This window comes from Thalassophryne amazonica, chromosome 13 (genome assembly GCF_902500255.1).
Source record: "Thalassophryne amazonica chromosome 13, fThaAma1.1, whole genome shotgun sequence".
NCBI classification, from domain to species: Eukaryota; Metazoa; Chordata; class Actinopteri; order Batrachoidiformes; family Batrachoididae; genus Thalassophryne; species Thalassophryne amazonica.
The window spans coordinates 52478922-52767279 of NC_047115.1; positions in this window are offsets into that span (position 1 = coordinate 52478922).

The following is a 288358-nucleotide window of genomic DNA, read 5'->3' on the forward strand; positions in this document are numbered from 1 at the left end:
GACGCAAATCATGTACCAGCCGATACTCTTTGGTATTGTTTTTAGGGATAGGGTAGATAGGAGTATTGCATGGGCTTGCAGTTTTTATTAAAACTCCAGCTGCCATTAGTCCCTTAATTACTGGTTTTATGCCTTCAATAGCCTGAGGTTTTAATGGATACTGCCTTTGGTGAGGCAGTTTTGCTCCCGGTTTTACTTTTATTTTTACTGGTAAGGCTGTTTTTACTAGTCCTACATCCGTTTTGCTTTTGGACCACACCACTGGTGGTATTTGCTCTAACAATTTCTCTTGTTGGGCCGATAACACCATCTGTCCCTCTGGTCTAGGATTGAGCTCCACTTTTTGAGCTATAGCCTCATCATTTACTTTTAAATTAATTCGTATAAACTGCTGGTCTTTTGACAGATGTACTTGTGGACTTTCCATGTTTTGCCATTCTTCAACTTCTGAGGCTGTCTTTACCATTGGACCTAGGTCATGGGATTCGTACTTTTCTGAGACTAAAAGGGTCACATGAGGCGTGGCATTCGGCACTTGATACCATTGTTGTTCAGCTGAAGTTAGCTTGACAGAAGCTGCGGCCCCTTGGGGGCCTAAATAAATTTCTGTGGTGGTTATGTGAAACAGCCGTTGATTCATCAATACATCCCAGCAGCATGCATAGTCAGTTTGTTCTTGTTTGGCATCGAACATCAGGGTGACATGTAAAGGTAAACTAGGTGTACATACTGCTTCATAGTGTTGTTCTGCCCAGGGCTTCCATTTTTCCCATTCCAGTTGAAGATTTGAATTTTCTGGTTGTAACTTCAGCCAGTATACCATGGGTTGCACAGGTCGGACCTTGTTTTCCATGTCCATAAGCACCATAATGTTGGCGAGTGCTTCGTCAGGAAAGTGTATTTGCAGTCCTTGATGGGTACACACTATCTGGGTTTGTAGCTTACATAAAATGTCTCTTCCCAGCAAATTCACAGGTGTATTTTGTGAGTATAACAGGGGTGCTTCAATTGTTTTTCCTGCAATCGTTACAGGAAGTGGGCGTGTAAACGGTATTATTTGAGTCTTCCCAGAGAAGCCGATGGTCTTAATTACAGACCCAGAGAGGGGGAGATGAGCGCCCATTTTCCCTATGCAAGAGTATGTTGCCCCTGTATCCACCATGAAAGGGAAATCTCTGTTTTGTATATTAACAGTGACGGTTGGCTCTTCCTTAGGTATCATCGAAATAGCCAATGCCACCGTTTCCCCCTCTGTCTTCTCTAGGCCTCCCTATTGCCAATAGGCAGAGGGTCCAACCCAAGGTCGGGCCGGACAATTTCTCATTCGATGTCCAGGTTGTCCACAGCTCCAACACTCATTAGAGGGTTGATCCCCTATTGGGGGTGTTGGTCCCATAGGCGGTCCCGCTTGACTGTTCCTGGGAGCTGAGTTTTGGAATCTGTTTCCAAATGAAGGTTGGCGAGATCCTCTTCGCCACCCTCCTCTTTGACCTTGAAAGTTCCGTGACTCTCCTCTCCACCCATGACTGTAGGTGGGTCCATTTCCGGGTGTGCCAGTGCTATGGTAGTGATAGTGATGCTCCACTGGTGCTGAGACTTCTCCTGCAGCAGTGCTCCCTGCTGCTGCTTGGGGGCTCTGTGTGGCTGTTACCACAGGTGCCTGTATGGTGGCAGCAGTGTTTGTCGTAGGGCCTAGGCTTGCCGACTCAGAAGGAACAGGGGTCATCATTGGTGCCTGGGTCTTTGTTTTTTCTTTCTTGACTTTGGTTAGCTCTCCCAACTGCATCTGCACCAATTTTTTCGTCACGGATTTTGCTGCATCTTCTTCTTTTTGTTTTTCTTTCTTGTAGATTTCAAGATGGTGACAAATATGCTCAGAGTATAAAGCCCAATTCATTTTCGATAGTCCCACGACTCCATCTAGGGCTTTCTGAACCTCATCTGGTAGAGCCTTTTTTACAGTTATTTTAAACAGGATTTCAGTTGCTGGAGAATGGTTCCATGCATTTCCTGTTTCCTCCGCCCATCTCTTCTGGAATCGATGCAGGAACTTCTTTGGGCACTCTTCAGGTGTCCACTCCTCATCATCCAATTTAGAGGGATCCAAGACCTCAGGGTACTTTCTTCTCAGTCCTTCCCACATGGAGTTTCTATAGCGATTAAAGGGGACTTCATCATGTTGATTAGTGCCCATCATTTGTGTTAGTCCAACCTTTCCTGCCAATTCTTCAGTGTCATGTTTTCCCATGACATGCATTAGCAAGGCTTTTATGTCACCTAAAGACAAGGTTACCCCTGCAGTGCCTTCTTCTAAGGCAGTTATCCATCTCCCAGCTCCTTGGGTGATGTCTGGCAGTCTGTTGGCCAGCCCCACCATGTCTGTCCAGCTCCATGGGGTATACACATGATGACCATTTCTAACCACCAATGGGCATATGAGGTCTTCGTCCTCCTCTTCTTCTGTGCGGGCTCCATACTGTCTTCCAGATCGAGTGCGACTGACTGGTTCCAGGCAGTCCATCCAGTCGGTTATATTCTGTTCTAAAGCCGCTATGTCTTTGGCTACACATTGTTGTCTTTGCCTGAGTCGGGCCTCTTTTGCACTCTCAATGATGATCTCACCAGAAATCTTTCGGGTGGGTGGCTGTATAATGTGATTCCCTTGATTGGGCGTCGATTGTTGTAATATTCTTCTTTCCTCGGCGTCCCTATGTCTTTGTATTCTTTCCTTCGCTAGCCGAAGTTGCTCTGCTAGTTCTTCATTATCTCTTCTGGCCAGATCCAGTGTGTCACAGAAGCTCTTGTGCCACTCTTCGGAGCCTCTATAGCCTGTGAAGGTCCAGTCGGCTGACTTATGGTGGGAGGGGACGGTTTTCAGTGGACCTCGATGTGCAGGCGGAGCCTTCAGGTCTCTCTCTTTATCCTCGTCTGCCTCCGTGTCACTGTTATTTGTGGCCCCCCCTGCTGGTCGTGGTGTGCGACCACTTACTTTCGGACTTGGAGACCTTGTATGATCCATTTGACAGACTGAGGACCTGTCTCCTTGTGGCTCTCGAGCTTTTAGTGTCAGTGTGAATTTGCCCTCCACATCCATGCCTTGGTCCTCTTCACGAGTTCCTAATACAAATTGTCCAGCTGTCTTCCCCATATCATGACGTTTATATGGGGGTGGCTCTGCTTCCCAGCTCGGTGCACTGGCTTTAGTCTCTTTGGATCTTTCCTCTGTCATTTTTTCTCTTTTCTGCTGTAGCCTCTGTGCTTCCTGCTTGAACAAGGCCAAAACTTCTTTTTCTTCAGTGCGTTTTTTGTTGTTTTTTACGTTCTTCTGCTGATCTTTAATTTCTTTTTTCTGTATTTCTACCGCAACTGCTTCACACATCACCGGATCAAATGATCCCTCCAAAGGCCATTGCCTGCCCCCATGTGACCTTTTGTGCCACTTTCTCATACATTGGTTGGCCTTAGTGCGTTTTCCTGGATATTTTCTTAGTACTAAGTCTAGCGGGGTACTTTCCCGACCTTGACCTTGAGAGTTACCCATGTAACCCTGACAAACGCTATGTGAGGTGTTTCTATGGTGTTCTGGTAGTCCCTCAGGGGCTGTCCTGATCCAGACCAATAACTTGCTGGCTGTAACACCTGTTTTGTATTTTAAACCCTTAAAAGGATTGAATTTCCAACTGTTATGCCCGTCTTCTTTTTCTTTAACTAAATACGAAAATTTACCTGTTTCCCACCGAACCTTCCTTGGGACCACAGTCAGAGTCAACCTAGGAAACAGTTCTTCACCTGGATCGGCTGGCAGTGTTATTAAATGATTTAATGGTATGCTAAGTTCTTTATTAGGATCAGCACAAAGCAGCTCCAGCCACAGGGTTAAACCCTGATGCCACAGACGTCTTATCAGCAGCTCCCAATTAATTAGAGGGAATTGTTCTTTCTTTTGCTTCAGATTGATTACCTTAGTAATCTGCCATAATTTCTGATTGATCTCTTGTTCGTCCTGCCAATGTTCTGCTCCTACCCTGTCAAAATAGGTCCTTTCCAGCCAAAAATGTGTCCTGATTCCCTGGGTTTCGATGTCTCCGTCAGTCAAGTAATGTTCTGGGAGTATTATTTCATCATCACTTAAGTCTCCCATCAATGACTGTCCCAAGCATTGATCAGTCTGTCAGCTTTTTCACTATAATCTAAGCTTTATCTCTTTTGATTTATAACCAATTTTATTTATTTAATCCTCTTACAACCCTAACACTTCCTAATGTCTTTGCTCCCGACTTTCTATTTTCCTCTAATTTTTTTTTTTAACTTTCTGCTTCTCGTCTTTTTCTGCTATGTTTGTTTATTAGTTTTCTCTCTTTGAAATAATATATTTACATGGCACTCTTCTCCTGTCTTTTTCTTCACTGTCTCTGTTTCACACTTTCCTCTCTGCCTGTCATGCACCTCCCAAGTCCTCCTGTTGGGTCTAAATACCTCCCCCTCGTACTCTTTCACATTAATCTTGTATGTCAGCCAGCCTGCAAATTCTCACAGCTTTACACAGATTACTCTCCACTCTCCCACACACCAATCTTCAAAAGCTTTATACACAAAAATTATTAAAAACAACTTTCTATATATCTCTATCTAGACTTCTGCCACTTTTCACTCCGCGGCTTTAAACAACCTTTTTATTCACTTAACACCAATGTGTTCTGTTTAAGCATGTATCTCTTCTTCACGTTAGACAGCTTCTCCGGCGCTGTCAGCAACTTCATATATTACTTTTTTACAAGCCCTCTTTGAGCGTACAATATTTCATTTACTTCTACGCCTTACCGCGCATCGCGTGCGTATCCTGTGCTTAATATATTATTTTCACAAGCTCCTTTCTGAGCATACAATATTTCATTTACTTCTACGCCTTACCGCGCCTCGCGTGCGTATCCTGTGCCTTTCTGCACTTTCTTCTACCTTTTTTTTTCACTTACTGAGCTCCTCGTGAGCTTAATGTGCCTTTGCACTGAAAATATTCTCTTTTTCTTTTCTTATAAAAAAACTCATATTACTGTGTACTTAATTACTTATTCTTCTCCCACGCCCCACAAGCGTGTATCTGGTGCCTTACTGCACTATTTTCTGCTTCATTAATTCTCATGTATTCTGCACTAACTCTTCATTTATTTTATTATTTTTTATAGTTTTTCTCTTTTCTTAAAAAATGACGTCCTTTATTGAGCTCTTTTACTTACTGTCAGCTGTGCTTCTTTGCACTTTTCTCTTTAAATCTCTTTATCACGTACGGTATTTCTACTGCGCCCCCTCAGGCGCTTATCTTGTGCCTTCTCTGCACGTATTCTCTTGTTAAACTCTTTTTTCTCACTTATTTCACTTCAGTCTCTGTTAAACTCTTTAAATAACCTTGTATTACCTTGTATCTATTTGTCAGTATACTCCCCTAAATTAACCCCTACAGCGCATGCTATCAGCCGGCACGTTAGTAACGAATTTCAACACCAATTATTCCCCAAGCATCCAGGTTAGTTCTCCACGCACTCTTTCCGCACCAGAGTTCATGAACATTCCTGACCTTTCACTCACACAGACATTCTTTTTCCCGGGAACACACACACCTTCTGAGCATTTTATCTACAAGGCCTGATAATTTTCAATCTTATCTTTTTTAGTCTCTTATCAATTTTCTTAGTCCAGGTTCTTTTGGGTAAGAGGCAATTAAAAAATATCACCTGTCAACTTGGGCGGAAATCCTGACTCACTCCTCCAGATCGTGCAGAAATTATAAAAGGTTTCTGCTTACCTTTTAGTCGTGATCACTGTTATTTACGGTCTGGAGGGATGAGCTGGACTGCCCCAGGCTGCCGGAATGCCCCTGGACCCTCCTGAAGCTGGCTCGCCAAGTTCTGTCGCGGCTTGTCTTTAGTCTTCTCAGGATGTCGTCTTTTAGATAACACAAACTAATTGCAAGTGATATGCTAGAAAATGACACAACACTTTAGAATAATTCAGCCTTAAGCAAGATAAAATGCACAGAGTTTTTAAGTTTATTTAAGCCTTCGACACAAAGCTTAGACAAACTGAGTCCTCTAGAGAGACTGAATATGACAACTGCGCTCGTCTATTTATTGGAGACCCGCGGGCATCGCTCCTCCTTCGACTTTTTTATTTATTTCATTCCCAAGACATGGTTTTCTATTGGAAGCGTCCTCTAGTGAACCCTAAGCAGGTGTTAGGCCATTATTTCAATGTGACAAACGCTCCCATTAAAACATGAAGGATTTACAACTGATTTTTTTTAAAAGACCTTCAGCCACAGGTGCAGCTGGCCTGAGGCCCCCCCCCGCACGTGGCCTCAGCCACACGTGCAGCTGGCCTGAGGCCCCTGCACGTGGCCTGCGGGAAAGCACCTAAAAGGCCTTGGAAAGCCCCTGACAGACTGAATGACTAATAGAGCCCTTTTTTTGGGTTGAACACCTGCTAGTTCAACCAGAGGACATACAGTTCGGATCAGGACACTTGATAGTTCATCACAGTTCAAATATGGACCTAAAAATTCTTCTACAAATGGGAGGCAGAGCCTTCAGCTTTCAGGCTCCTCTCCTGTGGAACCAGCTCCCAATTCAGATCAGGGAGACAGACACCCTCTCTACTTTTAAGATTAGGTTTAAAACTTTCCTTTTTGCTAAAGCTTATAGTTAGGGCTGGATCAGGTGACCCTGAACCATCCCTTAGTTATGCTGCTATAGACGTAGACTGCTGGGGGGTTCCCATGATGCACTGTTTCTTTCTCTTTTTGCTCTGTATGCACCACTCTGCATTCTTCCTGTTACAAGGGAGTTTTTCCTTCCCACTGTAGCCAAGTGCTTGCGATCTCTGCTCCCCTCCACAGTCTTTTTCCTGGTTCTCTCCCTCAGCCCCAACCAGTCCCAGCAGAAGACTGCCCCTCCCTGAGCCTGGTTCTGCTGGAGGTTTCTTCCTGTTAAAAGGGAGTTTTTCCTTCCCACTGTAGCCAAGTGCTTGCTCACAGGGGGTCGTTTTGACCGTTGGGGTTTTACATAATTATTGTATGGCCTTGCCTTACAATATAAAGCGCCTTGGGGCAACTGTTTGTTGTGATTTGGCGCTATATAAAAAAAATTGATTGATTGATTGATTGTAGTGGGAGAAATTTAGTTATTTAAGTTGTAGAGATTTGTTTTCAGTTCAAGTTTAAGGAAGATAAATTTAATTTCTTTTATTTTTTGTGTATTTTCATTTTTTTTTTTTTTTGTATTTGAAGTGGCATAAATAAATTAAAATGTGTGAAATACCAAGTGTTCCAATACATTTGGAGGGCACTCTATGTTTCTCTTTATCAGGCGTGGCTTAAGCATAACAGAATAAATAGCTAAATCAACAAATAAGTGCTTGAGTTGTTGTTTTAGTTATTTTGGAAAATGTACACATTGTCTATCTTGTTCTTGTGGATTGTGCCATTTATGATCAAAAATTATTGTAGTGACACAAAATATTTATAGTCATGAAGATATTGTTTTGCGAGATGTGCGCTCACGTTTTGTGAGATATTTTTTCAGTATTCACATTTTGCAAATCACGGTTTGCGGATAATTCACGATTTGAAGCAGATTGATGTTTGAGGCTCTAACAGCTCCTCAGTGTCTCAGCATTTTGTGGATTTTGCTTTTATAGCAAATGATAATTGCCTGTTTATTATTTGTTTGATATAACACCCATCCAACATTCACTATTCATCTATAACTTAGGGCCCACATAGTGCAAATTTGGTTGAATTGCGCATGAAGTGCACATGAAGCAGCAATCATATGCAATACATGTAAAATACAACCCCTGGCAATAATTATGGAATCGCCGACCTCGGAGGATGTTCATTCAGTTGTTTAATTTTGTAGAATAAAAGCAGATCACAGACATGACACAAAACTGAAGTCATTTCAGATGGCAACTTTCTGGCTTTAAGAAACACTATAAGAAATCAGGAAAAATAATTGTGGCAGTCAGTAATGGTTACTTTTTTAGACCAAGCCGAGGGAAAAAAATATGGACTCACTCAATTCTGAGGAATAAATTATGGAATCACCCTGTAAATTTTCAGCCCCAAAACTAACACCTGCATCAAATCAGATCTGCTCGTTAGTCTGCATCTAAAAAGGAGTGATCAAACCTTGGAGAGCTGTTGCACCAAGTGGACTGACATGAATCATGGCTCCAACATGAGAGATGTCAATTGAAACAAAGGAGATGATTATCAAACTCTTAAAAGACGGTAAATCATCACGCAATGTTGCAAAAGATGTTGGTTGTTCACATTCAGCTGTGTCTAAACTCTGGACCAAATACAAACAACATGGGAAGGTTGTTAAAGGCAAACATACTGGTAGACCAAGGAAGACATCAAAGTGTCAAGACAGAAAACTTAAATGCTAAACGAAAGCCATCATTAACACCTAAACAGAAAAAAAACAAGGTTACAATGGGCTAAGGAAAAGAAATTGTGGACTGTGGATGACTGGATGAAAGTCATATTCAGTGATGAGTCTCGAATCTGCATTGGGCAAGGTGATGATGCTGGAACTTTTGTTTGGTGCCGTTCCAATGAGATTTATAAAGATGACTGCCTGAGAGAACATGTAAATTTCCACAGTTATGGATGATATGGGGCTGCATGTCAAGTAAAGGCACTGGGGAGATGGCTGTCATTACATCATCAATAAATGCACAAGTTTACGTTGATATTTTGGACACTTTTCTTATCCCATCAATTGAAAGGATGTTTGGGGATGATGAAATCATTTTTCAAGATGATAATGCATCTTGCCATAGAGCAAAAACTGTGAAAACATTCCTTGCAAAAAGACACATAGGGTCAATGTCATGGCCTGCAAATAGTTCGGATCTTAATCTAATTAAGTCCATGCCTCAGAGACTGCAAGCTGTTATAAAAGCCAGAGGTGGTGCAACAAAATACTAGTGATGTGTTGGAACGTTCTTTTGTTTTTCATGATTCCATAATTTTTTCCTCAGAATTGAGTGATTCCATATTTTTTTCCCTCTGCTTGGTCTGAAAAGGTAACTTACTGACTGCCACAGTTTTTTTTTCCTGATTTCTTATAGTGTTTCTTAAAGCCAGAAAGTTGCCATTTGAAATGACTTTAGTTTTGTGTCATGTCTGTGATCTGCTTTTTTTCTACAAAATTAAACAACAGAATTAACATCCTCCGAGGCCGGTGATTCTATAATTTTTGCCAGGGGTTGTAGTAGCTGCCTCTAATGTCTGATACACCTGTTGCTACAACTATTTGCACACACCAACGGCTGAAAGACAGGGTGTGCACTGTGCGAGCCCATTGAACCCTCTCACAGTAGGTGCCGGCCAAATTCCAGGTGACACGCACGAACATCTAACACCGCTCTCATGGCACTTAGAAAATGTGTGGCCATTCTCACTGTTAACACGACAGCAGTCAGCAGACAATCACTGTTGAGCTGGATGTGAAATTTGTCTAAGTGCCCCACAAGTATGGCTTTGCAAACAGACACAGTGACACATTGGTGTGTGTGCTGAATTGACAGGGTGTGGCCACCGACAGGAGCAGCTGTGGAGATCTGTGGATCTGGACGTCACAGCTGGGGAACACATACCATGTTTGGATGGGCATAAAGTAACACATGGCCACTGTGATGCACATGTGTCTGCTTGCTGTCATCAAGTGGACATACATAAAAACATATATCACTGCACACATTGACAGGCTCCCCCAGGTGATCTGAACCGTCAGATCATAACACGCAGTGGGCGATCTGAATGTCACACCACCCACATGAGGTCTGTTCCACATGACACGGTGTCTGTCCTGCGGCGCGCCATCCACAAGACACGCGTGTCGGGAAGGACAAGTGCGCAAGGCCAGCTGGACATGCCACCAGCACATGTGGACATGATAAGAGCGCCCTGCTTCTCATTCATGTCATTTCATGACTGTACATCTGTGACCATGGGTCATCTACAGAAGAACAGACGGATCATACTTGTATTGCCTGCTTGATAAGAGGGATTCAGTAAAATGTGGCGTTTTTATATCATGTGTGGTTTTATTTTTTCTTAAATACGTCCATGTCCTTCTTGATATCAGGCATTTTCCCACACCTTTGACAGGACAGCGATGGTAGCTCAGTGGTAAAGTTTCTGACTGACAATCAGAGCTTTTAGAAAGTGAAGGTTTGAATCCAATGGATGGCATGTATTTTTTATTTCTTATTTTATTTTCACAGCAGCTGTTGCTCGCACTGTGTTTCCGTGTGCACGAACCATCGCAGCGGCATCATGCACACCTGCCTGTTGGCTCGGTGTTTTCGTGGTTCGCTCATGCGAGCTGTTCCGCCTTGGGTCACCCTGAACTGTACTTATTCGTACTTTGTGTTAAGGGGCCCTTAACTAACTCCTGTGAAGGCACACGCCTCCACAAATCCATCAGCAAGTGGCACTATGTCTATGGGATGTGGTATAGGCAAAGCAAAGTTGCTCTTTTGATCAATTTGGTGGTACAAGGTTCACCAGGAACAAGAGTGTTAGGACTCATTATGTGTCCTTTTAATTTTGTGTTCCAAAATGACAGGATTTATTGTTTTAAGTTTATTGTCAACACAAACTTGCTGTGATGGACTAACTTACTTTCTCACTCACTCATCTACATTTTTCCTGGTCATGTCCTCTGCTGTTACCAGCGTGGGGGGGATTATATTCCACACTTTAATTTTATTCACACTAACTGCTTTCCACTGAAGTGATTTCTTATTCGGGAGGGTTTGTTGTTTACTCAGGCAGAATTATGGGGTGCAATAAATGCTGAAATTTAACAACAAAAACTAATTAACATGGTTTATAAGTATTTATGTAAAGAAATACTGTTTGGCAGTTGTGACTCAGGCAACAGACCAGGCAGTCTGCTCACTACTGATAACCGTGAATGCATCATTGACATCTGGAGACATCCAGGCTAGCAAAGAAAAAAATGTCCCCGGCCATCTGCACAGCCAGACTCGACACCAACCACTTCAAATCAAACGCATCAATTTTCATGATGACACAGCAGTCGTGGATCTTGTCATCAATGAGTAAGGATCTACATACAGAGAGGAGGTGGTGCAATTGATTGCGAGGTGATGATCCCTCAACCTATCCCTCAACATCAGCAAAACAAAGTATATGGCGATTGACTTGAGGAAGGTCAACTCGCACAGATTCCTTACCATTGATGGAGCAGCTGTGGACAGGTCCAGTGATATCGGGTTCCTGGACCTGACTTTAACCAGTAACACCACAGCCAGTGGTTGTAAAGACCCAACAGAGGCTCCATAATCTCCAATGACCAAAAAAGGCAGGACTTCCCATCCCCTGCTTTTTCCGTCTTCGAGGCTCCATCAAAAGGTATTGTACTATAGAAACAAAAGTTGTTTCTCCTTTAAGGTGAGAAAAAGAGACTGATTCAGGCAACTTTCAGTACTAGTCAATACTTGATTACGGTGACATTTTGTACATGCATGCAAATCTCTCATCTCTGAAAATGCTGGATTCAGTGTATCATGCAGCATTAAGATTTATAACAGTGGGATTATTCCTGGTTAAATAAAGGTTAAATAAAACAAACAAACAAAAAAGTAATCTATGGTCTCACTTCATGGTTTGGCACCTGCAGATTCAAAATGAGTAACACCAGTTTAACAATATAGTGAAGACAGGCTCAGAAAGTCATCTGTGACCCTGCCCCCTCTCTGCTGGAATGTTACCATCAATTCTGCATTTTCATTGTTTCCACCATAGTCAGGGATCCCCACCACCCTTCCTACTGTCTGCTTTCCATTCTGCCATCTGGTAAAAAGTACAGGAGCATCTGTGACAAATCCAGCAGAATGCTAAACAGCTTTTACCCACAAGTAGTCACGATCATCAATACACTGTTCTCCTCCATGATCACGCCCACCCAACCCCCTTCTCTTTGACCTCCACCTCAGTGTTGACACTTAAATTTAAACTTAATCTGAAAGGTACGGTTTTTAAATTTGAAACATTGACTTTTCTTTTCAAACAAATCTTTAAACCAGGGGTGGGCAATTAGTTTTCCCAAGGGGCCACATGAGTAACAGAAAATTTTGGTGCGGGCCGTGCCAGTATACTGAACTCGATTCTGTTCCATATTAATTTTATCTCTATAAAAAACAGTAAATTGTATTGTTTTGACAAGTTTCAACTATGATTAAACAATGTAAAGGTGAAGTAGACTTATTAAACACACCGCAATTGTATAATTTATTCTATCAAAATTTCCAGAACAGTAGTGAACAAACCATGTTTTTCAAAAACCAGCATTCAATCAACTTCTTACAAAATACTATTAACATTCTGCTTTTAGTCTAACCTCCTCATTTGTTATTTTTCAGTTCTTTTTTTACCACCAAATCATAAGGTGTTCACCATCTACCTTTTTATAGAAACCCTTTTGTGATAGCATCCTTAAAACCAAATTGAATAAGGTGAGTACTACGTGTTTGTCCTTGGATAAGACACTTAAAATGCATTGTCTCAGTCCACCTAGCTATATGTAAAAGGGTACTGGCCTTGGCTGGGGAAGTAACCTACATGTCAGACTTTTGTCCCATCCAGGGGAAGTCATAGACTCTTGTCAGCTTCACACTATAGAATCTGGAGTTTAGCACGGAACCAAAGGGCCTCTGGACCTGTGTAAAACTTAAGTTCATCATAGAAAATGACTATCTAAATCTTGAGGTTGTTTTAAACTATGTCAGTGCAACTTAGAAGCTTAAGTGCAAATTCAAGGTATTTCCCAATTACATCTATGATCTTACAAACATGGAGTAAAATGACTGATTTTGATTTCTGTTGCAAGACGTGACTTTAATCCACACTCATTTGATGACCACAGTCCGATTGGACTCATTGCATTCTCACAAAGCAATCAGCCCCTTTGTTAGAAAACTTTGAAAAGTGGTTACAGTTGCGCTATAGCATTTTTACTTTTGGCCACATCAGAAAAATCTATTCATTTTGACTTTCTGACATTGATTGGAGAATCATCATTAGACACAATTCCCTCATTGGTGAATAATACCTACTGCATGATTTGATTTGTTGATTTAGCTTATGCTGGTATTGCAGTTATTGTGGTTACTTGCAAACACATCCAGCTCACACACAGTTTTACCCTGTGTGTTCCATGAAAAAATGAAATTCTACATTTTGACTTACCTATTTATATTGCCACAACTTACTGTCACCATGTTTTGTCATGTGGCATTTATAGAGTGCTCGTGAGCCAGGGTTCTTGTGGCTGATCCTCTATTATGGTCTGAACCATCAAATCTCAGTGAGATTGCAAATGTGGTGAAACAGCTAAATGTAGGAAAAGCTGCAGGGATCTGTAGTGTTTCAGCTGAAGCTGTTCAAATGGATGGAGATGCAGTTCTGGCATTGTAAGCAATATTTGCTTCCCTTTTGATACATAGGTTTCATCTTAAAGCTTGAAGAAAGCATTTGTTCTCTTCCTTTGGATAGGAAATTGTGAACTGTAGAACTCGTATGGCCCAGTGCTGGAAGGATCTCGGAGGATCAGATGGTTGGCCATTGGATGGACAGAAGGATCTGTGACGCTCTGAACTGTGTTGGCAGCACCCAGGATCTGTTGCTATTGGTCACATGACCCTCTGGTGCTCCAGTTTGGTTTTGAACTGAGGTTTATCATCATGTAAATGGCAATATGACTATATACACACCAAAAATAATTGACCTCATATAACGGCTGAGTGCATCCTTTCATTTGATTGGTGGGTTGTATGTCATGTGACATGGATTATTCATGCCATTTGCCGTTGTGTTTCATTGACCGTGCAATAATTATTTTTTAGTGTGCAATTTAGGTGCTATATGAAATGTGCACGCCCCGCCCACCTTGCGTGCTCACACTACCAGGGGTGGTGTTTAGCTAAACATAGTGGGGTTTGTTTTGGTGGCGGATGATGATTTGAAGGAGCTAATTGACACAGCTAATTCTTCTAACACACACACGCACAAAACCAAAAACAAACAAACAAACAAAAAACTAAACAAATCCACTACGCTGTAAGCCGTCTGGAAGCATGAAGAGCTGTTAGAGTGAAAAGCTGGACTAATTTCTGATGTGATTTTTTTTTTTTTTTTTTTTTTTTTTTTTTTTTTTTTTTTTGCTGGACTGAGGAGCTACACAAAGTCTTTTTTTTCTTTGGAAGTACACAAAGTCAGTGCACAGCATCATGGTCTACATCATCGCAATTTTGGACTCCAATTTAAAGTTCATTTTGGACTGTTAAGCACCAGTGAATCACCAAAATGTGAGTCCCTTTTCTCTTGTTTATAAATTAATAAAATATCAAATGACAAGGATCTATTTTAGCCATTATATAAAACAAATAATGAATGTTTTTACATTATTTCAATGGAATGAATATTTAATTTGGTGAAAGCTGGAATGTACCATTCAACTCGGCTTCGCCTTGTTGGATGGTACATTCCAGCTTTCACCTCATGAAATATTCTTACCACAGAACTCATAAACATTCATTATTTGTATATTATATAATGGCTGATTGGATCCTTGTCAGTTGATTGGTGCTTTGTATGTCACATGACATGGATTATTCATCCCATTTGTGTTGCATTGCATTTAGAGTTCAATTTGGTTCCGTTTAGAGTGCAAATTTGGTTCCATATGTTAGGTACCATTGCATTCTGCGCACACACACGCATACATACCTACATACACACAACGCACGTGCGCATGCACACACACAATGTGTATGCACGCATGGACACACAAACCAGATCCACTGCACTGTCTGGAGGCTGCTAGAAGGAAGTTAAAATGAAAAGCTGTACTAATTTCTGACATGATTTTTTTTTTTGCTGCACTGAGGATGTACACAGTCTTTTTTTTGCAGTACACGTGTGCACAAGTGCCGACCCAGTTGTGTGAGCGCACGCACATGCGCAGGACAAAAACAGACTGTAAGACATCTTGATGCATGAAGAGCTGTTCAGACAAAAAGCTGAAAAGCTGACGTGATTTTTGGCTGGACTGAGGAACTACACAGTGTTTTTTTTTTTTTTTGTTTTTTTTTTAATGGAAGTCCGAAGTCAGTGCACAGTATCTACATTTCACAATTTGGACTTCAGCAGCAGTGGAACACCAAAATGTAAGTCCCTTTTCTGTTGTTTATAACTTAATATAATATCAAAAAACAAGGATCTGTTTTAGCTGTTATATAAAACAAATAATGAATGTTTTTACATTATTTCAGTAGAACAAATATTTAATGTCTTTTTGTCAAATGAAAGGTTATTTAGGGAGCTTCAGTGATTACTTTCTTTGTGAGGGAGCATTAGCTACACCACTGGACATGTGGCTTGCTATCTTGGGCTTAATGTCTCAGTGTTGAGCACTCAATAAGTGGAAAACACAAGTGGGCGCCTGTGTTACTATGCTAGCTAGATGCCTTATTCTGAGAAGTACTGGCTACCAATTGGTACACAGGGCGGTTTCATGGTGTGGTGCATACAGCAATATGCAGCACCAGTGCTTGCTTCTAGAGGTGTCCTCAATCACACAGGGCTCTTGATTTTCCTGTTTTTGCACTATGTGTGTAAAACAACACATTATTTATCTGTACGTTTTTCAGAATTGGATGTGTGTGTGTGTGTGTGTGTGTGTGTGTGTGTGTGTGTGTGTGTGTGTGTGTGTGTGTGTGTGTGTGTGTGTGTGTGTGTGTGTGTGTGTGTGTGTGTGTGTGTTTTGCATGGTCTGTTTGATGATTCATTTTATCAAAGGGTGTAATCTAAGACCTGTTTGTGCACAAAATAATATCCTAGCAACTGTCTCATCTTTGTCCTCTCTGGGCACAGAAAAATAAAAACACATCTCTCTTGCAATCATTCAGCAGAGACAGAACATCAGGTAATCCCTGTTTGGGAATGCTCAATCCACTTGCGTCATGTGCAGAAACCCATTTTTCTGCCTTCACAGGGACTCTTTCTCTCTTTTCCAGTGACTTGTATGACTGCAGGCTTCTCTATCTGCTTCTCATCATGTTGGAGTGATGCAATTAGACCTGAAATCCCTGTGGTCTGTGTTCTTCTTCAGGAGAGGATTGTCTCTAAAATTCCTGTCTGTGGCAGACATTCGCTCCTTCTAATGAGCTGACAACAGTGTTGGTCTCAGATAAGTGATCATGTAGCAAGGCAGACATCTCTGTAAGATGTTACTTTCATCTCTTTTACACATACATACATACAAATATAAACATCTAACAGCATGTGAATGTTTAGACTGAGTTGAACGTATAATAAATGATTTTAAAAAAAGAGCCCATGCTTAATGGTTTTGAGTATTCTTACAAAAAGCCAAAGCATGTGTTTCTTTCTCCTGACATTATGTTAGCTTTTTTTATGAACATTTTATTTTCCTGCAGCAACATCCCTTTTTGTTTATATCCAAGTTGTGTTTCTTTCATTATTTTAAGATTTAAAAGTAGTCATATGTCCATCATAAGGTTGGTAAGGCTGCTTTAGAGGAGTATCCATCATTTATCTTTCAGGGAATTATACATAACAAGTGTATAAAAAACCCAACAAAAAAGCAAAAAAAAAAAAAAAATAACACGCAAACAAACTGGATGCTACACCATCGTTTCCCACAGACGGATGGATGCCAGGATGGCAAGATGTACGTATTTGTAAGCTGTCAAAACTCTGAATGTTCTCAGTTTTGATAATTACACTGAATGCAAGAATGTTTTTAAATTTGCAAAAAGGAAATACATTGGTGTAACTGGGACACTGTCAGTAGAGCTCTAAATTAAGTTAAACCATGTGTTTCTGAGCTAGAAAAATTGCATGCTGTAGTTAATAATGCCTTTCTCGAAGTTTGTATTAGTTACAACTATTTAATCTGAGCATGTGCAGTTAACACACTAACTTCTAAGATTGATACAGGATGAATATAAATGGGAATGTTTGGGCAAAAAAACTCCTCATAACTTGCTTATCTTACCACATTTTACAAATGATGTGTCAACATTTACAACATAGGTTGATACTGCTATTTTGCACATACAATTTTGGTAACCATCAGCATGGCTACTGATTTTTCTCTTATTCCTTCTGTCCATAATAATTTAAAAAAAAAGGTTTTTTTTAAGGGATGTCCCAATCCGATCACATGATTGGAAATTGGGCCCGGTCACGTGGTTTCAGACTTGATCGAAATCGGACGTTGAATCCCGATCAGGAATCCGATATAGATTTTATCATTATTTTGATCAGCGCTATTTCAGGCTCATTATTGCAGATTAATGGGCCTTTCACGCGTCTGAAGCGTAAGAGGCGTGAGACGCGTTGCTTTTTAGAGGCGTCAGAAGTGTAGCTTTAGCTCGGCTTTTGACGTGACGCATCTGGCGGGAGCGCGCATTGCCACTTGTTGGCAGGCTGATGCGGTCAAAGTTCAACCCAATCTTTTTTTTTTAATTGAACAAAAGAAAAAACATAAGTTCAACCGGACAGAGGTGGGGAGAGTTACGCGCACAAAGTTTCTTTGGCAGAACTGCTGTTTGTGTGTTTACGCGCTCAGCCTGACGCCTCGATGGAATGACAAGAGGATGATGGACACTTTCCCACCGAAGCTCTTGCTCAGTCATCCCTCCATGCGCAGCAGGACCCGGTGCTGACCAAGTCCTCAGGACGACGATCTGTCATCTGATTAACAAAAAGAAAAAAACAAATTGTCCTGTGATCATTTGTCTGTAAAACAGAGGAAGAGATGGTGTGCGCACGAGCGATGTGCACACTCATCACATTTAGGAGCACGTCTTAAAGAGCTTCCGTCTTCATTCACGTTCACTGTACTGCTCTGAACTTGTTGAACACTGATAAAGCATCAGAGGGGTACACTGAGGACTGTCAAGGCGCAAATGTAAGTTGTTTTTTTTTGTTTTTTTTACTTTTCAAGTTGACTTTTAAACTTTCAACGCTTTGAGCTGTGATGTGGCTTTGCGCTGTCCAATAGGAACGACGCGTCGGGCCAAAACACGGAAGACTAGTGGCAGAAACCACTGATCTGTACAAATGGTAAATGGACTGCATTTATATAGCGCTTTTCCATCTGCATCAGATGCTCAAAGCGCTTTACAGTTATGCCTCACATTCACCCCGATGTCAGGGTGCTGCCATACAAGGCGCGCACTACACACCGGCAGCAATAGGGGATTAAAGGCCTTGCCCAAGGGCCCTTAGTGATTTTCCAGTCAGGCGGGGATTTGAACCACAGATCAGTGCAGAAACCACGTGTTTGAAGAAAAATCCCTGGAAATGTTTTTTGTTGTTGTTGTTTGTTACCTCAAAATTTCTGATTAGTGTTTTAAAACGTTTAGAACACTTGTAATTAAAATAGCTAAATCAATAAATGGTTATTTAGAAACCTTTCATCTTTTTTTCATCTTTTCATCAATTTAAACCACCTGTTATTTCAGAATAGATAATTTCTAAATAACATGGAAATTTGTACATTTTTTAAGTCTGGTAGATTATTACTTGATTGTTCAAGCTACCTCAAGGAGAAGTGCACTGTTTAAGTGATAAGTAATAAAATAAGGTGATTAAAATGAAATTATTATATATTTAGCATTTGTTCATTGTTCATTCAGTTTTTTAAAGTATCGGATCAGGACTTGGTATCGGCAGATACTCAAAATCAGATAACTCGGTATCGGATCGGGGCCAAAAAACCTGATCGGGACATCCCTTTTTTTTTTTTTTTTTTATTAATTTGTTTATTTGTTATACCCCCATTTCAACTCAGTCCCACTGTACTGAGTTATCAGACTGTGTCCAAACTATGCACAGACATTCACATGACAATTCACAATTCAGCAGACAAGAAGGCCTATGCAAATTGAGGGTTGACACTTAAACTCATCTTGATGGAAATCCAGTATAATGTATCATATTTTTGGAGCATTAAGTCGCACCAGAGTATAGTTTGCATTTGTCCAAAAAGTGTCTATTTAAGAGAGAAAAAAAGTATATTAGTCACACTGGAGTATGTCACTTAATGCAAGAATTAATGGATTAAATTGCTTTATTATTCATTTAAGGCTCACATGGTGTAATGGGCACAGCTAACGAGATAATTATTGTCACTATAAGGACACATAATGCAAGTGCTTCTTTTAGCCACTGAACAGACAATCATATGTGAGATGAACTTACCATGCAATGAAACATTTGAAAACCTGGTGTGTCATTTATATATTTACAACACACACACACACTACGTTAGCCATCAGAAAGTAAGAGCTAATTGTTTTTTAACAAATGCAAACGGCTTCTTTAAGCCACCATCATGTGTCAGGTAAATGTATAACATAACGTACTCCTTTGTTACTCCTTTTTAGTACATTTATAAAATAAACTTACCATCAGCTATCTTTGTTGTTCACATAAGTCCAAATAAGGTTTCTTCCAAATAAAAAAAAAACCCTCAGTTAAAAAAATAAAACATGTTACGGTATTTCTTTAGAACATAGAATATTTTTCTTTCTTTCTTGATCTTATTCTGGTGATTCCTCTTATTCAGTGTTCTCATCCTGAAGGAAGGCATCTTGGGACAGATTTTGTGCCACAGTGTAAATTTGGGTGAGAAGTGGGACTGAACTTGCACCATGGCTGTGGGAGCAGTCACCCTGTCACCTCCCTATCTTCCACTGAAAGCACGCACCGGCAGGCCGCTTCATGGGTGGTGTCTCCCTCTGGACAGGCACAGTGCTCTTTTCACAGATCTAGCCAGGCCCTGGTACCGGGTCCCGGAGGATCTGTTTTTGTTTTTTACAATACTGTTCTATTTAAGTTTATTTCCAGAGCTCCGTCAGCTGTTTGGTACTTTCCTGTTTCTCGTTTAACGGTGGATTATCAAACTGACTTTCTGAGCCAAATGCAATCTTACGGTGAGTTCAGTTTTAAATCAGCTCACAGAGGCATTTTTCTGTTTCCTGTTCACGTTGTTACTTGGGTGTGGAAATGAACACCTGCTCATTTGCACACAGAGACAGACAAGAATGTCTGTCTTTCCTTTGTTTTTATGGCGCAATTCTTTGTGTTATTAGATAGCACTCTTTGCTGTTTAATTTCAATTTTTCAATTTATTTTCATTTATACGAGGTCTGTTAGAAAAGTATCAAACCTTTTTATTTTTTGCCAAAACCTGATGGATTTGAGTCACGTGTGCTTGCCTGAGCAAACCTTTTTCACGCCTGTCGATTGCATCATTTTCTCTTAACAGCCTTTGTGTGAGGACATGTGTAGCGCTCTCGGTGGATTTTTATTACAAGGAAAAAGACGGAACGACTGGAGCAGCGCCGCATCAAATTTTACCAGAAACTTGGCGACATCCAGGTGGAAACCATTCGGATGATTCAGATGGCTTTTGATGATTTTTCAGTCATGTGACTATATGAGAAATTGTGGAAGAGGTGGGCATGTCACAGCATGTCCTGTGAGACTTCAACACTGAGGCGCTTTTGCTCCGCCGTCAGCAGCAGCATGAATTTCACAGCCACTCTTTTCATGGCCAAATCTTCTGTCACAGTGGAATGTACCGAAAAAGTGCTGATGTCCACCTCTTCCACAATTTGTCGGACAGTCACACGACGTTCCCGCATCACCACAGCGTTCACTTTGGAAATGATCTGGTCATTTCAGCGTGTTCATGGCCACCTGGAGCGTGGCTCGCTCTCCACCGTTGTGCGGACGTCTTTAAACCGGTTGTACCGCTCCTTAATCTGTGTGATGCCCATAGGATCGTCACCAAAAGCCATCTGAATCTTCCGAATGGTTTCCACCTGGCTGTCGCCCAGTTTCTGGCAAAATTTGATGCAGTCGCGCTGCTCCAGTCATTCCGCCATTTCCCTTGTAATGAAAATCTGCCGAGAGCACTACACATGACCTCACACAAAGGCTGCTTACCAGTAAATGACGCAATCGACAGGCGTGAAAAAATTCACACATGCGCACGAAGGTTCAAGGTTTGCTCATGCAAGCACACGTGATTCAAATCCATCAGGTTTTTGCAAAAAATAAAAAGGTCCGATACTTTTATAACAGACCTCGTATACCACCAAATCACAACAAAGTTGCCTCAAGGCGCTTCACACAACCCTACCAACCCCTAGAGCAAGCACACAGGCAACAGTGGTAAGGAAAAACTCCCTCTGATGATTTGAGAAAGAAACCTCAAGCAGACCAGACGCAAAGGGGTGACCCTCTGCTTCGGCCATGCTACCAACACAATAGACAATACAGGAAATTTTGTGAGATTTTGGAAGTCCATGCTGATGCACAAGACAGGAGGCTGCAGTAGAAAACACCCACTCCCATTTCTGGATGGAGCCGCACCTTATACAGAGAAAAAAAAAAACAGAATCATATGGTAGAAAGACAACAAATACAGTATAATTTATCAGTATTTAGTAACAAGAAAACAGAGGAAATAATAAGGTGATCGCCGGCCGCTAGCCCTAACCTTCACTAAAAGACCCAGAATTTAGATAAAGTTCAGGCCTGACCTCAACTTTATAAGTATAAATATAATTTTTCATATGTATTTGCTTGAAGTGAGCATAATTGTATTTTATCTGCAGCCGACATGAGGAAAAGCTCAAAATAGTGATGCCATCATGATCGCTTGTTTAAAGAATGCTTTAAGTGTGACCCAACTCAGTTTTAAATGTGTGCTGAAAGTAAAGAAGCCCTGTTACAAATTTTCCACCTGTCTCATTTTTTTTTTTAATGAAATGGGATTTTAATGGTGTGTTTCTCATTTCAAGTGTAAAGAAAATGCATGATTGTGAATTGTGATTCCCCCCCGTAAGTCGCACTAGACTATAAGTTTTAGGACCTCTCAAACTAGTAAAAAAAAAAACTGACTCACAGTTGTGCTCAGAAGATGTTTTGTTGTTTTTTTTTTTTCACCATTTTTCAAAGAATATGAATGACAACACAAAAACTTTTTTTCACTCATGGTTAGTGGTTGTATGAAGTTATTTATTGCCAAGCAACTGTGTTTGCTCTTTTTAAATCATAATGACAACAGAAACTACCCAGATGAGCCTGATCAAAAGTTTTCATACCCCATTTCTTAAAACTGTGTATTGCCCCGTTTAACATCAATGACAGCTTGGAGTGTTTTGCAGTAGCTTTGGATGAGGCTCTTTATTTTCTCTGAAAAGTTCAATTTTGCTCTCATCACTACAAAAGACTTTGTTCTCTTTGCTGTTTGGCATATTGTAAATGGGATACTTTGTGGCATTTGCGTAGCAATGGCTTTCTTCTGGTGAGTTGACCATGCAGCCCTCCTTATTGTGCATCTTGAAACAGCCACACCACTTTTTTCAGAGAGTCCTGTATTTCAGATCAAGTTATTTGTGGGTTTTTCAGTGCATCCCAAACAACTTTCCTGGTAGTTGTTGCTGAATTTTTTTTGTTGGTCTACCTTAATGTGGTTTGGTTACAACAGAGTCCTTCATATTCCACTTCTTGATTAGAGTTGGAACACTGCTGATTGGCATTCTTGGGTCCTTGCATATCTTTTTATATCCCTTTCCTGTTGTATACAGTTCAATAACTTTTTCTTTGACTATTCTTTTACTTAACCCATGATTCAGAAACCAGAAATGTCAGTGCAGCACTGGATGAAAGATGCAAGGGTCTGTCAGGTGCTCAGAAACTCACTGTGTATAAACACACACTGATTATAAGCAAACAGATCACAGGTGAGCATGGTTACCTTTTGTAGCCATTCAAACACTTTTGTGTCAACTTGTGTGCATGTTATCAGACCAAAATCACTATCGTATGTAAACTTTTTATGATTTAAAAAGAGTTGTTGGGCAATGAATGGCTTCACACAACCACTAACTGAGTGGAAAAAAAAAAAGTTTTGTGTTATTCATATTCTCTTAAATATGGCCAAAAACCATACATTCTGCAAGGGTATGTAAACCTTTGAGCACAACTGTATACTCCGGAAAATGTGATACTTTTTGTCTAACCCTTTTTCCTTTCACACAGACAATTATTGTGTTTCCTCTGCCTCTAACACTACATCTCTTAATTGTTTTTTCTGTCCAACTTCACGTCTGAGCACACTCAGAAAGTGCTGCAGGGTCAACTAAACTGAATTTAAATGCTTACAGGTTACTCTGAACATAGCTGATGACAAAGCATTACTGCTGTCACATAATGATCGACAATTTTTGGAGGCACTTGGCTACATTTTAAATGTAGCCTAATGTCATTACCAGCTGAGCTGTCAGGTGGAAGATTTGGCATTTTGCTGATTACTCACTAGTAAATTGCACACAAATGATCACACTTTATCTTTCATGTCAGGAACAGAAATTTTCATTTAATTTTTATGCTTTTGTATTGCAAAGTGTTGATATGCAATGAGACCTGCATTTGTACCCCTGCTGCTTTTTTTCCTGTGAATCTAAGTCTTCAGATCTGCAGGAGGTTGGCACCCACAATGAACTGTTTTATGCATGTGAACTCTCTCTTGCACATTGTCTTTGTTCTTTCCCTTTCCCATCTCCACCTCCAGAGTGATATATCACTCTGTCTATAGTATCAATCCAGGCCTTTGATCATATGCAGTCAGATGATTTTTCTTGTGTCTTCCCCTATGAGCTGGGTATTTTTTTTAAAACCTCTTCGTGCAGTAATACAGTTGCCAAAATTACAATATTGGTATCCTCTTAACCTTCTACCTTTAGTATAAACGCTGTATCACCCCTTTAACTCCAGATCAGAATTACCATAGCAAAGTAACAAGTGAAATACACTGAGTATTATACAAATAATGAATGTTTATGAGTGCAGTGGTAAGAATATATCATTAGGTGAAAGTTGAAATGTTCCATTCAATGAGGCACAGCAAAGAATGAAAAAATAATCATTATTTGTTTTATAGAACACCTAAAATAGATCCTTATCAATTGATTTTTTTATTAATTTATAAACAAGACAACAGAAAGCACATCCGTGTTGGAAGTCTCACAGGACAAGTTGTGACATGCCCAGCTGTTACACAATTTCTCGGATACTCACTCGACTGAAAAGCCACTGAAAGCCGTCTGAATCTTCCGAATGGTTTCCAACACGGACGTGCTTTTTGTTGTGCGCCATGAGCGGCTCCGTCCCGACGCGCAAATTCCTCCGCACGTCTTTCATTACATAATCTCCTGTAACAGTGGAATGTGCTGCAGAAGTGCTGCTGTACATCTCTTCCACAATTTCTCTGGTAGTCAGACGACGTCCCGGATCAACACAGCCTTCACTTTGGAAATGATCTGGTTGTTTCAGCCTGTCGATGGCCCCCATCTTTAATCCGGTTGTAATGATCCTTAATCTGTGTGACGCCCAGAGTATCTTCACCGAAAGCCGTCTGAATCTTCCGAATGGTTTCCACCTGGCTGTCTCTCACAGTTTATGGAAAAATTTGATTCAGCGCTGCTTCAATCACTAAGCCATTTTCCTGACAATGAAAATCCGACACAGGGGGTGGACCAGTGCTCATTCAAAGCCTGCCCACAGGCGAATGACGCAACTGACAGGCGTGAAAAAACTCACGCATGCGCACGAAGGTTCAAGCTTGGCTGATGCAAGCGCACATGATTCAAATCCATATAGTTTTTAAAAAAAATAAAAAGGTTGGATAGTTTTCTAACAGACCTTGTAAGTGCGTGGTTCATCAGTGTTTGATTGCTGTATGCACGCAAACACAATACGTTGTGTTTTTACGTTAAGGTGGTTGTGACGTGAAATGGTGCAAAATGTATGGAATAGAAATTGCATATGGGACAAATGATCAACATCATTTGTCATACAAAGCACCAATCAAATGACAAGGATCTATTTATTGTTATATAATGACAACTATGTATTAATTCAAATGTTTGAATTGTAAATTTTAGCAAATGGAACAACAGGAAGACACAGATCATTTTGTGTCTCTCCTGCACTTTTTTTTATAAACACTATACATCTTGCTTTTGTTCCGTTTTTAAACCTAGCTCCTTTAATTCTATTTGTATTCATATTTAACAATTATGACCCAGGTAGGACTTGAACCCACAATCTTCAAATCCAGATGGATTATCCATTCAGCTACTACTATGGGAGGCATAAGCATGTGTGCACTTTAAACAAGCCAATTTGGCTGCTAGTGGAGTAAATCAATTTTACTTGATAAGGCATCTTGAAATAACTGAGGATGTCTGGTTCAATATAATGCATAAAAGCTTAGAATAAGAGCCAAAAATAATAGTTTCATTGAATCGTGTACTTTATACTGTTAAGGCTTCGATAGCCTTTAAAGTGGATGTTTCACAGATTGTACTTTGTATCTAGCTGAATATAACTCAAACACAAACAGTTTCTTATCAAGACAAGGCAAGTGATATTTACTTAAATGAAGTCAAATGATCTCCCCTAGAAACCACCGGATAATCAATTTACACTAAAAAGAACACTAACAAGATGTTGAATCTAAATATAAGAGGATTACACTTTGTTACATAGGTAGTTTTTGCAGTATTTTTTCACCTGTAATTTCTGATTCCTAATTTTTATTTCTCTATTGTATAGATACTCCTTTACTCACATATATAAACCTACTTCCAGGCATCTTATGTAAGCTACTCTGGAACCACCCCTAAATCCAGACAGTCCAACTGTCAACCCCACTGAGTTCCTTAGCCTGGGTCTCATTAACATAAGATCACTGTCCTCAAAATCATTGCTGATTAATGATGTAATTATGGCTTATCACTTAGATATGATTGAGTTATGTGAAATCTGGCTTAAATCTACAGCTATCCTCCCCTTAAATGAGGCCTGCCCCCCAGTGTACACATTTAGTCACATCCCTCATGATGTGAAGCAAGGCGGGGGTGTTGCTCTTACCTATAAATCTAGGATTAGTTTATTAGCTGTTAGGTCACAAGTATAACTCATTTGAACATCTGATTCTTAGCTCTGCCCACGATGCTACGCATTGCCAAGGTCAGAAGAATATAAATCAGCCGTATTACTTTTTCACTGGTTGTAGGCCCCCTTGGCCATACTTTGAATTCTTAGATGAATTTGGTTGAGTTCATCTCTAACTTGTCGACTAGTGCAGATAACATTCGGACTATTGGTGACTTCCACATTCGTATTAGTGGAAATATGCTGGATTTGGTTCTCGTACATGGTATTGCTGTCACAAATATTGACATCATGCCTCTTGCATTGGTGGTCTCTGATAACTCACTTATTAGGTTTCCAGTATCCCTGCTGTTTTTAGTGGAACAAAAACCTTATTTATGACTGCGGCTACACATCAACTCCTCAACTGCGACTGAACTCAAAGTGAGACTGCCTGATATCTTATATTCACATTTGGAAAATATCCAATCAGTAGACAGTGTTGTGGATAGTTTAAACTCAGCGCTCAAACCTACACTCGACATGATTGCACCACTTATATTAAAATCCCCCCCCCCCCCCCCAAAAAAAAAACAAAACAAAAAAGAACAGTCATCTTGGTTCAGTGATTACTTGCGTGACCTCAAGCATATGGGCCTTAGGGTAGGGACGAACCTAACCCTAACCCTAACCCTTTCACATTGAACACGTCAGCGCGACGCGCCAAAGCTAACCCTAACCCTAACACATCGTGACGTCAGACGTTTCACTTCGGAAGCGGCAAGGGGGGCAGAGATTGCTATGTCACACTCTGGCTGTTTCCACAACCTGAAAAAAAGTTCAGTGATCACCATCTTGAATTTGCATCGCCTGAACCACAAAAAAAGCTTTAAAAAACAGCAGTAGAACGATTTTCCCATCACCCTGCTGGGAGAAGCTTTTTTCAGCTACTTTTCAGAGTGACGCTGACTGAGGGAGGACTGACGACTTGGTGGGATATCAATCAACCCGCATGGAGAAGCCGGCCTTCAGGCATCATCCCTGGGCAGAGCGAGGCAGGCAGCTGGGTGGATGGAACAGACCCACTCAGTCCGAAATCTCCCACTTTTTGGATATATGCAAAGTCGCAGTTTTCCCAACAGAGTTTAGTTCTGCAGCTTTATCGAGGTAAGAATAATATAAAAATAAAACTTGATGTTTACTGCACTGCTGTGAAGGTTTAATGATCGGATAACATTAGCTTATTTTTTTGTAGAGTTGATCTGAGTGAACACTTTAATTTGTAAACAGTTCAGATTTGAAATGAGGTATAAATAATCTACCAGACTTAAAAAATGTACAAATTTCCATGTTATTTTATTTGTCAGAAAATAAATCTCTAAGGTTCCTTATGTTAAACAAGAAATTATCTAATCTGAAATAACAGGTGGTTTTAATTTGCAGATGAAAGGTTTCTAAAGAACCATTTATTGATTTATTTAGCTATTTTAAGTACAAGTGTTCTAAACTTTTTTTTTTTAACAGTAATCAGAAATTTTGAGGTTAAAAAAAAAAAAAATCCAAGGATTTTTCTTCAGAAAACTGCTCTATAAATGAGCAGTCCTGTGACCCGTTTCTGTTTTCTACAGATCTGTGGTTTCTGCACCGATCTGTTTTGTACAGATCAGTGGTTCCTGCACAGATCTGTTTTGTAGAGATCAGTGATTTCTGCCACTAGTCTTCTGTGTTTTGGCCCGACACATCGTTCCTATTGGACAGCGCAAAGCTACGTCACAGCTCAGAGTGTCGAAAGTTGGATTGGCTTGAACTTTGACCGTGTCAGCCTGCCGACAAGTGGCAATGCGCGCTTCCGTCAGAAAAGTCGCTTTATTTTGGCTTTAAACGCAACGCTTCTGACGCCTCTAAAAAGCAATGCATCTCATTGAAAATAATGCTTTTTAGACCGATTCTTGATGCCTCTGACGCTTCTGACCCTTTCAGTGTGAAAGGCCCATAAGGCTAGAGGTCTAGAATGGAAATGACGTAGTTCAAAATTAGAAGTATTCCACCTCTTGTGGCGTGATGCTATCTTAGACTATAAGCATGCACTGCTGGCTACAAAGTGGGCCTATTACTCTGATTTGATCAACAAAAACAAGCATAACTCAAAGTTCTTGTTTGACACGGTGGCAACACTTATTCGTGGACAACCACCTGTGAGTCCCTCTTCTTTTACAGCAAAATAATTCTTGCATTACTTTGAGAAGAAAATAGACAACATTAGGTTAAACATATCCCAGCATGCCTTAACCCAGCCACTACACCCTGCTATTGAGGTGGGTGCCATGACTGAGGTATTACCTAGATTTACAGAATTTTGATAGTATCTCACTAGGTGTGCTGATGACACTCGAAACCTCTACAAGAAGCTCTACCTGCTTATTTGATCCCATACCAACAAACCTGTTTAAGGACCTGTGGCCCATTCTTGGGCTGACTGTGCTGGAAATTATTAATCTCTCTTTAACCTCTGGATCTTTTCCTAAATGTTTCAAATCTGCAGTGATTAAACCATTACTTAAGTAATCTCATCTTTACCTTAGTGTACTCAAAAATTATAGGGTGATATCAAATCTGTCATTCTGCTCTAAAATTCTGGAAAAGGTGGTTTCACAGTAGCTCGTGGACCACCTTACTGAGAATAAACTTTTTGAGCCACTGCAGTCTGCTTTTCTAAAATATAATTTCCTCAGAGACGGCTCTCACTAAAGTGATGAATGATCTTCTGCTTGCAGTGGATTCCGACACCACTACGGTTCTGGTGCTGTTAGATCTTAGTGCTACGTTTGATACCGTGGATCATCATATTCTACTCGATAGGCTGGAGAATCATTTTAGGATTACTGGGAATGCCCTTGCATGGTTGACATCTTACCTGACCAGTCGTTCTCACTATGTTTTGTACAATAACGCTACATCTAACCTTAGTGACATGAAATTTGGGGTTCCACAGGGGTATGTCTTATGCCCCTACTTTTGCCCTTTTATATACCACCCAATTGGGCATATATTGCAGTGTCTTGGGATAACCTTTCATTGCTATGCTGATGATACTCAGTTATGCTGAGAATGACAGCCTCAACACTGCATTTAATCTATTATTAGACTCTATTGGCTTTGCTCAAAAAGTAAATGAGTCCACCCACCACTTTAATCATATCTTAGATCTTGTTCTGACTTATGGTATGGAAATAGAAGACTTAACAGTATTCCCTGAAAACTCCCTTCTGTCTGATCATTTCTTAATAACATTTACATTTACTCTGATGGACTACCCAGCAGTGGGGAATAAGTTTCATTACACTAGAAGTCTTTCAGAAAGCGCTGTAACTAGGTTTAAGGATATGATTCCTTCTTTATGTTCTCTAATGCCATATACCAACACAGTGCAGAGTAGCTACCTAAACTCTGTAAGTGAGATAGAGTATCTCGTCAATAGTTTTACATCCTCATTGAAGACAACTTTGGATGCTGTAGCTCCTCTAAAAAAGAGAGCTTTAAATCAGAAGTGCCTAACTCCGTGGTATAACTCACAAACTCGTAGCTTAAAGCAGATAACCTGTAAGTTGGAGAGGAAATGGCGTCTCACTAATTTAGAAGATCTTCACTTAGCCTGGAAAAAGAGTCTGTTGCTCTATAAAAAAGCCCTCCATAAAGCTAGGACATCTTTCTACTCATCACTAATTGAAGAAAATAAGAACAACCCCAGGTTTCTTTTCAGCACTGTAGCCAGGCTGACAAAGAGTCAGAGCTCTATTGAGCTGAGTATTCCATTAACTTTAACTAGTAATGACTTCATGACTTTCTTTGCTAACAAAATTTTAACTATTAGAGAAAAAATTACTCATAACCATCCCAAAGACGTATCGTTATCTTTGGCTGCTTTCAGTGATGCCGGTATTTGGTTAGACTCTTTCTCTCCGATTGTTCTGTCTGAGTTATTTTCATTAGTTACTTCATCCAAACCATCAACATGTTTATTAGACCCCATTCCTACCAGGCTGCTCAAGGAAGCCCTACCATTATTTAATGCTTCGATCTTAAATATGATCAATCTATCTTTGTTAGTTGGCTATGTACCACAGGCTTTTAAGGTGGCAGTAATTAAACCATTACTTAAAAAGCCATCACTTGACCCAGCTATCTTAGCTAATTATAGGCCAATCTCCAACCTTCCTTTTCTCTCAAAAATTCTTGAAAGGGTAGTTGTAAAACAGCTAACTGATCATCTGCAGAGGAATGGTCTATTTGAAGAGTTTCAGTCAGGTTTTAGAATTCATCATAGTACAGAAACAGCATTAGTGAAGGTTACAAATGATCTTCTTATGGCCTCGGACAGTGGACTCATCTCTGTGCTTGTTCTGTTAGACCTCAGTGCTGCTTTTGATACTGTTGACCATAAAAATTTATTACAGAGATTAGAGCATGCCATAGGTATTAAAGGCAATGCGCTGCGGTGGTTTGAATCATATTTGTCTAATAGATTACAATTTGTTCATGTAAATGGGGAATCTTCTTCACAGATTAAAGTTAATTATGGAGTTCCACAAGGTTCTGTGCTAGGACCAATTTTATTCACTTTATACATGCTTCCCTTAGGCAGTATTATTATACGGTATTGCTTAAATTTTCATTGTTACGCAGATGATACCCAGTTTTATCTATCCATGAAGCCAGAGGACACACACCAATTAGCTAAACTGCAGGATTGTCTTACAGACATAAAGACATGGATGACCTCTAATTTCCTGCTTTTAAACTCAGATAAAGCTGAAGTTATTGTACTTGGCCCCACAAATCTTAGAAACATGGTGTCTAACCAGATCCTTACTGTGGATGGCATTACCCTGACCTCTAGTAATACTGTGAGAAATCTTGGAGTCATTTTTGATCAGGATATGTCATTCAAAGCGCATATTAAACAAATATGTAGGACTGCTTTTTTGCATTTACGCAATATCTCTAAAATCAGAAAGGCCTTGTCTCAGAGTGATGCTGAAAAACTAATTCATGCATTTATTTCCTCTAGGCTGGACAATTGTAATTCATTATTATCAGGTTGGCCTAAAAGTTCCCTAAAAAGCCTTCAGTTAATTCAAAATGCTGCAGCTAGAGTACTGACGGGGACTAGAAGGAGAGAGCATATCTCACCCATATTGGCCTCTCTTCATTGGCTTCCTGTTAATTCTAGAATAGAATTTAAAATTCTTCTTCTTACTTATAAGGTTTTGAATAATCAGGTCCCATCTTATCTTAGGGACCTCGTAGTACCATATCACCCCAATAGAGCGCTTCGCTCTCAGACTGCAGGCTTACTTGTAGTTCCTAGGGTTTGTAAGAGTAGAATGGGAGGCAGAGCCTTCAGCTTTCAGGCTCCTCTCCTGTGGAACCAGCTCCCAATTCAGATCAGGGAGACAGACACCCTCTCTACTTTTAAGATTAGGCTTAAAACTTTCTTTTTTGCTAAAGCTTATAGTTAGGGCTGGATCAGGTGACCCTGAACCATCCCTTAGTTATGCTGCTATAGACGTAGACTGCTGGGGGGTTCCCATGATGCACTGTTTCTTTCTCTTTTTGCTCTGTATGCACCACTCTGCATTTAATCATTAGTGATCGATCTCTGCTCCCCTCCACAGCATGTCTTTTTCCTGGTTCTCTCCCTCAGCCCCAACCAGTCCCAGCAGAAGACTGCCCCTCCCTGAGCCTGGTTCTGCTGGAGGTTTCTTCCTGTTAAAAGGGAGTTTTTCCTTCCCACTGTAGCCAAGTGCTTGCTCACAGGGGGTCGTTTTGACCGTTGGGGTTTTACATAATTATTGTATGGCCTTGCCTTACAATATAAAGCGCCTTGGGGCAACTGTTTGTTGTGATTTGGCGCTATATAAAAAATTGATTGATTGATTGATTATACAGGCCAATAGCTGCTGGTAATCTCATCCACATAAAATCCTTAGAAGATTGCCTTGCATCAATGAAAAGCTGGATGTGTAGGAATTTCCTACTTGTAAAGTCTGATAAGACTGAAATGATGGTCCTTGGTCCAGTGAAACACCGGCATCAATTTGACCAGCTAATGCTTAGCCTAGGGTTGTGTGTTATATATCACACTGACAAAGTGAGGAACCTTGGGGTAATTATTGATCCTATGTTGTCCTTTGACCTCCACACTAGAGATATTATGAGGACTGCTTTCTTCCACTTGCAAAATATAGCGACGATTCTTCCCATCCTGTCTGTGGCTGATGCTGAGACCCTGATTCTAGCATTTGTCTCTTCTAGATTGGACAACTGCAATTATTTTCTGGTTTACTACAGTCCAGCATCATGGGTCTCAAAATGCTGCTGCCAGACTTTTGACAGGAAGCAGAAAGTTTGTCCACATTACACCCATTCACTGGCTTCCTGTCCCTTTGAGATCAGGGACTGTGATTTTAGGTTCTGCTACTAACCTATAAAATTGTTCACGGGCTGGCACCTCCCTACTTAGCTGACCTACTTAAACCCTATGTACCAGCCCGGGCTCTGCGTTCTCAGGGTGCAGGACTACTTTGTGTCCCTAGGGTGAATAAAAGGTCTGTGGGTCACAGAGCTTTCTCTTATCATGCCCCTGTTCTGTGGAATGATCTCCCTGCATCAATAAAACAGTCATATTCTGTAGAGACTTTCAATTCCAGACTTAAGATGCACTTATTTTCCCTTTCGTACGGTTAGCATACGGGCATAGTATGTTACTATGCTTTTTACTGTTTTAAATTAATTTTATTACTAAACAGAGTGGGCCGCGGTCTCAACTTTATTTAAAGTCTGGGTCTTTTAGTGAAGCTTAGGGCTAGTGGCTGGTGATCACCTTCGTATTTCTTCTGTTTTTCTTGTTGCTTAATGCTGACAAATTATACTGTATTTGTTGTCTTTCCAATGCCTGATTGATTTTTTTCTCTGTTTGAGGTGTGGCTCCATCCAGAGATGGTTGTAGTGTGTACTTCTGCAACCCTCTCATCCTGTGCACCGGCAAAATTTCCTGTATATTCGTTTTGTAAATTGTTTTGTCAATTGTGTCGCTAGCATGACCCAAGCAGAGGGTCGCCCCTTTGAGTCTGGTCTGCTTGAGGGACTTTTTCCCTCTGATGATTTGAGGAAGAAACCTCAAATCATCGCATCACTGTCCCTTGTTTGCTTGCTTTTGGGGTTGGTAAGGTTAGACCTTACTTGTGTGAAGTGCCTTGAGGCAACTTTGTTGTGATTTGGCGCTATATAAATGAAATAAATAAAATAAAGTAAATTTAAAATAAATCCTTTATTGACCAGGCAACCTGGCTGCTTCTGTCATCACGGCAACTCGTTGGTATTGTTTAGAAATCCAAAATCCTTTCAACGATATCATCTTAATGGCCTTATACAGCGTTTTTCCTCCTGGTCAGCACATTGCACTTTGTCCAGAATGGAAGAAGCCATTCTGCCGGCTGTCAACAGACAGACAGAATCTGTGTCCCTCTTGTCTGGATGATGGAGTAGTGAAAGAGTGCTGACTCCTCACTGACCATCTCTCTCACCAACACATGTCGACTCCTTAACCCACCAGCAAAGGCCGCCATGACGGATAGCGCATCCATCGCTCACAGTGCCCTTCTCCTCCCCTCCATCCTGCAGGACCTTTGTCATTTAGGCCTTCAGTGACAGCTCATGGTTTGACACAGCAGAAAACAGACAGGCAGGTAAACACTGCAACCATATTGTTCCCTGCTTACCCACTGTGAGGTCATTTACAGTTTACCAGCAGGTTCCAGCAGAAGAGTCAAGATATCTGTTGATGGTAGATTTTTTTTTTCCTTCTTTCATTGTCTTTTCTCATGCATATCTTTCATTAACCTTCTAAAGATAAGACTCTTGAAAGGATTTCCTTTAGTTTTATATAAAGAGTCATGTCATGTTTCAAGGAGGCTAAAGGAATTTCATAGTGCATGTTTATACTCTTATTAGAAATGAGCTTCTTTCTTTTAACACAGATTTTCCAGTTAACCCTGCACCAAACAAGGCATTAAATCGCCACACTGAAAAAAATTGCAAAGTCTTATGAAATATAGTCATCTAATTTCTAGACAAAACATGAAGTAAAATTTCAGTAACATACTGTATAAGGACTTGTTTTAGATAATGCATTTTAAAATTCTTGTTAAGTGAAACCATCTTATTGAGTCATGCTGTGGCAAAACAAGGATTTTTGGACTCACCATAAGAATTACAATATGTTGTTTGTTTGTAAAGCCTAGCATCCACATGTTCCTGTCAGTTTCCAGGTGGAAATCGGGACGTAGACGGTATCCGAAACTGCAAAAAGGGGCGGAGCTGACGCTGGCAGTGGCCTTGCCACTGGTAACACCTATTCACGGGATGGAGTATTTTGCCGACTGCTTGCGGCACTGCCGCAATGCGCTTTAGGATAACAAATTGAGTACAAATCCGCATCAGTGTTTGGTACAAGTGTAATGCCATCAGTTTGCAGCAGTCTTCCAGGGACGTTACAGACAGCCGGTTTAGCTGCCGTGAGCTTACCGGTGACTCGATTGGGTTCCCAATGATTTCTGTCAGTGGCAAAATTTTGAAGCGTTGAACATTTTGTTCCTGATTATCGCAATGATCCACTCCAGATGGTGGGTGATGCGCTCCAGGAGGACCATGTATGCTTGCAGATGGATTGCAGCAGGGTTGGTGATTATCCTGTGTTTGCCCTTTTGCAAATTTTCTGTTGGAAAGCCAACTGCAAACTAACAGGACACATGTGAACAGGGGGTTTTAAGGATATAACACTTTTTCATAATCGTAATGTAGATGTAATGTAGATGTAGCTCAGTATGATTTCTCTCCGCTAATTTCAAGATGTTATTTCAATAAATCTTCAGAAGCAAACTTTCATTTGTTCCATTTTTTTAATGCTTGTTGCACCCTGCATTGTTATGTATGTTGATAATATTTTACATTTTTACGTTGGAAGTATTACTGTCTATTCGTGTATAAGCTTCTTCGATGGTAGATTGATTTAGGTTCTTTGAGTTTCCCCAGTTTCCATCTGGGCGAAGACGACGACGACGAAGAAGAGGAGGAAAACGTTGCCACGAACAGCGGGAGAAGAAGAAAACTAGAAGGGTGGAAATGAGAGTGGGGACTTTGAATGTTGGTAGTATGACTGGTAAAGGGAGAGAGCTGGCTGATATGATGGAGAGGAGAAAGGTAGACATATTGTGTGTGCAAGAGACCAAGTGGAAGGGAAGTAAGAGCAGGAGCATCGGCGGTGGGTACAAGTTGTTGTACCATGGTGAGGACAGAAAGAGAAATGGTGTTGGGGTCATTTTAAAGGAAGAGTATGTTAAAAGTGTGTTGGAAGTTAAGCGAGTGTCTGACAGGGTGATGAGTGTGAAGTTGGAAATTGAAGGGGTGATGATGAATATCATCAGTGCATATGCCCCAAAGGTAGGTTGTGAGATGAAGGAGAAAGAAGATTTCTGGAGTGTGTTAGATGAGGTGGTGGAGAGTGTGCCCAAGCATGAAAGAGTGGTGATAGGAGCAGACTTCAATGGGCATGTTGGTGAAGGGAACAGAGGTGATGAGGAAGTAATGGGTAGATCAAGGATAGGAATGGGGAAGGACAGATGGTAGTTGATTTTGCAAAAAGGATGGAAATGGCTGTGGTGAATACCTACTTTAAGAAAAGGGAGGAGCACAGGGTAACATATAAAAGTGGAGGAAGGTGCACACAGGTGGTCTACATTCTTTATAGGAGATGCAAGCTAAAAGAAATCACAGACTGTAAGGTGGTAGCAGGAGAGAGTGTCACTAGACAGCATAGGATGGTTGTTTGTAGGATGACTTTAGAGGTAAAGAAGAAGAAGAGAGTGAGAGCTCAACAAAGGATCAGATGGTGGAAGCTGAAGGAGGAAGACTGTTGTGTGAAATTTAGCGAGCAGGTGAGAGAAGCACTAGTTGGAGGGGAAGCAATTTTGGACAATTGGAAGAGTACTGCAGATGTGGTGAGGGAGACAGCTAGGGCAGTACTGGGTATGACATCTGGACAGTGGAAGGAAGACAAGGAGACTTGGTGGTGGAATGAAGAGGTCCAGGAAAGCATAAGGAGAAAGAGGTTGGCGAAAAAGTTTTGGGATAGACGGAGAGATGAAGAAAGTAGACAGGAGTACAAGGAGATGCGGCGTAAGGCGAGAAGAGAAGTGGCAAAAGCAAAGGAAAAGGCATATTGCGAGCTGTACAAGACGTTGAATAGTAAGGAAGGAGAAAAGGACTTGTACCGATTGGCCAGACAAAGGGACAGAGCTGGAAAGGATGTGCAGCAGGTTAGGGTGGTAAAAGATGCACATGGTAATGTGCTGACAAGTGAGGAGTGTGTGCTGAGAAGGTGGAGGGAATATTTCGACGAGTTGATGAATAAAGAAAATGAGCGAGAGAAAAGGCTGGATGATGTGGTGAGAGTAAATCAGGAAGTAAAAGAGATTAGCAAGGAAGAAGTGAGGGCTGCTATGAAAAGGATGTGGAGGGAATATTTCGACGAGTTGATGAATAAAGAAAATGAGCGAGAGAAAAGGCTGGATGATGTGGTGAGAGTAAATCAGGAAGTAAAAGAGATTAGCAAGGAAGAAGTGAGGGCTGCTATGAAGAGGATGAAGAGTGGAAAGGCAGTTGGTCCAGATGACATTCCAATGGAGGCATGGAAATGTCTAGGAGAGATGGCAGTAGAGTTTCTAACCAGATTGTTTAATAAAATCTTGGAAAGTGAGAGGATGCCTGAGGAGTGGAGACGAAGTGTGCTGGTTCCTATTTTCAAGAACAAGGGTGATGTGCAGAGCTGCAGTAACTACAGAGGCATAAAGCTGATCAGCCACAGCATGAAGTTATGGGAAAGAGTAGTAGAAGCTAGGCTTAGAAAACAGGTGAAGATCTGTGAGCAGCAATATGGTTTCATGCCGAGAAAGAGCACTACAGATGCAATGTTTGCTCTGAGAATACTGTTGGAAAAGTACAGAGAAGGACAGAAAGAGTTACATTGTGTGTTTGTGGACTTAGAAAAAGCTTATGATAGGGTGCCAAGAGAAGAGTTGTGGCATTGTATGAGGAAGTCTGGAGTGGCAGAGAAGTATGTTAGGGTAGTACAGGACATGTACAAGAATAGTGTGACAGCGGTGAGATGCGCAGTCGGAATGACAGACTCATTCAAGGTGGAGGTGGGATTACACCAAGGATCAGCTCTGAGTCCTTTCTTGTTTACAGTGGTGATGGACAGGTTGACAGATGAGATCAGACAGGAGTCCCCATGGACTATGATGTTTGCAGATGACATTGTGATCTGTAGTGAGAGTAGAGAGCAAGTTGAGTCTAGTCTGGAGAAGTGGAGATATGCTTTGGAGAGAAGGGGAATGAAAGTCAGTAGAAGCAAGACTGAGTACATGTGTGTGAATGAGAGGGAGCCCAGTGGAATAGTGCAGTTACAAGGAGTAGAAGTGGTGAAAGTAGATGAGTTTAAATATTTGGGGTCAACTGTTCAAAGTAATGGAGAGTGTGGTAGAGAGGTGAAGAAGAGAGTGCAGGCAGGGTGGAGTGGGTGGAGAAAGGTGGCAGGAGTGATTTGTGACTGAAGAATATCAGCAAGAGTGAAGGGGAAAGTTTACAAAACAGTAGTGAGACCAGCTATGTTGTATGGTTTAGAGACAGTGGCACTAACAAAAAGACAGGAGGCAGAGCTGGAGGTGGCAGAGCTGAAGATGTTGAGATTCTCTTTGGGAGTGACAAGAATGGACAAGATTAGGAATGAACATATCAGAGGGACAGCTCAGGTGGGACGGTTTGGAGACAAAGTCAGAGAGGCGAGATTGAGATGGTTTGGACATGTGCAGAGGATGGAGCCACCAGGCAGGAGGAGAAGAGGGGAACCAAAGAGGAGGTTCATGGATGTGCTGAGAGAGTACATGCAGGTGGTTGGTGTGACAGAGGAAGATACAGAGGACAGGGTGAGATGGAAACGATTGATCTGCTGTGACGACCCCTAACGGGAACAGCCGAAAGACAAAGAAGAAGAAGAAGAGTTTCCATCTGGAACACTGGAACTGATGTAACACAAGGATAACCGGGTGAAACAAATCTGGCCCAGTTAATGCTGCTGATACTCTATAAAGATTGGAGAAAGGCTTAATTTGTTGCAGCTATCACTGTTTTTTAAAAATAAGATGATGATTTGTGTATGTTTGTTACCAAGATGTCTAAGGCAACAGCTGGTCTGTTTTAGCCTCTGACAGCATTAGCTATGTATTGACACTGATGAAGGCATAACTTGCATGGACCCTGAAATAAAACCAAGTCATTTTCTGTTCACTATTATGTTTTCCTTCTTTATTTTTTCCTCCTGTGGCCTGAAGACATTCTTTGTCAGGTCAAATGTAAGTATAATCCAAAACTCAAAACATGATGATTTGAATACCAGGTATAATGTAATCCAGACCACACTAAGATGTGAAGCTGGTTCTTGCATCCTCACATGAAAGTGTAGTTGTTCAGCAAAACAACATGCAGGTTCTTGCAATAAAGTCTGAAAGGCCAAGCATCACCTCAGTCATACAACAGTAATTAAATGGTGAAGATAAGCAGAATGTAAAACCATCAACATAAGGAACTTCAACAAATACAGACCCGGGCAACAGTGTGAGCACTAATGTTGAAAGTGAGCAGACTTGGAGGTTATATGTATTCCATAAAATGCAGAATAAAGTGTCTCTGATAAGGTTGTGAACATGTAAATATGCAAATAAGACTTCTGATATGGTAATAAAAGCTTGGCACATGAGATGAGGATGTATTGTTTATGTATTGTTGCTACCATGTAATGCTGATTGCCCTCTGTGTGTGATCAGCTGTTCCTCTATATAAACAATCCCAGGACATGTGCACTGGCACATATAGACAGGTCAGGTCAGATTTGAGAGCATGCACTGATGCTGCCCATTGTGGGAGCTACCACTTCCCATGGCTGCTGAGCACCCAGACAGAAATCGATTCTGTCTTTATCTCCTGAAAGTAACCATTGGTCTGATGGAGCCAGGTGTCGTGTGGGTTGGGGTTCCTGCCTGATCGGATCATGATCAGGATGCCACATGACATAGCCTTAGTGTGTTACTGCTCCCTTACGATGCATGTGATAGGTCTTGTCTTTGTTTAAAGCAGTACACAAAGACTGTCTAGGAAGACTTGGCTCCAAAGACATTTTGTTGTTGGGTTAACTCAGTAGTTGATATGCAGGACTTGGAAGCATACAGTCCCACTACAAGCAGCAGAATCTGGATCTCCATCTTTTGGAAAGATGGCAGGTTTTTTAAGCTGGACATGACAAATAGTATACATTGCATACATAATGTATGTCAGTATTAGTGTTGCAGTGACTGGAAATTTTTGGTAGTCCACCTCTATTTTGTATCTGTGATTACATACAACTACCACTGATGGAACTGTAATTCTGAATATACCATCAGTGATATACTAACAATATATGAGTTAAAAAAAAAATCCTGAAGTAACAGGTCTTTAGCTGCACAAGACAGTCGGTATGTTAATACGACTTCATGTGAACAACTTTTTTATGTTCTTGTTTTGCATGTTTGAAAAATCTTTGTTGTACTTTATTTGGTCTTTCTTATTGTTAATATGGCGGAAGCAGTGGTCACCCATCTGAGTCTTGTCTGCTTAAGGTTTCTATTGCAAAAAAAGCCTGATGGAGTTTTCTTTACCACTGTTGCCAATGTGCATGCACAGCACTATATTTATAAATAAATTGAATTTAATATTTTTGAGTTGAATGATGTGCCCATTTGCAATAAAAAGGTTTTAGAAAAAAAAAGTTTTGTAGTTCCACTTCACTAGTACCTTGCTGCACCTCTTTTATCTTCAGACTGTTCTTAACTGCATTCATCCTTCATGGTATATATATCTAACAAGTTTCTTGAAACATTCCTCAGAGATTTTGGTTCATATTGACATGATAGAATCACTCAGTTGCCACACTGTTACACCAGCTACTGACCATCTATCCATCCATTTTTTCTACCTGATAGCACCAGTTACGAGTCACAAGGGGCTGGAGCCTAATCCAGCAGTCACGGGGTGTGAGGGAGAGTACACTTTGGATGGGATGCCAATCTATTGCCAGGACAAACATAGACAGAAAAATACATGCACACCCACATACACACCTACGATTTTAATTCACCTAACCTGCATGTCTTTGGATGTGGGGGGAAGCTGGAGCACCCGGAGGGAACCCACGCAAACACGGGGAAAATGTGCTGTTGTAGTCCATCTGATTTAAAGTTCAACATGTTTGTTGAGAGAGTATGAGAGTACAAGAGTTCACTGAGCTCTCATACCGTGGTTATAAGGAGTAGTTATGCAAGTTACTGTTGCGTTTATCTCTGCTCAAACCAGTCTGTCTGTTCTTCTATAATTTCTGCCATTAACAAGGCATTTATAGAACTTTTTTAACCATTCTGTGCAAACCCTACAGATGATTGTGTATTCTAATCACAGTAGATCAGCAGTCACCTTATATCAGATTTATTTCAAATCTGATTCAAATCTGGTCTCATTTTTTAAAAATGTATTTTAATTTATATCCTGCCAAATCACAACAGAGTTGCCTCAAGGCGCTTCACACAAGTTAGGTCGAACCTTACTAACCCCCAGAGCAACAGTGGTAAGGAAAAACTCCCTCTGAGGAAGAAACCTCAAGCAGACTGGACTCAAAGGGGTAACCCTCTGCTTGGGCCATGCTACAGAAATAAATTACAGAACAATTCACAAAACGAATATACAGGAAAAGCTGTTGGTGCACAGGACAGGTGGGTCTCCAGCACAAATATCACACCCATCTCTGGATGGAGCTGCACCTTAAACAGAGAAAAAAAACATAATCAGGCATCAGAAAGACAAGAAATACAGTGTAATGTGTCAGCATTAAACAACAAGAAAAACAGGAAATACTAAGGTAATCGCTGGCCACTCGCCCTGAGCTTCACTAAAAGACTCAGAATTTAGGTAAAGTTGAGGCTGCGGCCTGCTCCGTTTCCTAATAAAATGAATTAAAAGAGTGAAAAGCGTAGAACTATACTATGCCAGTATGCTAGCCATAAGAAAGGGAAAATAAGTGTGTCTTAAGTCTGGACTTGAAAGTCTCCACAGAATGTGACTGTTTTATTGATGCAGGGAGATCATTCCACAGAACAGGGGCACGATAAGAGAAAGCACTGTGACCCGCAAAAACCTCTTATTCACCCTAGGGACACAAAGTAGTCTTGCACTGTGAGAATGCAAAGCCCGGGCCGGTACATAAGGTTTAATTAGGTCAACTAGGTAGGGAGGTGCCAGTCCGTGTGAACAATTTTATAGACTAGTAGCAGAACGTTAAAATCTGATCTCACTGGTACAGGAAGCCAGTGAAGGGATGTCAAAATGGATGTAACGTGGTCAAACTTTCTGCTTCGTGTCAAAAGTCTGGCAGCAGCATTTTGAACCAATTGGAGACCCTTAATGCTAGACTGCGGTAAACCAGAAAATAAAACATTGCAGTTGTCCAATCTAGAAGAGATAAATGCATGGATCATGGTGTCAGCATCAGCCATAGACAGGATGGGACGAATCTTCGCTATATTTAGCAAGTGGAAGAAAGCACTCCTCGTAATATTTCTAATGGTGAGGCCAAAGGACAATGTAGGATCAAAAATTACCCCAAGGTTCCTCACTTTGTCCGTGTGATGTATGACACACGAGCCTAGGCTAAGCGTTAACTGGTCAAATTGATGCCTATGTCTCACTGGACCGAGAACCATCACTTCAGTCTTATCAGAGTTTAAAAGTAGGAAGTTTCTAGACATCCAGCTTCTCACTGATGCAAGGCAATCTTCTAAGGATTTTATGTGGATGAGATGACCAGCAGTTATTGGCATGTATAACTGAGTATCATCAGCATAGCAGTGAAATGTAATCCCAAAGCGCCACAATATGTTCCCAAGGAGTGCTATATAAAGGGAGAAAAGCACTGGGCCTAAGACGGACCCCTGTGGAACCCCAAATTTCATGTCACTAAGGTTAGAGGTAGTGTTACCGTACAAAACACAGTGAGAACGACTGGTCAAGCATGACGTCAACCATGCAAGGGTACTCCCAGCCATCCCAAAAAGATTTTCCAGCCTATCAAGTAGAATATGATGATCCACGGTATCAAATGCAACACTGAGATCTAACAGCACAAGAACCATAGTGGTGTCCGAATCCATTGCAAGCAGAAGATCATTCAGCACTTTAGTGAGAGCTGTCTCTGTGGAATGATATTTTCTAAAAGCAGACTGCAGTGGCTCAAAGAGATTATTCTCAGTAAGATAGTCCATGAGCTGCCGTGAAGCCACTTTTTCCAGAATTTTAGAGCAAAATGATAGATTTGATATCAGCTGATATTTTTTCAGTACAATAGGGTCAAGATGTGGTTTCTTAAGTAATGGTTTAATCACTGCAGATTTGAAACATTTAGGAACAGATCCAGAAGTTAAAGAAAGATTAATAATTTCCAGCACAGTCAGCCCAAGAGTGGGCCCAGAGGCGATTTTAGACTTCCAGTTTTAGGGGTGCTTAGCACATTTTTAAAATCTAGATGTCCAGAAATACAATTTCCCATGATTTCAGAGTGAAAACATTGCTTGTAAAAGCTGCATTCATTGTCAAAATGATAAAAAAAAAAGCATATTAGCAATGGATAACAGCCCATACATAAAATTCCTGCGTTCTGGTGCAGTTTATATATAACAAATAATTTAATCTCCTAATGTGGTGAGGGCAAATAGTAATTGCAACGTAGGAGCAGGTCTGAATTATTCAGAGGCTGAGTACAGTATATTATCCTTGTTTTAATATTAGTCTTATGAGCCTATAGTTATTAAAGATTTTTTATTTCATCTTAACAAATTATTATGTCGTAATACTTAGTACAGAACACTCACCCTGGTATCACTTTTCAATTACATTTAGATAGTTTTAGGCATTACATAGATTGTGTTTTAGTTTTGGCTATTCATTTATTTATTCTACAAACTGATTGATGTCGCTGTTTTTCTGGCATCGCGCACATCCACATCGTAAGTCATAAAAATACAGTAGTTGCAGTTGTTATGATCAGTGAGGTTTAGTGCCATGTGCAGGAGGACCTGGTTTAGCACAGCTACAGCAGCACTCCACTATAAGGCCGGATGGAGATGGTATACTGCACATAAATGGGTTCAGGATAATAAATATATGAATATGAATTATTTATTTAATTAACAGCAAAGCATAGAAAAGACAGACAAGATCTAATGAAGTCCTTAAAAGTAAGAAACATAAAAATGTGTGACTTCAAAGACAAAATTCATACCAAAACACCAGTAACACAAGTAAGACACCTCCACAGTCTGATACACATATTCAGTTTACCCTTAGCTTCACTTTCCATCCTTTGCTATTCTCAGTGTCCATATCTACTATCACATAAGGTCTATAGAAGTGCACAAACCTCACCTGAAGCTTTTTTTGCTTTTGAAAAAAATGCTCTGATATCCATCTCTGCACTGCAGGCTTGGTTTGCCAACAAATAAAAATACAAAATGAGTTTTATGATTTATGCCTTTTTAGCAGGAATTTAAATTATTCACTTATTATCATGCTGGACATTAAACTTTGTGGTAAAGTTTACTGTCTTAATTCTGAAATGCTTAGTTAAGGACCTTAACTAAGCATTTAAGGTCAGATCTGTGTACATGGTATTTGATGTAGGTGAGTGATTTGTTAATAGAAGCTACACAGATTGAAGGGCAGCACCATTTAGTAGCTGACATGAGGATTTAGTAAAAAAAAAAAAAAAGACAACACCGTATCAATCTTACATTTGACTACGCACAGCGCGCACTAATTTGTAGAGCAATATACTGTGTTTTGCGATAGGTAGCTAGGTGAGTAAAATAAGCACTTTTCAGAAAGTTGCACTTGCTCTTCACATTCAGAGACATAAACTGTGAATAAATACCTCGCAAAAATCACTTGACAGCGCAGCTGGGCGAGGTTACCACTAGCGCTCACAGGACAGCGCCTCTGCTAAATGAGCCCCACCCGCAGCAGCACCATGTGACACAAACACATGCCAGAGCAGAGAGAGAGATAAATGTAGGTATGCTTCGTGTATTGAACCATTTGCCCAAGAAGGGGAGATGATCAAATTACTGTGTTCTTGTAATACATATTTTGGCATAATGCTTGAAATAGGTTGTCTAAAAAAAATAGTAGTATAGAAGCATATATATAAATATTTTTAGGGGTGCTTAAAATATATTTAAGGGTTCTTGAGCACCCCTAAAAAATAGGCTAATTCCACCCCCGAGTGGGCCACAGGTCCTTAAACAGTTTTGTTGATATAGGATCAAATAGACAGGTTGTGCTTTTTGTTGACGTTACGAGTTTCGTCAGCATGCCAAGAGAGATACTCTCAAATCCTGTAAATCTAGGTAATACCTCAGTAATGGAGCCCACCTCAGTAGTAGGGTGTAGTGGCTGGGTTAAGGCATGCTGGGATGATGATAAAGAAGAAGAAGAGTTACTTATTTAACGTGGGGAGCCAACGAAAGTCAACGACTTATTTTCAGAAGGGCCCCCGGCACGTGTCACCACCCCCCCAAACACTGATGTTCAGAGTGCCAGTCGGGAGTGTGGCTGCGATCAGGAAGCGATTCGCTGGCAACGTGCAAGCTGTTACGCCACCACCTCCCTCCCTAGGATATGTTTAACCTACTGTCTTCTATTTTCTTCTCAAAGTAATCCAGGAAATCTTGTGCTGTAAAATGAGAGCAAATGACAGGTGGCTGTCCATGAATAAGTGTTGCCACCATGTTGAACAAGAACTTGGAGTTATGCTTGTTTTTGTTGATCAAATCAGAGTAATAGGTCTGCTTTGCAGCCAGTAATGCATACTTATAGTCTAAGATAGCATCATGCCACGCAAGGTGGAATACTTCTAATTTTGAACTACGCCATTTCTGTTCTAGATTTTAACAAAGGCGGTGCAATCATGTCGAGTGTCATTTTGAGCACTGAGTTTAAGCTATCCACAACTCTGTCTACTGATTGGGTTTTTGCCAAATGTGAAGCTAAGACATCAGGCAGTCTGCTTCGAGTTCAGTCTTAGTAGAAGAGTTGATGCATCGCCATAATGATAAATAATTTTGTTGTTCCACAAAACACGGCAGCGAAGCTGTAAACTTAATAAGTGAGTAATCAGAGACCACTGATGTAAGAGGCATGATGTCAATATTCCTGACAGCAATACCACGTGTGAGAACCAAATCCAGGGTATTTCCACCTGAATGCATTGCCGAAATCCTAATGCATCCACAATTTCCATAAATGATTTGCAGAAGGGATCAGAAGGCTTATTTACTGTATATGAACGTTAAAGTCACCAATGATTAGAATGTTAGGTGCACTCTTTGACAGGTTAGAGATGAATGCACCAAATTCATCTAAGAATTCAGAATGTGGGCCAGGAGGCCTATATACAGTGACAAAGTAATACGGCTGATTTTTATTCTTCTGATCTTGGCAATGTGTAACATCCTGAGCAAAGCAGAGAATCAGATGCTCAAAGAGTTATATTTGTGACTCCCAACAGCTAATAAGCTAAACCTAGATTCATAAATAAGAGCAACACCCTCACCTTGCTGCGCATCACGAGGGACGTGACTAAATGTATATGCTGGTGGGCAGGACTCATTTAAGGGGAGGAAAGCTGTAGTTTTAAGCCAGGTTTTACATAACCCAGTCATATCTAAGTAATGTTCAATAATTAGTTCATTAATCACCAATGTTTTTGAGGATAGTGATCTTATGTTACTGAGATCTAGACTAAGGACCTCAGTGGGGTTGACAGTTGGACTGTTAGGGTTTAGGGGTGGTTCCAGAGTAGCATATATAAGATGCCTAGAAGTAGGTTGAGGTTTGAGACATTCCACACGAATTGTAGGTAGCAGACACGAAATCTTTGATATTGCTGGAACAACCTTTGGGCCATCCTCAATTTCAACATCATCCAGTGTAGTAACGGGTGTTAAGTTTGCAAAGCACATCCCTCTATGATTTTTATGGACACGTCCATGGAAGCAGGCCACAGTCTCAACTTGTTGAATTTCCCTCCCTGGCAGATAAACTGCACTGTCACCATAGTGGAATTTCTGCACTAATTTCACCGCTTAAGCTAATGGATTCCACACCCACATTTGTCATAAGCCTTGCCATCCGGCCTCCACCCTACTGCCACATCCAACTCACTGATTAACTGTTTCCATTACATGTACAACCCCTGGCAAAAATTATGGAATCACCGGCCTTGGAGGATGTTCATTCAGTTGTTTAATTTTGTAGAAAAAAAGCAGATCACAGACATGACACAAAACTAAAGTAATTTCAAATGGCAACTTTCTGGCTTTAAGAAACACTATAAGAAATCAGGAAAAAAAAATTGTGGCAGTCAGTAATGGTTACTTTTTTTAGACCAAGCAGAGGGAAAAAAATATGGACTCACTCAATTCTGAGGAATAAATTATGGAATCACCCTGTAAACTTTCATCCCCAAAACTAACACCTGCATCATATCAGATCTGCTCGTTAGTATGCATCTAAAAAGGAGTGATCACACCTTGGAGAGCTGTTGCACCAAGTGGACTGACATGAATCATGGCTCAAACACGAGAGATGTCAATTGAAACAAAGGAGAGGATTATCAAACTCTTAAAAGAGGGTAAATCATCATGCAATGTTGCAAAAGATGTTGGATGGTCACAGTCAGCTGTGTCTAAACTCTGGACCAAATACAAACAACATGGGAAGGTTGTTAAAGGCAAACATACTGGTAGACCAAGGAAGACATCAAAGCATCAAGACAGAAAACTTAAAGCAATATGTCTCAAAAATCGAAAATGCACAGCAAAACAAATGAGGAACGAATGGGAGGAAACTGGAGTCAACGTCTGTGACCGAACTGTAAGAAACCGCCTAAAGGAAATGGGATTTACATACAGAAAAGCTAAATGAAAACCATTATTAACACCTAAACAGAAAAAAACAAGGTTACAATGGGCTAAGGAACAGCAATCGTGGACTGTGGATGACTGGATGAAAGTCATATTCAGCGATTAATCTCGAATCTGCATTGGGCAAGGTGGTGATGCTGGAACTTTTGTTTGGTGCCGTTCCAATGAGATTTATAAAGATGACTGCCTGAAGAGAACATGTAAATTTCCACAGTCATTGATGATATGGGGCTGCATGTCAGGTAAAGGCACTGGGGAGATGGCTGTCATTACATTATCAATAAATGCACAAGTTTACGTTGATATTTTGGACACTTTTCTTATCGCATCAATTGAAAGGATGTTTGGGGATGATGAAATCATTTTTCAAGATGATAATGCATCTTGCCATAGAGCAAAAACTGTGAAAACATTCCTTGCAAAAAGACACATAGGGTCAATGTCATGGCCTGCAAATAGTCCGGATCTTAATCTAATTAAGTCCATGCCTCAGAGACTGCAAGCTGTTATAAAAGCCAGAGGTGGTGCAACAAAATACTACTGATGTGTTGGAGCGTTCTTTTGTTTTTCATGATTCCATAATTTTTTCCTCAGAATTGAGTGATTCCATATTTTTTCCCTCTGCTTGGTCTAAAAAAGTAACTGTTACTGACTGCCACAATTTTTTTCCTGATTTCTTATAGTGTTTCTTAACGCCAGAAAGTTGCCATTTGAAATGACTTTAGTTTTGTGTCATGTCTGTGATCTGCTTTTTTTTTTCTACAAAATTAAACAACTGAATGAACATCCTCCGAGGCCGGTGATTCCATAATTTTTGCCAGGGGTTGTAGCAAGTGATGACATCTGATCGGTGTGTCCTGCAAGGCAAGTTTTGATCCACATTGGTTGCTATACAGCACCAAGCAGGGCTTATGAATGCAGCGTGGAGCAGCATATTTGGGGGAACAACAGCAAAAACCTTCAGCTGTCATTTTAATCACTCACTCCACTTTCCCATACCAGAGGAGAACCACATCACATCACGTGTCCGAACCATGACTGATCCAGAGTGTGTACATTTCCATGATTCAGCTGTACAACAGTTATCTGGCTGTCATTCGACTTCACATCCCTTCAAACACATTTGTTGTCATATTTTTTTTTTTTCTTTTTCGGAACAAACACCAGTGAAAACTGATCAGAGCACACAGAGTGAGAGAGACGGAATTAGTGAAGCGGCACTTGCTGCAGAGAAGTGTACATTTCTCAGTGCAGCTCTGTCCATGTAAAGCGCTGCCTGTGAGCTCACGCCATGATGTGAAAATTCACAAAACACACATGAAATATTGCATATTGCAAATATGCAATATGAAAAATTTGATTCTATGTGCCTTTTGACTGTGCAGACTAGGGCTGAAACGACTAATCGAGTAATTCGAATAATTAAATTACAAAAAAAAATGTTCGAGGCAAAGAATTTTTAAAGCTGTAGTACATATGCCAGGCCTGTAAGTGGCACTGTAACTCTCTCAAGAAACGAAGAAGAAGACTGTAGAGCATGCCCATAACTAATGTAAGCACTAATCAATGTAGCAGGCGACGCTACAAGTTTACAAAGCCACACTCTGAGTAAAATGAAGCCTTTTAAGTGAAAGCGTCTGTGCTGATCATCTGAAACTGACTTATTATGCATTTAAAGAGAGGGAACATCCTAAACTTAAAAATCTGCATGATGGCACAGCAACATTGTGCCATTGCTTAGGAAGAGCCCTGCCACTACTGATATTGTTTAAAAATACAAAAGTACTTTTTTATCTGATTACTCGATTAATCGATAAAATAATCAATAGAATACTCGATTCCAAAAATATTCGATAGCTGCAGCCCAAGTCCAGACTTTCAACATGGAATTAGATTCTAATCGGATATGTGCATTTATTATATGGCTGCGAAGGTGGTGGCTTTGTTTACTATTTTCATGGTGCAAAATAAAACAAAACAAAAAGTGAACAAAGAAATTATGAGCGATTAAGGGGACCATTCTCAGAGCAAATTTTATTACACTGATGAGTTTGTATTGGAGGAATTAACAGCAAACGAGCTTGAAGTGGACATACACAATGAAGACCAACAAGATGAAAACACAACTCCGAACAGCCATATGATAAATGAATTATTAACCTCAGTTGCTCGGTTAATAATCCTTTAATATCAAATTTTTACTGGCAGTCTGCAAAAGGCCTTAAATCACCTGTTTGTCTACATACCTAAATACATTGAGTTTCTGTGATGAAATAAGCTGATTAGATATTTGCTTTAATTAAGCATACAGAATGAAGACGCCAGTGAATCTAAGTCTACAACTTACTTCTAAAGCATATTCTCTTCTTGTTTGTCATGGCTTTAAATAGCTGTAGTATTAAATGATGTGAATTATAGTCTTCATGTTGACTTCTGAGGCTGAATGTATTAACTGATCAAGTCTCCCAATGCCACAGCTGTAATTCACATACCATTTGATTATACTTGACATGGAATTTAAACATTTGTTGCCATTATACAAAGCTTGAGCAGAAAAAGAGTTTCTAATCAAGTATTTATTTTCCTCTCTTTATATGCCAATTTGGCCATTAGAACAATGTGCATGTCTGAGTTTCTTCTTGTGTTCATTTGTGAGAGGATAACCATATGGTTTCTGTTTTGACTAAGTCATGCAACTTAACCTGTAAAATTAATGACAGTCTTGAGTGAAACATGGTTCAGTAATGAACATTGTATGATTAAGTGGTGTATGTTAAAGTACAATTAAGGGATCATGTTCAATCTCCTGATAGTTTAGGCTCTTACCTCTTCTTATGTGCACTTGAAAAGTGTGCCTTTTTCATAGTAATAAGATAAAAGATATAAAACTTAATGTCCTATTCACTTTAGCTGAAGTCCCACGGGTGTCTCAGTGGAATATATTATTCGGGTATTAGCCTGCTGGTGAAGAAACGGTCATTCTTACCTGTTATACATCAGTTCACTTATGCAATAGTGCTATATCAATGTAAATCATAATTGTATTACAGAGGAACCACAGAACGCAGCATAAATATTACAGTGTGCACCCCTTTAGGACCCCTACACACATAGTATGAATAAGTAGAAAAAAGGCGGATTACAGCGAAACAGCTCGAATGAGCAAACCATGAAAACATCAAGCTATCGGCGGAATGGACACACAGTTGAGCAGGCGTGATCCCGCTGCCGTGGTTTTGTGCGCACTTGTACACGTGTACGAACACAGTGCGAGCAGTTGGAGGGTGTGGAGCCACATCGCGCCACAGCTGTGAAGATAAAAGAAAAAAAAAACCCAGCTGGAATGTGTGGAACCACATCGCGCCGCAGCTGTGGAGATAAAAAAATAAAAACCAGCTGGAGTGTGTGGAACCGCATCGCGCTGCTGATGTGGAGATGAAAAAACAAATAAAAACTACACACCATAAAAAACACTGCAGTATCCAACATTTAATCCCTCTAATCGAGTAGACAATACAAGTATGATCCCTCTGTGCCTCTGTATATGACCCACGGTCACAGACGTACAGTCATGAAATGACATGAATGAAGCAGTGCGCTCTTATTATGGCCAACCGGGTATATAAATAATTACTACAATCACCAGACACTGATAGAATAGATATTGGTGTATAATTAGTGAAAATCACTGGGTTGATATAAATCAAAATTAAAGGGGACCCAATACAGAACCTTGCAGTTAAATAACCCTGGCAAAATTGAAAATAAATGCAAAAGGAAGGAATCAAAAGGAAGTTTTTGTCATTTTTAATTACAGCAAAAAAAAGTGCCATAGTAACTGACAGTTGTTTGTTACGGCATATTTTTGGTGATACATGACTGAAAGTGGAGTATTTGTTGCACTTTTGGTTTGTCATATAGCGCACTGCAGTGCACTGTTCACACATGTTCTCATACGTGTTTTACAGCTGTGACGTCCAGGACTGGAGATCTCAGCAGCTGTTGCTATTGGTAGCCAGCTATGCCCCCCCCCCCCCCCCCGTCCGTTTAGCGCACACATCAAAGTGTCAAACCCTGTTTGTCACTCTCTGTGTGATTTTTTTTTTTTTTTTTTTAGTACTTATTAATATACCTGTCCTGACTGTGGTCTCTTTTTTTTATTGTGACACGTCATGTGCTGTCATTTGCAGCTGTCAGTGAGTCTCTGGCCAGCGATCAGCTGACTGTTGGGGAAAGTGTAGTGACACGGACCCACAACAGGGGGCGCAAATGAACGGTCAATAGATGAGCCAAAAGGTAACAATTTAATGTTGTGAATGTGCACAATGATTATACAATCACAGAATCTGATAGCAGTCAATACACAAAGGTGACGTGTGGGCAGGCTCAAGGATAGAAGACGTCTGTCCTGAGAAGAGCCGGAACCACACGATTTCCACCGCCACCGACCCTGGTGAATACTGGAGCCGCCAAGTCCCGAATTCCCAGGTGGTCACCGTCCCTGACTGTCGGATCTGGTACTGCTGGCGAGGAGCACAAACAGTGAGATGTGGGTGTGTGCACACCCAGTAACAAAAACAGTCAGAAGGTGGAAAGTCACCTCCACCTCTAATCACACACTCGTGCAGCTCCTGTTAAATCACTTATCTGGCTGGAGTGTGAAGCGAAGCCGTCGCCGATCACACTTTACGCCAATCCCACAGATAAGGAAACGCCACAGGAATACGGCTGCAAAGAAGTTCAGATTATTACTCAATGTTTAAGTCAGCAGAGACAAGTACCTTCACAGGTCGATGATATCTCGGCAGCGAGGTGGAGATGACGTCCGGCTTTTATGGAGTGGATTGATGAAGTGGAGATGGGTGACAGCTGTCATGAGTTGATGAGTGACAGCTGTCAACCCCGGCTGTGTCCGTGGCGGCAGCGCCCTCTCGTGCCTGAAGCCCGCACTTCAGGCAGGGCGCCCTCTGGTATTGGGCCAGCAGTACCTCCTCTTCTGGCGGCCCACACAACACTGACAGGCACCTCACCATGCTGCATGCGCTCTGGCTGGCTAATCCTATTGGATGTTCATGTGTGGTACCTGGAATATGACCGACACCTGCCAAGAGAGGGATTGAACGGGCTCTCACACAACACACTGTATTTGGCCACTTGTGTGTGCAAATGGTTGTAGCTACAGGTGTACGAGGCATTAGAGGTGGCTCTGAGGTTTCACAAATGGCATGCAATTCCTCCTTCATGTGCTAGTCGTCTTCAGTTGTGCTATGTGTGAAGGCGCCTTTAGCCTTGCAGTGATGAGTTTTGGTGTGGACCTGTCATTTCTAATGCTTTGCTCAATTCAGTTCTCTTCTCCCCGCCCTGCCTGACACATGGGTCAGTGAACAGTCTTCATACATAGCAGCGGAGGCAACAGGACTCAATCCAGCTGTGATACTACCCATTGCACTTCCAGCTTCTTGCCTGCTGTGTGTTAGTGTTTTGCATGCACAGAACCATTTCCTCAACAGAAAGTCTCTCGCTTGCATTTCATTTATGATACAGTGCTGTGTGGTATAAATATGGTTTAACGGGAATGACAGGTGACACTCTGACAAGTTAAATTTGTACTCAGCTCACAACAAATCCAGAGTTATTTTGGTGACTATTGTCTGGTTTGCACTTACATTTTGTGCCATTAAAATGGCAAAAATTACTTTGAGACAGATCATGGGGATAGTACTCTATCATATTATACGTTTCAGTTTGTGACTAGATCCGTGCAGAAAAGGCAGATTGGAGTCTGGCTTTTATTTTACTGATAGTCGTGCTGTGTTCATCTTGTTAAAAAGGGATTGAGATTGGTGTGATGACAGAAATACAGAATTAATCTCTGCCTGCAGTAAAGGCAATATACTAAGGCAGCTAAATGAACTGTGAGCTGGCTCATAGGAATTACATCAGTAATGGCATATCCATAAGTTCTGTTGTGTTTGAAGAGTGTGTATTGTTGCCGTAAAGGAGAGACATGATTGAAAGTACGGCTACAGTGTGTGTTACACCTGCAGTTCAACCAGGGCTGTGGACAGCTTGTAAGTCTGAAAGTGGCTATAGAGATTTGTTTTCTGGGTTATCAGGCTAACGCAAAACTACACTGAACTTCTACAAGTAGGAAGTTGGTGAATGAGACAATGATAGATGTGAAGACAGACTCCAAATTCACTAACGTTTGAGGGGAAAAATATAAAATAAGAGAAACAGTTTGGATCATTATTCATGCCATGTCAAAGCACCTCTTTTTTAACGAAGACACAAATAGGAATGTTGCCCCCTTTCTTCTTGTTCTTATTAATTTGCTCCTATTGTCCATGAAGTGCCAGCTGATTATGATAAAGTAGAGAATATTGTTTTTCTCAATAACATCCTTCTCACATTTAATACTAACTAATCTGCTTCATATGTCATTTAAACTATACAATATCATCAACTGTTTTCTGGGGTAAAACAACCTATATGAGAAGATAATAAAACCAATTATGTGTTAACTGCAAGCTCAGTGATAACTCAGTGATTGAGTTGATAATATCTAATAATACAAAAAAAAAAAAAAACTTTTTCAGTCAGGCATTGTTTTCCATTTAGGTTCCAATTTCCTTGTGAGGAAATAAAACCACAAAAATAAGTTTTACTAAAAGTAATAAAGCAGAGTAAATTCATGCACCAGCAGCTGCCAGAAGCCCACTGAAAGCTGAACAACAGCCGATGCATTGGCATACATACCGTCAACGTTAATTGCTTTGTGATGAAATTGTAATCCCACAAAATGAAGTAATTGTGGAGTCAGGCTGGTTTCTCCAATCAGAGAAGGTAACATGGTAGAGTTGGGGAAAAAGTCTCTGAAGTGTGTAATGAGGTGATACCTGATAGTCTCCTGGGCCCGTGTAGCACCGGGCTGTAAGGCCTCCATCTGTCAGGGGGCCGCCAGTGGCTGATCTGCCCCCGCGTGTTCTAAACAGATCCTGGTCACCTCCAACCTGAATTATTCATTATTCGCACTAGACTTTTGCCCACAATGAGCTCTATTAAGTCTGGATAAAATGTCCTGTTCTGCCAGACAAACAGGAATGCTTACTTAAGTGTGAGGCAGCTGTTTTGTCTATGCACTTTTTTTTTAACTCTTCTTTGATAATTCACACCTTCTGCTTCTCCTTTGTGCCGCTCAGATGACTAAAGTGGGGAAATGGGGTGTGGAAAATGATCATCAATGCAGGCTGGCCGGCTGACAAGAAAGGAGCTTTTTCTCTCCTGCTCTCTGCAGAAGGAACATCCTTTTGAAGCTCGGCCTTATTCATTGCACTCTCTGTTCATTACCTGGTTCTCTTTGGAATGTTTAGATTTCTAATGATTTGCTCTTTTTTTCTCCCTTTTTGTGAGTTTATGCATTCTTTCTGTAGACTGTAATAGCTCTATTAGATTTTTATTAATTTAATTTTTTGTCTATTGCAGATGGATATAGTAATATAAGTGCCTCTGTTTCCTCATATGTTGGTTTGATAATACAACTTATGTTGCAGTACACTCACAATTTGAGTGAAGATAACTAGGTGTTGGTTTTGCATTTCTTAAGGAATGAAATGTGCAAAAGTATTTCAGTTTTTTAACAACTATTTATAAAAAATGTGTTTCACCAGCTTAACTATAGTTTTACAACTGAACTGAAAAATAAACACATAAATTAATGTATTCTCATGAAAATGATGAGCAAATGTCTCTCACTAACGTGTGTGTGCTTTTATACACATGTTGGAGTCATTTTTGATCTTTAAATCAACATTTCGTTAGACGTCCGATCACATGTAATTGTGATGCATTGCAGTTCTGCAGGCTTTAAGGACTTAGTGATTGTTGTGTGTACATAATAGAATGTACATAGAGTGTCCATAATAGAAAACAGTGTCCATAATACAATGAGGATCCTGTTCATGGATTTCAGCTTGGTGTTCAGCACCATCATCCCTGACATTCTCTATAAAAACTCACCAAATTCTCGGTGCCAGCTCCCACCTGTCAGTTGATGTCTTACTTCCTAATGGACAGGACACAGCAGGTAAGGCTGGGGACCATCACATCCAGCACACAGACACAGACAGCAGTGGCGCCCCTCAGGGATGTGTGCTCTCCCCACTACTCTTCTCCCTCTATACAAATGACTGCACCTCAGGCAACCCCTCTGTTAAACTCCTGAAGTTTGCGTACAACACCACCATCATTGGTCGCATACAGGATGGTGATTATCCTGCATGCAGACAGGAGGTGGAATAGTTGGTCCTGTGGTGTGGTCAGAACAACCTGGAGCTGAACCCACTCAAGACTGTGGAGATAATAGTGGACTTCCGGAGAAACCCACCATCACTCTTCTCTTCCCCCTGCCCCGCCATCCTCAACAACACTGTGCATATTATGGACACTTTCCGGTTCCCGGGATCCACCATCGCCCAAGATGTGAAGTGGACCTCCCACATAGACTCCAACAGGAAAAAGGCACAGCAGAGGATGTACTACATCAAACAGCTCAGGAAGTTCAACATGCCCCAGGAACTGCCCATCATCTTCTATACAGCCATCATCCAGTCTGTCCTGTGCATCTCCATCTCTGTTTGGTTTCCCTCTGCCTCCAAACATGACAGGCACAGACTCCAATGAACTGCCAGGTCTGGGGGGGAAAAAAAAATCATTGGAGCCAGCCTGCCCTCCATCCATGACTTGGACCGGTCCAGGACAAGGAACCGAGCTGGTAACATCTCTGTAGACCCTTCACACCCTGGACACACACTGTTTAAACTCTTCCCCTCTGATCAATGTTACAGAGCTCTGTACGTCAAAACAACCAGACACAGGAACAGTTTCTTTCCACAGGCCATCACACTGATGATTTTTTTTTTTTTTTTGTACATTTTATTTGCACATTTTTACTGTGAATTCTTTAGTGCAGGGGTGTCCAAGTTCGGTCCTTGAGATGTACCTTCCTGACACTCTTAGTTGTCTCCCTGTTCCAACACACCTATATCCAATGAAAGGCTCATTAAAAGCCTGCTAACAAGTCTTTCATTGGATTCAGGTCCGAACTTGGACACCCCTGCTTTACTCTATATTTATACATGCTCATACAGAGAGAGCGCATTTCAAACTGGAGACCAGTTCCTTGTATTCTTTTAGATACTTGGTGAATAAAGGCTATTATGATTCAGATTCTGAACGTAGGGGTGGTGGCCAAGTGGTGTACGGGTGGTGGCCAAGTGGTTAATGCACTTGGTTTCAGTGCGAAAGGTTCCCGGTTCAAATCCCACCCCTACCACATTTCTCCATGTAATGTGGAGTTGCGTCAGGAAGGGGATCCGACGTAAAAGTTGTGCCAATTCAATATGCAGATCCACCTTGGATTTGCTGTGGCAACCCCATACAAAACAAGGGAGCAGCCGAAGGGACTTACTATGATTCAGATTCTGAACACGATATTTGGGTTCAAATTTCAACACATTTTAAAAATCTGCATCCAACTAATAAAAATTCCCCCAAGGATTTTAAATCAGAATGCTCTATCTCTTTTTTTTTCCTGCTGTCTTGTTGCCAGATTTGGTGTTGCAAATGACAGAAGTGGCCTCCAGCTTTTTATACCATACTGTGTAAAACATATTTTCCTGGATATCAAAGCTTCATATCACAACCCATGTTTTCAGCATATTAATGCTTAATGCCACATTCATGTATTGCAAAAAACAATGCTATAATGTTTCATTATATTGCTATTTTTATGAATAATTGCAAAAATGATTCTTTGGTTACAGTGTCTTAGTTTGATTACTAACCCTCACTGTAATGCTAAATGAAATTATTTTTTTCCCTTCAGCTCTCCATGGGACATTCCACATGGATTTAATTCCACTCCATGATATTTAGAGCCCAGGCACCTACTGGTGATTGAATTTTGGCAGTCATGGTATTAGGGAACTGCATTTGGCTTTTCAGTTATGTCCCTGTTCACTGCCACAAACAAAAGAGCAATTTAAAATAATAATGAACTGTTTATTGTCTTATGGGGAAGGCAGATGTGTGTGGAACGGACTGGGTCGTAAATTTCTGAATGCCATCTACAGCATCGAGATGGATCTTCTATCCTGTGGTTGTCTCCAGCCCCGTAGAGCGCAGCTTTGGCAGACAAATGACAAACAGAGAGAGCCTTGAAAATGATAAACAAGTACCTGATTAATTGGTGCTCTGCTTCCATTGTTTTAAACTTGGAATACACAATGTTCCACAGTGCATTCCTTGTGAAAGCTTCACATATATGCAGTACATATGTGGCCCCGAAAAGACGGCTTGAATTTAGGCAAAAAGAAAAAAAAAATCATTCATGCTATTCTCATTTTTGACAAACATGTCTGCAGTACTTTAATCAGCTGTAGCTCACTTTGAAAACCCAGCACTTCTTCATAAATGAGTCTGTTTACAAAAAAGAAAAAAGTGTGATCCCAGTTATTTCTTGCATCAGTTGGGAACATCATCTTTGAAATATTTCACAGATTGATCAAAAGATGAACCACATGAAATGTCTGTGGGTGTCATAAAAGTCTTTGAATAATGATGTATTAGATTACTGTTTTATTTTAATCTCATGCCACATATTATATAACATTCTGCTGGAACAACATGACAATTTTACATTTCATATGAGGTCACATGCTAAACCTGCGGCACTTAAACCTCCACATTCCTGTCAGGCATCCTTTATAAAAACTTTGCATATGATGCTTGTTTCAGTCAACCAGATTGAAGAGGTAAATATTATATTTGCAAACACCACACTCCTCTAAATCCTGCTTTAGTTTGCTGAAATTTTAAAAGGAACCAAAGTGCTCCGGTGCTTGGCTGCCTCTCCCCACACTGCTTGCTGAATCATTGAAGGACCATTGGATTATCATTGCATGAGAAAGCCCCCAGTAGGACACTTTAAAGAAAGCCTTGGAAAAAATAAAACCCATTCCGCATGGAAATATGTACAACCAATGAATGTGTCTTCAAGAATACAAGTGCACTTCTTTGAGCTTTGAGGGTGCTTTGGTGTCAATAGAATCTGACATCTCCCATTGACACACATATTATTCTACTGCCACTGCTCGGGAGTACCTCTTTTATTGAATTCAGATGGTTGTATTCTTTAAAGGCACACACACGCACACACACACGCGCACACAATATCAGTTATTAGGAATCCTTCATTATTGTTTCTGATTGTAATCTGTAACACTTCAAGGTAAAATGGTTGGGACCTTCATTGGTGCTCACTTGGCTATGACAGACATTTGGCTTTGACCCCATCAAAGACCCCTGTGTGCCAAGTAAAAATTTTATCTTGAGCTCTGATTGGATGCGATTCTGTGGCTCTTACCAGAGGGATAATTTTCCTTTGAGCCTCGTGGCTTGACTCTTGAGAAAGTGAATAGTAATCTTTCACAGGAACATATGAAAGGATTTTTTTTACCCTACATTCAACAAAAGCAGCTGCACCATTGTAAATATTTAACAGGTTGAGTTTGCTACAAAGGACTGATGCTGAAAGAGAAAAATGATCAAAATGCAGGCTTGTATTCAAACCTATCATATTAATTTTGGCAGGAGGATTTTAACACAGCGGACATATTATATTAACAATCTGTTGTTACACATCTATGTTATTATCCACTATTGCATAAATCCCGTTACAGTGAACATTGCCCCCCCCCCCCCCCCCCCACACACACACAAATCCCTCACATTATATCTCAGCTATTTCGTGTGTCTGCTGCATGTTTTAATTTTATAGACTAGCCATTTCCAAATGTAAGCTGTCCGACACCAGCTTACCAAACTAAAAATTGTGTTGGGTCCACTCAAGACATTTTAACATTGATAGACAAATAAGATTAAGATGAAGCATTGTCATATGTTTAAAGTATATTAAACTAGGTCAGATGGCTAAGGAAGTACAAATAATTTAAGTCACATATCTTTGTTTAGTATTTCTGCTGAGAATTTTAATGACCTCTCATGGCCCATCTGGAGCACGTCCATTGCCCGCCACAAGGACAAAACCTGCCTGCAGTGCCTTTGCAGTTCATCAGGAACCTGTGAAGCTCTGTAAATGTCATGTGACATCATAATCAATCAACATTTATTTATATAGCCCTTTACAGCAGCGAAACTGTGTTCAAAGTGCTTTACAGTACCATCAAAGAACAAGAATTAACAAAAAATAAAACAAATATACAGTACAATAGGTTACAGTCCATCCAGGAAGTATTCACAGCGCTACACTTTTTCCATATTTTTTAATGTTACAGGCTTAAAGCCAGACCACAAGCCATGCATGAAGTCAAAGGAATTGTTTGTAGACCTCCTGTCTCGAGCCACAAATCTGGGGAAGGATACAGAAACATTTCTGCTTCATTGAAGGTCCCAATTGACACAGTGCCCTCCTTCATCCATAAATGGAACAAATTCGGCTCCACCAGGACTCTTCCTAGAGCTGGTCGCCCATCTAAACTGAGCGATCAGAGGAGAAGGGCCTTTAGCCTGGGAGGTGACCAAAAACCAGATGGTCCTTCAGTCATTGCTCCAGCATTCCTCTGTGGAGATAGAACCTTCTAGAGGGACAACCATCTCTGCAGCAATCTGCCAGTCAGTCTGCATGGTCGAGTGGCCAAATAGAAGCCACTCCTTAGTTAAAGGCACATGGCAGCAAGCTTGGAGTTTGCCAAAATGCAGCTGAAGGACTGTCAGACTATGAGAAACTAAATTCTCTGGTCTGATGAGACAAAGATTGAACTCATTGGCGTGAATGCCAGGCATCGTATTTGGAGGAAACCAGGTATCGCTCGTCACCTAGCCAATGCCATCCCTACAGTGAACCATGGTGGTGGCAGCATCATGGTGTGGGGATGTTTTTCAGCAGCAAGAACTGGGAGACTAGTGACTATTGAGTTCAAGATGAATGCAGCAAATATACAGAGACATCCTGGATGAAAACCTGCTCTAGAGCACTCTTCGAGCAGGACAGTGGCCCAAAGCACACAGCCAAGATATCAAAGGAGTGGCTTCAGGACAACTCTGTGAATGTCGTTGAGTTGCCCAGCCAGAGCCCAGACCTGAATCCGATTGAACATCCCTGGAGAGATCTGAAAATGGTTGTGCACCGACACTCTCCATCCAACCTGATGGACATTGAGAGGGGCTTCAAAGAGGAATTGACAAAACTACCCAAAGCTTGTAGCCTCATATTCAAGAAGTCTTAAGGCTGTAGTTGCTTCCAAAGGTGTATCAATACACTATTGAGCAAAGGGTGTGAATACTTATGTAAATCCATTTTTTTTTTTTTTAAGAAATTTGCAAACATTTCAAAAAACTTTTTTCATGTTGTCATTATGGGGTGTTGTGAGTAGAAGTTTGAGGGGAAATGTATTTATTTTGTTTTGGAGTAAGGCTGTAACATTACAAAATGTGGAAAGCAAAGTGCTGTGAATACTTTCGGGATGCACTGTATATTTACATAGTAGCTGTAAGCTGTGCCTCGTCTTTCCTTTTTTTGTGCTTTATTCAAAGTCTGTCAACAAGGACCTGACAGACAAGAGCCTCTCTGAACATTAATTTTTCAGAAAGATGTGATGCAGACGTGGGATCCTGTCCAAAACATGAGATATGTAATTATTTCCCCATGAGACACAGACAGATGTTATGATAAGCAAAGATACATAGTTTAAAGCAACACTTGCAAGATGATTTCCTCCAAAAAATTTAGCAGTTTCACCATTCTTCTCTAGATGGATGTGAAAAGACTAGAGACCATACAGTCAGGTCCATAAATAACCACAATGAATAAAGAAATAGGAAGATTTCATCATTAATAAAACATTAATTTTGCAAAAAAAAAAAAAAAAAAAAATCATGTCATTATGGGGTGTTATGATTAGAGTTTAGTTTTTTTGTTATATGTCTGTAACAACAAAATGTGGAAAAAGTGAAGTGCTCTGAATACTTTCTGGATATACTGTCAGCAAACATTTTCTGTTCTGTTGTTTTTTTTTCCTGTTTTTTTTTTTTCTCTTTCTGTTTCTTCAGCTTTGTAAACCTTTGTGAAAACCCTGTAACTGTTAGAATGGCCTAAGCATTTATTTAGCTATTGTGCTAAATAAATGAAATTAAATGAAGCAGTGGGTCACCCCTTTGAGTCTGGTCTGCTTGATATTTCTTCCTCATTATCATCAGAGGGAGTTTTTCCTTATCTCTGTCACCTGTGGGCTTGCTCTAGGGATCGTTAATGATTGACTTTACTTGCGTGAAGCGCCTTGAGGGCTTTGTTGTGATTTGCCCCTATTTAAAAAGAAATAAACACACACACACTCATCTTCAACCTCTTAGTCCAGTCAAGGGTTGTGGGGGGCTGGAGCCTATCCCAGCAATCATAGAGCACAAAAAAGAAATAAATTGAAATTAAATTCTGATTTTGTTATGCATGTTTGAAAATTCTTTCTTGTACTTTATTTATTTGATCTTTGTTATTGTTAATATGGCCTAAGCACCCTCTGAGTCTGGGCTGCTGGAGGTTTCTTCCTCAAATGATGCCTGAGGAAGTTTTTCCTTGTCCCTGTTGCCTACTTGCCTACTTGCTTTTTCAGGGAGGTTGGTAAGGTTAGATTGTATCCTTATGATTGCCTTTAGGTGACTTATGTCATGATTTGGAGCTATATAAATAAATTGAATTGAATTGAAGAGATATGTCCACTGTCACATTTATATTGAAGGAGAAGCTTTTCACAGTAGTTATCCAATACCACAAAGCTGACATTTTTTATTTCTTATACCTCTTGCTGCCATAACAGACACATGCAAATTTATGTCATGTTTTATGTGGCCAACTTAATTTCATTTGTTAATATACATCCATTTGTGCATTTTTAAGACCACAGTACATTTTAAAAAAGTTCGGATGGTGTCAGTTTAGGGCCTGTATTGATGTAAAGTCAGTCAATCAATCAATAAAATAAGTTGATAGATATTGATGTTATTTCAAAAAGGTTATGTCAGCAGGTGGTTGTAATCATGACTTGGTACAAAAAATAGTATTCATGAAAGACTTTCAGGAGCAAAGACAGCCAGAAGATTTCCATTTCATCATCAAATGCATGAGACAATTATTGAAATGTTTAAAAACAATGTTCCTCACAGGAAGATTGGAAGGTATTTGAATATCTGTTCCTGTAGATTGCATAAAAGTGTCAATGAATCTGGAAGAATTTCAGTATGTAAAAGGCAAGATCACAAGCTTGAGCTGAATACAGATGATCGCCATTCCCTCTGACAGCACTGCATCAAGAACTGTTATTCTTCAATAGCTAATATAACCATACTGGCAAAATATTACTTTTGGAAACCTTTGTCAAGCAGTGCGATTCAGAGTTACATTCACAAATGCCACTAAAAACCTTAGTGTGTGACAAAGAAGCCTTATGTTGACTTTGCAAGTGGTGTCGACTTCTATGTGGTGTGAGGCATCTGTGTTTGACCATTGCGCAGTGGAAACATGTATTTTGGCCATACAAATTAGTATTGCAGATCTTTATTTAAAGAAATGTACACCATGTCCCACACCATGGACCATCCAGACTGTTATCAGAAACAAGTCCAAACCCAGGGACTGTTGTGGTATGAGGTTGTGGTTGTGTCAATGCCCTTGAAAATGGTAATTTATACTTCTGTAATGGCAGCATGAATGCAGAAACGTACATTGATATTATAAGGCAACATATGCTGCCTTAAAGTCAACATCTTTTACAGGGACAATGCCCCTGTAAAGGACATACATACATTATTTTCAACAACACAATACAAAATGTTATTCTTCACACATTACAATTGCATGGTTGCAGAATAGGAGGATACAGATACTGGACTGGCCTGCCTGCAGACCTGACCTGTCCCCAATACAGAATGTGTGGAGAATTTTAAAAAGAAAAATGCAGGAATGATGACCGCATACTGTTGCATACCTCAATGTTACATTCACATGTAAGCTGTGAGTGGCAGACTGTGATCCAGTTATTGCATTATTTTTAAAGAGAATTTGAAAGAAAAATTCCATCACATCCGGCTGTACCCTTGGCAGCCTTATGCTGCAACAGCACATGCTGTCAAAACCTTAAAATTTTCAACATTTAAAACTTACTGCAGCCATAAGGACAAACTGGATGTTGTTTTGTCTTTAACAAAGAAGAAAAATGGACAGCAAGAGATGGATTAGTTGTATGCAGAGAGTCATCCAATTTTAATTGGTAAAAGTGAATAATTTGTGTGATATTACAGATAGGAATTAGTCTAGGACTTCACAAAAAGTTACTTTTATCAGCTGCCATCAGAGCTAGGAATTTCATTTTAATTATAAAGCTGTGCAGAAATTTAAAATTCTTTACATTTCAGTTCAGAAAATTATGGTCCGTTTTGTTAGCATTGAAAAATAACTGTGTCTCACATCATCACCTACAGTCTGATGCTGCAGATTACAGGAATTCTGCTGTGATGACCACTTTGTTTGCAGGACGAATGGGACGAAAATAACACCTGAAACATTTCATCAATTGGTGTCCTCAGTGGCTGAAAAGGAATAGTAACATGTTAAGTGTTTTAATGTCCCAACGTCTTTGGAATATGTTGCAGTCCTGAAATGCAGGAATTCATGTATATTAACAAATTAAATGAAGTTGACCACATAAAACTTGAAATATGTTGGGCTCATACTGTTTGTATTGAAATAGAAGTCAAAGTGAAAGTCTACGAGGTCTGTCAATAAAGTATAGGTCCTTTTTATTTTTTTCAAAAACTATATGGATTTCATTCATATGTTTTTACGTCAGACATGCTTGAACCCTCGTGCGCATGCGTGAGTTTTTCCACGCCTGTCGGTGACGTCATTCGCCTGTGAGCACTCCTTGTGGGAGGAGTCGTCCAGCCCCTCGTCGGAATTCCTTTGTCTGAGAAGTTGCTGAGAGACTGGCGCTTTGTTTGATCAAAATTTTTTCTAAACCTGTGAGACACATCGAAGTGGACACGGTTCGAAAAATTAAGCTGGTTTTCAGTGAAACTTTTAACGGCTGATGAGAGATTTTGAGGTGATACTGTCGCTTTAAGGACTTCCCACGGTGCGAGACGTCGCGCAACGCTCTCAGGCGCCGTCGTCAGCCTGTTTCAAGCTGAAAACCTCCACATTTCAGGCTCTATTGATCCAGGACATCGTGAGAGAACAGAGAAGTTTCAGAAGAAGTCGGTTTCAGCATTTTATCTGGATATTCCACTGCGTTTTTAATGAAAGACGTGCGGACGGATTGCAGCGTCGGCTCGCAGCCGCCGTGACGCTCCGCCACTGGAAAAACACCTCTGTTGAAAGCCTTAAGGACAAGTTGGAACATGTCCAGCTGTTAAACAATTTCTCATATACTCACTCCACTGAAAGCCATCAAAAGCCGCCTGGATTTTACAAATGGTTATCAACACGGAGATGTTTTTCCTGTGCCGCCGCACCGCGCCGGCTGCGTCCCGACACAGGGACCCCTCCGCACGTCTTTCATTAAAAAAAATCTCCTTTAACAGTGGAATATCCGGATAAAATGCTGAAACCGACTTCTTCTGAAACTTCTCTGTTCTCTCACGACGTCCTGGATCAATAGAGCCTGAAATGTGGAGGTTTTCAGCTTGAAACAGGCTGACGACGGCGCCTGGGACCGCTGCGCGACGTCTTGCACCGTGGGAAGTCCTTAAAGCGACAGTATCACCTCAAAATCTCTCATCAACCGTTAAAATTTTCACTGAAAACCAGCTTAATTTTTTGAACCGTGTCCACTTCGATGTGTCTCACAGGTTTAGAAAAAATTTTGATCAAACAAAGTGCCAGTCTCTCAGCAACTTCTCAGACAAATGAATTCCGACGAGGGGCTGGACGACTCCTCCCACAAGGAGTGCTCACAGGCGAATGACGTCACCGACAGGCGTGGAAAAACTCACGCATGCACACGAGGGTTCAAGCATGTCTGACGTAAAAACATATGAATGAAATCCATATAGTTTTTGAAAAAAATAAAAAGGACCTATACTTTATTGACAGCCCTCGTAAATCACTGTTTTTTTTCTTCTTCTTTTTCTCCTTCTTCTTCTTCAAATTTACATTTTCCATATAGTTCCTATTGTTTTCTGATTTCAGTTCCTAATTTAATCATTTCCTAATGATTAAATCATGAATCTCCTTGTATTTGTGGACATCTGAGTGAAACAGTTATTTTGAGTTCATGATATCTTGTGATCAACAATCTTGAGAGTTGATGATTCCTGTATTTTTACAATGGTACACTTTTCTCAGTGAGTTATAGATATTATTTTGTGAACTGCTCATGATTCTGTGAGATTCTGGGATCTGGGAACTCCATAGAACAAGACTTTTTTTTTTTTTTTCTTTTTGATAATGGCTGATTGTTCTTTTAGGTTCACTTGCATCTTTTACAGAAGCACAAAAACATCTTCAGGGATGTCGTCGTTTTCATGTTGAAACACAGCTTGGCACTGAATGGAAAATTGAAACATGTTTAGAGCATGTCCCCGAAATCGCTTTTTTTGGCAAAAACAGCTGTTCCTGTTGAATATTGATGATGACTGGACAATAGAAGGGTGCATTTCTCTGTCCTGGAGTCCTCAGAAATGTTTGTAATGTAAATACAGTCAAGTAGTTGAACAGTGATATAATTTTTGTCATTTTATTTTTATATATCACCACAGTGGAGTTACAATGAAAGGATCAAGATGTGTTTCAGTTGCATTGCACAAATTTCTTCAATCATGGTCATGGAAGCTGATGACTTACTTCCTTCACTCATCTCTTTCTGTCAGATATTGAGAAGTCTCTTCTCCAGGCAGATTTACCATATAGTACAGTGCTGTTTGCATTCCTTCCTTATTGACAGTTTGTAACAAAATCATGACATTTAATTTGTCCAATTACTTATGTACTGCAAAAACTGAGGGGCCACATTTATAAATGTCTGTAGTTCTTTAATGGTTAAGGCAGTATTTTTATTATGCTCTTTGAATTAAACCTTGAACTCTACAGTACAAACTTTGGCTAATACAGATTACACAACTCAATTTTCACATCAGATCAACTTTTAAGTCAGGGATTGAATAATTTTTCAGTTCGTCAAAAACGAGTCTCAAATATAACTTTGCTTTCTTAGTGGTGCACCACTCGGCAAAAGTCAAGAAAAGTTTCCAAAGTTCAGTGGACTCCCAGTCACCTTGTCTATGACAGCGCTTGGCTCAGTGGACTCAAGATGGCACAGGGAAATGCGTATCATACACTCCATCCACAGTTCCTGATATTTCACAGTGATTATTTGTTCTTTTACCCTGACAGGGTAAAAGAGGTCAAGATACAAACGCTGGGGTGATCATGCTTTTGCGGTAGCTGGCCCCAGACTGTGGAACAAGCTACCTCTTGAATTACGTACTATTCCTGACCTAGCACTTTTTAAATCTAAGTTAAACACTTATTTATTTAAACTGGCTTTTAACACCTAGTGGGGAGGTGACATGTTCTGTTTTTACATGCTGTATTAAAATTTTTATTGTATATATGTTTTATTTCTGTGAATTTGTGTTTTTAATGTTAAGTGCTTTGGACACTGAAGCGCTCTAAATAAATGTTGATTGATTGATTGATTAATTGACATGCCACCCGTCTGTACAAGGCTGCCTTGTCCTAAGTGCAAGGTAGTACAGGCTGTCTGTTTTTAACATGCTCCATTTATGTGAATGCACAACAGATTTTGCCCCACTCATGTGACAGCACATCTGTTTTGACTTTGTTGCAACTCTGCATCGAGATTTACACAATTATGTAAACTTTGCAATTAATCTGCGGTACATTTATATACAGAACCATGTGGCGTAGACCATATGGATCAACTATAGTCTGTTACAACACTACTGCAAACTAAGAATGGGATGACTAGGCGTAATAGTCGACTATGACTGGCTAACACCAGACTAATCGACTATTTTTATTAGTTGAAGAGTCAGGTCATTCATTATGTTCCATTAACCCTTAAAATAGACCCGCTGGAGCTGCCCACCACTCCTTTCACTTAGTGAAGAAAGTGTGTGAACCTTGGCAGGTGAATCAGTGACCCCAAACAAGTAGTCTGTGCGTAATAAGTGAGTGCAGGTATTGTCTTCATGCTAATGCTGAGTTTTCTATTTGTGATTTTGTGCTTATGTTTGTTAAAATAAATGTCACATTTGAGTTTCACAATGAAGATTCAAAATTGGCTTAATTCATTTAATGTCAAATTTAGCCACTGACTAGTCGATGACTAATGGTACCTGACTAGTCAATTCAATTTCACTTCAATTTAATAATCATATAATGTGCCAAATCACAACAAAAGCTGTCTCAAGGTGCCTCACACAGAACAGTTAAATATAAATATTAAATAAATAATTAAAAATGAATAAAAATTCAAATACATAATTAAAAACATAAGGAAAAGAATAAAACAGATACAAAATAAAAACTATTCATAAGAAAGCGAATAAAAATGGGTTTTAAGTCTTGACTTAAAAATGTCCACAGACTCCGACTGCCTCACGTTAGCATGAAGACCCTTCCACAGGGAGGGTGCATGATGAAAAAAAGTTCTTTGACCTGCTGACTTCTTCACCCTGGGAACACAGAGAAGTCTCGCATCCTACAACTGCAAAGCCTGGGCCAGCACGTAAGGTTCCACCAGATCAGCCAGATAAGATGATGCCAACTTTATAACAAGTCAATAACAAAACCTTAAGATCTGCTCTCACAGAGACAGGGAGCCAGTGTAAAGATGCCAAAATGGGTATGATATGTTCAGACCTTCTGCTACGTGTCAAAAGTCTGGCGGCAGCGTTTTGAACCAGCTGAAGACCCATAATGCTGGACTGTGGTAACCCTGAAAATAAAACATTACAATAATCTAGTCTAGAAGAAACAAAAGCATGAATCAGGCGGATGGGGTGGATCCTCGCTATATTTTACAGATAGAAAAATGCAGTCCTAGTAACATCCCTGATATAGAGGTCAAAGGACAACGTGGGATCAAAAATGACCCCAAGGTTCCTCACTTTGTCCATATGATGTATGACACACAAACTCAGGACGAGCGCCAGCTGGTCAAACTGATGCCGATGTCTCACTGGGCCAAGAACCATCATTTCATTCTTATCAGAGTTTAAAATTAGTCAACTAATGATTTTCATTAGTGGTCCCAACGCGACAACAAACACATATTGTTTCATTGACAAAATTTCACAAAATAATGCCACGGTCCAACTACATATGGACCAGATTGTCAGACACTTCCTGCTTATTAGGAGTTTGTTTCATTGACTGAAACGGTAAATGAAAGGAGACAATATACTGTTTCGGTTTATATTTCTTGTGCTTTATCTGTTTAGATGCCCTTGTTAATGCTTCTACAGTTAGACTCTCACACGCATGAATGCAGGATGGGGTAGTGGACACATCTGATTTGGTAGCACAGAGATTGATTTGTGCTGTGTTTTCATCAGTGTTTTGGTACCTCCAGCCATGTCTCTCCGTTTATGCTGTGAGATTCAGCAGCACAGGCTTCATATCATTATTTCAGTCTATATTAGGACTATTGATTGGACTGTAACTGACGCAGTGAGGCAAGTGAGAGCCTCCAGATTTTTTTTTTTTTCTTCAGGCTTACTTGTTATCTCGCATAAGCATATTGAAATCCTCCACATAATTCCCTACTTTTATATGGTTTATATATTTGAGACATTATTACATGCAAATATACAATCATATCACACTGCAGACTTCAACTCTCCAGCAGACATAAAAAAAAAAAAATCCAAATTGCCTAAACTATTTCTTGTAATTGTTGTGACCTCCATGTAATGCTCTGCATTGACAGCATTGCTTTGCCTGTCTTTGTTGAAGAGATGTCGATATTCTCTGCAGTCCCACTGACTGCTGCTGGTATCATAGTAATTGAGTTGCTGTCACAGTGCTATGCTGGTTCTGGACTTCCCAGGCTGACATGAATCTCGCCTCTGTCAGAGAACCTTGGTTGGGGAAAGGAAGCGGTGAATGGGTGACAGTTGAGAGGAAGGATGGGGGCATAGCAGCCAATCATAGAGAGGCAATTAGGCTTTTCTCAAACGTGTTTGATTGTTTGATTACAAGCAAATAGGAATAAATAAATACATAAGAATCCCACCATTTTTTCCAAAGTGTATTTTCTAATCAGCATTGGTGTAATCTGGCTGCTGGTTCTCATGCCGGTTGAACAGGTGCCTATGAGTCACCGCTGTTGTGTGCTCAAACAAATTTTGTGGAGAGAGTAATAGCTGTTGAGAGCTTCACAAACATATGCAATGCAATTATGCTCAATTATGGGTGATCAACATTTGCATAATCTTTATCCCAGCTACTCCTGAAGAACCAATCAGATTTTTTTTGTCTTGAAAGATGCATGAATAATTCATCTTGGTAAAATATGTCTATTCTGTTGTTTTCAATGATCTTGTTGGCCATTCAGGTTCCTCAGTCATCTATCATTTATGATGGAGAGAGTTAGGAAGGTTTCTTGATTGGGCTAATGAATGCAAATGCAGTGTGAGAGTACCATGGGTCAGCAGCCACACTTGCTCCTCCCCGTACCCGTTTTCTTCACTATCAATTCACTGCAAGCTCATAAACAAATATGGCATGTCATTTACTGTGGCCATGAAACGATTAATTTTCATAAGAAGGAAAGAAATGGCTATCTCTTAGGTACTCGGGGCACCTGGTTGTGTTTTGACAGTGATTATAAGTGTACATGGCAGCTCAATTACATTCTCAACACTCGTTTTCAGTTATAGTTAGACGATAGGAATTCTTTTTGTGAGCAACTCTAGTGGTTAAATACATAGAAAGCTGGCTTTATTTTAGCATCTGTGCTGTTGCTTTTTAGTTACCATCAGTACTTGCCCATGCACAGTTAACATAATCTGCATTAAATAGAATCTAGTGTGCATGTGATACCATATGATGCTTGAAGGCAGTTTTTCTGCTCCAAAATTGGTTTGGTTAGACTTTTACCTGTGCAGTTGGGTCAGCAACATACAGTGGGGCCAAAAAGTATTTAGTCAGTCCATGATTGTGCAAGATGAGAAAGGTCTGTAATTTTCAACATAGGTACTTTTCAAGTATGAGAGACAAAATAAGAAAAAAAAAATCCAGAAAATCACATTGTAGGATTTTTAAAGAATTTATTTGTAAATTATGGTGGAAAATAAGTATCACCCACAAACAAGCAAGATTTCTGGCTCTCACAGACCTGTAACATTTTCTTTAAGACTCTCTTCTATCCTCCACCTGTTACCTGTATTAATGGTACCTGTTGGAACTTGTTATCTGTATAAAAGACACCTATCCACAGCCTCAAACAGTCAGACTCCTAACTCAACCATGACCAAGACCAAAGAGCTGTCAAAGGACACAGGAAGAAAATTGTAGATGTGCACCAGGCTGGGAAGAGTGAATCTACAATAGTCAAGCAGGTTGGTGTGAATAAATCAACTGTGGGAGCAATTGTAAGAAAATGGAAGACATACAAGACCATTGATAATCTCCCTCGATCTGGGGCTTCACGCAAGATATTATCCCGTGGTGTCAAAATGATCATGGGAACGGTGAACAAAAATCCCAGAACTACACGGAGGGACCTGATGATTGACCTGCAGAGAGCTGGGACCAAAGTAACAAAGTCTACACACTACGCAGAGAGGGACTCAAATCCTGCAGTGTCAGGCGTGTCCCCCAGCTTAAGCCAGTACATTTCCAGGCCTGAAGTTTGCAGAGAGCATAAGGATGATCCAGAAGAGGATTGGAAGAATATCATGTGGTCAGATGAAACCAAAATAGAATGTTTTGGTAAAAACTCAACTTGTCATGTTTGGAGGAAGAAGAATGCTGAGTTGCATTCAAAGAACACCATATCTACTGTGAAGCATGGGGGTGGAAACATCATGGTTTGGGGGTGTTTTTCTGTAAAGGGGACAGGACGACTGATCTGTGTTAAGGGAAGAATGAATGTGGCCATGCATCGTGAGATTTTAAGCCAAAACCTCCTTCCTTCAGTGAGAGCATTGAAGATGCAACATGGCTGGGTCTTCCAGCAGTTTCAGTTTGTTTCAGTTTATTTGCCATTTGCAGTAAAACTACATTGGAAAAAACGTTGCAAGAGCTTAGTGTGCATAAACATACATTTTAAAAACATGGACACAAAGACATAATAAATAATAAATGAATAAATAGATAACACTTGCCACAATAAAAGCAATAAGAGCAATAAGAGATAATAAAAATAGTAAAGTGCTTGTCAGTCAGTGTGCACAGTTCAAAGCCATCACAGCTTGTGGAAAGAAGGTGTTTACATGGCGAGACGTGGTGCATTTAATAGAACGATAGCGTTTCCCAGAAGGAAGAAGCTCAAATATATTCGTAGCAGGATGGGTGGGGTCATTAATGATCAGTAATGCCCGCGAAAGAAGCTTGCCTTTAAAAATGTCCTCCAGGGCTGGCAGCTCACAGCCTATTACCCTGCGAGCAGAATGCACCACTCTGTTTAAAACTTTTTTTTCTTTACATGTAAGATTTCCAAACCACACAGAGATACAGTTTATAAGGAGACTTTCAACAGCACAGTGATAAAAATTTAAAAGAATGTGCTTATTTAGAGTAAACTCCTTAAGTTTACATAAAAAATAGAGCCGCTGTCTGGACTTTTTGGCAATAGCTTGAGTGTTAGCATGCCAGCTATTAGAAAGGGTCACACCAAGAAATTTCACACTCAACCCTCTGTACCTCTGTGTTGTTAATAATAATAGGCAAGTGAACATTGCTTTTCACAAAATCAATAATCAGTTCATTTGTTTTGGAAGTGTTAAGAACTAAATGATTTTGTTCACTCCACTGGGCTACATACTGAACCTCTGACCGATAGTTAGAGTCATCACCATCTGAATTAACAAGACCAATAATAGTAGTATCATCTGCATATTTGATGATCATATTATTGGGAAAAGACGCAACACAATCATATGTGTACAAAGTGTAGAGCAAAGGACTTAGAATACATCCTTGTGGAGAACCTGTATTCACAAGAAGTACATTTGAAAAACAGTTGTTAATTTTAACCCTCTGTGGTCTAACCAGTTAAAAAGTTGAAAATCCACTTGCAAATGGCATCACATAAGCCAAGAGTTTTCAATTTGTGAATGAGCTGCACTGGAACAAGAGAATTAAAAGCAGAGCTGTAGTCTATAAAAAGCATACGGATATAAGATTTTCCTTTATCCAAGTGCTTATACACAGAGTTCAGCGTGAAGGAGATGGCATCTTCGACACTCCTGTTGCGTCTGTAAGCAAATTGGAGCGGGTCCACAGACACAGGTATTTGACTTTTAATATAGTCCAACACCAGACGCTCAAAAGTCTTCATTAAAACAGAGGTTAAGGCCACAGGCCGATAGTCATTAAAACAGGTCACAGGCATCTTCTTAGGTACTGGTATTATGTCTGACTTTTTAAAAGATAAAGGGACAGTACAGTACCACAGTGACAAGTTAAAAAGGTCTGTTAAAACAGGAGCTAGTTGCTTTGCACACAGTTTGAGCACCCGGGGTGGGATTCTGTCCGGTCCAGGGGCCTTCCTCACCTTGGTCCTGGACAAAACCCTTTGGACTTCTTCCAGAGTGATGGTAAGTCCACTCTGCTCAAATGAAAAGACAACAGGCTCAGTGTTCCCAGTTTCAAATCTACAATAAAACTGATTAAGATCATTTGGCAATGAGGGATCAAAGTCAGTAATGTTCGCTCCTTTAGGTTTCCATGTGGTTGCAGCATTCAGTCCCTCCCACATTAGATGTGGGTCATCTGCATTGAGGTAACCTTCCATTTTGTCACCCCAGGAGCGTTTTGCGGCTCTAATAGACCGCTCCAAAGAGTATCTGGCTTGCTTGCAAGCAGCATGGTCACCAGATTTAAAAGCCCCAGCACGCTCCTTTAATTTTTGTCTCACATCAGCATTAATCCAAGGTTTCTGACTAGGATGATGTGTGATAACCCTCTGCGAGACACATATATCGATGCAAAATTAATATATCCAATAATAGCATCGCAGTATTCGTCCAGATCCTCTGACTGGAGGACAGACCAATCTGTCGCATCAAAGCAGCCTTGGAGTTGAACCTCACTGTCCCTGGTCCAACACTGTACAGTGCGGGTTATTGGCTTCAGTTGTCTACTCCTCTGAATGTATGAAGGAAGCAGAAGAATGCATGAGTGATCTGACTTGCCGAAGGGGGGTCTAAGTAGGGACTTATAAGCTGATTTAACGTTACTGTAACAGTGGTCTAAAATATGTGCCCCCCTTGTGGGGAGTTTCACATGCTGATAATAGTTAGGTGAGACCGTTTTAAAGTTACTTTTATTAAAGTCCCCAGCCACAATAATCACTGAGCATGACAATGATCCAAAACACACCGCTCGGGCAACAAAGGAGTGGCTCCGTAAAAAGCATTTCAAGGTCCTGGAGCTGCCAAGCCAATCTCCAGACCTCAACCCCATAGAAAATTTGTGGAGGGAGTTGAAAGTCCATGTTGCCCAGCGACAGCCCCAAAACATCACTACTCTAGAGGAGATCTGCATGGACTAAGGGGCCAAAATACCAGCGACAGTGTGTGCAAACCTGGTGAAGACTTACAGGAAACGTTTGACCTCTGTCATTGACAACAAAGATTATGTTACAAAGTACTGAGTTTAATTTTTGTTATTGACCAAATACTTATTTTCCACCATAATTTACAAATAATTTTTTTAAAAATCCTACAATGCGATTTCCTGGATTTTTTTTTTCTCATTTTGTCTCTCACAGTTGAAGTGTACCTATGATGAAAATTACCGATCTCTCTCATCTTTCAAAGTAGGAGAACTTGCACAATCAGGGGCTGACTAAATACTTTTTGGCCCCACTGTATGCTTCTGTGACAAAATGTAGTAGAAGTACAAAATGGAAAGATTTTTCATCCTCTGTTATGTTTCGGACGCGGTTGGAGAACCGACCCAGCGTTTGAAGGACCAAGCATGAAATAAGCAGAGCACGGTTCAAAAGGATAACAGAATTTAATAAACATAACAGTGTAGTAGTGCTAAACAACTAAAACGTCCGCGGTCTGGTGAGGTGAAAACACGGTGCGCTCTTCACAGCGCAAATGGTCCGGAGCCACAGCAGTTCGGACCCAGGGACCCCGCCGACACCCCCCAGGTGGCCGCGACAAACCGAGTATGTGAAGAAAGAAAACATGAGGTGAGTCCAACTCCACACAGAGAGACACAACTCAAAGGTGCACGCAATCAGCAAACACTTCCTGGCTTAAATCTATACATCAGCTTCTCACCCTGCAGGCACGGAACAACTCAGTTCAAATCTCCACTGCAGCAGAAGCTGATTAGACAATTAGCATAACGTGACAGCTCACTAACACAAGGTGTGAGGGACACCTAATCCACTGTCATTACTTCATAAAAGTCACTAAAACCAAATTACCTCAGGAAGTGTGCTGAAGAGCGTGAGACCTCACCCAATCCTCCTTCACAGACTGTGGCATCAAACCTGGAGCGGTCTCTGCGTCCGTGATGGTGAGATTGTTCTCCTGACGTCGATCTCACACGTCTGCTCACAAGGTCGAGTCTCTGGCAATCACACACTGTGCATTCAAGGTTTAAATGCAGCAATCTCTGATTAAGACAAAATACACCACAGCTGTGAGTCCTGATGACCTGCACGTGATAACAAGCCTCAGGTGTTCAGGGTGAGGTCCTGATGCTCAGCCACTCAGTCCTGAATGCATACCACCTGGTGGGAGAAACAGAAAACAAAAACCAAGCCAGCCAAACACCCCAGCCCACAACAGTACCCCACCCTCACGGGAAGCCTCCCGGCGACCACACAGACCTGGGCCAGAAAAAACAAAGCCCCCCTCCAGGGACCATGGCTGGACTGTTGGCTGGGAACAAAAAAACACCTCCTGCAGCTTCAGTTTCGGCTCCTTGTGCTGACGATCCAGCTGGGAAAGGCCCGTCTCCAGGAGCTGTGCGTTACTGTGCTCTGATGACAGCTCCATCATCAGCTGCTCCACCTGCAACGTTAATCTCTTCATGCAGTCATTGATCATCTCAATGTGGAGCCTCTCCAGCTCTTCGCTCAGCTGGATAACGCACGCTCCCAGCCGCCTCTTCTCTGTCAACAGGGAACTCCGTGCCGAGACCATCACTCTCATCCTGGAGCCCGTCCTTTCCCATCCTGAGCCTGTCTGCAGCAGACTGCTCCGCAGCTGACACTCCAGTGCAGAGACATCCCTTGTTGACTTGAATGGTCTTGCCCTCTGTTTCGTTTAGCAAACCTGTTAGAGTCTCCACCTTTGCGTTCATTCCTGTCGACTCTTGCTTTAGTTCACTTTGCATAAGTTTGGCCAGGAGTTCTTAAACCTGTACACTCAGCCTTCTTCCGACTATGTGTTAAAATCTGCTTAGTCATAAACAAAAAAAAAGACAAACACAAACAACCATACCAACCCCCCCCCTCCCCAGAGGACCGTTCCATCATACCCCGGGAAGAGGAGAAAAGAAAAAACACAACCCAAACTTAAGCTTGCAAACAAAAAAAAAACGCTAACACCCCCCCCCCCCCCCCCCGGATGACATGTAGGGACCAACACCCCCCAGAGGACATCCCACCAGCTCCAGGAGTAATAACCACAGCCGAGGTCCCTCTGGGATCCAAAGTCACCCACGGGGACTCCCAGCGCCTCCCAGAGGACTGTTCCATCAAACCCCAGGAGACGCCCCCCCTCATGACTAACAGACCCAGCCCCGGCCGTCCACGGCTAGATGGACCCACAGTCCTTTCCCCCCCAGAGGACACCACAGTCACACCCTGAGGGCGGAAACTGGGGGAAAAACAAAAAAAAACATACAAACAAAACAACAACCCCAACCCCACCCCCTCAGCGCAGTGGAAACTGGAAGTACGTCCAGTGTCACCAACCACGACTATACCCCAAAAGTCAACCGGGAGGAGTGGAACAGCGGTAATGGCATACGGCACAAGACGGCGCCACCCCTCCGACTTTTAAACCAGCCACCAGCTGCGGGTATATTCCACTGCCCCAAACCTCAGCTACGCCGATGGCGTACGGCTCAAAGGCGTGCTGAAACTGGAGGTGGAACAGGGAAGTAACAAAAAAAAAAACCCTAAACCCCCCCCCACCCGGGTGCAGAGGCTACCTGGGAAACGCCCAGCATAACCGAACTGCACCAGCCCAGCAACGCCAATGGCAAACGGCACAGAGGCGCGCCCAAGGCTGGAGGTTGCAAAGGGAATTAAAAAAAAAAATACCCCAACCCCTCCCCGTCCCGGGTGCAGAGGTGACCTGGGAAACGCCCAGCTTAACCGAACTGCACCACCCCAGCAATGCCGACAACGTACGGCTCAAACGGCTGGGGCCGGAGGAGAAGACAGGGAATTAAAAAAAATACCCCAGGTCGAGTCTCTGGCAATCACACACTGTGCATTCAAGGTTTAAATGCAGCAATCTCTGATTAAGACAAAATACACCACAGCTGTGAGTCCTGATGACCTGCATGTGATAACAAGCCTCAGGTGTTCAGGGTGAGGTCCTGATGCTCAGCCACTCAGTCCTGAATGCATACCACCTGGTGGGAGAAACAGAAAACAAAAACCAAGCCAGCCAAACACCCCAGCCCATAACATCCTCTTCACCTAGATAGCATGTTTTCTCCTATGGATCATACTGGGCATCGTTAAAGAAACCAATAAACAATTGGCAAATAAGTTGTGTCACACTGCATCCTCTGTAACAGTCACTGGACATGCAAATCAGGAATAAAGGAGAAGACGGTGATGATGGCAAACACTAGCCTAATTAATGGAGGGAAAAAGCAAATAAACAAATGCACCATGAGAGTATGAAATGTATGTTGGAGAAAATTAAAGACAGTTAATTATCATACGTGATCCTTATGAACAAGAAAGAATGGCCCCTTGATTGCACCCAAGTGGTAACTTTCAGTGTTGAGAAATTAACCTAATTTTGAAGCAGCTGCAATTCTTCGAATGGCCCCTTGAGCCTGGCTCCAGCTGCAAGTCAATACTCATGGAACACCATATTACAATATCCAGATCTACAAAAGAAATAAGAATGTTTATAGCTCTCCACAAAAAATGGTGTTGGTCTCTATAGCTAGTTTTCCCTACTGAAGTATGTGTATACACACACACACACACACACACACACACACACACACACACACACACACACACACACACACACACACACACACACACACACACACACACACACACAGTCTCTGCATATTTTATCGCACAAAGCATGTTTTTCCCCCACATCAACATTGTTAAATCTCATTTTCTACACAACCACATGTGAAGCTTTAGCAGGTTTATAAACTATTGCAACACAGCCCTCTTTTTTAACACAGACTCATCACAGTTCATGACAGGTCTCCTTTTGAGATTTAAATTTCCATTCAATGTTAATTCTTCATTCTTGTCTCTCCATTGTTTGCGTACCCATCACCATGTGTTGTTTTGTTCTATTACACTATGACTCCCAGATGTTGACTTTTTCATTCTTTGACATGTTTGTCCTTCTCTGTGTGTGTTCCTAAGGGCTTTCACATATTTAACTTACCAAGGATGTTAAGGTGTTAAGGTTGCTACCAACACACTGTTTAGAGCACCAATTAATTTTGGTTTTATATTCATTTATATTTATTTGTGAGAACTCTCTATGTATTCTTGACTGAATTGGGCCATAATGTATGGTCCCCTCCTAAAGTATTGGAACACTTGGTATCTCACACATTTTAATTTGCTTATGTCATTTAAAATGCAAAAAAAAAAAAAAAAAAAATCTAAAATGATCTTCCTTAAACTCAAACTTAAAGCAAATCTCTGCAACTTGATATTAATTCATTAAAAATAGAAAAGCCAAGATGATGGGTTGCATAAGTAATGGAACACTTTGGTATAATTGTTATTGTTTGGACCGGAGTGGAATGGTGAACCCAAATGCTGGGAGCAGAAACAAGAGTGGATTGAGTCAGAACACTGGTTTATTTACAATGAATGTGTGTGGAGGAGGAGGATGAGTAGGCAGCCTTGCAGAATGGAGCCAGGGCCTGCACAGCAGTGGAACCAGGGAACCACAGACCGGGTGGTGTTGTAACCCAAGCGCTGAGTGGATGATGCAATCCGGGAGCCAGGTGGCCGCCTGCAAGCTGTCGACGTGGAATCTGGAGAACATACACAGGTGAGTGGATTGATGTGGACATGAACCGAGTCACTTCCAGTAGTAATTCAAATTCACAGTCAGATTAAGAGACAGTCTATATCTTAGCAGAGTCCAGAGTATTGAAACGAGTTGAAGCTAGAAAATGACAAACAAAAATGCTGAGCTTGGAAACTCAGACAAACTGCAGACAAACTGCATGAAAAGTAGCAGCATGCAAACTAATGAGCGTAGGAGCTCAGAAAAATCACCACGTAGGAATGCACAAACAGAGAGGCCAGATATCATGGAAGGTACGCTGAGTTTATGCCGACGGAGTGAACAGCCGGGGTTTATAAGCAGGGACTGATGAGATGAGAAGCAGGTGTGTCGATCAGCTTGAGTCACACCACCTGTACAGAAGAGAGAGAAACAGCAGCAGCAGGAACAGGCAGCCCACAACTTTAATATCTGTAAATAATCCTTTTATTGTCACTTTTCTTCTGACAATTCAGGGGATGGATACATGAACATTTCCAAGTCACTCAATATGTCTTGGACTTTATTTACATCAATTATGAAGAAATGCAACCAGTATGGCACTCTTCTTTTTAAGGAAATCCTCCTCTATACCACCCCATCATGAAGCTGTAAAATGATGACCTGAAAGATCAGCTACAATTTGCCAGAAGGTACATCTGAAATGCAAGCCTAGATTTTGATGTTTTGGTGTTTTGAGAACTCTCTACTTCATACAGATTTACCATAGAGTGCCATACTGTTTGTATTTCTTCATAATTGATGTAAATAAAGTCCAAGGCATACTCTGTGATTTGGAAATGTTCATGTATCCATCCCCTGTCTTGTCTGAAGAAACTTGATAAAACTGGTTATTTTACAAATATTATACCACAGCGCTCCATTACTTATGCAACCCATCATCTGAACTTTTATACTTTTAATTAATTTATATCAAGCTGTAGATATTTACTTTCAGTTTGAGTTTAAGGAAGCTAATTTTAGATTTTGTTTTTATTTTATTTTGTATTTGGAATGGCATAAATAAATTAAAATGTTGTGAAATACCAAGTGTTCCAATACTTTTGGATGGCACCATATTCTTATTTTGATGTACATATGCAGACTTTTTTCTTGCCTGTATCAGGGTCATTTATATTTGCTTTTGTCTGTGCACATTTTCTGGTCCGGGACAGATTTGTATGTTGATTTGGCACAAGTTTTATGCCAAATACCCTTACTGATGAAACTCCAGATATACATGGAAAACCAGGGAACTTTTGTTTTTGTTTGGGAGCCAAGGGTGCAAACTGCTTAAAGCACCATCTTATCCATTACCATACCTTACCATCAAACTGCTATATTTGTAAGGGGCATGCAACATCACTTCTTGTTGGCTACATGCACAGCAAAATGGACTTTGTAAATGTTGCTTTGATACAAAGCAGCCTGAATGTCACAGCAACATTTTAGACAAGCATGGCATATGACATAGATTTTGATAATCAAGCAAGCTTTCTGAAAAAAAGGAACGTGTGCTGCATTTGCTTTCATAGTTATGCACAGTAATCCAAAAGGGCTACCCAACAACATGGACAAAGTAAGCATGTAATACTGTGAATTGAACTGAGATTTTGTACTCTGAAATGAGATGGTTTGTTACAAATGTTTACAACTTTGTTTACATTTGCGCTTCAGCATAGGTGGTGTGTGTGTGTGTGTGTGTGTGTGTGTGTGTGTGTGTGTGTGTGTGTGTGTGTGTGTGGGTGGGTATTCATTGCTGTATACGTTTCCAAGACTGAGGCTGTATTATTCATCAGGTATCAATAACGTTGTGTTATCAGAACATAGACCAGTATATACACTCAATCAGAACAATATATACACTCAACTTGTGCATATATATTGCCATATTTTCACTTACAGACAACAACATTCTGCACCAAAATTGTACTTTTCAAGCAATAACCACCCAGGCTTTCTCTCTGCACTACGCCTTTTATCTGTGACCCATAGAAAGTTTTCTTTCTCCGTTTGTGATGCCTGGTCTGTTTGTCTTTATGGGATATACTGCTTGTAGTTTCTGCAACATGTTATTGAATTCTACTTAAAGAGTACGTTTTTTGTTGTCTGTGCTTCTTTTACCAATGGCCTTTTTTTAAGAAAACAACTCAGGAGGCACCAGAGGCTTTGACAGAAGCAATCTCTTTTTTTTTCTTTTTTTTTTCTTGTTTGTCTGCACTGCACTAGTGTCTTTAACCACTGATTATGAGCAGGAGAATTACTTTGTGTTCCAGTCTTTGGAATGTATGTTAGTATACTGATCTCTGTCACAACAAACAAGTAAAACTGTAACCAAAGTACATCCCCAATTCCAGTGAAGTTGGGACATTGTGTAAAATGTAAATAAAAACAGAATACAATGATTTCCAAATTCTCTTCAACCTATATTCAATTGAATCCACCACAAAGACAAGATATTTAATGTTCAAACTGATAAACTTCATTGTTTTTGTGCAAATATTTGCTAATTTTGAAATAGATGCCTGCAACACATTTAAAAAAACTGGGACATTGGCAACAAAACACTGGGAAAGTTGATGAATGCTCAAAGAACACCAGTTTAAATTGGAAGGAATTTAGGGATTCCATCATCCACAGTCCATAATATATTCAGAAGATTCAGAGAATCTGGAGAACTTTCTATACATAAGCGGCAAGGCCAAAAACCAACATTGATTGCCCGTGACTTTCAATCCCTCAGACGGCACTACATTAAAAACCGACATCATTGTGTAAAGGATCTTACGCGTGGGCTCAGGAACACTTCAGAACACCATTGTCAGTTAACACAGTTCGTCGCTACATCTACAAGTGCAAGTTAAAACTCTACCATGCAAAGTGATATGCAAAGCCATACATCAACAACATCCAGAAATGCCACCACCTTCTCTGGGCCTGAGCTCATTTGAAATGGACAGACGCAAAGTGGAAAAGTGTGCTGTGGTCTGATAGGTACACATTTCAAATTGGTTTTGGAAATCTTGGACGTTGTTTCCTCCGGACAAAAGAGGAAAAAGACCATCCAGATTGTTACCAGCGCAAAGTTCAAAAGCCAGCATCTGTGATGGTATGGGGGTGTGTTAGTGCCCATGGCATGGGCAGCTTACACATCTGTGATGGCACCATCAATGCTGAAAGGTACATCGACGTTTTGGAGCAACACATGCTGCATCCAAGCAATGTCTTTATCAGGGACGTCCCTGCTTGTTTCAGCAAAACAGTGCCAAGCCACATTCTGCACGTGTTACAACAGCGTGGCTTCATAGTAAAAGAGTGCAGGTACTAGACTTGCCTGCCTACAGACCAGACCTGTCACCCACTGAAAATGTGTGGCGCATTATGAAGCGCAAAATATGACAATGGAGACCCCGGACTGTTGAACAACTGAAGTTGTACATCAAGCAAGGATGGGAAAGAATTCCACCTACAAAGCTTCAACAATTAGTGTCCTCAGTTTCCAAATGCTTATTGAGTGTTGTTAGAAGGAAAGGTGATGTAACACAGTGGTAAACATACCACTGTCCCAGCTTTTTTGAAAAGTGTTGCAGGCATCCATTTCAAAATGAGCAAATATTTGCACAAAAACAATAAAGTTTTTCATTTTGAACATTAAATATCTTGTCTTTGTGGTGTATTCAATTGAATATAGGTTGAAGAGGATTTGTAAATCATTGTATTCTGTTTTTATTTACATTTTACACAACGTCCCAACTTTATTGCAATTGGGAGTGTAAGAGCCTACTTCTTAAAATGTGTGTTTTATTGATTTGAAGTAAGACCCTTTGGCTGCTCCCTTGTTTTCACTCAGAGTCACCACATCAGATCCAAGGTGGGTCTGCATGTTGATTTGGCACAAGTTTTACACCCGAAGCCTTTCCTGGCGGAACTTCACATTAAATGGAGAAATGTGGCAGAGATGAGGTTTGTACCAGGAACCTTCTGCACTGAAACCAAGCACGCTAACCACTTGGCAACCACCCTTTCTTACTTTGCAGATGAGGTACAAATGTAAAGAATTAAGCCAAGGCTTCCACATCGCAACTTTAAATCTGCAGAAGTCAGGTTCCTCCTTTACAACTGTGTAAAAAAAAAAAAAAAAAAAAAAACTGTTTCCACCACAGGGTCCAGCGCCTTTGTACATGTCTCTACCACATTGACTGCCCCTGAAAGGTGACTTTCATGGCCTTTTGTCAGAGACAAAATAACTCCCTGCTCTGTGTTAGGTACTTCTGACTGTCCCTGAAACACCATTGGCTGAAGCTCAATGCTGATTGATTCTTAAATCACGTGGGAGAAGACAGTGATAACAAGCACTAAGCCAAACTCGAAAATTGAAATCAAGAGCAGAAGAAACAAAATAGAATATGAAGAGCAGAGGCAACAGATGGACCACTGAGGAGGGACAGGCATTGTTGGCTTTCTTTTCGACGGACAAGGTCCAGAATTCCTCCTGGAGGAGGAATTTAAAAAAAAAGGAAAAAATAAAGAAAAAGAAAAATCAATGTTGTAGTAGAAGCTATCATGGATTATATCACTGCATTCATATGTACATGAGCCCAGTGGGTCTCAGACACAATGGAGACACAATGCTTATACAAGGTAAAATGGTGGAAATTTACCTACATATTCATGGTACTACAAGTAACTGTAAAAATACACTCAACAAAAATATAAACGCAACACTTTTGGTTTTGCTCCCATTTTGTATGAGATGAACTCAAAGATCTAAAACTTTTTCCACATACACAATATCACCATTTCCCTCAAATATTGTTCACAAACCAGTCTAAATCTGTGATAGTGAGCACTTCTCCTTTGCTGAGATAATCCATCCCACCTCACAGGTGTGCCATATCAAGATGCTGATTAGACACCATGATTAGTGCACAGGTGTGCCTTAGACTGTCCACAATAAAAGGCCACTCTGAAAGGTGCAGTTGTATCACACAGCACAATGCCACAGATGTCGCAAGATTTGAGGGAGCGTGCAATTGGCATGCTGACAGCAGGAATGTCAACCAGAGCTGTTGCTCGTGTAATGAATGTTCATTTCTCTACCATAAGCCGTCTCCAAAGGCGTTTCAGAGAATTTGGCAGTACATCCAACCAGCCTCACAACCGCAGACCACGTGTAACCACACCAGCCCAGGACCTCCACATCCAGCATGTTCACCTCCAAGATCGTCTGAGACCAGCCACTTGGACAGCTGCTGAAACAATCGGTTTGCATAACCAAAGAATTTCAGCACGAACTGTCAGAAACCGTCTCAGGGAGGCTCATCTGCATGCTCGTCATCCTCATCGGGGTCTCGACCTGACTCCAGTTCATCGTCGTAACCGACTTGAGTGTGCAAATGCTCAAATTCGCTGGCGTTTGGCACGTTGGAGAGGTGTTCTCTTCACAGATGAATCCCGGTTTACACTGTTCAGGGCAGATGGCAGACAGCGTGTGTGGTGTTGTGTGGGTGAGCGGTTTTCTGATGTCAATGTTGTGGATCGAGTGGCCCATGGTGGCGGTGGGGTTATGGTATGGGCAGGCGTCTGTTATGGACGAAGAACACAGGTGCATTTTGTTGATGGCATTTTGAATGCACAGAGATACCGTGACGAGATCCTGAGGCCCATTGTTGTGCCATACATCCAAGAACATCACCTCATGTTGCAGCAGGATAATGCACGGCCCCATGTTGCAAGGATCTGTACACAATTCTTGGAAGCTGAAAATGTCCCAGTTCTTGCATGGCCGGCATACTCACCGGACATGTCACCTATTGAGCATGTTTGGGATGCTCTGGACCGGCGTATACAACAGCGTGTACCAGTTCCTGCCAATATCCAGCAACTTCGCACAGCCATTGAAGAGGAGTGGACCAACATTCCACAATTGACAACCTGATCAACTCTATGCGAAGGAGATGTGTTGCACTGCATGAGGCAAATGGTGGTCACACCAGATACTGACTGGTATCCCCCCCCCCCAATAAAAGAAAACTGTACCTTTCAGAGTGGCCTTTTATTATGGACAGTCTAAGGCACACCTGTGCACTAATCATGGTGTCTAATCAGCATCTTGGTATGGCACACCTGTGAGGTGGGATGGATTATCTCAGCAGAGGAGAAGTGCTCACTATCACAGATTTAGACTGGTTTGTGAACAATATTTGAGGGAAATGGTGATATTGTGTATGTGAAAAAAGTTTTAGATCTTTGAGTTCATCTCATACAAAATGGGAGCAAAATACAAAGTGTTGCATTTATATTTTTATTGAGTGTATAACCAGTAACCCACATCCATGATATTTTGTATAATGGGTTGTATTGTTGAGTGAGAAGAAACATATTGTATATAATGGCCCAGTCACACGGCACTTAACGAAGGGCAACAATGCCCAAACGAAACAAGAAATCTGGACTTTCGTTAGCATCATTTAACCTTCACTCACCTTCGTTCCTGCAGCTGGTGCTTCGTCAGGATTTCAAACTGTTGAAAAATTTGAACAAAGGTCAACGATAAAAACACAATTAATTCGTGTTTTGTTTTGCTTTCGTTCTTGACGTTTTTTAATTGTTTGCTTAGTTTTTGTAACGTTAGTGTTTAGTTTGACTTCGTTTGACCAGCTGAATGTTTTCACACAGTGCAGAAGCCGCTTTGTGAGCGCTGCTGCTGACGCTGTGTTCATGTCCCGTCGGAAATTACAAGGCAAACTCAGCCTGCTTGCTTCGATTTTTTTTTTCTTTTAATCTGGGTGGGGGGTCAGCTTCAATCATCTCAGGCACCTTATATAGGGAAGAATTAATGTGTTGTGTAGATACAGTTAATTATTTTGCCACAAGTATCTGCTGAATTTGAAACAACAAAAACGTTGTGTTATTTCCGACCGAACTTGAATGCAGCATCAGCGACAGCAGCAGCTCCTGCGTGCGCTTATTATTTTTTGTTTATTAAATATAACAATATGAGTGTTGGAATGACAATCCAGCCCTCATGCTCATGTGGCAATATGTAGATAATTCAAATGATTACATAAAAAGCTGTTCTGGAAGGCAGAATTCACGTTATGAATCAGCTGTAGCTCGTGGAATAACTGCACCAGGTTTTTTATTTTTTAATTGGGGCAACACGGAGCACGCAGCGTGTCGTCAGATAGTGAGGATCCTGATGATGAAGGAGATGATCCCTCTTTTGTTCTGGATGAGGAACCAGAGCAGGTGGGTCCACCGAATTGCACACATCTTCACAGCTTCTGTTTGCAGTTTCTCCAGGACTCGGCGCTGAGATGGAGCTCACAGCATAACTCATAGATGCAGACACACTGCTCCAGCTGTGGATCCAGGCGCGTTTCTTTTAAAGCGTCAAGATCGTTAGCTTCGGTTTTGTTTAGTTCCTCTTTCGTGCCTTTTGCTCTCTTGCTTTGCAGGCTATTCGGTGATAAAGCTCTTTCATCCACCTTTTCTCAAAGAATTTACTTTTTTTTTTACTTTTTTCCCTTCATTCAGGAATCGTTGTGTGCCGTGTGACTGGGCTATTAGAGGAAAAGTATATTTGTGAGCCTCTAAGAAAGAATGATTGATTGCATGATTCTCTCCACATATTTTTATCACAGAAAAATCAATTAATGTTAGTCGGATCATCATGAACATTTTCAGTACTTAGTCACTTGTTTCATCAGCTGAGCTTATCATGAAAAGATGTGATTGACAGCCTGTGGACATTATTCCTTCATTATTCCTTCACTTCACACAGTTGTGCTCTCATGCATAATTTTGAAATATTTCAGCTGGCCGCTGTTCCTGAATATAAAGACTGAATTACATTTTTTGTCGGCAGTGGTTATGTGCCTTCATAATATATTGTTCGTGCCACTGCTTTGAAGGCCAGTCCTGCACACACTACATTTGTGTTCCATCTGTTGTCTGTTGTGTCTGTGTATGGAGATGATCGACACCACTCCAAGCATTTCTTCATCTTCTTCTAGTGTTTCTACTAGAAGTACGTTTCCATTGTAGCACTATATATTGCTGTGCAGCGAATTGGCAACAGGCATATTTTGGACGAATGGCACAACTGAAATGTAACCGAATGGCCAATCAGATCATCAGTAATCACATCATTATACCCTGTAGTCATAATTAGTGCACTTTACCCATTGTAGATATAGAGAAAAAAAAGGTGGAAAAACTGGCTTTGGGCACAACACAGTGCAGGCTCAGATTGATGGTTGAAGAGCTGCTTCTTTATTTGACTGACAGCTGTGCATTATAAAGCACCTTTTCTGCTTCCCATCTGCACACTTTCTACTCTAAAAACCATCTGTGTCTCTTTTTTAGTTCTGTAAATCTGCGTGCACACACACACACATTCCCTGATGGATTCAGTGTGACTCCATCAGACACACACACACACACACACACACACACACACACACACACACACACACACACACACACACACACACACACACACACTCATCTACTGGTTCCCCAAATGCAGTGCAACGAACATTTGTGAATTACCAAAGTATGAATGGGAATTGTGATTTTGGATTGTTTGTATTTGTTCATTTTTTTATGTAAATGGTAAATAGATTGCATTTATCTAGCGCTTTTCTATCTGCATCAGAAGCTCAAAGCTCTTTACAATGGTGCGTTGCATTCAACCATTCACACAGCCGCACTCACACACCGATGTCAGGGTGCTGCCTTGCAAGGTTCTCAATACACACGGGGAGCAACTATGGGATTAAAGACGTTGCACAAGTGATCCCCTGAGTGATTTTCCGGTCTGGCTGGGGTTTGAACCAAGGATCCTGTGGTCTGAAGCCCAACAGTTAACCACTAGCTTAGATGGCTTAACCAACACCTCCCCATGTAACAGCACAGAAAGTATTTTCTGTTTGTCTGTTAGTCTGCAGCAGAGGTGTTGTTGAACCATTTGCAATATTTTTCACAAGCATCGTTGAAATATATACGTTTGTCACACAGTCATTGTTACTTTTGTTGAGAAACTAAATACCATTGCTGTGTGTGGATGCAAGGGCACTCTAGTTAAGTTTTGTGTCCAAGTCTAATATCTTGTCTGTCATGTTAGAGCACATTGTTCGTGACAGCTCAGACGCAGTGTCTCATTTTTGCTTTCCCTCTTGGCTGAATTTGAGCCTTTCCTCTGACCTTGCTGAAATATTCCTCCTGGAAGCACACAATGCCCCTCATGGGAAACTTAACTTTTCTTCCATGTTTTTCATGCACTGAGCTGCAGTTTTGTTTAGAGTCAGTAATCTCTTGTGTGGATTGTTACAATGCTTGTTTTACCTTGTTGTTTATTTTGCTTGTGACCTGTGAAAGCCTATGAACACTAATCCTACTTTCACTTTTTAAAATGCAAACTGGTGTATCTCCTCTATGGGGTGATGAATTATACAGAGCTCACCTTAAATATTTTCTGTTTGACAGACTAAGTCTTAGGGCTTGCCAGTTTAAAACCATTGAAAAAAAAAAGCCTGTCATCATATGATGTCATTGATGCCAGAGGGTTGATAAATTTGTTCAACCCAGGAGAGCAGAATTCTATGCATGAAACCATGTTTCAGTGCCTCATCTAGGTCCTGAGCCATGGTCTTTGATACATGGTAGATGATGACCTCTGATTTCACCCCAATCGTGACATGAACTGTTAGTAAATGATGATCCGTTGAGTTTATCCCCCAAGTTTGACTAAAATTTCTCTTTGTGTTTGAAGATATTGAGACAGCAATAACTGCTTTTACTTTGCAGCAAGACAAACAAGATAGGTGACATTGGCTTTTGTTTTTTTTATTTCTTTGGCACAGCCATAGCTTCTTAAAGATCTACTGGGACAAACAATCTGCTTTTATTGTCAGGAGAATATGTGAAGCCTTTTTTCTCTTTCTTTGATTAAAGCAGGAACATTAAAGATTAACTGCAGTCAAGCTGAAACTTACTTTAGAGCAACACTGTGATATGTGTCAATGCAGCTTTACTGTTATTCATATTTAACGTTACTGTCCTAAAGTACTGATGTATACATAATGTGCTAAAATGTATAACTACTTCATACTGTGTATATTTTTGGATTCATATACTTTCAAAATGCTTGCAGATGGTATACAATGTACAGCTGATTAAAACATTTGTGTAAATTAGTTTAAAATTAATTTGTTTAAAGTGCAGATCACATAACGGACCCTTCACACATAGTACGAATAAGTACAAATTAAGTACAAATCAGAACAAATTACAGCAAAACAGCCTGCACGAAAACATCGAACCAGCGGGCAGCAGGCATGATCCCGCTGCGACGGATTCGTGCACACTCGCAGCGGGAACACAGTGGGAGCAGTTGGAGCATGTGGAACCACATTGTGCAGCTGCTTTTGATACTGTGTGCTTCTTACCCTGTGTGCTGCAATACAATACAATGCTACTGGAACCTCAATTTCCATGAGAGCGTCTTTCCAAGGGATTAATAAAGTTCTGTCTAATATAATCTCCTTTTTGGAATAATCTGCTGAGTGATTTTAGACAGTCAAATTATAATCTGCTGTGTGATTTTAGACAGTCAAATTATGTTGAATCTTTTAACTTCAGACTCAAGAATTTTTAAATTTATATAGCACTTTTCGATCTGAATCAGAAGCTCAAAGCCCTTTACAGAGATGCCTCACATTCACCCATTCTGACAGACTCACACATTGATATCAGGGTGTTGCCATGCAAGGCGTTCACTACACACGGGGAGCAACTTGGGGATTGCTTCCCCAAGGGCCCTTAGTGATTTTACTACCTGACAGGAGTTTGAACTGAGGATCTTCTAGTCTCAAGCTCACCGCGGTGGATTAGTGGTTAACCTTGTTGCCTCACAGCAAGAAGGTCATTGGTTCAATTCCCACCTGTGGCCTTTCTGTGTGGAGTTTGCGTGGGTTCTCTCCGGGTGCTGTGGCTTCCTCCTTCCAAGGACATGCAGATTAGGTGGATTGGAAACTTTAAATTGTCCATAGGTGTACATGTGGATGTGAATGTGTTTGTCTGTCTATATGTGACCCTGCGACAGAGTAGCGTCCTGTCCAGGGTGTACCCCGCCTCACGCTCTATGACTGCTGGGATAGACTCCAGCCCCCCGCGACCCTTAATTGGAGTAAGCGGTTGAAGATTTGTGTGTGTGTGTGTGTGTGTGTGTGTGTGTGTATTTTATTTTATTGTGCATGTGTTATTGCTGTTTTGACCTTTAAGGTCCTAGTGTGTGTTCATTGTCTGAAGCACATAGCGAATCAATTTGCAGCGTCTCCAACTCTGCTTTGTTCTTTCCATGGTGAATGTGTATTGGACATAACATTCTCTAGTAATCATCTATCTGATGCAGCTTGTTGAAATATCGGCGTCCTCAACCCAGAGGCACCTGTGTGCTGGATTATCCATGGAGAAATGTGCCACATGGCAAAAATACTTGGGGAGACTCAGATGAGTAGCTTAAAAATTGAAGTAAACCAAACAAAGTGTTGTCTGTCATTCCTTTTAAGACACAAGTGTTCCAACATCTGACCCATATGGCTAATTTAGATAACAAATTCAGAATTAAGAGGTTTTCTGGTGAGGAAATTCTGTGTGCAAACCCATAGGTGTCAACCTGACTCCAGAAAGGGTAAAGAGGCTGCAGGTTTCTTTGCAACCACCAACTCCACCAGGTGATTTCACTGATTTACAGCAGATGGGATGAGTTCATCAATGAAATCACCTGGTGGTTGCAAAGAAACCTGCATCCTCTTTGCCCTTCCTGGAGTCAGGTTGACACCTATGCAATCCATCAAGAATTGGTAGAATCCTGCAAAAGAGTTGTGGACAAAGTACCACAGAAAGCTGGAAGCCATGGCATGTGGAGTGACTGTTAAGAGAAATGGAGTAACACTTGGTGGATCCGCTGCATTCATTGTTACTATGGAAATGTCTTAACTTGCCAACACGTCAGTCCATGTACCGTGCACGTAAGGCACAGCTGGCCTTTGGCGCAGACGTCACACGCAAATGCCCAAATGAGTAGCAGGATAAGAGTTGACATCAAGACACATTACCTGACAGACATTTAAGAGTAACATAAAATCTGTTCTCTCTGAGCACAGATGAAAGCACAGAAGCCTGTGTAGCGCTCTGGCGCTCACGCGGATTGAGTGAGTTTTTCGATTTCTGTTGAGGTTGGATTGTGTGATTAGAGTTTGTAATGAGTTTTTGTATTGAAGCACGGGTTATTACGCATGTTAATGATGTATTTCTCAGCTCTCTGTTTTCTTGTCATATTGTAAAAAATATGCATTGTAAGTTTCAAGCTGTTTTAAAGTCCAGGCCCTGTGAAACTGAGTTTCTCCCTAGTCTACCCCCACCCCACCTCCACCTTCAGTTTGGTTGTTCTGACTATGGGATTACCTCAACTCCCTGAAAGTCTCTGCCTCTGTGCTCCTGCTCGACACTGTGGTCAGCCCCATGGTGAGGAAAAAGCATGTGTTCACAGGACGGAAGACCTTCTTCAGACTGCAGTTAGTATGTGCATATCTGTGCAAACTAATCTTTAAAATCATCTGTAAAACAGAATGCTCAGCTGACGCTTCACGTCTGAAACACACTGCATGTTGCTTCGAACGCACACACGCAGAGTTTCGCATGCATATGTATTTACACACCCACATTTCAGTCACTCCCTCTGCTCCGTGTGCCCACATAATTTCTCTTTGTTAAAGCCTTTAATTGCACATTGCATTTTTTGTCCCTGCCACAAAATGGAGTGGGGGGGGGGGGGGGGGCATTGAAATGGACTCCGTGCCTGTGTCCATCCATCTGTGTGTATCACATTTTGAAAGCCCCAGATTTCCTTATTGACCCTTTCTGAGACATTATTTACCTGTATCATATTGTAAATGGGCACAAATGTGATGTCTTTGCATGTGACCTTGACTCAGATTTCCAAGGTCATCTTTGATAACAGGCAACAGACACCTAGCCGCTCACCCCAAAATACTACTTTTTCTTTCCAATTATCAATTCTGCAGCTTACGTTTGTATTGAACACCTATAGCAAATCATGTATCCTGATTTCCTTTAACACAGTACATTTGACCTTGAACCTCAGGATCAAGGTAAAACATGCAAATGGAAAAAAAAAAAAAAACTTTTTGGGTACATTTTGCCTTCTCAGCACCAAATTTCTCTTCTAAATCCTAAATTTGCATTGAACATCTATAGCAAATCATTCATTCAGCTCCCTTGAGCTGACTGCATTTGACCTTCGAAATTAGTGTCAAGGTCATGCATGAAAATTAATAGAAAACTACTCTTTCCAGTATAATTTGGCCTTTCCCAATTATTTTTCACTGTCCCCCACTATGAAATAGGGGGAACATTGAAATTGAATTCTCAGCTGAGTATTGGCTTGTTGTGACTGTTTCCGAACATGGCTTTGACAGTGCACATTTAGGTTGGACTTTTTTGTGGGCACACGTGGTTTTTTTCAACTAACTGCCACCCTACAGCACACCCTGTGCCATTTTATAACATATAATTAAAAATATATCAATTATAAATGCACCAACACTGATTATATTCAAAGCTGATGAGATGTTGTCACTTGGTATATATAATGTGGATATTCAGTCAGTGACATATTTGAATCAGATATACTTAACTCTGATTTGAACTGTCAGACTCAGCAATACCTACGTTTCCTGGCAGGAGTGTGAGGAGGCACAAATTCATTAAGATATGATGGTGCCAGTGCATGCAATGACTTAAAAAAAGAACAACAACAAAAATCGCTGTGTCCACCACACCATGGAACATTCCCAATTCCTTGATGGTAACCACCCGAACTTATCCATCTCTAGTAATCATCTATCTGATGCAGCTTGTTGAAATATCGGCGTCCTCAACCCAGAGGCACCTGTGTGCTGGATTATCCATGGAGAAATGTGCCACATGGCAAAAATACTTGGGGAGACTCAGATGAGTAGCTTAAAAATTAACATCTCAAAAAGTAGCCATTGAAGTGAGGTTAAAAGGGGTGAAATGTGGTCTCGCTTACGTGTGCCTGTTAAAAGCTGTGATGCATCATTCTGGACCAGCTACAGGCGTTTCAGCAAATGACTGGCTAACTCCGAGATAATAAATTGCAGTAATCAGATTGAGAGGAAATAAACACATGATTCCGCTTCCCCAAATCTTTATTGAGAGAAAGGGTTTAACTTTAGTTAGCACATTGAGATATTTAGTGGATAAAAGTAGTGTCTAAAACCATTGTGCTGCCTAGTCGGTTGTATCATTTGCAAAGATTACTAAGGGCTATTATTTCAGGTTTCTTGGGTTTTTTCAGGTTTTCTTCAGGGAAAACTGAACTTAACATGTCGCTCAGAGACCACTTAATCACAGGGCAGAGAAGGAAACATGGAAAGACTTTTGTGGCAAAATATCTCATCAGCTGTTTCTTGTCATTTAGTCATTCTGCATGTGTGGACTCTCGGGCGCAAAGGAGATCACACTTTGCATTATTAAAGTGGACAATCATTCAGATATATTTGGCCCATTGGAGGAGCGCGGCTCTATAAATATCACCTCTGCAGTTTGTGGCTTTCTGTGTTATATTTGTGGAAGGTCCACGTATGAACATTTGCGTGTGAAGCCATATTTCAGTGTGAACACAGCAAAGGGATAAATGTCTGTGAGTGTGAGGGAGAGTGTGCGCAAGAGGTTTCCTCAGGAGGTGTCCTACATTCTTCACTCTGCTGCAGTCATTTGTTTGATGGGCAGAAAGACAATTATCCATGAAGGAATTGTCAGAATCACTGGAAATGATGAATACAGCCATTTGTGCCAGTATTTTAAAATATTTACCAACATCGCTCTTCTTTTTTGGTCTGGGAACATGCACTGGTGCCGTACATCACCACATCCATCACACTATGGAACCGCGCTGGGTGCTTCCTGATTGGCACCCACTCAGGCAAACCAGCAGTCCATCCCACCTCTTGTCTGTCTTTCATAGCCAGGTGATATGGGACGTCCCTTTCCATTACCAGCTACCGAGAAAGACTTTGTACTTAGAAGAAATACAAAAAACACCACTGATGAACAACAGGGTGTTTGGTATTTTTTTGTATTTGCTACCTTACATCCTCCAAGCACGAGAGGGCGCCAGACCCAGGAGAAGTGACAGCTGTCACTCATCGCACCAGCTGTCACTCATCTACACCACTACATAAGCCGGACTGTAACTCCACCTCCCCGCCGAGAAATCGACTACCAAGAGGTAATTTTCTCTGCTGACTAAAACGTTGTGTACTAATCTAATCTCATTTGCAGCCGTTGTCCTGTGGTTGTTGCCTTATCTGGGATTTTGGCGTTTGGTGTGACTGCGACGACTGCGCCTCACACTCCAAACAGATAAGTGGTTAATCAAGAGCTGCACGAGTGTGTGATTTGGAGGTGGAGGTTCTCCCTCCTAACTGTGTACAGACCGTGGACCACTGAGTGTGCGGACTTACACTCATTCATCTTGTCTCTGCTTTCTGCCAGCAGTACCAGGGTCGACAGCCGAAGACAGAGGCCACCTGGGGATACGGGACTTGGCGGCTCCGGTGTTCTTCAGACCGTTGGTGGTGGAAGCCGTGTGGGACGCGGCTTCTCTCTCGTCGGGGGTCTTCTATCTTCGAGCCTGCCCACACGTCACCTGGTGTTAATTGGCTTTACAAATTTTGTGTGTTTAGTTGTGTGTTGTCACAACATTAAATTGTTACCTTTTGGCTTACTCATTGTCCGTTCATTTGCGCCCCCTGCTGTGGGTCCGTGCTACGACACCTTCCCAACAGGATTTCTCGGCCATCGTCATGGATCGAGCGTGAACGGCCAATGGAAGAGCCAGGAGCGCAGGCGTCAGCGGGAGGCGTGTTGAGTGAGCTGCAGCAGATCTTAACCGCCTTCACGGCTCGGTTAGATTTAGTGACCGAGCAGAATGTCCTCCTTAATCGGAGGGTGGAGGCTCTCACCGCCAGGGTGGAAGCGCGCGATCAGGGCGCTGCTGCAGCCCCTCCTCTGGCTGGTCCTGGGCCTGTATCAGACGTTCCACTGGTCGTTCAACGAACCCCCCCACCGTCCCCTGAAGCATACATAAGCCCTCCGGAACCGTACGGGGGCTGTGTTGAGACGTGTGCAGACTTCCTCATGCAGTGTTCACTCGTCTTTTCACAGTGCTCTGTCATGTACGCATCAGACGCTAGCCGGGTAGCTTATGTTATTAATCTGCTTCGAGGAGAGGCACGCGCCTGGGCTACGGCGCTTTGGGAGCAGAATTCACGGCTCCTAACGTCTTATACTGGGTTTGTACGGGAGTTCAAACAAGTGTTTGATCATCCCAACAGAGGCGAGACCACTTCGAACGTGCTGCTGTCTATGAGACAGGGGCGCCGTAGCGCAGCCGAGTATGCAGTCGACTTCCGAAACGCGGCAGCGAGTTCCGGCTGGAATAACGTTGCGCTCCGCGCCGCCTTTGTAAATGGACTGTCCCCGGTCCTTAAGGAGCACCTACTGGCTAAGGAAGAACCGCGGGATTTTGACGGGCTTGTCGATTTGGTTATACGCTTAGACAACCGGTTAAACAAGCATCGTCGGGAGCAGGCCGGGGGGCGTGACCGGGCACGAGCCGTCCCTCCCCCTTCCGGTTCCGACAAGGTGACGTCGTCCCCACGCTTCACTGCCAGAGAGCTCCGTGTGGCTACAGCTCCCCCTGCTGAGGAGGCTATGGACATGAGCAGGGCCAAAGTGAAAACAAATGTCAGACAAAGGAGGCTGGCCCGCGGGGAGTGTTTTGTCTGCGGCTCTTGTGAGCACATGCAGAAGGACTGCCCTAAACGGTCAAATTACAACGCCCGTCCTTAGAAACTGGGCTAAGGGTGGGCCATAACACACACGCGGAAAGACCCCGCAAATCTGCACGAATCCCAGTAACAATCCTTTGTGGGGATTTAACCCTTCACGCCCCAGCACTGGTAGACACGGGGTCAGAAGGGAATCTGCTGGACAGCAGATGGGCAAAGGAAGTAGGGCTCCCCCTGGTGGCTCTGCCGGCACCATTGCAGGTGCGAGCACTAGATGGCACCCTGCTTCCATTAATCACACATCAGACACAACCAGTGACTTTGGTTGTGTCTGGGAATCACAGGGAGGAGATGGTGTTCCATGTAACACCATCTACCTCCCAAGTGATTTTGGGCTTTCCATGGATGGTGAAGCACAATCCCCGGATAGATTGGCCGTCCGGGGTTGTGACGCAGTGGAGCGAAACCTGCCACCGGGAGTGTTTAGGATCCTCGGTTCCTCCCGGCACTACGGCTAATGAGGAGGTCAAAGTTCCCCCCAATCTATCGGCGGTGCCAAAGGAGTACCATGATCTTGCTGACGTTTTCAGCAAAGATCAGGTGCTCACTCTTCCTCCGCACCGACCGTATGATTGCGCCATCGATTTGGTCCCGGGCGCTGAGTACCCGTCCAGTAGGTTGTACAACCTCTCACGTCCGGAACGCGAATCAATGGAGATCTACATCCGGGACTCCTTAGCTGCCGGGCTGATCCGGAACTCCACCTCCCCGATGGGTGCTGGTTTCTTTTTTGTGGGTAAAAAAGACGGCGGACTCCGTCCATGCATTGATTACAGAGGGCTGAACGAGATCACGGTTCGCAACTGATACCCATTACCTCTGTTGGATTCAGTGTTCACGCCCCTGCATGGAGCCCAAATCTTTACGAAATTGGATCTTAGAAACGCGTACCACCTAGTTCGGATCCGGAAGGGAGACGAATGGAAGACGGCATTCAACACCCCGTTAGGTCATTTTGAGTACCTGGTCATGCCGTTCGGCCTCACTAACGCCCCCGCGACGTTCCAGGCTTTGGTAAATGACGTCTTGCGGGACTTCCTGCATCGGTTCGTCTTCGTATATCTGGACGATATACTCATCTTTTCCCCGGACCCTGAGACCCATGTCCAGCATGTACGTCAGGTCCTACAGCGGTTGTTGGAGAACCGGCTGTTTGTGAAGGGCGAGAAGTGTGAGTTCCACCGCACTTCTTTGTCCTTCCTGGGGTTCATCATCTCCTCCAACTCCGTCGCCCCTGATCCGGCTAAGGTTGCGGCGGTGAGAGAGTGGCCCCAACCAACAAGCCGCAGGAAACTACAGCAGTTCCTCGGCTTTGCAAATTTTTACAGGAGGTTCATTAAAGGTTACAGTCAGGTAGTTAGCCCCCTGACTGCCCTGACCTCCACCAAGGTCCCCTTCGCCTGGTCGGATCGGTGCGAAGCCGCGTTCCAGGAGTTGAAACGCCGGTTCTCGACTGCACCAGTTCTGGTGCAGCCTGATCCTGATCGCCAGTACATAGTAGAAGTGGACGCCTCTGACTCAGGGATAGGAGCCGTGCTGTCCCAGAGCGTGGAGGCTGATAAAGTTCTCCATCCTTGTGCCTTTTATTCCCGCAGGTTGACCCCAGCTGAACGGAACTATGACGTTGGCAATCGGGAACTTCTTGCGGTGAAGGAGGCTCTTGAAGAGTGGAGACACCTGCTGGAGGGGGCATCGTTGCCCTTCACGGTTTTCACGGACCATCGGAACCTGGAGTACATCCGGACCGCCAAGCGGCTGAACCCCAGGCAAGCCCGCTGGTCTCTGTTCTTCGGGCGCTTTGACTTCCAGATCACGTATCGCCCCGGGACCAAGAACCAAAAATCAGATGCATTGTCCCGGGTGCACGAAGAAGAAGCCAAAGCGGGGCTGTCGAACCCCACCGAGACCATCATCCCCGAGTCCACTGTCGTGGCCACCCTCACCTGGGACGTGGAGCAGACCGTCCGGGAGGCCCTGACAAGGAGCCCGGACCCGGGGACTGGCCCCAAGAACAGACTGTACGTCCCTCCAGAGGCTAGAGCTGCCGTATTGGACTTCTGTCACGGGTCCAAGCTCTCCTGTCATCCCGGAGTGCGTAGGACCGTGGCAGTAGTCCAGCAGCGCTTCTGGTGGGCGTCCCTGGAAACCGACGTCCGGGACTACGTCCAGGCCTGTACCATCTGCGCCCGGGGCAAGGCAGACCATCGGAGGACGATGGGCCTCCTCCAACCCCTGCCAGTGCCTCATCGCCCCTGGTCTCACATCGGCCTGGATTTCATCACGGGCCTCCCGCCGTCCCAGGGCAACACCGTGATTCTCACGATAGTGGACTGGTTCTCCAAGGCGGCAGACCTCCTGGTCCACCACGTCATGCGGCTGCATGGGATACCATCGGACGTTGTATCAGATCGTGGTCCCCAGTTCTCTTCACAGGTGTGGAAGAGTTTCTGCAAGGAGCTGGGGGCCGCCGTGAGTGTCTCGTCCGGGTACCACCCCCAGACCAACGGCCAGGCAGAGCGGGCCAACCAGGAGTTGGAGCAGGCCCTTCGGTGTGTCACCTCCGCGCATCCGGCGGCCTGGAGTCACCATCTGGCCTGGATTGAGTATGCCCACAACAGCCAAGTTTCGTCTGCTACCGGCCTCTCCCCTTTTGAGGCATGTTTGGGGTACCAGCCCCCATTGTTCCCGCTGGTGGAGGGAGAGGTCGGTGTGCCCTCGGTCCAGGCCCACCTCAGGAGGTGCCGCCGGGTGTGGCGGACCGCCCGCTCTGCCCTGTTAAAGGCCCGGACGAGGGCTAAGACCCATGCGGACCGCCGACGTTCCCTGGCCCCCACATACCAGCCCGGGCAGGAGGTGTGGCTTTCAACAAAGGACATCCCCCTCTGTGTGGACTCCCCTAAGTTAAAGGACAGATACATTGGACCATTTCAAATCCTCCAGATCATCAACCCGGCCGCAGTGAAGCTCCGACTCCCGGCTTCACTGCGGATCCACTCTGTATTCCACATGTCCCGCATCAAGCCATACCACACCTCGCCCCTCTGTGCACCTGGACCTACGCCGCCTCCTGCCCTGCTCATCGACGGGGAGCCTGCTTGGACGGTCCGCAGGTTCCTGGACGTCCGTCGTAAGGGCCGGGGGTTCCAATACCTGGTGGACTGGGAGGGGTATGGACCTGAAGAACGCTCCTGGGTGAAGAGGCGCTTCATCCTGGACCCGGCCCTCCTGGCCAAGTTGTACGCAAGACACCCGGACAAGCCTGGTCGGGCGCCAGTAGGCGCCCGTTGAGGGGGGGGGTCCTGTTATGTGGGCCGCTGAAGAGGAGGTACTGCTGGCCCACCACCACCAGAGGGCGCCCTGCTTGGAGTGCCGTCTCCAAGCACGAGAGGGCGCCAGACCCAGAAGAAGTGACAGCTGTCACTCATCACACCAACTGTCACTCATCTACACCACTACCACTACACCTTGCTCTTTGTAATGCTGGTGACATCTCATTTTATCTATTTACTAACTCATAAAGAGCTTCTTTTTTCCCTTATTTTGATTTATTTTGACATTTTGAGCATAATATCATCTACAAATCTCAAGGTCAGGTCATTTCATTTTCAATTTATTGAACTTATAGAGCGCTAAATCACAACAGTGACGCCTCAAGGCACTTCACAGAAAACAACTCAGCAACGAAAAACCAAAACAAATTAAATCAAAAGATCAAAGAACATGATTAAAAGATTAAAAGCATAATAAAAACTTAAAAAGATAAAAAAAATAAAAGAATAAAAAGCATAGTAAACAATATGTCAATCATATAAAATAGAAAACAAATGCATCTTAAGTCGCGACTTAAAAGTCTCAACTCTGACTGCCTCACTAATGCAGGTAGATCATTTCACAGGACCGGGGCATGATAGGAGAAGGCTCTATTTCCCACAGACTTTTTATTCACCTTAGAGACACAAAGCAATCCTGCCTCCTGTGAACGCAAAGCCCGGGCCGGTACGTAGGGCTTAAGTACATCCGCCAACTAGTGTGGTGCCAGTCTGTGAACAATTTATAATCTGATCTCACAGAGACAGGAAGCCAGTGAAGAGATGCCAACATGGGAGTAATGGGGTCAAACCTTCTGCTTTGTGTCAAGAGTCTGGCAGCAGCATTTTGAACCAATTGAAGACCCCTGATTCTGGACTGCGGCAAAATAAAACATTGCAATAATCCAATCTAGAAGAAACAAATACATGTATCAGGGTCTCAGCATCAGTCATAGACAGGATAGGACGAATCTTCGCTATATTTTGCAGATGGAAAAAAGCAGTGCTCATGATGTCTTTAATGTGGAGGTCAAAGGACAACGTAGGAGCAAAAATTACCCCCAGGCCATTTATTGGGATTGCTATCAGTAACATGTAGCCCTGCATGACCTGTTGCATGATTGAATTGTAACCAGCCATGGGAGGAGATGTGTGGATGCCCAGTAGAATGAAAACCAAAATCTGTCCATAGGCACATGGACAGATGAGACACCTGCCATCTACCCCAGAGAGGAGATGGATAATGTTGGGGCCTTTCTGCTACAGAAACATGGTTAATTGTAAAGATGACATGCCCACACTATTTTGTTGATATATTATTTGGAGTGGGCTTTAACTTTTTTTAAACCATGCTCAGTGGTGCAGCAGGGTATTGTTTTTGCTGGTGTGCGCCTGTGTTTGTGTGCCTGTGGACAAGATAACTCCCAAACGGCTCAGCAGATTTCTTTCAAACATGGTGGAAATATTACTTGGATAGATATCTAGAGGTTACTAGGTTTTGTAGTACTTTGGTCAAAGGTCACGGAAAACATGGTCGAAAAACAGTTTTTTGATATATGCCAACAACCAAGAAGCCAATATGGATGATTGAATAATAACATTGATCAGCAAAATGTTTTGGATTGACTGGTGTGAATAACTTTATAATGAAGTCACTACATATATGCGTAGTCAAAAATATGACAGCCATAGTTATATTTACTTGTACATTTGTATTGTGGTGTGTAGAACGCACAGGGTATGCATGTGCCTTCTGATGTCTTTCATTTTATTTTCTGCAATTGACCGTTTGAAGATGAAATTGCCATTTTGAGCAGAAGTGTGCTCGGGTTTTTGAAAGTAGCATGTATCCCTGGATGAGTTATACTTTCTCCATGATAACAAAGTCTATGAGAACCACATCTCCAGATGATATGAAGGCTTTCAAAGAGCAACCATCTCATTTCCCCCCACAGCCCAGTCTGGTCTTAGTCACTGAGTTATGTTTCAGCATTGCTCTCTCTGTCACATCCCCTGCTGCTTCAGTCCCCTGCTATCTTGATGAAGTCAGAGCTACTGTCTTCTGCTGGAACATTTGAAAATGTGTCAGGAAAATGCTAAAATGATGACTGTACGCAAGGAGTGGAAAATGGCAAAACCTCGCAGAAGGAGTTGAAGAAAACAACATGATTATGACTCCCTTGGCTCTGGTCTTGTGAACTGCTCTGAAGCATTTATTTAGAGTCTTCTTGTGGTGGTTGTAGCGTTTAGACAAATTAATTATTGCATGCAGTTCCAACCTTCGTCAAGCAACTCTCTATAATGAATGCAACAGCTGAAAGAGATCCATTCACAAATATTGAATTTTAAACTGACATTCAAGGTTGAGGTAAAAACTGATTTTTTGCTGAAACATTGATTTCTTCCATTCTTCTCCTGCTTGAATTTTTGGGGCCTTTTACATCAACACTACACTGTTCCCACTGCAAAGAAAAATATACATTAATATGCACACCAATAACGAAGGATGTCTGCCAAGCTTTCAGTTACTGTGAAATGCATGTTCTTAAATTTCACAGACAGAAGTGGGGCTGGAGAAAATGCTAACTTTACACAAAAATGACAAGCCTGGCAAGAGGTTAGAGTGCAGAAGCAGTGAGGAGCGATGGCCACAGGGCACGGAACGAATCGCTGTCTTTGTCAGAACCTATTTCACAGTGATGCTACAGCAGTGACAGTTTCAGGCTCTCCAGAGATAAGGCGGCCTACAAAATGGCCAAACAAGACAAATATTTCAAACTAGAAACACTCGGAGAGCGCAAACCTCCGCCAAGGCCATAGGGTCACTGATGTCACATGGAATACCCTTTGGCAAAGAGTCTTATTCCACGTCGTTTCACGGATCTACCATCATGTTTCAGATTCAGTGGTTAAACCTTTATATCTTCAGCAAATGTATTTATAAAGAGAAACTGCATAGACTACACAAGTTTTTTTTTTTTCTAATAAGTTTATTTAGTGAGGAGAAACAAATACTAAAGTATTGTTGTGTCATAACTTAGTTTTTGTTCAGCCTTTGTGACCCGTCTTCATGAAGTTAGATGCAAAAATGTTGAAATTGGCCCTATCCTGCAATGATAAAGAATCCTTAAAAAAAATTACTGGATCCGGATCATTACCAAAATTTAATGACTTCTAAGGGTCCTGTCGCACTGGCCTTTAGAAGGATTTGCATATGGATTGCACACAAAATTGGCCCATATTCGCTAAACATCGGCAATATCCATGTAACATGCCTGTATGAGTCGGCCGTCATCCGCACACACCCGTGATCATCCGCAGAGGCACGCATGTCTGCAGCCAGGATTTTTGAGCTGTTCAAAATCTGAATGCGGATGACATCCGCCTTACATACTCCATATATACTCAATTCATACACAATACATACTCACTCTATGCGCTGTATATCTGTCGTTAACGGCTGATATCCGCAACTGACGGGGATTTGCAGCTTGGCAGCGGACCGGGACAGTGTGTAAAACAGATATATTGCGTGCCCATCATGTCCACATCACAAACTAAAATATGTTGTAGCGAATGCATACAAATTGGCCACGAATAAAGCGTTTTTATTACATGTGCTTTGCAGCTGATTTGCGGACAATCTGTGAATCCATAACAAACACGTCACGTAAACCCAAAGTGTGGCAGAAAGCGACATACCTGCCAGTCAGTGCCGGTCCGGCTGTGTAAATCCACAAAGACGTAGCTGCTACAATCCAGGACTTTTATTTAACACCAACAAAAGGAAGAGTTGCTGTTTACCCACAACTCACTCAAAAAAAAAAAAAAAACACACCGTCTCACACCCCAAGTGCCTTCCCCCTCCCACTCCCCAAACTCATGAACAGTTAACCCTCGCATGACAACACTCTGTGATCAACTTGTCCAAGTACAGCAAATGCTCCAGAGGCTGTATTGTTGGTGTGAATAGTGATGTCAACGGCCCGAGTGCACTTCTTTTATGACCTCAATGCAGATGCCGTGCACGCGCAACACGTGCGCTATGCATTCATAATACACCCGTAATACTGCCGTGATAATCTCAATGTGTTGGATCAGTTTCCTCACTACATGCGTTATATAACCATGATTTTTCATCATATATTCGCTATATATTATTAATATATCCGTAATTCATATTGGGACATTTGTCATTTTTGTCCATTTTTGTTGCGGACGACAACGAACGCCTGCAATTTGTATACTCAATTCATGAGCAATTAATCCTCTCCCCAGTGGGGCAGGTCACTAAGTTAGGCCAAGATACACCCTGGTAAAAATTTTATTGAAATACATTGAGGATTTTTTGAGTAATCCTGCTAACAATCCAACCAACCAACAGACACGACCGAAAACATAACCTCCTTGGTGGAAGTAATAATATTTCTTAAAAACTAGCCACAGAATAATTTACTTCATTTAAACTCCTATTAAATTCTGCCAGTACATAGTTCCTTTAAGGAAATATTGGTGATTATTCTTTGTGTATGTGTTTATTTATATATTTTTAGTAATCCCAGTGAATTACATTACCTCTTTCAGTTTGTTACATGTGTACATGATAATTTAGTGTTTATTCATTTATTTTTTCCCTCATATGAATGAATGAATGAATGATTTATTCAGCACACACAAACAAAATCTCTCATTTACAAAACAAGTCAAGAGAAAACAAAAATTAAAACATACAGAACAAAACTCTCAAAGCGCCTCAAAGCGCCTTACAAATAATGCCTCACATTCCCCCCGATGTGAGGGTACTGCCATGCAGAGAGCTCACTACACACCTGGAGCAACTAGGGAATTAAGGACCTTGCCCAAGGACCCTTAGTGATTTTCCAGTCACGCTGGGATTTGAACCGATGATCTTCTGGTCTCAAGCCCAACGCCTTAACCACTAGACCATCACCTCCCCTAATACTTCTTAAAAACAGTTCTTTGCAGCATTTGCTTTTGTTTAATTAACATTTGTAAATGCTAAATTTGGCCTTTTTGCTGACATACTTGTACTAATGAAGCAAAAACATCACCAAACACATTTGAAGTAAAAAAAAAATACTAAAATTATTGAGTTTTGCACTATAGCACATTTGATTTAGTATGCACTAAAGAAAAGAAATTACCACAGATAACTTAAAACAAATTGCTCAGGAAAAGGAGTTCCACTTATTAATACTCAAAATTTGATCCAAATGCACGCACACACACATGAAGACTGTTTGGGCCACCTAACATATTTGATCATGATCAGAATTTTGAGTATAACCTCTCACCAACATAAACATACCCTCCGCTCACCCAACCACACTGGCATCTATTCTTTGAGATTCTTCCGTTTGGAGCTCAGTTTGTCTGTACAAGCTCAACTGAGCTCTGACTGATGACTGTCACCTCAGGGTGACAGAATGTCACTGTGACTTTCATGGGGGGAAAATATTGGGTTTCTTTTTATACATTTCACCATAAAGTGGCATTTGTAGCAACTTGACAGCATAAAGTGTGACCCTAAAAGAATTTTTGAGCCCCAGTTGGCATGTTGACCTCCCCTCAACACCCTACGACAAGGTAGGGCCAATCTAATTAATTAACATAGGTGTTTCATGGCTCTGGTTAATATTTTCAGTGCACCTCTCAGGTTGCATCTCGCTATTTTTTAACCCTCAGCCAACAGGCCAGTTATTAAGAGTAATTAAAGCTTCATTATTGATCATGGTTTGTAATTGTATTTAATTTGAAATGCATTAATTATTCAAAGCTGCAGCTGCATGGTGTGAATCTTAATGGGGTTGGGGACCAGCAGAATGACACAGAGTGCCAATGGATACATCTCACAGGATTCACCTTCGCTGTTAGCTGCACACCCCATCAATTATATGCACAGGTACTCGTGCATGTGGCATTATCATCGTTTCAGTGACGGCAAAACTCATTAGGTGCAGCTCGTTTTCTTCATTCCTCATTTGTTGATTTGTGTAGCTGATTTGGAATTAGGGTGGCAAACACATTGTAAACAAAGCTAATATCATTTGCAACTAAACAGAATGCAATGACATTTTCTGGTTCTAATGAAGACAAAATGGTGACTTTGTTGTGGCGGGGTTCTTGGGGAGCTGGAAGACCTTACAGAGAAGAAAGTAGGTCAGCCAGCTGACATGGGGTGCCTGTGGACATGTTCTCTATGCTGCTGTTGCTTTACACACAGCAGTTTGTGCAGAAAGAAGCCATATTTAATACTGGTGACAGCTTGTCATTAGAGGAAAGGCAGCCTGAAGGTATTTATTTGATCATCTAAGTGTGTTGTGTTCGTCATGTTGTTTTGTAAGACAGATAGTAAGAGTTGCTAAATGTGTGATGTTGCAGTGTGTCCAGACTGCAGTCTTTCTTGGTGCCCAACCTGATGCTGTGTGGTGCAGAAACTGCACTTGAAAATATAAAATGGTTTAGAAATGTGCTACAAGAAAGATGGTGAATTGATGAACACAGGAGCGTTTGTGATGTTAGGAGAAATCATTCCTGATTCCTGAGCTGATTAACTTGTCATAAAGTTTTTTTTAACACCAAAGTGTAACTAAATTAAAATAATAAAATGGCTTCTTCTGCTTTAAGTTTTAAGTTTTGAAACTGGAATAAATTGGAATTAATCATAGTTTAACATAGAAATAATTTGTTGCCTGTGGGGGATCCACAGGGGGCTCTAGATTGGGTAGTGTTTATAAATTAGGTATACAATTTTCACAGGTAGTAATAAATTAAGCAACGTTTCTATAATGAGGTTGGAATGGCGTGCGAGTTCACAATGTTTTTAGAACCTTAGACCTGAGACCTCAACAATTTTTAGAGGAAAAACTGAATCCATTTATTTCCTGTGAATTACATATTTTTTCATGTTAATTGACTGTCTTAATGTATTTATGAATTGTTTAGGTTCTTATTATACACACACTTACAATTATTATTATTATTATTAGTAGTAGTAGTAGTAGTGGTAATATTTTATTTTATTATTCTATTTTGTCATTTGATTTTTAAATGGACCACAGTGGAAATAAGTGTTTTCACTTTCTCATGTCGTCAATGCATTTTTAATGTATTTACAATTATATTATGTGCTTACATTGAACTTACTACATAAAATCACTAACCCTTGCATGTATACACAAAGGCCACTTTGCTTTTAATATATAGAGGATTTATCACCCCCTGCTGGTATGGTGTGGGAGTCCAGAATGTAATAATCAATGTCCATCGTTCACTTTTGTTAGCTAATATCCGTAGTTTCTTCAAAATATTAGTCCTATCAAGGTGCCACTTGGCTATTAATATATAGATACTGTGTAAGAATCTTAGGCATTATTTCAAAATGAATAAACCAGAGCCTTGTCTGTGCTCTGAGAGTGCCATTCTAGTTAGTATTTCAATCTAGTCAGTATTTTCACTTTAGTTTGCTGGTTAATAATAAATCAAAATATGTGTTAAAACATCAGTAAAGTTAAATGAAAAAAAAAAATCCTAGTCATGATTAATTGTGTGTTAATTATAAACAGCGAGTAAAAACATGCAAAGCACATCCTGCCAGTGGTAACAAATATGAACACAGCTCATTCTGTGCAGAGACACACTGATATATAGTTAATGACAGGAAATTTCTCCTACGTTTCAGGCTCTTGTTTATTGATTTGTTGTCAAGAAAATCTTTAAAAAAAAAAAATCTGCAAAATCCTTGTGTTACTGTAGACTGCAGGCTGTGAGTGACAGATAATTAAAACAGCAGTGAACTCTTTGGAGCAGGACTATCCAGATGAAGCCTCTGTGTGCCAGAGCTAACAAACTGGATTCTTTGGCTTTCTCTTAAGCTTATCCCCCAAAATACCCCCCCCCCCCCCCCCAAAAAAAAAAAAACATACATATATATATATATATATTCTGTACCAGAATATATTGGTGTTTGACATTCTGCCGGTTGTGCCTAGAGGAGTTTACTACTGCAACATCCTTGGGGAACATTTTATTTCACCATAGTGGCACATTTTCTGTCATATCAACTGTTACATGCCACACTGATTATATTCACCACTCCTGGATATATTTCTGTATATTCTGTGCTCAGGCTGGTTTCATGTTTTTGGATTTTAGTTCCTCACACTTATAGATTGGTGCCAGTATCACTTAATGTCCTTTAATATTAAGTTGTGCACCAGTCAAAGGGCTGTTCAGGGAATAATGCCCTTGTTTTCAGGTTTTTTGATTTTCCTGCAGTTTTTTGCAGAGCTGTGGCTGCTGCGGCCTGTTTGTACACTAACACCAGCTGTCAACACTCGCACACTTAACATGCTCAGTGGTTGAGTTTGGTGCAGAAAGCACAGCCTTCTTTTACCCTTGTGGATTTCTGAAGAGAGAAGGCGAATGCAATGCAAGCTTCTTTTTGTCCTCTGATATCTCCACCAGCCACATGTTTGCATTGAAAATTCAAAGTACACCCCCCCCCCACCCTCTCTCAGAACATTTACTTCTGAAAAGCAGAAATCCCCCTTACAACCTACTTGTCTGCTGTGCAGTGCAAATGGTATTGTGTGTCGATAAATTTGTGAACGCACGAGGCTTTGATCTGCTCAACTGGAGCAGATGCTGACGGTTTAGCGGGGAGATGCTCGCTGTTTGCCCTTGTGCTTACATATCGGCCCCATGTGTAGTCCACACAGTGCAGCTCTATATGCTGTTGCACCACCGTTTCATGCTTTCAAATTTGTCTGCGATTTGTGTTGAGTGGCTTTGACTCTTTAAAGGGAGGGTGTTAAACACGACTGGCCACATTCTGAGAATTAAATGATTGAATGCGGAGTAATACCCCTTGGTAATTGAAAAGTGATGAGCCCTTACCATTTGGCGAAGCAAGGAGGCTCCTCTGTGAACTTTGCAAGTACGTATACACAGGCACCCCTTTCTGGATATTGATGTCTATGTATAGAGTGCTTTTATAGGCAGTGGAAAAGAAATTAATTAGTTGTTTTATTTAGCATTATGTCCTCAATGTGAAGTAATTAAATTGGATATTAAAGCCCAAATTAATGGCCTTGACAAAGACCAGTTTTATATTCCACATGCAGTGACTTTACAGTTCATCATTGTGACATTGTAGCGGAGAAACCATGTGAACAGCAATAAGAGCTAAAGGTATGCCACATTAAGTGTTTCTCATGCATTGCACACTGCATTGGTCCACAGAAATCTTTCCAAACCCCAAACTCTTGTGAACATGATACTGTACAACTTCTTTTGCTATTACAATGTTGACAGGAAGAACGATCTGGTTCTCATCCCCAAGAAGCAAGACCCTTGGTGAAGTCCAGTGGTTTTGGTTTGTTACAAGGATGAAGATTGTTCCAAAGATGAGTGTTGGCTGTGACATTTATGCTTCTGGGAGCAGGGCACAAGAGGTTGAGAGATGCCTGAGAAGATCTTATGGAGTCATGAGGTCACTGGACACAGATATGTTGCAAATGATGATATCTTTGCAGGAGGACAAAGGTGCAAGTCTTAAGTGTCCTGTTGCTTCTCATAACATAGTATAGTTGTTAAACCTGTGAGCACTGCACTTATGTGAGACAATGCCTTGTCTTCTGTACCAGGTCCCACACAGGTGCTCCTTAAATTACTTTTTTGTCAAATGAATGGTTAGTCAGCAAGACCCAGGACAGTTGTAGTGCTTGAACTAGAGAAAACACTCTTTTCTACACTATACTCATGTGGCACATTTCCTTGAGTCTGATTCATCACGCAGATGTGTCAGTGTTGAGGACCCTAGCAACTGGACAAGGCCAAAAGCCATGTATCACCTGGTTGTGGCAGATAGATGGCTATATTTAGGAGATAGCAATAGATTGTTCCTTTGTCTGAGTGGTTTCCTCAGCAGTGTGCAGCACCTTACTTTTACATCTAACCTTGCTTCCATTTCAAAAGTTTGCTCACGTCATTAGCCTCACTACATTAGCTGCACTTACTGCAGACTTCAAACAATTTTTCACAGCAAACCAAGTAGCTGCATCAGAATGCTAAAATTTTGCCATCCAATTATTTTTTCTTTGGCCACAAACACAAACTGATCTTTTGCTCTACACTTCAGGAAACTGAGTATAGTCTGGTGGATGTGGCGACCTGTGGCACCAGCGCATGCTCTCAGACCTGACCCTAAGGAAATTCTAACCTTGTTGGCTTTCGGTACATTAATATGTGACGGCTGCATTCACTGAACAGTCGGCCCACATTTGCTGGCATATGTACGTAAGCAACCATGTTTCTCCCCATAGGTCCTGGGTTATTTCATTATCAGACAACCTAAATAGGTCCTTGTCGGTTGATTGGTGGATTGTATGTTACGTGGCATTGATGATTATTGTCCCATTTTACAGAAAAAAAATCATTCACTGTATGAATTATGCCATTTTAATGCAATTTGGCAAATTTGCCATTCATTTTGTTTCCATACATTTCACTCTATTGACCGACTCCACTGACTTTTCATAAAAGTACAAGGAACCTCTCTATAGCTCATGGACACTGCCTTGACCGTGATCTATTTAGGTGTCATAAAAAACAAAGAATGTGTGTTTTCCATTTATCCAACAGAAAGAATATTTTCATTTGTTGAAAGCTGAAATGCTCCATTCAAGTCAGCGAAATTGCACTCATAAACACAATTTTTTTGTATATTGTCATGAAGGGCAAAGTACCTGACCACCACACAATGCAATCGGTGTTTAAGCAGGTGGCAGGTAAAATGTATGTAACTACCACAGCTGTCCTTCATTTACCATAATCCATTCAGCATCCACTCACCATCCAGCAGGCGGCAGACACGTCCATGACAGGTTGCGCAGGCAAAACAAAGTTGCTTGTGGGGCTGATTTGGTGTATTACATTTCACCACAACCAAGTCAATTCATCCTCATTATGTGCTGTTTTTAATTTGGTGAAATTCAATATGATAGCTTTCATTGTTTTTAAGTTATTTTCTACACAGGTTTGCTGGAATGGTTGAATCCACTAATCTTTTTTTTTTTTTTTAGTTTGTTTGTTTTTTGGTCCAAGCCCTATGCAGTTACCAGTGTAAAGGAAACTGGCTGTAATTCTGAAATAGGGTATGGAATATTTTTGTTGGTCCCCTTGAAAATCTACAGTACAAGTACATCTTGATTTTGTTTCATTTCAACTCCACTCTGTTGGCTTACAGAGACAAAAACAAATTGTGTCTTTGTCTTGCATATTTGACTGTAATTATGCAGGACTGCCTTGCAAAATATGTTTTGCCAGAGTAACCCAAACATATTTTAACAGAGTCCAAAGGTCATAATGGATGTTATTGGAGGCCTGTGTGTCTCTAAATTTAGCTCCTTTGTTGTTTGCTGCAGTTTGCATTTTAAAACCGGTTTACCCAATTATCCACAGGCGTAACACGCTATTGATCTTTATCGATGATTGCCTTGTGTTCTCTGTGGCTGTACTATGTGATCTTTGGACGGCTCAGGCACACAAAAAGACAAAAGGTGCATCACAGCAAATGAGATATAGATTATTTGTAAATGTAAAGAACATGACATGGATTCTTGCAGCACTGCAGAGCATGTTGTTATTGTTCTTTTTAAAGAGCATGTTAGTGTCCGCAAGTGTGTGTGACCTTCACTAGGATTACAGAGGGGATGAATTGCAACAGTCTGAGCTGTCAATTGGCTCATCATGATTGTTACTTCCCTGTACCCACAGTGACTTTTGTGGGATCTGAAAAGCTCTTATTACAGCTATGTCAAGGTCTGTGACAACAGGTAAATAATGTTTGATAGAATGTACTATCACTGCCATCACTCACCTTGACCCCTTTATCAACCACCCTCAATTCCTGTTTTTTTTTTTTTCTGCACTGTTCTCAGAGTATTTTGTTTCCTCCATATTTTAATTTTACACACACAGAGTGAGAGAGAACATGCTGTGGGATGTAGTAAATTTCCTTTGCGCTCATTTTTTGCTGTGCCTCTGATAATCACTGCCTTGGTAGTTAAAAAGCATGCCCATCTGGTGTTGGAAACTGGGACAAAGTGTACTTAGAGGGAGCACAGGATAACTCTCCTGGCCTTTAGGGCTGAAGCTGCAGTCAAGTGCTCTGAGTTAGGTAAAAGTGCTGATTTTTTTTTTTTTTTAATCTGTCTTTATTGTTGCATTCATATGTTTTAAAAGGTTTTTTTTTCCTCTAACTTGTTAATGGATGTTTACTGGGCGGGTGGTGATGAGGTGGATACGACTACTACATCGATACACAGACCCCTGAATCCAGCTAAATGTACTGTGAACCAGCCGTAGCTTGATTTTTTTATTTTTTTTTATGTTATAAATCCATTAAGTAAAGCTTCATTTGCTACTTCAGCATCCTTAAACTCTCATAAAAGGTCAGCGCGAAGCTCTCATGAGAATAATTTCAGGAACATTTGCTTTACGGCATAAAAACAAAATCAACATGTCTATTAATAATAAGTGGTGTAACGGATAAATATGTGTGCTTGAACTGTAAGTTTTGTTCGACTTTTCTTCGTACACTCTCAGTTCAGAACAAGAAAGTCAGGCTAGGTTATTTATGCTATGCTAACAACAGCTGAGCTTTTCTTCTGGGCTTCTTCTATGCTGCAGTTTATGCTACTGTATGTGATTCTGTTCCGGTGGTAAACAACAGACAAGCAGAGGCACCGTAATCAGGATCCCGAGTCTGATCAAATATGTGTTTGAAGGTAAGCAATGCCACTTTTAGCTTATTCTGATTCATCACAGAAAAAGAATGTCTAGGTTAAACAAAGAATTGTATTGGGTTGCACTGTATTGCACCAAATCAAATCATTCCATCGTTAAAAGTATTGTTCCTTAATCGTGTCATAGCCCGCATACCTCGACGGTGTTGTTGTGTAAGAGTGGGATGAACACACCCCTAATATTTACACTTGTAGATCGAAGGTTCTCCTTGGATGAAGGAAAATTATCAGGATGAGTGACGTCTTGGTGTCACAACAGAGACTTCTTGAATAGGCTTTTCAACTTCTGGCCGAGTTCTTGTCTTGTGTAGTTCTGTGTCCAGGATTTCAGCCGCTCCTGAAGTGTTCAGAGCATCATTATACTCAGAGCTCTTATCTGATGATGGGATCAATAAATCCATGGATTCTGCCCTGACTGGACACCAGTCTACCAGCTGCCTCTGTGAATCCATGGGAACACTTATCTGCTGGAACAATCTGATGCATTGTGTGACGCTTTGGAAAACCTTTATTAAGTTGTTTTTCAAAAAAAAAAAAAAAAAAAAGAAGGGATCAATATCACACCACAGAGATTTATGCAAAGCCACCACTGTGTCCTGCACACTCCCAAGGATTAACACGATAGAAGACATAAATAATATTAACAAGTCAATTAGCAGCTCGTGCAATGTGAGTGATTATGCAGGTAAAAGTGAAAATTGCACCCAGCAGCAATTAAAATCTTCTAAATCAAAGGCAAGGCATTGCTTCAAAGCATTTCAAACTTTGTCTCAATGAATAATACTTCCTTGTGTTGTATATGAGACAAGCCTTTAAAACCCACAGAGCATCTTTGTTGTGACTACCTTGTAATAAGATCTCAAACACTATTCAGATTTTACTGCTATCAAATGTCTGTGCAGAAATAAAGTGGCCGCTAAATTTGCAGTGTTGGCAGGCTTAGCAGGGTTGCCTCTTTTGAAAACATCACACAGACCTGTGGGGACTTGAAAATACCCACATCCTGCTTTCTCCGGCTTAGTTTTGTCTTTTCAAAATTACATTTGAAATGTTACTGAGGTGAACCAATCAATATTTTGCCAACTTGAACTAAGTTCAGAACTCCCTGTTTGTGGATGTAACCTCCTGAGAATCCACATAACCTCCATAACAATCCACATAACAAACTAAATAATAAAATGCAGACCTGCATACATGTATTCTGTTCACATATGTTTCATTTACTATTTATTTGTTTTTACTTATACGAGGCTATGCACTGACCGCTTTTTGCCACTGGCTTACAGAGCCAGTATCTTTGAGAAGTTACTTGCCTCACCAAAATTCTACTGACCCAGGCATATGTGGCTGAACCGAACTACAGCCGCTGACTTTTTTTTTTTTTTGATGCAATTTAGTGCATTCTGGTGCATTGGCTGTAATTATTGAACACAAAGACTGCACAAAATTGCCATGAGTTGACAACTTTTTTGCCTTTCAGTTTTTGTTTACATTAGAACTTACTTTGTACATAACTTTTTGTGTTACTTATATACAACATGTAACATTGAGCATGCCAATAACACGTGCAGAATAACATTAAAAGTGTTAAATTGATACTGTTTAACCTCTTATTTTTGTTTAAAAGTTTCATTTTTTTTTACATTGGAACTGACCTTGTATGCACTTACTATTTTGTTATTTTACATTTTACTTTACATTTAAGTGTGAATACATTTTTATGTTGGAACTGGCCTTTTTTCCTGGCTGTTGTTGGGGTTTGGGTGGTTGTAATTTAAACATATTGGAGATTCATTCAGTCAAAGCATTCTGTTCTGTTTGCGCCTTCTTCGTTCCCTGCAGCTTCACACGCCCAGAATTTAAAGATGCTCATGAAGATTACTGAAGATTGGTAATGGAAAAGGTGGAATGCATGCTCCACTTCTTTTTTTTTTTTTTCTTCTTTCGGGTTTATTGGCGGTTTGCAAACCAACACAGTGTATTACTGCCACCATCTGTTTGGGTCTGGCACATTAATGGATTCTGATGTGTGCTATATTAATAAGGAATTGTGTAGATGAGGGAGGTGAAAAAAGTGGGAGAAATTACACTGAACTATATTCTCTTGAATAGCCCTGTTCAATACACACTCCACGCATGGACAACATAGATTTCTTCAGCGGAGCATGTGCAAGACTGCAGGAGAGTGGTGCAAGTCATAAACAAACATGGCGGACTCGCTGAAGTTTGATGACACGGAGATGTGAAGAAATTCGACTTTGCTGCCTGAAAAATTGTAAAATACATAGAATTTTGCAAAAATGGCCCAAGCGAGCCATCATTTTACCCCAACAGTCGGCCAAATCACCGCTGGGCCTGCGGGCAAATGGCACTGTCAAGCCCTGTTATATACAACAACGCTGCCTCAAGGTGCTTCACATGAGTAAGGTTTAACCTTACCATGCCAGAATTTTATGTGTTGCCAGAATGAGCATTATTCTGTCGTCAAGGTAAAGGTCATGACAGTGTCATTGCATCAGCTGTATTGCACACTTGTTTTCAACATTATGTACTGCATATTCCAGACTGTAAGTTGCACTTTATTTATTTTGTTTTGTTTTGACTTGTTTGGCTGGTTTTGCATGTATATTTTGAAGTGGCTTACATATAAAAAAAAACCTCTGCATTATCATAAATGGCCACAAGATGGCAGTGTCTACACATGTGATAAGCTGCTTCTGTATACTGATCTGACTAAGGTCCTGTCTGACCCATACTCTGCAGCAGAATGTGGTGGGAATGCTCAATTAAGACATGTGCAAACTGCTGTAATACAAGAAGATGATCTGAATGAAGGGCATGTGCTGGGTCTCAGAGAATTTGCAAAATTAAAAAGTCTCTCAAATGAAAGACCACACTCTTTAATAAAGATAACCTTCATACTAGTTGGCAAAATTATTTTTTCTTCTTCTTACATGAAGCGGTAACACTGTGTTTAGAAACTAAATGTGACTTACAGACCAATGTGACTTGTAGACCAAATGCAACCAATGCTCCAGTGCTACATATAGTCCTGAAAATACATATTTTTACATGAACAATGGCCTTGGTTGACTGTAACAGTGCTGCATGCCTGCTTGATCTTGATTGGTATGTGCAGAAGATTGTGCTTTTTTTTTTTTTTTTTTTTTTTTGTAATTCAGCATACAGTATCAGAAAGTGCCCCATAGGAAAAGCCTGGAATGTAAACACTTTTCAGACAATTACTGTAGTTTAGCACCTTATCTCTGCTGGTGAGATATGCACATATAAATCAAAGCATTTACCTGTGTTTCATGTCTGCTGCAATTCATCTGTGCTTGTTGATGTTTGGCGTAAACATCTCTTCCTTCATTTTCTCCATTACTGTTTCATGGTTCAAGCCTGCCACCTGATCATAGCTTTAAATTCATCCAGCTTCTTTCCTCATAAAAAGTTGCGAGTGTAGAGTGATGTGTGTCATTTCATCCAAAAGCTTCTATTTTGGATAATTATCAGTAATCCTCTTCACTTCATTGGTTAGAAGTGATGCTGAAATGCAGCATTGTTGTTGTGTACACCAGTCCTAAGTCCCCTTGAGTTCACTGCAGAAGTGCATTATTTTACCAAATCTATTTGGCTAATTTTATTGCACATATCTGAGAGAATATCTAAGAACTGATTTAATACTGATAGAGTTGATTTTACACTGTAACAGCTTTGATGTAACACTATGACAGAGCTATGTAAATTAACACAATAATGGAGTTGGTTTAATGTGATGGAGTGAAACCATATGTTGTAACTCCAGAGTCTATTTTACTCAGTAGAATTTATTCTTCAGAACAGTCCTTTTTGTCTGTTATCTTATAATGTAATAGTGATTTCAACCAATATGTGAAAATATAGACAGATGTTTTTTTTTTTCCCTGACCATTGTTGCTTTTCCCCCCTCTCCTCTCCTTCACAAACTCTACTGTATGGTGGTGCAATTGGTCTGTGCCGTGATGATGTATGGCTGTAGTAAAGCTGTTGGAACAGATGGGCCTCCGGTACAGTTTCTGATCAAGAGATTGGTCTTTGCTACCAAATTGGTGAGGAACTTACTAATGTAGTGTAACTGATGACAGAGGATGTCTTCCTCAGCTGCTCTTTCCGAGGGGCTTATTGTTCTCCTTCTACATATCATTCAACTCCATGTCAGGCCATTTGGTCACGCTACACTACCTTAGCTTCAGTCTTCCCATGGACTATAGTATGTGCTTTTTCCTCCCAAATTTTCTGTTTACCTTCCATACATAGTTACTTTATCTATGTGCTTTCCTGTTGAATAGTGAAAATGATATAAAAATGCAATTATAAGGAAAAACTGTAGGTGAAAGACTTCAGTTTATATTGTATCCTGCTGAAGAATGAAGATGCGTCAAAACCCATTGTCTGGTCTGTTCTGCTGTGTTCTTGTTTCTTATTCATGGGCTAACTTGTACATCCCATTTACCTCTGTTTCAACTTAGCATGAACAGGAAATGTTCGACCACCCATTGCTAACCCTGTGGGACACTGCTGACCACAGCGCTCAGCGCTAACCAACATTACAAAGGCGGCATGACTCGCAACATATGTGTGACTGATGGAAAGCAAGTGGCTTTTAAAAGTAACAGGGACAACATACAGCATCTCTGAAGTGACTCTGTCCACAGGACAGTTGCAAGGACCCCCAGGGAAGAACTATGAATGCTCTTAGGTGAAAGACCTTGTGTGTGTGTGTGTGTGTGTGTGTGTGTGTGTGTGTGTGTGTGTGTGTGTGTGTGTGTGTGTGTGTGTGTGTGTGTGTGTGTGTGCACGGGGGGGGGGGGGTGCTGCCAGTCAAAGTAGGAAAAATGGTGTTATGATCACATAATCTGTAGCTCACTCAGGTTCACTGTACATGTTGCTGTTTATGTTGGTGTTTTTCAATGAAATGCAAAAGTTTCCTAAGTGTTCCTTGTGTTGCACTGTCAGACTGCTGCCTGAGTACAGGATTTTATCAGTCGTGAATAAGCAGAAGCAGACACGCATAATTAATGCCTGAATCTGGGACATCACTGCACGACTTTTGCAGAGCCATTAGCAGGTCTCCTGAGCAGATGGCTACTGTTTCTTGCACCTGCAGAAATGACTTTTCCAGTGATAGTGAGACACCAAAACAAACATGGGTCCTGTGTTCTAATAAAGATTTGTTAATGCAGCCAGTGATAGATGAAAAAAGGAGAAAAGAGAAACACAGCCGATGTTGTAGAAAGGGATTGCATAGTCTTCATTCACTGCAACACGTGCTGCAAGTGAAAACTTTTAATATTTGTTTTATTTTAATGACAAAAAAAAAACACAGATGCAAAAATTTCCAAAATTATGCCATTTAAATTTAAAGTGAAAACAAATCTCTAAAACATAATGTAAATCAAATGAAAGTATCAAAGCCAAAATAATGGCATGCACAAGTATGAGAGCCCTTTAGTATAGCACAACTAAATCACTATGGTAGACCTCCTTTTGCCTTCAGAACTGCCTTAATTCTTCGTGGCATCACGTAGTCACCCATTCAACCAGTCTGCCCATTCTCCTCTGACTTCCGACATCAACAAGGCGTGATTTTGTTCACACAACTGCTGCTCACTGGATATGTTCTCTTTTTCAGATCATTCTCTGTAAACCCTAGAGATGGTTGTGTGTGAAAATCCCAGCAGATCAGCAGTTTCTGAAATACTGGGGGCCTGTCTGTCACCAACAACCATGCCACGTTCAAAGTCACTTAAATTCCCTTTCTTCCCAATTGTGATAATTGATTTGAACTTCAGCAAGTCATCTTCACCACGTCTAAATGCCTAAATGTACTGAGTTGCTGCCATGTGAGTAGCTGATTAACTATTTGTGTTGAAAAGCAATTTAACAGGTTCACCTAATAAAGTGTCCGGTGAGTGTATTCAGTGACTTAAAAATATTCATCTATTCCCTAACTTGTCTGTCATTATTTTTCATATTGTTGTTTTATTAAGGAGTGCCCAGACTTATACATTCCTATATTTTGGTATTATATTTGATATTTTTTATGTAATTTATTTCATGTTGAACAATTTTTTTTTTTTTTTCTGTGAGTTTAAAGGGCAAAATTCTTTGTTTTCTACATCTTTGTGTCACCAGCTTACATTTTCATTGGCTGCTGATTATTCACATTGATTTGTGTGTGCACATATCAATTGTAGAAAGATTTGTCCTGCTTCTACAGACTGCAGCCATATGAGTAATAATTTGGATGTGTTGCCCTCACACACATATGGATTGCTGCTGTATGTCTCGGCTGTGCTGCTGACTTTTATTTGCAGAAAATGCAAAGGGGGATTCTCTTCTCTGTTTTTCTTTTTGCAGGTGGCCCAATTAAGATTGAATTTTTCTCTCATGGGTTGTGTTAACCACACAATGATATTGATACTCTGAGTATGATCAGTGTTAACTGAGTTGTCAGTTAAGAGTTGCCATTGGCCCAGAGTGGTGTTTCAGACTATAAACTCAGTTGTAAACCTGTGTACCTCAGTTTTGATGCATGCTACAACCACAAACTGTGAGCAGTTTCATCAGTTTTGCATTGACAAAATGTCATCAGTCAGACAGAATGCTGATGATAAATGTAATGTTGAAATGTCTGTTACTCATGCACATTCTGCTGTGCTCGAGCATCTTGAGCCCATCTCTCTTTCGTCCCTTAGTGAGGCACTGAAACACACAAAACCTAAAAGTTGTTCTTAACACCCTGTTTACACAGAGTACAGGTGAGACAATGGTGAGTTGTGCAGTAGGAATAACAGATGCATTCAAGGTGAAGGTGGGATTGCATGAAGGCTTGGAAACCTTGTTTGTAATGTAATGGATTGGTTGATGGACAAGATCGGGCAGGAGTATCCATGGACTATAATGTTTACAGATGACATTGTGAGCTGTAATGAGAGTGGAGAGCAAGTTGAGACTAGCCTGGAGAGGTGGAGATATGCTCTGGAGAGACTCAGCATGAAAGTTATAATGAACAACACTACATGTGTAAATGGGCGGGGCATGGTGGAATGGTGCAGTTGCAAGGAGTACAGTGGGTGAAGATCTCCTATCCAAAGTAATGGAGAGTGCAGTAGAGAGGGGAAGAAGAGACTTCAGGTAGGGAGGAGTGGATGGAGAAATGTGGCAGGAGTGATTTGTAATGGAATGATATCTGCAAGAGTGAAGGAGAAATTTATAAGACAGTAGCAAGACCAGCTATGTTACACGGCTTTGAGGTGGTAGCTTGAACAAAAAGATATAAGGGAAAGCTGGAGGGGGCAGAACCAAAGATGCTGTGATTTTCTTTGGGACTGATAAGGATGGACAGGATTAAGAATGAACATGTCAGAGGAGCAGCACAGGTAGGTGGGTTTGGAGACAAAGTCAGAGAGGTGAGATTGAGATGATTTGGACACGTGCAGAGGACGAACCCAGAGTATATGGGGCGAAGCATGCTGAGGAAGGAGCCACCAGTTAGGAGCAGAAGAGGGCCAAAGAGGAGGTTTACAGATGTAGTGAGGGAGGACATGAAGGTGCTTGGTGCAACAGAGGAAGATGCAGAGGACAGGGAGAGATGGAGACAGATGGCGGCTGCTAACGGGAGCAGCTGAAGGTAGAAGAAAAGGAAAATGATCAGTGATTGTGGACATCAGTCAAAATGAACCATTTAACTTTGATAATGTTTTTGGCTCTATTGCCCAGCTCAAGGTTATGTCACACTGCAAGACTAAAACAGATGTTTACTATTTTTACTGTTTACTATTATGTGCATTAGATAGAAGAAAGTTATTGCCATTAAATTTTTACCTTTAAGTGTTGATTTAGTTTGGTGTTTTGTTTTTTTATTGGGGGGGGCATATCAGAAATGTACCACACATCTCTGTGACTTCTGTAGCATGTAAAAATGTATTGGCTTAAAGTCATTTGTTTTATTTTATTGGCCATCAACAAAAATGAAAACATAGCGATCCTTGAGCATATTGTTTAGAGCTGGGTATCGATTAAAATTTCAAGAATCGATTAGATTCCAATTCTTAAGATTCAGAATAAATAATTTTGATTCGATTTGATTCTATCTGATATCTATTTGGGTTAGTGTTATTAAAACCTTTTTTTTTTTCTTTTTTTTTTTGGAGCTGTTACATGATTGTCTAGTTATGCAACATATTAATACTACTTCACAATAGGCAGTAGAGTTTCAGAGAGTTAAAAATTTTAAAATTTTCTTGGGGGATAATGGCCCTGGTCTACCCCAGACAGCAAATAGATCCGGGCTGGATGTAGTCCAACATCTGGTACCAATCATGAAAACAGATCCGGTCCAGACAGTTTTTGCACCCTGGCCCAGATCCGGCACGGCTCCGCTTTACAGTTCTGGAACAGATCCGGACCAGATCTGAACTGGATCCGCAAAAGACCAACCGTTTACAGACCATATCTGGCACGGATCTGGGGCAGATGTGGACTGCATCACAGCACCGTGGCAGGAACAAGTTTTACAGAGGTAAGTTCCGTGGATCCAAGGAAACTGATTTGTATCTATAACACACAAATCAGTGTCCCTGGACTTATAAAACTTGATTGTCGTAAAGAAACAAACCGCTTTGCAATACGCATTTAAAAAAGCCTCAGTGATGATCACGATTACAGAGTACAGAGTTTACAACCGCTAATGGATAGTTTCTACCGAGTGCAGATAAAATTGCTTATCGTTATGCCCCATGTTCCTGCCACGGTGCTGTGATGTGGACCACATCTGTCCCAGATCCGTGCCAGATATGGTCTGTAAACGGTAGGTGTTTTGCTGAGCCAGTTCAGATCTGGTCTGGATCTGTTCCAGAACTGTAAAGCGGAGCCGTGCCGGATCTGGGCCAGGGTGCAAAAACTGTCTGGACCGGATCTGTTTTCAGGATTGGTACCAGATTTTGGACTACATCCGGCCTGGATCTATTTGCTGTCTGGGACCCTACAAAACTTGTACCTGCAGCACTCGCTGGACAGCATGCTTCAGCAGGAGAATGCGGCTATTAGAAAAGTTATCCTGCAGCTAGGGGAAGTTCTTCGAAGTTCTCCTGCAGCAGGAGAACGCGGATATTAGAAAAGTTATCCTGCAGAGGGGGAAGTTCTCCTATGTTCTCCTCCAGCAGGAGAACACGGATATTAGAGAAGTTATCCTGCAGAGGGGGAAGTTCACCTAAGTTCTCCTGCAGCAGGAGAACGTGGATATTAGAAACGTTATCCTGCAGCAGAGGGAAGTTCTCCTAAGTTCTCCTGCAGCAGGAGAATGCGGATATTAGAAAAGTTATCCTGCAGCGGAGGGAAGTTCTCCTTGTGCACTGTTCCAAGGAAATGGCATGTTATGAGGAATGGGAAAAAAAAAAGACTGTGTGAATTTAACAGCGGACGATTTTCTTTTCTTTCCCGCAACAACAGTCCCGGTACTCATGATTAACATCTTCAAATGGCTAATACGCACTTCGATCTTTTCAACCCAGCACTAATATTGTTAGATGTGTTTTCAAATTCACAGCCACATATAGCCATGCCATGTGTGAGCATATAAAGTTTGATTTTAATGGAAAAAAAAAAATAATATGTCACCAACGAGGGAATTTTGCAGTGGAGAAATGCTATCTGGAAAAAAAAAAGTTCCTTTTGGACTCAGAAAGCTTGCATGCTAAATAAGACATTAACCAAGATGCGTCTTGCTTTTCAGAAAGTAAAAAGTGAAAACCACATCTGAGCAGTTATTTCTTGGTTAAAACTGATTACTGCTGTTTGAAGTGTGGATATGCTGTCGCTGAAACAGCTTCTTTGATGTGCATAACTCACTTGTGGAGGCTCCCGCTTACTTGGTAAAAAGAAGCTTGATTATCAGCAATTCACATGTGGACCTTTTTTCCTCAGAGGCATGATTAAAGGTAAATACACTTAAGTGCCTCCTGGGCAAAAGACTCAACTGGACCAAAGAGTTACACTTTTGTCATGCTCACTGTTGGACCAGCATATGTTTTAGGCATGTGGAGAAAATAAAAGATGTGCTCACAGTGATAGCGCCAGGTAATTCCATTTACAATTGGACATAACACTTTGCAACAAGATACATGGGCAGAGGGGATTGAGTGTGTATTCAGCAATAATTCTGGAGAGGAGAGAACGCAAGTGGACTCAAGCTGTGCAATTACTAGAAGAAAGAATCAACAGACTGTTCACATCTGCACAGAACAGAAATTATTTCTTAATTTCCTAATTTAGCACAACAAGCAGACTCAATGTGCCCTGAAAGAAGATTTTCCTTCTGGTTGAATCATTTCCTTGTGCGGTTGTCGCTCATGTGATTCTTCCAGCTGCACCTTTGAGAGGTGATTTGATATGCTCTATGTACATCATGTTGACCAAGTTCTGCTTCATTTGTGACAAAGCACACTTTGTTTGCAGGACATTTGTGTAGCTTTTTGTCAGTCAGACAGCTCCGTCTCAGGTATACAGCGATATTGTTCCTTGCCTTTTTCAGCGACCCTGTTTTCTGTAGCCACAAGTGATACCCAAGATGTCCTTCAGATTGAATTTTGCTTTAAAGGAGCCCAGTTAAGAACCTGGAGCCTGAAGGGGGAACCAAGCAGGAGAGTTGGAGTTGGCCAGAAGTATCTAGCCTACAATCTTTTAACACCTCACATAGACAAATCTTTATGTAGCAGCATGGTGACAATGGGAAGGCCCTGGAGTGTCAGCCCAGTTATCTGAGGTCTATCTACAGGCAGCAGGCTCACTCATGAGCTGTGGTTTTCATCAAGCAAAAAAGAGTATGTCTTTAAGACAGTGATTACATTATGATGGGTGTGAAATTGTCCATGAACACAAACTGAATCATCATCCATTATTTACTGTCTAACCAGTAACCAGGGAGGTTTGGCTGAATAAGACAAAGCAACATGCCACAGAACCAGCACATAATTTCATTGAATGTATTGGACTTATCAAAAATTATTGAAATTTTTGTGCAGTATTTAGAATTTTAATCCCTATCCAGGGGTGGTGGCCAAGTGGTTAATGCACTTGGTTTCAGTTCAGAAGGCTCCAGGTTCAAATCCCACCCCTGCCACATTTCTCCATGTAATGTGGAGTTGCGTCAGGAAGGGCATCCTGCGTAAAACCTGTGCCAATTCAACATGCAGATCCACCTTGGATTTGCTGTGGTGACCCTGAGTGCAAACAAGGGAGCATCCGAAAGGACTTACATACTATTTTGAATTTTAATCCCTGTACATCGGACAGAAATATTTTTCCACTGGTAGGTTGGAGATGTCTTTCATGATTCAGAGGAATAATGCATTTTGTGAAACAGTTCAGCAACTATGGCATTTTGCTCTGAATTGTGATGAAAGTGAATGGTGGAGGGGAAAAAATACTTAATATTAGCTTGCTGACTAAATGTATTACCTGATTTGTGAGCGAGTTTCAAGAATTTATTTTGTGAATGTAGCCAGTGATAGATTCATACTTCTGTAGTCCTTTGGAAAGATTTGGTGTAGCATTCAACAAGAATAGAATTATTTATGGCAGTCCACTATGAAGCCGTAGAAGTAATGATTCAACAGATCAAAGTTGTAGGAGAGTTTGGAGAGTTTCTCCAATCACAGCCACAGAAGTCTGTGACTCTTTAAGCGTTGTCTTGGTGGCTTCCCTCGGTGGTCTACTTCTTACAGGGTCACTCAGTTTTCAAGCCTGCCGATTCCAGACTGGTTTCCCATACAGTACAATACTATTTTTAATTCTTATTGATTGATAGTAATCAAGTTCAAGACAACTTCAATGACTTGGAAATGTCAGTGTGTCCTTCCCCTTACTTGTCCACAATCAAATAGCTGCAAAAATGTTCATTTTTATTCACAAGAATTTGTGTGCTTACTTTATCCAACTACATGTGTCCTGTGAAAATGGAGTGCCTATATAGAAAATGATGAATTCATAAATGGTTCATGCCATTTGTGATTTAAAGCTGAAATCTACATTACAAGCACATCTTGATTGTTTCTTTTCAGCTCCATTGTGGTGGCGTACAGAGGGGAAAAATTATTTTCACAAATTATTATGCTTTGGTTAAATTAAGTGCAGCAGTCCTCCACCATGAGGTTGACGTGAGGGAAGCATTCTTTGTTTCACATCAGTGTCAGTCTCATTCCTCCAGGCAGCTTGACAGCATCTTAGTGTCACAATTTTAGAAGTCTCTGGCTTTTAACCATCTCAGCTGACAACACCTCCGTTCCTTGACAGCTTAAATTAATCTGCATTGTTACTATATGACAAGAGGCTTTTTTCTCCTGCTTGCCTCTGCACAAGTGTCTATCCTTATTTTTTTCTTTTTACCATTGCATGCTTATGCCTGTCTGTGTTTCTTAAATAATGATCTTTAATGGCAGTTAATCGGCAAAATGATGCTTGTCATACGGTGCCGTGTCAATTACAACTTTAGTGTGTGTCTGTTTGCATGTGCGGGTGTACAAGCACGTGCGACACTTAAATATGTTCTGAAATGGAAAGAGTTCAAGCTTCTTCTCTGGCAGAGAACTGAAAATGAAGGATGTACGTTGAAATATTACTGTTCCACTGAAGCTGTCCCAAGTGAGTTCGTATGTGTTGCTCCCATAGGTTGCCACATCTACCACACCATAGAACTGCATTGGGTCATGAATGGCAACTACTCAGGCAGACGAACTGAGTATCCCACCTCTCAAATGTAGTGATCTGTCTCCCACATCCACTGGAATGTCGGCCTCTTCTTTGGCCTTCTCTAATTGCTGGGATCATCAACACTGAGAAGCCTACACTGAAAAAAGAGAATGTTTGAACCAACTTAAAAAAGTGTTCCAATTTGTAAAAAACCTGAATGAATTAAGTTGTTTGAACTTAAGTTTGAAAGTTAAATCAACTCTAACTTACAAACTTAAGTTCAAACAACTTAATTCATTCAGGTTTTTTACAAATTATAACACTTTTTTTAAGTTGGTTCAAACATTCTCTTTTTCAGTGTACTTGCTGGATCATGTACAAAGAAATGTGCCATATGCGCAAAATGTCGTAGCGTAAGATGTGTCACTTCTTGTCTGAGTCTCTCTGAATAAACCACTCATTTGACACAAAGTCATTCTGGTGGTACCCGAGGGTCCTCTGAAGATGCCTAGTACAAAACACATCATCATCTTAGGTCACTGGTTAGTGTCTCTATCTCACAACCATACAGTGATACAGGAAGCACCAGGACTCTAAAGATTTGGACCTTCATTCTCCTGCAAAAATGTCTTCATCACCAAGCAACCACTCCAGTGACTTTATGACTCCATAAGCTCTTCTCAGTTGTCTCTCGATCACAAATGCCAAGAACCCAGAGACATGATCTTCACTGCCCAGATAAGTGAATGTCTCTACAAGTTTGACACTTTCACCACATAAACTTCTGATGGCCGAGGTCCAGTAAGTCATTCGTCAGTATTCATTCACATTTACTGGTGTGACAGAAATGGATTTTGAATACAGACAGCAAAGTAGAAAATGGTGCGATTTCAGTCTTGCTTTTCTGCTGTAAAGGATAAGCTGAAGGTCCACATCTAATTGGCTTCCTTCATAGCTTGCAGAGTCCTGACTTGCGGTTGTTACTCAGTGCCCATTCACACCTTTCCCAGCATCCCTGCAGGTGGAGTGTGAAATCCATTTGTTTCAAAACAGGACTGAAGTACTCTGCGCCTTATGACAGACCTTTTTCCCCTACTGGTATAACTGATGTTATTCATCGGTTCGCTAATGGTGTGTCATTAGCAAACTTCAAACTGAACCCAAAGCAAGTCATTCTGTCTGGACACCAATTGTCTTCATGTTGGTCTGGTGATGAGCAGATAATTAGCAGTTCGACAAAACGTCAGCAGGGGTCATGAATCATGAAGGTGCATCACATCATAGCAGTTGAACCTGGGCAGGTTTAATAGCTGTGTGATTTACCTTTTTGAGGCTTCACCCACATGAAACGGCATAAGTAGGTCTTCACCCAACAGTGAAGAAGGGGCACTTAAGTGGTATTGTGTTCTGTCTTTTATGGCGCGGCTAATGAGCGACCTTTTGAAACTGTGTTAAGGGATAGCCTTGAGAAATGACCCCACCATCCAGGATCACTGAGAAACTGTCAGCTGGCATTGACCGACGGTAAAGACCAGGTTTGTTTGCATTGCCTGTGTAGATTGTTGTATTGTGAAGATGGTAAGGATCTCCCACTCCTCTTTAGGCTTTATGTTACATTTAGCACATAGTGCAGGAACATTACCTCCCGGCTGAGGACTACACAAGCTTAATGAGAATGAGAAATTCAAAATGCTAAATCACCGCAGTTAGGCCACCACCTGTCTGTAGCGTCCTTTGTAATTATCCTGCATCACCACTTTGTCATTTCTACCCACTGAGATTAGAGACATTAGATGAAGAGGAACGGCTGTGCATACGCTAGATGAAGCACATGCCTGATTGCATGCCCATCCTGACCCCCCATGTCTGACACACAACTAGTGGAAGCGCTTTAGATTGTAATGAACCCTTCGTGTGTTTCTGGCTTTTCACAAATAAACAAAGGCCTCAAATGTTAGATTTTGTATAATTAGCATTAATGACTTCATTATGTTTCTGGACACTGTTCCGTTTTTGCAATCAGCACTTCATTAAGTGGCGCTGGACACCTAATTGAATTTCCTGTTCTGTTAAAAAGGTAGTTTGATAACATTCACCTGGCTCCATTTAGAGCAAGCATAACACATGAATGTTTATGAGCAGTGTGTCAACTTAATCAACTTAAGTCTTAGCTGAATTAACACACAGTTTGTTTGAGTCCTTTAATGTGTATTTTCAGATGTATCATCAGCATTGTTGGGTAAAAATGTATATGAAACATGACGCTGTTCCATCATTTCATCATAAGGAAATTTCAAGCTACATAAAGGGTTAATCAGTTGCCTGAGGACTGACTGAGACTGCAGATGTGTCTTTTGATAAAATGAATGCTACTGCCTCATGTTCTTGTATACTGGGTAAAATTTGTGAGAGGAATAATCTATACTGTATATCTCAGTGATTGCTTTTAAACCTACACCCATGCTAAACCCTGAATGTGTGAATGGGTTGAGATTGAGAAATGGATCAATAAAAAACCACAAAGATCAACTTTAATGCTATAGTATGTCCCCGAGAGGCAAATAATGTGCAGCCAACAGTTGAAATACACACACACACACACTCACACACACACCATTTGAAAGCATCTTAAAACAAATGAAAATTACATTAAATCTAGTAATTAAAGATGGTGTGTTTTAAGATTAGGAATTGCCATTGAAGGGATTTTTGTTTGCTGTTGGCATTATCTGTCAACAGTAAGAGGTTGTTTGTTAGGGTTTTAACAAAGTCTGAATTAAACCCAATTTGCAGGCAGCAAAAATTACAAAAGGGGTAGTGCAAAAGTAAGAGGTTTCAAATGTTCCAAAGGTGAGTATCAATCCAAACAGGTGAGGTGGATAAACAGCTCAAAAACAAAACAAGATAAGGTGGTCCAAACAAAGAGAAAACACAGAACTAACTACAGCCACAAAGGAAGTACAAGGGTGGAGGTACGTATGAACAGCGTGAACAACATGAGCAGGGGTTAAAATGCAAGGAACCAGCACAAGAACAGTGAACAGAGCCAGCTGCTACTTTAATACAACTGAAACTGATGTAGAAATGGAGGACAGGTGTGGCAGGGTCAAAGGTCAAGAGACACACACAAGGTAAAACAAAAACTTAAACAGATATCTAAATAAAGTAGAACAAAACATGAGCCTAACTGTAACATAACCAAGAAGAAGAAAAGTCACAAAACCACATAAGTAAGATTAAACAACAAGAAGTCTGTGGGGATGTTTTCAGCGGCAGGAACTGGGAGACTATTCTGGATTGAGGGAAAGATGAATGCAGCAATGTACAGAGACATCTGGGATGAAAACCTGCACCAGAGTGCTCTTGACCTCAGACTGCACAGCCAAGATATCAAGGGAATTGGCTTCAGAACAACTCTGTGAATGTCCTTGAGTGGCCCAGTCAGAGTCCAGACTTGAATCCATTTGAAAATCTCTGGAGAGATCTGAAATGGCTGTGAACCGACATGCCTCATCTAAACTGATGGAGCTGGATAGGTCCTGCATTATAACAATGAGCAAACTGCTTAAGGATAGGTGCACCAAACTTGTGGCATCAAATCTGATCAGTGAGATCAGATTTTAAGATTCTGCAACTAGACTATAAAATTGTTCATGGACTTGCACCTCCCTAACTAGCTGACCTAATTAAAGCCTATGTACCGGCCTGGGCTTTGCGTTCTCAGGGTGCAGAAACTACTTTGTGTCCCTAGCGTGAATAAAAAGTCTGTGGGTCACAGAGCGTTCTCTTATCGTGCCCCTGTTCTGTGGAATGATCTCCCTGCGTCAATAAAACATTCGGATTCTGTAGAGGATTACGACACACTTATTTTCCCTTTTGTATGGCTAGCATACTGGCAGAGTATAGTACTATGCTTTTTTACTCTTTTAAATTCATTTTATTAGGAAACGGAGCGGGCTGCAGCCTCAACTTTATCTAAATTTTGGGTCTTTTAGTGAGGCTTAGGGCTAGTGGCCGGCGATCACTTAGTATTTCTTTTGTTTGTCTTGTTGCATTAATGCTGACAATTCATACTGTATTTGTTGTCTTTCTGATGCTTGATTCTGCTTTTTTTTTTTCTTTTCTCTCTGTCTGAGGTGCGACTCCATCCAGAGATGGGTTTGGTATCTGTTCCGGAAGCCTTCCTGTCCTGTGCCCCGGCAACATTTTCTGTATATTCGTTTGTGAATTGTTTTGTAGTTTGTTTAGGTAGCACAGCTCAAGCGGACGGTCACCCCATGGAGTCTGGTCTACTTGAGGTTTCTTCCTCAGAGGGAGTTTTTCTTTACCACTGTCACCTGTGTGCTTGCTCTGGGGGTTTATAAGGTTAGACCTTACTTGTGTGAAGCGCCTTGGGCAACGTTGTTGGGATTTGGCGCTATATAAATGAAAATAAATTGAAAATTGAAAAAAATATTCAAGAAGACTTGAGGCTGTAATAGCTGCCAAAGGTTCATCAACAAACTATTGTGCAAAGGCTGTGAATACTTACATATACATGTTATTTCTTAGTTGTTGTTTTTTAAAAAAAATATTTGCAAAAATAATAATAATAAAAAAAAACTTTTTTTCATCTTGTCATTATGGGGTATTGTAAGTAGAACTTTGATGAAAAAAAATTGTTCCATTTTGGAATAAGGCTATAATACAACAGAATGTGGTACAAGTGAAGCACTGTGAATACTTTCCCGGTGTATTTATTCAGTGTTGACTCTGAATGAATTACTAAGACCTTTTTCAGTCTCTTTAGGCTTCTCTGGCCTTAGTTCTGTCAGATGTGTCTAATAGCCTTTATTGATTTAGGCAATAGCCTTGTGAAAACCTGCTTTTCTCAGGTCTCATTTTAACATGGCTTTTTCACCTGTGCCCACCAACTGTCAGTTGGTTGCTGCCTCTTTATGGAGCTGTGAGGAGTGAGTTAGTTAATGATATCACCACATTGTGAAGATTAGAACGCAATTATCTGCCTGTGCCATGGACTTTAGTTCCTCCTTGACATATTCATCATATTTCTTGATAGTGTTTCAGTAAGGTAGGAGTCAATAAAATTAAACATCCAGGGATCCAAACAGTCATGTAGAAAGAGTACAGCCATGATCTGATTAATATTGCTATAGCCAAGCACAAAACATGACTATGCGGTGCTTCTTTAAGCCACTGATGACATAATCATATGTGAGGTGAATGTGCAGTGCAAGGTAAACGTTTGAAAACTGTTCATTATTTATTTATTTGTAACATAGGCACTGTTTTAGCCATCAAAATCTAGGATCTAATTAATGTTATTATAACAAGTGCAAAACATGAGTAAACTGGTTTGTAAGCCACTGACAGATGATCATACAGTAGTGTTCAGAATAATAGTAGTGCTATGTGACTAAAAAGATTAATGCAGATTTTGAGTATATTTCTTATTGTTACATGGGAAACAAGGTACCAGTAGATTCAGTAGATTCTCACAAATCCAACAAGACCAAGCATTCATGATATGCACATTCTTAAGGCTATGAAATTGGGCTGTTAGTAAAAAAAGGGTAGAAAGGGGGTGTTCACAATAATAGTAGCATCTGCTGTTGACGCTACAAACTCAAAAATATTATGTTCATACTGCTTTTTTAGCAATCCTGTGAATCACTAAACTAGTATTTAGTTGTATAACCACAGCTTTTCATGATTTCTTCACATTTGCGAGGCATTCATTTTGTTGGTTTGGAACCAAGATTTTGATGGTTTACTAGTGTGCTTGGGGTCAATGTCTTGTTGAAACACCCATTTCAAGGGCATGTCCTCTTCAGCATAAGGCAACATGACCTCTTCAAGTATTTTGACATATCCAAACTGATCCATGATACCTGGTATGCTATATATAGGCCCAACACCATAGTATGAGAAACATGCCCATATCATGATGCTTGCAACCACTATGCTTCCACTGTCTTCACTGTGAACTGTGGCTTGAATTCAGAGTTTGGGGGTCGTCTCACAACTGTCTGCGGCCTTTGGACCCAAAAAGAACAATTTACTCTCATCAGTCCACAAAATATTCCTCCATTTCTCTTAGGCCAGTTGATGTGTTCTTTGGCAATTGTAACCTCTTCTGCCATCTTTATTTAACAGAGGGGACTTTGTGGGGGATTCTTGCAAATAAATTAGCTTCACACAGGCATCTTCTAACTGTCACAGCACCTTACAGGTAACTCCAGACTGTCTTTGATCATCCTGGAGCTGAATCAATGTGTGAGCCTTTTGCCATTCTGGTTATTCTTCTATCCATTTGATGTTTGTTTTCCATTTTCTTCCACACGTCTGTTTTTTTTTGTCCATTTTAAAGCATTGGAGATTGTTGTAGATGAACAGCCTATAATTTTTTTGCACCTGCGTATAAGTTTTTCCCTCTCCAATCCAATCTTTTAATCAAAACTACGCTGTTCTTCTGAACAATGTCTTGAACGTCCCATTTTCCTCAGGCTTTCAAAGAGAAAAGCATGTTCAACAGGTGCTGGCTTCATCCTTACATAGGGGACACCTGATTCACACCTGGTTTGTTCCACAAAATTGACAAACTCACTGGCTGAATGCCACACTACTATTATTGTGAACACCCCCTTTTCTACTTTTTTTTACTAACAGCCCAAATTTCATAGCCTTAAGAGTGTGCATATCATGAATGCTTGGTCTTGTTAGATTTGTGAGAATCTACTGAATCTACTCGTACCTTGTTTCCCATGTAACAAGAAGAAATATACTCAAAATCCTGGATTAATCTTTTTAGTCACATAGCACTATTATTCTGAACACTACTGTATGTGAGGTCAATATGCAATGCAATGAAACGTTTGAAAGCTCTCTTTGTAATTCATTAATGAAATATAATAAACACTGTTAATTTTCCTTCTTGTTCAATTTTGCACTGGACTCTGAAAGAGCTGTTTCTTGTTGTTTCACATAGTCCAAATAAGTTTTCTTACAAATAGTGTTATATGTCGGACGCAGCCCGGAGAACCGACCAGCGTTTGAAGGACCCAGTATGAAATAAGCAGAGCACGGTACAAAGGATAACAGAGTTTAATAAACATAACAGTGAAGTGATACGAAAACAACAAAAGAGTGCGCGGTCTGGTGTGGTGGATTGCGGTGCGCTCCCAGCAGCGCTAATGGTCCGGAGCCAGAAAACTGTTCGGACCCAAGGACCCAGCCGACACCCCCCATGTGGCCCGCGACAAACCGAGTCTGTGAAAGAAGAAATCATTATGTGAGTCCACACTCAACACACAGAGAGACCACTCAAAGGTGTACAAACAGCAAACACTTCCTGGCTTAATTGCCAAATCAGCTTCCCACCCTGCAGGCATAGAACACCCTGTTCACAAAACTCCACTGCAGTGGAAGCTGATTTAAACAACTAACATACAGCTCGATATAATGAAGGTGTGAGGACAACCACATTTACTGACTGTATAAATGTTAGTCACAAAACCAAACGTACCTCAGGAAGTGTGCTGACGAGCGTGAGACCTCACCCCCCTCCTCTTTCACAGACATGCATCAAACCTGGACGTTCTCTGCTCCACTGATGGGAGATGGCTCTAGAGACGACGATCTCACCCGTCTGGTCACAAGGTCGAGTCTCTGGCAAACACACACTGTGCACTCCAGACTTAAATGCCACCATGTTCCAATCCGTGTAGATGCACCACAGCTGTGAGTCCTGATGAGCTGCACGTGATCAGCCTCAGGTGATCAGGGTGAGGTCCTGATAAACTCAGCTACACAGCCACTCGTCCCAAATGTGCACCACCTGGGAGGAAACCAAAAGACAGAAACAGAAGACACACAAAAGCCAGCCAGGCACGCCCAGCCACAACAGCACCCCACCCTCACGGGAAGCCTCCCGGCGACCACACAAACTGGCCCAGGAGAACACCCCCCTCCAGGGACCATGGCTGGAAAACCGTATCTGCATTCGTCTTCCAACAGAATCTTCATTTAACAGAACGGTTGAGGTCTTCTCCTCTGGCTGCATCTTTGCCTTTGTTTCTGTCAGTCACTTAGCACAGGTGTGGCCAGGAGTTCTTAAACCTGTGCGGTCAGCCTTTGTCCAACCATGTTCAGTCTGATTAGTCATAAAACAAAAAAGACAAACACAAACAACCAAACCACCCCCCCCCTCCCAGAGGACCGTCCCATCAAACCCCGGGAAGGGGAGAAAAGAAAAACAACCCAAACTTAAGCTTGCAAATAACAATGCTAACACCCCCCCCCCCCCCGAGGACCGCTCCATCAAACCCTGGGGAAGGGGAAGAAGAAAAACAACCCAAACTTAAGCTTGCAAATAAAAATGCTAACACCCCCCCCCCCCCCAACGACATGTAGGGACCACACCCCCCAGAGGGCATCCCGCCAACTCCAGGAGTAATAACCACAGCCGAGGTCCCTCTGGGCTCCAAAGTCACCCACGGGGGCTCCCAGCGCCTCCCAGAGGACCGTTCCATCAACCCCACGAGACGCCCCCCTCATGACCAACGGACCCAGCCCCGGCCGTCTATGGCTAGATGGACCCACAGCCCTTTCCCCCCAGAGGACACCACAGTCAAACCCTGAGGGCGGAAACTGGGGGGAAAAACAAAAGGAAAGAAAAAAAAAACATACAAACAAAACAACCCCAACCCCACCCCCTTGGCGCAGTGGGAACTGGAAGCACGTCCAGCGTCACAACCGTGACTATACCCCAGAAGTCATCCGGGAGGAGTGGAACAGCGGTTATGGCAGACGGCACAAAACGGCGCCACTCCTCCGACTTCCAAACCAGCCACCAGCTGCGGGTATATCCCACTGCCCCAAACCTCAGCCACGCCGATGGCAGACAGCTCAAAGGCGCGCTGAAGCCGGAGGTGGAAAAGGGAATCAACAAACAAAAAAAAACAACACCCCGAACCCCCCCCCCCCCCAGGTGCAGAGGTTACCTGGGAAACGCCCAGCATAACCAAACTGCACCACTCCAGCAACGCCGACACATACGGCTCACACGGCTGGAGTCAGAGGAGAAGAGAGGGCATAACAAAAAACAAAACAAAAAAAAAGAAAAAAGAAAAAACAACCCACTTACCCCCCATCACCCCCCAGGGGACCGTTCCATCAAACCCTGGGAGGTGAAACTAAAAGAAATAAAAAGAAAGACTAACAGACTAACATAAAGTTGCTTGGGTCCTTTTCATGCTCCAAACAGAACTGCAGGGTCACGACCCCAGACACTAAATAGTGTAAAAAATCCCACACAAAAACCAACTCAAACACCCACAAAAATGAACTAACACAAACTAAGTGATTTATACCGTCAAGCTCAAACAAATGGAACACACCTGTTCCAACTTAAGAGCTTGACGGTAATGTGACTCAGTCACCAACAGAGGGAGCCAGAGTGCTAAAAATGAAAAACCCCCTTTGGTAACTGAGAAAACAAACTCAAGCTGCTCTTCTGTGCGCAGCTGTTGTAACACACAACCAAAAATGTGATTCAACTAAATAACACCGGAGCTGACACAACAGACGCAGTAGCTATCATTACCCAGGGAAACGGGCTACGACTGTAACACAGGAAGCACTGCGACCCGTGCCACAGAGCTCCGCCGTGCGCGTTCACCCATTACAGACCCACTCCTGCAGCTCCCGTTTAAACCTCTTATCCGGTCGAAGTGTGACGCGAAGCCGTCGCCAATCACACTCCACCACGACCCACGGATAAGGCACAAACACAGGAAACACGGCTGCATGAGCGCTCAAATCAGTATTCAGTAATGGGTTCTCCAACGCGCACCATCCGGCGGACAGCACCCGCAACTGATCCGGATAACTTCTGAACGTCTGCTGCCGCCTTCCCGGCGCGTTACCGTCTCTGCTACCACTGGGCCGTGATGTTTGGCCAGACTACTGTTATGTGTCGGACGCAGCCGGAGAACCGACCAGCGTTTGAAGGACCCAGTATGAAATAAGCAGAGCACGGTACAAAGGATAACAGAGTTTAATAAACATAACAGTGAAGTGATACGAAAACAACAAAAGTGCGCGGTCTGGCGTGGTGGATTGCGGTGCGCTCCCAGCAGCGCTAACGGTCCGGAGCCAGAAAACTGTTCGGACCCAAGGACCCCGCCGACACCCCCCAGGTGGCTGCGACAAACGAGTCTGTGAAAGAAAAATCATTATGTGAGTCCACACTCAACACACACAGAGACCACTCAAAGGTGTACAAACAGCAAACACTTCCTGGCTTAATTGCAAATCAGCTTCCCACCCTGCAGGCATAGAACACCCTGTTCACAAAATCCACTGCAGTGGAAGCTGATTTAACAACTAACATACAGCTCATATAATAAGTGTGAGGGACACCACATTTACTGACTGTATAAATGTTAGTCACAAAACCAAACGTACCTCAGGAAGTGTGCTGACGAGCGTGAGACCTCACCCCCTCCTCTTTCACAGACCATGCATCAAACCTGGACGTTCTCTGCATCCACTGATGGGAGATGGCTCTAGAGACGACGATCTCACCCGTCTGGTCACAAGGTCGAGTCTCTGGCAAACACACACTGTGCACTCCAGACTTAAATGCCACCATGTTCCAATCCGTGTAGATGCACCACAGCTGTGAGTCCTGATGAGCTGCACGTGATCAGCCTCAGGTGATCAGGTGAGGTCCTGATAAACTCAGCTACACAGCCACTCGGTCCCAAATGTGCACCACCTGGGAGGAAAACCAAAAGACAGAACAGAAGACACACAAACCAGCCAGGCACGCCAGCCACAACAGCACCCCACCCTCACGGGAAGCCTCCGGCGACCACACAAACCTGGCCCAGGAGAAACACCCCCCTCCAGGGACCATGGCTGGAAACCGTATCTGCATTCGTCTTCCAACAGAATCTTCATTTAACAGAACGGTTGATGTCTTCTCCTCTGGCTGCATCTTTGCCTTTGTTTCTGTCAGTCACTTAGCACAGGTGTGGCCAGAGTTCTTAAACCTGTGCGGTCAGCCTTTGTCCAACCATGTTCAGTCTGATTAGTCATAAAACAAAAAAGACAAACACAAACAACCAAACCACCCCCCCCCTCCCAGAGGACCGTCCCATCAAACCCGGGAAGGGGAAAAGAAAAACAACCCAAACTTAAGCTTGCAAATAACAATGCTAACACCCCCCCCCCTCCCCAGAGGACCGTTCCATCAAACCCTGGGGAAGGGGAGAAGAAAAACAACCCAAACTTAAGCTTGCAAATAAAAATGCTAACACCCCCCCCCCCCAACGACATGTAGGGACAACACCCCCCAGAGGACATCCCGCCAGCTCCAGGAGTAATAACCACAGCCGAGGTCCCTCTGGGCTCCAAAGTCACCCACGGGGGCCTGACATTCAAGGTTGAGGTAAAAACTGATTTTTTGCTGAAACATTGATTTCTTCCATTCTTCTCCTGCTTGAATTTTTGGGGCCTTTTACATCAACACTACACTGTTCCCACTGCAAAGAAAAATATACATTAATATGCACACCAATAACGAAGGATGTCTGCCAAGCTTTCAGTTACTGTGAAATGCATGTTCTTAAATTTCACAGACAGAAGTGGGGCTGGAGAAAATGCTAACTTTACACAAAAATGACAAGCCTGGCAAGAGGTTAGAGTGCAGAAGCAGTGAGGAGCGATGGCCACAGGGCACGGAACGAATCGCTGTCTTTGTCAGAACCTATTTCACAGTGATGCTACAGCAGTGACAGTTTCAGGCTCTCCAGAGATAAGGCGGCCTACAAAATGGCCAAACAAGACAAATATTTCAAACTAGAAACACTCGGAGAGCGCAAACCTCCGCCAAGGCCATAGGGTCACTGATGTCACATGGAATACCCTTTGGCAAAGAGTCTTATTCCACGTCGTTTCACGGATCTACCATCATGTTTCAGATTCAGTGGTTAAACCTTTATATCTTCAGCAAATGTATTTATAAAGAGAAACTGCATAGACTACACAAGTTTTTTTTTTTCTAATAAGTTTATTTAGTGAGGAGAAACAAATACTAAAGTATTGTTGTGTCATAACTTAGTTTTTGTTCAGCCTTTGTGACCCGTCTTCATGAAGTTAGATGCAAAAATGTTGAAATTGGCCCTATCCTGCAATGATAAAGAATCCTTAAAAAAAATTACTGGATCCGGATCATTACCAAAATTTAATGACTTCTAAGGGTCCTGTCGCACTGGCCTTTAGAAGGATTTTGCAATGGATTGCACACAAAATTGGCCCAATATTCGCTAACCATCGGCAAATCCATTAACATGCCTGTATGAGTCGGCCGTCATCCGCACCACACCCGTGATCATCCGCAGAGGCACGCATGTCTGCAGCCAGGATTTTTGAGCTGTTCAAAATCTGAATGCGGATGACATCCGCCGTACCTACTCCATATATACTCAATTCATACACAATACATACTCACTCTATGCGCTGTATATCTGTCGTTAACGGCTGATATCCGCAACTGACGGGGATTTGCAGCTTGGCAGCGGACCGGGACAGTGTGTAAAACAGATATATTGCGTGCCCATCATGTCCACATCACAACTAAAATATGTTGTAGCGAATGCATACAAATTGGCCACGAATTAAAGCGTTTTTATTACATGTGCTTTGCAGCTGATTTGCGGACAATCTGTGAATCCATAACAAACACGTCACGTTAAACCCAAAGTGTGGCAGAAAGCGACATACCTGCCAGTCAGTGCCGGTCGGCTGTGTAATCCACAAAGACGTAGCTGCTACAATCCAGGACTTTTATTTAACACCAACAAAAGGAAGAGTTGCTGTTTACCCACAACTCACTCAAAAAAAAAAAAAAAACACACCGTCTCACACCCCAAGTGCCTTCCCCCTCCCACTCCCCAAACTCATGAACAGTTAACCCTCGCATGGACAACACTCTGTGATCAACTTGTCCAAGTACAGCAAATGCTCAGAGGCTGTATTGTTGGTGTGAATAGTGATGTCAACGGCCCGAGTGCACTTCTTTTATGACCTCAATGCAGATGCCGTGCACGCGCAACACGTGCGCTATGCATTCATAATACACCCGTAATACTGCCGTGATAATCTCAATGTGTTGGATCAGTTTCCTCACTACATGCGTTATATAACCATGATTTTTCATCATATATTCGCTATATATTATTAATATATCCGTAATTCATATTGGGACATTTGTCATTTTTGTCCATTTTGTTGCGGACGACAACGAACGCCTGCAATTTGTATACTCAATTCATGAGCAATTAATCCTCTCCCCAGTGGGGCAGGTCACTAAGTTAGGCCAAGATACACCCTGGTAAAAATTTTATTGAAATACATGAGGATTTTTTGAGTAATCCTGCTAACAATCCAACCAACCAACAGACACGACCGAAAACATAACCTCCTGGGTGGAAGTAATCATATTTCTTAAAAAATAGCCACAGAATAATTTACTCATTTAAACTCCTATTAAATTCTGCCAGTACATAGTTCCTTTAAGGAAATATTGGTGATTATTCTTGTGTATGTGTTTATTTATATATTTTTAGTAATCCCAGTGAATTACATTACCTCTTTCAGTTTGTTACATGTGTACATGATAATTTAGTGTTTATTCATTTATTTTTTCCTCATATGAATGAATGAATGAATGATTTATTCAGCACACACAAACAAATCTCTCATTACAAAACAAGTCAAGAGAAAACAAAAATTAAACATACAGAACAAAACTCTCAAAGCGCCTCAAAGCGCCTTACCAATAATGCCTCACATTCCCCCCGATGTGAGGGTACTGCCATGCAGAGAGCTCACTACACACCTGGAGCAACTAGGGAATTAAGGACCTTGCCAAGGACCCTTAGTGATTTTCCAGTCACGCTGGGATTTGAACCGATGATCTTCTGGTCTCAAGCCCAACGCCTTAACCACTAGACCATCACCTCCCCTAATACTTCTTAAAAACAAGTTCTTTGCAGCATTTGCTTTTGTTTAATTAACATTTGTAAATGCTAAATTTGGCCTTTTTGCTGACATACTGTACTAATGAAGCAAAACATCACCAACACATTTGAAGTAAAAAAAAAATACTAAAATTATTGAGTTTTGCACTATAGCACATTTGATTTAGTATGCACTAAAGAAAAGAAATTACCACAGATAACTTAAACAAATTGCTCAGGAAAAGGAGTTCCACTTATTAATACTCAAATTTGATCCAAATGCCCGCACACACACATGAAGACTGTTTGGGCCACCTAACATATTTGATCATGATCAGAATGTTGAGTATAACCTCTCACCAACATAAACATACCCTCCGCTCACCCAACCACACTGGCATCTATTCTTTGAGATTCTTCCGTTTGGAGCTCAGTTTGTCTGTACAAGCTCAACTGAGCTCTGACTGATGACTGTCACCTCAGGGTGACAGAATGTCACTGTGACTTTCATGGGGGGAAAATATTGGGTTTCTTTTATACATTTCACCATAAAGTGGCATTTGTAGCAACTTGACAGCATAAAGGTGACCCTAAAAGAATTTTTGAGCCCCAGTTGGCATGTTGACCTCCCCTCAACACCCTACGACAAGGTAGGGCCAATCTAATAATTAACATAGGTGTTTCATGGCTCTGGTTAATATTTTCAGTGCACCTCTCAGGTGCATCTCGCTATTTTTTAACCCTCAGCCAACAGGCCAGTTATTAAGAGTAATTAAAGCTCATTATGATCATGGTTTTGTAATTGTATTAATTTGAAATGCATTAATTATTCAAAGCTGCAGCTGCATGGTGTGAATCTTAATGGGGTTGGGGACCAGCAGAATGACACAGCGTGCCAATGGATACACTCTCACAGGATTCACCTTCGCTGTTAGCTGCACACACCATCAATTATATGCACAGGTACTCGTGCATGTGGCATTCATCGTTTCAGTGACGGCAAAACTCATTAGGTGCAGCCGTTTTCTTCATTCCTCATTGTTGATTTGTGTAGCTGATTTGGAATTAGGGTGGCAAACACATTGTAAACAAAGCTAATATCATTGCAACTAAACAGAAGCAATGACATTTTCTGGTTCTAATGAAGACAAAATGGTGACTTTGTAGTGGCGGGGTTCTTGGGGAGCTGGAAGACCTTACAGAGAAGAAAGTAGGTCAGCAGCTGACATGGGGTGCCTGTGGACATGTTCTCTATGCTGCTGTTGCTTTACACACAGCAGTTTGTGCAGAAAGAAGCCATATTTAATACTGGTGACAGCTTGTCATTAGAGGAAGGCAGCCTGAAGGTATTTATTTGATCATCTAAGTGTGTTGTGTTCGTCATGTTGTTTTGTAAGACAGCTAGTACGAGTTGCTAACTGTGTGATGTTGCAGTGTGTCCAGACTGCAGTCTTTCTTGGTGCCCCAACTGATGCTGTGTGGTGCAGAAACTGCACTTGAAAATATAAATGGTTTAGAAATGTGCTACAAGAAAGATGGTGAATTGATGAACACAGAGCGTTTGTGATGTTTAGGAGAAATCATTCCTGATTCCTGAGCGTGATTAACTTGTCATAAAGTTTTTTTTAACACCAAAGTGTAACTAAATTAAAATAATAAAATGGCTTCTTCTGCTTAAGTTTTAAGTTTGAAACTGGAATAAATTGGAATTAATCATAGTTTAACATAGAAATAATTTGTTGCCTGTGGGGGATCCACCGGGGGCTCTAGATTGGGTAGTGTTTATAAATTAGGTATACAATTTTCCACAGGTAGTAATAAATTAAGCAACGTTTCTATAATGAGGTTGGAATGGCGTGCGAGTTCACAATGTTTTTAGAACCTTAGACCTGAGACCTCAACCAATTTTTAGAGGAAAAACTGAATCCATTTATTTCCCTGTGAATTACATATTTTTTCATGTTAATTGACTGTCTTAATGTATTTATGAATTGTTTAGGTTCTTATTATACACACACTTACAATTATTATTATTATATTAGTAGTAGTAGTAGTAGTAGTGGTAATATTTTATTTTATTATTCTATTTTGTCATTTGATTTTTAAATGGACCACAGTGGAAATAAGTGTTTTCACTTTCTCATGTCGTCAATGCATTTTTAATGTATTACAATTAATTATGTGCTTACATTGAACTTACTACATAAAATCACTAACCCTTGCATGTATACACAAAGGCCACTTTGCTTTTTAATATATAGAGGATTTATCACCCCCTGCTGGTATGGTGTGGGAGTCCAGAATGTAATAATCAATGTCCATCGTTCACTTTTGTTAGCTAATATCCGTAGTTTCTTCAAAATATTAGTCCTATCAAGGTGCCACTTGGCTATTAATATATAGATACTGTGTAAGAATCTTAGGCATTATTTCAAAATGAATAAACCAGAGCCTGTCTGTGCTCTGAGAGTGCCATTCTAGTTAGTATTTCAATCTAGTCAGTATTTTCACTTTAGTTTGCTGTGTTAATAATAAATCAAAATATGTGTTAAAACATCAGTAAGTTAATGAAAAAAAAAATCCTAGTCCTGATTAATTGTGTGTTAATTTATAAACAGCGAGTAAAAACATGCAAAGCACAATCCTGCAGTGGTAACAAATATGACAACAGCTCATTCTGTGCAGAGACACACTGATATAGTTAATGACAGGAAATTTCTCTACGTTTCAGGCTCTTGTTTATTGATTTGTTGTCAAGAAAATCTTTAAAAAAAAAAATCTGTCAAAATCCTTGTGTTACTGTAGACTGCAGGCTGTGAGTGACAGATAATTAAAACAGCAGTGAACTCTTTGGAGCAGGACTATCCAGATGAAGCCTCTGTGTGCCAGAGCTAACAAACTGGATTCTTTGGCTTTCTCTAAGCTTATCCCCCAAATACCCCCCCCCCCCCCCCCAAAAAAAAAAACATACATATATATATCTATATATTCTGTACCAGAATATATGGTGTTGACATCTCGCCGGTTGTGCCTAGAGGAGTTTACTACTGCAACATCCTTTGGGAACATTTTATTCACCATAGTGGCACATTTTCTGTCATATCAACTGTTACATGCCACACTGATATATTCACCACTCCTGGATATTTCTGTATATTCTGTGCTCAGGCTGGTTTCATGTTTTTTGGATTTAGTTCCTCACACTTATAGATTGGTGCCAGTATCACTTAATGTCCCTTTAATATTAAGTTGTGCACCAGTCAAAGGGCTGTTCAGGGAATATGCCCTTGTTTTCGGTTTTTTTTGATTTTCCTGCAGTTTTTTTGCAGAGCTGTGGCTGCTGCGGCCTGTTTGTACACTAACACCAGCTGTCAACCACTCGCACACTTAACATGCTCCGTGGTTGAGTTTTGGTGCAGAAAGCACAGCCTCTTTTACCTTGTGGATTTCTGAAGAGAGAAGGCGAATGCAATGCAAGCTTCTTTTTGTCCTCTGAATATCTCAACCAGCCACATGTTTGCATGAAAATCAAAGTACACCCCCCCCCCCCCCCCTCTCTCAGAACATTTACTTCTGAAAAGCAGAAATCCCCCTTACAACCCTACTTGTCTGCTGTGCAGTGCAAATGGTATGTGTGGTCGATAAATTTGTGAACGCACGAGGCTTTGATCTGCTCAACTGGAGCAGATGCTGACGGTTTCAGCGGGGAGATGCTCGCTGTTTGCCCTTGTGCTACATATCGGCCCATGTGTAGTCCACACAGTGCAGCTATATGCTGTGCACCACCGTTTCATGCTTTCAAATTTGTCTGCGATTTGGTGTTGAGTGGCTTTGACTCTTTAAAGGGAGGGTGTTAAACACGACTGGCCACATTCTGAGAATTAAATGATTGAATGCGGAGTAATACCCCTGGTAATTGAAAAGTGATGAGCCCTTACCATTTGGCGAAGCAAGGAGGCTCCTCTGTGAACTTGCAAGTACGTATACACAGGCACCCCTTTCTGGATATTGATGTCTATGTATAGAGTGCTTTTATAGGCAGTGGAAAAGAAATTAATTAGTGTTTTATTAGCATTATGTCCTCAATGTGAAGTAATTAAATTGGATATTAAAGCCCAAATTAATGGCCTTGACAAAGACAGTTTTATATTCCACATGCAGTGACTTTACAGTTCATCATTGTGGACATTGTAGCGGAGAAACATGTGAACAGCAATAAGAGCTAAAGGTATGCCACATTAAGTGTTTCTCATGCATTGCACACTGCATTGTCCACAGAACTCTTTCCAAACCCCAAACTCTTGTGAACATGATACTGTACAACTTCTTTTGCTATTACAATGTTGACAGGAAGAACGATCTGGTTTCTCATCCCAAGAAGCAAGACCCTTGGTGAAGTCCAGTGGTTTTGGTTGTTACAAGGATGAAGATTGTTCCAAAGATGAGTGTTGGCTGTGACATTTATGCTTCTGGGAGCAGGGCACAAGAGGTTGAGAGATGCCTGAGAAGATCTTATGGAGTCATGAGGTCACTGGACACAGATATGTTGCAAATGATGATATCTTTGCAGGAGGACAAAGGTGCAAGTCTTAAGTGTCCTGTTGCTTCTCATAACATAGTATAGTTGTTAAACCTGTGAGCACTGCACTTATGTGAGACAATGCCTTGTCTTCTGTACCAGGTCCCACACAGGTGCTCCTTAAATTACTTTTTTGTCAAATGAATGGGTAGTCAGCAAGACCCAGGACAGTTGTAGTGCTTGAACTAGAGAAAACACTCTTTTCTACACTATACTCATGTGGCACATTTCCTTGAGTCTGATTCATCACGCAGATGTGTCAGTGTTGAGGACCCTAGCAACTGGACAAGGCCAAAAGCCATGTATCACCTGGTTGTGGCAGATAGATGGCTATATTTAGGAGATAGCAATAGATTGTTCCTTGTCTGAGTGGTTTCCTCAGCAGTGTGCAGCACCTTACTTTTACATCTAACCTTGCTTCCATTTCAAAAGTTTGCTCACGTCATTAGCCTCACTACATTAGCTGCACTTACTGCAGGACTTTCAACAATTTTCACAGCAAACCAAGTAGCTGCATCAGAATGCTAAAATTTTGCCATCCAATTATTTTTTCTTTGGCCACAAACACAAACTGATCTTTTGCTCTACACTTCAGGAAACTGAGTATAGTCTGGTGGATGTGGCGACCTGTGGCACCAGCGCATGCTCTCAGCACCTGACCCTAAGGAAATTCTAACCTTGTTGGCTTTCGGTACATTAATATGTGACGGCTGCATTCACTGAACAGTCGGCCCACATTTGCTGGCATATGTACGTAAGCAACCATGTTTCTCCCCATAGGTCCTGGGTTATTTCATTATCAGACAACCTAAATAGGTCCTTGTCGGTTGATTGGTGGATTGTATGTTACGTGGCATTGATGATTATTGTCCCATTTTACAGAAAAAAAATCATTCACTGTATGAATTATGCCATTTTAATGCAATTTGGCAAATTTGCCATTCATTTTGTTTCCATACATTTCACTCTATTGACCGACTCCACTGACTTTTCATAAAAGTACAAGGAACCTCTCTATAGCTCATGGACACTGCCTTGACCGTGATCTATTTAGGTGTCATAAAAAACAAAGAATGTGTGTTTTCCATTTATCCAACAGAAAGAATATTTTCATTGTTGAAAGCTGAAATGCTCCATTCAAGTCAGCGAAATTGCACTCATAAACACAATTTTTTGTATATGTCATGAAGGGCAAAGTACCGACCACCACACAATGCAATCGGTGTTTAAGCAGGTGGCAGGTAAAATGTATGTAACTACCACAGCTGTCCTTCATTTACCATAATCCATTCAGCATCCACTCACCATCCAGCAGGCGGCAGACACGTCCATGACAGGTTGCGCAGGCAAAACAAAGTTGCTTGTGGGGCTGATTTGGTGTATTACATTTCACCACAACCAAGTCATTCATCCTCATTATGTGCTGTTTTAATTGGTGAAATTCAATATGATAGCTTTCATTGTTTTTAAGTTATTTTCTACACAGGTTTGCTGGAATGGTTGAATCCACTAATCTTTTTTTTTTTTTTTTAGTTTGTTTGTTTTTGGTCCAAGCCCTATGCAGTTACCAGTGTAAAGGAAACTGGCTGTAATTCTGAAATAGGGTATGGAATATTTTTGTTGGTCCCCTTGAAAATCTACAGTACAAGTACATCTTGATTTTGTTTCATTTCAACTCCACTCTGTTGGCTTACAGAGACAAAACAAATTGTGTCTTTGTCTGCATATTTGACTGTAATTATGCAGGACTGCCTTGCAAAATATGTTTTGCCAGAGCTAACCCAAACATATTTTAACAGAGTCCAAAGGTCATAATGGATGTTATGGAGGCCTGTGTGTCTCTAAATTTAGCTCCTTTGTTGTTTGCTGCAGTTTGCATTTTAAAACCGGTTTACCAATTATCCACAGGCGTAACACGCTATTGATCTTTATCGATGATTGCCTTGTGTTCTCTGTGGCTGTACTATGTGATCTTTGGACGGCTCAGGCACACAAAAAGACAAAAGGTGCATCACAGCAAATGAGATATAGATTATTTTAAATGTAAAGAACATGACACTGGATTCTTGCAGCACTGCAGAGCATGTTGTTATTGTTCTTTTTTAAAGAGCATGTTAGTGTCCGCAAGTGTGTGTGACCTTCACTAGGATTTACAGAGGGGATGAATTGCAACAGTCTGAGCTGTCAATTGGCTCATCATGATTGTTACTCCCTGTACACAGTGACTTTGTGGATCTGAAAAGCTCTTATTACAGCTATGTCAAGGTCTGTGACAACAGGTAAATAATGTTTGATAGAATGTACTATCACTGCCATCACTCACCTTGACCCCTTATCAACCACCTCAATTCCTGTATTTTTTTTTTTTTCTGCACTGTTCTCAGAGTATTTTGTTTCCTCCATATTTTAATTTTACCACAACAGAGTGAGAGAGAACATGCTGTGGATGTAGTAATTTCCTTTGCGCTCATTTTTTGCTGTGCCTCTGATAATCACTGCCTTGGTAGTTAAAAGCATGCCCATCTGGTGTTGGAAACTGGGACAAAGTGTACTTAGAGGGAGCACAGGATAACTCTCCTGGCCTTTAGGGCTGAAGATGCAGTCAAGTGCTCTGAGTTAGGTAAAAGTGCTGATTTTTTTTTTTTTTTTTTAATCTGTCTTTATTGTTGCATTCATATGTTTAAAGGTTTTTTTTTTCCTCTAACTTGTTAATGGATGTTTACTGGGCGGGTGGTGATGAGGTGGATACGACTACTACATCGATACACAGACCCCTGAATCCAGCTAAATGTACTGTGAACCAGCCGTAGCTTGATTTTTTTATTTTTTTTTATGTTATAAATCCATTAAGTAAAGCTTCATTTGCTACTTCAGCATCCTTAAACTCTCATAAAGGTCAGCGCGAAGCTCTCATGAGAATAATTTCAGGAACATTTGCTTTACGGCATAAAAACAAAATCAACATGTCTATTAACTAATAAGTGGTGTAACGGATAAATATGTGTGCTTGAACTGTAAGTTGTTCGACTTTTCTTCGTACACTCTCAGTTCAGAACAAGCAAGTCAGGCTAGGTTATTTATGCTATGCTAACAACAGCTGAGCTTTTCTTCTGGCGTCTTCTATGCTGCAGTTTATGCTACTGTATGTGATTCTGTTCCGGTGGTAAACAACAGACAAGCAGAGGCACCGTAATCAGGATCCCGAGTCTGATCAAATATGTGTTTGAAGGTAAGCAATGCCACTTTTATGCTTATTCTGATTCATCACAGAAAAAGAATGTCTAGGTTAAACAAAGAATTGTATTGGGTTGCACTGTATTGCACCAAATCAAATCATTCCATCGTTAAAAGTATTGTTCCTTAATCGTGTCATAGCCCGCATACCTCGACGGTGTTGTTGTGTAAGAGTGGGATGAACACACCCCTATATTTACACTTGTAGATCGAAGGTTCTCCTTGGATGAAGGAAAATTATCAGGATGAGTGACGTCTTGGTGTCACAACAGAGACTTCTTGAATAGGCTTTTCAACTTCTGGCCGAGTTCTTGTTTGTGTAGTTCTGTGTCCAGGATTTCAGCCGCTCCTGAAGTGTTCAGAGCATCATATACTCAGAGCTCTTATTGATGATGGGATCAATAAATCCATGGATTCTGCCTGACTGGACACCAGTCTACCAGCTGCCTCTGTGAATCCATGGGAACACTTATCTGCTGGAACAATCTGATGCATTGTGTGACGCTTTGGAAAACCTTTATTAAGTTGTTTTTCAAAAAAAAAAAAAAAAAACGAAGGGATCAATATCACACCACAGAGATTTATGCAAAGCCACCACTGTGTCCTGCACACTCCCAAGGATTAACACGATAGAAGACATAAATAATATTAACAAGTCAATTAGCAGCTCGTGCAATGTGAGTGATTATGCAGGTAAAAGTGAAAATTGCACCCAGCAGCAATTAAAATCTTCTAAATCAAAGGCAAGGCATTGCTTCAAAGCATTTCAAACTTTGTCTCAATGAATAATACTTCCTTGTGTTGTATATGAGACAAGCCTTTAAAACCACAGAGCATCTTTGTTGTGACTACCTTGTAATAAGATCTCAAACACTATTCAGATTTTACTGCTATCAAATGTCTGTGCAGAAATAAAGTGGCCGCTAAATTTGCAGTGTTGGCAGGCTTAGCAGGGGTGCCTCTTTTGAAAACATCACACAGACCTGTGGGGACTTGAAAATACCCACATCCTGCTTTCTCCGCTTAGTTTTGTCTTTTCAAAATTACATTTGAAATGTTACTGAGGTGAACCAATCAATATTTTGCCAACTTGAACTAAGTTCAGAACTCCCTGTTTGTGGATGTAACCTCCTGAGAATCCACATAACCTCCATAACAATCCACATAACAAACTAAATAATAAAATTGCAGACCTGCATACATGTATTCTGTCACATATGTTTCATTACTATTTATTTGTTTTTACTTATACGAGGCTATGCACTGACGCTTTTTGCCACTGGCTTACAGAGCCAGTATCTTTGAGAAGTACTGCCTCACCAAAATTCTACTGACCCAGGCATATGTGGCTGAACCGAACTACAGCCGCTGACTTTTTTTTTTTTTTTTGATGCAATTTAGTGCATTCTGGTGCATGGCTGTAATTATTGAACACAAAGACTGCACAAAATTGCCATGAGTTGACAACTTTTTTGCCTTTCAGTTTTTGTTACATTAGAACTTACTTTGTACATAACTTTTTGTGTACTTATATACAACATGTAACATTGAGCATGCCAATAACACGTGCAGAATAACATTAAAAGTGTAAATTGATACTGTTTAACCTCTTATTTTTGTTTAAAGTTTCATTTTTTTTTACATTGGAACTGACCTTGTATGCACTTACTATTTTGTTATTTACATTTTACTTTACATTTAAGTGTGAATACATTTTTATGTTGGAACTGGCCTTTTTTTCCTGGCTGTGTTGGGTTTGGGTGGTTGTAATTTAAACATATTGGAGATTCATTCAGTCAAAGCATTCTGTTCTGTTTGCGCCTTCTCGTTCCCCTGCAGCTTCACACGCCCAGAATTTAAAGATGCTCATGAAGATTACTGAAGATTGGTAATGGAAAAGGGGAATGCATGCTCCACTTCTTTTTTTTTTTTTTCTTCTTTCGGGTTTATTGGCGGTTTGCAACCAACACAGTGTATTACTGCCACCATCTGTTTGGGTCTGGCACATTAATGGATTCTGATGTGTGCTATATTAATAAGGAATTGTGTAGATGAGGGAGGTGAAAAAAGTGGGAGAAATTACACTGAACTATATTCTCTTGAATAGCCCTGTTCAATACACACTCCACGCATGGACAACATAGATTTCTTCAGCGGAGCATGTGCAAGACTGCAGGAGAGTGGTGCAAGTCATAAACAAACATGGCGGACTCGCTGAAGTTTGATGACACGGAGATGTGAAGAAATTCGACTTTGCTGCCTGAAAAATTGTAAAATACATAGAATTTTGCAAAAATGGCCCAAGCGAGCCATCATTTTACCCCAACAGTCGGCCAAATCACCGCTGGGCCTGCGGGCAAATGGCACTGTCAAGCCCTGTTATATACAACAACGCTGCCTCAAGGTGCTTCACATGAGTAAGGTTTAACCTTACCATGCCAGAATTTTATGTGTTGCCAGAATGAGCATTATTCTGTCGTCAAGGTAAAGGTCATGACAGTGTCATTGCATCAGCTGTATTGCACACTGTTTTCAACATTAGTACTGCATATTCCAGACTGTAAGTTGCACTTTATTTATTTTGTTTTGTTTTGACTGTTTGGCTGGTTTTGCATGTATATTTTGAAGTGGCTTACATATAAAAAAAAACCTCTGCATTATCAAATGGCCACAAGATGGCAGTGTCTACACATGTGATAAGCTGCTTCTGTATACTGATCTGACTAAGGTCCTGTCTGACCCATACTCTGCAGCAGAATGTGGTGGGAAGCTCAATTAAGACATGTGCAAACTGCTGTAATACAAGAAGTGATCTGAATGAAGGGCATGTGCTGGGTCTCAGAGAATTTGCAAAATTAAAAAGTCTCTCAAATGAAAGAACCACACTCTTTATAAAGATAACCTTCATACTAGTTGGCAAAATTATTTTTTCTTCTTCTTACATGAAGCGGGTAACACTGTGTTTAGAAACTAAATGTGACTTACAGACCAATGTGACTTGTAGACCAAATGCAACCAATGCTCCAGTGCTACATATAGTCCTGAAAATACATATTTTTACATGAACAATGGCCTTGGTTGACTGTAACAGTGCTGCATGCCTGCTTGATCTTGATTGGTATGTGCAGAAGATTGTGCTTTTTTTTTTTTTTTTTTTTTTTGTAATTCAGCATACAGTATCAGAAAGTGCCCCATAGGAAAAGCCTGGAATGTAAACACTTTTCAGACAATTACTGTAGTTTAGCACCTTATCTCTGCTGGTGGATTATGCACATATAAATCAAAGCATTTACCTGTGTTTCATGTCTGCTGCAATTCATCTGTGCTTGTTGATGTTGGCGGTAAACATCTCTTCCTTCATTTTCTCCATTACTGTTTCATGGTTCAAGCCTGCCACCTGATCATAGCTTTAAATTCATCAGCTTCTTTCCTCATAAAAAGTTGCGAGTGTAGAGTGATGTGTGTCATTTCATCCAAAAGCTTCTATTTTGGATAATTATCAGTAATCCCTCTTCACTTCATTGGTTAGAAGTGATGCTGAAATGCAGCATTGGTTGTTGTGTACACCAGTCCTAAGTCCCCTTGAGTTCACTGCAGAAGTGCATTATTTTACCAAATCTATTTGGGCTAATTTTATTGCACATATCTGAGAGAATATCTAAGAACTGATTTAATACTGATAGAGTTGATTTTACACTGTAACAGCTTTGATGTAACCACTATGACAGAGCTATGTAAATTAAACACAATAATGGAGTTTGTTTAATGTGATGGAGTGAAACATATTGTTGTAACTCCAGAGTCTATTTTACTCAGTAGAATTTATTCTTCAGAACAGTCCTTTTGTCTGTTATCTTATAATGTAATAGTGATTTCAACCAATATGTGAAAATATAGACAGATGTTTTTTTTTTTTTTTCCCTGACCATTGTTGCTTTTCCCCCCTCTCCTCTCCTTCACAAACTCTACTGTATGGTGGTGCAATTGGTCTCTGTGCCGTGATGATGTATGGCTGTAGTAAAGCTGTTGGAACAGATGGGCCTCCGGTACAGTTTCTGATCAAGAGATTGGTCTTTGCTACCAAATTGGTGAGGAACTTACTAATGTAGTGTAACTGATGACAGAGGATGTCTTCCTCAGCTGCTCTTTCCGAGGGGCTTATTGTTCTCCTTCTACATATCATTCAACTCCATGTCAGGCCATTTGGTCACGCTACACTACCTTAGCTTCAGTCTTCCCATGGACTATAGTATGTGCTTTTTCCTCCCAAATTTTCTGTTTACCTTCCATACATAGTTACTTTATCTATGTGCTTTCCTGTTGAATAGTGAAATGATATAAAAATGCAATTATAAGGAAAAACTGTAGGTGAAAGACTTCAGTTTATATGTATCCTGCTGAAGAATGAAGATGCGTCAAAACCCATTGTCTGGTCTGTTCTGCTGTGTTCTTGTTTCTTATTCATGGGCTAACTTGTACATCCCATTTACCTCTGTTTCAACTTAGCATGAACAGGAAATGTTCGACCACCCATTGCTAACCCTGTGGGGACACTGCTGACCACAGCGCTCAGCGCTAACCAACATTACAAAGGCGGCATGACTCGCAACATATGTGTGACTGATGGAAAGCAAGTGGCTTTAAAGTAACAGGGACAACATACAGCCATCTCTGAAGTGGACTCTGTCCACAGGACAGTTGCAAGGAACCCAGGGAAGAACTATGAATGCTCTTAGGTGAAAGACCTTGTGTGTGGTGTGTGTTGTGTGTGTGTGGTGTGTGGTGTGTGTGTGTGTGTGTGTGTGTGTGTGTGTGTGTGTGTGTGCACGGGGGGGGGGGGGGTGCTGCCAGTCAAAGTAGGAAAAATGGTGTTATGATCACATCATCTGTAGCTCACTCAGGTTCACTGTAATGTTGCTGTTATGTGGTGTTTTTCAATGAATGCAAAAGTTTCCTAAGTGTTCCTGTGTTGCACTGTCAGACTGCTGCCTGAGTACAGGATTTATCAGTCGTGATAAGCCGAAGCAGACACGCATAATTAATGCCTGAATCTGGGCCATCACTGCACGACTTTTGCAGAGCCATTAGCAGGTCTCCTGAGCAGATGGCTACTGTTCTTGCACCTGCAGAAATGACTTTTCCAGTGATAGTGAGACACCAAAACAAACCTGGGTCCTGTGTTCTAATAAAGATTGTAATGCAGCCAGTGATAGATGACAAAAAGGAGAAAAGAGAAACACAGCCGATGTGGTAGAAAGGGATTGCATAGTCTTCATTCACTGCAACACGTGCTGCAAGTGAAAACTTTTAATATTTGTTTTATTTTAATGACAAAAAAAAAACACAGATGCAAAAATTTCCAAAATTATGCATTTAAATTAAAGTGAAAACAAATCTCTAAAACATAATGTAAATCAAATGAAAGTATCAAAGCCAAAATAATGGCATGCACAAGTATGAGAGCCCTTTAGTATAGCACAACTAAATCACTATGGTAGACCTCCTTTTGCCTTCAGAACTGCCTTAATTCTTCGTGGCATCACGTAGTCACCCATTCAACCAGTCTGCCCATTCTCCTCTGACTTCCGACATCAACAAGGCGTGATTTTGTTCACACAACTGCTGCTCACTGGATATGTTCTCTTTTCAGATCATTCTCTGTAAACCCTAGAGATGGTTGTGTGTGAAAATCCCAGCAGATCAGCAGTTTCTGAATACTGGGGGCCTGTCTGTCACCAACAACCATGCACGTTCAAAGTCACTTAAATTCCCTTTCTTCCCAATTGTGATAATTGATTTGAACTTCAGCAAGTCATCTTCACCACGTCTAAATGCCTAAATGTACTGAGTTGCTGCCATGTGAGTAGCTGATTAACTATTTGTGTTGAAAAGCAATTTAACAGGTTCACCTAATAAAGTGTCCGGTGAGTGTATTCAGTGACTTAAAAATATTCATCTATTCCCTAACTTGTCTGTCATTATTTTTCATATTGTTGTTTTATTAAGGAGTGCCCAGACTTATACATTCCTATATTTTGGTATTATATTTGATATTTTTATGTAATTTATTTCATGTTGACAATTTTTTTTTTTTTTTTTCTGTGAGTTTAAAGGGCAAAATCTTTGTTTTCTACATCTTTGTGTCACCAGCTTACATTTTCATTGGCTGCTGATTATTCACATTGATTTGGTGTGCACATATCAATTGTAGAAAGATTTGTCCTGCTTCTACAGACTGCAGCCATATGAGTAATAATTTGGATGTGTTGCCCTCACACACATATGGATTGCTGCTGTATGTCTCGGCTGTGCTGCGACTTTTATTTGCAGAAAATGCAAAGGGGGATTCTCTTCTCTGGTTTTCTTTTTGCAGGTGGCCCAATTAAGATTGAATTTTTCTCTCATGGGTTGTGTTAACCACACAATGATATTGATACTCTGAGTATGATCAGTGTAACTGAGTTGTCAGTTAAGAGTTGCCATTGGCCCAGAGTGGTGTTTCAGACTATAACTCAGTTGTAAACCTGTGTACCTCAGTTTTGATGCATGCTACAACCACAAACTGTGAGCAGTTTCATCAGTTTTGCATTGACAAAATGTCATCAGTCAGACAGAATGCTGATGATAAATGTAATGTTGAAATGTCTGTTACTCATGCACATTCTGCTGTGCTCGAGCATCTTGAGCCCATCTCTCTTTCGTCCCTTAGTGAGGCACTGAAACACACAAAACCTAAAAGTGTTCTTAACACCCTGTTACACAGAGTACAGGTGAGACAATGGTGAGTTGTGCAGTAGGAATAACAGATGCATTCAAGGTGAAGGTGGGATTGCATGAAGGCTTGGAACCTTGTTGTAATGTAATGGATTGGTTGATGGACAAGATCGGGCAGGAGTATCCATGGACTATAATGTTTACAGATGACATTGTGAGCTGTAATGAGAGTGGAGAGCAAGTTGAGACTAGCCTGGAGAGGTGGAGATATGCTCTGGAGAGACTCAGCATGAAAGTTATAATGAACAACACTACATGTGTAAATGGGCGGGGCATGGTGGAATGGTGCAGTTGCAAGGAGTACAGTGGGTGAAGATCTCCTATCCAAAGTAATGGAGAGTGCAGTAGAGAGGGGAAGAAGAGACTTCAGGTAGGGAGGAGTGGATGGAGAAATGTGGCAGGAGTGATTTGTAATGGAATGATATCTGCAAGAGTGAAGGAGAAATTTATAAGACAGTAGCAAGACCAGCTATGTTACACGGCTTTGAGGTGGTAGCTTGAACAAAAAGATATAAGGGAAAGCTGGAGGGGGCAGAACCAAAGATGCTGTGATTTTCTTTGGGACTGATAAGGATGGACAGGATTAAGAATGAACATGTCAGAGGAGCAGCACAGGTAGGTGGGTTGGAGACAAAGTCAGAGAGGTGAGATTGAGATGATTTGGACACGTGCAGAGGACGAACCCAGAGTATATGGGGCGAAGCATGCTGAGGAAGGAGCCACCAGTTAGGAGCAGAAGAGGGCCAAAGAGGAGGTTTACAGATGTAGTGAGGGAGGACATGAAGGTGCTTGTGCAACAGAGGAAGATGCAGAGGACAGGGAGAGATGGAGACAGATGGCGGCTGCTAACGGGAGCAGCTGAAGGTAGAAGAAAAGGAAAATGATCAGTGATTGTGGACATCAGTCAAAATGAACCATTTAACTTTGATAATGTTTTTGGCTCTATTGCGCAGCTCAAGGTTATGTCACACTGCAAGACTAAAACAGATGTTTACTATTTTTACTGTTTACTATTATGTGCATTAGATAGAAGAAAGTTATTGCCATTAAATTTTTACCTTTAAGTGTTGATTTAGTTTGGTGTTTTGTTTTTTTATTGGGGGGGGCATATCAGAAATGTACCACACATCTCTGTGACTTCTGTAGCATGTAAAAATGTATGGCTTAAAGTCATTTGTTTTATTTTATTGGCCATCAACAAAAATGAAAACATAGCGATCCTTGAGCATATTGTTTAGAGCTGGGTATCGATTAAAATTTCAAGAATCGATTAGATTCCAATTCTTAAGATTCAGAATAAATAATTTTGATTCGATTTGATTCTATCTGATATCTATTTGGGTTAGTGTTATTAAAACCTTTTTTTTTTCTTTTTTTTTTGGAGCTGTTACATGATTGTCTAGTTATGCAACATATTAATACTACTTCACAATAGGCAGTAGAGTTTCAGAGAGTTAAAATTTTAAATTTTCTTGGGGGATAATGGCCCTGGTCTACCCCAGACAGCAAATAGATCCGGGCTGGATGTAGTCCAACATCTGGTACCAATCATGAAAACAGATCCGGTCCAGACAGTTTTTGCACCCTGGCCCAGATCCGGCACGGCTCCGCTTTACAGTTCTGGAACAGATCCGGACCAGATCTGAACTGGATCCGCAAAAGACCAACCGTTTACAGACCATATCTGGCACGGATCTGGGGCAGATGTGGACTGCATCACAGCACCGTGGCAGGAACAAGTTTTACAGAGGTAAGTTCCGTGGATCCAAGGAAACTGATTTGTATCTATAACACACAAATCAGTGTCCCTGGACTTATAAAACTTGATTGTCGTAAAGAAACAAACCGCTTTGCAATACGCATTTAAAAAAGCCTCAGTGATGATCACGATTACAGAGTACAGAGTTTACAACCGCTAATGGATAGTTTCTACCGAGTGCAGATAAAATTGCTTATCGTTATGCCCCATGTTCCTGCCACGGTGCTGTGATGTGGACCACATCTGTCCCAGATCCGTGCCAGATATGGTCTGTAAACGGTAGGTGTTTTGCTGAGCCAGTTCAGATCTGGTCTGGATCTGTTCCAGAACTGTAAAGCGGAGCCGTGCCGGATCTGGGCCAGGGTGCAAAAACTGTCTGGACCGGATCTGTTTTCAGGATTGGTACCAGATTTTGGACTACATCCGGCCTGGATCTATTTGCTGTCTGGGACCCTACAAAACTTGTACCTGCAGCACTCGCTGGACAGCATGCTTCAGCAGGAGAATGCGGCTATTAGAAAAGTTATCCTGCAGCTAGGGGAAGTTCTTCGAAGTTCTCCTGCAGCAGGAGAACGCGGATATTAGAAAAGTTATCCTGCAGAGGGGGAAGTTCTCCTATGTTCTCCTCCAGCAGGAGAACACGGATATTAGAGAAGTTATCCTGCAGAGGGGGAAGTTCACCTAAGTTCTCCTGCAGCAGGAGAACGTGGATATTAGAAACGTTATCCTGCAGCAGAGGGAAGTTCTCCTAAGTTCTCCTGCAGCAGGAGAATGCGGATATTAGAAAAGTTATCCTGCAGCGGAGGGAAGTTCTCCTTGTGCACTGTTCCAAGGAAATGGCATGTTATGAGGAATGGGAAAAAAAAAAGACTGTGTGAATTTAACAGCGGACGATTTTCTTTTCTTTCCCGCAACAACAGTCCCGGTACTCATGATTAACATCTTCAAATGGCTAATACGCACTTCGATCTTTTCAACCCAGCACTAATATTGTTAGATGTGTTTTCAAATTCACAGCCACATATAGCCATGCCATGTGTGAGCATATAAAGTTTGATTTTAATGGAAAAAAAAAAAATAATATGTCACCAACGAGGGAATTTTGCAGTGGAGAAATGCTATCTGGAAAAAAAAAAAGTTCCTTTTGGACTCAGAAAGCTTGCATGCTAAATAAGACATTAACCAAGATGCGTCTTGCTTTTCAGAAAGTAAAAAGTGAAAACCACATCTGAGCAGTTATTTCTTGGTTAAAACTGATTACTGCTGTTTGAAGTGTGGATATGCTGTCGCTGAAACAGCTTCTTTGATGTGCATAACTCACTTGTGGAGGCTCCCGCTTACTTGGTAAAAAGAAGCTTGATTATCAGCAATTCACATGTGGACCTTTTTTCCTCAGAGGCATGATTAAAGGTAAATACACTTAAGTGCCTCCTGGGCAAAAGACTCAACTGGACCAAAGAGTTACACTTTTGTCATGCTCACTGTTGGACCAGCATATGTTTTAGGCATGTGGAGAAAATAAAAGATGTGCTCACAGTGATAGCGCCAGGTAATTCCATTTACAATTGGACATAACACTTTGCAACAAGATACATGGGCAGAGGGGATTGAGTGTGTATTCAGCAATAATTCTGGAGAGGAGAGAACGCAAGTGGACTCAAGCTGTGCAATTACTAGAAGAAAGAATCAACAGACTGTTCACATCTGCACAGAACAGAAATTATTTCTTAATTTCCTAATTTAGCACAACAAGCAGACTCAATGTGCCCTGAAAGAAGATTTTCCTTCTGGTTGAATCATTTCCTTGTGCGGTTGTCGCTCATGTGATTCTTCCAGCTGCACCTTTGAGAGGTGATTTGATATGCTCTATGTACATCATGTTGACCAAGTTCTGCTTCATTTGTGACAAAGCACACTTTTGTTTGCAGGACATTTGTGTAGCTTTTTGTCAGTCAGACAGCTCCGTCTCAGGTATACAGCGATATTGTTCCTTGCCTTTTTCAGCGACCCTGTTTTCTGTAGCCACAAGTGATACCCAAGATGTCCTTCAGATTGAATTTTGCTTTAAAGGAGCCCAGTTAAGAACCTGGAGCCTGAAGGGGGAACCAAGCAGGAGAGTTGGAGTTGGCCAGAAGTATCTAGCCTACAATCTTTTAACACCTCACATAGACAAATCTTTATGTAGCAGCATGGTGACAATGGGAAGGCCCTGGAGTGTCAGCCCAGTTATCTGAGGTCTATCTACAGGCAGCAGGCTCACTCATGAGCTGTGGTTTTCATCAAGCAAAAAAGAGTATGTCTTTAAGACAGTGATTACATTATGATGGGTGTGAAATTGTCCATGAACACAAACTGAATCATCATCCATTATTTACTGTCTAACCAGTAACCAGGGAGGTTTGGCTGAAATAAGACAAAGCAACATGCCACAGAACCAGCACATAATTTCATTGAATGTATTGGACTTATCAAAAATTATTGAAATTTTTGTGCAGTATTTAGAATTTTAATCCCTATCCAGGGGTGGTGGCCAAGTGGTTAATGCACTTGGTTTCAGTTCAGAAGGCTCCAGGTTCAAATCCCACCCCTGCCACATTTCTCCATGTAATGTGGAGTTGCGTCAGGAAGGGCATCCTGCGTAAAACCTGTGCCAATTCAACATGCAGATCCACCTTGGATTTGCTGTGGTGACCCTGAGTGCAAACAAGGGAGCATCCGAAAGGACTTACATACTATTTTGAATTTTAATCCCTGTACATCGGACAGAAATATTTTTCCACTGGTAGGTTGGAGATGTCTTTCATGATTCAGAGGAATAATGCATTTTGTGAAACAGTTCAGCAACTATGGCATTTTGCTCTGAATTGTGATGAAAGTGAATGGTGGAGGGGAAAAATACTTAATATTAGCTTGCTGACTAAATGTATTACCTGATTTGTGAGCGAGTTTCAAGAATTTATTTTGTGAATGTAGCCAGTGATAGATTCATACTTCTGTAGTCCTTTGGAAAGATTTGGTGTAGCATTCAACAAGAATAGAATTATTTATGGCAGTCCACTATGAAGCCGTAGAAGTAATGATTCAACAGATCAAAGTTGTAGGAGAGTTTGGAGAGTTTCTCCAATCACAGCCACAGAAGTCTGTGACTCTTTAAGCGTTGTCTTGGTGGCTTCCCTCGGTGGTCTACTTCTTACAGGGTCACTCAGTTTTCAAGCCTGCCGATTCCAGACTGGTTTCCCATACAGTACAATACTATTTTTAATTCTTATTGATTGATAGTAATCAAGTTCAAGACAACTTCAATGACTTGGAAATGTCAGTGTGTCCTTCCCCTTACTTGTCCACAATCAAATAGCTGCAAAAATGTTCATTTTTATTCACAAGAATTTGTGTGCTTACTTTATCCAACTACATGTGTCCTGTGAAAATGGAGTGCCTATATAGAAAATGATGAATTCATAAATGGTTCATGCCATTTGTGATTTAAAGCTGAAATCTACATTACAAGCACATCTTGATTGTTTCTTTTCAGCTCCATTGTGGTGGCGTACAGAGGGAAAAATTATTTTCACAAATTATTATGCTTTGGTTAAATTAAGTGCAGCAGTCCTCCACCATGAGGTTGACGTGAGGGAAGCATTCTTTGTTTCACATCAGTGTCAGTCTCATTCCTCCAGGCAGCTTGACAGCATCTTAGTGTCACAATTTTAGAAGTCTCTGGCTTTTAACCATCTCAGCTGACAACACCTCCGTTCCTTGACAGCTTAAATTAATCTGCATTGTTACTATATGACAAGAGGCTTTTTTCTCCTGCTTGCCTCTGCACAAGTGTCTATCCTTATTTTTTTCTTTTTACCATTGCATGCTTATGCCTGTCTGTGTTTCTTAAATAATGATCTTTAATGGCAGTTAATCGGCAAAATGATGCTTGTCATACGGTGCCGTGTCAATTACAACTTTAGTGTGTGTCTGTTTGCATGTGCGGGTGTACAAGCACGTGCGACACTTAAATATGTTCTGAAATGGAAAGAGTTCAAGCTTCTTCTCTGGCAGAGAACTGAAAATGAAGGATGTACGTTGAAATATTACTGTTCCACTGAAGCTGTCCCAAGTGAGTTCGTATGTGTTGCTCCCATAGGTTGCCACATCTACCACACCATAGAACTGCATTGGGTCATGAATGGCAACTACTCAGGCAGACGAACTGAGTATCCCCACCTCTCAAATGTAGTGATCTGTCTCCCACATCCACATGGAATGTCGGCCTCTCTTTGGCCTTCTCTAATTGCTGGGATCATCAACACTGAGAAGCCTACACTGAAAAAAGAGAATGTTTGAACCAACTTAAAAAAGTGTTCCAATTTGTAAAAAACCTGAATGAATTAAGTTGTTTGAACTTAAGTTTGAAAGTTAAATCAACTCTAACTTACAAACTTAAGTTCAAACAACTTAATTCATTCAGGTTTTTTACAAATTATAACACTTTTTTAAGTTGGTTCAAACATTCTCTTTTTTCAGTGTACTTGCTGGATCATGTACAAAGAAATGTGCCATATGCGCAAAATGTCGTAGCGTAAGATGTGTCACTTCTTGTCTGAGTCTCTCTGAATAACCACTCATTTGACACAAAGTCATTCTGGTGGTACCCGAGGGTCCTCTGAAGATGCCTAGTACCAAAAACACATCATCATCTTAGGTCACTGGTTAGTGTCTCTATCTCACAACCATACAGTGATACAGGAAGCACCAGGACTCTAAAGATTTGGACCTTCATTCTCCTGCAAAAATGTCTTCATCACCAAGCACCACTCCAGTGACTTTATGACTCCATAAGCTCTTCTCAGTTGTCTCTCGATCACAAATGCCAAGAACCCAGAGACATGATCTTCACTGCCCAGATAAGTGAATGTCTCTACAAGTTTGACACTTTCACCACATAAACTTCTGATGGCCGAGTCCAGTAAGTCATTCGTCAGTATTCATTCACATTTACTGGTGTGACAGAAATGGGATTTTGAATACAGACAGCAAAGTAGAAAATGGTGCGATTTCAGTCTTGCTTTTCTGCTGTAAAGGATAAGCTGAAGGTCCACATCTAATTGGCTTCCTTCATAGCTTGCAGAGTCCTGACTTGCGGTTGTTACTCAGTGCCCATTCACACCTTTCCCAGCATCCCTGCAGGTGGAGTGTGAAATCCATTTGTTTCAAAACAGGACTGAAGTACTCTGCGCCTTATGACAGACCTTTTTCCCCTACTGGTATAACTGATGTTATTCATCGGTTCGCTAATGGTGTGTCATTAGCAAAACTTCAAACTGAACCCAAAGCAAGTCATTCTGTCTGGACACCAATTGTCTTCATGTTGGTCTGGTGATGAGCAGATAATTAGCAGTTCGACAAAACGTCAGCAGGGGTCATGAATCATGAAGGTGCATCACATCATAGCAGTTGAACCTGGGCAGGTTTAATAGCTGTGTGATTTACCTTTTTTGAGGCTTCACCACATGAAACGGCATAAGTAGGTCTTCACCCAACAGTGAAGAAGGGGCACTTAAGTGGTATTGTGTTCTGTCTTTTATGGCGCGGCTAATGAGCGACCTTTTGAAACTGTGTTAAGGGATAGCCTTGAGAAATGACCCCACCATCCAGGATCACTGAGAAACTGTCAGCTGGCATTGACCGACGGTAAAGACCAGGTTTGTTTGCATTGCCTGTGTAGATTGTTGTATTGTGAAGATGGTAAGGATCTCCCACTCCTCTTTAGGCTTTATGTTACATTTAGCACATAGTGCAGGAACATTACCTCCCGGCTGAGGACTACACAAGCTTAATGAGAATGAGAAATTCAAAATGCTAAATCACCGCAGTTAGGCCACCACCTGTCTGTAGCGTCCTTTGTAATTATCCTGCATCACCACTTTGTCATTTCTACCCACTGAGATTAGAGACATTAGATGAAGAGGAACGGCTGTGCATACGCTAGATGAAGCACATGCCTGATTGCATGCCCATCCTGACCCCCATGTCTGACACACAACTAGTGGAAGCGCTTTAGATTGTAATGAACCCTTAGTGTGTTTTCTGGCTTTTCACAAATAAACAAAGGCCTCAAATGTTAGATTTTGTATAAATTAGCATTAATGACTTCATTATGTTTCTGGACACTGTTCCGTTTTTGCAATCAGCACTTCATTAAGTGGCGCTGGACACCTAATTGAATTTCCTGTTCTGTTAAAAAGGTAGTTTGATAACATTCACCTGGCTCCATTTAGAGCAAGCATAACACATGAATGTTTATGAGCAGTGTGTCAACTTAATCAACTTAAGTCTTAGCTGAATTAACACACAGTTTGTTTGAGTCCTTTAATGTGTATTTTCAGATGTAATCATCAGCATTGTTGGGTAAAAATGTATATGAAACATGACGCTGTTCCATCATTTCATCATAAGGAAATTTCAAGCTACATAAAGGGTTAATCAGTTGCCTGAGGACTGACTGAGACTGCAGATGTGTCTTTTGATAAAATGAATGCTACTGCCTCATGTTCTTGTATACTGGGTAAAATTTGTGAGAGGAATAATCTATACTGTATATCTCAGTGATTGCTTTTAAACCTACACCCATGCTAAACCCTGAATGTGTGAATGGGTTGAGATTGAGAAAATGGATCAATAAAAAACCACAAAGATCAACTTTAATGCTATAGTATGTCCCCGAGAGGCAAATAATGTGCAGCCAACAGTTGAAATACACACACACACACACTCACACACACACCATTTGAAAGCATCTTAAAACAAATGAAAATTACATTAAATCTAGTAATTAAAGATGGTGTGTTTTAAGATTAGGAATTGCCATTGAAGGGATTTTTGTTTGCTGTTGGCATTATCTGTCAACAGTAAGAGGTTGTTTGTTAGGGTTTTAACAAAGTCTGAATTAACCCAATTTGCAGGCAGCAAAAAATTACAAAAGGGGTAGTGCAAAAGTAAGAGGTTTCAAATGTTCCAAAGGTGAGTATCAATCCAAACAGGTGAGGTGGATAAACAGCTCAAAAACAAAACAAGATAAGGTGGTCCAAACAAAGAGAAAACACAGAACTAACTACAGCCACAAAGGAAGTACAAGGGTGGAGGTACGTATGAACAGCGTGAACAACATGAGCAGGGGTTAAAATGCAAGGAACCAGCACAAGAACAGTGAACAGAGCCAGCTGCTACTTTAATACAACTGAAACTGATGTAGAAATGGAGGACAGGTGTGGCAGGGTCAAAGGTCAAGAGACAACACAAGGTAAACAAAAACTTAAACAGATATCTAAATAAAGTAGAACAAAACATGAGCCTAACTGTAACATAACCAAGAAGAAGAAAAGTCACAAAACCACATAAGTAAGATTAAACAACAAGAAGTCTGTGGGGATGTTTTCAGCGGCAGGAACTGGGAGACTATTCTGGATTGAGGGAAAGATGAATGCAGCAATGTACAGAGACATCTGGGATGAAAACCTGCACCAGAGTGCTCTTGACCTCAGACTGCACAGCCAAGATATCAAGGGAATGGCTTCAGAACAACTCTGTGAATGTCCTTGAGTGGCCCAGTCAGAGTCCAGACTTGAATCCATTTGAAAATCTCTGGAGAGATCTGAAAATGGCTGTGAACCGACATGCCTCATCTAAACTGATGGAGCTGGATAGGTCCTGCATTATAACAATGAGCAAAACTGCTTAAGGATAGGTGCACCAAACTTGTGGCATCAAATCTGATCAGTGAGATCAGATTTTAAGATTCTGCAACTAGACTATAAAATTGTTCATGGACTTGCACCTCCCTAACTAGCTGACCTAATTAAAGCCTATGTACCGGCCTGGGCTTTGCGTTCTCAGGGTGCAGGAACTACTTTGTGTCCCTAGCGTGAATAAAAAGTCTGTGGGTCACAGAGCGTTCTCTTATCGTGCCCCTGTTCTGTGGAATGATCTCCCTGCGTCAATAAAACATTCGGATTCTGTAGAGATTACGACACACTTATTTTCCCTTTTGTATGGCTAGCATACTGGCAGAGTATAGTACTATGCTTTTTACTCTTTTAATTCATTTTATTAGGAAACGGAGCGGGCTGCAGCCTCAACTTTATCTAAATTTTGGGTCTTTTAGTGAGGCTTAGGGCTAGTGGCCGGCGATCACCTTAGTATTTCTTTTGTTTGTCTTGTTGCTTAATGCTGACAATTCATACTGTATTTGTTGTCTTTCTGATGCTTGATTCTGCTTTTTTTTTTTCTTTTCTCTCTGTCTGAGGTGCGACTCCATCCAGAGATGGGTGTGGTATCTGTTCCGGAAGCCTTCCTGTCCTGTGCCCCGGCAACATTTTCTGTATATTCGTTTTGTGAATTGTTTTGTAGTTTGTTTAGGTAGCACAGCTCAAGCGGACGGTCACCCCATGGAGTCTGGTCTACTTGAGGTTTCTTCCTCAGAGGGAGTTTTTCTTTACCACTGTCACCTGTGTGCTTGCTCTGGGGGTTTATAAGGTTAGACCTTACTTGTGTGAAGCGCCTTGGGCAACGTTGTTGGGATTTGGCGCTATATAAATGAAAATAAATTGAAAATTGAAAAAAATATTCAAGAAGACTTGAGGCTGTAATAGCTGCCAAAGGTTCATCAACAAACTATTGTGCAAAGGCTGTGAATACTTACATATACATGTTATTTCTTAGTTGTTGTTTTTTAAAAAAATATTTGCAAAAATAATAATAATAAAAAAAAAACTTTTTTTCATCTTGTCATTATGGGGTATTGTAAGTAGAACTTTGATGAAAAAAAATTGTTCCATTTTGGAATAAGGCTATAATACAACAGAATGTGGTACAAGTGAAGCACTGTGAATACTTTCCCGGTGTATTTATTCAGTGTTGACTCTGAATGAATTACTAAGACCTTTTTCAGTCTCTTTAGGCTTCTCTGGCCTTAGTTCTGTCAGATGTGTCTAATAGCCTTTATTGATTTAGGCAATAGCCTTGTGAAAACCTGCTTTTCTCAGGTCTCATTTTAACATGGCTTTTTCACCTGTGCCCACCAACTGTCAGTTGGTTGCTGCCTCTTTATGGAGCTGTGAGGAGTGAGTTAGTTAATGATATCACCACATTGTGAAGATTAGAACTCAATTATCTGCCTGTGCCATGGACTTTAGTTCCTCCTTGACATATTCATCATATTTCTTGATAGTGTTTCAGTAAGGTAGGAGTCAATAAAATTAAACATCCAGGGATCCAACAGTCATGTAGAAAGAGTACAGCCAATGATCTGATTAATATTGCTATACCAAGCACAAAACATGACTATGCGGTGCTTCTTTAAGCCACTGATGACATAATCATATGTGAGGTGAATGTGCAGTGCAAGTAAACGTTTGAAAACTGTTCATTATTTATTTATTTGTAACATAGGCACTGTTTTAGCCATCAAAATCTAGGATCTAATTAATGTTATTATAACAAGTGCAAAACATGAGTAAACTGGTTTGTAAGCCACTGAACAGATGATCATACAGTAGTGTTCAGAATAATAGTAGTGCTATGTGACTAAAAAGATTAATGCAGATTTTGAGTATATTTCTTATTGTTACATGGGAAACAAGGTACCAGTAGATTCAGTAGATTCTCACAAATCCAACAAGACCAAGCATTCATGATATGCACATTCTTAAGGCTATGAAATTGGGCTGTTAGTAAAAAAAGGTAGAAAGGGGGTGTTCACAATAATAGTAGCATCTGCTGTTGACGCTACAAACTCAAAAATATTATGTTCATACTGCTTTTTTAGCAATCCTGTGAATCACTAAACTAGTATTTAGTTGTATAACCACAGCTTTTCATGATTTCTTCACATTTGCGAGGCATTCATTTTGTTGGTTTGGAACCAAGATTTTGATGGTTTACTAGTGTGCTTGGGGTCAATGTCTTGTTGAAACACCCATTTCAAGGGCATGTCCTCTTCAGCATAAGGCAACATGACCTCTTCAAGTATTTTGACATATCCAAACTGATCCATGATACCTGGTATGCTATATATAGGCCCAACACCATAGTATGAGAAACATGCCCATATCATGATGCTTGCACCACTATGCTTCACTGTCTTCACTGTGAACTGTGGCTTGAATTCAGAGTTTGGGGGTCGTCTCACAAACTGTCTGCGGCCTTTGGACCCAAAAAGAACAATTTTACTCTCATCAGTCCACAAAATATTCCTCCATTTCTCTTTAGGCCAGTTGATGTGTTCTTTGGCAAATTGTAACCTCTTCTGCACATCTTTTATTTAACAGAGGGGACTTTGTGGGGGATTCTTGCAAATAAATTAGCTTCACACAGGCATCTTCTAACTGTCACAGCACTTACAGGTAACTCCAGACTGTCTTTGATCATCCTGGAGCTGATCAATGTGTGAGCCTTTGCCATTCTGGTTATTCTTCTATCCATTTTGATGTTTGTTTTCCATTTTCTTCCACACGTCTGTTTTTTTTGTCCATTTTAAAGCATTGGAGATTGTTGTAGATGAACAGCCTATAATTTTTTTGCACCTGCGTATAAGTTTTTCCCTCTCCAATCAACTTTTTAATCAAACTACGCTGTTCTTCTGAACAATGTCTTGAACGTCCCATTTTCCTCAGGCTTTCAAAGAGAAAAGCATGTTCAACAGGTGCTGGCTTCATCCTTACATAGGGGACACCTGATTCACACCTGTTTGTTCCACAAAATTGACAAACTCACTGGCTGAATGCCACACTACTATTATTGTGAACACCCCCTTTTCTACTTTTTTTTACTAACAGCCCAATTTCATAGCCTTAAGAGTGTGCATATCATGAATGCTTGGTCTTGTTAGATTTGTGAGAATCTACTGAATCTACTCGTACCTTGTTTCCCATGTAACAAGAAGAAATATACTCAAAACCTGGATTAATCTTTTTAGTCACATAGCACTATTATTCTGAACACTACTGTATGTGAGGTCAATATGCAATGCAATGAAACGTTTGAAAGCTCTTTTGTAATTCATTAATGAAATATAATAAACACTGTTAATTTTCTTCTTGTTCAATTTTGCACTGGACTCTGAAAGAGCTGTTCTTGTTGTTTCACATAGTCCAAATAAGTTTTCTTACAAATAGTGTTATATGTCGGACGCAGCCCGGAGAACCGACCAGCGTTTGAAGGACCCAGTATGAAATAAGCAGAGCACGGTACAAAGGATAACAGAGTTTAATAAACATAACAGTGAAGTGATACGAAAACAACAAAAGAGTGCGCGGTCTGGTGTGGTGGATTGCGGTGCGCTCCCAGCAGCGCTAATGGTCCGGAGCCAGAAAACTGTTCGGACCCAAGGACCCAGCCGACACCCCCCATGTGGCCGCGACAAACCGAGTCTGTGAAAGAAGAAATCATTATGTGAGTCCACACTCAACACACAGAGAGACCACTCAAAGGTGTACAAACAGCAAACACTTCCTGGCTTAATTGCAAATCAGCTTCCCACCCTGCAGGCATAGAACACCCTGTTCACAAAACTCCACTGCAGTGGAAGCTGATTTAAACAACTAACATACAGCTCGATATAATAAGGTGTGAGGGACACCACATTTACTGACTGTATAAATGTTAGTCACAAAACCAAACGTACCTCAGGAAGTGTGCTGACGAGCGTGAGACCTCACCCCCTCCTCTTTCACAGACCATGCATCAAACCTGGACGTTCTCTGCATCCACTGATGGGAGATGGCTCTAGAGACGACGATCTCACCCGTCTGGTCACAAGGTCGAGTCTCTGGCAAACACACACTGTGCACTCCAGACTTAAATGCCACCATGTTCCAATCCGTGTAGATGCACCACAGCTGTGAGTCCTGATGAGCTGCACGTGATCAGCCTCAGGTGATCAGGGTGAGGTCCTGATAAACTCAGCTACACAGCCACTCGGTCCCAAATGTGCACCACCTGGGAGGAAAACCAAAAGACAGAAACAGAAGACACACAAAAGCCAGCCAGGCACGCCAGCCACAACAGCACCCCACCCTCACGGGAAGCCTCCCGGCGACCACACAAACCTGGCCCAGGAGAAACACCCCCCTCCAGGGACCATGGCTGGAAACCGTATCTGCATTCGTCTTCCAACAGAATCTTCATTTAACAGAACGGTTGATGTCTTCTCCTCTGGCTGCATCTTTGCCTTTGTTTCTGTCAGTCACTTAGCACAGGTGTGGCCAGGAGTTCTTAAACCTGTGCGGTCAGCCTTTGTCCAACCATGTTCAGTCTGATTAGTCATAAAACAAAAAAGACAAACACAAACAACCAAACCACCCCCCCCCTCCCAGAGGACCGTCCCATCAAACCCCGGGAAGGGGAGAAAAGAAAAACAACCCAAACTTAAGCTTGCAAATAACAATGCTAACACCCCCCCCCCCTCCCCAGAGGACCGTTCCATCAAACCCTGGGGAAGGGGAGAGAAGAAAAAACAACCCAAACTTAAGCTTGCAAAAAAAAATGCCAACCCCCCCCCCCCCCCCAACGACATGTAGGGACCAACACCCCCCAGAGGACATCCCGCCAGCTCCAGGAGTAATAACCACAGCCGAGGTCCCTCTGGGCTCCAAAGTCACCCACGGGGGCTCCCAGCGCCTCCCAGAGGACCGTTCCATCAACCCCAGGAGACGCCCCCCCTCATGACCAACGGACCCAGCCCCGGCCGTCTATGGCTAGATGGACCCACAGCCCTTTCCCCCCCAGAGGACACCACAGTCAAACCCTGAGGGCGGAAACTGGGGGGGAAAAACAAAAGGAAAGAAAAAAAAAACATACAAACAAAACAACCCCAACCCCACCCCCTTGGCGCAGTGGGAACTGGAAGCACGTCCAGCGTCACCAACCGTGACTATACCCCAGAAGTCATCCGGGAGGAGTGGAACAGCGGTTATGGCAGACGGCACAAAACGGCGCCACTCCTCCGACTTCCAAACCAGCCACCAGCTGCGGGTATATCCCACTGCCCCAAACCTCAGCCATGCCGATGGCAGACAGCTCAAAGGCGCGCTGAAGCCGGAGGTGGAAAAGGGAATCAACAAACAAAAAAAAACAACCCCCCGAACCCCCCCCCCCCCCCAGGTGCAGAGGTTACCTGGGAAACGCCCAGCATAACCAAACTGCACCACTCCAGCAACGCCGACACATACGGCTCACACGGCTGGAGTCAGAGGAGAAGAGAGGGCATAACAAAAAACAAAACAAAAACAAAAAAGAAAAAAGAAAAAACAACCCACTTACCCCCCATCACCCCCCAGGGGACCGTTCCATCAAACCCTGGGAGGTGAAACTAAAAGAAATAAAAAGAAAGACTAACAGACTAACATAAAGTTGCTTGGGTCCTTTTCATGCTCCAAACAGAACTGCAGGGTCACGACCCCAGACACTAAATAGTGTAAAAAATAATCCCACACAAAAACCAACTCAAACACCCACAAAAAATGAACTAACACAAAACTAATAAGTGATTTATACCGTCAAGCTCAAACAAATGGAACACACCTGTTCCAACTTAAGAGCTTGACGGTAATGTGACTCAGTCACCAACAGAGGGAGCCAGAGTGCTAAAAATGAAAAACCCCCTTTGGTAACTGAGAAAACAAACTCAAGCTGCTCTTCTGTGCGCAGCTGTGTGTAACACACAACCAAAAATGTGATTCAACTAAATAACACCGGAGCTGACACAACAGACGCAGTAGCTATCATTACCCAGGGAAACGGGGGCTACGACTGTAACACAGGAAGCACTGCGACCCGTGCCACAGAGCTCCGCCGTGCGCGTTCACCCATTACAGACCCACTCCTGCAGCTCCCGTTTAAACCTCTTATCCGGTCGAAGTGTGACGCGAAGCCGTCGCCAATCACACTCCACCACGACCCACGGATAAGGCACAAACACAGGAAACACGGCTGCATGAGCGCTCAAATCAGTATTCAGTAATGGGTTCTCCAACGCGCACCATCCGGGCGGACAGCACCCGCAACTGATCCGGATAACTTCTGAACGTCTGCTGCCGCCTTCCCGGCGCGTTACCGTCTCTGCTACCACTGGGCCCGTGATGTTTGGCCAGACTACTGTTATGTGTCGGACGCAGCCCGGAGAACCGACCAGCGTTTGAAGGACCCAGTATGAAATAAGCAGAGCACGGTACAAAGGATAACAGAGTTTAATAAACATAACAGTGAAGTGATACGAAAACAACAAAAGAGTGCGCGGTCTGGCGTGGTGGATTGCGGTGCGCTCCCAGCAGCGCTAACGGTCCGGAGCCAGAAAACTGTTCGGACCCAAGGACCCCGCCGACACCCCCCAGGTGGCTGCGACAAACCGAGTCTGTGAAAGAAAAAATCATTATGTGAGTCCACACTCAACACACAGAGAGACCACTCAAAGGTGTACAAACAGCAAACACTTCCTGGCTTAATTGCAAATCAGCTTCCCACCCTGCAGGCATAGAACACCCTGTTCACAAAATTCCACTGCAGTGGAAGCTGATTTAAACAACTAACATACAGCTCGATATAATAAGGTGTGAGGGACACCACATTTACTGACTGTATAAATGTTAGTCACAAAACCAAACGTACCTCAGGAAGTGTGCTGACGAGCGTGAGACCTCACCCCCTCCTCTTTCACAGACCATGCATCAAACCTGGACGTTCTCTGCATCCACTGATGGGAGATGGCTCTAGAGACGACGATCTCACCCGTCTGGTCACAAGGTCGAGTCTCTGGCAAACACACACTGTGCACTCCAGACTTAAATGCCACCATGTTCCAATCCGTGTAGATGCACCACAGCTGTGAGTCCTGATGAGCTGCACGTGATCAGCCTCAGGTGATCAGGGTGAGGTCCTGATAAACTCAGCTACACAGCCACTCGGTCCCAAATGTGCACCACCTGGGAGGAAAACCAAAAGACAGAAACAGAAGACACACAAAAGCCAGCCAGGCACGCCAGCCACAACAGCACCCCACCCTCACGGGAAGCCTCCCGGCGACCACACAAACCTGGCCCAGGAGAAACACCCCCCTCCAGGGACCATGGCTGGAAACCGTATCTGCATTCGTCTTCCAACAGAATCTTCATTTAACAGAACGGTTGATGTCTTCTCCTCTGGCTGCATCTTTGCCTTTGTTTCTGTCAGTCACTTAGCACAGGTGTGGCCAGGAGTTCTTAAACCTGTGCGGTCAGCCTTTGTCCAACCATGTTCAGTCTGATTAGTCATAAAACAAAAAAGACAAACACAAACAACCAAACCACCCCCCCCCTCCCAGAGGACCGTCCCACCAAACCCCGGGAAGGGGAGAAAGAAAAACAACCCAAACTTAAGCTTGCAAATAACAATGCTAACACCCCCCCCCCTCCCCAGAGGACCGTTCCATCAAACCCTGGGGAAGGGGAGAGAAGAAAAACAACCCAAACTTAAGCTTGCAAATAAAAATGCTAACACCCCCCCCCCCCCCAACGACATGTAGGGACCAACACCCCCCAGAGGACATCCCGCCAGCTCCAGGAGTAATAACCACAGCCGAGGTCCCTCTGGGCTCCAAAGTCACCCACGGGGGCTCCCAGCGCCTCCCAGAGGACCGTTCCATCAACCCCAGGAGACGCCCCCCCTCATGACCAACGGACCCAGCCCCGGCCGTCTATGGCTAGATGGACCCACAGCCCTTTCCCCCCCAGAGGACACCACAGTCAAACCCTGAGGGCGGAAACTGGGGGGAAAAACAAAAGGAAAGAAAAAAAAAACATACAAACAAAACAACCCCAACCCCACCCCCTTGGCGCAGTGGGAACTGGAAGCACGTCCAGCGTCACCAACCGTGACTATACCCCAGAAGTCATCCGGGAGGAGTGGAACAGCGGTTATGGCAGACGGCACAAAACGGCGCCACTCCTCCGACTTCCAAACCAGCCACCAGCTGCGGGTATATCCCACTGCCCCAAACCTCAGCCATGCCGATGGCAGACAGCTCAAAGGCGCGCTGAAGCCGGAGGTGGAAAAGGGAATCAACAAACAAAAAAAAACAACACCCCGAACCCCCCCCCCCCCAGGTGCAGAGGTTACCTGGGAAACGCCCAGCATAACCAAACTGCACCACTCCAGCAACGCCGACACATACGGCTCACACGGCTGGAGTCAGAGGAGAAGAGAGGGCATAACAAAAAACAAAACAAAAAAAAAAAAGAAAAAAGAAAAAAACAACCCACTTACCCCCCATCACCCCCCAGGGGACCGTTCCATCAAACCCTGGGGGGTGAAACTAAAAGAAATAAAAAGAAAGACTAACAGACTAACATAAAGTTGCTTGGGTCCTTTTCATGCTCCAAACAGAACTGCAGGGTCACGACCCCAGACACTAAATAGTGTAAAAAATAATCCCACACAAAAACCAACTCAAACACCCACAAAAAATGAACTAACACAAAACTAATAAGTGATTTATACCGTCAAGCTCAAACAAATGGAACACACCTGTTCCAACTTAAGAGCTTGACGGTAATGTGACTCAGTCACCAACAGAGGGAGCCAGAGTGCTAAAAATGAAAAACCCCCTTTGGTAACTGAGAAAACAAACTCAAGCTGCTCTTCTGTGCGCAGCTGTGTGTAACACACAACCAAAAATGTGATTCAACTAAATAACACCGGAGCTGACACAACAGACGCAGTAGCTATCATTACCCAGGGAAACGGGGCTACGACTGTAACACAGGAAGCACTGCGACCCGTGCCACAGAGCTCCGCCGTGCGCGTTCACCCATTACAGACCCACTCCTGCAGCTCCCGTTTAAACCTCTTATCCGGTCGAAGTGTGACGCGAAGCCGTCGCCAATCACACTCCACCACGACCCACGGATAAGGCACAAACACAGGAAACACGGCTGCATGAGCGCTCAAATCAGTATTCAGTAATGGGTTCTCCAACGCGCACCATCCGGGCGGACAGCACCCGCAACTGATCCGGATAACTTCTGAACGTCTGCTGCCGCCTTCCCGGCGCGTTACCGTCTCTGCTACCACTGGGCCCGTGATGTTTGGCCAGACTACTGTTATGTGTCGGACGCAGCCCGGAGAACCGACCAGCGTTTGAAGGACCCAGTATGAAATAAGCAGAGCACGGTACAAAGGATAACAGAGTTTAATAAACATAACAGTGAAGTGATACGAAAACAACAAAAGAGTGCGCGGTCTGGCGTGGTGGATTGCGGTGCGCTCCCAGCAGCGCTAACGGTCCGGAGCCAGAAAACTGTTCGGACCCAAGGACCCCGCCGACACCCCCCAGGTGGCTGCGACAAACCGAGTCTGTGAAAGAAAAAATCATTATGTGAGTCCACACTCAACACACAGAGAGACCACTCAAAGGTGTACAAACAGCAAACACTTCCTGGCTTAATTGCAAATCAGCTTCCCACCCTGCAGGCATAGAACACCCTGTTCACAAAACTCCACTGCAGTGGAAGCTGATTTAAACGACTAACATACAGCTCAATATAATAAGGTGTGAGGGACACCACATTTACTGACTGTATAAATGTTAGTCACAAAACCAAACGTACCTCAGGAAGTGTGCTGACGAGCGTGAGACCTCACCCCCTCCTCTTTCACAGACCATGCATCAAACCTAGACGTTCTCTGCATCCACTGATGGGAGATGGCTCTAGAGACGACAATCTCACCCGTCTGGTCACAAGGTCGAGTCTCTGGCAAACACACACTGTGCACTCCAGACTTAAATGCCACCATGTTCCAATCCGTGTAGATGCACCACAGCTGTGAGTCCTGACGAGCTGCACGTGATTAGCCTCAGGTGATCAGGGTGAGGTCCTGATAAACTCAGCTACACAGCCAGTCAGTCCCAAATGCGCACCACCTGGGAGGAAAACCAAAAGACAGAAACAGAAGACACACAAAAGCCAGCCAGGCACGCCAGCCACAACAAATAGAATAATAAAAACATCCCTCTCTTTATTTGAAAGTGTGGTCTTCCAGTTCAAAAACATTATTTTGTAAGTACATAAACTGTTTTTTTCTTCTTCTTCTTCCTCCTCCTCCACACTATGTCTCTAGAGAACAAGAAGAAGCAGAAGTAGCTACAAAAATAGAAGAGGTAGGTAGAAGAAGCATTTGGGACAATACCTTTTTGAGATTGGAGTGATGGCAGGATCTTATTTGAGTTTCTGTACACCGTGTGTGGAGTCTACTAATTGGGAATATTCACTTCATCATTTAATAATTTACGATGGATTATCACATGTAGCTCAGACAATTTGAGCCCATTACCATAGTGCATACCCCAATGTTTTGGAGAAGTCTTGTTTTGGTTGTGGATTTCTTTTCTATCTGGAACATTTTCTACCTGTCACAGTGGCATATTCGTAGAACTGCTCATTACAGCGTATCGTCTACGCTGTAATGAGCAGCTCTCCGCCCACTTCACGAGGAGTTTTTTTCTCAGTACGCAGCAGTATGTTGAGGGCTACGCGCGTAGGATGGAAGAAATTAAACATGTTTCATTTTCTTTGGCGTACAGCACAGCATGGAGCCTTCACGCGAGTATACACAGCGCCGTGCTACTGTCTGCTATTGTGACCCGCCCATGCTTCATCACGGTACTGTATGCCATTTCACATCTCCCTGTTGTTCTTCTGGAGCTATAAATACTGCAAGATCATTGCTTCACTCTATCATACTGGACTAATTATATGAGGGCTGTTTCACTGTGTCGCATCGTTTCATAAGCGCTCTCTCTCTCTCTCTGTGTGTGTCTAATCAGAGCTGTGACTCTTTAAAATAAACGCGCACTCGCTGCATGTCGGTGCGCTCATCAAATGCCCTTATCAATCTGTCTGATCAAAGCTGAAAAGAGCTGTGACTCTAAAATAAACGCGTACTCGCTGCATAAAAAAAATATATATAATAATTATAATGTTAAATGACTGTTTTTGAGCCACACCACACCATGCAGTAGAGAACAGAACACACTTCCACAGAGGCAGAAAATAGCACTGAAACTGGTGCAGCATGGCACACGCGACTGTGTGCACACAATAAAATGCGAACACACGCAGCTGCAAGTATGAATGAACACTGTTAAAGGCTGAGTATGTGCATATTTCGGGCGTATTTAAATGAAACACAATGCCGCAATGAGCAGCTCTACAAATACGCCACTGTGACAGCGGCTTTAGTGTGGGATCCATTGGGTATCTTTTTCAGATCCATTCTTACGTCATCCTATATACGAGGTCTGTCCAAAAAGTATCGTACCTTTTTATTTTTTTCAAACACTATATGGATTTGATTCATATGTTTTTACGTCAGCCAAGCTTGAACCTTCGTGCGCATGCGTGAGTTTTTCCACGCCTGTGGGTTGCCTCATTCGCCTGTGAGCACGCCTTGTGGGAGGAGTGGTCCAGCCCCCTCGTCGGATTTTCATTGTCAGGAAATGGCGGAATGATTTGGGCTTTTTTTCCATCAGAATTTTTTCAGAAACTGTTAGAGACAAGCAGCTGGAAACCATTCGAAAAATTTATCTGGCTTTCGGTGAAAATTTTACGGGCTTCACAGAGAATAAGGAGTGTTATTACAGCTTTAAGGACGCCCCACAATGGCACACAGCGCGCTGCGCTGCGAGCCGCCATCGAGAGGCAGAAAACACCACATCATTTCTCAACAGATCGCTGTGTGGAGCTGGGACCATCGTGAGCAACTTCTCTGGTTATCACAAGAGCTGGACATCAGCCATTTTCCGGCAGATTTCACTTTTAACAAGAGATTTTGTCATGGAAAGCCGCGCGGAGGCTTCGCGCGTCAGGACCGATTCGCTGATCGAGTGAGACAAAGGAACACCTCCGTTTCGGAGTGCCAGGGGACAAGTTGGGACATGCTCAGCTCTCCACAATTTCTCTTATACTCACTGGGCTGGTAAGCATTGAAAGCCGAGATAGGCAGTGCTCACTCAAAGCCTGCCCACAGACGAATGACGCAATCGACAGGCGTGGAAAAACTCACGCATGCGCACGAAGGTTCAAGCTTGGCAGACGTAAAAATATATGAATCAAATCCATATAGTTTTTGAAAAAAATAAAAAGGTACGATACTTTTTGGACAGACCTCGTACCTGAAACGTATACTGACAGAAAGAGGAGAGCTTCAGGAGTAAGAATATCAGGGTTGTCATGTTGTAGAGGTGTGCGCTACCAAGTAATGTTCAATTATGTAAGTACCCTTGCTTCAGTCTTTGCCTTTTTTTTTTTTTGCACCTTTGGTTTTAGGCGGTATGGTGTTTAAATTATTTGTAACTTTTGCTTGCCTTGAGCAATAATAAAATCAATACCACCAATGACAAGGCGATTTAGTTTCCTTTTCAGTGATATGAATTGTTTTGCTTTAAGTTAAATATTATATTATCTCAGACTGGTATGACATGCAGGAGGCCGGTGTGGCCCTGCATAGTGCAGAGAAGGATTTCACCATGGTTCACTGCATTGAGTAACTATCCTCTAGTCCCTCTCCCGTATTGCATTGCACAGATCCTCCATTATGAGACTTATGACACAGATCCATACCATTATGACACTTAAAACATGTGCACACAAATCTGTATCTATTGATTTGTTTGTTTTGTTTTTTTGTTTTCTGAAATCAACTTCAAGATTTCTTTTTGTCATTCCTTCAATGTCTCTCCTAATACAAATTGTGACACACATAAGAACAATGGAACTTATAACATTCCGCCTTCACCTACAACAACACAAAGAAAAGTACTGGAAAAGATGGGACTGTTTTGTACAATCCATGGACACTGACAGTGTTGACGAACTGTAAAAAATATCTTCTTTTTGTTTGTACTCCTGTGCCTGCCCACGTTTGTTGTTTATGTATGCCATAAAACTTCTTTAAAAAAAAAAAGTAAAAAAAAAAAAAAAAGATTTCTTTTTGTCACAAGTGTAATTGTTTAAAATTGATGTTACAGTTTTTATTTTCAATATACTGAACAATAAACCATGTATATAAATTAATTAATGGTAAACTGGTATAATTATACCAAAATTATGAAGATACCCCTTTAAGGAAAAATACAACTATAATTGAAATGTTTCATGATAATACAGAAGATAAACAAACATCCATAATGTTACAAAAGTGTAAAAATTGATACCTTAGTTCTGTTTTTCATGCTTTTGTAATTAAAAGAAAAGCTGAGCAACTGGAGCGAAGCGTTAGGTGTCATTTTGGCTTTCACAATGGTGACATTGGAAGCAAAACACATTTGCAATATCTTTATTCACAGAACACATAACCTTGACTTTGGGTGGTATTGCTTTGTTATTCAGTCTTCTGAAATCAATACACTGGTCATTATATTTTTATCTGTGGTATTTCACTCTCACAGCCACTAGGTAGGAACAGTTCCACTCATGCCTTAAAATTGTACATGTTCTCCTGAATGGCCTGTATAACTACTGCGCAGAACTATTGGTGTGTGGATGCAAGATGACATGCACATCGCTTAGGGCCCCTTCACACATAGTGCGAAGTTTGGACGAAGTGTGCACTTAGTGTGCATGACACAGGAAGTGTGTGCAAACCATGTGAAATCATCCCTGCCTCTATTGCCTGGTACACCTGTTGCTACAACTATGCAGACGTCAGTGTTTGAACATCAGGACAACAAATATTCCACAGGATGAAATTTCAGAATATGAGACTCTCACTGCTTTATTATGGTGATTGAAATTTCATGAGACTTAATTTCACTTCAGTACAAACTTTTTGAATGTTACCTGAAAATGTAATGACTTTAAAAGATAGTTTATTGTAATTGAAGTGAGACATATATACGAGGGCTGTCAATAAAGTTACGGTCCTTTTTATTTTTTTCAAAAACTATATGGATTTCATTCATATGTTTTTACGTCAGACATGCTTGAACCCTCGTGCGCGTGCGTGAGTTTTTCCACGCCTGTCGGTGACGTCATTCGCCTGTGAGCACTCCTTGTGGGAGGAGTCGTCCAGCCCCTCGTCGGAATTCCTTTGTCTGAGAAGTTGCTGAGAGACTGGCGCGTTGTTTGATCAAAATTTTTTCTAAACCTGTGAGACACATCGAAGTGGACACGGTTCGAAAAATTAAGCTGGTTTTCAGTGAAAATTTTAACGGCTGATGAGAGATTTTGAGGTGATTCTGTCGCTTTAAGGACTTTTCACGGTGCGAGACGTCGCGCTGCACTCTCAGGCGGCGTCGTCAGCCTGTTCAAGCTGAAAACATCCACATTTCAGGCTCTATTGATCCAGGACGTCGTGAGAGAACAGAGAAGTTTCAGAAGAAGTCGGTTTCAGCATTTTATCCGGATATTCCACTGTTAAAGGAGATTTTTTTAATGAAAGACGTGCGGACGGGTCCGCGCGTCGGGACGCAGCCGCCGCGACGCTCCGCCACAGGAAAAACACCTCTGTTGAAAGCCTTAAGGACAAGTTGGAACATGTCCTGCCTGTTAAACAATTTCTCATATACTCACTCCACTGAAAGCCATCAAAAGCCGCCTGGATTTTACAAATGGTTATCAACACGGAGGTGTTTTTCCTGTGCCGCCGCACCGCGTCGGCTGCGTCCCGACGCGCGGACCCGTCCGCACGTCTTTCATTAAAAAAATCTCCTTTAACAGTGGAATATCCGGATAAAATGCTGAAACCGACTTCTTCTGAAACTTCTCTGTTCTCTCACGACGTCCTGGATCAATAGAGCCTGAAATGTGGAGGTTTTCAGCTTGAACAGGCTGATGACGCCGCCTGAGAGCGCTGCACGACGTCTCACACCGTGAAAAGTCCTTAAAGCGACAGAATCACCTCAAAATCTCTCATCAGCTGTTAAAAGTTTCACTGAAAACCAGCTTAATTTTTCGAACCGTGTCCACTTCGATGTGTCTCACAGGTTTAGAAAAAATTCTGATCAAACAACGCGCCAGTCTCTCAGCAACTTCTCAGACAAAGGAATTCCGACGAGGGGCTGGACGACTCCTCCCACAAGGAGTGCTCACAGGCGAATGACGTCACCGACAGGCGTGGAAAAACTCACGCATGCGCACGAGGGTTCAAGCATGTCTGACGTAAAAACATATGAATGAAATCCATATAGTTTTTGAAAAAAATAAAAAGGACCGTAACTTTATTGACAGCCCTCGTATATATATATATATATATATATATATATATAGAGAGAGAGAGAGAGAGAGAGAGAGAGAGAGAGAGAGAGAGCTTAGTAATGTAATAGTGATACAGCAGTGACCACGGCACACCAGAGTTTTTTTTTTAAATTGGAGCAAGACAGAGCGCGCAGCGTGTTGACAGACAGTGAGGGTTCTGATGATGAAGGACATGATCCCTCTTTTGTTCTGGATGAGGAACCAGAGCAGGTGGACCCACCTACATGCACACTGATCCTCACAGCTTCTGTTTGCAGTTTATTCAGGACTCAGGCGCTATGAGCTCCGTCCCAGCGCTGAGTCCTGGAACCCAGAGATGCAGACACACACTGCTCCAACAGTGGCTCCAGGCGCGTTTCATTTAAATCGTCGAGCTCATTATCTTCGGTTTTGTTAAGTTCCTCTGTCATCCGTTTTGCGCTCTTGGTTCGCACGCTATTCGGTGATAAAGCTCTTTTGTCACCCTTTTCTTTCATCTTTTCTTGACTTTTTTTACTTTTTCCCCCTTCGTTCAGGAATCGGAGTGTGTCGTGACTGGGCCATTAGTCTTTGATGCTGAATGATTCTGTCATAAATTATTTGAAGCTGTTCATTATTGCTGAATCATCTTTGCGTTGTGTTCCTCAAGTCACGCCTGAGATATTTACACTAAACTATATTGTTGGCAGCTAATTAAACTACTATGCTTTCTTTGCTTTTTTATAGATGGCTAATAAAGCCACAATATCATTACCTTAAAATATCCTTGTGTGGTATTAATATTTCAGGTTTTGGTATATTTGATGCAGTTCTTCAGAACTTCCAGATTTAAACATAATTTGATGTTGCAACCATTAAAGCAATTACAGTTTTGACAAGATTAACATAAATCTATGGCTACATTTGTACTCTTCCTTGGTTAAAGTATTTATGTTTCTAAATCAAAGAGGATCACACCAAAAAAGAAAGAAACAGAATCTGCTGAAGGTCAGTATCTGTATCTGTATCTGTCACATTCAGCCTTACTGAGGTTGTTTCATCAGAGTATTTCTGTGCTTCCTGCAAGGCACTTTTTCATGTGATTTTCTTTTGAGAAAAATACAAGACTTGTGATAGTAATGACTTCGCCTGCAGTCCACTGCAGACGCTGATTGAAGAGTCTATTTTGGCTTCAGGAGTTCTGTCAGTGGGACGCACGCTCGGCGAACAGGTCACTGTGATCTTCTTGGTGCCACTAGAGCTGGCAAATGGCCCCCCCTCCCACTGTCTCACTACATGTCCTGGTAGAGGGATGCGATTCCCTGGGGGGGGGGTTGTTTCCTAGCCAGGTGCCAGCCAACGCTGCCTCCTACTGCTGCTGCGCTGCCACTAACCTGCTGACAAGCCTGATGAGGATAGCAGGAGCCTTACAAAGCAGGTGTTATATTTTGAGGACACTGACAGAAGCCCTAGCACTTTGACATAATTTGTAATACTTTCTGTCTTAATGCATCTGCATCTATCGGTCTCCCTCCTTTATTGGCTGAAATAAGATCAGAAAGGAAAATCAGTAAAGAAAGCATTGTGGTTTGACAACAGCATTGAAACACACACGTGTGCTCAAGTCTGTAGAAGTGTCAGTAATCAGAGGCATTGTTCTTGAAATAGTAGCTCTTTATGATTCGCCTTTTGTAGGAATATATTTTCCTGGACCAATCACAGTGACTGTAGCAGTCACAAGAATAGTTATGTCAAAACTGATTCAGGTGTGGGGAGAATGTGCTAGTGCCGTGCGTCATTGCATCCACTGCATCACGGAACCACCTTGGTTCCTGAATGTCTACCATTCAAACAGACATCTACTTCATCCCCAACTCTGAAAAGCCAGGAGAAGTGTAAGCACCCCCTACATCAAAGTGAATCTAGTTAGACGTGCGGCTTAATTTGGCTCAACAGGGGAAACCTCACCTGGCCCGGACACAGATTTATAGCAACAGATTTATAGCTTCGTAAAAGGAATCACATCATCTCTCGTAGCATGTGCTGGTGTTGCTCAATGCCACGAATAAGGCATACTATTTGGATTGTGAGGGAACATCAGCTACAATATTCTAGCCATGTGGCGTGCTGCTTTGTTCATAATGCAGAATGGAGGTATGTAATGAGGGCACCAGCAACTGGAAAAGGGCAATGGGAGGTCCACATTTCACCTGATTCTGGCCCAGATAAATGACTGTTTTCAAAAGCTGGGAATGGACTGGTTGTTTCTGGGAGTGGCTACCATCTAGGACCCAACAGTTCCAAGGTGTGGTGGATGTGGAAACTTCAGCCACCGGTATATGCTCCCACACCTGATTTTGACCTGTCGAAACAGTGACCCAATGCTTTAAATGGAGTAAAAGGGTCCTGCATACCAGCAGGGGCTCCACAGCCAAGTGAATATGGCAAAGCTGCAACACCCAGAGAAGAAGCACTCAGAGCCAAAGAGGAGCCCTAATACCAGAGATGAGTGCAGGTGGCAATGCCCACGGGCACCTTCATGTCATTCTGGACAGCTCCCGGTAAGTAAGCACCCCTGTGTACCCACCTGGCAGCCAACCTCCCTCTTATAAAAAAGCAATTTAATAATGAGTAAATAATAATAGATAAATAAAATTGTACCTGAAAATCCACTTGAGACACACACACACACATCCTCAACTGCTTAGTCCATTTCAGAGTTGTGGGGGGCTGGAGCCTATCCCAGCGGTCATAGACCGCGAGGCGGGGTACACCCAGGACAAGACGCCAGTCTGTCGTGGGGCCACATATAGACAGACAAACACATTCACACCTGCATGCACACCTACGGTCAATTTAAAATTTCCAATCAACCTAACCTCTGTGTCTTGTGGATGTGGGAGGAAGCCGGAGCACCCAGAGAGAACCCACACAAACACAGGGAGAACACGCAAACTCCACACAGAAAGGACACAGGTGGGAATCGAACCCATGACCTTCTTGTTGTAAGGCAACAGTGTTAACCACTAAACCACTGTGGTGCCCCATATGGGAATATTGTAGAGAAAATGTTAATAAGCTCACTGGAAGAGGTAACACCTTTTATTTGTCTTCACAGTTGAATTACTTTGAGTTGAGTTGCTTCATACTCACTGTTGAATCGTGCTACAAATTTATACAGATACCAAGGACCTACAAATCTTTGGAGACAAAAAAAATCAGTATTCACTGATACAGTCTTTGCTGATCAGCCTGAAAAATCAACCTGTGACAGTTTTACACACACATCACAACCTGTAGATGTGGTGACAAAGAAAAAGAAAACTGTTGTCGCAAGTTGCATTTAAAATAATTGATGTTTGTTCATTTGAGATAATTTGTTTGACAGCATTTGACAAAGTGGGTTAATTGTTGAGAGACAGACGAGCTGTGTGGTGCTGCATGAAAAAGACCACACAAGTGTATAGTTGTTCACCAGGACAAATGCTGAGCCTTTTATTCATGCCAATTATGAATTAATGGGTTCATCCATGGTAGGCAGCCATTGTGATGGAGTATTCTCTTAAATGTGGTTGAGTTTACATTCACATCTCTCTGATTTCTAGCCAATGTCTCCAACTCCTTCACCAATGAGTTATGATCCTTGCTTTCTGGTAGGCCTGTTGTGAAAGTGTAGTGACACGGACCCACAACAGGGGGCGCAAATGAACGGTCAATAGATGAGCCAAAAAGTTACAATTTAATGTTGTGAAATGTGCACAACGAATATACAGACAATCTCAGAATATGATTACAGTCAAATTACAAAGGTGACGTGTGGGCAGGCTCGAGGATAGAAGACGTCTGTCCTGAGAAGGGCCGGAACCACACGATTTCTGCCACCACCGAACCTGGTGAATACTGGAGCCGCCAAGTCCCGAATTCCCAGGTGATCACCGTCTCCGACTGTTGGATCTGGTACTGCTGGTGAGAACAAAGACAGTCAAGTGTGGGTGTGTGTACACCCAGTAACAACAACATTGGGAATGCCACCTCCACCTCTCACTCAATATGTGATGAGTACCGCAGTGATTCCTCAGGGGAAAAGAGTGCCGTCCTGCACTCACTCAGCTTCCACAGATAGAGGAACCGGTACTCCTGCAAACACTCACAATATACAGATATATTGTAACACAAAACGGCTGAGGATATTACCTTCAATGAAGTACGATATCTCGGCGATGAGGTGGAGATGACGTCTGGGTTTTATGGAGTGAGGTGATGAAGAATGAGTGACAGCTGTCAGGAAGTAATGAGTAACAGCTGTCACTCCCGGCTTGTGTCCGTGGCGGCAGCGCCCTCTCGTGCCTGAAGCCCGCACTTCAGGCAGGGCGCCCTCTGGTGGTGGGCCAGCAGTACCTCCTCTTCTGGCGGCCCACACAATAAGGCCTTTAGAATAAAACTTTGTTAATTCCTGGGTATTAAACCTTATAGGCCCAGAAACATAATGAAACAATGATGTGCCATAGACCCCTAAGGGCTTTAGTTTTGACCTAATTCCTTAAAATTGTAAGGTCTGTACTTCCAATTAGGGGTTGGCAATATGAAATTTAAATAAATATGCCATATGCTGTCACTTTTGGGCAGTGACAATATTATATCATGTATTACTTTTTTCCCATGTTTGGGAGGAGTAGCATGCCTTGTCCCTTTACATAAATAAGATTGTTTTGATGGTGTATTAACCCTCATTACTGGAAGAGTATTTTCTTGAAAATGTCACATAGGCCTCAAATGAGATGTGTCAGGCCCTGGTAATGTTCATAACAGGGAGATTTATGTGAAAATGCTCAGAGACTTATGGGAATTTGGTCATTTTTTCCACCAAACTTCAAACACATGAAAATGTAAAAGGTAATATAAAACTAGGTTTGCACTATGTAACCCACTTAAAGTTGAGGGAGACTTTAACCTGGACTGCTTCCAGATCTCTCCTTCTTCAAAGTTAAAGTCTGGATAAAAATATTTATGAATCAACGCTACCACAGTTTTGTGCAGTTTTAAGTGTTTAACAAATCCTTTGCTGTGTTTAATTAGTGGTTGTTAAGGCTTAATGAACACACGCTTGAATGCTTGCTGGTTCACATAACAAAAGCACATTTTAAGTATTCCTGGACTCTTATAGCTTAATGTGAAAATGACTTTATAGCTGTTCCATCAAGAATAGTGGTTTGAATCATGTGTAGAGCGCTGCCGATTGGTGGTAAAAAAGGAAAAACTGATTAATGGCCTCATAAACAGACTTCATCTCTGATCATCACAGCCCCAGTGCCGCGGTGCTGATCAGAAGTAGGCTAAAATGATTATTGATTTCCAGATTAATTGGTAGATGGCCTTATTTTCATTATTCATTCTTATTTTATGTTGGGTCATTAAATAATATTTTTGGTCTTGGAGGTGCTTGGCCTGATTTTTTACGGTGTTGATGGTATTGTGCAATTCATATCATGGTGCACTTTGGGTTATTGTATGTTAACATGATTACAGTCGCACCAATTTTAATGGTTAGTGCTAAAACATGGCCAGATGTTGCATCATCAAATCAAATGCCCTGTCACACCTGTGATGTCTGTGACACCAGTATACTGCCCACCCCAGTATACTGCCCACCCCCAAGTCCCAAGCTTATTGTATTGTTGCACGGTAGATTGTACCGTTGTTTACGTTATCACACCCTTTCTGTGATGGCTAAGATGATAAAACTGACTTGTGATACTATTTTGACACAGGATGCAAAAGGTACTTTTGTTGAGGGCACAGACCTATTTTGTGTCATGATTGCTATTTAAACATTGGAAATATCAGTCCAAAGTCAGTCGGTGGTCAGAAAGGGTTGGGTTTTCTGTGTTCATTATTCATGAGAGTTTTGTATTCTGAACTCAACCAATGAGTGGCACCTGTAACTTCTTTAAACTGGATTGTGCCAGGTATGCAGTGTTGTGATACTGAAAAGGCAGATGCAAGTGAAAGATTTCCTGATATGAAACTATATTTTATTTTATAGTTGTTTTCAATTCACTTTCATCATTTATTGAGAGAGAGAGAGAGAGAGAGAGAGAGAGAGAGAGAGAGAGAGAGAGGAGAGAGAGAGAGAGAGAGAGCGAGAGAGAGAGAGAGAGAGAGAGAGAGAGAGATTTAGGCTCATGTCCATGCACAGTGTGGTTTCTGGAATCAAACTACCGGAGGGAGTCGCTGGGTGACTGTGGAGAGACTCACTACTCCCTCGTCGATTGCTGTTATTTTTGGAATTTTAACCCAGTAACGAGGGCTGTCTCTCGTGTATATCACCAAATACCTGTTCAGAGTACTCTGCTTTCTTGGAGGCTCTAGGTGAGATTTGGAACATTTCTCCACTGGGGACTCCATAGTTCTACTGGGGAACTTAAATGCTCATGTTGTCAGTTTTGGAGGAACGTGGTGGGAGTGGAGTGATTGGAAGAATGCTATCCCCCCTCCAGTCTAAACCCCAGTGGTATATTGTTGCTGGACTTGTGTGCTCATCATGGAGTGACCATCACAAACACCTTGTCTGAATGCAAAAGTATCCTTGAAATTACACTTAGACAGTCCACTTGGTACCAGAGCACCCTTTGTCAAGGTCGAATGAGTGATTTGATAGTCATGTCCATTACACCTGCAACCATGTGTTTTGGACCAGAAGGTTGAAGAGAGGGGTGGTGGAATAAAAATGGAAAAGAAATTTACAATTTAACTAATATTTGTACAAATTGATGACGACATTGTAATTTGACTCATTTGACTTTCTTGTGGTATCCTTGCATTGTAGTGATGTGCCAGTAGGATGTTGTTGGTTTTTATATAAATGATATTGGTGTGCTGTTATGTTAATGCAATTAAATTGATTAAAAAAATGGTTTAGACATAAAATCCATATTATATTGACATACTTCGTGTTGGTGATAGAATGATAGAATCAGTGTCACTGATCCCTCTGACTATTGCAGATTTTTTTTTAACTGCACTATACCTATGCTCGTGCATAAAACATAACACCTACAAAGTGCATGCTGTGGCTAATGAACATGTCTGACTTGTCCTAAAATATCCATAAAAAATAAGGGCTTCCTCCGGCACAGGCTGTGATTAGTTTGATGTGGTATTCACATGGAAAAACACAGATGTTTAGAAAAGATGAGTGAATGACTTCCATTTCTAGCTATATAAAATCAGTTTGTCTTTTGGCTCATCTACCATTGTGCCTTTTTTTTTTCTGTTGACCCAGAAGAGGTCTGCTTATTTGATGAGCAATCCTGAGTTAGTAAATGTGAATGCTGTTCATAGCTTTGGCTCGTGGTCCGGCTGGAACACTGCCTGACCATCTATAGGTTACACAGGAGTGGTTTATATTCAGCTGACTACCTCCGTGTCAGGAGGTGAGGACAGTAAGAGGTTTGTCAGGAGAAGAGCTCCTGTAAATAATTTATCTAGTTGAGGAATAAAGGGTTGTGGCTCCTGCGAAACATTGAAATATTCTGAAGGCTCTGCTGGGGCTCTGGGTAAGCTGCGCCTCCTACACTTGTCTGAGGTACCTTGACTGAATGTTATTTCTCCTGGAAGTGTGCACGTGTTTGGAATTTTGGTGCCTGTGTAGCCGCAACATAGTTTTGGCGCAGAGCATTGTGAGTTCTACTGACATGACTGTGAGAAAATGACTAGATTTAAATAAGATTTCAGTCGCACAACAATATCACTGTGTTGCACCATGTCTTTACAACAGAAACAATGACTTTAAGAATTATGTGCGCATTTCAATGAACACGCTGACTTTTTCACAGTGTTTGGCTACCAGTACAATGGTGGTATGTTTTTTGATTACTGTTGTTGTTTTGTTTGTTTTCCCATGCTGTCTTGTTGCTGTCTACACAGCTAATGCATCACATGGCAGAGTTGCAACCAGCACGGGTAAAACAACATACACACTTAATGTAGATTGACAGCCTCGGATATGTATGATCACTTTCATTTCACTCCAAACTATTAGCCTGCAGCACTCCGCCGTATACAGAGAACACAATCAAAGCATCACACATGGGAAAAAAAAAGAGAAAACAAGCTCAAGTACATATTTTGAAAATGCTGCAGTATCCAGAGCTTTGGCAAATTGGTATTGTTACAGTTTCTCATTTTAGACAGCTCTAGTTATACTTCACAGTGCTGTTGCATTGCCCTGGTGGACTTTGACGGAGGAGAAAAACAAACAGTGGGGCCAGGATTAGTTTAATGCTGCTAATTAACAAAAGACAGAGAGAGGAACATATTATCTGGTTCTGGATGTCATGCAGCCCTTCAGCACCTCTGCTGCTGTTAATTACCTCTGGCGTTTCACTATCTCTCTCAGGGACGGATGGAGCTTGAATCTATTGAGCAGCTGCCTGCACGATCATCACAAAGAAAAGACTTAGCCTGACCAAATGCTGTTCAGATGTCTGCAGCTTTTTCTATTGGATCTCAGGAGTGTGTATTAACTATTATACTTGCAAAAAGTATTAAAACCATAACCCTCTGATGCTTATAGCAGGTGCAAACAGTGGAACTTGCAAACATGCACACATTAGGTTCTGCCTGGCTGCAGCAGACATGTAGATTGTTACTTTAGACTTTTGGAGATGGGCTGGTTGTCTGCCTGGGTGGGGTCCAGGGTCCAAGGCTGTTTTGTAGTGTGGTGACTGCAGCAAATGCATCTAACCAGTGCTTCCTGACCTGACCTGACCTGATTTCATCTAACGTTGTGAACATTATGGTCAGCTGCTATAGTTAAGCTTTTGCTGCAGTAATACCTGGCCAGTAACAAGCATTTCTCTGGGAACTCAGCCTGTGAGGTCAAGAGACGTCTGGCATAAGCTTATGCAGTCATGAGGTCTTTGCCTCAGCACAAATCAGCTCACAGCCCAGCGTAGGTAATAATGCTCATTTCCACCTTACACAGTGCTCATTTTAATGCTCAGCGCTCACATACTCTAATTTGCAATACCACTTGGACTTCTGTGGTTTAACTTAGAGGTGTGGCTGAGCACAAAGCTTATGCATTGATATTGTCTATCACCACCTCAGGCCAGCAAAAACCACAACTAAAGTCCAAAGCTGCCTGCAGCTATATAAAGAGCAGAAATCTCAGAACCCCTAAGGTAAGAGGGTTCACTATGCACATACCTGTATGTCCTGCTTGCCTGTGCATATTCTTGCTACTTTGCTGGAACAGTATGTTAATATGGTGGTGTATCATTGCCACTGGGGGAGATGGTACAGGAGGATTTAATGAAAAAAAAAAACTCCTTGTATTTATGAGAGCTATCCATCCCTCTCACTTGCTATCTCTCTCTCCCATGTAAACACACAAATATGTCTTCAAGTGAAACATTTATATATATTATACATATATACATTATATGATCATGGGGATCCACAGGCTCTAGATTGGGTAGTGTTTATAAAATAAGCAGCTCACATTTTTCAAAGGTGGCAATAAATTATGCCTTAGACCTCAACAGTTTACAGACGAATAACTAAACCCTTTTATTTGTTGTTATTTCCATAATTTTTAATAATTTACTATCTTGGCATATTTATAGATTGTTTAGGTTTTTATCATACACATCATCATCATCATCATCATTATTATTATTTCATTATTGCTTCTATTTGTCATTTGATGTTTAAATGGACCACAGTGGAAATAAGTGTTTTCACTTTCTTGTGCCATCCATGCATTTTTAACATATTTACAATTATATTATGTACTTACATTGAACTTGCTAAATAAAATCATGCACACACCCACGCTTACACATCCACAGATGCCACTGCACTTTTAATATATGGATGATTTACTGTCCCCTGCAGGAATGGCATGTGACTCCAGAATATAACTATCAATGTCCATTGTTCAATGCTGTTAGCTAATATCAGTAGTTTCTCCAAACGTTTTAGTCCTATCAATGCTCCATTTGGCAGCATTCATTCTTGACCCAAAATACACAGGCATACCACATGCCAAATGTCAGCTCTCCCCAGTTTGCCACTTTGCATTTAATATATTGTGGCAAGCTGTGCAGTAAGAACGAAAGTCAAGCCAGAGCTTTTTGTCTTTTCTGCATTCTGCCCCAATGCAGAATGCAGAATGTTAAACTAACATGAACCAGAATAACATTTAAAACCCCCAAACCCCAATCACTCTCATCGGAATGACCATTGTTCACTGTTGTTAGCTAATATCCCTAATTTCTCCAAAAATGTTAGTCTTATCAATTTTCTGTTTTCACAGTGTTTATCCTTGACCCAAAATATATAAGCATAGCAAATGACAAATGTCAGCTCTCTCCAGTTTCTCCATGATCGAAGCCATGCACATGCATAGACGCACACAAAGGTCAATTTTAATTTCAATTTATTTTCATTTGTATGGTGCCAAATCACAACAAGTTGCCTCAAGGTACTTCACACAAGTAATGCTAACCTTACCACCCCAGAGCAAGCACACAGGTGACAGTGGTAAGGGAAAAACTTCTCTGATGATTTGAGGGAAGAAACCTCAAGCAGCACCAGACTCAAATGGGTAACCCTTTGCTTGGGCCATGCTACTGACACAATTTACAAAACAATTCACAAAACAATATACAGGAAATGTTGCTGTACACAGGACAGGAGGGCCACAGAAACAGACACCACACCCATCCCTGGATGGAGCTGCACCTCAAACAGAGAGAGAAAAAAACAGAATCAAAAGACCAGAAAAACAATGAATACATATTATTTGTCAGCATTAAGCGATGAGAAAAACAAAGAAATACTAAGGTGATTCATTTATTTTTGTTTTTGGATGCTGTTGTTTGTTGGGTGTCATCACAGTGGATCATTGATTTATATCTGTGAACTTTATGATCCGCATGATGGTTGACTTGGCAAAGGTTTTTACTACAAATGCTCTTCCTGACTCAGCTCCAGATCAACAAGCAGAAAGAACCTAATTTGCATGTTTTAGATGGTAGAAAGAAAGACCGAACACCCTGTACGAACATATACTGACGTGAAGAGGGCCAGCAGGCGCTACACAGAAAGGAAGTTAAAAAGAATGATGAAAGAATTGAGCTTATCTATGCTAAGCAAAGATTTTTTTTTTTTTCATCTTAATTTCTGTTTGTGCTGGTACTGAGTTGTAGTCTGCCCACTGACATGTGTGGATAATACTTCAATCTAGCAGTGTCTGGCTTTAGGAAATGTATGGAGATAATAGCCCTTCGTATAATCCATGTTGCATAGCCACAATCACTTGAGGTTAGAGAGGCCAGCCTGTAAGGAGAAGACCTCTGTTTGATTCCCCAACAGACAGGAAAATCATTAAGGTGCCCTTGAGCAAGGTCGTTAATACCCAAGGTGCTCCGGGTGTGCAATTCAGCACTTTGCATGGCAGCATGTGAATTTTGTGTGAATGTGAGGCCCTAATTGTAAAGTTGTTTGAGCATCTGCTTTAAATGGAACAGTGCTATAGAAATGCAGTCCATTTACCATTATTACATGTACTACAGTGATTTAAAAAATAAATAATAAACAAAGTATTACTTAAACCAGTTAAACCAACAATAAGACCATGAAACAGACAAGAGAGACAAATTTAATCGACACTCACACCTTATTTAATGTACTGGTTAGCAACACAACATCATTGTATTCATGATTGTAAAGCTATCCGTGCACATGCGGTTAATAATTGCTGTCCGCTGATGTATTTTATTGCTAATTATTCCCTTCACTTGGTGAGTTAACAGGTGCATTTCCAATAACATGTTACTCTACATTTCTTGGCATGTTATGTGCATTTTTGGAAAAGCAGAAACATCCTGATGCCCGACAGAACAGATTGAAACAAACACTGTCATGTCTGATAACGAAGCCTCTGAGCTTTCACTTGAAAGTGATGGCTCAGATTTGCATAGGATGTACAGGGAGGAGACGGCACACACCCCAAAACTCTTAATTTTGTCAGAGTCTGTCAGATTTTGGATCCTAACATGAACTGATGCTGCTGTGTTGTGTCGCAGGATGGTATTTTACTGCCTCTGTGAACGTGCACAAGGAATCTTTCCACGATGCTGTTTTTACAGGCTGCCTGAACATGCAGATGTATTTCTTAAATTGGAAAAAGTAGGAATACATTATTTCAGGACATAATGGACTGTCTATATAACGTACCAAATCGTGAGAGAACTGATGGCAGAGCTGTCGTGGGACATTGTTCTCCAGCTGGTGATTGCATGTGATCCATGTGTGAGGACTTCTTAGATGCAGTGGTCGTGGACATTATCTTCGGCTGGGAATCACGCATGATTTGTATGTGAATGGCTTTGGTGGAGTGGACTTTACATATTTAATCATGGAATCATTCTGCAAGTGGGTGAGTGCCCTGTCCAGTTTTGTTTTCTTTATATTTTGTTCTCCTCAGTGGAGCTGGTACTTGTGGAGTGTGTCAGATTTTGGATCTCTGTGTGTGGACTGCGGGGTCTGCTGTCTGTTCAAAGCAACAGTATGTTATACCCCCTTCACAATAGAGCACGCATGAGCAAGAATGCCATACGAATGAGGATTCCCAACAACACTTGCAAATTTGAGCTGCACTTGAAACGTCTCATACAGCATCTTACAGCCGTCGGCCATTCATGCACACTCTACATTCATGTTGTGCTCGTGTTGGGAAAACATTCAAACGATGATCGAGTTGCAGTCATACCGCAATCTGACTGCAGGTCCATAATACAGTAGTGTTCAGAATAATAGTAGTGCTATGTGACTAAAAAGATTAATCCAGTTTTGAGAATATTTCTTATTGTTACAAGGGAAACAAGGTACCAGTAGATTCAGTAGATTCTCACAAATCCAGCAAGACCAAGCATTCATGATAGCACACTCTTAAGGCTATGAAATTGTTTTATATATATATATATAATATATATATATTATATATATATATATATATAGTATATATATATATATAGATATATATATATATATATATATTTCATTCATTTAAAAGCAGAAGAGCAGAATTAGTACATTACAAGACACTGAATGAAAAGGAGCAGAGAGAAGAACAAGTCTTATATTGTCTGCCCATTTTACAATACAATCTTTCAATTTTAAGCATCATTATTCAACATTATTTAACAGATTACATTTTTTGACTTTGTCACAACCCACTGACTTAGTTCATAGTTTCATACTTACTTAATACATCTACTTCCGTTCCTTTACTTTGGTTCTGAATCTTGGTTTTTAAAGACTTCTATTCCTTTCAAATATAACTACTTTCTCTTTTTCAAACATATTTGAATGTTATTGGTAAGGTATTTTATTAGCTTGGTGCATTGTTTGTAATATTCTCAAATCAACTAAATCATGAAATTTAAGTACCTTATACTTAATGAATAATGGATTAGATGGATCTCTAAAACAACTATTGCTAATCATTTTTTAAAGCTCTTTTCTGCAGAATAAATAATAGTTGTGTATAAGTTTACATGTTAGGGGGTGGTGGCCAAGTGGTTAATGCGCTTGGTTTCAGTTCAGAAGGTTCCGGGTTCAAATCCCACCCCTGCCACATTTCTCCATGTAATGTGGAGTTGCATCAGGAAGGGCATCCGGCGTAAAACTTGTGCCAATTCAACATGCAGATCCACCTTGGATTTGCTGTGGCGACCCCAAGTGCAAAACAATGGAGCAACCGAAGGGACTTACTATACGTTTTACATGTTGATCCCCAGATTTCTACACAATAAGTTAAATATGGGACAATCAATGAATTGTACAATGTTAATAAACCATAAATTGGGCTATTAGTAAAAAAAAGTAGAAAAGGGGGTGTTCACAATAATAATAGCATCTGCTGTTGATGCTATAAACTCAAAACTATTATGTTCAAACTGCTTTTTTAAGCAATCCTGTGAATCACTAAACTAGTATTTAGTTGTATAACCACAGTTTTTCATGATTTCTTCACATCTGCGAGGCATTAATTTTGTTGGTTTGGAACCAAGATTTTGCTTGTTTACTAGTGTGCTTGGGTCATGTCTTGTTGAAACACCCATTTCAAGGGCATGTCCTCTTCAGCATAAGGCAACATGACCTCTTCAAGTATTTTGACATATCCAGACTGATCCATGATACCTGGTATGCGATATATAGGCCCAACACCATAGTAGGAGAAACATGCCCATATCATGATGTGCTTCACTGTCTTCACTGTGAACTGTGGCTTGAATTCAGAGTTTGTGGGTCATCTCACAAACTGTCTGCGGCCCTTGGACCCAAAAAGAACAGTTTTACTCTCACCAGTCCACAAAATATTCCTCCATTTCTTTTTAGGACCAGTTGTTGTGTCTCTTTGGCAATTGTAACCTCTTCTGCACATCATTTATTTAACAGAGGGACTTTGCGGGGGATTCTTGCAAATAAATTAGCTTCACACAGGCGTGTTCTAACTGTCACAGCACTTACAGTTAACTCCAGACGGTCTTTGATCATCCTGGAGCTGATCAATGAGTGAGCCTTGCCATTCTGGTTATTCTTCTATCCATTTTGATGGTTGTTTTAAGTTTTCTTCTCTTTTTTTTTTTTGTCCATTTTAAAGCATTGGAGATCATTGTAGATGAACAGCCTATAATTTTTTGCACCTGCGTATAAGTTTTCCCCTCTCCAATCAACTTTTTATCAAACTATGCTGTTCTTCTGAAGAATGTCTTTAACGTCCCATTTTCCTCAGGCTTTCAAAGAGAAAAGCATGTTCAACAGGTGCTGGCTTCATCCTTAAATAGGGGACACTTGATTCACACCTGTTTGTTTCACAAAATTGACGAACTCACTGACTGAGTGCCACATTACTATTATTGTGAACACCCCCTTTTCTACTTTTTTTTTTACTAATAGCCCAATTTTATAGCCTAAAGAGTGTGCATATCATGAATGCTTGGTCTTGTTGGATTTGTGAGAATCTACTGAATCTACTGGTACCTTGTTTCCCTTGTAACAATAAGAAATATACTCAAAACCTGGATTAATCTTTTTAGTCATATAGCACTACTATTATTCTGAACACTACTGTATTTGCATGGAAATTCGTACGCAATATGCAGCATTCAGACTGCGTTCGAAGGTTTGTAGGAACTGGTCATTTGTCATTCATATTGGTCATTCAACATTCGTGCAAATTCAAGCTGCATTGAAACCCTCGTACAGTATTCATGTGTGCACTCCACAAACTTGGGCACATTTGCATGACCACTACGAATGTATTGAATTTGCATGTCATTGCCGAGCTGCAGTCAAAGTTTGGAAAAGTCAAACAGTGGGCAATTAATCTACGGCTCTGTTCTTAATATTAGCAGCTACATTCCATTGAAGTGCGTGCCTGGACATTTTCCTCAAAGCTACGTAAACACTGTCAGAAACACTTGGAAAAACGAGTACTGACGAGTACTTTGTTTCGGCAGTCTCCATAGCTGTTTTACCAAGCAGCTATTGAAAGTGTCCTGACATTTTCCATCACTGTCTGGTATGGCAACTCCACTGCTCAACAAAGGATGCAGATGGATAAGATAGTCCACACAGCCTCAAAGATCATTGGCTGTGAACTCCCTCCCATCTCTACTATTTATGAAACACGTATCTGTCGGAAAGGGTCGAAGATCCTACTAGATCAGTCACATCCAGCTAACTCCCTTTTCAGCATCCTCCCATCAGGTAAAAGGTTGAGAGCCATAACCATTAAAACATCACGCTTTCTCAACAGCACCTACTGCAGAGCCATTAACCACCTAAATAGTTCTCCTACCCTGCACCAGCACCTTATGAAAGTAGGGTTTTTATGACTATGACTGAACTCATATACAGTACATTGTTTGTATTTCTTTTTATCTTTTTAAATATTTATTTATTTAGCATTTTAGTGCAATATGTCCATTTTGTATCTGCTGCGTACTGTACTACTGCACTTAGCACTTTCACAAGCCACTGCTGAGAGTCTGTGTTTGCACTTGACACTTTAACCTGACTCAGGTTAAGGGGGTCTATTTATTTATTTATTTTATTCTTCAGATATAATGCGTGTGATTTTATGAGGAGTATTGTGTGTATGCTTATGCGTTTTATGTCTGTTGTTTACGAGCACACTGAAACAAATTCCTAGCAACTTGCATTGGTTGCATGGCAATAAAGTATTGAATCTTGAATCTGTTGTTGTGACTGCTGAATACTTCAGACCGATCATGAAAGTGCACAATATAATCCTGATGTATCGTTGGATGATCACTAACAAAGTTAGTCTGATTTTGCTGCGACATGTACTTTAAATTCTATAGACGATTGCACGGCTTTGTAGATGCCTTACAGTACTATTTGTAAAGTGCTCCAAAACGCATTTCTCTTAACGTCAGTCACATGGTGTGATTTAGGCACATGTAATTAACTAAAAATACAATTCTAACCAGAGTGCTAATTGAATCATCCCATAGGATTTTAGTTTACCTGTCTTTTTGATGGTTTGGATGTATATAATAGGTTCAAATCAACTGCTTCAGAGTTCATGTTAAAGCCATTACAGCAAATACGTTATTGCCACCAACGAGGCAAACATGTACCATCTTTATTCTTTAAAATCCCATGGCTCCATCCTTTTATCCAGATCTGTCTGAAAATATATCTGTTCTAGCTTAAACCCAACATTTTAAGCAGTTATTGTGAAAATGCTTCTAGAAATACAATCTGTTTTAAGTTAAGTTAAACAGTTTAAGTTAAACAATGAATTAACTCTTTGTGGGGTGTTTTTTTGCGACTGACGGTCATCCTGATAACATATCCCATGCAGGCAAATTACATGACCTTAAGTGAGGGTAAAAATGCAGAGGTCTAATAAAAAGAACTTGAGGTGTAAACAAAAGACTAAAGTGAATAACTCAAGGATCTGATAAGTGAAGTGGAAAAGAAAAATACTGCCAATAAATGAGCAAGTTTGCTGATAAGTAAATGGTGGTTGTTGAGCTTTCTTTTTATTGATTTATTTAGTGAGGCTATTTACTGTTTGGCCCACAATCTTCCTTGACTCGTGCAGATGATAAACCCGGCACTTTTTTTGCTCAGTGACCACCTTTACATTCAGTTTATGCACCCACAAGAAAGAAATAACAAATTGGATAGACCCCACATCCATTTGTGCTATGCGTTACACAGTTGAAGTTAAGATAGGGCCCTCTAATTATCAGACAAACGCTTATCATAATAGTTATTCAATGAATAATGTTGGACTTACCAGATATGTCATGTTAAGTAGTTCTCTTTTCTTCCTGACACTGTCTTTATAATGTTCAGCAGGCTTGTGCCGAGTCTTGCTTTCTTGTAATGCAGCATTTGAGGCTCTGCAGCTCATTGACCAAATACCAAGTTTTTACCAAAAAACAGACAGTTATTTGGGAACATTTGCAGCAGGTTGTGCCTTTTTTGGCAAGTGTTAACACAAACTAAATGCAATTATACAGTAACTGTTAATCACTGCCAAAGTGACTTGATTTTAAAATAGAGTGTGCCTGTGTTAATTGGCAGTTGTTGCACATTTGCACCTGTTTCCAAGACTCGTGGCATACCAAGAAGAACAACATCTGACTTTTAAATCATCATTTTAAAACTTTCTGTAAGAGCTTAGAAGTTTTCTTTGTTGGTGTAAAACATCATTAGCAGTGTCGTGCCAGTGTTCAACATCCACTCATGTTTCTGTGGCATTGGATTTTCTGCTTGCTGACCTCCAGAGAATACTGTGTGGCCAGAGGGCCTAATCCAGTTACAATGTGTGCAGTAACCGTACTTTATCAGAGAGAACAGTATCTGCCTCTCCTCGGGCTGTGAGACCACACTCTTGAGACGATGCCTCCAAGCTCTTCTGTAGTCTTGGATCACTTTGTCCTAATCCATTTCCACAGCGTAACCACTACAACCAAGGAAAACAAAACTTGCCCTTGGCCAAAGCTGAGGGATACTCACACCTGCCTTCCTGTTATGGCCTCTCTTCGTACAGGTTTTTCCAAAAACAGTATGATATAGTAAACACAAAATCTATCTTTCTAACGGAAGTTAGAAAGCACATTTCTACCACCAACAAACATCATGACAAAAATAGCCTTTTTGCTTAATGATCTCTATCAGTTCTTCAATTCGGGACACCGGAGTGGCCATTGTTTTTTGAGGGTGTTTATCGGGAAAATTAGAATTTCTCTACGTTGATTGCAGACTGCAGTCGGTCTTGAAGCAACGAAGCACCGCTTCGACCCGCTTTTCGTTGGTTCTCTGCTTTGCTGGTTTTTAGAAGCGGTTAGTCTGCATCTTCTTCATTAACCCCTCTCAAAGCCATTTAAAAATGTCAATCATGAGTCAGCTTTGTGTGGATTAAAGTTATGAACTGGGACTCTTTCTTGTTGCGGGCAAGAAACGAGAATTGTTCTCTGTTCCACACCAGAGTTTTACATGATGATTCTCTAGCGTGAGAACCAGACGGTGTGTAAACTGTTTTCCATCAGGTTATGGAAATAATAATAATAATAATAATAATAATAATAATAATAATATCCTCTATTTTGTGGGACTAAGTTCACAGCTCCAAAGAGCCACACAGATTTAGGTCGGAATTAAAAACTTCAAAGCGAATTGCCGTTTTAAATCAATGATACTTCTTCTAAACTTATAATACAAACAATAAACTACAACTGACCAAAACTGACACCCCCTCTGACCTCAAATGAGACGTCTTTCATTTTTTATGAGTAACATCCTGATGTGCAGGGCAGCCAGCTGCAAGAGCTCAGCTCAGAGGCTACGGTGTCAGGGCTCGTGATGGATTGACACAGGAAACAGGAGGTGAGACCATGCAGACTCTCAGACATGGCTGGTTGTGATGAATAAAAGGCTTTACTCTGGTAACCAGGCAGTAGAGTTGGTACACGGGTAATCAGATGATGAGGCAGAGGTATCAGACAGGATATAGGCTGGGACGTGGGTCAAAAATACAAGCTGAGGTCATACCAATGGCGTCGAGAGGAGTATCACAGGCAAAAACAGAGGCAGAGTCCGAATACAAGCTGAGTTCAGGATTAAGGCAAGGCGGAGGTCGGAGCAAGCAAGCAAGGTCAAAACACTAAGAAGCAAACAAAACATGAACTAAAGTGCAAGAGCGTTAACAAAGTCAACAATCGGGCAGTGAGCTGTGGAACTGTGAGGGTTTTAATAAGGAGCAAACTATCAGGTTGATGTGAATGCAGGTGTGTGAATGTTCAGGAAAGAGGTTGTGGTGAAGTGAACAAAGAAGAGAGAAGAAAGGCAAGAGAGTGCGAGAGGGCAAAACAAAGCAGTGCAAAACATGAGAAGTGTGTGACAGAAAAACTAACTGAGAACATGACGTGTTCAAAATGAATGTGAGCAAAACAAAAAGGGCAGACCATCAGAACTACCCTAACCAAATCAAAAAGGGGAAAGCCAGAAAACTAATGATTAAAACTAAAACTGGAATGGAACTGGTACAATAAAAATGGCAAAACAAACTATTGATTGAAACAGAATACAAAACAGGTGACAACTGAATAATTACAATACGTGACGAATGAAATGTAAACTGATAAGCAACATCAAAGATAAATAATAACAAAAAACCTGTGACTAAGCATATACAGTAATTGTTATGAACAGAACAAAACTAGACTAAAGAAACCTAAAGGGGCATCCAACTATAGAATAAATAAATGTGAAACAAAATGATAAGAAAGAATGGAACCAGTGACTACCTAGAAAGCAAAGCATTAAACAAAACCAACTGAGATTACAAGAGAAGTATAAACCAATAGAAAAGAAAACCATAAAAGACATAGTGCCAAAATCAGGACCTAAACCCCGAGCCGGGCCAAGCACGACATATGGAGTTACATTTATGTCATAATATTTGAAAGGAAACGCTTTGACAACAAACTAAAGATTTGTTTTATTGCTGTTTTGTCCAGAGATCAAGGACCATCATGTACATCAAGGTTCCAGTGACAGATTTTATTGATCTTTATTGTCCAGAGATCAAAAAATCCAGTGACCAGTTCATATTTATTTACTTTAAGACTCAATAAAATGTTGCTGACATAGAAAACCTGTAAATTCCAAAAAATCACTGAAAATTCACAAGAATGGATTGATAAGTGGAATTGTTAATGGCAATTGATATTGATAAAATCTTATCAATACCCATCCCTAAGCTTATCGCACCAAACACATCGTATCACATTGTGAGGAGTTGAATCGCCATCAAATACTTATCAAATTGCATTGAATCGGAAACGGGGGGTGAATCGTATCGCATCGTAATTTTAAGTATTGTCATGTATCGCTATATGTATCTTATCACCGGTGGGTGTATCAAGGTGTGCATCGAATTGTTGTCAGTGATGAGATTCACTGCCTAATACACACACACAACACACACACATAATACTTACAAAGTAAATCTGCACCTACTTTTCATTTTGGAAAAATATTTGCTAGACACAATAAGATTTTCATGAAATTGATATGAAAATTTGACTGTACTTAATTAATTTTTTTCATTTTTATTAAGTGATCATCAGCAGCTGACTTTCTGTTGACATGTGCTGGATCAGTCACCTGTAAAGAAATATTTTTGTTTGTTTGTTTGTTTTTTAAATACATTTGTAACTTAATCATTGAGTAGTTCTAGATTCTGGTCCTCGAGTATCACCTAACCTACACATTTTCCATCCCTCCAGGCCCTGCGCCAGAAAAAAATATTAGAGGGCGATGAGTTTATCACAGGAGGCGGGGTACCCCCCTGAAAAAAGTGCGCACCGGAGGGGCCGTGTCTCTGAGCGTGCGTAATGAATTGGGTGCGCTCCTGGAAAGCTCGTGTATTTAGGCTACACCATTGTAGAGACTGACTGAGTAAGAGTAAAGAGTGATGACAGTATTTTTTAATTATTAATTGAACGTATAGACCTCGGTCAAGTGATCTCCTGCATACCACAAAACCAAACCAACAACTGATCTGAGAAACGACACGAGACAGTAGATTAACCCCACATACAGCCCTCCATCACACAAGCGCAAACACAAGCTCAATTGGGCATGACAGTCACACAACGGGTCAAAGATAAACCTTTCATGTAGATATAGTTTACAACAATACATAACTTTAATATCTGTCATTGCGGGCGACTGGCTGTGAACTGAGGGACTAAGAAAATGCATGCCGCACGTCAACAGCATGTTATTTGCATTATTATCACTTTTTACTGAGATACACAAACACGTAACGCGTACATAAAAAGTTGGCTCTCTAACTTTTGTCGTGTTGGCTAGCTGGCGTGCGCTACTCTCCAATTTAGCCAGTGCATCCTCATCAACCTGGCTGCTTTAGCTGCTGTTCATTGTCGTACTATCCATGAGAAAATCATCCGGAATATCCATATTGGACCAAAACACACTTCTCGCATTTTCATCTTTTCCTCTGCGGACAGTTTTTTTTTTTTTTTTTCTCCCCCTCTGCGGACAGTTCTTGGGCTGCACGCGTGCTTTGACGTCATTGTTTATGCATAGCAGGCAGGTATAGGTACTGTCGCAGTAAATCTACGATTACCGGCCCAGCAACGCCCCGGTAAAGTGATAATAATATGGATAACTAATTTGCTATATTTTCCAGTATTTCTTTTTCTTTCTTTTTTATTTTTATTTTTTTTTGAGAACTGTCACATCTGAGGGGGCGGGGTTGATGACATGAGGGGGTGTCGCACCCAAACGCCCCCTCCTGGCGCCGGGTCCGCATCCCTCCCTACTCTGCCATAACTTGATTTGCTCATTCAGTTGTGCTCAGGGAATCATGCTAAGAAACACTTGAGTGAGCCAGTCAGCTAGTGGCAGAGCAGTAAGAGATGGAAAATGTGTAGGTTATGTGATACTTGGGGACCAGAATCGAGAACCATGACTTTTTTTAGATTTTTATTTTTTCTTTTCAGTAGAAGAGGATTCAAAGATTGATTTTCTGAAGTGTACTACTCATATATAGTAATATCCTTGAATGTAAAACCATCATACGTTTGATCATGTGATGTCAGTTGTTGGCTTACATCCTCACTAAGCATACTACAACTTGCTAAATTTTGACAATTGGATCGTCTGGACAGAATAACACTGGTGTGTGTGGAAAATTAGTCCCTCCACTGAAAATGAGGTGGTTTCAGGTGACAGGAAACTATTGGAAATTAAGGGCGATAAGTGCAATTATTTCCCCATCTGTGTTGAATTTAACGTTTATCAGAGAGGACATTGATCTCAGTGTCAGACACTGTGGAGTAGATTGTACTCACTCAGATGGGCTCATTTTAGGATTTGTTTTCTCTCCCTCAGGCATCTGGTGCCACTTTTCAGAAGGGTTTGTACCAAATTTTGAATGGAATGTGTGTCATCATGTAGTTCACGTATTTTGAATGGAATGTGTGTCATCATGTAGTTCACGTATGTGGCCATTTGTGATCTGAAGAAAATCAACATCTGTATATTCTATATTGCTGTATATTGTGATTTCTTTTTTCCTGACATTGTTACTTCATGCTTCTAACCACAGAGAGAAATCTGCAGATGCAGACAATACTCAGCTTTACTGCATTGACTAACGGATGTAAAATTGGTGACCATATTGTGAGATGTATACCTGCTTTGTAAACAGTCATATTAAAACTTGTTCCCTCATGAAACAGGTGTGAAATATGGCTTATTCCTAGGCTTTGTAAAAATACAGGCTGGTACCCTGTAAAATGCAGAAATGGCAGAAATAAGAATCCATTCCTTCCAGATTGTTCACACAACAGCTTAGAAAAAAGTTTTTGAAAACCAACAAATTAATACATATTTTGGTGAAATAAATGCATCAGTTGCATCCAAAAAGCAACTTTGTGTTGCAAAGTAAATATCTCAGAGATGTCTGCCACCTGCTAGATGGTTGGCGGATGCTGGATAATATATGGAAAATTAGGAGCAGGTGTGGTTGAAGTTACCAGTGGACTCTGGTCCAAAAAGTGTTTTGACAGTGACATTATTTATTTATTTATTTTTATTACGGCCGCCAAGGACATAATAAAATCACCTGCTTTTATTTATTTATTTATTTGTCCATCTATTAGCAGGAATACATCAAAATTACTTCACAGATTCTCACCATATTTGCACCACAGATAGATATTAGAGCATAGAAGACTCCACTGAATTTTGGAGGTCATCCGGATCCGAATTCTGGATCAAGATTTCACTTTATATAGGCTTTGAGGATTACATCAAACTACTTCTCGGGTTCTTACAAATAGATATTAGGGCATTGAAGACTCAACTGAATTTTGGAGGTGGATGTCAGAAATCTCAGATTGGTCTTGTGTTCTTTTTTTTTTTTTTTTTTTTGGCTTTGTACACCACCACAGTAGAGTTGAAATGAAGTAACTGAGATGTGTGTGGAGTGTACAATTGACTCCCAAGTGTAATTCTAGGGTTTTAACAAAAATATTGCCTTCACAGTTGAGGAATTATGGGCATTTGTTTACATAGTACCTCCGTTTTCAAAGCCCCTATGGCATTGGACAAACTAAATTGACAGGCAGGTTGGTCGAAAATGGGTCTCCTGACAGCTCTCCCAGTCACTGGTTCAGATATGTCGATGACACATGGGTTAAAATCAAGCAACAGGAAGTTGAGGACTTTACAGAGCACATCAACTCGGTGGACTCCAATATCAAGTTCATATGTGAGGATGCCAGAAACAACCATTTAGCCTTCTTGGACTGTGATGTTATGATTCGAGAGAACAGGCAGCTCCAGACAGGGGTTTACAGAAAACCCACTCACACTGACCAATATCTGCTCTTTGGCTCAAACCACCCCCTTGAACACAAGCTTGGGGTGATCAGGACTCTTCAACACAGAGCTTTACAGATGCCCACAACTACAGAGGGAAGGGCTAAAGAACAACAGCTTGTCCAGAAAGCCCTCACAATATGTGGTTACCCACGATGGTTCCTGGATAAAGTGCAGAAGTCCCAAAGAACAAAGAGACCAGACAGACAGGAGACGGAGACAAGAAGAAGAGTGTCTCCCTTATTTAGCAGGAGTAGGGGAAAAACTACAGAGGATCTTCACACAGCACAAAATCCCAGTTTACTTTAAACCTGTTAACACCTTGAGACAGAAATTAGTTCACCCTAAGGACAGGATCCCTAGTTACAAACAGAGCAATGAAATGTATTCTACCAAATATCAGGAAAACTGTAATGAACACTACGTAGGGGGACTAAGCAGCCGTTACACAAAAGGCTATACCAGCACCACAGAGAGGGCGCCAGTGGACCTCAGTCTGCAGTTCATCTCAACCTTAAAGACACTAACCACATGTTTAAGGACAAGGAAGTTAAATCTTAGCCAGAGAGAAGAAATGGTTTGAGAGAGGCGTGAAGGGCGCATTTTATGTGAAACAGCTGAAACCAGCCTTAACCGGGGGGGGGGTCTGAGACACGCTTTGTCCCCTGTTTACAATGGGGTACCCAGGTCAAGCTGTTTCAGTCTTTTGTTCATGGTAATGAGTCATTCACGTCATCAGGAGACTCATCAGGAGAGCCATCAGTCCCATCATTAGGAGGGGACAGCTACCCTGTCATTAGGAGGGTGCTAACTAGAGCACAATAGGTGTAAATTAAAGCAATTGTTTAGTCACTAGCCAATAACAGTCTGCCTCTCAGTAGGAGGGGTCTGGTTAGGTTTAAAACTCCAGCTTTTGTGGCTTCTGTTTGTTCTTCTCTACAAGAGTCAAGACAGAAGTCAGACTACCAGAGCAAGAATTCTAGCTGAGGAAGCTTCTGCGATTTGAAGTGAAACATCCTTGCGTCAAGCAACCTAGTCCAGTCGATGATTCAAGCTTCTCTACCTGACAGAAATATAATTTGTTTGTTTTTGTTGTTGTTTTTAAAAATGCAAATTATCACTTTTACAGGTCGTTTTCTTTAGACAAGTCTGGGAATGGATACATGAACAGGTATGATACTACATGATGAATACGTCTGAAGTAAGCAGTTCTCAAAAACACAAGTAACCCCACAAGAAGGAGACAAGTGAGAGAAGTTACTCTGACACTCAGGCAACTCTGAAGGCATTATAGGCTTTTGCAGATGTGATTGGAAAAGTAGTTGTGCAATTTTTGTTTTTCATCGCCAGTTCTATAGATTCATGATGGAAAGATATGGCGACAGAATTTGATCTGTTTGCTTGTTTGAAATCCTTATCCACAATCCTTCTCCACTCCACTCCACTTATGACATGGACCATGTGTTTACACCTTTCTCCACTCTTATGCCACCCCTGTCCTCCTTTTTCTTCAAAGCGTTTTTTTTTCACCACAGCCATAATTTGCTCTTCTGCATTTTTCACTTTGATGCTCTATCCATCACTCTTCCTTGCCTCTATTACATTCACTAATATGGTTATTGACATCCACTCCAATCACCAGCTTTTCTTCCTTTTGTACACTCATCTAACTTGCACCAAACATACTGTTTTCCTCCACTTCACACTCCACTTGCTGGGAATATTCACTTATGACATTTATCATCATTCATTCAGTTTCCAGCTTCACACTCATCACTTTGTCAGACAATGTGTTTATTACCAATAAACTATTAATAAACTTCAGGATAACCCACTGCACCACCTTTTCTCGCATCCACACCTTGGTACAACAGTTTGAGGCCACCAGTTCTGGCCTTACTCATTTTCCACTTGGTTTGATTTACTGAAGGTTTGCATATGTAAAAACATGTGCAAACACAATTACACTGCCAAAAAAAAAAAAAAAAAAAAACCCTGCATGCTGATTTACTAACGGTCTACACTGAGAACTCCAGCTTTCAAATGCATTTAGTGCATTTTGCCTTTATGAATATACAATTTGGAGTTTTGTCCACCCAAGAATTTGTGAGGTTTGCACATGCAACATGATATATAAAAGTCAAAAGGAAATTTAGCAGATCTTGATAGTGTTAGCCCTGCGACCCAGTCCAGGATAAGCAGTTAAAGATGAGTGAGTGAGTGATGGTCTGTATTTTCTGCATTTCAAATTGTGGTATTATTATGCTTGATAGACTGCTATGCCAGCAGCATAAAGCCTTCTAATACACAGAGTTTTTGAAAAGCTAATTCATTGTTAACATTAAACCCACCCCTGTCCCTTCTCCAGGGAATTAACAATTTACTTTGTGCTTGTGTCCTTCAGAATAAATGTTTCTATGTGTAACAGGTGCTATGCAGTAGTCTGCGCTGAGCACAAAGAACATTTTGGTGCAACTCCTGATCATTGCTGTCATTGTGTCGCACTGTGTCACAGAAAGAAGCACCGACACACACATCTCTGAGTTTGTGTGGGATGATGCACAGCTGTCTGTCCACGCTGTGTATGCACAACTGTCTGAGTGCACTCTGTGCACACAGTTGTCTTTGTTTGGTTCACTGGCAGAAAGCAGCATAATTATTAACGTTTGCTTAAATACCATGGATGGAACAGTAATTTATCTGAAATAGGAGATTTTTTTTTTATTGCCAACACGTGAACACGCTCAGTTATAAGCCAGAGTTCGCGCATCAGGAAGCGTAAGTGGCTGATTGTATTTCATTTTGCGCTTATGGCCATTAACATGTGCAAAATCTACTGCAGTCTGTGTCACATTACCACCCACTACCAGTTCTGCAGTTAGTACAAGGGCTGTCCGTAAAGTATAGGTCCTTTTTATTTTTTTCAAAAACTATATGGATTTCATTCATATGTTTTTACGTCAGACATGCTTGAACCCTCGTGCGCATGCGTGATTTTTTCCATGCCTGTCGGTGACGTCATTCGCCTGTGAGCACTCCTTGTGGGAGGAGTCGTCCAGCCCCTCGTCGGAATTCCTTTGTCTGAGAAGTTGCTGAGAGACTGGCGCTTTGTTTGATCAAAATTTTTTCTAAACCTGTGAGACACATCGAAGTGGACATGGTTCGAAAAATTAAGCTGGTTTTCAGTGAAAATTTTAACAGCTGGTGAGAGATTTTGAGGTGATTCTGTCGCTTTAAGGACTTTTCACAGTGCGAGACGTCGCGCAGCGCTCTCAGGCAGCGTCATCAGCCTGTTTCAAGCTTAAAACCTCTACATTTCAGGCTCTATTGATCCAGGACGTCGTGAGAGAACAGAGAAGTTTCAGAAGAAGTCGGTTTCAGCATTTTATCCGGATATTCCACTGTTAAAGGAGATTTTTTTAATGAAAGACGTGCGGGCGGATTGCAGTGTCGGCTCGCAGCCGCCGCGACGCTCCATCACAGGAAAAACACCTCTGTTGGAAGCCTTGAGGACAAGTTGGAACATCTCCAGCTGATAAACAATTTCTCATATACTCACTCCACTGAAAGCCATCAAAAGCCAACTGGATTTTAACAAATGGTTATCAACACGGAGGTGTTTTTCCTGTGCCGCCGCGCCGCGTCGGCTGCGTCCCGATGCGCGGACCCGTCCGCACGTCTTTCATTAAAAAAATCTCCTTTATCAGTGGAATATCCGGATAAAATGCTGAAACCGACTTCTTCTGAAACGTCTCTGTTCTCTCACGACGTCCTGGATCAATAGAGCCTGAAATGTGGAGGTTTTAAGCTTGAAACAGGCTGATGACGCTGCCTGAGAGCGCTGCGCGACGTCTCGCACTGTGAAAAGTCCTTAAAGCGACAGAATCACCTCAAAATCTCTCACCAGCTGTTAAAATTTTCACTGAAAACCAGCTTAATTTTTCGAACCATGTCCACTTCGATGTGTCTCACAGGTTTAGAAAAAATTTTGATCAAACAAAGCGCCAGTCTCTCAGCAACTTCTCAGACAAAGGAATTCCGACGAGGGCTGGACGACTCCTCCCACAAGGAGTGCACACAGGCGAATGACGTCACCGACAGGCATGGAAAAACTCACGCATGCGCACGAGGGTTCAAGCATGTCTGCCGTAAAAACATATGAATGAAATCCATATAGTTTTTGAAAAAATAAAAAGGACCTATACTTTACGGACAGCCCTCATATCAGTAGTATATCACCCGCAAAACTGTCTCTCCTCCAGTGCACAATGTTTTGATTTCCAATGCAAATTAGCACTCATTACCTAGGATCTTATTAACTCAGGATTTCTATATTTCTTGTGTCTTTCATATCCACCAACTCTTTTGCTTCTCCAGCCATAGTGCCAGCATCCATCGTTATGAATCTCAACACGCTCTTCACCTTTCTCATCTCCCACTGCCTCCAGACATGCCTTCCCCCTCTCCTTCTCCTCCTTCACCCCACAGCAGTATAGCTATAGTTATTTTTAAATCTAGGCCTCAACCAATCAAGTATAGAAATCTAATTTATGATCTACATATTTGATTTGGCACTGGTTTTATACTGGATGGCCTTCCTGATGCTACCCTCATTCATCCGGACTTGGCACTGTGTGTACTGGCTTATGCACCACCACCAGTCGCTGAATTCTCTCGTTCTCTCGCCTCCCCCCTTTGGACCCACATTTGCTTTCAGAATCGTCTATCCTGCCTTAATTCTTCATGACATAAATTCAACAGTATGCCTTGTTGAAAAAAAATGGCTATGTTACCTCCTTTGGCTCACTTTTATCGATTGCAAATCTGTCTGATTTCCCACTCTGCACTCAGCGATTACCTTTACGAGTAGTTCCAGACAAATGAAAGGCCAGACATTTTGGAGCATTGCAACAAGAGGGGAAAAGAGCTTCTCAGAATCAGAAATACTCTCCTTCCTGGTCTCATTCCCGTCTCTTCTCTTTTCTGCTCCAGTGACTTTTTTCAATTAGACTGTCTGTACGCAGACTGCTCTTGGGCTTGCTGTTGTTTTATATGCAGATGACTCAAATCATTTGTCTCATGATTTTATTATTGCTGTTTATTTGACGTTGACGGTGTTGATGTGACAGTATTGTGGCTCAGGAAGTAAGAAAGGCTTTGGGGAAGTGCAAATCAAGGGAAAATAAATAGTGTTTACATGAGAGTGCTCCTGGTGAATAATTAGTCCTTTTTCTGCTCTGTGAAGATAATCCAATTAGAGTATCCAGTAATGATTAAGTTACTCTATATTAATCAGGAGCAGATTCAATGGCACTCCACTTCTAAAACTGATTGCCAGTAGGGCTCAGAACATATCATTGTGATAGAAAAGTCTTAGCAGTTGATCATGTTGCTCGTACATCAACTAAGAAGCAACTTTGTCATGTAGTTGTCAGGTAAATCCCTTAAATGTACATTTGCACATTTTTGATTATCCTGCACATTGGTAAAGTGGCAATAGCAGGATATTGTTTTCCTTGGTGTGTGTGTCTGTGGACAAGATAACTGAACAACAGCTGGTTAGATTTCATTCAGATTTGGTGGGACAGTTACTTGGATAGATGTTGTGAGGTGATTAGATTTTGGAGTACTTTGATCAAAGTCAAGGCAAACATGGTCCAAAATACACCTTTTTTCAAGAAGACTGGATGCATGATCTTGATATTGATCAGCAAATTATTTGTGACTGATTGGTATGAATGACTTCATAATAAAGTCTCACATATGATGTTGTACATGCTCATAAACACGCTTACAGACAAATGTATACATTTTCAATTCAGTTCAATATTACATCCGCCAAGGACAAAATAAAATCATCTGTGTTTGTTTATTTATTCATTTATTTCTGTGGCTGGCTGTCTGTTAGCAGGATTTTGTCAAAACTACTGCACTGATTTTGAGCACATTTTTTTTACCACAGATGCATATCATGCTATGGAAGAATCTATTAACTGTTGGACGTGATCTGGATCCGAATTCTGTATCAAGATTTCCCTTTATATAGTCTTTGAATAATTACTTCAAAACTACTTCACAGATTCTCACCAAATTTGCATCACAGATAGATATTAGGGAATGAAAGGCTCCGCTGAATTTTGGAGGTGATCTGGATCCAGATTCTGAATCAAGATTTCCCTTTATATAGATCTTGAAGGATTACCACAGATACATATTAGGGCATGGAAGACTAAATTTTGGAGGTTATCCGGATTTGGATTGGCAGACATCAAAAACCTCTGATTGCTCTTGTTTTATTTATATAGTGCCAAATCACAACAACATTGCCTCAAGGTGCTTGACACAAGTAAGGTCTAACCTTACCAACCCGCTTGAGCAAGCACACAGGTGACAGTGGTAAGGAAGAACTTCTTCTGATGAGAATGAGGAAGAAACCTCAAACAGACCAGACTCAGACGGATGACCCACTGATTAGGCCATTCTGACAAGGTTTTTACAGATTGTTCAAGACTTTCTTTACATACAGAAGAAAGAGAAGCCCACCTTGGACCTCCAGTGTCTAGCACCAGTAGTCTGCAGTTCACAGCCTCTGGTTAGTGATGTAACAGTCTACATTTATATCATGGTGTGTAGATCCCACAGGGTGTGCATCAGCCCTCTGATGCCTTTCTTTACAGAACTGCAGCATTGCATCACAGTTCTCTGGGTAATGGTGTTGTATATATCATGGAACTGACCTTTTCCCAATGTTTTAACCATCCTACAGCTCAAAGCACCACAGACAAGTTCCATTCCCACATTTAATTGCTGCTGACAGCACTTAAAGAAGAGTCCTGTGTAAAGTAGTCTGGCTGCTGTACAAGTGTGTTTGCTAAGTCTGGCCAGATCTGTGCTGTGGTTGAGAGAAGTGAGCCAAAACCAACAGATGGGTAGAGCAGGGGAAATGCTGCTGTAGCATTTGCCACAAGCGCCACGCAGAGCGGGGACTTCTACGCCCTGCTGTGCTGGGAAAGAAAGGAAGATTGAAGGAAGAGAATAACGCAAGGACTACAATGAGGGAGATATCAAGTCCCAGAGCTTCTTCCTCAAACCCAAGCAGGCACACTGTCTCCTTTTGAACAATCTACATCATTTTCTCGCTGAGGTCATGTTTCAGCCTCTGACACACAGCGTTCTTATTATGCAACATCCTTGTTCCACCTACCACAGCAGACTGTTAGCCAGAGTGTGCTGGTTGGTGGTGAGCCAGGGGCCCGCTGCCCTCTCTGTGCGTGGGCAGAAGTGGAGCACGGGGAGTGCTAATGCTGAGTATGAGCTGCCTCTCCTCTCCCTGTAAACAGGATATAATATCTGCTCTTCATTAATGATGCAGAGCCCAGCCCCATGCAGCAGCATGCATTACAACTTTAATCACCAGATATGATTGCTTTGTACTTCATCTGACTACACTACGGGTTCTCGCAGGGTTTGGCTGTGCTTTATGACAAGTAGCTGGCAATGGAAAGGAACTTAAAAAATGAATAGAAATAAAGATCTAATTACATTCCATTCTGCTTTGAATAGCTTTAAAAAGAATGGAGAAAATATAATCACCATGTTTCTCCCTCTTTCCATAACTTTGGAAATGAAAGCAAGTGTATGAAGAATCGCTTAGTCAGGACTGGCATCTGTTTACTCCCTATGGTGGTAGGTGTTCTACTACTTTGGCTGTGATACCAGGATTCATTCCAAAAGCAATAAAAGCCTGACAGAGTGAAAAGACCCACACCGGTGCCTCCAGGAACACTTCCAAACTGCCCAAGTTGCCTCTGTTGTCTTTGATTCCAAAACCACATTTAAACCACATTTCTTGTTCAAACCAATTCTTTTCATGCCAGGTAATTTAAACACAAATTTTTCACATAAACTCTGTGGATGTGGCTTTGTTGGTAATTAAAGGTATATTCAAACAAAAGCCAGCCTCTCAAACCCCCTCCACCCCCTTTGCAAATTATGTGTTTTCCACTGCATTCTTACAGGCATGTGTGCTGAAGTATGCGTTTCATGTAAAAAAAAAAAAAGCTCTTTTATCCTCATAGCTCTGTATATTTTCTCCAGCAGCATTACAGTACCCCTTCTTATGAGTTTATTTAGCCTTTGTTACATACAGGCTACTAAATTGTTCTCTATAATCTCTCAGTTGAAATAAATCTTTCCAGCATGAGTTCAATAAAACTATGAAAGTCAATATAGAAGATGAAACTTTTCACACTTTAATAAATTACTTAAAAAACAAATCTTTATTTTGTAGCCAGCTTGTATTAGATAAGTCAGAGAATGGATCCAAGAGCATCTCAGACTCACTGATTGTCTGATGGAGTTCAATTCAGTCAATAAATAATGATGGTCAGGTCAAGTAAAGTCTGGGAGCATGTGCTTGTGAGATGCCTTGGGTCTTGAAGGGCAACCACCCAGGTAGACATCCTTCCCATCCCCAACTCCCTGGAGTAGTCATGCATCTGTCATAGCTCAGTGATACATGTGCTTTTCCTTGGATTTTTCCAGTTCCTGGGGTCCTCAACACAAGTGGCACACCTCACCAGAGTGTGGGAGTAACCATTTAATACAAAGTCCTTCCAGTGGTATGCAATGATCCTCAGTAGAGACCTAGTACCAAATACATTACTGTGTGGTTGCAAGTTACCATCCAAATCTGACATCCATGCAGTCAGACAGGATACACCATGACCCTACAGACTTGGGCTTTAATTCTCCTGCATAGATGTTTGGATCACCAAAGACCTCTATCTATGGAACTCATGACTCTGTACGTTTGTTCCAGGCATCATTTGATGTCAAATGTCAAGAACCCAGATAGAAGAGTGCCACTGCTGAGATGAGTGATTCTATCTAAAAGTTCAACACTTTCACTGCATACCTGTACACACCTGAGGGCCAGGTTCTACAGATCATTGCATGGTTTCATCTTGCAACTCCCCAGACACTCTACCTTGACTTCTTACTTAGCTGTAATCAAGACATCTATTTGATCTGCAAAGGTACCTTACCTGCTGCTTTCCATATCCCTACCCAACACGGTGGAGCTGAGAAAGATTTTGATACAAGAAAAAGGATCAAATCTCAGCTTGAGTCTCCCGTGTGCCTTTTGGCAAGCTGTAGCTGAAATTTCACATCTTCTTTTTCAGAAAATTCTCTGTACCTCTCAAAAATGAAGGGTTTACTGCTATACTTGAGAGACCCTTGGTCCCAAACCAGTCTTGGCACATGGGGGTAAATAATCACCTAAACAACATTATCTTCATTTGCATATTTATTAAGTCAGAGTAAATGCCAAATCATATTTTGGCACATGGACTCTATAACTTGAGCTAGTCCCACCAATTTTTTATTATTATTATTATTTTTTATTTTTTTACCAAACCTATACCAGGGTTCCTGCTTGGTACCAGATAACCTTGTTATTTCAGTCATGGTTTCATCCATGCAAGAATTTCACACAGAGCTCCGTGGAGGATATGCCTGTTCGCCACATCTTTATTATTTAGATTCTTTTGAGGGGATTTCAACCTGCTACTGTAACACTTTGTGCAGACAAAGCACCACAGCTTTCATAAATTGTCCGTACTCGCTCTGTTTCTTAAATGGAGTTAAAATTTTTGTTTTGACACCTATTTTTCTGCACAGCATGGAAGAACTTAGGTAAGTTGAACAATTATTATTCACACTGCTTATCAATTTAGAAAACATATCTGCATGAGTATTGCCTTAGAGCAGTGGTTTTCAAACTCTGAGGCACGTGCCCCCCTTCTTCAGGGGAGCACAAGGGATGGTATCGAGAACTGGTTATTTTCGAGAATTGTTAAGAAATGATTCGATCCACCGACATCAATAGCCTTTTTGCTTAACGATTCCCTTATCGGTCCTTCAGAGTGACCGTTGTTTTTGAGGGTGTTTTATCGGGAAGATGATCAGTTTAAGTCATATTTATTTACTTTAAGACTCAATAAAATGTTACTGACATAGAAAACCTGTAAAGCCTACTTTTAGTACACAGAAAATTCACAGAAGGTATTAAGGGAATCGATAAGGAATCGGATCGATCAGCGGAATCGATAATGGCATTGATATTGATAAAATCTTACCCATCCCTGTAATTGAATTAATATTATTTATGTTAAAATGTTTTATGCCAAAGACATTTAAAAACACACAGAGATGTTTAAATAAAAAAACGATGTTTAAAATATGACAAAAAGTAAAAAGAGAATAATAGAAAGTTCTTTAAAATACAAGTTTAAAATGTTTGAAAAGGGTGTAAAATGTGTGAAAGAATAGAAAGTTCTTTAAAAACGTTTAAAATGTTTACAAAGGCTGTAAAATATGTAAATACATAGACAGTTCCTTACAAATGCACAAATACTTTTAAAATGTGTTTAAGTTGTGTAAAATAATAAAAAGAAACACTCAAAGATGTTGAAATTGTGTGTATGTGTGTCGGGGGGGGGGGGGGGGGGTGTCGCTATTCATTTGTTCTCTGAGGGGGGGGCTCATTCTCCCACACTTTGAAAACCCCTGCCCGAGAGAATCTAAAAGTTTAAGTCAAAAAAAGCAAGTGGTTAGTAACTGGCTCTTAAGATCTGTCCATCTGCATTTACAGAGCAAAAATAAACAATGTAATGCTTATCCAATGGGAATGGACAATATCTTAGTGTACACCTACACAGACATACACCCATGACTTTTGTAGTGCATGTGCAGGCTGGCTGCTAGCAAAATGTACCCCGCCTGTCTTTCATTCGACTCTCTGTTCTGAATCCTCAGACATTCTTTTTTTTTTTAAACTTTAACTTTCACATATAATGGTAGTGTTGACTTGTGGTAAAGCATCTGCTGAATGTGCAGTGATACTCTGTCATCTTTCATGAGTCAAAGCAGTGGTTGTACAAGCCTTCAGGCTCATTCATGTCCTAGAATGAAAACTGCTGAAAAAGTGAGTCAGAAAGTATCTGAGCAGATTGTTGTGCAAAGCTTCAATCCGAGTTGAAGGATCAGCACTGTCAAGTGCAGAGGTTGTGTGTCTCGTGTCCATCTTAACACAGATCAACTTGGCTTTAACTCAAGCTCAGTGCATCTTTGCCTTCTTGTATTTTCTCTTTGCACTCAAACTTTCTTGAGCAGTGTGGTTCAAACCAGTTCCTGTCAAATAACTTAGGGATTTGTGTCGTGTGAAATTTTGACCCAATATGAGCATGGAGGCTCTATGTCCATTAATTCTCTGTAGAATTAATCTAATCTCTGAGCTTTTGTATGCACTGTTTGCCATATGTATTAAACACCAAATTACCATTTAAAATCCAGAGGCAAAATGAGGTTGTGCTCTGATAACATCCTTGTTAAGTTTATTACTATGTGCCACTCAAGATGAACTTGAACTAATTATAATAAACCCATGAATACATGTCAGTCATGAATTTTCCACAAATGGCATATTCCTTGAAAGTATAGAAACTACAACCTGCTGTCAATATGTTCTCGTCAGTTACTAGGTGGGCTCCAGATAGAAACTGGGAAGCAACTGGCATCTGAAGGGGCAAAAAGGGGCGGAGCTGAAGTTGGCAGTGGCCTTGCCACTGGTGACACCTATTCACGGGATGAAGTATTTTGATGCCTGCTTGCCGCACTGCTGCAGCGAGCTTTAGGATAACAGATCGGTTACAGATCTGCATCAGGGTGCTTGCAGCAGGGTTTCTATGGACGTTGCAGATGGCAGGTTAAACTGCTGCAAGCTTGCTTGTAACCTGCCTGTTCCCGATGATTTCTGTCCAAAACTTTTGAACCGTCCAAAATATTGTTCCTGATTAACCCGATGATCCCAGCACTCCAGATGGTGGACGATGTGCTCCAGGATGACCATGTGTGCTTGCAGATGGATGGCGGTGGTGTTGGTGATTATCTCATGAGTTTGCCATTTTGCGTTTTTTTCTATCGGGAAGCCTAACAGATCGCATGTGGACAGGGTTTAAATCCTGGTGTGGTACATTGCGGTTAATCCTTTTGGTGGACCAAGTTGTGTTTTCAAATCTTTTTTGAAGAGCTTTCATCCATCCACTCATCTATCCATTTCTATACCCGCTTTCTCCACTCAAGGGTTATAGGTCGCTGGAGCCTATACCAACACAGTCATAGGCCCTGAGGCAGGGTACATCCTGGACAGGTTGCTCATCTGTTGTTTTGAAGAACCGTTTTAGCAAATTTTCTACAGAAATGATTATATCCATCATTTCTAAATATACTTAATTTGTGGGATTGTGGGTGGGGAGAGCATAGCAGGACAGCATTGAGTAGTGGTTAGTACAAGAGTTGAAGGACAACGACAATGTGATGCTTTATCTGTGCTATTGCAGTCCAGCCACCTGTAAATAAGTGTCAGTCTTCAATCAATCAATCAATCAACTTTTTTCTTATATAGCGCCAAATCACAACAAACAGTTGCCCCAAGGCGCTCCATATTGTAAGGCAAGGCCATACAATAATTATGAAAAACCCCAACGGTCAAAACGACCCCCTATGAGCAAGCACTTGGCCACAGTGGGAAGGAAAAACTCCCTTTTAACAGGAAGAAACCTCCAGCAGAACCAGGCTCAGGGAGGGGCAGTCTTCTGCTGGGACTGGTTGGGGCTGAGGGAAAGAACCAGGAAAAAGACATGCCGAGAAGGGGGGCAGAGATCGATCACTAATGATTAAATGCAGAGTGATGCATACGGAGCAAAAAGAGAAAGAAACAGTGCATCATGGGAACCCCCCCACAGTCTACGTCTAAAGCAACATAACCAAGGGATGGTCCAGGGTCACCCGATCCAGCCCTAACTATAAGCCTTAGCGAAAAGGAAAGTTTTAAGCCTAATCTTAAAAGTAGAGAGGGTATCTGTCGCCCTGATCTGAATTGGGAGCTGGTTCCACAGGAGAGGAGCCTGAAAGCTGAAGGCTCTGCCTCCCATTCTACTCTTACAAACCCTAGGAACCACAAGTAAGCCCGCAGTCTGAGAGCGAAGCGCTCTAATGGGGTAATATGGTACTACGAGGTCCCTAAGATAAGATGGGACCTGATTATTCAAAACCTTATAAGTAAGAAGAAGAATTTTAAATTCTATTCTAGAATTAACAGGAAGCCAATGAAGAGAGGCCAACACGGGTGAGATATGCTCTCTCCTGCTAGTCCCCGTCAGTACTCTAGCTGCAGCATTCTGAATCAACTGAAGGCTTTTTAGGGAACTTTTAGGACAACCTGATAATAATGAATTACAATAGTCCAGCCTAGAGGAAATAAATGCATGAATTAGTTTTTCAGCATCACTCTGAGACAAGACCTTTCTGATTTTAGAGATATTGCGTAAATGCAAAAAGGCAGTCCTACATATTTGTTTAATATGCGCTTTGAATGACATATCCTGATCAAAAATGACTCCAAGATTTCTCACAGTATTACTAGAGATCAGGGAAATGCCATCCAGAGTAACGATCTGGTTAGACACCATGCTTCTAAGATTTGTGGGGCCAAGTACAATAACTTCAGTTTTATCTGAGTTTAAAAGCACGAAATTAGAGGTCATCCATGTCTTTATGTCTGTAAGACAATCCTGCAGTTTAGCTAATTGGTGTGTATCCTCTGGCTTCATGGATAGATAAAGCTGGGTATCATCTGCGTAACAATGAAAATTTAAGCAATACCGTCTAATAATACTGCCTAAGGGAAGCATGTATAAAGTGAATAAAATTGGTCCTAGCACAGACCCTTGTGGAACTCCATAATTAACTTTAGTCTGTGAAGAAGATTCCCCATTTACATGAACAAACTGTAATCTATTAGACAAATATGATTCAAACCACCGCAGCGCAGTGCCCTTAATACCTATGACATGCTCTAATCTCTGTAATAAAATTTTATGGTCAACAGTATCAAAAGCAGCACTGAGGTCCAACAGAACAAGCACAGAGATAAGTCCACTGTCCGAAGCCATAAGAAGATCATTTGTAACCTTCACTAATGCTGTTTCTGTACTATGATGAATTCTAAAACCTGACTGAAACTCTTCAAATAGACCATTCCTCTGCAGGTGATCAGTTAGCTGTTTTACAACTACCCTCTCAAGAATCTTTGAGAGAAAAGGAAGGTTGGAGATTGGCCTATAATTAGCTAAGATAGCTGGGTCAAGTGATGGCTTTTTAAGTAATGGTTTAATTACTGCCACCTTAAAGGCCTGTGGTACATAACCAACTAACAAAGATAGATTGATCATATTTAAGATTGAAGCATTAAATAATGGTAGGACTTCCTTGAGCAGCCTGGCAGGAATGGGGTCTAATAAACATGTTGATGGTTTGGATGAAGTAACTAATGAAAATAACTCAGACAGAACAATCGGAGAGAAAGAGTCTAACCAAATACCGGCATCACTGAAAGCAGCCAAAGATAACGATACATCTTTGGGATGGTTATGAGTAATTTTTTTCTCTAATAGTCAAAATTTTGTTAGCAAAGAAAGTCATGAAGTCATTACTAGTTAAAGTTAATGGAATACTCAGCTCAATAGAGCTCTGACTCTTTGTCAGCCTGGCTACAGTGCTGAAAAGAAACCTGGGGTTGTTCTTATTTTCTTCAATTAGTGATGAGTAGAAAGATGTCCTAGCTTTACGGAGGGCTTTTTTATAGAGCAACAAACTCTTTTTTCCAGGCTAAGTGAAGATCTTCTAAATTAGTGAGACGCCATTTCCTCTCCAACTTACGGGTTATCTGCTTTAAGCTACGAGTTTGTGAGTTATACCACGGAGTCAGACACTTCTGATTTAAAGCTCTCTTTTTCAGAGGAGCTACAGCATCCAGAGTTGTCTTCAATGAGGATGTAAAACTATTGACGAGATACTCTAACTCCCTTACAGAGTTTAGGTAGCTACTCTGCTCTGTGTGGTATATAACATTAGAGAACATAAAGAAGGAATCATATCCTTAAACCTAGTTACAGCGCTTTCTGAAAGACTTCTAGTGTAATGAAACTTATTCCCCACTGCAGGGTAGTCCAACAGGGTAAATGTAAATGTTATTAAAAAATGATCAGACAGAAGGGAGTTTTCAGGGAATACTGTTAAGTCTTCTATTTCCATACCATAAGTCAGAACAAGATCTAAAATATGATTAAAGTGGTGGGTGGACTCATTTACTTTTGAGCAAAGCCGATAGAGTCTAATAATAGATTAAATGCAGTGTTGAGGCTGTCATTCTCAGCATCTGTGTGGATGTTAAAATCGCCCACTATAATATCTCATCTGAGCTAAGCACTAAGTCAGACAAAAGGTCTGAAAATTCACAGAGAAACTCACAGTAACGACCAGGTGGACGATAGATAATAACAAATAAAACTGGTTTTTGGGACTTCCAATTTGGATGGACAAGACTAAGAGACAAGCTTTCAAATGAATTAAAGCTCTGTCTAGGTTTTTGATTAATTAATAGGCTGGAATGGAAGATTGCTGCTAATCCTCCACCCCGGCCCGTGCTACGAGCATTCTGACAGTTAGTGTGACTCGGGGGTGTTGACTCATTTAAACTAACATATTCATCCTGCTGTAACCAGGTTTCTGTTAGGCAGAATAAATCAATACGTTGATCAATTATTATATCATTTACCAACAGGGACTTAGAAGAGAGAGACCTAATGTTTAATAGACCACATTTAACTGTTTTAGTCTGTGGTGCAATTGAAGGTGCTATATATTTTTTCTTTTTGAATTTTTATGCTTAAATAGATTTTTGCTGGTTATTGGTGGTCTGGGAGCAGGCACCGTCTCTACGGGGATGGGGTAATGAGGGGATGGCAGGGGGAGAGAAGCTGCAGAGAGGTGTATAAGACCACAGCTCTGCCTCCTGGTCCCAACGCTAGACAGTCACAGTTTGGAGGATCCAAAAAAATTGGCCAGATTTCTAGAAATGAGAGCTGCTCCCTCTAAAGTGGGATGGATGCCGTCTCTCCTAACAAGACCAGGTTTTCCCCAGAAGCTTTGCCAATTATCTATGAAGCCCACCTCATTTTTTGGACACCACTCAGACAGCCAGCAATTCAAGGAGAACATGCGGCTAAACATGTCACTCCCGGTCTGATTGGGGAGGGGCCCAGAGAAAACAAAAGAGTCCGACATTGTTTTTGGACTCTTGTTTGTCTTGACTGGATAAGTAACCTGTGATGGACTGGCATCCCATTCAGGAGCATGCATCCATGTGTGCAGGCGGTTCATATCAGTCTCTGTCCGTGTATGCGTAGAGCCTGAAGTGGCCTTGACGACAGCTACACACTGTGGGGGAGGGCAGATGAGAAGGGAGCCGTGTGCGTCACCAGGGCCATTGAAATCTTCTGGAGGAAAAACAGTGGGGCATTTTGACCTTTGGTAGCTGCTAAGGCTGCCGTGTTTGAGTTAAGGTGCCCTGACACGAGCATGTTTTGATTCACACAACAGCACGACCTGTGTCATGATGATCCCACCTGCTGTGTTCACAGCTGGACGCTGCGTATATAAAATAATTATTTAATGGCGGATTAATCTTTTTTTTTCCTGCAAATTGGCTGTTGAAAATGGCTCTAATTACTTCCTGAATCACAGATGAGGCTGCAGCCGGAGCCGTTCGCACGCACACATGCGCCTAACGACCTGCAGGAAGCATTTTGAGCTGTCTCAAATGGTAATTATTTGCCTTGTTTACATTGTCATGGCTTGATAAAACAGTTGCATGTTCTTTGCTTCTTGTGTGCAGCTGTTAAAGTATGTTTATAACAGATTTAACTTCTTGTTATTATCCTTCAGACGAGCTGTGCTCTGATGCGATCCGCTTATCTGCAGTGGCGTTTTTGATTCAGTGCTTATCTGTTAAACTACATAATTAAATTGATGCAGGTTTCTCTGTTGTGTAGAACTTACTTCTATTGAAGACATCACCTATAGATGGTCAGGTCATAACCCTTCAAGGCTACCGTCTTAAAATTTCCTGCCATGAAACCAGTGGATTTAATAGCACGCCGTGACAACATTCATAAAGCACTCAGATGTTTTGGTGTCATTGGAGCCATTATTAATGCCTTGACCTCACTCTGGTTGTCCTTTTCAGGTATCATAGGTATAGAACGCAGCTGAAGTAAGGTTAATAACCCTGGCTCTCAGTCAATCTCAGTCAAATGATTAGTGCATTGGCTTGCGTTGTCAGATATCTTTACAGTAGTGGTGGTTTGTGTCGTGACATAAAACTGTTTATTTAAGAGCTCATGAGGGATTATTTGCTGTTATTATGCCAGTGAAAATTATCAGCCTGTTGTGGAAATTGGCTAAATGGATTTTGAGCATTAGCTATCATAAGGGATTTATGTAGCTGATATTTGAGAGGTATGGTCAACATCAATTTTAACCAGTGGGTTATTCTACCTTATTAGAGCACTCCCTGCAACAGCTAAGATAACAGTTAATATAGAAATGCCTTTCTTATCTGTGTTCCCCAATCCCTCTTTTTTTGTGTCTGCAGTGTTGTTGCCTTTTGCAGACTGTTACAGGCTGATACTATTGTTGTCATGTACTGTAGACATCTTATTAGTTGTGACAGCTTGGGTCTGTCTCTGTGCATGATGGTGATTTTTGCCTGGGGGACGTTACACTGTCTCGCCACTGCCCATGCCTTTCATCATCGCAGCACCAGTGGCCTCTCTGTCAGACATTTATCTGTCCTGAATGGAACGTGACATTCGCTTTCGAGCGAGGAACATTATAGTATAGAGTGTGAGCTCCCTGCTCTCAGGATGAAAAATAAACTATGGATGAGCTCCATAAGCTGAAATAAAGTATGACATTTTCCTCCCCCACACACCATGATCCAGATTTTCTGCCATAGGTACAACCCATATGCTATTGGATGCTGAAATGAGTTATACTGTGTATGCCTGTGGCATTTGTTCAGACACAGCAAGTAGTGTTCAATGGTTCAGCTCCATCGATCACTATTACTAGGTTTCTATAGGCGGTACAGACCTGGATCATGTCTATACTTCCTGTAATTCACCTGTCGATGCCTAACAGGGAGATAAACCCTTCCTTCATGGCCTCAGTATTTTGACTGACAGGTAGATGCATTGATGTGCAGTTAGAACCTGAGTAAACAAGCCTAGTTTGCTGAGCACTTGAAACCTTAGAGAGTTTTCCTGCCCTTGGGATACAGCTGTTCCCACGTAAAGACAAATGAATTCCAATCATGTCATTAAGAAAAAAATCTTGACTGTATTCTAAACTATGTGCCTGTCAGGCCTTTGCACGCATGCAGCACTATACTGTACCATATTTATTTATGTGTTAATATGACTCCACTGACTTCCTAAATGCTTTATGCAGATAAGCTCATTTTCCTGAGCTGATTATAAGCTTCAGAAACAAGTGGGCAGACAACAGCGAACATTCAAAGGAGAATAAATTCAAAGTGCGCAGGGTGCTGGGGGGCCAGGGGCTGTTTTGTTCCCATCCTACATAGCTGGAAACAGATCTTAGCAGTGGCATTTCTCTAAAGCTCCGTCCCGTGATCCCCCTGGCTTTAGCAGATGCTTATGTTTGCCAAACAAAATGCACTGTAATTCATTTGTCCTGACACTCAATAGGAAGGCAGCAGATATGACGGCTTTAACAGAATACAGTGTAAACAACAGGAAAGTCCTATTTCTCTGTTGGAATTCATCCACTAGCCCCAGCTGCTTGAATCAAGTCACTTATTCTATGCCTGCTTTCTGCTACTGGCCATTACAGCGATCCTATATATATATATATATATATATATATATATATATATATATATATATATATATATATATAAAACACCCCCTTTTCTACTTTTTTTACTAATATCCCAATTTCATAGCCTTAAGAGTGTGCATATCATGAATGCTTGGTCTTGTTGGATTTGTGAGAATCTACTGAATCTACTGGTACCTTGTTTCCCATGTAACAATAAGAAATATACTCAAAACCTGGATTAATCTTTTTAGTCACATAGCACTACTATTATTCTGAACACTACTGTATATATATATATATATATATATATATATATATATATATATATGCTTATTAAATCAGCACTGGATGAAATTCTAGACAGTATATTGTGTAAAGTGCCTTCAACATTTCAGTATTCTTGGACTTATATCAAATGATCTGCTTTTGCTACTTCTGAAATTTTGGATAAAGTTGAGTTGTTCTCTAAGGTAAGTACTATAACTTAATGTATACTGCATAGAGGTTATCATGCCCTTCAACTACTTTTTGCAGCCTTGCTATTCAAATCTATGCAGCCTAGACACATATGTGACTCAAAGTGGCTGTTTTTCGCCTGTTTCCTTGTCACAGCAAGGATATGACTTCATCCAGAGGACATTTACATTAGTAAATAGCACAAAACTGACAGGCCCTTCTATAAATGAACGAGTGCGCTGGCCTATCAAATGGCAGGATGGTTGCTGGTGGGGAAATGGGACGTGTTAGGGGCATATGAACTGTATTTTCCTGCTGACAATGATGAATGTTGGCTCTAAAATACAGCATAAGTGATTTACTCCACTTTATTTATTTATATATATGTGGAAATTGGGGCTGTGTTTGACCAATTTGATTTGGATGCTGTATTGTGTGAGAATAGAAGAGGGCAAGGGAGGACATTTGCCCCATGTGATGGATATTGGCTTCTGTCAGAGTCCCGCTTAAGCAGATCTCCCATTTGCCAGTTTCTGGCATGCAATTGTTTACTTTAGTGGTTAAAAAAAACAAAACAATAAAAGAACAATTGGACATTCCTTGCACACAGGAGTTTGTTGACCCGCCTACCTCCTTTAAATCTCCTGCATGGGAAAAGTTTGGTTTTCCCTTGACCGATAGCAGCAGTGGAAAGCGAGTCATGAGCTACACAAAGGATGAAGGGGGAGGGTTAGAAGCAATAAAATAAAAAAACCCACGCTATTATCTCTGGATTCTGTAGCGTACACCAGATGACAGTTCATGATTCAGCCTGGTTGGGACACGATTTCCAGCTAGTTGGACTGGTACAATGCAGTTGAAATGTCTTCTCCAAACACACAGACAGGTAGCTGGAACAGAAATAAAACCCATGGTCCAAACACTGGCAGCTCAACCCCTGAGCCGCTGAGTTACCTGTTATGTTTCCGTGACTAAAGTAGCTAAATGCAGTCTCACAGAGGTTTGTAATTTTAACAGAAATACATTGCTGCACACATCTATTTATAGGCACATCTTTTTAAACATTATACGCACCCATTTTGCGTTTAGTATTCATTTCGAGTTTCATTGCTCACACAGTAGTAGACAAGCCATCAGCTACAAACAGATGTCTGCTGTGTTGCATATTACAGTATAGACACAGTGACAGCAGATTACCCCAGTGTGTTTTCCCAGTTGTTCTCATGCTGCAGCTACAGTACAGAACCTGTAAATTTGTCTTCTTACTTCATAAAAGTATTTTATGGGCCCTGATGTTTTCATGGTGTTTACAAGGTTTGCATTAACATCAGCTTTCCACCAGCTGTGCTCATTTATTTATTACCTTTTTTATGCTTTGGTAAAAGCCAGCAATTATCATTTTACAATATTTAAGCAGTTTGGATGACTTTTTAACTCATGTCCAGTGCATGTCCAAAAGTAAGTGGAGTGAGACACACACACACACACACACACACACACACACACATATATATATATATATATATATATATATATATATATATATATATATATATATATATATATAAAATGAATGAAAGTGTCTATATAAATTAAGTATTGGCTTAAATACAATCATACTTTAATTGATACATTTTATGAAATGTGCATCAACTATAGCCCTATTTATGAGCAAATTATAACTAATACGTAGTTCCTTTACAGGTATTTGTAAATGTAAAGAATCAAGGTTATCCATTTGTGTTCTTAATTTTGTTGAAGCCAGACAATATTTTCTTTCAGTTAACAAAGACATAACAACCTCCACATAGCATGTTTGTTATTCTGAAGCCCTTCTCATGCAGATGGTTATATATATAGCACTTGCCACCCAACTCACCACTAAACGCCACACAGTTGACAGCACTCACCAGAGCATGAGTATTTTAGTCATGTTCAAAACACTCGCCACACAGCTTCACTTGTTATGTGGTCACCCCTTACATACTACTAATTCTCCACGCACACGCCACCTGTGTGAGAGGTTGCAAAGTGCCAGGTTGTTTAGAAACTCCAAAGAGACAAAGTTGCCCAGGAAGCGGCAAAGGATGCATTATGTTAAACGCCACTGAATGCTGCACAGCCGCAGTGGTCACATGGCGTGCACTCGCTGCACATTCACGCAGGTATTGGCAATGAGTGCAGCCATGTACGCAGTGAGTATAGCAAGCCAATGCCCCCCACCACCACCACACACACACACACGGAAACCTTGTGTTTCAGAATACCTTCCACAAAAGAAAGACCATCCACTGCCTGCCTGTTCATGAATTAATCATCAAAAAAGGATGCCTTATATTCTCACTTAAATATTGGTTGGTTATTCTATGTCTTTACAAAGCTATGACTACAGCACTGCACTCTTAGAGAGCAAAAGTCATTGTGTTTCTGTCAAAGGTGTTAACATGTGGAATAACTGTCCTGACAATATTATAATGTACTTGTTACTTTAGTAGGCTTTAAAAGACTTTACAAGAATAACAGAATTGCTTGCTATAGTTGGAAACTTAGGTCTGTTTATTTGTTATTACTTTCGGGTTTGTGTGTTGTGTGCCAGTGTTTGATTGTATTTTGTAAATTTGAGTTCACTGACGAACTTTACACTTTTTTTTTTCTTTTTGGTATTGTCATCATGTGTGTGCGCATGTACAGTATGTATGTACATATAGGTGTATATATATATATATATATATATATATATATATATATATATATGTGTGTGTGTGTGTTTGTGTGTGTGTGTGTGTGTGTGAGAGAGGTTTTTTTTTAATTGTGCATTGAATAAACTCATTCATTCATTCAAACCTCCATCAAATGTACACCAAATGTAAACCAAATGTACACCTTTTCAATATTAAATTCAAATGTCCACAAAATCCACAATCTGGATTTTGAGATTTATTTCTGACTTTGAGCTTTGACCTCGAAAATTTAATAAATTCTTGCGTATCAGGATATGAATCCTCTGTAAAAATGTCGTCATGATATATGAAAACTTGTGGGTTACAGGCTGTTCAAAAACAGACAAACAAGCAAACAAACAAAAAAACACAGGTGAAAACATAACCTACACACAACTTCGTTGGCAGAGGTAAATATACTGTGGGCCCAGGGATCAATATCCCTTTTGATTTTGGTTTTGATGGCCTACATCTGGGGTGGATGAGAAAAGCTTGTTAAATAAACGGAGTGGCTATACGCCCAACCATTGGTTCAATAAAGTAAATAGTAAATATGCGAGCATATACGCCCAACCACAAGTGACCAATGAGCGCACTTGTAAGGTCACTTCCGGTTTCAATGCGGGAGGGGAAAAGGTGGATATTTTTTCGCCGGCTGCAGGAGGGTTTGCACCCCGCGGAGGGGCTGTGATCTAAAGCGGTTCTGTTTGGCTCATCACACCCAGGGAACTGTGTCAAACTAACACCATCTTACAGCCAACAAGCAGCATTTTGTTCAAAACTGTTTATTCGTCGTTAACAGGCTTCCGTTCAAAATGCTTATGAAGTTTGTCTGTTTTGATCCATTGTGGTGTTTTCGCAGTAATTAAAGACGGCACCGTTAAATGTGTCAAACAAACGCCACGATAGAGCCTTATAACGTGGCGTAAAAAAAACGTAGTTTAGATGCACAACACATGTCAAATACACGATCACGGATGGGCGAATAAGATAAGACATTATGTTTATCTGCCGGTTGGGCGTGTAATGTTCAGTGTATGACTTATCTGCCCAACAGTTGGGCGTATAGCCTTTGCCTTAAATAAAAGCCTATGCTACCATAAACAACATCCTTTTTTTTCACAAGTGTTCAGTAAATGTTGCAAAAAAAAAAAAGAAAAAAAAAAAGGAATCATTTTAAATGCATTTTTGAAAAGGAATGTATACTTAATGTTTTATGCTACTGGTCGCATAAGGATCACAATAATGCAAAGTATCCAATTTTATTTTTAAAGAAGTACCTCATCAATATTTGATTTTGATATTTAAAATGTCAATAAAGGGTTCCAAATGTTTTCAAATGTAATATGTATAATCTTGATGCATTATGCTGTAAACACAGTACAAGCTTTTGTTTTTACTTGTTTAAGTTATTTTCCAATGTGAAAACATTCTGTGTAAGTGACTGTCAAAACTTTAACATGTTTGCGGAGTTAACTAAAATTGTTTACTTATCTAAATGTGCATTAGTTGAACTGTGTACTGTCTTACAATGTGTATGTAAAGCCCATGGAAGTCATGCATTTTCTGTCACAGTATACCCCACTATCACTGCCAACCTCATCAGAATCATCCTTACTGTCATCATCCAACAACATTGTCTCCAGTCATGTTACAACTATCATTTCTGCCACATTAGCGCAGTTATGTGCATGTGCAAAACCAATTCTATACAATTATCATGGAGTAGTATACCCGTGAAAAATGTAGGTCTATTCTGGTCATGGATTTGCCTAAAATTTGCATTTTGAGTATAATTATACTGCAGTACACTGAAAAAATTATAGCTAAAGGTACCTCTAGCAGTCATGCATGCAAGTCATTGTTACTACAGTGCCCTCCCAAAGTATTGCATAAAGTATAAAGTTCTATCTATCGGAACACTTGGTATTTCACACATTTTAATTTGTTTATGCCATTTCAAATACAAAAAAACAAACAAACCCAAAAACAAATGTAAAATTGTCTTCCTTAAATTCAAACTGAAAGCAGATCTCTACAACTTTATATAAATTAATTAAAAATGCAAATGTCTTCAACTCCCACCTCCGGGAGAGCTTCTCCTAGATCCCGGGGGAGGTTGGAGACATGGATTCCGAGTGGACCATGTTCTCTACCTCCATTGTTGATGCAGTGGCAGCTGTGGTCGCAAGGTTTCTGGTGCCTGCCGCGGCGGCAATCCCCGAACCCCGTGGTGGACGCCGGAAGTAAGGGATGCTGTCAAGCTGAAGAAGCAGTCCTACTTGTCTTTGTTGGCAGGTGGGACCCCGGAGGTAGCTGACAGGTACCGGCAGGCCAAGCGTGCTGCAGCCTGTGCGGTCGCAGAGGCAAAATCTCGGGTCTGGGAGGAGTTCGGAGAGGCCATGGAGGAGGATTATTGGTCAGCCTCGAAGAAATTCTGGCAAACCATCTGACGCCTCAGGAGGAGGAAGCAGCTCTCCGCCAACTCTGTCTATAGTGCGGGTTGGCAGCTGTTGACCCTGACTGGGGATATTGTTGGGCGGTGGAAGGAATACTTCGAGGATCTCCTCAATCTCATCGTCATGTCTTCCGAAGAGGAAGCAGAGACTGGGGACTCAGAGGCGGACTCGTCCATCACTCAGGCCGAAGTCACCGAGGTGGTCAGAAAGCTCCTTGGTGGCAAGGCTCCTGGGGTGGATGAAATTCATCCTGACTACCTTAAGTCTCTGGATGTTGTGGGACTGTCCTGGTTGCCACGTCTCTGCAACATCGTGTGGCGGTCGGGGACAGTACCCCTGGATTGGCATACTGGGGTGGTGGTCCCTCTGTTTAAGAAGGTGGACCGGAGGTTGTGTTCCAACTACAGGAGGATCACACTTCTTAGCCTCCCCGGTAAGGTCTATTCCAGGGTGCTGGAGAGGAGAGTTCGACCAATAGTCGAACCTCAGATTCAGGAGGAGCAGTGTGGTTTTCATCCTGGTCGCGGCACACTGGACCAGCTCTTCACCCTCCATTGTTTGCTCGAGGGTTCATGGGAGTTCGCCCAACCAGTCCACATGTGCTTTGTGTATCTGGAGAAGGCATTTGACCGTGTCCCTCGAGGCACCCTGTGGGGTGTGCTCCGGGAGTACGGGGTCCGAGGCCCTTTGCTAAGGTCCCTGTACGACCGCAGCAGGAGCTTGGTTCGCATTGCCGGTAGTAAGTCAAACCTGTTTCCAGTGCATGTTGGCCTCTGCCAGGGCTGCCCTTTGTCACTGGTTCTGTTCATTACCTTTATGGACAGAATTTCTATGCGCAGCCAGGGTGTAGAGGAGGTCCGGTTTCGGAACCACAGAATCTAATCTCTGCTGTTTGCGGATGATGTGGTCCTGTTGGCTTCGTCAAACCAGGACCTTCAACGTGCACTGGGGCAGTTTGCAGCCGAGAGTGAAGTGTCCGGGATGACGATCAGCACCTCCAAATCTGAGGCCATGGTTCTCAACCGGAAAAAGGTGCCTTGCCCTCTTCATGTCTGTGGGGTGTCCTTGCCTCAGGTGGAGGAGTTTAAGTATCTCGGGGTCTTGTTCACGAGTGAGGGACGGATGGAGCGTGAGATTGATAGACAGATCGGTGCAGCGTCTGCAGTGATTTGGTCGCTGTATCGGACCGTCATGGTGAAGATAGAGCTGAGCAGGGGGGCAAAGCTCTCGATTTACCGATCGATCTACGTTCCAACCCTCACCTATGGTCATGACATTTGGCTCATGACAGAAAGAACAAGATTGCGAGTACAAGTGGCCGAGATGAGTTTCCTCCACAGAGTGCCTGGGCACTCCCTTAGAGATAGGGTGAGGAGCTCTGTCACTCGAGAGGAGCTCAGAGTCGAGCCGCTGCTCCTCCACGTCGAAAGGAGCCAGCTGAGGTGGCTCGGGCATCTTTTTCGGATGCCCCCTGGATGCCTCGCTGGAGAGGTGTTCCAGGCACGTCCCAATGGGGAGGAGGCCCCGGGGAAGACACAGATCACACTGGAGGGACTACGTCTCTCAGCTGGCTTGGGAACGCCTCGGGGTTCCCCCGGAAGAACTGGGGGAGGTGTGTGTGGATTGGGAGTTCTGGGCGGCTTTGCTTGAGCTGCTGCCCCCACGACCCGACCTAGGATAAGCAGAAGAAAATTGATGGATGGATGGATGGACAAATGCGAAAATAATGGGTTGCATAAGTAATGCAACGCTTTGTGTAACACGTAAAGAATCAGTTTTATTGTCAGTTTTCTTCAGATAAATCAGTGGATGGATACATGAACATTTCCAAGTCACTGAATATGTCTTGGAATTTATTTACATCAATTATGAAGAAATACAAACAATATGGCACTCTATGGTGTATTTGTGTGGAGTAGACAGTTCTCAAAAAATGAGTGACTGTGCAAGAAGGAGAAGAGCGAGGAAAGTCAACCAGACAATCTGGTAGACGTTTTAGGCTTCTGGGGCTGTGATTGTAAAAATTGTGCACAGCGCATGTTTTGCATTTTGTATCTCGAGTTATACAGCTTCATGATGAAGCGGTATAAAGGAGGATTTTCTTTCACCATAACATCAAATTTTGGCTTGCATCTCAAATGTACCTTCCGGCAAATTGAAATGCTATATGAAAAAAACAGTAAAACAAAGTTGAATACTTTGTTGAATTAGAATAGTTTAGTGGAGACAAATAGATTAAAAATTTTATTTAAAAAATGTTATTACACATCATCATACCAAAATTGTGTTCAAAGGGAGTACCTCATGTAATATTCTCTATGCAGTCTTAAAAAAATCATGTGCACCCCATTTGTAGGTCACATAAGTCAGAAAGCAGAGGTGTTTAGCAATGCTAAACACCATCAGGAGAACAACTGTATACAGTTATTCTCCTGATGGCTGAGTCCAGGGAGTCAATGAAAGCTTGGCTCTTAACCTTGAAGTTTTGCAGTATCACATTATTGTCCACTGTGTGTCACCAATTATCTATTCATCCTGTCCAAGGGTTTGTATTTATATACATAGTAAAAGCTGTCAGTCATTGTGATGATGTGTTCTGTTATTTTGTATCCATCTTAGAAGTATGGTGCACCATAACTGGCTTGGATGTGTTGCACAGGTCCAGGTCATTACACAACTTGCAGTGACTGTAAATCACTGTCCAAGGCTTCCTCAGACATCACCTGCTTGTTAATACATTTGGGCCTGCCCAACTATTCACATTTGATCCCCTCATATAAATCAGAACCTATGCTACAACAGCTTTCACTCTCTTTCTAATCCTCCCATTTAAATCTTGTCCCAATGTCTTCAGATGTGCAGATTCTCAGTTTCCTGCTGCACATAATTAAAGTTGACTGCTTAAAGGTTTGTTTTGTGCATTTGCTTTGTTGGAACAAGAAATCGCTTTGGGAATTGCCATGCCTGTGTTTTTGAGGAGCCTTACCCTTAATGGAGACATATGTGTTTTTAAAAGAATACTATTTGTAAAATCAAGGGCTGGTGTGGTATACAGAGGTTTGACAAAAATGCAAACAAAAGAAAATAATATGAAGCCAAGCGGACATGTCACGGCTGTGCAACAGAAAGCAGGATGCAGTTAATTACAGCAAGGGTTCTACACTTCCGATGTCAGCATGTTTCTGAAAGTGCCACACACTGGCCTTGAAATGGTGGAATTGCTGAAACCTCTTATCTTAATGAATGAGCAGACAGCCAGCTGTACCCAAAAGTCCCTTGTCCCCATCAAAGAAATGGAGTCACTATGGTCTTTGTGATGAAGCGTTATCTTTTCCTCTCGACAAATTAACTTATTAATGATTGATTTAGATTGAACATGTATGAAGCGACCATTCATCTATTCATGAAATCTCATTTGTCCTGTTTTACGGAGTGGCGCTTTTGACAGCATGTAGCAAAAATGGAAAAACTCAATCGTGCAATAAGATAGGCTTTTTATTGCTTTTCCCCCTGTCCACCTTACCATTCTTCAACACAAAGAATTCCTTTGAATTTTACAGCAGAAAAATGGTGATGGTCCTGATATGAACTATTCTTGTACTTAAATTGAAATGCCAGATATGCTATTTTATGTAATTATCATTTTACATGCGCACAGGTCTGTGAAACCTCTGTACAGCTTTTATTCTTCACATTATTACACCTACTTTTTTGTGCATAATTTGGGAATATGGGTCATTGGATTACAGTGCGTCCAGAAAGTATTCACAGTGCTTCATTTTTTCCACATTTTGTTAAGTTACAGCCTTATTACAAAATGGAGTAACTGTGTTTTGCTTTGTTTTTTCCCTAAAAATTGTACATGCAATACCCTATCATGACAATGTGAAAAAAAGGTTTGTTGGAGATTTTTGCAAATTTATTAAAAATGACATGATTTGGAAAGGCACACAACTGTCCACAAATAAGGTCTCACAGTTGAGAGTGCATGTTAGAGCACAAACCAAGCATGAAGGCAAAGGAATTGTCTGTAGACCACAAGACAGGATTGTCTCGAACCACAAATCTGGAGCAGGGTACAGAAACATTTCGGGTGCTTTGAAGGTCCTGATGAGCCTCCATCATCCATAAATGGAAGAAGTTTGGATCCACCAGGATTGTTCCTGGAGCTGGCCATACATCTTAACTGAGCGATCCAGGACATTACAAGGGCATTACTCAGGGAGGTGACTAAGAACCAGCATTCCTCTGTGGAGAGAGGAGAACCTTCCATAAGGACAACCATCTCTGCAGCAATCCACCAATCAGGCCTGTATGGTGGAGTGCCCAGACGGAAGCCACTTCTTAGTAAAAGGCACATGGCAGCCTGCCTGGTGTTTGCCAAAAGGCACCTGAGGGACTCTGAGACCATGAGAAACAAAATTCTCTGGTCTGATGAGACAAAGATTGAACTCATTGGCATGAGTGCCAGGTGTCATGTTTGGAGGAAACCATGCACCATCCCTACAGTGAGGCATGATGGTGGCAGCATCATGCTGTGGAGATGTTTTTCAGCAGTAGGAATTGGTAGGCTAGTCAGGATTGAGGGAAATATGAATGTAGCAATGTACAGAGACATCCTTGATGAAACCCTGCTAGGAGCAGTGGGCTGCCACAATCTGGCACCTGGGGACCAACTCCAGATGTAGAGACGCTGCCTTTGTCAAGTGCAGAGAAAGGAGCAGACCCTAAAAAAGCATGTTTTGACTGTTGGAGGAAACCGGAGTGCCCGGAGGAACCCACACAGGGAGAACATGCAAACTCCACACAGAAAGGGTGGGATGCGATCCCATGACCTTCTTACTGTGAGGCACCAGTGCTAACCACTAAACCACCGTGCCACCCAAAGTAGGTGTGGCAAGCTTATGGCATCACATTCAAGAAGACTTGAGGCAGATATAATGAATTAAAGCTGAATTAAACACTGAACACTTCAACAAAGACTAAGGCTTTGCTTCAGAATAAAGCTGAAATGCACCATTGGCACATTGTCACACAATTTAAATATATGATTACAGCGATATTGCTGCCAAAGGTGAATCAACAAAGTATTGAGCAGTGAGTGTGAATACTTATGTATACGTGATTTCTTACTGTTATTTTAATAAATTTGCAAAAATTTCAAAGAAACCTTTTTCATGTTGTCATTATGGGGTGTTGCGTGTAGAATTTTGAGGGAAAAAATTAATTTGCTCCATTCTTGAATAAGTGTGTAACATAACAAATTGTGGAAAAAATGAATACTTTCCAGCTGCACTGTAGCATCAAGAATGTGCAGTACCATGGTCTTCTTTGGTAAAGGATGGTGCCATTCTACAGTCCCTGCAGGAGTGTTGCGAATGCCAGCAAGAAAGAGTGTTGGATGAGAAAGAAAAAGAGAAATGAGAAAAAGTAAGCTCAGCAATCGAAGGAAAGTTGGGTAGTATAAAAACACAATGAAAAGCTCATTAAACATGCATGGTTGTTAGAAGCGGAGTGAAAGAAGAGGGAAAGAAAAGTTTTGTTTCCACTGGGCTGAGAAAAAACAAGTCTGGGCACAGTCATATCCCACTGTCCTTGTGCATCATAAAAACCTGCTGTTCTGTCAACATAAGCACACGAGCACATTATTGCTGATAAACCCACAATGAAAACCAATACAGTGTACTTCATAGGACAAGAAACAATATGGCAGAGGCTAGATCAGACACGAAAAGACTCAGATTTAGAGCATTTTCATGGGGTGGCAGTGATTACTTTTATCACCTCTCACGTGTTTCTGAATCATGCATTAACACTAAAAGCTGTAGCATACGAATTGGTCTTTAATGGAGAGGACCCCATTATTTCTTCGTACAGAGGCAACGTGAGATAATATCAGCTATTAAATTTTCGCAGAAGTCACAGAGGCCCTGCACAAAGAAAAGTGCCTCTATTTTGCAAAGCTGTGAGTATGCCTGTAAGGGCGTCAATGTGCAGTCTGGGTCTTCACATCAGTCCTAATGGCTGATTGGACGAATGTGTGAAAAGAATTGGTGTGGCAGTATTTAAAATAGTTCCATAATTCTCTTGAGTTTGTTCTAGCTTGAGTTTCCTGTTGTTCAATGACCACGCTTCATTCCCAGTGTACTGTAGTAGTGTTTTGTGTTCGCTGATACTTTGCAAGTATGAGTTAATAATAATTATTTTGAGGATATAAACTTGATGGATCTGACAGTCTTAAGCCTATTTCATGTCTTTTTCAGAATGGAGCAAGCTCTTTTTTCAACAAAAACTATTTTCATACATTTAAGAATTGCCTGGCCTGATGAGACTATAATTATATTATGGAGCTCTTGTTGGTTGTTTGTAAGTATTTTGAACCTCGGCCGTATTCTACCCATTGATGACATGGGGATCTGCGTCATGGCAGGATCACATAGGAATCAGTATTGAGTGTGTAGGCTGTAACTGTGATAGGATCCTGTGTTGGTGACATGGGAACACATCATAAGGGGATGATCATAACTTATGCAATGTGAACTGGGCCGTATGTCATCATCATGCATGTTAAATGGTGTAAAATACAAGTTATGCTACAGTCATAGAGGCACACAAACTACACATTTGCACTTCGTAATGTCACAGATCCAGTGGTAGGCACAGTTCAGCTAATCCAATTGTTGTGTGGGCCGCCAGAAGAGGAGGTACTGCTGGCCCACCACCAGAGGGCGCCCTGCCTGAAGTGCGGGCTTCAGGCACGAGAGGGCGCTGCCACCACGGACACAGCCGGGGGTGACAGCTGTCACTCATTATCTCATGACAGCTGTCACCCATCTACGCTTCATCATACTACTCCATAAAACCCGGACGTCATCTCCACCTCATTGCCGAGATATCATCTACCTGTGAAGGTAATTCTCTGCTGAACTGAAAACACTGACTAATAGTCTGAACTTCTTTGCAGCTGATTTCCTGTAAGTGTTTTCTTATCTGTGGGATTGGCGTTTGGTGTGATCAGCGACGGCTTCGCTTCACACTCCAACCAGATAAGTGGTGTAACAGGAGCTGCATGAGTGTGTGATTAGAGGTGGAGGTGACTTTCCACCTTCTGACTGTTTTTGTTACTGGATGTGCACACACCCACATCTCACTGTTTGTGCTCCTCACCAGCAGTACCAGATCCGACAGCCGGGGACGGTGATCACCTGGGAATTCGGGACTTGGCGGCTCCAGTATTCACCAGGTTCGGTGGCGGCGGAAATCGTGTGGTTCCGGCTCTTCTCAGGACAGACGTCTTCTATCCTCGAGCCTGCCCACACGTCACCTTGTGTATTGACTGCTATCATATTCTGAGATTGTCTGTATAGTCATTGTGCACATTCACAACATTAAATTGTTACCTTTTGGCTCATCTATTGACCGTTCATTTGCGCCCCCTGTTGTGGGTCTGTGTCACTACACTTTCCCCAACACCAATAGCAGATAATTATCAAAGGTAATGTTTTTGCTATCAGATGAAAGTTTTAAAACCATCATCGGACCAATGATCTTCTGAGAAATTTAGTTCTGATAACTTTCAGTCCAATAACTTTTTTTTTTTTTTTGCTGGTTAAAGTGAGCAAAGTTTATCGGTCAAAAACGTTTGTAAACCCTAAAATCAAACATTTTAGTCCGTCTGTTGTGTGTTTGTAACAGACTAGCTGCCTGTCGCTTGCTGATGATTTCATCATTAAGCACAAAACATGATTGGCCGGTCGACGCAGGGAGCATTGTGGGTAGTGTAGTTCAGGCTCACTTTGGACATTATAAATCTATAATCTAATCTATAATACTAATTTTAACATTATTATTATTTTTTTTTTTTTTGTGGCTGTAATTTAATCGCCAAGCCTCGGTGGAGGAGAGGAACTCTCACATCTGTAATAAAGATACATTTTTTTTTTAGCAGTTTATCGGTTTATCGTCATAAAAGATAACTTTTCAGTTATCTGATTAATGGTTATCGAAGCTAACTTTTTAGTTAGCAGTGCCCACCACTGCACAGACCTAATTACATACTCACCCATCGCCATATATTGCTGTGCTATAGGCTCACCAAAGCCAACACACACACATGCTCGTAGCCCAATGACTATAGCAGTCAAGGTAACATTTCCTCAATTGCAAGAAAAATCACAACACCACAGATGATGATTAGAGGCTGTGTTTACTATTATAACCCTTCATGTAAGATACTGTTATAACTTTACATGTAATCTGTGATAAAGAGTGGTGGGTACAGTCCCGCTAATTTACTGCCAGTAGATGGCAGTGTGCCACAAATTTGCTAAAATTGATGGACTTAACAAACAAAATTTTCAGTCTTCAAATTGCCTTTTTTTTTTTACAAATGAAAAAATTACATATTTACAAATACACATTTATTTGTAAAACCCACCACACATTTCAGTAACTGTGTGTTATACCGACCAGCCAACCACTGATGTCAGGAAACTAATGTACCCATAATGCAATGTGTGTCTAAATACTAAACCTTCAAAATTAGTCCATTACTTTAAAACTAAAACACATAGTTGATATTTCCAGTTTGTTAAATGGCAGCCATGATGTTATTTTCAATATCTTGTCCAGAATTAAAATTATAACCATAAGTCAAACTGTCTGCTTGTGCAAGACTCCAGTGAAATGACTGGCAGGTCTACATGCTGTGAAGAGAAATTATCTTTTTTTTCACACCCCTTTTTCTCTGATCACCAGGTTTCTTTTGCTGAGAGAAGGCCATTTTGAGACAGAAACGCTGACTCGTTGTTGTGTCAGTAGCTCCTGTGTACTGAAGTCAATACTGAAAGTTATCGGTTTAGCTTTTATCTGTAACTTCTGCTAATTTTTTAGGGATTTATCAGTTTAGCTTTATAAACGTTTACTTTTCAGTTAGTGGATTAACGGTTATCAAAGCTAACCACTGGTGATAAGTATTTTCAATGAGATTACCCTCGATGCATAAGGAACACTTTACGAATAATCACAAAATCTCCCAGTCCAACTTCAACCACACTGCACTAAAATACTGTATGGTAGAATTCAGAAATGTGACATTACAGAACATATTGTAAGTAATAATGAAGCAAATATATAGCAACGATATTACAGACAAGGTGAATCCTCTCTGAGACATTAAGAACACATGGTAATGAAACACAGGGAATGGAAAATACACTTACTGTATTAAACATTGGACTGGGCTGTCAATTTTTTTGTTTGCTCATCACTGTGGTTTCCATCTCATTTTTAGCAAACATCAGCTCATCGCTGTCTATTTAGAAACAGCTCCACAATACATTTGTGCTGTGATTTTCACAGTGAAAATTTGTGGTGACACTGACCCTGAGTTTACATTCAGATGCTTTTATTCATTCTTTCATTCATTCATTTTCAACCGCTTATCTGGGGTGGCGTCCCAGACCCGAACCTGGTGGCTTTTATTGTGAAGTGCAATTAGGAACAAGTAATCTAAGATATGACTTGACTTTACTACCTGAAACTGCAGAGTCAGGGAAACCTGTTGACAGCAGTTTTCACTTGTGTGTGGGTCCATATTGTTTTTATATGAATTTACTAAGTTGAAGTAATGAACCTTGAAAGTAGGCGCGTGGCCGTTCTGCACTTTTCCAGAATGTCCAGATGGCTAGTATGTCTCTGTGTTTACATAACAAATTTGTGTGAGTGCAGATTAATATTTCTGTTACGAAAGCTGAAATAGGAGCAGCCAAAAGAAAAGAAAGAAACTCAGAACAGCTAATTGGATTGACCCATATATGCATATCTCTTCCTCTGACTCTTCATGCACAAGGGTGTGCATGATGTGCATAGAGCTCTGGAGTGGTTATAAAGAGAAAAAAGGACCTACCTACTTTGAAGTCTTTCTTTGCTCAAAACATTGTTGCGTGCACAATATACAATTTGTTCCCATAATTTGGTTATCTTGTCTACACAAGACAATTAAATTATTTTGGCAGTTCATACAACAAAGGCATCCATTCCTACATCTGAGGAAGGTCGACTGTCCTGCTGCCTGAACACACACTTCTCTTTCATGGTATCATATGCCATAAAGGAAATAAAACACAATATCCAGTCAATCTCAAGTAAATGATCAAAGTTGAGATGACAATGGGCACAGTCTTAGAATAGTTAGAAAGAAAAGCATTTACACTGACCAATAGTATTATTTTCTCAATCCTTTAAAATTGATTTAACTTTACCCCATTATGATCAACTGACAGTTTCAGCTCCTTCTTTATATTATTTGGGAAGAAGACAACAGCACAGTTCAGCTTTCCCGACATGGGGCCAAATACAAAAGTATTTGTATTTGAATATACTTACATAAATTTTTCGGAGTATTTGTATTTGTTTTTTCTGATTTTGAATTCAAAGTATTTATAATACATTGCTGATCCCATGTATTTCCAAATACTTTTACAAATACTTTTTCAAATACTTTTCAAACTTGGAAATCTCTGTGACACCATGTTGAATATAGATTGTGATAGCTTGATTATTGCCTGTGATATTATAATAGTGAATTTGTGATAAAACATTCAATCCTTTACTTATCAATAGTATTTGGTCATGCTATTTTCACAATAAATTGTCACCGGTTTATCAGTTTTTGTGTTGATTTGTTGTTTATAGTTCATAGAAAGTATTTGTATTTGAAATACTCAAAATATAAAGTATTTGTATTTGAAAAAGTACAAAGTATTTGTATTTGTATTTGGAATTTGAAAATCTAAAGTATTTGTATTTGTATTTAAATACAATGCAAAGTATTTGACCCCATGTCTGCTTTCTTGCCCAGTTCAGTTCTGACTCAGAAGATCAACATTTGAACAATATCATGAGAGCACAGGTTCCTACACATTTATATAGACATTTGATGGAATCCAGCTGAGGAGAGATTTATAGACAAAAGTCATCCAATGAGTACTTGCGAGCATACAGAGTGGGCACAATGGTACACAGTATTCAACGTATTTCGGCACTCTCAAGATCTCTGCTCTGGGCATGCTCATCTTTCCCTCAACTTTGCACAGCGCCAAGAAAGTAATCATTCGTGTATGACCTGTTCAATATGTGAGAACATATTAATTAAATCCTGAGAACAAACTGTATCATGGGTGCACGCAACAGCAGTTTCAGCTCTCAGTGCAGTCAGCTATTGCCTTGATATATTCGTTTTTTTCACATCAACCAAGGATGGGACCACAGTCTGTTGCACATGCAGCTCCCGGACCTTCTTTTGCTGCATGGGCCACACATTGTAAAATGTATACTGTTATTCCGCAGTTCTTATCCTCTCCTGTGGATGGATGGCTTTAGTGGAATACTGTGCTCAAAGGAATGCGGCTTGACCAGTGTGATGTTACTGAACAGTCAGTCCATTGTTAGACAAATGTATTGATGCTTTAAGATCAGATGATGATGATATTCTTCAAGCATATCTTCCTTTGTCATAAACCTTGTATATTTGTTGGTTGCATTTTGTACTCTCATGTCTGTATGCAGTTTTCTCAACACAATTGCAGGAGTTTCTGCAGGATATTTTCTGGTGAATGCAGGTGAATTAAGCTAAATTACTATACTATATATATCTATACTATCTATACTATACTAGATGCATATACTTTATTTCTCAATGTCTTTGTTCCTCACATGTGATAGCTAGCCACCTGTCGTGGGTGTTTCCTTCAGTATACAACATGATATGTCTCTGACTTGGCTGTCTGTCTACCACATATGCGTTTTATGTATTGGTGTTTCGGTTCTGTGTTACAAATTTTCTGGTTAACATAATGAAGGAAACAGCCGAAGATGGGATTCCTCGTATCCTTTTTTAAGCATTGATATGTGGCTGCATGGGCTGAGGAATGTGTGTTAGAATGAGTTCTGACATTCACTTTGCTGCATGTCCAAACTGCTACCAGAGAGCATTATTCACTCATAATTCACTCGTTGTGTAATGGTAATGCCTTCTCCCTCTTCCAAATGCCAAAGACATTTTAGCACATTTGTTTCTCTGTAGCACAATTTAGTGTCGGTTTACTTGGCCAACACTGAGTGGGAGTCGAAATGTTTTAGTATTGCAAAAGAAATACTTCATTCTATGCAAACCGCCATAGCTATAGGAATAATAATAAAGAACCAAAACCCATCTCTTTAAAAACTCTAGACGTGCAGTACATAAAATTTCATGTGAAATTCAATGACTGCTCTTTTATTTTGAGCCTGAACATCATAATTTATATTCCAGAACTGTTCAAGGGCAGTTTCCAGCGAAACAATGTTGACCAAATGTATTATTTTCCCCTTCCCCACTCCTGTTCGATTGCCGGGTCAGTGACAGCCAAGTATGGACCAGCAAGCTAAAGAAAAGTAGGAGAGGATTTAGTGGGCAGGAAACGCTGTGATTTCACATTGTGCAGAAAAGACTTTCACATTATCAGCATTCACATTACAAGCTCATTAACAAGAATAATGGAGCTCAATAAAAGCAATCAAGCTCTGAAATAACTACAATTAAACAACCTTATTTTGTCCCATTAGAGAAGCCGCACCCCTCTGGGCTGAAGAAGGACATTACTTCAGTCTTTTGCCATCTGCTGCAGACAGGCCTTATTACTGAGCGCTCGTGACAGCCGCATACTGTAAACATCAGATGAAGACAAACAAGACGACAAGGATTTCTGAGTGTCGCTGTTATTTGAAAGCTCCATAAGGCTTCTGCCATGCTAAACAAACACACAGCAAAGCCTTTAATGTCTAACTACGCTGCACAAACACATTGTGTACTGTTGCCTTTTTGCAGAGTATCAGTCCCTCCTTAAATCTGTCCAAAGCCCCAGCGTAACGTGTGGACTGTAGTGTGCAAACATGCCACAGAGCTTTGGTTTGGTAGCAGCAGTGCCAGGGAAGGCCTGTCTGCTTTGGAGCTGTAATTTAATTGAGGGATTAGCATTACTGTGCAGGCTATAATACACTTCTTTCAGCACCTGCCATTGAACCTGGCTGTTTGTGAGCACGACTTGCACGGACAGAGAGAGGGGGTTGGCTTAAGTTGCCAAGATGGCGGAGCCCTGATTGGTGGCTGGGGGTTTCAAGCCTCCTCTTATTGATTCCAACAGATGGCGGAGAGAGCGAGAGAAAGAGAGAGAGAGAGAGAGAGCACTTTTTTCCACTGACTCGATGCTCAGATGAACAGTAGTGGACAGCTTGCCATGGCGTCATTAAATATTCACTTGCAGTGACAACACACCACAGGTTCATACAGAACACAGAAGACGTGCAGTAAAAGTGCCACTGTGCAGATATCTGAACACAACATGGAGCCACATCCACAGGGAAAAGACATCGAGATCATTCTCATGTCTTCTGAAATATTGAACAGTCACCATAATGTCTTCTGTAACTCAGGAAGCTTGACAGTAAAACTCAGAATTGGCTTAATTATTCATAAAAAATGTGTGTTTGTTTCTTTCAAAATTGTTTCCATATTATTTTGATATTCTAATTGTTTCTATATTCAATGGTTATGCCTGTGTTGTTGTATGAACTTGGGTATAATCAATTATGAGAAATTATTTTTATATCAGGCATCATGAAATTAGACTTAATTTGACTTTTTTTTTTTTTTTTGGTTTGTGGACTTTTTTTATTATATGATGTCAGCTGACTCTTTTGAATTTATTCTGCACAGGAGTTCAGTTTAAAATTTTTGATTACACAACATAATTTTCATAATATTGAATGTAATATGCAGCACGGTGGCTTAGTGGTTAGCGCTGTTGCCTCACAGCGAGAAGGTTGTGGGTTCAATTCCCGTGGCCTTTCTGTGTGGAGTTTGCATGTTCTCCCCGTGTTTGTGTGGGTTTCCTCCGGGTGCTCCGGTTTCCTCCCACATCCAAAGACATGCGGGTTAGGTGGATTGGAATCTTTAAAAAATTGTCCATAGGTGTGTGTGTGGGTGTGTCTGTGTTTGTTTGTCTGTTTGGGCCCTGCAACAGACTGGCGTTCTGTCCTGGGTGTACCCTGCCTCACGCTCTATGACTGCTGGCATAGGCTCCAGCCCCCCGCGACCCTTAATTGGACTAAGCGGTAGAAGATGATTGAATTTATGAATGAATGTAATATTGATTCGGATTGTTTTTTGTTCTTAAAAATATTATTCATCATTGTAATACTTCACTGAAGAACAATTTAAGGATTATTCTTTGACAAATGTGATATTCTCCATTATACATTTTAATAGTAGAAGTCTTCTTAGGAATTTTTCTAAAATTCAGGACTGTTTAAAAATACCCAGTAAATATTTTATTTTATATTTTTATTGCCGTTACTGAGACTTGGTTAAAAGAGGAACAAGTTGGCACTGTTCAGTTTGAAGGATATGTTTTTTTGGGTTTTTTTTTTTTTTGCCCCAAACAGCATAAAAAATAGGTTGGTGGCATGATGCTTTATGTTAGTTCACATTGTCAAAGTGAAATTATACAAAATATGTAATTTTCTTTATATATACAAAATGTGTAATTTGTATATATATATATATATATATATATATATATATATATACAGTTGAAGTGGAAAAATATTGTATGACAGTCAAATTATCATCTGACCGCAGTCCAACTGCATTCTAAACAATTGGCCTGAAAACGGCATTTCTGATATTATGATCGCGTTTGGGGGAGACGTTTGGCATGTTTCCGCCACGTCAAACCCTGGCCGAATGTCCTGAATGTACCTGAATGCACCACAACAACACCTCAAATGCTGCTGGAATATATCGAGGTACTCTTACAGTGTTCCACCTACATTTGCACTGCATTCAGAGGCTCATTCACCCAGCACATGCACAGATGAGTCGGGGTGGGCGGAGCTCAGTCTGGTATTCGGATGGCAGGCCTCTGCAGTTCTTATTCCCTCCCAGATGTGAGCCGAATCTCTTTTTTTTTTTTTTTTGACATTCTGCCTGATTCGGCTTGGCTCTTGCTCACTGTGATGGGACCCTGACACTAACGTACTATATAGTAGGCAAAAAGCAGTATGTCACCATACATTTAGTATTAGTTGAACAGTACCCAAATGATTCTACTTCGCCCATTGTGAACAAATGGACAATAATATGATGTCCCATGGAGCGGCAGTAGCCTGGTAATGAATAAAAAGAACTTCCCTGGAAAATTAAAGAAGATTGCAGACACATATGAAAACAATAACAGCATCCATGGAATTGTATAAATACACATTTATTAAATAATGGGAACTGTTTGCAATTGCAAAATAGAAATTTTTGCAACACATAGGTCTGGACATATGTGCATCCACTGTTAACATAGATGGGTTAAAGGACCGATAAGAAGAAGGCAGCAGAGATGGTGTCACCGACCAAACAATCCCCTCTAAAAATCAGACTGCACTGCCTTCACTGCGCATGCGTCATTTCGGACCACAGCAGCACGTCTGGGTCTGATTCTCTACACCCAAAGCGATCAAAGGGAATAATGTGATTATTAAACATCAGATGACAAAGTACAACCTGTTAAATCATTCTAAAGTCAGTTTTTAAGCAGAAACGAGGCAATACTGACGCTCCAAAATGACATATGCGCAGCAGCACTTCAGACTCAGATGTGCTGCTGTGGCGCTTTGATTGCTTCCCCCGTCTTTATGATGAAATAAAGCTGAATTTATGTAGAAATCATCGTTGTACTAAAGCTTCAGATATCTGTTGCTGAGAAAAGATGTTGACTGGAGTGCAGTTTGAAGCAGAAAACAAGGCGATAATCAGTGAATCGCTGCTGACACATGTGCAGCATGTGAAGGCAAGACGGACCAATTTTTAGGGGTGAGCTGTTTGGTTGTTGACACCGGATCTTGGCACAGGCCATATAGGCAGTCGCTTAGAGTGCCACCTGCTGGAGGGGTGTTGCTACAAGCCCTCAAAAAAATACGAGGTCTATTAGAAAAGTATCCGACCTTATTATTTTTTTCAAAAACCATATGGATTTGAATCACGTGTGATTGCGTCAGCCAAGCTTGAACCTTCGTGCGCATGCGTGAGTTTTTTCACGCCTGTCGGTTGCGTCATTCGCCTGTGAGCAGCAGGCTTTGAGTGAAGTACTGTCGCTTTAAGGATGGCCCAGAGCGACTGGTGGTGCGCCTGGACATGCCAGAACATGTCCTGTGAGGCTTCATCACGGCGTTGCTGTGCGCCCTGCGGCACCGCCGCGACGCGCGGAATTCCTTCGCACGTCTGTCTCAATGTGCCGAAAAAAGTGCTGATGTCCACGTCTTTTCACAATTCCTGTGCTAGCCAGATGACATCCCGGATAAAACACAGCGTCCAGTTTGGAATGACGGCACATTCCACTGTTACAGGAGTTTTTGTCATAGAAAGAGGAGCGGAGGCTTCGCGCGTCATGACCGATTCGCTGATCGAGCGAGACAAAGGAACACCTCTGTTTCGGAGTGCCAGGGGACAAGTTGAGACAGGGGCGGACCCACAGAGGTGAGGGGTGAGAAAGCCCCCCTCCCTCCACCAAAACCCCTAAAAGGTCCACTTTTGTTGCCATTTCAAAGACATTTTTTACACATAACAGTAATCAAATTCAAATATTTTCAAAAATAAGATATTTAAGAATATATTATTATGATGATTGTGATTAATGTTATTGTGTTTGAGGGGTTATTTGTAATGTATAAGAAAAATATTTTTCTTAAAACCCAGGAGCTTCATACACTAAACACTGTAAGTATGAATTGTGTTATTTAAACTGTAATGCAATGCTAAAATACCCTGTGTTCTGTGTAGTTCTGTGCAGTTGTTTAAGTAATTAATAGGTTCCCAAAAATGACTTTACAGCTACCAACTAGACTGTGGATGTCATGGTGCAGCTCTGTTCTGATTGGCTGTCACCTACTGTCACTTAAAAACTAAACTGTCTAACCAGCTGGTCCCTCACATGTGCATCAACACTCAAACCCCTTGAATATTTGTATAAGACATTGTTAAAAATATTAAATAAGAAACCACAATCATATCATTATTGTAACATCTTAGATAAACATGTTTTTTTAAGTTTTGAAAACTATATAAATTTTAAAAGAGGTTGCTTAGTCTTCAAAATGTTTAATGGCCTATGTTATTTTAGTGTGAGGTTGTTTGTGTATTGGTGCTTTTAGGGACTGTCATACGGCTGTTGTCCATTAATGTTTGGGGTGGTGCGTGTGTGCGCGTTGAGGGGTGTGGGGGGTGCCAAAGCATAATTTTGCTTTGGACACCAAAATGGCTAGAGCTTCATACTCTGGGCAGTAGTGTACAACCCCATTTCCAATGAAGTTTGGACATTGTGTAAAAATGTAAATAAAAACAGAATACATGATTTGAAAATCCTCTTCAACCTATATTCAATTGAATACACCACAAAGACAAGATATTTAATGTTTCAAACTGAGAGTTTGTTGTTTTGTGCAATATTTTCTCATTTTGAAATGGATGCCTGCAACACATTTAAAAAAAAGTTGGGACAGGGCAACAAAAGAGTGTGAAAGTTGATGAATGCTCAAAGAGCACCTAATTGGAAACAGGTGAGTGTCATGATTGGGTATAAAAGGAGCATCTCCAAAAGGCTCAGCCGTTCACAAGCAAAGATGGGGTGAGGATCACCACTTTTTGAACAACTACATGAAAAAAAAAATAGTCCAACAGTTTAAGAACAATGTTTTTCAACATGCATTTGCAAGGAATTTATGGATTCCATCATGTACAGTCCATAATATAATCAGAAGATCCAAAGAATCTGGAGAACTTTCTACATGTAAGTGTCAAGGCTGAAAACCAACACTGAATGTCTGTGACCTTCAATCCCTCAGGCAGCACTGCATTAAAAACTGACATCATTGTGTAAAGGATCTTACCACATGGGCTCAGGAACACTTCAGAAAAACCATTGTCAGTTAACACAGTTCGTCCCTGCTTATTTCAGCAAGACAATGCCATGCCACATTCTGCACGTGTTACAACAGCATGGCTTCATAATGAAAGAGTACGGGTACAGGACTGGCCTGCCTGCAGTCCAGACCTGTTGCCCATTGAAAATGTGTGGTGCATTATGAAGCGCAAAATATGAAAACGGAGACCCCAGACTGTTGAACAACTTAAGTCGTACATCAAGCAAGAATGGGAAAAATTCCACCTGCAAAGCTTCACAATTAGTGTCCTCAGTTCCCAAATGCTTATTGAGTGTTGTTAGAAGGAAAGGTGATGTAACACAATGGTAAACATATCATTGTCCCAGCTTTTTTGAAATGTGTTTGCAGGCATCCATTTCAAAATCAGCAAATATTTGCACAAAAACAATAAAGCTTATCAGTTTGAACATTAAATATCTTGTCTTTGTGTGTGTAATCAATTGAATATAGGTTGAAGAGGATTTTCAATCATTGTATTCTGTTTTTATTTACATTTACACAACGTCCCAACTTCATTGGAACTGGGGGCTGTAGTATATAAATTGTGTCCCTATTATTCCATTCTCTTACATAGTACATATTACAGTAACTGTTGGGTAACCTGTTCTAAACATTAAGTGCATACTAAATATTCAAAAGAAGTATATTTCTACCTGATTGGCAGAATTGAAGTTTTTTTATATATTTATTTATTCATAATTGTACTCTTACACTAGCCATATTTTATGACTTTATTTGCAGTGTACTGAAGATAAAATCATGTTATGTTATATGCCCTATAGGTTATGCTTGTATTATCTGTTGTTTTCACTATTCAAGACTTTGTTCAATGCAGCAACCTGTTGTTGAGTTGATGCAGGGTTTTTTTGTTTTTTTTTCTTGTAATTGAAAATGTTTTCTGCATGGCTAGTCTTGTCTAATTTGGAAGTGTTGTGACCCTATTGGTTACCGTACTATTAACAACAGTCAAGCTTCCAATATAGGTTCAAAGAAACTGTAAATCGTCACTTGATAAGGCAGTGTAGGATGTGATTGGATGGGTCTTGAGTTACTGTCTGCATTCCTTGCCATCAGATAGCCGTAATGTATGTATGCAAACCATTCCCCGGTGAACTTGGACCACCTGAGGATCTGTTTTATGTTGGCAATTAACTGGAGGAAAAATGATTGTTGAGCAGGTCAAAAAATTAATTACGGGGCTTAGGCAATGTCAGGCATCGCATTAGGCCACATCAAGACCTTTCTCTGCTGTCCAGGATTAAATATGAAAACATGCAAATGAGGGTTTGGGATTCAGAGATGCTCTTCCTGTGTCACCGTAGTAGCAAGCTCATTAAGATGCAGTGCCATGACAATGCTGCTATTTGTCCGTCCAGAATGATGCTTTTTTTTTTTTAAACATATTTTTTAAATGGATTTTTCCAGACAGACGAATATCAGAGCAAGGAATAAAGGGAATAAATCTCAAGGGTGTAGGCTTCTATCTGAAAGAGCTCAATGTCGAGGAAGTGTACGCTGTCTTTGTTCGATGAAGGATATCTCTTATGATACTGCTTTTGGTGGAAGGTTATTCCACTGTCTGTTTTCAAATCTTGTCCCACAAAGGCATCTTTACATGTACACTATACACACCCTTGCCACTTCATTAGGTGCACATAACTTGGATCAAGTTTGACCCTCTTTTTTTAATTCAAAACTGCCTTAATTCTTCAATGTGTAGATTCAACAAGGTGTTGGAAACATTCTGTAGAGGTATGGGTCCCTACGGACATGATAGCATCACAGTTACTGCAGTACTCAACTAGCACAACCAGACTGAATTGTTGATACAAGGCAGGATGGAGCTAGGCTTTCTTGTTTTAAAGGATCTTCTAACCCTGCTTTGTTTGTAGCAGAAACTCATCAGACCATGCAACAGTGTCTGATTTTGTTGAGCCTATGCCCACTGTAGCTTCAGTTTCCTGGTGTTGGGTGGCAGAATAAGGTGTGGCTCTGTGCATCTCCTTCCAGGTTTGACAGATTGTTATGCAGAGATGCTCTTTGCATATATTGTTGTAGCACGTTGTGTTCCCTATTGCTGTTGCCTTTCAGTCAACTCAAACCAGTCTGGCAATTCTTCTCTGATCTCTGTTACCAATAAGTTATTTTAACCGAGAGAGTGAGAGTGACTGTTCACTGTATGTTTCCTGTTTTGTTTGACCATTCTCTAAAACTCCAAGAGTATTTGTGTGTGGCCATCTGTCTGTCCATCCATCTGATCATCCAACAGGTTAGACAGACAGTCTTATGACCACAGTACAGATGATCCTAATTTTGATTTTATGTCAGTCAGGAATCTCACTAATGTGCACTTGAGCAAGATCCTCAATCTCAAGTTTTTTTGTTTTTTTTACCACAATATTTTTATTAAAGATTTTGTACATGACAGTACAATGAAAATTGCCGCCCCGAGGGTGACGAGTATCTTGCCAAAAGGTGAACAAGAGAGGCTACTATGAGGAACAACCACCATGAAGAGAGACTGTTCTTTAGACAATCACATTGTGTGTCAAGAGAAGATATTCGGTAAGTGTCCACGGGTACATTTTGAAGACAATACTGTAGAAAAAAAACTGCCTGCACCACATCTTTTAATATCATAATTCACCCAGGTGCAAAATTTTGATTTTCTTTTTTCAGGTGTGAAAAAGCATGCAAATCATCTTGGATCATCTTCAAAGCGGACAAGTAGAAACGTGAAGAAAATGTCTCTTGCCATGCAAAGGAATTGAGGTGAAGGTCAAAGATAAAGGTCACAGTATGGTCAAAGAAAGGTCAAAGACCAAACTCAGTAAATAAACATTCCTGAAGGCATTCTCCAAATAGGAATGATAGGGGTTGCCCTTCCAAAAGTGCCTCAGAAAAGCAAATGATCCTGATCTTCAGTGCTTGTCGTGAGGTCAAATGTGACCAGCACGTAGGTCAGATTTCATTTACGAGTGAAACATGTCATGTGATACATCAAATAAAAGGTTTTGGTGAATGCTTTCCAAAGATATCATGGTTGCTCAGGTATGAGATCACTGAGTCACATTATGATGGAAAGAATGGGCCAAATATGACATTAAAAGATGTGGTACAGGCAGTCCTTTTCATGGTACTGTCTTCGAAAAGCACCCATGGACATATCTTCTTTGGACACACAAGGTGATTGTCTAAAGAACTTGTCAGTCCCTCTTCATGGTGGTCGTTCCTCGTGGTAGTCTCTCTTGCTTACCTTTTGGCAAGATACTTGTCACCCTCAGGATGACAGTTTTCTTTTTTTTTTTTTTCAAAAAAAAAACAGAAGAATATATTTTATACAGCTTCATGGTGGAGTGCCAGTGAGAAGGAGTATTTTTGTTAAATTCCATTTATTTATTTATTTTTAATGAATTAGGCAACAAATGTCCGCTAGTTTTGTCAAAAGCCATAGTGGGGAATGGAGCCTTGATATTATGTTTTCTTTGTGTGAAAATGCTTTTTCTTTTCCACTCTACTTTGAAGCTGTGACTGGTGGTGCATCAGACAAAATTTTCACAATGGAGGCACTGTGTATAAAATGGGCTGTTATTCATGATATTTTGCTTAAAGCAGCACATGTTTCTTGTTTCATTTCATCCCCATTCTTATGGGGTACAATTCTCTCATTGCCCAATTACTTAGGACCTTTCTCTGTCGTTGAAAAGTACCTCAGTGTGATAGGGAGTTGTGCTACCAATATGTAGACTTTGGTACGATTGCAGGTCACACGATCTGTCTGTGTCCTTGAGTAAGCCACTCCATCTGCATTGCCTCAGTATACCCAGCTGCAAATGGGCACTAGGCTTGGCTGGAGATATAACGTGATGAACCGTCCTGGATGGGATGGCTTCCCATATTCCTTATCATGTTATAAGAGATACTTCTCTGTGTCACTATCTGTGTTGGTTTGTGTCTCTCACTCTATTCTACATATCTATATCTATGTAGATACATGCCCATGTCCACTCATGATCTCGAACATTGTTCTTCTGTCTGAGCAAGTTATTACCACCATCAAGGAGGCTTTGTTTTTATTGTTGTTTGTCTGATGGTTATGTAGTCAGCAGGATATAGTGATGCACAGTTTTAAAGTATTTTTTTATTAGTATTTAGTAATATCTTATCTTTACTATAGTATATATTTCCTGCGTATGCAAGTTAAACAGTGCTTGGACTGAATTTAATCATGCATATCTGTTCATGCTTGGTTTTTTAATGTCTTATTGAAAAGGAGGGAGTGGGACAATGGGATGGGGGTTTGAAGTCAGAAACGTGACCATTTTAAACATGTGCAACTGTACCCTCTTTTAATCAGGCTCCGTATCTGTCTGCTTGTCTCTTTGTGCACTTTGTGTCGTCATGGGGACCAGTGAAACTCGGACATCAGAAAAATGATTAGTTGTGTTCCACATTCTCCTATCTTGACCCCCTCTGATTGTTCTCTGTGCACTTGATCCACTGGAACATTTTCACTCCTCGCAGCTTAATATGAATAGTTTCTGTTATATTTGAGGATATTTTGATCTTCCTCAGCTCACTGCGCAGTAAAACCAAAGATTTACCCACAGTGTATACACACACACACACACACACACACACACACACATATATATATATATATATATATATATATATATATATATATATATATATATATATAATATATATATATATATATATATATATATATATATATATTGTAATAACCAATCATTTGATAGTGTTTAAATCTAATGATTTTATTCCTCTATTTATTCAAAGGTAGGTCTTTGCTGTGGTGTGATAGATTCAGCTTTATTGTAGCATCCTTTCTGTTGCTGACATTTTTGTTTGGGTGTCTCCGCTGCAAGGATTACCAGACTGTGCAGCGCAAAGCTTATTGGCAAGGCATCGCTGCTGCAGTATCTTTTTTTCTTTCATGCAGAGATACCAAGTGTAAACTGTTAAGATAGAGATGCCATGTTGACTGAATGTGACAAAAAGAAATGGAGAAGCATGCCAGAATTACTGGGTATATGTTGAAAACTCTCACCATATTCACTTTGATCCTTTGCAGCTTTTTTTCTTTTTTTAAATGTGTCAAGAACGTTTTTTCTTTGAGAATTAAGCCAAGATAAATTTATCAAGAAAGTGAACTAAATGCAATGTGATAATTTGAGATGTCAAGCTTGAAGCTACACTCTATGCGATTTAAGGGTGTATGTTTGCAGAAATGCAACTTATAATTCATAACAATCTGTTGTTCATTAGTTGTAAATTTTCACAGGCTTAGCACTGGAGTGTGCCCCCCCCCACCACCATGGAGCCCACCATGTTGCACGGCCATGTTGACACTGTATGCCAAAAGGTTCATACTTGCTTCAATCTTTTGCATTTGCAGGGCAGGTCTAAGACTGACTAAAAAGGAATGGAGACCAGTGGTTGCTCCCCCTATACTTATCTGTGTGTTGCAAGTGTAGCTAAAAAGTCTGGCAACCCTCATTTTTGTGAGCTGGAGGATGATGCAGGGATACAAGGCAAGGAACCATGAATCCCGTTCACTAAAGTGGTGAAAGCATGAAGGAAAACAAAAACATAAGCAGTGATGGCATAATGCAAACTGCAACCGCACCACTAGATGACAGCAAATACTAACATACTGTAGCTTTAAAAAATTCTGATTATATTGTATTAACTAAATTAAATAACAATACGGAATGAATGAATTACTTTAGTTTACACAACCTCTTGTACCAGTGACACTAAACAGCGGTGAATTAAAAAATACTTTTAGAAAGAAGTTTTTTTTTTATCATTTGCTATATAAAATGCATCAGATGATTGTTGGATGCCCTGCATGCTCTACACACACGATGTAAATTACAAGTAAATAACATGTGTCTGTACTGGTGTTTTTGACATGTATGACTTCTCATATACAGAGCATCCGAAAAGTAATTCACAGCGCTTCACTTTTTCTACATTTATTTTACAGCCTTACTCCAAAATGGATAAAAAAAAAAATCCTCAAAGTTCTACTCACAACATCCCATAATGACAACATGAAAAAAAAGTTTTTGTTTTGTTTTGTTTTACAAATTTATTAAAAATAAAAATGAAGAAAGACGTATACATAAGTATTCACACCCTTTGCGCAGTACTTTGTTGATGCACCTTTGGCAGCAATTACAGCCTCGAGTCTTCATGAATATGATGCCACAAGCTTGGTGCACCTATCTTTGGGCAGTTTTGCCCATTCCTCTTTGCAGCACCTCTCAGGCTTCATCAGGTTGGATGGGGAGCGTAGGGCACAGCCATTTTCAGATCTCTCCACAAATGTTCAATCAGATTCAGGTCTGAGCTCTGGCTGGGCAACTTAAGGACATTCACAGAGTTGTCCTGAAGTCACTCCTTTGATATCTTGGCAGTGTGCATAGGGTTATGCTTAGGGTCCTGCTGAAAGATGGACTGTTGCCCCAGTCTGAGGTCAGCAGTGCTCTGGAGAAGGTTTTCATCCAGGATGTCTCTGTACATTGCAGCATTCGTCTTTCCCTCAATCCTGACTAGTCTCTCAGTTCCTGTCACTGAAAAACATCCCCACAGCATGATGCTGTCACCACTATGCTTCACTGTAGGGATGGTGCCTGGTTTCCTCCAAACATGACGCCTGACATTCACGCTAAAGACTTCAATCTTTGTCTCATCAGACCACAGAATTTTGTTTCTCATGGTCTGAGAGTCCTTCAGGTGCCTTTTGGCAAACTCCAGGTGGGCTGCCATGTGCCTTTACTAAGAAGTGGCTTCTATCTGGGCACTCTACCATACAGGCCTGATTTGTGGATTGCTGCAGATATGGTTATCCTTCTGGAAGGTTCTCTTCTCTCCAATGCTCGAGGTAGACAGAGTGACCATCAGGTTCTTGGTCACCTTGCTAACTAAGGCCCTTCTCCCCCAATCACTCAGTTTAGATGGGCAACCAGCTCTAGGAAGAGTCCTGGTGGATCTGAACATCTTCCATTTCGGGATGATGGAGGACACTGTGCACATTGGGACCTTTCAAAGCAGCAGAAATGTTTCTGTACCCTTCCCCAGATTTGTGCATCAAGAGAATCCTGTCTCTGAGGTGTACAGACAATTCATTTGACTTATGCTTGGTTTTGCTCTGGCATGCACTGTAAACTGTGGGACCTTATATGTAGACAGGTGTGTGCCTTTCCAAATAATGTCCAATCAACTGAATTTATCCCAGGTGGACTCTAATTAAGCTGTCAAAACATCTCAAGGATGATCAGTGGAAACAAGATGCATCTGAGCTCAATTTTGAGCTTCATGGCAAAGGCTGTGAATACTTATGTACTTTTGATTTCTTCTTTTTTTTTTTTTAATAAATTTTCAAAATCTAAAAAAAAAAAAAAAAAAAAAAAAATCACATTTCCATTATGGGGTATTGTGCTTGGAGCTTTAAGGAAAACAATGAATTCACTCCATTTTGGAATAAAGCTGTAACATAACAAAACAGAGAAAAAGTGAAGCGCTGTGAATACTTTCTAGATGCATTGTAACTTCTGTGTGACTTCGTTATCAAATCATTCCTACCAATCAGTCTTTGCTGATCAGTATATGCTTTAGATCATCTATCTAGGCTTCTTGGTTTTTCAGATATGTAAAAAAAAGTGTTTTTGTAAACCATGCTTTCCTTGACAAGGACCTTTGACAAAAACTCCATAATTTAATCACTCTAGATTTAATCACGTAATATTCCAATTTTGAAGGAAATCCACCACCCATTTTTAAATTTATTTATTTTTGTTACCTATTTCACACGTGTGCGCGGTGCGCACCCAAACACATACACACACCAGTGAAAACAACACCCTGATACTGTTGCTTTGCTGATACAGGATGAAAATGGAAATCCAAAGATGTAGTGACTATAATTAACTCTATTTGTTGACTTTTGTGTTTGACTGACCTGTATTGCCACTATTACATGCAATTTGATTGTCGTTAAGCAGCAATTTGTGATTAAAGTAGGTGGATGAACTCTCCCCCCCTTGCCATCATTAGCCTTACCCTCTGGTACAGTCCCTACAAATATTCTACAGGGCGATTAACCTTCCCATTTGCCACTCTTCTGCATGACATACAATTGTCTATCACTTTTTAAACCCAACAGTTAATAGAGAATTTGTGTTCCTCTTCTCAACCGCTTCATTGGTCCTAATGCTTTTATAAAGAGGGCCCCAGCTGCAGAGATGGACAAGTATTCTTTGGAACTGTTATGTGCAATAAGTAGCTTCTCATTTGACCGTCCTTGCAGGCCAATTATAAAGCTGTAACAGGGCAACACCTCCTCATTCTTTCTGTATTGACGTCTCTGTCTCTCCGTCAGTTTCTCTTTTGTCTCTGTTATTTTGCCACTTTCCCATTGCTCGTCTCTCTCCCCTGCGGCAAAAGAGTAGATGAGGGCAGGTGTGGTGATGGCCGGACCCTCTGTCCTTTAGTGTCCGATAACAGTGCCTTCCCATCAGTGTCTCCTCAGCCAAGCAAGGCCTGGCTAATGGATTTGGCTGGCAGCATATATCCCTTCATCCCAGTCCGGCCACCCTCCTCTCTCCCACACCTCTCAATTATTCAGTCTCCACTTCTTTGCAAAATGCCTTCCTATTGAGGGAAAATCCTGCTGCCTTTTTCATCTGGTTCTTACGTGTGTTGATGCGTGGGACTCCAGAGACTTGTCTGCTGTGACATATGGTACAGCGCGTGAGCGTGCCGCTGCACTGCGATCCCTCATCTCCTTCTAACCGAAGCTCCATCACACCCAAACCATTAGGGACTGATCTATCGGAGCACCATTCACAAGTGCAACACTCTAGCAGTTCCCTAGCAACCGCCTTAAGCGCGTGTCTCTTTCACTGTAATGCTCAGTTGCTTAGCTACAGAGACTGACAAAACTACACACCGCTGATCTTCCTATGGAGTCGAGGGCTGAAAACACGGTGTCATCGGTCTGAAAGTGGACCATCGAATAGAATCAGTGTCACGGCACATTATGTTCTGGGAGTCTCCAGCATGTCTTCTGTATATTCATGTATTCTTCTAACATATTAAACAATTCCTGATTTCTGAGCTAACACCTGCATGCATGATAGAAGGCTAATATGTGTTTTGTGTGCTACCCCTGGAGCAAAGGCCAAAGGGTTTTGGGGGGTGACGGTTGTTGGAGCACCGTGTCATTAACGCACATAAAAAAAGCCAGTCTGACTGGCAGCAGGAAGCTGTGCCACTGGTTTAGACCTTCCACTCCATGCTGGCCACCTGTTATAAAGGATTCATTTCACAGGTCAGTGGTGGGCACCTGCCTGCCTGTATACTCGTGTCTTCTCCTGCCACTGTGGAGGGTCAGCTGGAGAGGAAAGAAAAAGAAGGACGTACTTCATGCCAAGACTATAAAATAACAACCTGTGCTTTCCCTTTAACTCTTTGTGGCTGTGATCTCCAGCAGGAGGCAAACTTTTTTTTTTTATCCTGAGATAAATTTTTTGAAAGGCATTAAAAGTTGTAGGAAATGACTCTTTTCGCCGGTGCTCTCTTCCAGCTGTGTAGAGAGCAGCAGTGTGCAAGTGAGAGAAACTTCCTTCTTAAGTCAGTCTGGGAGACTTTGTGCCTTTCCAGTATCCTACCTCAGCAATGTCACACCCCCACCTTAGCAAATGCTTAAAGAAAACACCAGAGAAAACAACATTTACCCCCATTTCACACTCTCATATTTCATTTTCACATCCACTGAGGTTACCTTTCCATTTTCCTTCTCCACTGCAGATACTGAAAGGTGAAAATGGTATGTTTATCTGTTTATTTATGAGAACTGCAGAGAGAGCACCGTGTTTACCGTTGCCGCAGATCCATGTTTGTTTGAAGAGGTCTCACAGGTAATTTCATTAATTTGTACATGGGGGTTTTCTGCTAACAAGGTCTGGGTGACACGCCCCCCAGATGGTGGCATGTCTCTGCGCTCCCTCCTCCCCACTGAGGAGCATCAGCAGACAGAGGCACGGCCTGCAAAAGCCAAAAAATAATTAAGCGCGCTGTCACTGACTTTTTGCTGTATATGCACAAAATATTTGTCCAAGTCTCAACGTGGGAGACCATCCTCGCCTCCAGTCTTTGCACAAAAAAACCCACTATAGTGCTTGCTGTTAGCACATGATGATGCTGCCAGTGCTCAGAAGAAACAGTGTATTTCAAATGTCTCCAAGGAACACTACTTTGTAAACAACCAATAGGATAGAGCCTCACAGGGACGTATTTCCACATTTGGTGCTGTAATCTTAGAATCTGCATAATGAAAGAAATTAAGGTTATGTTGTTCAACCTGAGAGTACTGTGCAAATAATGCAGTTCATAGTCATGTGTGTGCAGTGTTTATTCATTCAGCTCCATAGACAAAGACACCCATTCTTAGCCGCGTATTGAAAGACTGTTATTTCTGTGGTCACTGTTTCTACAAATGGACTGCATTTATATAGCGCTTTTTCCATCTGCATCGGACGCTCAAAGCACTTTACAAATAATGGCCTCACATTCACCCCAATGTGAGGGTGCTGCCATACAAGGTACTCACTACACACTGGGAGCAAATAGGGGATTAAGGACTTGCCCAAGGGCCCTTAAGCCCTGGTCCCACCAAATAATGAAGGATGAATAATGAGCCATGCAGCGTGGTTTTTTTTGCTAGGAGAGGACTTATTCAACTATCAGTGGAGAATAGTGGCTCTGAGAGGCTCTTAGAGGGCAGTATCTTCGGTTAACGGGGCTAATCTCTGAGCATAGTGCTAATTTCAAGATGTTCAAAATTTAGCAACAACAGCGTGCAGCAGTTTGTGTACGAGTTAGTACGACGACAAACGAGGATTATCGAGGCATGTTTATGGTGAAGACAAGGCTGCTAAAAGCCCATTATCCGAGTGCCTGGCAGCTACGAGGGACGGGAGAGGTTATTTTTGGAGCGGCAGGCCTCTTGCACACACAATTCCACCCTGCTCTGTGCGCCAGAACGCAATATATAAAATTATTATATTGTAGTGGATAATCATTTTCTGGCAATCCTTGGATGTTGAAAAAACCTGTGATCGCTTCTGGAATCACAAAAGACTGTTTCATCTGGATGTTTTTTTTTTCTTTCCCCTGCTCAATGAGGAGCGTATTTTGGAACAGCTTAAAGGTAACAATTTTGAATGTTTTTATAGCTTGGTAAAACAGTTGCATGTTCATTCCTAGCTGTAAAGTATGTCTATGTGCGTGTGTGTGCATGTGTGATGCAATGACTGGCACCCAAGACGAGCATTACCCAAACACGAGTTCGCAAAAAAGTCATTTTGCAGTGAATAACGCAGAAAGGTAAAGTTGGATTATGGTATAAAAGTAGCTGTGTGTTTAAAACTGCAAAAGAAATAGCGCCACAGTTGCAGTAGTGGGTGTACATAATTAAAGCAGCCACCTCATGTGGTGTCTTTTTTTGTTTTTGGAAGTGATCCACAGTTGCTGCAGCGCACATTCACTCAGTGCAGCGTCTTTTTTATGGACTGCGTTTTAAAAAACATGTGACATCTTGAATGGATGCTGTGAATTGAAAACTCACACTTTAAAGGGACCAAGTGTGGGAGGCCTGGAGGGTTTGGACCAAACCATGCCTAAACGTGCACCAACGTCACGTTAGCATGGCACTACATGGATCATACGAGGGCTGTCAATAAAGTATAGGTCTTTTTATTTTTTTCAAAAACTATATGGATTTCATTCATATGTTTTTACGTCAGACATGCTTGAACCCTCGTGCGCATGCATGAGTTTTTCCATGCCTGTCGGTGACGTCTTTCGCCTGTGAGCACTCCTTGTGGGAGGAGTGGTCCAGCCCCTCATCGGAATTCCTTTGTCTGAGAAGTTGCTGAGAGACTGGCGCTTTGTTTGATCAAAATTTTTTCTAAACCTGTGAGGCACATCGAAGTGGACACGGTTCTAAAATTAAGCTGGTTTCGGTGAAAATTTTAACGGCTGATGAGAGATTTTGAGGTGATACTGTCGCTTTAAGGACTTCCCACGGAGCGGGACGTCGCGCAGCGCTCCCAGGCGCCGTCGTCAGCCTGTTTCAAGCTGAAAACCTCCACATTTCAGGCTCTATTGATCCAGGACGTCATGAGAGAACAGAGAAGTTTCAGAAAAAGTCGGTTTCAGCATTTTATCCAGATATTCCACTGTTAAAGGAAATTTTTTTAATGAAAGACGTGCGAACGGATTGCAGCGTTGGCTCGCAGCCGCCGCGACGCTCCGCCACAGGAAAAACACCTCCGTGTTGATAACCATTTGTAAAATCCAGGCGGCTTTTGATGGCTTTCAGTGGAGTGAGTATCTGAGAAATTGTTTAACAGCTGGGCATGTTCCAACTTGTCCTTAAGGCTTCCAACAGAGGTGTTTTTCCTGTGGCGGAGCGTCGCGGCGGTTGCGAGCCGACGCTGCAATCCGTCCGCACGTCTTTCATTAAAAAAAATCTCCTTTAACAGTGAATATCCGGATAAAATGCTGAAACCGACTTCTTCTAAACTTCTCTGTTTTCTCACGACGTCCTGGATCAATAGAGCCTGAAATGTGGAGGTTTTCAGCTTGAACAGGCTGACAACGGCGCCTGGGAGTGCGACGACTCCTCCCACAAGGATTGCTCACAGACGAAAGACGTCACCGACAGGCATGGAAAAACTTACGCATGCGCACGAGGGTTGAAGCATGTCTGACGTAAAACATATGAATGAAATCCATATAGTTTTTGAAAAAAAATAAAAGGACCTATACTTTATGACAGACCTCGTATGTGGCTTGATGTGGGTCATATGCAGCAACACGAGCCACTCGAGGATGGGCGGGTGATCAAATGACAGGTCAGTCGGTCATGGCTCACCAGAGGCACATGCGAGGTACAGAGAGGCACATAGTGGCTCGTGTATCATTCTTCAAATAATCGCTGACACATCCATGCGTTAGCTCATTATTCATGGTTTATTATTCGTGGGACCGAGGCTTTCGTGATTTGAACGAGGATTCTCTGGTCTCAAGCCCAACGCTTTAACTGCTATACCATCACCTCCCCCCTCTATGACACTTGTTAAACAGAAGGGAGAGAGATCATGGAGATTAATGCTAAGCAGGTACGTTTTTCATTATTTACATGTGGACATTAACTATTACTGGTGTAGTGGTTGAACAACTTCAACAAAAAGTGAAAATATTTAAAAAAAAAAACCCATAAAAACAGCTTTTGCAGCTGCTCCAGTATGAAGTGGAAAAAACACTGAATGCTGCCTCAAGCCTGAGGTTAGATTTTCAATGTTTATGTCACATTCTTTAAATTTTAAAGGCAGTGCAGCATCACACATTCCATATTATGATCAAACCGCCGCAGGCTACCTTGCAATGAAGCATGTGGTGGAGGAGCTTTCCCACCCCCATCCCTGTGCAGACTTGTACATGAATTCTTCATCAAATTGTAAAGTGCAAAATAATGCATATTTGTGCATCACAAAGAAATATTAGAAATGTGTTCAATGATTTTCAGGAAAACCTCAAAACCAAATGTGGAAAATGCAAATTTTGTCTTGGACTGAGGGCTGCTGTTCAGACAGCTCGAGCTTTGCTTCAGACATCCCGCTGACAATTTATACAGCCAGAAACTGTTAAAGCTTAATCAAGCTCTAAATGTATTCACGTCGTGCTATTTACATCATCTTACCTGGGCTTCCTGAGTTATGTAATTGTCAGTCGATGGGCTTTGGAGTGTAAAAACTTCATCATCTGCGTCCATCATTTATCCCAAACTGTACAGGCGAAATGGCAGCACAGCCTTGAATCGCTGTCCGTCCCCGAGATTCTCTCTGTCTCTTCACTCGGGTGTGGAGAACTACTTTGAGCTCATGTCTGAGCAGCAGCGCTGATGTGTGCAATGTTTTTCACCTGCTCTTCATCATTCATTTCATATCCTGAGCGCTTTACTTTGAAGAAGTGCTATCTCGCTGATGTGTCTGTGTGTTGTGGCTGCTTTTGGGGTGGATTTAAGAGGAATTTATTTATTTATTTATGGGGGGGGGGGCCTCTGTGATAAAAGTGAATCCTCCTGACTTTTACAAGTTTGAAAGTCTTATTTCTTCTCTGATGGCCTAAAATGTTTGTTCAAACATGTAATATGTGCAGGGGTGGTGAAAATCCCACTACTCAAGGTATCGCGATGTTTAATTTTACAGTATTAATCAAATTTAATTGCTGAAAAAGATATGGAAGTGTAGAACTGCTTTCGCTTAGCAGAGGGTATTGTAGACCTAATCTGAGTTATGTTGTCTTCGTTCAAACTGTCACAAGAACAATAATTGCCGACTGCAAGAAATTTCTGCAAAGATAAAATGAGCAAGTCAGAGAGTCTAAAAATTCAGGATTGGGGCAAGACTTTATTTGTATGACTAAAAGATGAGGTGTGGTGGCTAAAGTGTGTGAAATAAGCAGCCGTGCTGGCAGCCAACTATCTCGCAGCCAGCCCTTATGGTCTCCTCAGACCGGCTCGCTGCAGCAGAGGTGCAACAGGTGTCAAATTTTCATTTCAGGCATGGAAAAAATTTATTCAAGGTAGCAAGATGCATGATATGTTGTGGTAGACACTGTATACAGGGCATCCAGACAGTATTCACAGCTCTGCACTTTTACACATTTTTATATTACAGCCTTATTCCAAAATGTATGAAATTCATTTCCCCCTCAGAATTCTACACACAATACCCATAATGACAATAGGATTTTTTTTTTTTTTGAAAATTTATTAAAAAAAAAAAAAAAACCTAAGAAATCACATGTACGTAACTATTTTGCCATGAAGCTCAAAATTGAGTTCAGGTGCATTCTGTTTCCACTGATCATCCTTGAGGTGTTTCTGCAGCTTGGAGTCCACCTGGGGTAAATTCAGTTGATTTGACATGATTTGGAAACACACACACCTGTCTACATATCAGGTCCCACAGTTGACAGTGCATGTCAGAGCACAAACCAAGCATGAAGTCAAGTAGACCTCCAAGACAGGATTGTCTTGATGCACAAATCTGCAGAAGAGTACAGAAACATTTCTGCTGCTTAGAAGGTCCGAGTGAGCACAGTGGCCTCCATCATCCATAAATGGAATAAGTTCGGATCCACTGGGACTGTTCTGAGAGGTGGCCGCCCGTCTCCACTGAGCAATCAGAGGAGAAGGGCCTTAGTCAGGGAGGCGACTAAGAACCTAATGATCACTCTGTCAGTGCTCCAGCATTACTCTGTGGAGAGAGGAGAATCTTCTAGAAGACAACCATCTCTGCAGCAATCCATCAATCAGGTCTATGTGGTAGAGTGGCCAGATGGAAGCTACTGCTTAATTAAAGCACATGAATAAATTGCAAAAAATAAATAAATAAATAAATAAAAAACAATTTTTTTTTTCCATGTTGTCATTATGGGGTGTTGTGAGTAGAATTTTGAGGGGGAAATGAATAAACTTCATTTTGGAACAAGGCTGTTGGGAAAGTGTAGTGACACGGACCCACAACAGGGGGCGTAAAAGAACGGTCAATAGATGAGCCAAAAGGTAACAATTTAATGTTGTGAATGTGCACAACAAAAATACAGACAATCACAAAATTTGATATCAGTCAATATACAGAGGTGACGTGTGGGCAGGCTCGAGGATAGAAGACATCTGTCCAGAGAAGAGTCGGGTCCCACACAATTTCCATTGCCAACGGATCTGAAGTACGCCGGAGTCGCCAAGTCCTGAGTCCCCAGGGTGGCCACCGTCTCCAGCTATCAGATCTGTACTGCTGGCAGGAGGCAGAAACAGCTAACGGTGGGTGTGTGTGCACACACCCAGCAAACAGTCAGCAAAAATGTTCTCTCTGTAGTCAGGTGGGAATAACACCTCCACCTCAATCACAAGTTCACAGTTATGCAAGGTCAGTCTCCTACTTATTGCAGTTCGGAGTGAGAAGTGAAATCCGTTAACTTCTCCACCATCCACGAACTCGGCTGTAAGTAGCGAGCGAATGCTTGCAAACACAATCAGAAATGCGAGAGAAAAACAATGTGCGTTCCAAACACGGCTTAGAGTATTACCTTCAGGTAGTCGATATCTCGGCAGGGAGGTGGAGTTGCTGCCCGGCTTTTATGGAGATGGTGATGAGGTGGTGATGAGTGACAGCTGTCAGATGGTGATGAAGGACAGCTGTCATTCCCGGCTGCTCCCATGAGGTGGCTGCGCCCTCTTGTGCCTGAAGCCCGCACTTCAGGCAGGGCGCCCTCTGGTGGTGGGCCAGCAGTACCTCCTCTTCAGCAGCTCACACAATAAAGGCTGTAACACAACAGAATGTGGAAAACCTGAAGTGCTGTAAATATTTTCTGGATGGAATGTATATGAAGTAAATACACAATGCCCAACACTAATGCAAAATATTTTACCATTATTAATGCAGTCAAGTCTGGTGTTCACTTCAAAAATAATTAATGAATTACCAAGTATACCATACAGTTACTTTGTGGAGGTTATTCTGCACATCACATTTCTCAAATAGGTGATGTGCAGGTTTTTTGGAAAAAATGATTTTGACATAATCTCTTGAAGTGTATTATTTAACCTTACAACAATCCCCGTTGTCTAGTGTTGCAAAAAGAAAAAAAAACCAAGATACTGAAATATCAAATTGCGATACTTGTACAGTAGAATCATATTTTAAAGTATCCTGATACATATTGAATCAGCAACAATGTATTGTGATGCCCATTGTTTCAGGAGATATGTATATCATTGCAGCCCTAAATATTTGGATGGAAAAGTTGTTAACCATGTGAATTGAGGATGACTGTTTTGTGCAGCTTTATTTTTGCATTTTTCTTTACCTTCTTTACTCTTTAACTACTTTCCCTCTCTTTCCTCTTTGTGGCTCCTTAACTTGGATGGGAAAGTATCCAGTATGTTAAAGGTCTCCATGGTAGTTGTGTTGACATCTGGTGGAATTTGGCAGGAGGGGAGGAGACTGCTTGTGCACTTCCAGGCTAAATGTTTCCTTTTAGCCGAGGTGAAAACAACGGCGGCTCTTTCCTACCTCCTATCACCTTGTGAAAGTTGCGAAGCAGAAACGTTTCGCGTTGGCTTGCTGCATCTCCCGTGCAGCAGTAAAGTCCCGAGGCTATTCTTTCCTGTTCTGTAGTGTCGGCTGAAAGCGGCAGCTTCTTCTTTTATTGTTCACAGCAACAAGAGGCCACCCATCTCCTCCTGTAATACCCCCAAATTATGTTATTAAGGTCACACTTTTGCAAAGTAAGACAGACAAATGTTGAGAAAGCATGTGGATCTGATTGCTTGACTCTCCAAAGAACAAAGACTGTTTGTGCAGCGGGTTGGACTGTGTATGAATTATGGAGGTTCAGGGTGGGAACAGGGATAACCCCTGTCCCTCACGCTGTACTCGGGTCAGTGCTGTTCAGAAAGCGTGTCTGTGTGTGTGTGTCTGTGTGAGTGCGAGACCCTTGCCATGTGGGGCCTCCCGTGTTTATTGAATATATGGAAACATCACCTGACTGCCTGTGTCATCAAACACTCACGGCAAAGTGCACCACACCATTACCATTAGCAGCATTAATGCAGGTCTGCTGAGACATCTAGCTGCACTGTTTTCTCCTGTTTGCTTTTCTTATCTGATGCTCTGAGCGAGGCTGCTGGGAGGGCAACAAGTGGTTGCTCAGTTCATCCTGACAAACAGACAGCCTACCTTTAAAGCAAATAATTCACTTTGTGTTTGTACTCCTGACATCTTTAACTAACACCAGCTAAATGTGTGTGTGTGTGTGTGTGTGTGTGTGTGTGTGTGTGTGTGTGTGTGTGTGTGTGTGTTGTGTGTGTGTGTGTGTGTGTGTGTGTGTGTGTTGTGTGTGTGTGTGTGTGTGTGTGTGGAGAGAGAAAGAGAGAGAGAGAGAGGGGAGAGAAGAGATATGAGGTTTTATTTGATAAAAAGGTTAATAGGGACATAGTTTAAAGGGGTCATTCTGTACAAAGTTATTCTTTGACAATAATACCTTTATATAACTTTGACAATTCTGTATGTTGGGGCTTTCATGTTAGATGAACTAAAGTTCTATGAGTGTGCATGTAGAAATTTACCAATTAGGAACAAATTTTAGACTTTGAACAGGTCAGCTGAGACTTTTGTGGCATTTGTTTATCAGTGTTCATTTATGGGACAACGGAATTAAAGCTATTAAGGTTTTTGAGGTAGCTATTCTATTGCATTTTATTTTTTTTGCTGCAAATTCATGAAATCTGTTTTTACACTGGGTTGCTGAAAATACAAATAACTTTTCCTGTTTCCTTTTCTGATTTGAACTAGTTATTAATATAATTAGCAGAAAACAGAAAACTTGATTTAGAAAATGCTCTTGTTACGGTTGAACCATTACAAGGTTAGGACCTAAAATGCAGGGAGACGGAATGAAACAGTAAAATTTGTTGTGATAGCAGATGAAGTGAATAATGCATAATGTTAGAGGAGGAGACACCAGAGCAGGGAGACACAGACTTGACCAGAATGGGTTGTGGATGAGAACCAGGACCAGGCAGCTGTGACGGAGCTGACAGGAGGCAGGAAAGCTGGAAGCACAGGGAAAAGAATAGTCAAAAACAGGGAAACACAGAGTCAAGAGAAACAAATGCTACAAAGTCCAAGTCAGAGGACTGACGCCAGGTACCATTTAGGCAGAGCTGAGTTTCTAGCGATTGTGGAGAGGCAGGACCGGGGTTTAAATACAGGTGGCGTTGATTAAAGGCAGGTGTGAGAATCAGCTGTCTGACGTGGCGCTTGGAGAAACAGGAAGAGAAGGGGAGAGCAACCACCAAGACAGCACAGCAGTTTTTTTTTTCGTTAATGGCATCATGGCACCTTGCACTGCCATATTTTGAATGTATTCTTTAAAATGCTTTATTCTGATTGGAACATTCAGCATGCTGTCTGCAAAGCACAGTGTCACTGCTAGTGTACAACAGATGAAATTGTCATTTTCATGTCAAGCACCTGCGTCTTTTAATTACAGTCACTTATGAGCCATTTATACAGTGCAATATTCAGACACTCCTCACAATGCACATGTGTTATGCTCATACACACAAGTATGCACATTAACATGTTATACTGTCACAAAAATGAACTGAAAGCAAACATAAAGAAATAAAAGTCAGAACTAATGGAAAAATACAAAACTTTAATAGCCCTGGGTTTTACCATATATTTACACTGTTTTCTTCCTCCAAGTGTTTGTTGGCAAACAGCACTAAGACAGGGCTGAGCACAATGTGCAGCTGCTGTGGGCATGGGGAAGGGGTTGGCTGCAGTGATGATGAGATTGGGTTGCCAGAGGAAGAGGTGCTGTGAAATCAGTGCTCAAGTGCTTCACCTCCGGGAGCTTTGGTGAATGACTGCTGCTCCCAAAAATGACCCCTTTGCCTGTCAGAAAACCTCTCACTTCTGAGTATGCCATCTAACTCGCCATGCACCAGATACTGACCTACTTTTATCTTAAAGGGAATGCCTGATAACATATCTGTTTCATGTTAAAATCAGTACATATCCGTGACTAATTCAGTGACTACGTACAACTCTATATGTCCCGTTTTACACTCAGGTTAAGAATAGTGTTAATAGCATAGTTGAGTTGGACATGCTTTAGGTATTTAAGCTTGTCCTGACTATCTAAAGAACACATTAAATATCTTTTGAAAAGAATAGTGAGATTTTTTTAAAATGCCTGTTCAAACCAATCAGAAAGGTATACTTTTGAGTTAAGTTGTTGCATTCAGACACCAATCCTGTAAATGTGTGGAGTTCAGCATTTTTCATGCTCCTAAAAGGCAAGAGTTTATATATGCTCTACTAAAGGCCTCTCCCTGGTGAGATGTTCTGTCAGGGGTAACAAAGTGAGCGTAGGCACAGCATGGCACAGCCCTCAGTGCAGAAATGGCTATATCTATGATAAATACATTCAAAAAACGAATTGCAGCAAAGCAGAGAGGGGCCCCTATGCTCCGTATGACTGTATTTTTGAGGCGTAAACCTTTTCTCCATCTGGCACTTCAGCAGATTTCATTTACAACACCACAGAGACAGACAAAGATAGACAACGTGATAGACAGATACACAGGAAGCATTGGAGAAAGAAAGATGGACCGTTAAACAGGAAAGAAGAGGCCCATGTTCCAACAATACCCCAGCTCCTAATGAGTTTTTATTATGCCATCAATCCAGTGTATTGGCAGCCAGTGCACATGTGCGCTCCCTGCGGTATTCCAGTTTGTGTATTGTAATATGTTTGAGTCGGGCTGTGCTGTGTGGCCATGTGTTGTGCACTCAGCCTCAGCTCTTGCTTGCAGTGGTGTCCTCTCTTTTAGAGTATGAAGTGGCAGGTGTACTGCTAGACAGGTGCATTCTTTTTGTGCAGTTTTGTTCCCTTGAGGGATTTGGTCGTAGTTCTTCTTCATCCACACGGGGCCCTGAAACTGTCTCAGTGGGTGTCTGCAGAGCGGCGGGAGGAGGGTTGAGAGAAGAAACGAGTGTGAGAACGACCTCTATTTATTTTGATGGGGTCCTCTCACAGAAGTTGCTGGCATTGCCGCACACAGATGAATGAGTATGATGGAGTTGGCTGATCCATATTTGCATGGGGGTATGAACATACAGTCCGCATATCTTTTGGGACCTTGGTCCTGTGAGACGGCACTGGTGCAATGGGTTTTTAGTACAGCTTCATCAGTGGATGTACCAGAAACAGCCTTCTACAGTTTCTGGTCGCCCATTCAAATAGACCAGTAATTGGGCCATACCCCAGATGCACAGCCTGAAGTACCTGCAAAAAAAAAAAAAAACAATAGCATGTGCATATTAAATGTGCAACTAATGATTATTTTGTCATTGATGAATTTAGTGACTTTTCAAAGTGATTGCTCTAATATTTTTATATTGATTAATTTCTAAGTAGTTAATTATCCTGTGGTTAATTTACCAGTAAATCATAACCATAAATTCTACGAATAACTTTCAACGTCGTATTCAAATGTTTTGTGAAGAAATTATTGCTTTTTCCAATTTTAAAAACTGGTAAAAAAAATTTAAGCAGCAGTCACGGGAAAAAGTGGACGAATATCATGCACACAGCTTTGCATCTTTCTGAGACACAAAATGACAGAAAATAAAATCTTAACATATTCCATAGGGTTCCAACTAACATTTGTTCATTATCAGTTAATCTGTTTATTATTTTTGGGATTAATTCTTGGTTCCTTGGTAACACAAAATGTTAGAAAATTGTGGGTCAGTGTTTCCCGAAGCAAAAGATTACATCCTCAAATGTCTTTTTTGTTTGTTTGTTTGTTTGTTTGTTTGTGAGAGAGGAGGAAAGAAACCACAAAATAAGAAAAGATTCACTTTTAAGAAGCTAAAATTTGGAGATAAATACAAAGAATAAAAAAAATAAAATAAATTACCACAGCAGTTTTAATTTAATAGTTGCTTAATTTCATGATTGATTAATAATCATTGAATTTTGTGTGTATGTGTCTGTGTGTGTGTGTGCGCACACGGATGCGCAATATTCTTTTGTAAACTCACATTGTAATTAGGATTTTTAGATTTGCCATTAACTGATCACTGGATCGCTGTGAGACATGGGGCTATTTCTAATATGTTGACTTCTAATGTCATAAGAAAAAAAATTCAAGAAAGAAGAAACATTCCTTTGTCCATCTTTCAGCATTAAATGATGTGAATCTCATATTTCATCTGGATGTGGTGTGTAAAAATATCAATGCTTCCATATTGTGATGTTTCAAAGGAGCCACCCGGTGGGTATCAAGCAATGTGGCACTGGTTTTGTAAATCATGTAATGGATTAGCAGCACATTCTATGTTGACTTTAATACTATGTAGTTAGTGGCCTGCAGAAAGAGTGGATCAAAGTGATTAGCTGCACTGAATCCCTTAGGCTCACATTACAGAGGCAGCCGCTTCAGTCAGGAAGGAGATAAGTTTGTTGTGATAAGTCTTTTAATTAAACTGCAGAAGCTATGAATTCATCAGTAATGTGAATGACAGCCTGGATGTGAAAAGGGTTGATTAGTGGGCGGTCTATTTTTTTTTCTTCTGTAACTGGGCTATGAGGAGCCCAAACATCGCCGTCTCTACCACAGAATGCAGGACACGGGAAGCTGACTCAACCATGCCATTTACCTCAGATGCACTTCACCCATCATTTCCAATTAAACCCATGCTTATTTGTTTTACATTATAGAAATAACATAATTAGCAAAAACACAAAAGACTTTTGTTATTAATTCCACAGGAAAGCAAAGAACACAATATTTATTTTGTTATACACAGTATAAATAATGTGCGTGTGTTTTTTTTTTTTTTAAATAGGTCAGATAAATGAAGAACAACACATAATTCACATAATTTAAATCATATGACTTTGTTACCTCCGCCAACGAAGTTGGAAAAATCCCTCTCTTTAACGTTGAATCAATATTCAAAAATTCATTACTCTGTCAAAAAAAGATCAAAGAGAGCATTATGTAGGATGATTTCCTTTATTATATGGCTGATGCTACACGCGCTGTAATTGGCTGATTACCGATCCAATATTTTCCCTTATCTGGACCGGTTTCCATGACAGTCGGTCCAAACGTGTATTTTCTTTACAAACCAGAAAGCTAAAAATGCACGGACATGAACATACTCGATAAATATCGAAACAGCATTGAAAGCTTACCAGCTAACAACCGGACCATCTGTTAGCAAGTTCCTGCTCTGCTCCGGTTTTCTGTCAGGACACCGGCTGTCAGCTCAGAGGAGAGCTGAGACACGCCACTGCTCAGCTCAGCTTCAGAGCTCTGAAGTAAGCAGTGGATGTGAAGTCATTCTCTTTTTTTTGGAGGTGAACTTCACCTCCGCTGCTGAAGCGAATGGCTTCACATCTGCTCTGACTATGAGCTCTGTCTACGAGCTGTCAGCAGCTTTCATATTTGGGCGTTTGTGTGTTTTTATTCATATTTATAAGATAAGATAAGACTTTATTGATCTCACAGTGGAGAAATTCACATGTTACGTCAGCTGTTAAAAAACACACAAGATGAGTGCGAGGAGAGGAAAATGTGCATCAAAGCGTGTGTAAAGATAAACAATAATAATACTTGTAGCAATACAATAAAATAAGAAAATGAGGTTGAGATATAATATATATATATATATATATATATATATATATATATATATATATATATATATATAAAGTGTATATGCATATATAAACATTATTAGAATTAAGAAATAGGAGCATCTTATTTACAATATATGAAGTGGAATTTAGACGCGATAAGTTGACACGAGTGCTGAGATTTGTAAACAAGTTGTTATTGCACATGATTTGTGGACATATGAATATTGCACGTGATTTGTGGACATATTATTGCATATGGTTATTTCACAGTGTTATTGTACAGTCTGACAGCAGCAGGGAGGAACGACCTGCAGTATTGTTCCTTCTTGCATTGATGGTGCCTCAGTCTGCCACTGAAGGAGCTGCTCAGCTCCACTACAGTCCGGTGCAGAGGGTGAGAGGAGTTGTCCATGATGGATTTGAACTTGGCTAACACCCTCCTCTCAGCCACCTCCTTCACAGAGTCCAGAGGACAGCCCAGGACAGATCTGGACTTCCTGACCAGCTTGTTCAGTCTCTTTCTCTCCCGCTCTGTGCTGCCCAGAGCCCAACAGATGACAGCATAGAGGAGAGCTGAGGGTACAACAGAGTCATAGAAGGTCTTAAGCAGAGGCCTGCTCACTCCAAAGGATCTCAGTCTCCTCAGGAGGTGGAGGTGACTCTGGCCTTTCTTGTACAGGGTCTCAGTGTTGTGAGTCCAGTTCAGTTTGTTGTTGAGGTGAACACCCAGGTATTTCAAACTGTCCGCAGTCTCTATGTCCTCCCCCTGGATGTTCACCAGTGGGTGAGGTGGTGGTTTCCTCCTGAAGTTGATCACCATCTCCTTTGTCTTACTGGAGTTGAGACAAAGTGGTTGCGCTCACACCAGTCCACAAAGTCTGTGATGACCGACCGGTACTTCAGCGGAGTCATCAGAGAACTTCTGGAGATGGCAGCTGTCTGCGTTGTAGGTGAAGTCCGAGGTGTAAAGGGTGAAGAGGAAAGGCGAGAGGACTGTGCCCTTGTGGCCCCCGGTGCTGCACCTTACCACCTCAGACTGACAGCCGCGCAGCCGCACATACTGCGGGTGGTCAGTGAGGTAGCGGAGGTAGGTAGGTAGTGGCTCCGGTCTGATGGTGTTAAAAGTGCTGGAGAAATCAAAGAACATGGCTCTCACAGCGCTCCTGCCGGTCTCCAGGTGGGTGAGTACCCGCTGCAGCAGGTAGATGACAGCGTCATCTACCCCGATGTTGGGCCTGTAGGCGAACTGCAGTGGGTCCAGGATGTCGCTCACCATGGTGCAGAGGTGAGACAGGACGAGCCGCTCCATGGTCTTCATGAGGTGGGAGGTCAGGGCAACTGGCCTGTAGTGGGCCGGTTCCTTGGCATGCCTTGTTTTGGGAACCGGGACCACACAGGAGGACTTCCACAGGGTGGGGACCACCCCCAGGCTGAGGCGCTTGTTAAAGGTGTGGCTGAGGACCTCACAGCTCACATCTGCACAGGTCCTCAGCAGCCTCAGGGAGATCCCATCAGGTCCTGCTGCTTTCCTCTGCTTCAGCCGCAGGAGCTGGTCTCTCACCTCGGTCGGAGTCACAGTGAGGGGGGAGCTGAGGTGGGCTGGTGCTGAATACAGTCTGGGGAAAGGAGGGACAAAGTCCGGGGTGCAGTGGAGGTGACCGGGGGAAGAAGGTGGGGGGGTCAGAGGGACTGGAGGGCTAGCTGCTGGATATGTGTGGAGACCTGGGAGCAGGCGGGGGGGGGGGGGGGCAGGTGTGGAGGAGCCAAAACGGTTAAAGTAACTGTTTAGCTCCTCTGCAAACCGAGAATCTCCATAAGCAGTCCTGCTGGCACCTGGACCAAATCCGGAGGCGGTCTTGAGGCCTCTTCACACATCCCTGACATTGTTCTGGGCCAGCTGCTCCTCCATCTTCCTTCCATACTCCTTCTTGGCTGCCCGGATCCTCCACTGGAGTTGCTGTTGGACTCTACGCTGCTCCTCTCTGTCTCCCGAGTTGAAAGCCCTCTTCTCCTGGTTCATCAGGACCTTCAGCTCGGGGGTCACCCAGGGGTGGTTGTTGGGAAAGCACCGTACCCTCCGGGTGGGCACAATGCCTTCACCGTGAGAGTTTTGAAACATACTCCAGTCTGTGGTTCTGAAATATATATATATATATATATATATATATATATATATATATATATATATAAAATATAATAGTCATATAATAAACAAGCTAGAAGCACTCGGAGAGTGCAAACCTCCGCCAAGGCCATGGGGTCACTGACACCATAACATCTACACGCCGTGGAATCAATGAACCTAAAAAAGTCTAACAATGATGATTGCTAGTAAAAAAAGTTTCATCTGCTGTGACTGGATAGCATGTATCCTTAGCACTTGGCATCACAGTTTATTGTAACTTGCACCTTTCCCAGAAGCTACTGTCATCTGAGCACTGATATTGATATTGCATGTGCTTATAGACAAAAACAAATGAGACAAAATTCAATTTATTATTCAACTAAACTGCAAATATATGAATTTTTTAACATTTATGAAACACTTCTCTAATAAATAAAAGTAAATTCTGAAATAGAACTATTTTTTAAGTGTTGCATGTGCTACACAAGGCCATAGGCTCACTGACCCTAAAGAGATTCCCTCCTTGGCACAGTGATCTATTCAACAATTCAGTGTTACAACCAAAATTATGATACATACACTTTTCTTTCCTTTATATTTGACATCCTTGACAATGAAAACATACCACTAGAACTTGGAATCACTTTTATGTCTTTATTAGTTCAAAGGTTATTGTATAAAAACGATTTTTCGGTAATGGCGGTTTTCTTCTGGATCTAGCTCCATAACATTTGAAGCTACTTCAAATCTGATGACACCTTACTGAATCAGTACAGATTCAGCTGCAATTTGGTGTTAGTTGTGCATCTCTAGCTTCATTTGTCACCTCACACTGACACATTTTCTATTTTCCCTATATTTTTGCATATTCAATCAATCAATCAATTTTTTTATATAGCGCCAAATCACAACAAACAGTTGCCCCAAGGCGCTTTATATTGTAAGGCAAGGCCATACAATAATTATGTAAAACCCCAACGGTCAAAACGACCCCCTGTGAGCAAGCACTTGGCTACAGTGGGAAGGAAAAACTCCCTTTTAACAGGAAGAAACCTCCAGCAGAACCAGGCTCAGGGAGGGGCAGTCTTCTGCTGGGACTGGTTGGGGCTGAGGGAGAGAACCAGGAAAAAGACATGCTGTGGAGGGGAGCAGAGATCGATCACTAATGATTAAATGCAGAGTGGTGCATACAGAGCAAAAAGAGAAAGAAATCCGGATCCGATCATCACCAAACTTTGTTGTTTGATAGAACATTTGACTATGTTACACCCTAATTTTTTTCAAGCCTTTCTGCCTTGTTTTTGTGGAGTTAGAAACTAGAATGTCAAAATTCCCCCTATCCCGCAATGGTGAAGAATCCTTTAAAAAATTCCTGGATCCAGATCATGATCTGGATCACCACTAAAATTTAATCACTTGTTCCTCTTGTCATTTCCAACCACTCCACAAAATTTCATCAAAATCCGTTCAAAACTTTTTGAGTTATCCTGCTGACAAACAGACAGACGGACAAACAAACTCGACCGAAAACATAACCTCCTTGGCGGAGGTAATTATTAACCTCACTTGTTCGGTCTGTACGGGAATATCAGACCTTTGTGTTTTTCGCACGGACCTCGCTGGTGCTCAGTCCGTACTTACACCTCAGTTTGATATTTCCCGTACAGACCTCACAGTTGATTAATAATCCTTTATTAAAGTTTGATTTTGATCTGATCTCGATTACAGATTTTGTGGCCATTTCAATTTACCCCATTTAATGTATATTTAATATTATATCTTAATCAAACATGCCCCAAACACTCTCATATTTGAAAGTGCGATAGATGCAGACTGGCACTCACTATCACCTGACAGTTTGATCCGGCTCTGGCACACAACTGGTCCAACCCCACCTCACAAAAATAACCATCTGTCTGCTGCAGCCGTGTGAAACTTGGGCATCCCCTTGGCCTTCACCAGCTGCTGAGGTCCTCAACACTTAGGGACCTGCATGCTGGATCATTCCCAGAGAAATGAACCACATAGTTAAAATGTTAGCTGATGTTCTCTCACAAGGCACTATAGTGCAGTTTGAAATGTTATCATATAAAAGCGAATGGAACCAAGATTAAAAAAAACAAAAAACAAAAACACAGCATTGCAACATTTTGGTCCTTGGTCCGAACCAAACAAATTTTGAGGTGTAATCCACACAGACTTGATTATGTCTTTGAGACTTACTGCCATTTAGATAATTTGGAGATTGTGTTGTATATGTTGTTGTCATCAGAGCATCTCTGCACATGCAGTAAATCCACATCAAATCCACGTTAAGTTCATATGACTGATTTAAATGACTGGCAATGGAAAACTTTTAGTTTCTTTGCTCCTTTTGAAAGATTCATGACGCTTGACTTGCCAGCTCAAGGACTTGCTTGCACAGACCTTCTCAGAATTATGAAGTGTAGGCCTAATCAGAGCTCTGATGAGCTGCTACTGAAACCTGGAAAACACATCATATCCTTAATGTACAGCATCAGACATGAAAGGCTAAACTTGAGCTCTGTGTGGTTTATTTTCTAACCTTAATACAAAACAAACTTTCAAAGCATGGTACTTTTAAATTTCTACCATAACAGTGTTGCTGCAGGGAACAGGAATGTGAGCAATAAATATTGTGGATCCCTACAGTGCGTTACTTTATGGAACACATCTGCTTGTTGAATTCAGACTCACACAGCCTGTAGTGTGCAAAACCCATCAAATTGATCAACAGCAAAGGTGTTTCTCAAAGGTGTGTCTAAGGACGGTCTTGTCACACAGAAAATCAAAATTGTATTTTTCTCACAACATGAGCGTGCTTGATGTTCCCCAGCAGGGCCCCTTCTCTTCAACACATACAGTAGTGTTCAGAATAATAGTAGTGCTATGTGACTAAAAAGATTAATCCAGGTTTTCAGTATATTTCTTATTGTTACATGGGAAACAAGGTACCAGTAGATTCAGTAGATTCTCACAAATCCAACAAGACCAAGCATTCATGATATGCACACTCTTAAGGCTATGAAATTGGACTATTAGTACAAAAGTAGAAAAGGGGGTGTTCACAATAATAGTAGCATCTGCTGTTGACACTACAAACTCAAAACGTTTATGTTCAAACTGCTTTTTTAGCAATCCTGTGAATCACTAAACTAGTATTTAGTTGTATAACCACAGTTTTTCATGATTTCTTCACATCTGCGAGGCATTAAATTTGTTGGTTTGAAACCAAGATTTTGCTCCTTTACTAGTGTGCTTGGGGTCATTGTCTTGAAACACCCATTTCAAGGGCATGTCCTCTTCAGCATAAGGCAACATGACCTCTTCAAGTATTTTGACATATCCAAACTGATCCATGATACCTGGTATGCGATATATAGGCCCAACACCATAGTAGGAGAAACATGCCCATATCATGATGCTTGCACCACCATGCTTCACTGTCTCCACTGTGAACTGTGGCTTGAATTCAGAGTTTGGGGAGTCATATCACAAACTGTCTGCGGCCCTTGGATCCAAAAAGAACAATTTTACTCTCATCAGTCCACAAAATATTCCTCCATTTCTCTTTAGGCCAGTTGATGTGTTCTTTGGCAAATTGTAACCTCTTCTGCACGTCTTTTATTTAACAGAGGGACTTTGCGGGGGATTCTTGCAAATAAATTAGCTTCACACAGGTGTCTTCTAACTGTCACAGCACTTACAGGTAACTCCAGACTGTCTTTGATCATCCTGGAGCTGATCAATGGGTGAGCCTTTGCCATTCTGGTTATTCTTCTATCCATTTTGATGGTTGTTTTCCGTTTTCTTCCACGCGTCTCTGGTTTTTTTGTCCATTTTAAAGCATTGGAGATCATTGTAGATAAACAGCCTATAATTTTTTGCACCTGCGTATAAGTTTTCCCCTCTCCACTCAACCTTTTTATCAAACTACGCTGTTCTTCTGAACAATGTCTTGAACATCCCATTTTCCTCAGGCTTTCAAAGAGAAAAGCATGTTCTACAGGTGCTGGCTTCATCCTTACATAGGGGACACCTGAATCACACCTGTTTGTTCCACAAAATTGACAAACTCACTGAGTGAATGCCACACTACTGTTATTGTGAACACCCCCCTTTTCTACTTTTTTTTTACTAATAGCCCAATTTCATAGCCTTAAGAGTGTGCATATCATGAATGCTTGGTCTTGTTGGATTTGTGAGAATTTACTGGTACCTTATTTCCCATGTAACAATAAGAAATATACTCAAAACCTGGATTAATCTTTTTAGTCACATAGCACTACTATTATTCTGAACACTACTGTAACCGTGTCATATCATAGTGGTTCTGGGCTACAACACCACAGAGCCAGGAATCACACAAGACCAAGAGAAAGAGTGCTCATGTGACTGTTTAGGTAAGATGACAGGATTCCCAACATTCACCATTAAAATACGCAGAGCAGATTAACGCTTGGAGGAAAGGTTTATGTACATATGACAAGGTACAGAAAGAACAAACATACCTAAATGGTTAAATTACATTTTAACAACTGCTCACCATCTGCCAACTTCATACATCCAGTGACCACATTATGCAGTGAACAAACATTGTGCTCAGCTTGCACAATTTTAGAGAAAGATTGGTGGAGTTTTTTGCAACCAACTTTGGTCCTAGAGCTTAATCTGCACTTAATTTTTTACTGTAATGTTTGTAGTCTCCATTGAGTAGGTACAAATGATTATGCTCCTGACAGTTAACATCATTATTTTTATTATTGGTGTCTTGCATGATGTATTAATTTTACCGCTTGAAAAATCACTTTACCTCTGAAGTGGTTCTTCAGTTGTACCCATGATCATAAATTTGTCATCATTTCAGCCAATCATAAAGTTGTACATCTGACATGTTTTCAATTATTGCTTTTGCATCAACAAGAATTATGATCATTGATTCACATTTTTTATTGCTTATCAATCAAATTGCATGGCATGAATCTCATTTTAAATTTGTCCAAACTTACAGACCCTTATCCCGTCCGTGTGTGCTTTACTGCGGTGTCGCCACCACGATGTGTGGGCGCTGTTTACATTTCATACATTGATCATGCCAGTTTGAAGTTTCTAAATGCGGGTTGCAGGACGAAGGAAATTTTTCCGCAATTAAATCTGGGCAGATATTATTACATTTCCAGGAGAAAATATGTATTTCATGTGTAATTAATATCCATATGCTGGAATAGGCACCTTTAACCAACAATAACATGAAATGAAAATGTCCAAAAACACATTCTTTCTCAAGTCTTCACACAACATCCTAATGATACTCCCCACCACCACCAAAACAAAAATTGGGAAGAATGTGTAGGAATCACCGTCTATTCATTTGTCCATTGATTTTACAAGTCCAACAACTCCAAAATCATTTTATGGATTTCAGTGAAACTTCAACCAATGCATGAAGTCAGAATAATTCCAGTCTGACAACGTCAAGGGAAGATAAATAGGGTTCTTGGTCACCTCCCTGACTAAGGCCCTTCTCTCCTGATTGCTCACTTTAGCTCTAGGAAGAGTCCTGGTGGATCTGAACTTCTTCCATTTGTGGATGATGTAGGCCACTGTGCTCATTGGGACCTTTCAAAACAATCCTGTCTTGGAGGTCTACAAACAATTCCTTTGATTTCATGCTTGGTTTGTGGTCTGACATGCACTGTCAACTGTGAGACCTTATATGGAGACAGGTGTGTGCCTTTCCTACTCATGTCCAATCAACTGAATTTACCCCAGGTGGACTCTAATTAAGTGGTAAAAAACATCTCAAGAATGATCAGTGATAATGATGCAACTGAGCTCAAGTTTGAGCTTCATGGCAAGAGCTTTGAATACTTATGTACATGTAATTTCTTAGTTTTTGTATTTTTAATAAATTTGCATATATATATATATATATATATATATATATATATATATATATATAACCAACTTTTTCACAGTCATATGGTATTGCGTGTAGAATTTTGTGGGGAAGAATTTATTTAATCCATTTTAAAATTGATTAAATAAATGTGGAAAAAGTGAAGCACTGTGAATACTTTATGGATGCACTGTACTTGTTCATGAAATGGAGATGTTAGAATCTTATGGTGTCACTACAAGCCATTCTGCTCACACAAATATGATCGAACAGAAGTTCAAACAACAGACAAACTTCAAATGTCAAAAAGTGAGTGTAGCAAAAGACTACTTAATCAGAAAGTCATTTCCCAGTCTGCTGGCATAGATTTTTACTGCTTTGGTGTGCTGGACAAAAGCTGAGTCGGTGCATTAGCCCCATACTGAAGGACAACAACACACACACACACACACACACACACACACACACACACACACACACACACACACACACACACACACACACACACACACACACACACACACACACACACACACACACTCACTCACTCACACACAGAGGTCAGTGCTGAGTACAAAGACAGAGGGAGAAAGTAAGTGAGCGGCACCACCAGCTGTTTTTACTGCTGTCTGCAACATTCCTCTAAGCTTGAACGAGCTGCCAGGTGACACTGCTCAAAACAGCATCGCACAATAGCTTGTGTTACTTGCTCACTCTCCAGGTCTACCGGCTATGTCAGGAAAGGTTTGAAAATGTGAGTACAGTTTAACTGTGCACAATAAGCCACACACAAAACTAGAAATCCTACATTTCTTTTAGCAATTACTCCAACATAACTTGTGGCAGCCCAGTCTCGCGCATTTTTTTCGTGCTCCCGTCACAAAATGTGTTTTTTATATTATTTCACACTTTCTAACCCTACCTCTTCCCCTAACCATAACCTTAACCCCTACAGACCACCCCCCACTTCACCTCCCATTTTGTAATGCCATCACTTCGTTATACCGTCATAAAAATGTGACGCATTTTGTGACAGTATCAGAAACTAACAGATTAATTTACTTGTGTGAGATTGGGTTGCTTGTGGACACAGATGCCAACACACACAATTAAACTGGTCAGAAATAATTACACATTCAAGATGCCAAAATGAATTAAAAATGTTTGTACCAAATTTTCAGGTTCTTTTTATGTTAAATATGTATACTAGTCAGGTATAACAGCTTGACCACCCCCCAGAATTTCTGTCATATCAAATTCGACACCAAAACTGGCCTGACCCATCAGCGTATGAACTCCACTAGAGTCTGATTGTGTGTTATGATATCTGGCACCAAGACATTAGCAGCAAGTCCTCTGTAGCCTTGGCTATTTTTGGGCATTTTTGACTACTTTTGATTTTACCTTCATAATTTACTTAAAAAAAAAAACAAACAAAACTGTTTACCTGGCCAACACAACCTCCCCTGTGTGACTTTACAGGTTTTCTTTCTTTCTGACATACTGCATTAAAACAGTGACCCTAAAATCACCCCAAAACCTAAAATTTAAATCAGAAAAAAGTTAGTTTTTTTTTACTGTGAAAACCTGAAATATGTTTAACAAACCATTTTTACAACTTAGAATGCAAATATAAATTGTAAATTTTAAAAATATATGTACAAATGTAGCATAAACAAAGTTATATACTTGTACAACAATTCACATTAAAACGCAGGAAATGTTTCAGGTGTTTTTTGTGGCTATTTACATGCAATAAGATGCCACACAAATTAGATTTGTGCCACTCAGAAAAACAAGTGCTGTCCAGTGCACATCAGAAACCCCAAATTTGTAGAAATTCCAAATTTGTAGATATTCCACCTCAATATCCATGTTTATTTTCCCTAATTCCTTGTTTTTGCAGCACTTTTGGTGTTGGTACAGACTGCCCTGACTGTGTTAGTGGCTCCAAAAAACAAAAAAAAACAATAGAAAAAGCTGTTTTAGACTCAATAAATAAAATAAGTACACCACATACTAACCACACACACTAAAACACTCCACCACACACACTAAAACACACTCCAAGCACGGCAAATATCACATAACTTTCAAAACTGATTGCCGTCTCCTTTTTGCTCCGCATGAAACCACAATTGTCTTCTCTCAGCAAGCTATTACATGGATTGGGGATCATTGTTTATCATTGTTTATTTTTATACCAGTGATAAAGAAAAATTTGTGTATTTTTTCTTGTTTGCTGTTGCAGACAGAGAGGAAAAGGCCCATTTGCAAAACGCGCACACCCACACCCACGTGGGGTTTGTGGGTTGTCATCAAACCTACGTGGAGTGATTGGTTAGCTTCTGAGTTTTCCACCAATAGTAACACCCCTTTCTCCTGCTGCAGATGAGGGAGTGTTTTTTCTTTTCACCCCTCTCTCTCCTGCAGCTGAATGAGGAAATGAGTCGTTTTTTGCTGTGGGTGTCTGTAAAACGCACAGCGAATACAAGAATATTAATCGCCCCCCCAAAAAATTCACATAAATTATTAATCATAATTCAAGTTATACTTGGCTTATTAACAAAATTTAAAAAGTTGTGAGGAGGTTGAATTCCACATGTTTAACACACATTCAACCAGACACTCAGAGTGGAGTGGATTGTGTGCTACATCTGCTTAATTAGATCATGTGACTTTTTACATGGTGGCGTGTCAGTCGACTCCAGAGGGTTAAATCCAGAAAGTTGCGAAGTGGGGCCTACATGAATCAGATTTGTTTGTCCGGCACATCCTATATGACCCTGTCACCAGTTCACCTGTTTTGCTTCTTTGTCCACTGTTGGAAGGTACTGACCACTACATCCCACGTTTATGTAAACATCTGACTATGACTGTAACAATTAATCATAATTTCTGTTGTTCTTCCTCATCATTAAATTGGATAGTTTGTCACAATCAGCAAAAAACATACCTGTGTGAGCGATGCTCTGTCATCATTCTTTATGAGCGCTGCTATCTCGCTCTTTACTTCATAACTGTAAAAAAAATCTCAGTGATAATCACAATGAAAAGGCCTTTGAAGTCAATGAATAATTAGTAGGCAACCCAGTCTCACGGCGAGTCATGATTCAGCAGCACGAAATATACATTAATCTATTGGTTTGTGATATTGTGACGAAAAGCATCTCATTTTCGTCACGGCAGCACAAATTCATTCCAATTTATTCCGTGATGGCTGCATGAAATTAAATGTGAAGCGGGGGCGGGGGTTGGGGGTGGTTATGGTTAGGGTGGGGGGAAGGAGTAGGATTAGGTTATGGTTAAGGTTAGGGTTGGGAGTAGGGGTAGGGTTAGTAATAGTGAGTTACAAAAAAACCCGTCACAAAAATTTGACTCATTTAGTCACGGGAGCACGAAAACAAACAAACAAACAAAAAAAAAAGTGAGACTGAGCTGTAGTAGGACAATGCTAACCTGTTTTTAGGGAAACGGATATTCATGCACTGAGTACTGTATCTGCTCAGCATGCAGTGCATCACTTCAGGTCTGCAAAAAGCCCTTCTTTCAGACTGGAGTCAAGCTAAAGCCAGTGTTAGGGGATCACTCTGCATGCTGTCACCATGACAACAACAGCTCCTTGTCCAAGTGGGTGTACTCACTTCATTTAATAATCCACGGTGACCAGCATGTGAACAGCTGTGCACATGCTGAGAGGGTCCAGGCTGGCAGTCATGCTAAAATATACTTAATTAGTGGAAATGCATTTACTCTTGTGGGTATTACGGAATTGGAAGTGGAATGCCAGTGTCAGGCTTGTACTACGTACAGTAACTGTAATTCTCCGCTGGGAACAGTTCAGCCTTCTTACTAGGTATTCTTATTCTGTGCACTAAACAGTATTTGCTGTTAGCTGCACTATATATGTAACATCACACATGTTCTGCATTCTGCACAAGCATTCTTTGTGCACATCCTTCTGATTCATCTGCAAAGTGCAGTCCGTGCCCTAACTACAGTGAACAGTACACATAAAGGAAACATATATGCACAACCGGTCTGCAATCCTGCCATTTCTTGCAGTTTTAAATTGGCTGTACACCACATGATAATGTAGTATGAATCTATATTACATTAGGATCATCCAAAACATGCCATATTGCAATGAGTATGTATGTATTTGTGTATGCTGGAACTCTTTTAAGATCATACATGTTGATGAAATGGGGCTGCATTGTAATACTTGTAGTACTTGAAGCATGCTTGAAGCATCTGTGACACCATCTGTGCCATATTTCATCATTACACATATTGCACAGTGTTATATCATGTTATATACAATCACAGGGATGAGTGTGTGTGCGCGCACACACACACACACACACACACAGGCAAATAAATGCACACATTTGTGATTAATGGTGCAAACATGTTTTAATACCACAACCTCTCATCACCAAATACTACAGCGTTGCAGCTCTGCCCTCCACAATAAGTGGAAATATCAGCCTTCCATAATCACTTGGTGTGAGGCTGAGATGGATGAAGACCCCAAATGGGAGTAGCCAAAAGAAGGTGCACCTTTTGAAAGGACTGCTATGCTGGTGTATCCATCTTTGCTAGTTCACACTAGAGGTGGGCGATACCGGGAATTTTGGTATTGATCTGATACCAAGTAAATACAGGCCCAGTATTGCCTATATCGATACCGATACCAATACTTTTTCATATTTAAGCTTCACAGATCCAAAGGATCCAAAAGACCTACGATAGAATTTCGCCAAACATTGTACGTGACAACAAAATACTTTATTATCACAATCAACATTTTTGTTTAAAAAAATATCACTCAACACAACTTACAACAAAATCTCCCGAGGTAGAGGGCTGACTCGCGGAGAGCGCTGAATGGGCGGGCCATTCTGAGCCTACCTGCATGGCTGTTGGCTGGCGCCACTGAACCACGTGACGGCGCAACAACGAAAGACCAGAGGGGGAGGGTGCGCTGCTCCATGTTGTGTGACAAAGCGCAGTGCTGCTCTTACAGACAGAGAGTAGACTTTGATGAATCTGCGTGCGTAGCAGTCAGTGCGTACGGGAGGGAAAAAAGCTTGAGTATCGATCTTTTCACAAGAGGATCGGTCAGTATCAATACCAGCGTTAGTATCGATATTATCGATATAAGGATCGAGCCGCCCACCTCTAGTTCACACAGCCCAAGTAATCATAGATAAGAATAAAAAATATATGTAATATTATAGAAATTTTAATATGATTTTTAAATTAAATTAAATCATTCTATTTTAGGTCCCATTCAAACATGTTACTTGAATTGGTTTATTTGTAGTAACAGTAATAATAATAATAATAATAATAATAATAATAATAATAATAATACATTCTGGCTCCACCCCTTCAACCACAAAAGCCTTAAAAGGCAATAGTATGTATTACAAAGCAGGTCTAGTTCTCCTCATAATTACCAATTTTAAGAGTTAGGAGTGATTTCCACATACATTTCAGTGACTGTCTTCATTTTTATTTTACAAATATTTCCTTAAACACCAAAATGTACCATGACCCTGGGAAGCACATTCAAAAATACACGGGACATCCCGCACCTTCAAAACATTCAAAATTTGATTTTTAAAATAACATTCTCCATTTTGTTTTTCTCCTCGCTACAGAGTTGCTTTGTCTGTCCCTCTGTCCCCTGCTGTCTGCAGGAGTCAGGATCAACCTGCTGTGTGTTTGAGCATAGATCTGTAAAGGCCACAAGAGTGGACACCGTCTGCACCCCTCTATCCATAAAGTTTGGAAGAATGAATGGAATTGTTTACCTTACTTTTTTCTTCCATACTAGGAACCTAAAAGAAAAAGCGTACCAAACCACATTTGTGTTTAATCACTGCACGTTTAAGAATATGAAAACACTTATTACATTACTCTACTTATTATTAATTTGACGTTTTTTATTGATTAATATAAGATGTTGCACAGGGCATGTTCACTGAATTGTGCCACTGTCTACAATGATTTCTTAATCTTGACAGAGTGATGCTTTATGACATGTATTTTGCACAAAAATCAAACTTAACCCCTTAACGCCTATCGTCGCATATATGCTACAATATTTGACTCAAATATGCAGCATACCAATTGACCAGTATGCCTGTTGTCGCAAATTTGCAACATACCATTATTATTATTATAACATTATAACATAAAGTCATTACCAAAATACCAAAATTACTATTTATTTTTTGTGCAAAAGTGAAATTAATAATCTCAGCATTATTTACCATCTACTTAAAGGCAAAAACACACACAAAACATTTTTTTATATACAGCTATATAAATTCAGGCGTTAAGGGGTTAAGATGGACAAAATATTGAAGACGGTCTGGAGTGATGCATGTGGAGCAACACAGCTAGGCAAAGGATAAATAAATAGTAAACGTGGCTGCAAAGTAAATTCATCCAACATGAATGACAATAGCTGTAATTCAGTTAAAACATTGAATGAAAAACGAGTTTACTTTTACACTTTGTCTCACGGTGCTGAAGTCAGACACTTTGCACACATTAAAGCTCACGCACATCACTCATCTTCAACTGCTTACTCCAATTAAGGGTCACGGCGGGGCTGGAACCTATCCCAGTAGTCATAGGGCATGAGGCGGGGTACACCCTGGACAGGACACCCGTCTGTCGCAGAGACACATACAGATAAACAAACACATTCACACCTGTATGCACACCTACGGACAATTTAAAGTTTCCAATCCACCTAACCTGCATGTCTTTGGATGTGGGAAGAAGCCGGAGCACCTGGAGAAAACCCACGCAGACACGAGGTGAAGATGCAAACTCCACACAGAAAGGCCACAGGTGGCAATCGATCCCATGACCTTGTTACTGTGAGGCAACAGTGCTAACCAGTAAACTAGTGTGCGTATAAATATTTGAACACAGCAGCAAATACTATATCATCCAGTATTAATGTGTTATCATTTTAAACATTCATGACTAACATATAACAACAAATAACATTACATATAATAAAATAATGAAACATTAAATATGCAAGTAAAGCCAAGTGTGGGAGCAGACACGATGCTGCACTTTGCCGGATCCACAACACCATGGAACTGCCTTGGGTCCTGAATAACAACCGGTCCATTTCCACATCTCTAAAATAACCATAACCTGTCTGCTTTTTTTTTCTGAAGTATGCATCATATTTAAATTTAACTGGCTCAGGTTGTGGCTCTTACAATAAATTAAAAAAAAAAAACATTACAAGTCTTGATTTTTGTTATTTTATTCTGCTTCACATTCACAAATTTCCAGCCAATTCTGAACTTGCAAAAAGAATACCTAGATTCAAAGGCTGTTACTTTTTGGATCTATGTACTGACTCCGGTGCTCAATGGAGGCAGTTTTCCTGCCTGGAGGTGCTGGGACTCAGTGCTGGGCCTTGGGACTCACATTTTCAATACCTAGTATGTCCCAAGACTCAGTGGCCAACAAGTCTAATGCAAAGGGAGAGTTCCTATGGGATAAAAAAAAGCTTGTCAACCTACCATGCCTGGTTCCCAAGATCAGGCACTTAAGTGGTTCTACTTTACTCTATTCTGCTCTTCTATTTTACTATTCTTTTTTAGATATTTAGATATACCTTAATATACACTAGTATAGTTCTACCTTAGAATTGGAATGTATTATAGAAGACATACCTTACAGAATTTTCATGTTAAGAGCTTCTTAAGGTGGGCTGTCCATGGTGCTGATCTGACATGTAATATTAATGTGTTGTTTGGTATTTCAGTGATGTCAAGACTCATTCAGTTGGTAGTATGTTTAATTGACCAGGACTCAAGGCTTCAACCAGGACAAGAGAAATGTGTGCCAGATAACATCTACACACAGATGCTTCCACTGTAGTTGTTATTGATGGTGAAGAGACCCAAGAAATTGTAAATTCCTTTGTGTTTACCACCATTCTGTTTCAATTAAAGATCAGTGTATCCAGAATTGGACTTCTTTACCAGCCTTCACCGCTGTGCAGTCTCAGTTAAATGTGACTGTTTGATGTAATCTGCAACAGGGTTACACTCAAAGGCTCTGAGTCTTTCATATACTTGGGACATGTGGTCACTCACACAACTTATCAGACCTGGAATTTGAAAAGAAAATCCAGCTGCTAACGCCTTGGTGATTTGCAAAAATGACATAATGGCCTGGTTTTCTCATGACATCAAAATTGCTGCAAAGATCAAAATGTCTAGTGACGTTCTCCCATCTCTGCTTTATTCTGAGGGCACAATGATGTTGTACTGCAAACACTTTAAGAAGCTTACAAAGCTGCAATGCCAACAATTGCTGTAATTATTACACATCAAGTGGGAAGAGAAGGTACCAGATGTGGAAGGGCTCTCAAAGGTGCTGCTGCAACTGGTGTAGAATTACTTATCACAGTGTCTCAGCCACATCAGAAGACTGTCTGATGACCGCTTGCTGAAAGCCGTGTTCTACGGGGAGCTGTGTGTGATTAAAAAGATGTGATTGAGGGTCATATGAAGAACACTGCCATGAATATCAGTACATGGAAAGACATGCTTTTGTCTAAATAACCGAGTAACTGGTATGAATGACCTGATCACACCTCCCTCCCCAATCCGCTGCCCTTTTTATTTATTTATTGGCCAAATTTCCTTCAAACTTTGTTGCATGATTTATTTATTTATTTTTAAATGTTAAATATCAAGTATTGCTTCTGTGAGTCTGCAACAGATCCTTTTCCAGCCTGGAACCAGAGTGAAATGCGCTTGATGTTTAGGACCCGTAGAGAGCAGTATAGCAGTAGACTTTCCCAACGTGCTGTACTGCTAAATTACCCTGTAAATGACATCCCATCTTCTGCTCTCTTCAGCATCAGTCATCAAACTTTATTGAGACACTTAATTCTATTAGCAAGGCTCTTACAAACTAATAACTATACAGTCCACTCTCCATACAGAATTTGACTTAATCATTAAAAGTGGTGGCTGCATTTAAATACGTTTTTTAACCAAATTTATTAATGGACTGTGAGTCATTATGTGCTTTGTTGATTTTTAAGTGTGGAAGCTAATTGCCATGAGCAGTATGAAAGTGGTTTGATGATTGCCTTGTGGCTGTTATGAATTATGATAGATCTAAATGAGGTGCCCATATGCACGTACAGTACCTCTTTGATAGTGTCAGTGTTATGTACCTTTAGAATTGCTGGCAACAATGGAAGCTTTCACGAGCAGTCACGCAACAGTAAACACGTTGAAGTGTTTTCTTCCTTTTGATGACACTATGAGATATGGGGAAGCAGCCTCACAGTATATACAGGAAAGTAAAAATAAAGCATTGATTAGGCTGTAAAGTGCTCATCTCGCTCTGAAATAGTGCTGTGCTTCTTTTCCAAATGAAGTCGAGATGCGGTATTTCAAAAGATGTTTTAGTTGCTGAGAAAGTGACATCTTTGAAGTGTGCATGTCCCTTTGGTATTTAATCCATAGCTTTCCCAGAGCAGAGGAATAATTTAACAGGCTTTTCTAAGATGCACATGTACCACATTTGCTGTTTGAAGGAAGTCATTTGATGCCCATCTCCATTAGTACAGGCTTATCAAAAATCACTTACCACAAACAAAGCTACAGTTATTGCTGGTCTTTTTCTGATCAAAGTCTTGATTGTCAGTATTGACTCCCCATTTGACATTTGTATTGTATGACAGAATACGTACTCACAGTGCATTCTATGGTTTATCCATTCAAGAGGAATACATTCAGATGTGTTTGACATTTTGAAAAAGGTCTGCATTAAAATACTGTTTTGTTTTAATGGATTCCTGCAGTGTTTTGTGTGGTGCCCTTTAGTTTTATTTGTGATAATAAAATCTATGGATAGAGGAGCATGTCTGCAGATGGTTTGGACAGAATTTGGATAGGCTATCTGCACAACAGCACTTTATTGGTGCAAAGTGGCACTGAAATAGAAGTAAAGGAGCCGTTTCATTCAAACAGCACTTCGCTTGGTTCACTTGTTGTCACACACTGCTAATTTTGACATCTTCATTTGGTCATGTTATGAATTGGTTTATTGACAGGAGATCAGAACTTGTACATCTGGAAAAAAGTCTTTTGAATTTAAACTTACTACATAATAGTACCCATGGGTATAAACACACTATGGCAATCTGACATTTGCCCCATTGATCTTGACCTGCACCCAAATGACTGACCTCTGGCTGACCTTGTCAGAATAGCCCCAGTATCCAGCTACATGTGCATCACATTCCATCCAAATCTGGGTGTGTGTATATATATATATACCGTTCATGCACACACCACATTTAGAAATCAGCAAAACATTGTGGAAGGAGTAGGCTGACAGACAGACATGACCTTGACCCAGTGATAAATCTTTGACAAATTTGAACTTTGTGGGCAGTTTCTGAACCCACCTCCATATGTGTGCCAAGTTTTATGCAAATTGAAGAAACTTAAATTTTGACATTGGCCAATTCCACAACCCAACTACATATGTTGTGCCACATTTGGACAGCTGAGAAGATGATCATAATTTTGACCTTTGACCCTAATTACCTTGATCTTTGCCCAACAAATGCTTTAAGGGCAGTTCTGGAGTTGGATGTCATCCACAAATTAGGTTTAGTGGAAATTGGCCAAAGTACTTTTAAAGAGTAAGGGAACAGATAGATAAACCAACATTTTGACCTTTGAACCCCAACAAGATTGACATTTGCCAAAACAAGCTACTCAGGGATAATTCTGGGGTCAGCTTACGCAACATGGTTGGGGCTTTGTATTTGTGAGCAACAAGTGGAACAGTTTGCATTGTTGGAGTTTTTGGAAGCAGAATTGTTATCTTCAATGAGGAAATTGTGTTTTCACTCGCTTTTTATGTTGTTTGTTCAGGATCATATTCTTCAGAGTTGCCTGAGGTATTCACTCTCCACATGCCCGTGTCTACTTATGTTTGAATTTGCTTTTATTCATCTTTGAATTAAGATTATTTTCAGTGTGACACAATGTGTTTGCGCATGAGAATTATAGTGTGCACTTGTTGCTCAGTCCTTCCATTATTTTTACACCCTGTACCTGATGGCGTAAACATTCATAAAAGCAGCTTTCCATCTATAATTGCAAAACAATCCTTGGGGGGTTTATGTCTGTGTGCTGATACAGAAACTTGACATTCTTCTCTAACAAACCGGAAGAAATGAGGTGTCACACCTGTACCGTTGCTGAGAATAATGAAAGGCTGTGAGCATTAACCTGATTTGATATCTTCTCTTTCTTGATTGTATCCAATAATGTGTTTCTCTCCTGTGATTTTTAATTTTTTTTCCAAACCTGATTGATGTCAATATGTTGACATTAGGATCACAAACAGTGGCTGTGCTAAGCAATGCGCTCAGATTTTATTTTTTTTTTTTGGCGGGTGGGGGGGGGGGTCTAAAATTAAAACAGTATTTTAAACTGAAATATATGCTGTATGCATAAATGTGTTGGGAAAGTGTAGTGACATGGACCCACAACAGATGTTGGAGTTGGAGACTGATGTTCGTCGGGATACCATGCAGACACACGACGTGGTGGACCAGGAGGTCTGCAGTCTCCTGGGCCGTCGGGAGCTTCGGAAGGGCCACAATGTGGGCCGCCTTGGAGAACCAGTCCACTATCGTCAGGATGACGGTCATACCCTGGGACGCAGGGAGACCCGTGACAACGTCCAGGCCTATGTGGGACCAGGGGCGACGAGGCACGGGCAGCGGCTGGAGGAGTCCTTGTTCCTTTTTATGTTCTGCCTTGCCCCTGGCACAGGTGGTGCAGGCCTGGACGTACTCCCGGATGTCGGCTTCCATCGACGCCCACCAGAAGTGCTGCTGGACCACTGCCACGGTTCTTCGCACCCCTGGGTGGCAGGAGAGCTTGGAACCATGACAGAAGTCCAAGACTGCAGCTCTGGCCTCTGGTGGGACATACAGTTTGTTCTTCGGACCATTGGTTCTTGGTCCCGGGGCGATACGTGATTTGGAAGACAAACCGACCGAAGATCAATGACCAACGGGCTTGCCTGGGGTTCAGACGCTTAGGGGTCCGGATGTATTCCAGGTTCCGATGGTCCGTGAAAACTGTGAATGGTACCGCTGCTCCCTCCAACAGGTGTCTCCACTCCTCAAGGGCCTCTTTCACCGCCAGAAGTTCCCGATTACCGACGTCATAGTTCCTTTCAGCCGGGGTCAACCTGCGGGAAAAATAGGCACAAG